At 49.2% G+C, this 267944-nt stretch overlaps 3 protein-coding genes across 9 annotated transcripts; all 3 read right to left on the bottom strand.

Annotated features, from left to right (window-relative positions):
- Positions 1–2520: 2520 nt before the first annotated feature.
- TGIF2 (TGFB induced factor homeobox 2) lies at positions 2521–21627 on the bottom strand. Of its 4 annotated transcripts, none has more exons than XM_059706056.1 (3): positions 21483–21627; positions 16409–16634; positions 2521–5237 (listed from the first exon to the last, which is right to left on the bottom strand). In XM_059706056.1, the coding sequence occupies exons 2-3, from the start codon at positions 16598–16600 to the stop codon at positions 4716–4718; spliced, it is 714 nt and encodes a 237-aa protein (XP_059562039.1). In that variant the 5' UTR covers positions 16601–16634; positions 21483–21627; the 3' UTR covers positions 2521–4715. The 4 variants fall into 4 exon arrangements, with proteins under 4 accessions (XP_059562039.1, XP_059562037.1, XP_059562040.1 ...); XM_059706054.1 differs by having other exon boundaries at positions 21390–21589; XM_059706057.1 differs by lacking the exon at positions 21483–21627 and adding an exon at positions 20521–20654.
- A 28004-nt stretch (positions 21628–49631) lies between these two features.
- On the bottom strand, positions 49632–56898 carry MYL9 (myosin light chain 9). Its single transcript, XM_059706050.1, has 4 exons — positions 56749–56898; positions 53586–53794; positions 51221–51382; positions 49632–50332 (listed from the first exon to the last, which is right to left on the bottom strand). The coding sequence occupies exons 2-4, from the start codon at positions 53767–53769 to the stop codon at positions 50160–50162; spliced, it is 519 nt and encodes a 172-aa protein (XP_059562033.1). The 5' UTR covers positions 53770–53794; positions 56749–56898; the 3' UTR covers positions 49632–50159.
- Positions 56899–76705: 19807 nt separating this feature from the next.
- On the bottom strand, positions 76706–255567 carry DLGAP4 (DLG associated protein 4). Of its 4 annotated transcripts, none has more exons than XM_059706046.1 (13): positions 255425–255563; positions 201452–201662; positions 153051–154121; positions 150098–150342; positions 147583–147697; positions 144385–144435; positions 141087–141327; positions 96397–96758; positions 93676–93764; positions 92730–93148; positions 80774–80865; positions 79293–79448; positions 76706–78501 (listed from the first exon to the last, which is right to left on the bottom strand). In XM_059706046.1, the coding sequence occupies exons 3-13, from the start codon at positions 154047–154049 to the stop codon at positions 78283–78285; spliced, it is 2988 nt and encodes a 995-aa protein (XP_059562029.1). In that variant the 5' UTR covers positions 154050–154121; positions 201452–201662; positions 255425–255563; the 3' UTR covers positions 76706–78282. The 4 variants fall into 4 exon arrangements, with proteins under 4 accessions (XP_059562029.1, XP_059562031.1, XP_059562032.1 ...); XM_059706047.1 differs by having other exon boundaries at positions 78364–78501; positions 79222–79448; positions 255425–255567; XM_059706048.1 differs by lacking the exons at positions 141087–141327; positions 144385–144435; positions 147583–147697; ... (2 more) ...; positions 201452–201662; positions 255425–255563 and adding an exon at positions 129072–129933.
- Positions 255568–267944: the final 12377 nt, after the last annotated feature.

Below are 267944 nucleotides of genomic sequence, written 5' to 3'. Positions count from 1 at the left end.
TCAGTCCACAGGCCAATGCTTTACCCATTGAGCAAACCGGCTAGGATGCTTATATAAAATTAAAATGATAGTCTCAGAGGCAGTACTTAACTTCCAGGCCACCATAGACTCCTGAGGGGCTTAAGGGGAAGTCAAATGGTTTGAGGAGACTACTTCGTAGTACTTTACTTTGAAAGATAAGGTGCTGTGTTCCCAACCCAGCAGTTTTCTGGGGACAAACCAGTGTCCTGATTATAAATGATTGGGACTCTGGAGCAATAGCATGAGACTCTCCTGTGGCATCAGTGAGTAGTGCAAATTCCTGGGCTCTCTGGGGGTGAGGTCTGGGGATTTTGCAGCTTTGTAACCTCTCCTGATGATCTTGATGCATATTGAGGCTGGAGAACTCTTGGTAATTAGCACCAATTCTGGCACCTAAAAGCTGTGTGGTATGAGGCAAGTTATTTTAACTGTTTTGTTTTACTCTCAGCACAGGGCTGAGAGGCCAGATAATAACAATCTTATTTCATCCTCCTAGGAGGTGAATATTCCCATTTTATTGATAAGGAAACTGAAGTTTGGGGTAGTAAACTGTCTTGCCTATGGCCACAACAGCTAATGAAGTGACAGAGCCAGAATTTGAACCCAGGCTTAGATCAGAGAAGTGCTTTGGAAACCAGTAACATTGAGAGCAGTGACTCAATTATTTCCACATCCCCTCTGAGTTTCAGACCTTTTCCTCTATAGCTCCAGCATAGTGAGGTTACAGCCACCCCCAGGCAAATGTGGGCCCTGTCTTCTGGGAGCCTTCACTTATCAGCTTCCAAACTAGAGTGTACGTTTTAAATCCAGAGTTCTGATCCCTACCCTAGATATTCCTATTCATGAGGCTGAACTGGGGAAGTTCCCAGTGAATTCCATGGAGCAATTACCACTTTCAAGAACAGTGGGGAGGAAGAGGCCTTCCTTTACCATTAATCTGAAGGCACTCGCCCACTGCCCGTAACTACCCCCTTTTCATACTGCTGTACACAGAGTCTACATTTACACTGATACCCACGGACCTAAAGCATCATACTGGCCCCTTTGTTGAGAGTAGGGGCATAAAGGGGGTCAAGACCAGAGAGTAGAAATGCATTTAGAAGCTTTTTCTTCAATGAGACTATTACAGGAAAGGTAGGTGTTCTTATGTAACATTTCTAGCTTGAGGGGAGAGGCCCTAGCCACATTATCCCTACCAACTTTCATTACCTAAGTGCCTCTTCACCCATGGCTCATCAATTGGAAGCTCAGTACAGAAGACACTTTGGTTTCATTCTTTGAATTTGTAAGCCATCTCTCCTGAGGCAGTTGAACCACTCAGTGACTTCCCCTTTTATGGGAATATTGTTTCCCAGATGTAAAATGAGTATGAAACTTACTTTGAAGAGCACTTCTAGCATGTTCCTATTCTGCCAAGCCCCAGGACTAAGTGTCCAATTTGAGGGATACTGACAGAGCGAAGTGGTGAAACCAGGACCTTGGGTGAATGAATGGCTAAATTGGGGCTCTTTAATCTCCAGAACTTGAGCAGTGAAGTTGTCTCCAAATTCCTAAAGGAGCATCACCTATGGGAGATTTGATATCCTTCATCCAGGTATACTAGGGAGAAAACAGGAAAGAAGCCAATTTGGTTCAGTAGAACACGTTTCTAGGGCTTAGCCCAAATCATGTTAGATAGCTGGATGCCAGTAGGCTGGGAGTTGCCCATTACTAGTTCAAATAAGGTCTGGGTAGAACTCAAGGTGACTTCAAACAAGACAGACTTGAATTCATATCCTAGCTCCACTTTTTGAATTCATATCCTTTGCTCCCTCTCTGTAAATACTAATCGCACACCAATAGGTGGGCAAATAAAAATCCCTAGTTTCTTTACCTTTGAGAAGGGCATCTCACTTCTTGTGTGTGTGCATGCAGAAATTAAGAGAGAATGAACAGAGCACAGACCCAGGCATATAGGAAGACTGTTTACTACTCTTGCAGATTTTGTACTGTTTGGGCTGTAATTATAATGTGTAGTCATTATGACAGAAATGCAACCCCCAGCTAGCTTATTTAAAACATGGAATTTACTAGCTTATGTAATTGGGAAGTCCAGAGGTGGTACTGGTTTCAGATATGACTACAACATCCATCTCGTCTCTGCTTTTGTGCTAGCCTCATACTGTAATCATGCTCTTTCCTCATTGGGAGAGGGAGAGGAAAAAGTTCCCAGGTCCCTGAGTCCCCTCACCACTTAGCAAAATCCAAAGCTCATTGTTGATCCCAGGGAAAACTGGTCCAGATTGGGATGCATATGCCCCCTGCCACCACGATGAATGGGATATGGAACAGGGTTGAGGCCAAGAAAGTAAGGCTGCAGAATGTACACTTACAGGTGGTTACTAGAGCGGGTAAAAGGTAATGCAGAATAAGAACTCGGCAACTGCCCCATCTCCAGGCTGGGCCCTGGGTCACAGTGGATCAATCTGTTTCTACTTGAAAAACAAAAAACCAAACCAAACCAAACCAAAAACAGTTTTATTTGACAAAAGACAAAAACAAAACTTATTTACAGTAGTTTTCTGCTCAAATTATTTCAATGGGATAACTGTGCTTCTCCTCCAGGTTTATCTCACAACCAAACCAAGCAGAGGCTGCCCCACCCCCAGCCTCCCTATCTTGCACAAAGGGGAGAGGGGAATGCCAACCAGAATTCAGCAGCATGGCTCCCACACCCTCACCACCTCCATTGCTCAGTGCACTGTTGGAAGGAAAAGTCCCACCCCAGCCCAACACACTTCCAAAGTCCCCTGCTACAAGCATCTTACAAGTCACACCAGACCCGGGCTCACAAACATGGGTGGGGTAGAAGAGGCTGGGCAAACAGCAGCGTCTACTAATCTTGAAGCTGCCATGTTCATGTTCATTTTTCCCCAGCTGGGCTGGAGGAGGGTGAGGATCCCTGATCCCCTTCCCACCCACCCAGGGCATGGAAAAAGAGGGCACAGGACGAGGGAGCACGCAAAAGAGAGCTTAGGAAACTTGCCCACTCAGAGCAAAGCTCCCTCTGAGTAAATACTAATCCCCACTCTCACACCAAGAGGTGGGCTAAACCACTCAGAAATGAGGATGCCTTCCTGAAGTCTTCAGAGATCAGCCCAGAAAGGACAGAATACCTGTTTCTGCCTTTTCTCCTGGCCAGACCTAACCAAGTCAGCCAACACCAAGTAACTCTTCCCCTTGTGCCTGACCTGGAAACTTCAGGAAACTACAGGCTGGGGCTCCTGACCTGTCTTTTGGCCCAGTAACAATATTATTCAGAACAAAAATATTTTGGCTAATAACCTAGGATTAGTGTTTCTTAGGATATATAAAGATGGGGTATACTGCTATTGAGCACTGTCAGCAATGAAACAACAAAATAAAAACGGGGAGGAGGGAGGAGAACAAGACCAACTGTGATCTGTTTCGCTGTGAAGTTCAGGGCAGGAGCCTCTGCAACTCCAATTTAAAGAAAGGTGCAACACAAAAAGACTCAGGGTGAACAGGCTTCATAATTTCCAGCCCCAGCCTCCTCTGAAGACAGCTCCTCAGGCAGCTGGTGGCAGGAAACTATTCCCTGCTTCTTCCAGGAGTAGTTTCCTGCCACCATCGTGGGAAAAGCTGCCAGTAGATGGAGCTTTTGACATTCTGGCCACTAATCCAACTTTACCTAAAGGACTCCAAAGGCTGCAGGGCAAAACTTTCAAGGATAAAGAAGGGAAAAACATTAAAGAGAAAAAACAAAAAAATAAAACCCTACTGCCTCAGTCTAGCTTCCTCCCCCCCACCCCACCCCAAAAAGTACAGTAAAAACAGAAATATAAAAAACACCTCTCCAGTTTTATCATCCTTCTCTGCTCTGTGCCTAGAAAGTTTGGTCAGATTCTCTATTGGACCCTCTTGCTGGCTTTGGCTTTATCCTCCTTCAGTTCCTGATCCAGAAAAGCCAAAGCCTGTAAAAGTCTTTCTCTCCTTTTTTGGGTAAACCAAACCAACAATAAAATAACCATTAGGAATTCTGCAGAGATTTAACTGGTCCCCCAAACAAAAAAACTCCTTCCTTGTAAAACAATCACCTGTTGTAGTGGTGGATCATTCCCAGTTCATCAGACTCTGTCACACAATGCACTCTTATTCCCCACACCTGGGCTCGCTGCCCCCATGAATGCAAACCACAGCAAAAAGGGAGAAATGAACACCAAGTTTGACAAAAACCTGAATATTCAACTGGAGTCTGTTCTACCTGCTGGGTTCCTCTTTTCTTTTGTTCACAATTAAGAACTAGGAATGTCCACACTGCTTAACAGAGCAGCCAGCTCAGGGGCAATCTGGACCCAGCATAGGTCTGAACTCGGCAGGTTTCCTGTGTGCAGCCCAGGAAAGCAGCTGGAACAAAGGTGTCCTGTGGGTTCTCTGGAGAAGTAGCAGCACCATGCCTGTCTCCGCTCTCTTGGTCTCATCACCTGAGGAGGCCTGGAGAAAGGCAGTCAGCAGAGGAGGTCCCCATCACAGTGCAGTGACACCAGCTGGTGTCTTCCTGCTGAAGATCCTGGACAGAGGAGATGATCCTGATGTTTGGCAGTGAACCAAAGAAAACGCTCTGTATGAAAGGGAACCAAAACAGAAACCCAGGACAGCTGGCTCGAGCCTCGAGCACCCCTGTGGGCAGATGCCTACTTGGGGTTTTCAGAGACGAAGGGGATGGGAGTGTGCAGTAACGGCAGCGATAGGTCCTGCTGCTTCTGAAGCTCCATCTCAGCAGCCCTCTGTAGTGCCACCTCCACCAGTAGCTGGAAGCTGCTGAAGTCCTCCTTGTCCTGCTCTGGGGGTGTGGGCGGTGGTGTGTTGAAGAGTCCACCGGTGGGGCTTCCGGCTTCAGCCCTGGTCAGCAGGGTGAGAGTGTTGCCAGGGGTCACCAGGGGTTTGGGGGGTTCTAGCTCCCCTTGTGGGAAGGGAGCTGCTGGCTTTTCCCCCTGGCCTGAGTGGAGTGGCATGGAGCACACAGACAAGGAGAGCACATTGGTGGGGGCTGGTACAGACACAGCCAGCACCGAGGGGCTGCTGCCACGGGGGAGGGCCACATCTGAGGCCTTGCCCCCTCGGCGGGAAATGGTGTATTGGTTGGGGTCTTGGCCATCCTTCCGAAGCATGTCTGGGAGAAGCCGCCGCCGAGCGTTGATGAACCAGTTACATATCTGAAATGAGTATAAGAGACTATGATCAGTTCACTCAATTAAAACCAGCTATGAAGCACCTATGTCAGGCCCCATAATATAACAGCAAATGACACAATCACAGTCCTCAGAAAGGTTCATGTTGGGAAGAGAGAGTTAAAGAAGAAATCATACAAATGAATATAAAATTGCAACAATGATTTATCCAATGAAGGGAAGGTATAATGGTGTGCTGTTGGAGACCCAATCTAGTCTTTGTGGATTCAGGGTGGTATTTTCTGAGGAAATGGCTCCTAAATTGAGATCTGAAGGATGAGTAGTAGTTTAGGTGGGAAGGGAGAGGAACGTTCAATTTAGGGCAGCGGTTCTCAACCTGTGGGTCGCGACCTCTTTGGGAGTCAAAGGACCCTTTCACAGGGGTCGCTTAAGACCATCGGAAAACACACATATAATTACATAGTGTTTTTGTGATTAATCGCTATGCTTTAATTATGTTTAATTTGTAACAATGAAATTGGGGGTCACCACAACATGAGGAACTATATTAAAGGGTCACGGCATTAGGAAGGTTGAGAACCACTGATTTAGGGGGATCAACATCTGAAAAGACCCTGTAACAGGTGGAAGCAGAGTGCCTCTGAGGAGCTCAGACAAGGAACAGCTTAGCTCCAAGGGCTGAAGCTAAGAGTGGTAACTAGAGCTTACCTCGATGGTGGGGATTTGGTTCTTTATTCTACGGGTGATGGGGAGTGTAGGAGGGTTCTAAGCAAAAGAGCAACTTGCTACAGGGGGTGTGATGAGATGACAAATGTTTTTTCTATTTGGGAAATGGGAAATGAAAGGACCTGGTGCCAAGGTAATTCACTCCTAAATTTCTATAAAGACACCAAAGAATGTCAGAAAGAAGAAAATGACTGTTTCCAAGCAAAACTAGGATCAGTGGCTCCAGTTGAATGTGCATCAACCAACATCCTTAAGTCTTTTTTCATACATGCTGCTCAGAAAGCTCCCATTTAACGTTGACCCCATTCCCATCTAATTCACTGTTTACATCAATCTCTTTGGACCTATGCATGAGGCATGAAATTTCTCACTGTTCAAGTGTTTCTCACTGTGAAGAGTTACACTGCAAAGCCAAGACATCTTTTTAACAGCTTCATGGCTCTCCCGCCCAGCCTCTTCACTAGTTGTCACTTCTCTTTCTAAAATGCAATGACTGTTGCCCTCGCAGGTTTGGCTCAGTGGATAGAGCATCAGCCTGCGGACCAAAGGGTGTCAGATTCGATTCCAGACAAGGGTATATATCTCGGCTGCAGGCTCCTCCCCAGCCTGGGCCCTGGTCGGGGTGCGTACAGGAGGCAACCAATCAATGTGTTTCTCTCACGTCGATGTTTCTGTCTTTCCCTCTCTCTTCCACTCTCTCTGAAAAATCAATGGGAAAAAATATCCTCGGGTGAGGATTAAAAAAATAATAAAAATAAATAAATAAAATGCAATGACTGTTATTCCTATTCTAGAAAACTGCCATGTTTCCGACTGCCTACAAGGTCAAGTCTAGACACCCAAACCTGGTGTTAAACCCTCCCCTGCCATGGCCTCTATTTCCAGCTCTTGTGTTCTTTAGCATGTGAAATTGCTCATCAGGCCCTGTGCGGGGTTGTTTGTTTTTTTTTTCTTTAAATAGCTCCATGATGCCTTTTGCACATCACTTTTTTTTTTTCTGAAGTGCCCTCCTTTCCATCTGAGAATGCCTACTCCTCTAAGCCTTAGCTGATCTAAGATATCAGCAATAGGGCTAGAGGAGAGGAAATGGATTCAAAACACCTCTCTGGTCCAGGCACCAAAGGGTTGTGGGTTCAATTCCTGGTCAAGGGCACATACCTGGGTTTGCAGGTTCAATCCCTGGCCGTGTCCAGCATGTGTGGGAGACAACCAATCAATGTGTCTCTCTCACATTGATGTTTCTCTCTCTGCCTCTTCCTCCCTCCCTTCCACTCTCTCTAAAAAACTGATGGAAAAAAATATCCTCGGGTGAGAATTTTAAAAAACAGGCGTAGCTTGGTGGTTGAGCATCGATGAACCAGGAGGTCATGGTTCAATTCTCAGTGAGAAATGTCCAGGTTGTGGGCTTGATCCCTAGTGTGGGGTGTGCAGGAGGCAGCTGGTCAATGATTCTCTCTCATCATTGATGTTTCCATTTCTCTCTCCCTTTCCCTTCTTCTCCAACATAAAAATATATATATATTTAAAAAATAAAACAAAACGGGTGGGAACCGTTTTTTTTTTTTTTTTCTGTCAAGGGCCATTTGCAGATTTATAACTTCATTTGAGGGCCATACAAAATTATCAACTTAATAATTAGCCTGCTATATTTGGTCAAACATTTAATTAACTCACCCCTAATGCCTTGGCAGGGCCAGACCAAATGATTTCACAGGCCTTACACAGTTTGCGGGCTGGACATTCTCCATCCCTATGTTTCCAACTGCCTACATCCCTGATCTAAAAGATCAACCACTCATGGCCTCTTTTCTCTCAATTACTCCTAATGGCCTGGAAATGTGGCAAGACAGATCCTACAACAGCTCCTCTGGGCATTATTTTAAAAGTTATGGATTAGACTAGAAAATAGTTTCTTCCCCCTATTTTCCCCAAGTCCTTCTTCCTCTTGCCCTCCACTGGAGGGGTCACCAAAGGGGAAAAGCAGCCTAATAACTTTCTTGCTATCTCAGAGGTAACAGGAGAGAAGAAACATTAGAAACTGTGGATATTGGGTGTGGGGCATGGTGGGTGTGGCCTGGTAGGAAGATATCCACAGATCCGGGCATCTTTCTGAGAGCTTTTGCTGTGAAGAGTTTTCCCATAGCTTCCAATTACTGAGCACTAAACATCTACACAATTTTCTCATAATTACATCAGGTCTATGACTTTGATCAATTCCTATTTTACTGACGAACATTCGTAAACCTCAGCCTGGAGAAGTCAGGCAGGAGTGTCCACCTCTAACCATGGGTCCCCAAGCCTGGGCCGCTGAACCTGGAGGAGTAGGAGTCCCTCCTCTATGAACCTCCCTCAGGCTGTCACAGGGCCTCAGAGCCCAAACTGACTTTATTCATCAAAACAGTCAGGTTAGAACTTCTCACTTTCCTATTGCTCTCCCTTTCAAGGCTTCGTGCTTACTCAGATAATACTTATTTGAGTGCGTATTATGTGCCAAACCTAGTTCTTAGTACTGGTGATCCCTTTGTGAATTAAACAGACATGCACTCTGCCCTGTGGTGCTTATAGTCCACCTGGTTGTGGAGACTGGCAATGAACAAATATGACAAGAAGACACCAATAAGTGCCAGGGAGGAAACAGACAGGAATAAAAGCATAGCATATAGCCCTGACCGGTTTGGCTCAGTGGACAGAGCGTCAGCCTGCGGACTGAAGGGTCCCAGGTTCGATTCCGGTCAAGGGCATGTACCTTGGTTGCAGGCACATCCCCACTGGGGGGTGTGCAGGAGGCAGCTGATCGATGTTTCTCTCTCATCGATGTTTCTAACTCTCTATCCCTCTCCCTTCCTCTCTGTGAAAAATCAATAAAATATATTAAAAAAAAAAAAGAAGAAGAAGAAGCATAGCATATAAAGATAAGGGAGACTACCATAGACAAGAGGTCTGGGAAGGCTGAGACCTCAAAGAAAGCCAGCCTTGCCCGAGCTGGTTTGGCTCAGAGTACAGAGTGTCGGTCTGCAGACTGAAGGGTCCTGGGTTCGATTCGTTAAAGGGCACGTGCCTGGGTTTCAGGCTCAATCCCCAGTAGGGGGTGTGCAGGAGGCAACCAATCAACGATTCTCTCTCATCATTGATACTTCTCTCTCTCCCTCTCCCTTCCTCTCTGAAATAAAAATATATTAAAAAGAAAGCCAGCCTTGTAGAAAACTGAGGGAAGAATGTTCTAGTCAGAGGGAACAGCAAATGTCAAGGTGCGGAGGCAGGAAAGGGTTTGGTTTAAGAAACTGACAAAAGCAGGCAGGGCGGATCCCACTAGGACAGAACACCATGGTAAAATACTAAAGGGCCCAGCTGGCGTTGTTCAGTGGTCGAGTGTCAACCCATGCACCAGATCACAGGTCTGATTCCTGGTCAGAGCACATGCCCAGTTTGTGGGCTTGATCCCCAGTAAGGAGCATGCAGGAGGCAGCTGATCAATACATCAATGTTTCTATCTCTGCCTCTCTCCCTTCCTCTCTGGAAAAAAAAAAAAGACAAAAAAAAAAAAAAAAAAAGACTAAAGGCTTAAACAGTGGCTTGACCTGAATTCCACTCTAGGTCCTTCTCTTGGTCCTGTCTCCTTTCTCAGTTTATCCAGATACGCACAGAGTATGCACCAGGAGGAAGAAAAGATGAGAACCCTCCCCCTTCATCTCCTGTGGCTGGGATACTGGGAACTGTATGGGCTGCAGCAATGCATGATGTTTCTCTAAACATTCCTCTAATGTTCACTGAATGGATCAAAGGCCCAGCTCTCTTCAGGGCTCCTCTATCAATTCTACCCCTGACCATCACCATTCTTGGTTGATATCCTGGCAAGCCCTTGGGTACCATCGTCCTATGAACTCCGTGTCTACACAGCTGAAAGGCTAGCCACCTATGACAGGAGCTGGTGCCTGGAGTTGGCATGGGTCTTTGCCTAGCAGACTATAGCTGCATCCATTCCACAGGTGATCCTAGGACAGTACTAGGCCCCTGGCTCTGTCAGGATGGGAAAGCTCCTGGGCAGGGCAGAGCCTTCTTGTGCGCCTTCTCTCCCTTCTCCCGGGCAGCCTGGAAGGACCCTGCCCTGGGGTTCTCACTTATCCCTTTGCACCTCCATGGTCCAACCAGTACTACTGAGCACACAAAACCCCCTACCATTTTTCCCAAGTCCTTCTCAGACACTGGCTGAGCTGCATCCTGGCAAGAGCTGCAAGGGATCCCCAAGGATAAGGCTGACAACTGGGTGCAATGAAGTCAGGGAACTAACTAAGCACTCCGGACACCAGGTTATCATGTCGGCCATCTCACTTGCATTATTAATTTGCATACAAGCCTGGAAGGGTAGTGAGCAGTGTCCCCAAAGTACCAAATGGGGAACTGGAACCCAAAGAGAAGAAAGAACTTGCCCAAAGTCACATAGACTCCCGAGTATAAATCCGGGATTCAAACCCAGGTCTCCTGGCTTTAAGTCCCTACTGCTATTCTTACTCAGCTTTGCTCTGTTTTGTCAGAGGGACAGATAGCTGGATAATCATTATCATAATCCTAAAAAAGCAAACACTTGTTTAACCAAAACATGTCAGGTGTTGCTCTGAACACTTCCCATCTAATTATTCATTTAATCTTCAACAACCTATGAAACAGGTTCTGTGAGGATCTCCGTTTTATTTGAACTGTTGAAGAAACAGACCCTGATCAGAGGTTCAGGAACTTGCTCAAGGTCATCTGTGCAAACAGATCCGGTTCAGACAGCCTGGTTCCAGGTAGGTGAAAGGACTGAAGAGAATCAGCCTAAGGCCTTTTCTCCTGGTTCAACTGCTTCCATCCCTCTGTCCACAACTGTCTCTTTAGTTACCTGTGCTACGGGAGAGCACTGCACCCCTCCACCTCACCCCTGTATGCAGGGGAAAGAGATCAGTGACCTGGGTCAAGGGAGATAAGGATGAATATTTCTGTTGAGAAAGCAGCCTTGGGGAAGGGAATCTGGGAGTGTTCTCACAGCTGCGAGGGCATCTAGCCCCTAGTTGCACCTCCCATTTTGGCTTATAATTCTGAAAACAGCAGAAATATGCGCGCACACACACACACACACACACACACACACACACACACCATATTCACCCCCCCCACCCTACCCCCCGGATCTGCAGAAAACTTGGCAGACTGCTGTCTGTTTTGTCTTCTCATCCGATAGAAATGCACAGCTGAGGGGGGCTGGGTAAATGCAGGAGGCCTGAGTGCACCACCAATGCCAGCTGTAGAGCATGTGACTCACTCCAACTCTAGGTCCTTGGGGAGGTAGTAGGGAGAAGGCCAAGGTGAATTCTGTGATTGATAAGGCAAAACAGACTGGGTGCCTGAAAGCCTGTCTCCACCATAAAACAGGGCCCCGTCTGAACAGCTATTGCCCTGTCAGTCTTTTTCATTTTTATCAGTGGCTGAGATGAAGGACAAGGGAGGAATCACTGTGGCAAATGGGAGTGGGAGGGGCCAGGAAGTGGGTGAAGGCCATGAGGATCAGAGCAGGGCATTTGACAAGGCGACACATGGCTTCAATTTTAATGTGTTTTCAGCTGTGAAAGACAGAAACAAAAGCGGGGAGAGGAAAGTGAAGACATGGAGAGACCTTTCCCAAACTCACGGTACCTCCATTTGTGTTGTGATCACCACATCCAAGTGCTCTTAAGGGCAGGCTGGCTGTGTTAAAACCACCTTGAGGGTAATTCTAAGAAATAGCTATTTTGACCCTGGCCGAGTAGCTCAGTTGGTTAAGAGCATCATCCCACTATGCCAAGGTTGCAGGTTCTATCCCTGGTGAGGGCACATACAAGAATCAACCAATGCCCTAACCGGTTTGGCTCAGTGGATAGAGTGTCAGCCTGCGGACTGAAAGGTCCCAGGTTCGATTCCGGTCAAGGGCATGTACCTTGGTTGCGGGCACATCCCCAGTAGGAGGGGTGCAGGAGGCAGCTGATCGATGTTTCTCTCTCATCGACGTTTCTAACTCTCTATCCCTCTCCCTTCCTCTCTGTAAAAAATCAATAAAATATATTAAAAAAAAAAAATCAACCAATGAATGGGTAAGTGAAACAAAAGTCAATGTTTTTTTCTCTCTCTAAAGAAGAAAAAATAAAAGAAATAGCCATTTCTCACCTGCTTTATATAAAGATCTGGTGGGGAAGGGGGCAAGTCAGAAATGTGTGTTTTTAAGCTTCCCAGAGCTCTGCCACTCAGGCTTAGGAACCAATGGTTTAACCCACTGGTGTAATTTGTCCTTGTGGATCGAGCCCTTTATTTACGCAAATAAGCTTACACAGAAGCTCAAAAGATATACATACAGATGAAAGGCCCTGAGGTGGGGGACAAGGTTGCTGGCAGGCAGGAAGAATCGGGAGGCAGCTAGCTTTGGCATCAGAGTCAGGAGAGCAGCTTCAAAAGGTAAGGTGTTGCTGAGTGTCGGGCCAGGCCACACCTGCACAGAGCAACCCACTACAGCTTCTCCAGCAGGCTCCTTTCTTACCTGTCTGGTTTCCCATTCCCAAGGGACTGCTGCCCTTACCTCCCTATTCCTTCAAGTCTGTCAAGACTCCATTCACATGCTGCTTCCTGAGAGAAGCCTTTCAGACACTGAATTGGTATTTAATTGCATTAAATACTTAGTCTTTTAAATAATGTCTTCCCTCCTCTCCTCCCTCCCCTGAGGCTAGCCAAGGGCAGGGAGCTTCCAGCTCAGAGCACTGGGCCTAGAGCAGAGCATAACCCCAGTCATTACAGAGTGAAGGAATGGAGCCAGAACCTCCCTGCTACACTCACCTTCCCTCCCCAAAACAGCCCCTTAGACCAGTCAGAAACCACAGCAATAAAGAGGGCTTAGAGCGGGGGTCACAGGTTCCACTGAAAAATCCTTCACAAATGACCTTTGTAGTTGGCCTCACCATCCTACCTGCCTAGCCCTGGGCAAGTACCAGCAAACCAGTTAGTTAAGTGACTCATTGACTTGCTAATGAGATAGCTCCTGGGCGGTTAAAAGAGACAATCAAAAGAGATGTCCCCAGGGAAAGAGGAAACAGGCCTTGGCAAAATGCAGATGCTTGTTGAAGCCAGGTGATTGGTACCACGGGTTCATTAGAATATTCACTTTTTATGGATTCAGTATTGCAAATGTTTTAAATAATGAAGTCTTAAAAATTAAATATACTGAACAGACCGTCCAACCTCAGAGAGAAGGCAGGGGAGAGGGGGGTAGGAGATCAACCAAAAGACTTGTATGCATGCATATTAGTGTAAGCAATGGACAAGGACACTGGGGGGTGGGGGCTTGTCTTCGGAGGTGGAGGGGGGTCAATCAGGGAAAAAGGAGACATATGTAATACTTTAAACAATTAAAAAAAGAAAAAAGAAAAAGGGCACTTAAAAACAAAAAATTAAATACAGGAAAGAGATGCTTCCAGGAACTTAAGCCCTTTTGTCCGGATTGATGAACCACATTTCCTTACTTCTGAGGTCCTGCCTGTTGACATTTCTAACACTTATTTTCATTTTCTGTCACTTCAATAATTATTTCTGAAGCGCCTATCAGATACGTGGTACTGAGCTAAACACTGGGATACAGTGATAAATGAGATCAGACCTCCAGAGTTTAGTGCGTTGTAAAAAGCAATTACAGTCAAGGATCCAAATGCTGACCCAGTCCTAGTGCTATGGGAAGGCAGAGGTCCTCCATGAGTTGGGAGTCTCCCTGGTCAGATGGGAGCAAAGTGGTCTGGGGTATCAATCAGTGTGGCAGAAATATGGAGAGGGGTGCCAGGGATGAAGCGGCTCTGCAGATAGGGACAGGTGATGTTGTCATTAGGTTGGCAGAAGCCATTGAAGGGTTTTAATTTTAAGTAGAGGGGTGACAAGTGATCAGACAAGGGTAGTAGGTCCAGATAGAAAAGAAGCCTTATTCCAGAAATATTTAAGGGGTATGTATAGGAATTGGTGACTGACTACATAAGCTGAGAAAGAGCTTCAAGAGGAACCCTTCTAAAGGGAAAGAGCCAGCTTGGAGATGTTATCAGTTATCAAGGAAACTTAAAGTTCCCGTAAGACCTCCAAGCAGAGGTGTACTCTGGGAATTCATAATATAGTTTCCATCAAGTAGTGCCAGGTGGTCCCCACTGCTTTTGAACTCTGGGCATGACTCTAGTGCTGGGTGGCCACTGGAACTCCTCCTACGCCTTCATCAGAAGTCTCTAGCTAACCCTTGCCCCAGACCTACATTTCTCTAAGTGGGATCTGGGGATATGCTGTCCTAGGGACCCACTAGCTCTCCACAAGAACATTGTGGCTTTGTGTTTCTGTTGGGATTATGAGCAGGAGCACCATGGCCTGTGGCAACCCAGACTTGCTCAAATCCCGTCGGTGCCTCTGTCACACCACATACCACAGCCCAGTCAGCATAACACCATCCATTTATAATGATGCAGTTAGATGAAATCTCACTGGTTTTACAGTAATTTGCTTTGGAAAACTGTGTATTTTATAGTTATGTATAAGAGCAAAAGCAAGACGTTTTTTACCCAGTTTTCAATTTGTACATAAGTGATGTGATAATAAAAGTATTTTGTTTAAATTGAGAAACAATGTCCCTGACAAAAAGCAATTTCATTATCGTGTGACCAGTGGTTTGACAGTGCAGGTATGAGGCAGTGGGAATACACAGCAGTGGCCTCACACCTAGGCCAGGAAAATCAGATGCTTTCCAAAGAACATGCTGAAACGGAGTGAATGAACCCGGATCAGAAAGGTCAGGAAGAAGCCAAGGGAGAAGGCCTGGCGGCCCAGAGGGCTCAAGGGCTCCAGGGGCAGGAAGAACTGAGAGATGAGGCTGCTGAGTGCCTAAGTTTGGACTTTATCCTGAAGTCAATAGGGTCTGTGGAGTGTGTACACAATCAGAATTACACTTTAGTGTTCAAGAGAACAGACTTAAAAGGAACAAGGCTGGAGGCAGGAAGACCAGCAAAGAGGCTCTCTAGGTGATGCTGGCTCTCAGGCTCCAGGGCAGAAGCCCCGCCCTGGCTCTCTGCTGCTTTCTGTCCCAGCAGTGACTGCTTTTTGCAAACATCCGTGACCAAGTCTTTCCTGCTACTGCATCCAAGAATATACACTCCTTGCGGGTAGGAATGAGTCTGGTTCCTCTCTGGGATCCCAACTCTGTCCAGCATAGAGATGGGCATAGTGGAGTGCTTGGCAGTACCCTGTAAGGAGCCAGGCTCTGCTAGACACCTGGGGTCAGTCCAAGACCTATGATCTAAGAGAGATGAGGAGAAAAAGGAGAGCAGAAGCACTGACTCTGCCAAACACCTCACAGTGTGCCTTGAATTCTTCTCCGTCCCTCCTCCTTACACACTGCGAAAATGCTACAATCACCTCCCTTTTTCAGAAGAGGAAACTCGAGGCTCAGTAAGGAGGCAGTGACATGGCCCAGGTCAAAGCTACCTCTTGTGGAGAAGATGGGATCCGAGTCAGGGTTTGTAACACGAAAAGCCTTTCTTGTAGGCAGACTCCAATCAACCACTGCCCAGCGAGTGTAAGTCAGGTGACAGGAGTTCTGAGGACTGAATACTCACCATGACAATTCATGGAGGAGGGACAAGAGCTGGGAAGACCTGGGAGGTTCACAGTGGGGCAAGGGAAGGAGGGAGAAACCATATCATGGATTGGAGAAGTGGTCTAGGAAAGGACAGAAGTGGAAAGGGGGGTGGGCCTTTGCTAGGCTGAGGCCCTGCTCTGTGTCTCCCAGGTAGGTGAGAGCCAAACTGGAGGCAAGGCAGACTGGGGTGTCCAGCCTCAGCACTTATACAAAACACCTACATGTTGGCAACTGAGGCAGTGTCTTGCACTTTGATAAATATCTTATGAGGTACTCAAAGCACTTTCACATCCAGTTCTGAATTTGTTCCTCACAACAATTCAGTCAGGCAGGAGAGGATTGGAACCCCCACTTAATAGATGGGGAAATCAAGATGTGGTCCATAGCTTCTATGTGGCAGAACTGGGTTTTGTACCCAGAATCTCACTTTTGCCCTTTCTTTGACCATGATTCCAACACTGCAGATCACCAGCTGTCCCCTGCCACCAAGTCACATCCAAGCATCACTCTGGGCTGGGGCCGAACTCCAGACACTCAATGCATTCTCACCTTCCCACGGCCTCCAATGTTAACGAGACACCTAGACATTAACACAATTCCTTGCCTCTTCAGAACTCTCAAAAAAATCTGAAATCTAGCTGCAATGACCTCATGTCACTGTCCTTCTTTGTGGCAGGGGGACTGGGTGTTCTCATCTGACCAAAGAAGAAACTGAAGGCCAGAGAGGGAGGTGACCAGCCTAAGGTCACACGGTGAGTCAGTGACAGGGCTGGGATAGGACTACAACCCAGGCCTTCTGCTGCCCCCTCCTTACCTGGAGCACAGACAGGTTGGTTTGTCCAGAAAGGCTTAGCTTCTCCTGCTCAGAGGGGTAGGCATTGTAGCGGTGCAAGTACAGCCAGTCGCGGAGGATCTTTACCGACTCCTTGGGCAGGTTCCCTCTGCGCTTCCTCTTGCCTGCCAGGGAGAGGAGGCCTTCATCCTCACCCAGATCACTGTCTGACATGATGTCTAAGGGCTAAGCTGGACCTCAGGCAAGCCTGGAACAAGTGACAAAGGGGACGGGGACATTATATCATTACCATGCACTGCTTCTCACCCTCTTCCTATTCTCTAAACACACCATGATTAGAGCCTTGGACACCAGAACTATGGGGAAATTCCAAGTCAAAGCCTCTGGACATTCCACAGCCTAGGCAACCTAGAAGGGGTGAGTCCAAAATGCCTCTATTTCAGTAGATGACTACAGAACTAAATAGCAGCTCATTTTTTTAAGTTTAGAAGTTTCTCCAATTAGTTTACATTCAATATTACTTTGTATTCGTTTCAGATGTACAGCATAGTGGTTAGACAATCATTTACTTTACAAAATGTTCCTTGTAAATGGCAGTTCATTAATAAGCAGTGCCAGCCTAGAAATAATTAGTTACTCTTGAGATCTGTACAGAGCATCTCCCATTTATTATCTCAATTCTATCCTCACAAAGCCCTTGTAAGAGGGACACTATTATTGTCATTTTATAGATAGGCAAACTAAGGCCCAGAGAGATTAAGAAAGCCACCTAAGATACTATGGCTCTTAAATAGTTACCATGTGACCCAGTAATTTCACTCCTAGGTATCTACCCAAAAGAAATTAAAACCCATGTCCACACGAAAGCTTGTACACAAACGTTTACAGCAACATTATTCATAATAGCAAAAGGTGGAACCCTGGTTGGGTAATTCAGTTGGGTTAGACTGTCAACCTGATATGCCAAAGGTTTTGGGTTTAATACCGGTCAGGGCTCATAAGAGTCAATTGATCTTGATTTCTGTCTCTCTCCCTTCTCTCTCTCTCAAATCAATCAGTAAATAAAATAAAATAAAGCAAAAGGTGGAAACAATCAAGTATCAATAACAGATGAATGGATAAACAACATGAGGTCTATCCATACAGTGCAATATTATTTGGCCATAAAAAGGACTGAAGTCCTGATTCATGCTACAATGTGGATGAAACTTGAAAATATAATGCTAAATGAAAGAAACGCATTACAAGGAACACACACTCTATAACTTCATGTTAATGAAATGTCCAGAATGGGATAGGCAGGAATAGAAGGGTGATAGGTAAAGGGAGTGAAGGTTTTTTTGAGGTGATAAACATGTTCTAAAATTGACGGTGGTTATGGTTGGATAGTTGTGAATATACAGTTCACCCTTGAACAATGTGTGTGTGCGTGTGTGTGTGGGGGGGGGGGGGGGTTGCGGGTGCCAAGCCACACAGTTGAAAAACTGCAAATAACATTTGACTCCCGCAAAACTTGGCTGTCCCGCAGTATTTACAAGGGATTTGTTGATACCCAAATCTGGCAGATGCTCAAGTCCCCTAATAAGATGGTGTAGATCAGTGATGGCGAACATTTTGAGCTCGGCGTGTCAGCATTTTGAAAAACCCTAACTTCACTCTGGTGCCGTGTCACATACAGAAATTTTTTGATATTTGCAACCATAGTAAAACAAAGACTTATATTTTTGATATTTGTTTTATATATTTAAATGCCTTTTAACAAAGAAAAATCAACCAAAAAAATGAGTTCGCGTGTCACCTCTGACACATGTGTCATAGGTTCGCCATCACTGGTGTAGATCCATGCATCTATGGACTTCAAATCACAGATGGAAGACAGTATGGCATTTATTTTTTTTTTAAATCCTCACCTGAGGATTTGTTTTTATTGACTTTTAGAAGGAGAGGAAGGGAGGAAGAGAGGGAGGGAGGGAGGGAAAAAGAAGAGGGAGGGGGAGAGAAAAATTGGTCCTGTATGTGGGGCCAGGATCAAACCTGAAACTTAGGTATGTGCCCTGACCAGGAATCAAACCCAAAATCCTTTGGTGTACTACAGCTCTATGCTCCAATCAACTGAGCCACCCAGCCAGAGCCAGGTACTTATTGAAAAAATTCCAGCCCTAGCTGGTTTGGCTCACCGGATAGAGCGTCGGCCTGGGGACTGAAGGGTCCCAGGTTCAATTCCGGTCAAGGGCATGTACCTTGGTTGTGGGCACATCCCCAGTAGGGGGTGTGCAGGAGGCAGCTGATCGATGCTTCTCTCTCATCAATGTTTCTAACTCTCTATCCCTCTCCCTTCCTTTCTGTAAAAAAGCAATAAAAAATATATTTAAAAAAAAAAGAAAGAAAAAATTCCACACATAAGTGGACCCACACAGTCCAAACCCAGGTTGTTTAAATTTCAACTGTACTAAACAACATTACCTTGTTCACTTTAAATTGGCAAGTTCTACGGTATGTGAATTATATCTCAATAAAGCTGTTATGGAAAAGAAAACTCACATCCAGGATATAGTATATATAGTATAGTGGGTTTGGACCAAGGTAGTTTGGTCCCCCACCCTTACTCCATACCATCTTGCCTCCCAGGTCTCCCAAGATGTCAGGAAACTATCAATCACCATGGTCCTATAGCAACCCATGTAACATTTACTGTGCACCTACTGTGTGCCCTGCAGAGTGTTGAGCCATCCCTACAGGTTGTCTCTCATACATTCTCCTTTGTGATCTAGCTCCTGGCCTGGTCCCAGAATCAACTCCTCAAAAAATTATAAGAAATGAGCAAGGCCGGGGCTCTGGTCCCTCCAACCCCGCTACCTAACCTTGCGCAATGTCCTTCCTCCCCTTTCTGGGCTTGAGCCCCCACATCAAATGAAAGAAGGTGTTTCCCTAGACAACCCAACTCAGTTGCTCAGCCCCCTGACAAACTTCTTGTTCACACATGCAAAAGAGATTTACATTTTTAAACCAAAAGTTCCAGGCCAAGCTGATGCCAGAATCTCAAGACTCCTCCCTTCTCAGCCTTTTAACAGTTCCCCAGGAGGCTGGGCCAACAGACTCTGGCATTTCCCAGGTTTTGTTTCCTCAGCTTGGGCCAGAGCCCAGATAACTGGGCTGGGCAGGCCAGGCTTTCGAGGGAAGGGTCCACCCTCCCAGCCAGGCCACCTGGAGGCGAGACAGCACTGATTAGAGGTGCCACTCCTCAGAGAGCGCCAACATCCGACTGCTTTCCGCGGTCAGGTGTCTGAAGCTGAGTGGCCGGGGCAGTTGGGATCTGGGTGAAGGGATGCCGCCCTGGCAGGCTGCGAGTTTACTCAGGGTTGGTTATCTGTACAAATTCCACCCTGGCTGCTAGCCAGGTTCCAGACTGTGGGGTCCCAGGGTCGGCCGGTGGCACGACCCCCTCAAGTCCACACAGACCTCTCCACCCTGGTGGCCTGCACCTCAGCCCACTTACAATCCGGGGAGGTACCCCACATAGACACCCCACAATCACCCCAGACAACCCCCCAACAGCACCCACTCATCCCTCGGCCCCTGGAATCCCCATAAATGTCACCGACACAGACAGCACACACTCAGTTTCCAGATCCCACTTCTAGCACGGCCAACGGGCACCCACACAACCAGCCCAACTCGCGGGTATCAGCCCACCCACGAACTCAAGCCTACCCGCCCCGCCCCCCAACGACCTCTCGGGCCAGGAGAGCTCCGGACGTCACCGCGCCGGCCAGCAGCTCTCCCCCCACTGGCTGAGGCAGCAGCTGGCGATATACCGCCCGGGGCACCCGGCTGCACACGCAGCGATGCGGACCTGCAGTCACTCCGCACCAACTTTCTGACAACTCCCCGCCCGGCGGGCCACTCCCCCGGACCGCGCACCCCGCCGCACGCCCCGCACTTCACACAAAGCGCGCAGCCTCCCCCGCGGCCCAGACCCCGTCAGAGCACATGGCTCCCGGGCGGCGGGGAATCGGCCTGAGCCGGGGCGCCTGCACCCCTCAGCCCCCCGCCCCGCGTCAGCCAGGGCGCTCCAGCTCACCCGCGGGCCCGCAATCCGGTGGGGCGGGGGCTCTGGAAGAAGAAAAACTCACGTGTCCGTCCCGGGGCAGGAAAAAGTTTGGTTCCCACCCCCTTCCCCCGCGGCTCGGCGCTGACGGACTCTTCGGGGCGCGGGGCCGGCCGAGCCTGCGCGCTCGGCTTTGTGCTCGGAACTCGGCCCGGAGGGGGAGGGGATGGGAGGGGGCTGGGCTCCCACCTCCGCACCGCCCCCCCCTCCGACCTGCGCCCAGACTCCATGTTGGCCGCCCCCTACCCGGGAGACCGAGCGTTTCCCCCGCCGGAGGCTCGGCTCACGCTCGGCCGGCCTGAGGGTCCCGGCGCGCACAAACTTTCTTGGGGTCGCTGGCCCCCAGAGCCCCGCTTCCTTGACCCGCCCGGGAGTGACAGATGCCTCCGAGACAGACTTTCCTTTGTTCCAAAGGAAAGGGGAACTCGCGCGGGCTCCCCGGCCCTCCCAGCTCCGGGCCCTTCCCGCGGCCCCCACCCGCAGCTGTCACTCTCCGCGGCCCCCTCGCCCGCCCGCTCAGCTGCAACGCGGTGGGGGGGGCGGGGGGCTGCCGGCGGTTAGCAACGTGCACTTTTGAAACCAAACAAACCCGCCCCCGCGCGCTCACCCCGGCAGGGCCAGGGGCGGCCCATCTGCCGTGGTGGGATCCCGGGAAGCTGGGTTCCCCAAAAGGTCCCCAGACGAGTTTTCTCCCAGCGGGGGGGTGGGGCACCCCCTACCGGCCCCCGCCAGCACCGTGCGGCCGGGACTCACAGACACCCCCGAGCTCACACACCCACCATCGCACGCGCCAGGACGACGCCACCTCCCCCTCCGGCCCAGAAGAAAAAACTTTCCAAGTTGTCCGCGCGCCCCCCGCCCCTCATCAACTCGGCCCCTGCGCCCCGCACTGACTTTCCCGAGCGGCTTTTCCGTCCACGCGGCCTGGGGCTCGGTCCGCGGCGTCTGGGCAGCGGGCGGGGGGCGCTGGGGGAGCGCGCCGCGTACCTGCCGGGCCTGACACTCGGCCTGACAGCTCGCGGCTGGAAAGCACCTCGCGGCCTGACGTCAGATCCCCTCTCCCCCGCCTGCCGGCTCTCGCCGCTCGCCCTCCCCCACCCGCCCGGAGCGAGAAAACAAACTTCGTGCGAGCGCCGCGAGCGACGCCCACCCCGCGCGGGGCGTGCCGGCGGCCGCGAGGGGCTTGGCCCCGCCCACCGCGCCCGGAGGGGGCGGGGCCGGGGGCACCTTCTTCCTGCGCCTCCCCCCCTCAGGAATGCCGCATGGCCTCGCCGGAGGAGCGGTGGGAGCCCGGGCTGGGACGGTGCGCTCGGGGGCAGGAAGTGGCCCGAAGCTCCTTTCGGAGAGCATTTCCGGGGCGCCTACTGTGTGCTTCAGGTTGTGGGGGCGGGGGGAGCACTGCTTGGAGGAGAAATAATGTCAGTTCCGACATTTGTAATCCTCCTTTCAGTAGGATCTTCAGTGTGGTTATTCCCATTGCACAGAGGGGAAACTGAGGCCCAGTTAGGCCCGGGGTTTACCCCTCGCTGGGAAGGAACGGGCTCTGAATGCAACCTCTGTTCTGCCCACAAGGGCCCATCGAATCGGGTAGAAGGCTTCTCCCGACACCATCACAAAACATGTAGGCCGCAGGTCTCGCTCACCCGCAGCGGCTAGAGGTAAAAGCGACCAATTCCGAAGGAGCGTTGGTAACGCGAGGACGCCGAGCGGGGCACGCAGGTGTATCATCCGGTCCAATCCGGCTGCTGGGCTGGGTGCTAGGTACGCCAGTCCCTGAGGTGCCCGTGCGCTTCAGAGAGGCTCTTGCTCCTGTCACACAGTCAGCCAGTGTCATTCAGTCCAGGTGGATCCCCGGCGGAGCCGGAGCCGTGGCTTTGCCCCGCTGAGACAGGCCCTTGAGAGGCAGACCACCCGCCCCGCCCCGCCCAGGAGCTCCAGTGCTCCTGGCTGGTTTCTTTTTCCTCTGCCCATCGCACCAACTCCAGGACGTTTCCCTTGCTCTTCCCCAACTCTGCCTGCCAGTACTCTTTCCTGCTTTTTATCTCTGTACCACTTACTGTGGAACACCTGTTGACCACCCCCACCCCCGCTAGGACCTGGGGGTGCGGGGAATACCTTGTACGCCTCCTCCCCACCCCAGCGCTTGGCCCCTGCGCAGCACAGAGTCAGCCTAAAACTGGTCAAGGCCTTTTCTGGGCCTCCTGTTCCTCATCTGGATCCAGACATTTAGGACCCTTGAGCTTGGAAATCAGGAGCCTTGAAATGGCTTTTGGTCTTAACTGCACTTTAGCAATGGAGACTTGGACAAAAATCGAATGTTCTCCAAATAGGCCCTAAGCCAATCAGAATGCTGATTAAGTGGCTGTTAATAGGATGCACCTGAATTTCCCATTGAAGCCACACTTCCCTGCAAACGCTTAAAACCTAGATGCCGCACTGCTCTCCTCACAGCAGCACCCAAAGTATCAGTGCCATTACCCGGTGTTCTCCATTTCGCAGATGAGAAACCTGAGGCCCAGAGAGGAGGCCCCAAATAATATCGTGGGGAAGTGGTGCTTGGTCCACAGCCTTCTGAGAAAGAAAAGAGAGGCTTGGAGAGTCTCAGGTAAGACAGATAAAACCACCAGGCCCTGATCACTAGGATCATGAACATGAGTAGCGCAGGGACCTTTAGAAGGGGGGACCTAGGAGGGAAAACAGGGGTGCACCCAGATGGCCCTTGGAGATATGATTCTCCCTGGCAGTTAACGTGCCAGGCAGCCAGGCACTGTGCATGAGAGCCAGACTGTCCCATTTTCGGGAAGCCACTGGGGACCTGGGCTTGAACCCAGAGACCTTCCCTGAAAATTGGCCACCAGCAGCAGCCCCCTAGGCCAGTGCATCCTCAGTCTCATTCTAGATGAGATGCATTGGAGCAAATGGGAGTAGCTCCTTTTCCCCCTTAGCCAGAAGCTTCAGGAGTCCCTCCCCAGACTTCGTGGAGGGGGAGGGGAGTTGAAAGATAGAGCAAGGCTCTTAGTGTGTCAGGACTTCGCATTTTTTTTTTTTTTTTTTTTTTTGTAGAGGACTTCGCATTTTTTAAAAAATTTATTTTCTCACAGGTTTTTTAAAAATATGTTTTATTGATTTTTTTACAGAGAAGAAGGGATAGGGATAGAGAGTTAGAAACATCGATGAGAGAGATCAATCAGCTGCCTCCTGCACCCCCCCCGCCCCCCCAGTGGGGATGTGCCCGCAACCAAGGTACATGCCCTTGACCAGAATCAAACCTGGGACCCTTCAGTCCGCAGGCCGAAGCTCTATCCACTGAGCCAAACCGGTTCGGCAGGACTTTGCATTTTTTAAAAGTTTTTTTGTTTTTTTTTTTTAGAGAACAGATTGAGCTGTTGGAGGGGATGGGGGTTCTGGGGCAGGGTGAAAAAGGTGAAGTGATTAAGATAAAACAACAGGTCATAGACACAACAGTATGGTAATTATCAGAGGGAAAGGGAGGTGGGGGAGGTAGAAGAGGGTATAGGGGGGATAAATGATATAAGAAGAAAAAAAGATGTTTTATTTAATTACAGTTGACATTCAGTATTATATTAGTTTCAGGTGTCAGCATGGTGGTTAGACATTTACATAACTTACGAATGAAGTGATCCCCTCATAAGTCTAGTACCCACCTGGCACTGTACATAGTTATTACAGTATTATTGACTGTATTTCCTATGCTGCACTTTACATCCCCATGACTGTTTTGTAAATGCCAATTTATACTTAATCCCTTCACCTTTATGAGCCATCTCCCTACCCCCCTTGCATCTGGCAACCATCAGTTCTCTGCATCTATGAGTCTGTTTCTATTTTATTTTGTTTTTTAGATTCCACATATAAGTGAAATCATATGGTATTTGTCTTTGTCTGACTTGTTTCACTTAGCATAATACCCTCTAGGTCTATTCATGTTGTTGAAAATTGGACGATATTATTTTTTATGGCTGAGTAATATTTCATTATGGAATATTTTATATATGAATACATTCTCTCTCACATCTTCTTTATCCAATCATCTGTTGATGGGCACTTAGGTTTCTTCCATATCTTGGCTATTGTAAATAATGCTTCAGTGAACGTACAGATGTGTGTGTCTTTTTGAATTAGTGTTCCAGAAGTGGAATTGCTGAGTGATAAGGTAGTTCTATTTTTAATTTTTTGAGGAACCACCATACTGTTTTCTGTAATGGCTGCACAAGTCTGCATTCCCGTCAACAAAGCACAAGGTTCCCTTTTATCCACATCTTCACCATCACTTGTTGTTTGTTAGGATTGTGCATTGTAAACAAATCCATCAGGTAAAGCCTAAGTACATGAAGTTTGAGAATTGCCATGTAAAGTTTCTCAATTAGTATCTGAATTTAAAATGTGTCCATTTAGGACTCTCTATGAAAAATAATCTCAGCCCAAAGATAAATGCTTATACAAGACTGTTCTTTGCAGCACTCTGCATTCTGGTGGAAAATTGCAAGCAACTACATGCCACTCACCAGGAGATGACAGCTCACAGCAACTCTGGGACCTCCATGCAACGGGATGTTGCAATGGGTAAGTTTGTGCACACTAACCTGGGGGATGGTCAAGGTATATTTATTAGGACAGTTGGCCTGCAGGGGCTGCTGTGGGTGTCCTGAGATGGTGCCTCGGGAAAGGTGGAAAGAGGTTGGAGGAACAGGTGAAGCAGCTCTGGGTAACTAAGGCTAAACAAATGGAGTCCTAGCTCTAAGATCTGGGAGATTTGTGGCTTTCTCACATGAGGTTCTACATTTTCATCTAATGTGACTTTCAGCTTGACAGTTTCTTAAAAGCCCGTAATATCTTGTTAGTCAACCACAATTTACTTGCTCCTAGTGTTGGGTATGCACTCATTCATATAGTTCTTTGTGCCTAGTGCATGTCAGGCTGTGTGTTTGAAGATGGGGAACCCACTGGCTAGACCAGGGGTGGGCAAACTTTTTGACTCGAGGGCCACAATGGGCTCTTAAACTGGACCAGAGGGCCGGAACAAAAGCATGGATGGAGTGTTTGTGTGAACTAATACATGTTAACACTGCTGCTGGTGAAGGAGCGGAGGGGAGAGCAAGAGAACCCTCCGCTCTTTCAGCTCCGCAGGCCGGATAGAACAGCCGAACGGGCCGGATCCGGCCCGCGGGCCGTAGTTTGCCCACGACTGGGCTAGACCATTCATGAAGGGTTTGGGCAAGGTGAATGGATTAAGAAGTATAAACTGGCAGTTACAAAACAGTCTCCAGATGTAAAGTTCAGCTGAGAAATGAGAGGGTTGGACATGATAATCCTAAAGATCTCTTCTTTCACATTCTGTCATTTAAAACTTATATATTTTTTAAAGTAATCTATCTATATATATATATAAAAGGCTAATATGCTAAGTGTCTCTCTCATGGTCCAACCGGTCACTATGACATGCACTGACCACCAGGGGGCAGATGCTCAACACAGGAGCTGCCATGATGCGCACTGGCCATTTACAGAGAAACGGCAGCTCGGACCTGGCACGGACCCGGCACTGACAAAGAACACTCGGCTTCCCCCAAGTGGGACACAGGCCCCGCCACCACCCTGGAGCAACAGCCGGCCAAATCGCAGCCCATGCTGCCGAGACCCCATGGTGCAAAATGCAGCCCCCAGCTCAGCCCAGCCCAGCCCAGAAATGGTCGCTGGGTAATGACATCACATAGCAACGCCCGGCTTCCTCTCCCTAGCAACTAGCCTCCTTGGAGTTTCTTCAGCCCAGGAACACAACTTGCTTTATAGCCAGGTGCAAATATTTTACACTTTAACCAAATGTTTGTGAAGCATTTTCCCGTGCCTCATCTCATTTGATCCTCACAGAAGTCCTGGAGTAGGTAGGTAGGAGACTCAGTGGAATCTTGTTTTCTTTTCATTAGCCGGAAAATGGAGATTTAGAAAGCTTAGAAACTTGACCCAACTGAAAAGAAGTAAGAAAATGGTAGACTTTGAAAATGACTTCAGGTTTTCTCACTGCACAGAATATAGTCAAACACTGCTGCAGTTAAATAGGTTACCCTTTGTTCTCCCTGCGTGATCTGCAATAATTGTCTAGTTCGTGTTGATATTTACTGCTGTGTTACTGACAATTACCTGAAAGAGAAGTTGGGGTGCTTCACTAAGCTGGAAAAAGTTTAGCTAAATCAGATAGCAGGTCTAATTAAGCAAGTTTATTCTATATCTATAAAAGGCTAAGTTGACTTGCGCATGTGCGATACATATAAAGCTCTTGCACCAGTTGCACACGTGTGTTTCGACCTGTCATTGTTGATCATGAATTTGGTTGACACTTCTCTTATAGAGAAAGGGCTAATAGTGATATTAAAATATTTCTTCTAATTAATTTCCTTTCAATGTGCACGAATTTGTGCACCAGGCCACTAGTCATATATAAACGTAAATGCCTGTTTGCCCAAGCTTAGGCAATACTGGTATTTATCTTTATTTTATCTTTGCTGGTTTAAATGGTGAGGAATATTACCTAAAAGTTATATATGTCTGCTCTGCATGGCTCTCTTAAACAACCAGGCTAAGCTGTGGTCTAGTTATGCTTAATTATCAAATTTTCTTCCTGTGTAAACAGTTTGCATGAAAAGAATATTTCAGATGGGCCTGAGTTATGGCATAATAACTCAGGGGTGTCAGTGTGGCAGGGATGTGGTGGTGACCTGCAGGTAGGGATGCCACAGTCACTTTTCTTTCTTTCTTTTTTAAATTCTTTATTGTTTAAAGAATTACATATAGTATTACATATGTCTCCTTTTCCCCCATTGACCTCTCCCCGGCCACCACCCCCCACCCCCTAGTGTCTGTGTCCATTGGTTAGGCTTATATGCATGCATACAAAACCTTTGGTTGATCTCTTACCCCTCCTCCTCCCTGCCTTCCCACTGAAGTTTGATGGTCTGTTTGATGCTTCTCTGTCTCTGGATCTATTTTTGTTCATCAGTTTATGTTGTTTATTAGATTCCACAAATGAGTGAGAGCATGTGATATTTATCTTTCTCCGACTGGCTTATTTCACTTAGCATAATGCTCTCCAGGCCCATCCATGCTATTGTGAATGGTAAGTATTCCTTCTTTTTTACAGCAGCGTAGTATTCCATTGTGTAGATGTACCACCGTTTTTTTAATTCACTCATCTGCTGATGGGCACTTAGGCTGTTACCAAATCTTAGCTATTGTAAATTGTGCTGCTATGAACATAGGGTTACATGTATCCTTTCTGATTGGTGTTTCTAGTTTCTTGGGATATGATCCTAGAAGTGGGATTACTGGGTCAAATGGGAGTTCCATTTTAAATTTTTTGAGGAAACTCCATATACAGTCGCTTTTCTTGATGTCTCCTGGCTTCTAGCCACAGGTTAAATAGAGAGTATTGTGCTTTTAATTTGGGGATTTAAAAAATCTGTTTTGAGTTTCTGGTATTCTGCTCTCCTGCCCATAAGCCACTGGGTGCTGGCACTTCTAGTTACAGCTACTCAAGCAGCTATAGAAACCAGCTGGTCAGAGTTGCCTGTTTCGCCTGGGAGACTTAATGACTGTATTTTAAGTCCTTGTTTTTATTAGAGTCTGGGTGATAGGATAGATGGGGATCAAATTCCCTTTGGAATGGTTTCATCTTTTTTCTATGTGGGAATTCTCTTATCTCTGGAGTATTTTTTAATTACAAAAGCAAATACACCATGTTAAGTATGGCAAATATAAACAATGCAGAAGTATGTAAAGAAAAAGTAACACCCCCAACCCCCCCGCTCACTCTCATGTTCCAGCATTAGCCGTGATTACAGGTATGTGTTCTTTCTCACCTTTCTCTATGTTCATGTGCACACATGCAAATATACACGCAGCCTGAGAGTTTTCTCTCCTTCCTCTTATTTACATTCCTTCTGAGTTTTCATCAGGGCTGCAATTAATATTTTCTACATAAATATCTTTGCAATTCTGACACTCTCCTGAAATAGATTCTCTACAGTGAAATTACTGGGGCAAAGAGTAAGAGTGAATAATTTAAAGGCATATTACTGAAGTGCTCTCCATGACAGCATTTGTAGAATTCTAGTTCAGTCCTTAGCCACATCAAGTGGTACAAGTTTAAGTTAATCTTTGCTTATTTGGTGGTTAAAGAGTATCCATTGGTTTTTTTTTTAACTTTTTAAAATTGATTTTTAGAGAGAGAGGGAGAGAGAGAAAAAAACATTGATTTCTTGTTCTACTTATTTATGCATTCATTGATTCTTGTATGTGTTCTGACTGGAGATCAAACCTGCAACCTTGGCATATAGGGACCAATCTCTAACCAATTGAGCAACCAGCCAGAGCCTTTTTTTTTTTTAAATTTGCATTTTTTATTAGCACTGAGATTGAATATATATATGTTTTTCAATCCTCAGCTAAGGAGTGAGGATATTTTTTCCTTTGATTTTTAGAGAGAGTGGCAGGGAGGGGACAGAGGGAGAGAGAGAGAGGAAGGAGAGAGGGAGGGAGAGAGAGGAGAGAGGAGAAAGAAGAGAGTAAAACTTCGATGTGCAACCCAGGCATGTGCCCTTGACTGGGAATTGAATGCAGGACCTTCTGGTTCACAGGTTGGTGCTCTAACCACTGAGCTGCCGTTCAGACTGAGATAGAATATTTTAAAATTTAATAATTATTGGATATTTGTCACCTGAATTATCTCATAAAGGCCTCATGAGTTTTTTTTAAAATATTTTTTATTGGTTTCAGAGAGGAAGGGAGAGGGAGAGAGAGAAACATCAATGATGAATGAGAATCATTGATCAGCTGCCTCCTGCACACCCCACACTGGGGATTGAGCCCACAATCCGGACATGTGCCCTGACTGGGAATCAAACCCGTGACCTCTTGGTTCCTAGGTCGGGGCTCAACCACTGAGCCACACCCAGCTAGGCATGAGTTTTTTTCTGATGTCCAGCCAGGGAAACTTTCCCATACCCCTTTAGTTCTTCTGACTGGTAGAATAATTCAAATGTTATATAGCAGAGTAACAGAAGAAAATCAAATTTAATATGTTTTTGTGGGGAATTGACAGAAGCTTGAAAGTTCCGGAGAGAGTGAGGCTAAATGAGGTATATATGTCATTGTGGACTAAGGAGGGGGAGGCAAGCAATTCATAGGCAGTTGAGAAAGCAAACACTTGGCAAACAAATTCCTGCAAAGTCACCCAGAAACAATGACACAGAGGGGAATCTATAGTGCAGATTTTTGCTTGGCTCCTCCCTGTCTGCCACACTGCATTCATATGCGCTATAAACTGGATATGCTAAGATTCCCTGCCCTCTGCATGTCTTTAGGCAGGAAAGGGGGAACATGCCAAACTCTGCCTGAGTTTGTTGGGGTTTGATTGTTTTCAGCCTGAAATAATCCAGAAGATTTGCTTCCAGTCCCCCACCCCCACCCCCCCACTTGACTTGCAAGCCCTTTTTTAGTAGTGAGGCTGCTTACTTAACCCTTGTTTGTCATATTTGTTGCAGGTAGGTTTTCCCCGCCAAGATTACTAGTATTGTTTGCCTTACATCTTTCTAAGCTGTTTTTGTTTTTTTTAATGTTTAAACTTTTCACTTGGTTAAATGTCAATCTTTGTGATGTTTGTTGCTTTTAGCCTCAGAAAGAATACCAGTGATCAAAGCCTATTTACCTACACACTTTCTTTTTTCCCTATGCTTTCTTTTTTATTTTGAGTGAGGATTATTGAGAGAGAGAGAGAGAGAGAGAAACATCAATGTGAGAGAAGCATAAATTGGTTGCCCTCCAAACGTGCCCCAAATTGAACCTGCAGTCTTTTTGGTGTATGGGACAACACCAAATGCTCCAACCAGGGCCATTCTTTTTCTTAATGAAGGCCTCCCAAATTATATGTTTCAGGTTCCATAAAACCTGTATCTGCCTTCAACCCTTAGATAAATATCTTGGCAAAGATTAAGCCTTATTCATTCAGAAGATCTGCTTATAATTTGTCTCCTTAGCCTCTTAGACAATGAAACTTCTTGCCCTTTACTCTGATTTTGACACTTTTAAAAATATATATATATACTAGAGGCCTGGTGCACGAAATTCATGCACTTGGGGGGGGGGGCCCTCAACCCAGCCTGCACCCTCTCCAATCTGGGACCTCTTGGGGGATGTCCGGCAGTCGGACAACCCTCTCACAATCCGGAACTGCTGGCTCCCAACCGCTCGCCTGCCTCGCTTCCTGATCACCCCCTAACAACTCCCCTGCCAGCCTGATCTACGCCTAACTGCTCCCCTGCCAGCCTGATCTATGCCTAACTGCTCCCCTGCCAGCCCGATTGCCCCCTAACCACTCCCCTGCCAGCCTGATCTATGCCTAATTGCTCCCCTGCCAACCTGATCACCCCCTAACAACTCCCCTGCCAGCCTGATTTACGCCTAACTGCTCCCCTGCCAGCCCGATTGCCCCCAACTGCCCTCCCCTGTGGACCTTGTCACCCTTGTCCTCCCCTGTAGGCCTGGTTGCCCCTAATTGCCCTCCCCTGCCAGCCATCTTGTGGTGGCCAACTTGTGACCACATGGGGCAGCCATCTTTGACCACATGGGGTGGCCATCTTTGACCAGGTAGGGGCGTCCATCTTTGACCACATGGGGTGGCCATCTTTGACCAGGTAGGGGCGGCCATCTTTGACCACATGGGGCGTCCATCTTTGACCACATAGGGGCGTCCATCTTTGACCACATAGGGGCGTCCATCTTTGACCACGTAGGGGCGTCCATCTTTGACCATGTAGGGGCGTCCATCTTTGACCACATGGGGCGTCCATCTTTGACCACATGGGGCGGCCATCTTTGACCAGGTAGGGGCGGCCATCTTTGACCACATGGGGCGTCCATCTTTGACCACATGGGGGCAGCCATCTTGTGACCACATGGGGTGTCCATCTTTGACCACATGGGGCGTCCATCTTTGACCACATGGGGTGGCCATCTTTGACCAGGTAGGGGCGGCCATCTTTGACCACATGGGGCGTCCATCTTTGACCACATGGGGGCAGCCATCTTGTGACCACATGGGGTGTCCATCTTTGACCACACGGGGTGTCCATCTTTGACCACATGGGGGCAGCCATCTTGTGACCACATGGGGCAGCCATCTTTGACCACGTAGGGGTGGCCATCTTTGACCACGTAGGGGCGTCCATCTTTGACCACATGGGGTGGCCATCTTTGACCACATGGGGCGGCCATCTTTGACCACATGGGGGCAGCCATCTTGTGACCACATGGGGTGTCCATCTTTGACCACATGGGGTGTCCATCTTTGACCACATGGGGGCAGCCATCTTGTGACCACATGGGGCGGCCATCTTTGACCACGTAGGGGTGGCCATCTTTGACCACGTAGGGGCAGCCATCTTGTGACCATATGGGGCGGCCATCTTTGACCACGTAGGGGTGGCCATCTTTGACCACGTAGGGGCGTCCATCTTTGACCAGGTAGGGGCGGCCATCTTTGACCACATGGGGCGGCCATCTTTGACCACGTAGGGGTGGCCATCTTTGACCACGTAGGGGCGTCCATCTTTGACCAGGTAGGGGCGGCCATCTTTGACCACATGGGGCGGCCATCTTTGACCACATGGGGCAGCCATCTTTGACCACATGGGGGTGGGCATCTTGTGTGAGGGTTTGATGGTCAATTTGCATATTATCTCTTTATTATAAAGGATTTTTATTGATTTTAGAGGGAGAGGGAGAGAGAGAGAGAAACATCAATGATGAGAGAGAATCCTGGATCGGCTGTCTCCTCCACGCCCCCTACCAGAGGTGGAGTCCACAGCCTGGGCATGTCCCTCACGTGAATCAAACCGTGATCTCCTGGTTGATAGGCTGATGCTCAACCACTGAGCTGCACCAGCCAGGCACATCATTGATGTTTCTAGCTCCCTCTCCCTCCCTCTATGAAATCCATAAAAATGTATTTTAAAAAAGAAAAGAAAAATATACATAATATAAAAGGTACCGTTTTAACCATTTTTAGATATACGGTTCTGTGGTAGTAAGTCCATTCACTTTGTTGTGCAGCCATCACCACCATTCATCTCCAGAACTTTTTCATCACCTCAAACTGAAACTCTGTGCCCATTAAGCAGTAACTCCCCAGTTCCCTCTCTCTCCAGCCCTGGAAATCAGCATTTTGCTTTCTGTATCTATAAATTTGACTACTCTAGGTAACTCACATAAGTGGAATCATACAGTGTTTGTCTTTTTGTGGCTTGCTTACTTCACTTTACATACCGTCTTCAGGGTTCATCTATATCAGCGGTTATCAACCTGTGGGTCACGACCCCTTTGGCGGTCGAACGACCCTTTCACAGGGGTCGCCTAAGACCATCCTGCATATCAGATATTTACATGACGATTCATAACAGTAGCAATATTACAGTTATGAAGTAGCAACGAAAATAATTTTATGGTTGGGTCACAACATGAGGAACTGTATTGTAAAGGGCCAGAAGGTTGAGAACCACTGATCTATATTGTACCCTGTGTCATAAGGTCCTTTCTTTTTATTAATATGTTTTATTGATTTTTTTTTACAGAGAGGAAGGGAGAGGGATAGAGAGTTAGAAACATCGATCAGCTGCCTCCTGCACACCCCACACTGGGGATGTGCCCACAGACAAGGTGCATGCCCTTGACCGGAATCAAACCTGGGACCCCTCAGTCCACAAGGCCGACGCTCTATCCACTGAGCCAAACCAGCCAGGGCAGGTCCTTTCTTTTTAAGGCTGAATAATAGCCATTGTGTGTATTTATCACAGTCTTTAAGTCCATTCATTCATTAGACACCTGAGTTTCCACTTTTGAATAATGCTGCTGTCAGCATGGGTGCTCTAGTCTCTGTTTTCCCTTCTTTGGGGTATATGCCCAGGAATTTCATAAGCTTTTGAAGGCATTGTTCTGCTGTTCCTCAGCTTTCAGTATTGCAGTTGGGACGTCTCAAGTCATTCTGAATACTGATACTTTGTATATGAGCTAATTTTTCTTCTCTAGGACTTTCTTGAATCTCCTATCATCTTTCGTGAACTGGAATTTCTTGATAGTATGCCCTGATAGGAGTCTTTTTTCCCATTGTGCTGGGAGCTAAGTTGGGGATGAAAGCCTAGGGTGGGGGTGGAGGCTCACCATTTAGTATTATGAGCTCCATGCCTCTCTGGCAATGTTCCCAGAGCTGAAGGGTGGAAAGAGGGTTGAGGGTCTGGACATCCTCAACAGTTAGTACATGAACTTTGGTAAAATGCCTCTGTTGTTGGTATCTTCTCTGTCTCCTGTGTCTAGTGTCCACCTGTCTAGGGACCTCCTTCTACCCTCTCCTAAAAGTACATTTCTGATCTGCCAGGTTCTGGGTTGCAATTATGAGGATGCAGGGGTATGGTGGGGGGAGCGGGAGATCTAGGATTCTACTGTTTTTATTTTGTAACCTTTTTAAATCCTCTTCTATTAATCTTCCTTCCTGTAGCAGCTTCCCCTTCACCTCACCTCCAGCCCCCTTCTAAAATTTCTGAGCCTTTTAAAGATTCAGGTATAAATCAGGTTAAATTTTCCCTTTTTCTTATTGCCTGCTTGGCTTCGTTGTCTGATAGTACTTGTCCATTTACTTTCTACCCTCAAAAATTCTGTTGTCATCCCCTCTTCCCTTCTCCTCTTTCTTGTGGGTTTATGCATTTGGAAAGTAGCATTTCAAGAGGGAGCCAAATTACATGCCTGTGATAAATCCCTGTCTTCTCTGCATCCCCGCCCCCCCCCCAGCCCCTGCACATGGCTCCCCAATGGTCCCAACACCTGTGTTGACTTGTCTGCCTTTTTGCAATGCCAACTTTATCATACACCAAATACAAAGTCCCATTTTTCTGTGGGTCCTACTGCTGAGCTTTCACTTGTGTTTCAGTAGATATTTATTGAGTACATTCCATGTGCCAGGCTCTGATCTGGGCATTGGAGGTAAAAGCACCATATAAAGCACAGGCCCCGCCTCAGGGAGAACACATTCTAGCGAAAGGAGATAGGCAATAAACAGACAATGTCATGTAGCGATAAGTACTGGGAAGAAAAAGAAAGCAGAGTTCCCGCGTGGACTGTGAGAGTCTGAGCTGCTGTAGGTAAGTTGGCCAGAGGAGCACTGTCTTGGGAGGTGACATTGAGTAGACTCTCCAGTGAATTGGAGACTCCAGCCATGGGTAGGTCTTTAGAGGTGGGGGGTGTTCAGGCAGAGGATACAAAGGGCCAAGACCCTGAGATCAAAACAAGTTGGGCGAGTTTGAGAAATAACAAGAACAGTGTGGCTGGACCCCTGCAGGCAAAGGGGTGAGTGACACCTGGGGCCAGATCCACAGGGCTGGTAGGCCATGGCAAAGAGCGCTATTTTATTCCACAAACAATGGGAAATCATTGCAGAGTTGAGAATAGGGGAATGGAGACATAGCATCACCATGTTTTAAAAGCATGGCAGTGGTGGTTTTGTAGAGAACAGACAATTGGAGGAGGCAACAGTTAGAAGGCTGTGCCCTAATGCAGGGAGAGAGAATGGTGACTTGGACCAACTTGGGATGAGGTAGAAGAGGTGAAGAAGCAGTTGGTTCTATTGTGAAGGGAGAGCCAACAAAACAGATGGCTGAAGGAGTGGATGAGGGAAAGCAACTGGAGTGGCAATGACTAATTGATCTTGACTAGATACTTGACATAAATTATTTTGTTTATTCTTCATAGCCTTTTGAGAAAAATACCTTTTGAAGAGTAGAGGAGATGGAGGCAGGTAACCTGCCTGCCATTATACACTGGTCATTGGAGGAGATAAGATTTTATTTCTGTAAGTTTGTTGCTGGTGGAAATGATGCTCTTTCACAGGCTCGTGAGAAAAGCATTTCAGGGATCCATGCAGGGGAGACTGTGGTGTGGCAAGATTTATTCTGGAAGGCTGCCCCGGGTTTTCAGTGTCCAATCTCCATCAGGGCTGCCATGGAAAAAGTCTAATCTTGTCTTCATCGGGACCAAAACAAAGGCCAGTGTCAGGAGTGTCTGTTTCCTGTTAAAGCTGAGTCCTTTGGAGCCTGCACAATCTGCTGTGGCCCCCATTGGCTGCTAGACCAGCATGGTTGCGTGTTCCTGGGCCAGAGAGAAAGCCTGAACAACGGCCAGTGCCAGTGCGTTACTGGGTGGGTGAGAGAACTCTTCTTTGTGTCCTTGGGGATTATATCTTCTTGGATTGGGGAAGGACCAAGAGCTTTCTCAAAATAACCAATCAACTTGCCAAGCTTTTCCGGGCTTCTGATGGATTCACCCCCTGACCTATATCCATTGTTTCCCCAGGCTAGCCTGACAGGCCTCTACAGGCAGGCACTCTCCCTGCGACATTTTACTGATACTGCACACGTGCTTCCCTCCTCCTGCCCCTGCCAGTCTGGTGCTGAGGGTGGGAAGGAGGGAGGTTTAGCCCATTGGAGAGAGTGCTGTGAGCCCTGGAGTGTGTGTGAAGCTGTAGCTTCACGGTGAAGCAAACAGGATCATGCTCCCCAGTTCATTATGTGTAATAGTGTCTGATTCCCTTTGCTTCCTCCTTAACATCTAGCTACCTCTGCTAACAAGTGGTAATGTCTCCTCTTCCAGTTCTGATTCTGGTACTTCTGAGTCTTCTTCCTTTTTGTCTTGGTCTGTCTAGCTAAGGGCTTGTCAATTCCTAAAAAGAAGTCTTTTCAAAAACCTAACTTTTGGTTTCGTTAATGTTCTGTTTTTCTCTTCGCTATCTCATTAATTTCTGCTCTGAGCTTTATTATATCTTTCCTTCTTGATTTAAGTTTAGTTTGCTCTGCTCATCTTCTTTTCCAGTGTCTTAAAGTGGAAGGTTGGGTTATTGAATTGAAAATCTTCTTTTTAAAAAAGTAAGCATAGCACTTGCCAGTTTGGCTCAGTGGATAGAGCGTTGACCCGCGGACTGAAGGGTCCCAGGTTTGATTCCGGTCAAGGGCATGTAACTTTGTTGCAGGCTCGATCCCCAGTAGGGGGTGTGCAGGAGGCAGCTGATCGATGTTTCTCTCTCATCAGTGTTTCTAACTCTCTATCCCTCTCCCTTCCTCTCTGTAAAAATCAATAAAATATATTTTAAAAGAAGTAAGCATTTAGCCCTGACCAGCGTTCTCAGTGGGTAGAGTATGGGCTTGCACCCCAGAGAGTCCCGGGTTCAATTCCTGGTCCAGGGCATGTGCCTGGGTTGCAGGTCTGATCCCCATCCCAGGTTGGGCTGCCTATGGGAGGCTACAAGTTGATGTATCTCTGTCACATCAGTGTTTCTCCCCCCGCCCCCCCCCCCCCCATTTCCCTCGAAAAATCAATGGGAAAAATATGCTCACTCCTTGGGTGAGGATTAAAAAAAAAAAAAAAAAGTAGCCCTAGCTGGTTTTGCTCAGTGGATAGAGCATCAGCCTGCAGACTGAAGGGTCCTGGGTTCGATTCTAGTCAAGGGCACATGCCCAGGTGCAGGCTCGATCCCCAGTGGGGTGTGTGTGTGTGTGTGCAGGAGGCAGCCGATCAATGATTCTCTCTCATCATTGATGTTTCTATCTCTCCCTCTCCCTTCCTCTCTGAAATCAATAAAATTCCTAGTCCAGGCACATGCCCTAGTTATGGGTTTGTTCCCTGGTGGGGGGTGTGCATGAGGCAACTGATCAATGTTGATGTTTCTTTTTTCTTTTTTTAATATATTTTTATTGATTTCAGAGAGGAAGGGAGAGGGATAGAAACATCAATGATGAGAGAGAATCATTGATTGGCTGCCTCCTGCACGCCCCCTACTGGGGATTGAGCCCACAATGAGGCATGTGTCCTTGACCGGAATCGAACCCGGGACCCTTCAGTCTGCAGGCCGGCGCTCTATCCACTCAGTCAAACCAGCTAGGGCAATGTTGATGTTTCTTAGTGATGTTTCTGTCTCTACCTCTCCCTTCCTTTCTAAAAATTAAAAAACAAACAAATACAACATTAAAAAAAAAAAAAGAAAAAGAATAAGCACTTACAGGAATGATGCCTTGGAAGGAAGTTTAACTAAATCAGATGTGAAAAACTTTTCCACATTTCAGGACAAAAGCAGTTTTTCTCATCCTGTGCAGGGCTTTGCTGAGGCTAGTGCCTTTTAGCTGTGATGAACTATTGGGAGTGGAACCATGGTGGGAATTGGAAGATGGAGATAATATTAGGTAGATCCTCACTGGGCTCCAGAGGATGCAAACAGTGGGCTATGGGACTAAATCAACAGTGACTATGACATTTAAAACAATGCACCCATACATGTAAAACAATTTTGTTTTTGGAAGTATCATAATTAATAGAAAAAAATTCTTAAACAAAGCATTTGCCCTGCTTGTTGTGGCTTAGTTGGTTGGGCGTCATCTCATGTGCCTAAACGTTGCTGGTTTGCCCAGCCCGCGTGGCTCAGTGGTTGAGCATTGACCTATGAACTAGGAGGTCATGGTCCAATTTCCAGTCAGAGCACATGCACAGGTTGCAGGCTTGATCCCCAGTAGGGAGCGTGCAGGAGGCAGCTGATTGGTGATTCTCTCTCATCATTGTTTCTATCTCTCCCTCTCCCTTCCTCTCTGAAATCAATAAAAATATTTTTTAAAAGGTTGCCAGTTTGAATCCCAGTCAGGGCACATGCCTGGGTTGTGGGCTTGATCCCCTGCGGGGTTTGTAGGAGGCAGCTGATCAGTGTGTTGCTGTCATATAAATGTTTCTCTCTCTCTTCCTCTTCCTTCATTTCATAGTATTTTCTAGTTTCCCTTGTGATTTCTTTCCATCTTCCATTGATTGTTTAGGGGTATGTTGTATCATTTCCACCTGCTGGCGAGTTTCCGAAATTCCTTTTTGTTAATGTTTTCAGATTTCATTCCATTGTGCTCAGAGAACATACGTTGTATTATTTCAGTCCTTTTAAATCTTTTGAGGTTTGCTTATGGCCTGACATAGGTCTCTCCTGGAGAATGACCTGTGTGCATTGGAGAAGAATGTGTATTGCATTTGTTGGGTGGAGAGCTCTGCAGATGTCTGTTAGGTCTCAGTGCTTTACCAGGTTGTTCAAGTCCTCTGTTTCCTTGTTGATCTTCTGCCTATTCTGTCCATTAATGAAAGTTGAGTGTTGAAGTTTCCAACTGTTACTGTTGAATTGACTCCTCCCTTCATTTCTGTCCACTTTTGTTTCATATATTTTGGTGCTTTGTTAGGTGCATATATATTGAAAATTTTTATATCTTTCTGAAGGATTGACCCTTTTATCATTATAGAACTTTCCTCTTTATCTCTAGTAACGGGCCATATTTTTAAACCCAGACAGTGACTCCCAAGCCCATGCTCCCAACCTCACACCCACCGCCCTGCCTCTGCAGGTGGGCCTTCAGGTGTTCCTCCAGCTCCTGTGTTCACAGTCATTATGGACTCACCCAGATGTTCTGTGTCAGCTGGATCTTCCTGCCCTGGTCTTGATAAGACCATTGGGAATTCTATTCTGTACTCTGGGGAAGGCACAAGCATTCTCCCAAATGCCTGCAGACTGCTAGTAGTTCTCATTCTCATCACCCTGGGCCCTGGAGCCGCTCGCCTATAAGCATGCCCTGGTTGTGCATAGTCTTCTCATTTGAATCACTTTCCCCTACACCCCTCCAGCGTCTCCCTACTTCTCAGCCAACCTTGTTAACACAAGTGAAGGAAGCCCATTACCATTTGCTAAAATTAATTTCATTTTGCACATTAAAGTGGGTAAATTTTATTTAAAAAAAAACAACTATGGGACATGGACAAACAATACTAAAGAGAAACAAATGTAACAAATGGTTACCTTTTTAAAAAAATATTTTGTACTGATTTTTGAGAGAGAGAGAGAGGAAAGGACATAGAGAGAAAGAGAAACCGGGATGTGAGAGCAGAACATAGATGATCTGCCTCCTGCACACACCTCGCTGGGGATCGAGTGGCACCCAGGCATGTGCCCTGACCTGGAATCAACCCGGCAACCTTTTGGTGCTCGGGATAATACCCACCCAACTGATGGGCTACAAATGGTTACCTTTAATCAACATTAGCTTTAAGTTGACCAACGGCTTACATACACAGTTAAACTATGCTTTGTTTAGTTGGTTGTGGCTCTTGGGCACTCCGGACTGAAGAATCCCTTCATTTAAGTTCTTAAGGGCTCCTTGAGTCTGGGTCCACTGGTCCCTTGAGCATTTTGATAAAAGGTGAAAGTTTTATGTGGTCTGAAGAGGAATCAGTATCCTTGAGCATGTTGGAGCAGGAGGCATCTTGCAGGTCCTAGAGCTGGTGGACAGGAAAGTAGATGGGCTGGGAATTGAATTCTTCCTCCCAAATTCTCTGGGTGACCTTGGGCGACCCCTAGTGGGGAAGTGTGATAACACACACCATCCTGCAAGAATGGATTTTCAGCTGGTACTTTTGCTGCAGGTACCACATAAAAAATATTCCTTCAGTATATTTTTGCATTGTGACTTGCTTTATATTAATTTGGATGCAGTCTTGGCATTTTTCTTTTATATCATTGTGTGCATGAAATGAGCTTCATTTACCGGCAAGTCCAGTGTGTCTTATTACTTACAATGTATTACTATTCACTGATATCATTTTTTCTTAGCTTTTGGGATTTTTGTCCTTTCTGGGGCTTGTGAATTTCTATTAGAATCCTCTAAACTGTATTTACATAACAAAAGTGTTTCTCTCTTATAAAACGACTTTAAGATTACATTCGATACGTGTATTTAAATTTCATTTTATGTAATAACTTTCTAAAAAGTAGCCCTTTCTGTGTACCAGGCACTGTTCTATATATTTTATAACTAAAAACTTATTTAATCCTTATAACAACTCTATGTGGTGGATGTTGTTATCCCCTTCTATAGATGAGAAACTGGGCCTCAAAGACATTAAATAGTGTGCTCAAATTCACAGAGCTAATAAACGGCAGAACTAGGATTGCAGCCTAATTTTGTTCTCTTAATTCTTCCGTTGTGTTACTTCTGATCTCAAAATTATTTCCCCAGAACTTTCCATGTAATATTGGGGTGCATCTTACTCATAAGCCAGTAAATATGATACTATATATATATATTTTATTGTTATTAATCCTCACCCAAGGATATTTTTTCCCACTGAGAGAGAGTGGAAGGGAAAGGGGGAGGGAAAGGGGGAGAGAGAGAGAAACATCAATGTGAGAGAGACACATCGATTGGTTGCCTCCCACACATGCCCTGACTGACCAGGCTGGGGAACAAACCCGCAACCCAGGTATGTACCCTTGATCAGGAATTGAACCCACAACCCTTGGGTCTGCAGGTCAACACTCTAACCACTGAACAGTACCAGCCAGAGCAAGTATACTATTCGCAGAACTTAACCCCACTTAACTCGGGTTTGAACACCAGTATCTCTTCAAGGTGACTTTGGGTCCCCAAAGCCTTTTCTGTAAAATGGGGTATCATATGAAGAATTATGAGTTGTTTACATTTCTTTCCTCAGATTTATTTTGATGTATAAAATATGCCCTGGAATATCCCCCTTCCCACCAAGCTTAGCACAGATCCACTCTCAAATGTTTTCTTTGGCTCCTCAGAAAATGTATGTACAGTACCTTAAAACCCTGTGCATGCTTAAAAATGACATTTAAGTTATTGGGAGATAGCTCTCAGTCTCCCCCCCCCCCACACACACACATACACATACATTGCTTTTCATATCTAACCATTGAATGTTTAGTTCATTGCATCAGAGTGCCGCATGGTATTCCACAGCATGCATCCATCACACTGTCACATTTCACTTATTTATTCCCGTGACAGTCTCTTAGGTTCCTCCAACACCCTGCTGCCATCAATGCCGCTGCAGCGAACATGCTGTCCTGCCCCTCCAGGCCATGCTTACAGTAGACGGGCTGAGTCATGAGGGATTCACTCATTCACAGGTGCTGTCCTGCCTGGCGTCTGTCTCACAACATGCAGTGTGTGAGGATTCCCTTTCTCGGCATCTTTGCTGTCCTATACTTTTCCATGTCCATTTCATATAAATGGAATCATAGAGTATAGCCTTTCGACTCCGCTCTGTTAGCATAATGTCTTTGCGGTTCGCTCATGTTGTATACCTGTAGGCAGTTAGTTACTTTTTATTGATGGAAGATGAATGTACCACAGTTGGCTTATCTTGGCTTAGTCATTTACTGTTTGAAGGATATTTGCCTTGTTTCCATTTTTTTTATGACTTGACAGTTTTGATGGTACTGGTTAGGCATTTTGTGGAATGCCCGAGTCATGTCTAACCTCTTGAGCATCATGCTTTGAGTTTTGGAGGAAATCCCGCTGTGATGTGCAGTGGGCTGGCCTGCCAGGGCCAGGGAAGTGCTGTCTGTGAAGGGGTCTCGGGGCTGTTTGAGGCGCACCGTTTTCTGGCCCCTGGAGTGAATTTTAAGCATCAGTAAAATTTTACCTTCACTGACTGTTTCTGGCCCTGTGCCATCTCCCTCCCTCCCCTCTTCTGACTCCTCTGGTGTTATCTTTGCTATCTCCCAATGCTGGCAGCGATGATTGACAATTGGTTTTAGGGTCTATTTGTTGATGTCTGTCAGGGACAGTGGGGCGTCTATTCTCTGTCAGTTGGGAGATGAGAATCGGATGTTAGTGTTTTTTCTTTTTCTTTTTTTTTTTAAATATATTTTATTGATTTTTTACAGAGAGGAAGGGAGAGAGATAGAGAGTTAGAAACATCGATGAGAGAGAAACATCGATCAGCTGCCTCCTGCACATTTCCCACTGGGGATGTGCCCGCAACCCAGGCACATGCCCCCGACCGGAACCGAACCCGGGACCCTTCAGTCCACAGGCCGACGCTCTATCCACTGAGCCAAACCGGTTCGGCAATGTGTTTTTTCGATAGTTTATCTATTTGTGAGCTCAAGTCAATTAAGAAAAGATTGAGAGGAACAGAATCAGGAAGCATTGAAAGAATAGCCTGCTGAGATGTGGACCAGGGAGCTTTTGTGTTTCTTGGTTTACTTTGGCAGGTGGCTGAGGTTGTAGAGCTGAAGCTGAAAGTTTTCATTGTGTTTGTACCAGTCTGAAATATTTCTACCTCCATAGTATGCTAATTAGTAAGTGAAATTGTAACATCTCTTAAATGCAAGCAGCTTTGTTTGGTTTATTGGAGTTAATGGGGCTTACATAAATATAAGGAAATACAAAAATTCCAGAAAATAAAGACATGGAAGTTCTTTTTTTTTCTTTTTATTGAATTTATTGAGGTGCAACATTGGTTAATAAAATTATATAGGTTTCTGGTATACAGTTCTATAACACCTCATCTACATATTGTATTGTGTGTTCACCACCCTAAGTCAAGTCTCCTTCCATCACCATTTATCCCCTTTTTACCCTCTTCTATTCCCCTCTCCCCCTTTCCCTCTGGTAATTACCATTCTGCTGTCTGTGTATGAATTTTTTTTTCTTAATCCCTTCACCATTTTTACTTCCCTCCTTCCCTCCCCTCTCTGACAGCTATCAGTCTGTTTTCTATGAGTCTGTTCCTATTTGTTAGTTTATTCTGTTCATTAGATTCCACATATGAGTGAAATCATATGGTACTTGTCTCTCTCTGACTGGCTTATTTCACTTAGCATAATGCTCTTCGGGTCCATCCATGCTGTCGCAAAGGGCAAGATTCCTTCATTTTTTATGGCTGAGTAGTATTCCATTGTGTGTACCACAGGTTTTTTTTTAGCAAGATATTTTCTAAAATGTCTTTTTGCTACCTCTGTTTTTTGTTTTTTTTAAATATATTTTATTGCTGAAACCGGTTTGGCTCAGTGGATAGAGCGTCAGCCTGCGGACTGAGCGGTCCCGGGTTCGATTCTGGTCAAGGGCATGTACCTGGGTTGCGGGCACATCCGGTGAGGGATGTGCAAGAGGCAGCTGATCGATGTTTCTCTCTCATCGATGTTTCTAACTCTCTCTATCTCCCTCCCTTCCTCTCTGTGAAAAATCAATAAAATATATTAAAAAAATATATATATATTTTATTGATTTTTTACAGAGAGGAAGGGAGAGAGATAGAGAGTTAGAAACATCGATGAGAGAGGAACATCGATCACTGCCTCCTGCACATCGCCTACTGGGGATGTGCCCGCAACCCAGGTACATGCCCTTGACCGGAATCGAACCTGGGACCTTTCAGTCCGCAAGCCGACGCTCTATCCACTGAGCCAAACCTGTTTCGGCTACCTCTGTTTTTTTTAAATCCTTACCTGAGGGTATTTTCTCCATTGCTTTTCAGAGAGAGTAGGAAGGGGGATGGGGGGAGAGAGAGAAACATTGATAGGGTAGGGACTGAACCTGCAACCCAGGTAGGTGCCCTTGACTGGAAATCGAACCCATGACCCTTCAGTGCCTGGGTGGATGCTCTAATCAGTTAGAAACACTGGCCAGGGAGGACTTACTACCTTTGCTTTTATCATGCTTTTGAGAACATGTAGAAAGATACATATTTCAAAAAAATACTTGGCATTGTCAACTATTACACAGTAGTGAGGAATAAAATGCACACATAAGACAATGGTTATAATATGAAAATGTCTTCTAATTATGACCAGTCTGGCATAGAACCTTCTTTTCTTCCTCCTCAAGGTCTTCTCTCCAGGTCCTCTTACCCATAGGGCAAATGGGGACCATGTCACATGCCATTTCTAGAGGTAGTCTGACCATTCCATCTCAAAGTCATTTCCAGAAGACATTCCTTTTAAAAAATGGGCGTTTGCAAGAAGTGTGCTTTTCTAACTCTACTTTATCATACACTAGAAGGCCTAGATGTAGCAAAGTTCTCTTTTGAAAGGTTAGGGGAAAGTTGAGAGCAGCTTTTCCATATTATATACACAGGCGCCTATAAAGGGCCAGTAAATCTTCGCAAAGGGCGGCGGGCCCTTCCTAGTAGCCAGATGTGGCATGTTCTCCTGCCATTTCTCTTCCGACACCAAGGTTTACAGTAGAACGAAGACCAACCGCCCGAAGGCCCGCTCACCGCTCCACCCGCCACGGATGGGGCTCCGCTCACCTTCGGCCCGTGAAGGCCTTTGTCCATCGTGGTCCAGACGAGGTGAGGTCTCCTCCCACTGGGACGGAGGAGTCACCCGGGCGCCCACCCAGGTGCCCAGCCCTGAGGGTGGGCGAGCTGTGTCCACGCAGACCCGCCTATGGCCTCCCTCTGCGCATGAGGGGCTCCTCTCATCCTGGGGGCTGGTCTCGTCCTTGGGCTTCGTGGGGGCTCCGCTGAGGCCCCGGAGGGTTAGGCCTGGAGACCCTGCGGTCCATACGATGCGCCTGGGGGAGGCCACCGCCATCAGGTGGCAGAGATGGAGGTGGGGGTGGGAGAGAGGCTCCTGCTGCTTCCGAGCCTGGGCCTGGCCAGTGGGCACCCGCAGGGAGGGCTGTGGGTCTGCGGGGACGGAACCTGCTGCTGGGCCTCTGGGGGGCCGGGGCGGAGGGCCTGGAGGAGAAGGCCCCTCCGCTGCTCACCGCACTCCCTGACATTGAAGCTCTAAGAGTACAAATGTACTAGCCTCTGGGGAGAAAAAAAACAAACCTTACAAAAACGGTAGCTTAGGAGGGATTTATTTATTTATTTATTTATTTAGGACTAGTTACTATTTTTTCTGACAGTTTTATTGATAGGTAATTTACATACCATAAAATTCACCCATTTGAAGTGTGCAGTTCAGTTAATTTTAGTATATTTGAAGAGTTGCCCAACCATCAGCACAATCGAATTTTACTGGCCTCTGCGCCCTCCCTACCCTATCCATAGGCCAACGCTAATCTCCCTTATTCTCCATAGATTTGCCTGTTTTGGACATGTCATATCAATAGAATCATGCAGTACAGGGTGGGGCAAAAGTAGGTTTACAGTTGTGAGTACTTGAAACACAGGTTTGTTCTTATAGTTAACTAGAGGCCTGGCGCACGAAATTTGTGCATGGATACGGTCCCTAGGCCTGGCCTGTGATCAGGGCCATCTTCCCCAGCTGCCTGCAGCCGGCCCTGCCTCCCGCAGCCACCCACCCCTGGTTCCCCATTCGCCATCGGGTGATTGGTGCCTAAGGGCCGGGAGAAGGGACTGAGAGGTCAGCTGTTCCCGCCCTCTCGCTGGGCCCGCCCCTGCAGCAGGTGGCCATCAGGTGATCAGAGCCTGCTGGCTGGGGAAAGGGACCAAGAGGTGGTCAGTGCACCTCATAGTGACTGGTCCAGCGGTCGTTCTGGTTGTTCTGCTGTTATGGAGAATTTGCATATTACCCTTTTATTATATAGGACTAGAGGCCCAGTGCACAAGCCCGGCCTGTGCCCTCTTGCAGTCTGGGACCCCTCGGGGGATGTCCACCTGCTGGCTTAAGCCTGCTCCCTGGGGGATCGGGTCTAAGCTGGCAGTCAGATATCCCTCTGGCAGCCTGGGAGCCCTCGGGGGATGTCCACTTGCCAGCGGGGAGCAGGCCTAAGCTGCAGTTGGACATCCTTAGCGCTGCTGAGGAGGCGGGAGAGACTCCCACCACCACCGTTGTATTGCCAGCTGTCAGCCTGGCTTGTGGCTGAGCAGAGCTTCCCCTGTGGGAGTGCACTGACCACCAGGGGACAGCTCCTGTATTGAGCATCTGCCCCCTGGTGGTCAGTGTGTGTCATAGTGACCAGTCATTCCCATTCTTTCTGATGTTAGGGTCAATTTGCATATTACCCTTTTATTATATAGGATAGAGGACTGGTGCACAGGTGGGGGCCAGCTGGTTTGTCCTGAAGGGTGTCCTGGATCAGGGTGAGGGTTCCGCTGGGGTGCCTGGCCAGCCTGGGTGAGGGTCTGATGGCTGTTTGCAGGCTGGCCAAGCCCCCCAGCGGGGACTCTCACCCCATAGGGATGTGGCCAGCCTGGGTGAGGGGCTGAGGGCTGTTTTCAGGCTGGCCACACCCCCTCCAGGGTGGAGGTCCCCACTGGGGTGCCTGGCCAGCCTGAGTGAGGGGCTGATGGCCGTTTTCAGGCTGGCCATGGCCACGGGCCAGAAGCAGGTATCTGGGATTTATTTATCTTCTATAATTGAAACTTTGTAGCCTTGAGCGGAGCTCAGGGCCAGCAGGGCAGGCGGGAAGCTTGGCTTCCTCCATTGCCAGGGGCAACCAAAGCCTCTTGCTCACTCCACCTCCATGGCTGCCGCCATCTTCATTGGGTTAATTTGCATATCTTCTCCTGATTGGGTGGTGGGCGTGGCTTGTGGGTATAGCAGAGGTATGGTTAATTTGCATGTTTCTCTTTTATTAGATTAGATTATTGTATTATTTTCCATAAACAACTGTAAACCTACTTTTGCCCCACACTGCATGTAGTCTTTGGTTATGGACTTTTATCACATAGCATGATGTTTTGAGATATATTATGTAGTAGTGTGAATCAGTATTTCATTCTTTTAGCTGCTGAATAATATTCCAGTGTGTGGCGCTACCATATTTACTTATCCATTCATCAGTTGCTGGACATCTGGTTATTTCTATTTTTTTGGGGGGGGGGCTATTTTGAATAATGTTTGTATAAACGTTGGTGTGTACAAGTTTTTGTGTGGATGTTAGCTTTTATTTTCTTGGTTATATACCTAGGAGTGGAATTGCTGAGTCGTGTGGTAAGTCTCTGTTTAACCTTTTGAGGAACTGTCCAACTATTTTCCAAAACACCTGTACCATTTTACACTTCTTCCCACGGTGTAGAGGGCTCCAATTGCTCCACATCCTCCCCAGCACTAGCTGTTTTCTGTTGTTGTTGTTGTTATTATTGCCATCCATTTCCCAATGCCTAGTGATGTTGAGCATCGTTGTGTTTGTTTGCTTACTGGCCATTTGCATATCTTCTTTGGAGAAATGTCTCTTCATATCCTTTGCCCTTTTTAAATTGGGTTATTTCTCTTTATTGAGTTTGTGAGTTATTTATATACAAGTGTCTTATGAGATACATGATTTGCAAATATTTTATTTTCACTTTCTTTGTGTGGATCACTCTATTCAAATTTTCTGTTGTGTCTTATACTTCCACCCATATTTTCAAAAGGCTTGTGTTGTGTTCTCTTTTTACCCTTTGTTACTTAACTTAAACTTTATACCTAGTTAACAATTATTTATATTAAGTAATCTCTGTTGAAATAACCAGTGTGGTTTCTGTCTCTTGGTCGAATCCTGTGCCTGGTTTTTTTACTTGACCTGTTGGTGAGATGTATCCATGCATGGAGCTGTGGTTCATTGTCATTCCTTTGTTCATTCTGCTGGGCAGATTGGGTTGCTTCTAGTCTAGGGCTATTATAGTGGTGCTGCTGTGAGCATTTTTGCACCTGCCTTTTGGTGAGCATGTGTCCACATTTCTGTTGGGTATGTACATACTTAGGACAGGAATTGCTGAATCCTAGGGTAGATGTCTGTTCAGCTTTAGCCAAAAATTTCCTAAGTGGTTATACCTGTTTGTACCCCTCTGTAGTGTGTGAGAATTCTAGGTGTTCCCCATTCTCACCCTCACCAGTACTTGGTATTGGGAATGTTTTCACTGTAGCCCCTTCAGTGGGTGTCAGCTCCATTTAGTGAGTCCCTCCTTTCCCCACTGATCTGTCACCTTTGTCATATAACAAGTTCCACAGATGTGTGTGTCTGCTTCTGGACTCTCCATTCCATTGATATATTTGTCTGTCCCTCCACCAATGTGGTTAGGGAACCACATGTCCCTGCCTTCTTCCAGGAAAGCCTTTGGTTTCCACAGTGGCTCTGCAGAATGACCTGTGACCCTGTGTCAGGCCTGTGTGGCCAGTGATCTGGGACTCCCTCAGGGCCGGCTGCAGTGAGTGGGTAGTCAGGCTCAGCACTGGGTTGAGCTGAGGGTCACTCAGGGCACACAGGGCTAGGGCCAGGGTCAGGGTGGGGTTGGGACTAAACCTGGGGTAGTACTGGGGGCCCAGCTGGAACTTGATTGGAACTGGCTCTGTGTGGAGTTGAGGTCAGGGACTCATCGGGCTCAGTTTGGAGGCAAGAAGGGTTTTATGGGGTTCTGACTAGGGCCTAGTGCTGAGGTAGAGTAGAGGCTGTAGGAGGTTAGGGCCTCCTGGGCCAGGGTGGGGTCCCCTTAGTGCTCAGCCCTCCCTTGGTGCTGATCTCAGGCCTTTACTGTGTGTTGTGGCTGAATGGCTCTGGGTGACCCTCAGGGAAGACAGCAGGACCAAGCCAGGCAGGCCCTCACCTGCTCCCTGACCTTTGCTGGGGTCAGGTGGGATGTGTCCAGTCCTGGCCTGACCCCCCTAGCGGTCCCGAAGGTGGGGTCAAGCCCTCCCTGTGCCCCACTTACACTAGGTGACCGTAGGCAGTCCCTGCCCTTCTTAGTTCATTCTGGCAATATTTCCATTCTTCCTAAGCCCCAGGCACTGTTGTCAGTGTCCCCATCATTCAAAGCAAGAGGGATCCCAGTTCTGCCAGACTCCTGCATGTGTAAAAAGCTGTGCCAGCTGTATTGCTAGTCATGTGACTGAAATGACCCTCTAGCCATGGCCGGTGCAGTACAGAGCACCCCTGGTGGCTGCCTGGAGCTGACCTCAGGAATCTGTGAAACCAGCTCATTCCCACCTCCATTCCTGAGCTACTGGGATGTGCCCTTCCCAGTTTCCAAAGACTGTTTTTCCAGGAACACTGAGGTGGCCCTGGAGATGCAGACTCTACTCCTAAGGGCCGTATGACCTTGCCCCTGCCCCCTCAGGGGCCCAGAACCCCCACTGGGATTTGCTATGGCGATTCCTGTAGTTCCTCCCACTCTGCCCTCTACCTCCCAGGAGGCTGTTTCCCTCAGCACCTCTGTCCACTCCAAGCTGCTGGTCTGGTCACAGCTGGACCTTGGGAGTCGGGGCTGGAGGGGAGGAATGGGCAGCCACTGGGGATGGGAGAAGGTGGGAGGTTGTTTGGAGTCTCTTGGGCCCTTATTTCACAGACACAGACACACGGACCAAAGCAGTGTTCAGCCTTCTATTAGACTCCGCCTCTCGGAGGAGCCCACTCCCCGTGGGTGGGGTGTTCTGGGCAGGGCAAGGGGGCTCTGTCACCCTGTCCTCGGGAGGACCGTGTGGGGTGAGGTTCGTGTTTGTGGCAGTGTCTGGGAAAGGGCTTCATGCCCCGCATGGGGTGCACTTGAAGTGGTGCACAGGGCCCTTCCTGTGGGGACAGTCCGGGGATGGGCAGGCAACAGCCCAGCCTGGGCTCTCCTTCGGGTCTTCCCTTGGCACCTTCAGGCCCAGCCCTCTGGTCCAGCTCCCTAGATGATCCTTCCTTGGAGGGCCAGTGGGCACACCTGCCTCACAGCGGCTGTGTGATCCTTGCCTGGCACTGCCTCTCTGGGCCTGTTTCCTCCACTGGGAGCTGGGCCCTAATCCCTCAGAGGGAGGCTCCCCTGAGTAGGTCCCCTGGGCATGAGCAGGTGCAGACTGTGTGTGTGTGGAGCAGGTGACTGGGACAGGGGCTGGACATGGGGGCCTTGGGAGGCCTAGTCGTCTTTGTCCTTGGCACCGTGTTTGAGGATGCGGGTGAACTCCACGTAGTTGAAGTTGCCTTTCTTGTCAATGGGTGCCTCACGGTACATCTCGTCCACTTCCTCGTCTGTGAAGCGGTCACCCATGGTGGTGAGCAGCTCCCGAAGATGGTCCTCATGGATAAAACCTGGGGGTGGGGACAAGGTACATGAGATACAGGGACGCAGGTTGGGACACAGCCAACATCCCCTACCCCTCAGCACTCCCACCAGTCCTTGTAGACCTTGTAGCATATTGGGGGTGGGGGATGGGGGATGGGGGGTGGGGGGGTGAGGAACAACCCTGGCCTCTGGTCAGTTTTAGCTCGCCAGGGCCCTAGAAGGTAGAGTTCTGCAGTGGGGTTGTCTGGGAGGTGTTTCTGTGGGGAACTTGGGGCTCAGTGTGGGGGACTGGGTATGTCCTGCTTTTGGAGCAGGAACCCCAGAGTTCTACTGCCTGAATTTGAATGCTGATCCCCCTTCCTCCTAGCTGTGTGACTTGGGGAAAGTTACTTACCCTCTCTGGTGTGCCTGTTTGAACTGGAAAATGGGGGTGAAAACAGTGCTGTGAAGGCAGTCAGGAAAATGTTCTGAGCACAGTTAGGCCTGTGGTCCCCAAGAAACTGCTGAAACTACCACCGCCAGCCTCGCCCTGGCTTGTCCCTGGGAAAAACTAGCTTGTCCCTGGGAAGTCCTTCTGAAGATTTGAGGATGTGGGCTGGTGTCTGTACCTTGTCGGCCAGCAGGGCCTGAAACCGTTTGGTTTCTGGAAAGATCTAAAGCAGAGACAGAGTGTGTTGGGCCAGCAGGTAAACTGAGAAGTGGGAAGCTTGGTGATGTGGACTGTTTGGGTTTAGCATTTGGAAAGGGAACAACGTGTCTTTTACAGTTCGGGTGCCCAAACCAGCAGATGGGCGGTTTCTGTTCTGGCCTGTGGGGGCAGCGGCCCCAAAGCCCCAGCCCCACGTGTATACATGGGGGCGCCCAGGCGAGGGGCTCTGCCCCAGCCCCGTCCAGGCCTCCGGGAGGCTGCCCACCTGAGGCCTCTTCGTCGAAGCAGGCAAAGGCGTTGCGGATCACGTCCTCGGGGTCCGTGCCGTTCAGCTTCTCCCCAAACATGGTCAGGAACATGGTGAAGTTGATGGGTCCAGGGGCCTCGCTCATCATGCCCTCCAGGTACTCATCCGTGGGGTTCTTCCCTGTGGCGGGGAGGCATTCATGCCTGTTGTCAGCACCAGTCCTCTCCCACCTCCCTGGCCCTCCCTTCGTGGCCCAGTGTGTGAGTCCTACAGACCGGTGATAGGAAGTTGTATAAACTGGTAGGCATCTTGCTGGGCAGCCAGCTGACTGACTGCTCCCTCTTTGGGGTTCTCATGGGAGCCTTGATGTGTCCCCTCCTCTGGGCTGGATCTCTGAGAGTGGGAACGCTCTCGAACACGTAAGAGCTACCATCTGCTGACTGCTCACTGTGTCCGCTGCTTCACCGGCCTTATTGCACTTAACTTGGCACCTCCCTGTATGGCCAGTGTTCCTACACCCACTTCACGTGTGTGGAACCTGAGGCACAGAGGTGAGGTGACTGTGGTCACACGGCAAGGAAAGAGTGGAGCCGGCATTCAAACCCAGGCAGCCAGACCCCAGATTCTAGGCTCTGTTTCAAAAGTGGTTAAAACAGTGAGGTTTGGTTCACAAAGGCCCTGTGCCTCCGTTTCTCCGGCCTCTTAGGAGAATGAAGAAGATGGCGAAGGCAATGGTTGTAAATGCACATAACTATTAGCACAGTCCTGTGGACTCTAATCAACTGCTGAGTTCAAATCCCAGCTCTGCGCTTCGTAGCTGTGTGACCGTGGGCAAATCAAACCTCTCTGAGCTTCTGTTTCCTCATGTGTTAAGTGGGAATGACGGTCACATCTACTCAATAGAATTGCTTTGAAATTTACACTCTGATACCTGCAGAGCTGCTTCTTCCTATTTTATTTGCTGCTCTTGTTTTTTAACCTGAGGGCAATGTTCTTAACCAGAGGCGGTGAGTGGTCAGTGGACCCACTGACAGGAGCTGTGAACAGGAGTGTGAGTTTTCTGTGTGGACACCCAGGGCTTGTCAGCGAGTCTCTGGGGCTTAGGGCCCTTCTCATAAGCTGGAAGGAATCTCCGTGTCCTTGTTTCCTCTGAGCCTCACTCATCCTGCTGTGTCCCCAGGGATGGGTGAGGCCTGGGAGGAGCTAGGACTTCAGGACCCACAGCCCCTCCCCTCATCAGGTCTCAGTCCTCCTCCCTGTAGGTGACCTCCGTGGGGAGGGAACCTTCAAGTAAGTCTGGCCAGAAGCTGGGAGAGGTTTGACGCCCAGGATGGGGGGCAGTGTCTGATGTCACCCTTCCCACTCAGGGCTGCCCAGTCCTCCCACCAGACAACACTGTGGGTGCATGAGGGCCACAGGCACCAAGTGGGGCCACCCAGCTGTGAGGAGCAGTGCCAGGGGATGACATAGGTCCTTGTGGCCCCAGAGCTTCGGGGCTTGAATACCACAGGCTGCCTTCTCTGCTGCCAGAGGCTCCCCCTTCCCCAGCCAATGTTTGGCTCAGATGCTCCCATCTGGAAAAAGGGGGCGCCTGGAACTGGGGCTGAGGGTGGTTGTCTGGCCTGCACGTGAGGACGGTTGTGGGGCAGGGCCACAGGCTAGGGTGGTGGTGTCTGGAGGCCTGGCCTGGGGGCTCAGTTTCCCCATCTGAGCAATGGTGAATTGTACTAGAGTCCTGAGCCCTTTCCGCTCTAAGATTCTGATTCTGGGGCAGTCACGGGAGTCAGAGAGGCTCTGAGAGCCTGGCACAGGTGACCTCTGAAGGAACAGAGGTGCTCTGGCCTCCCCTCTAAGCCTCAGTTTCCCCCTCCGTACAATGGAGAGTCTATGCAGTTCAGATTTCATTTAGTCTCTGACCCCTTTCTTTAAATCGGGTAGGGAATGTCCAGCCCGTGGGCTTTATAAGCCTCACGAAATCATTTGGTCTGGTCCTGCCACGGCAACCACAGGCGGGACTTGAAATTCAACAAATCTAAGAGCTTTTTCATAGCAACATAAATTTATATTAAATTATATTTAGTGAATGATGTTATAAATATCCAAATGGCTGTTGGCAGAAAAAAGGTTCCCTACCCCTGCTTTAAATGAAATGGTATAAGGCAGCCCAATCCACACATCTGCCTGAGGCAGTCCTGCCCTGGAGTGAGCCTGTCTGCTGAACTGCCATGCCTCAGTTTCCCTATCTGTTAAGTGGGGAAAGTAATGGCACTTACTCTCAGGGTGGGTACCCCATGTCACTTCACAGGAAGTGCTCCATCAGCCTACTCCAGATGCAGAACCTTCCCGGGTCCACTTAGACCCCACCCACCCCGTCTCTACTCACCCAGGGAGGCCAGCATGTCATGCAAGTCCTCCTTGTCAATGAAGCCATCTCGGTTCTGGTCGATCATGTTGAAGGCCTCCTTAAACTCCTGGATCTGGGACTGGTCAAACATCGCGAAGACATTGGATGTGGCCCGCTGTGGCCGCTTCTTGGTGGTCTTGGCCTTGGCTCGCTTACTGGACATCTTGGCTTCAGTGGGTGGGTCTTCCCTGCAGGAAGTGCATGTGGGGGGAGAGCCTGTGACTTGGCCAGAGCGACTGTCAGTGTCTGTGCCTGGCATCCAAGGCCTCCCACAGGCTTGGGGCTCCTGCCACTCAGCTCATCCCAAAGCAGACATGCAAGGCCCTTTAACGTCCTCTGTCTCTCGGAGTGAGTTTCCTCATCTGGGACTGGGGACATGAGGAGGGCCCAGAAGTAGTGATTACTGACTTAGTGCCCAGGAAGTCCCTGGAATGGTGCCAGGCATGGAGTACGTTATTTTTGCTGTGACTGTTTGGATAAAACGCTTAGGATTGGGTTCAGTGCCAACCATTTCCATGCTTATCTCTTTTAATCCTTAAGAGCATTTACGAACTGTTCATCTCTCAAATGACAAGGTGGGGCTCCCTGCCACCCCCCAGCAGGAAGGAGCTGGATCTGTGGCCCTGCATTCCTGACATTCCTCCTCCCCACCCCTCTGTGCTCCCTGCTCTGGAGGTTCTGGAAGGCCAGTGCTCTGGGCAGTTCCCCTCCCACAGCTGCCCACACTTGACCAGCCTCTAGGTGGGTGGCCCTACTCCTATTCTCACTCCTCAGTGCTTGTAGGGGTGTGAGGCCCCCTCAGGCTGAGAACCCAGCTTCTTGTCCCCCTTCTGTAGACCTGGTCTCTTAGCCTCTATCCATACAGACTGAGACCTGCACCTGTCACTTCACCTTCAATCCCCCAAAGGTTCCACCACCACCCAGAGCAAGTCTGGGCTCTCAGCCTGGTATTCAAGGCCCTTCTCTCTGGCTGACCCCGGGACCCTCACTGTCCCTCCTGCCCCTGTGGTCCTGCCCAGCTGGACCTTAAGCTGTACCCTAGATACCCCCAGACTTTCTTTCTTGGACTCTCCCCCTGGATGTGCTCCTTCTCCAGCCCAGTTCTTGAGATACCCCTTGGGGAGCAGTTCCTCACCTTCGCTTTGACAACCAGCATGTGAAGGTCTCTCCCTCACCATCAGTCAGGCTGTCGTAAATCCCAATGTACACCAAAGCCCACAGTGGGCTAACAGATGCTTGTTTGCCAAATGATGGTGAGGGCAACTGTGGCTGGTCCACTGTCCCTACTGTACAGACGGGGAAACTAAGGCCCAACACGGGGCTTTCCCCTGAACCCTTGTCATGGTTGTGGGGACTGCCCCTAAAGGCCAAGTGCTTGTATGGCTCTCGGCTGGGGCAGTTGGGCCTGGCCAAGCTCCAGGCTGCTGCCTCCTCTTTCCTCTGTGCTGAATCCCTTGGTCCAGGGCCTCCAGAAAGCCTTTTCCGCCTTTTTTTTTTTAACCCCAAATTGTGTGTCTGTGAGTGCTCCCGAGCTGTCTCCAGGCCTCTGTATGATCATGTTGAAGACATTCTCTGGTTTTGGCCTTTGAGATCTTAATTCCTGAGATGGGAGCCTGGCCATCCCCAGCCCTTCCCCAGGGCCACAGATGCCTGTAGTCATGAGACACGGGCTGCTGTGTCTCCTGCGGCCGACACACCTGGCCCTACATGCTCCCGGGAGGCAGGCAGAAGCCCTTCTCACCATGAGTGGGATGGTACCATTGGCAGGGAGTGCCTTCCCTCCTGTGGTTTAGTGCTTTCAGGGGCCCAATCCTTCCCTGAGCCGGGTGCTCTCAGGGAACTTTGACTGATGGCACCCACAGGAGGCAGCCAAGGAGAAGCCCGCTGGACCGGCAGAGGCTGTGATGGTCATCATCATTCACAGCTGCAAAGCTCTAGGGCGGACGTGGCCAGGAGGAGGGAGCCACGGCCAGAGGCAGGAATGACCAGGAGCTCACCACAGCTCTGACACTGGATGGGCCCCTCTGCCTTCATGACTGAGAGCACAGAACTTTACAACTTTACAGTTTGTCCATTCCAGCAATCTTGGGGGGGGGGGGGGGGCAGTGCCCCAATGTGCAGTTAAAAGAACTGAGACCTAAGAAGGGAAGTGGAACGCCCATGAGAGGGGTAGAGTCCAATTGGAAGCCAGGACCCTGGGGCTGGACCTCGGTCAGTAGGTGGCAAATGGCCCTGAGCACAGAAGGAAACATATATCCTAAGAGGCTCATGGTGGCAGCTGAGATCTCTGTGTGACCAGAGGCAGTTTCTAGGCTTGGTGGAGGGACTGGGGTCAGAGAGAGGCTGGGCCCCTAACCCTGGGGTCATCACCTGCCCTGACTTGGGGTCCTGGACACCAGGGATCAGAGAGTTGGTACTTGGCTGTAACTAGAGCCACCTCCCCCCGTAACAGCAAAGACAAGGCCTGTGCCCCCTATTACCTCATGGTCCCCGAGGCTGGCAGTGCCAGATGCCTCACTTGTGAGCCACCTCATCTGAGGCTGTTACCTGACTCAGAGCAGCCAGCGCAGCTGGAGGGCTGGGGAAGAGCAGGGCGGGAGTCTCCTGTCCAGCCTCTAGGGCTGAGCCCCCCAGGGGCGAGCCCTAGGGCCCTTGGCAAACCTTTCCCAGGCAACAGGCACAAATGGGCAGATGGCCCAGAGCCCGGGAGCCTGGTGCCTGGCATACAGCTTTGGTGCGTGCGTTCGGGGTGGGGTTACCCCATCCATCCCTCTCCCCCCCAGGACAGGTATGTTCTGGAGGGATCTCGTGGAGCCTGAGGGGGCTGTTTTCTGTCCGGGACACGGTCTGTCTACTGGGGCAGGGAACACCTGCGACCTCAGCCCCCTGCTGGATTCCCGCACCTGGAGCCCCGGGCTTGGCGACTCCACAGCAGAGGGACCCGACAGTCTTCCTTTGCCAAAGGACCGCCGGCTCCCAGAGCCCACAACAGCCCCCTGCTGCCCGGTCCCCGCCAGAATCCCTGTGGGACCCAAGCCACGTCGCAGCCCCAAACCCACAACGGCTGTCCCTGCCCAGAGACTCCCCGACATCCCATCCGGCCGTCATACCGCCTTCCCTAGACCACCTGGGAGGCGCCCACCTGGTGCGGAGAAGGTACTCTCGGTGCGCAGAGCTGGTGCGGAGCCGGGTGCGAAGCCGGTGCGGAGCCGCCGTCGGGAGGGGCTGGGCCGGCGAGCGGGGCGGGCTGCCCGGCCTTACAAGGCAGAAGAATGTGCGCGCTGTGGGGCGGGGCCTGGGCAGCCAATCCGGCCCTTATTTGGCCTCCGCCTTTGGGCTGGAAGGCGGGGGCGCTACTGGTGATCCTCGCCCCCCCTTCGTTGGAGGTGGGGGAGGAGATGGGGTGAAGTGCCCCCCTCTCGTCCCCGCAGCCTGCGGAGGGGGATTTAGCTGGGCCGTCCCCTCTCCAGCGAGGCCAGCAAGCATCCAGGGACCTCCAGTTCTCAGACCCTACCCCCAACTTTCCCGCGAGGCCCCACTGCCCGGCGCCATCCCCAGGGAAGGCCTTCCTTCCGCCAGACCAAGTAGGGCTGTTTTCCAGGCCCAGAGAAGAGGCGCCTCAGAGAGGAGCCGCCGTCCTCAGGCCGAGGGCCACCAGTCGGGCCCTTGCGGGGAGGGGCGCAGTTGGGGGTTAGGCAGGACTAACCTGTACAATGGAGGGTGGCGATGAGGCTGCAGTGGCAGAGTGGCTGAAGAAGTCCTGTACCCTGTCCAGCCCTGACCAGTGTGCTCAGTGGTTATAGTGTCAGCCTGCCCACCGAAGGGCCGCAGGTTCAAGTCCTGGTCAAGGGCACGTACCTCCCTTGTGGGTTCGCTCTCCACTCCCCTAAGGGTTCGGTACAGGAGGCAACCAGTTAAGGTGTGTCTCCAACATTGATGTTTCTCTCCTGCATGCCCCACACTGGGGATCGAGCCCAGATCTGGGCATGTGCCCTGACTGACTGGTAATCAAACCCGACGACCTCTTGGTGCACGGGTTGATGCTCAACCACTGAGCCACACGGGCTAGGCTCACTAATTGAGTCCTGACCATGAGTCAAACCTACAGCCTTGGCATATCGGGATGGTGACCTAACCAACTAAGCTACCTGCCCAGGGCTGTTCATTTTGTGTTTTTTTTTAGATTCCATATATAAGTGAAATCATCTGGCATTCGTCTTTCTCCGTCTGACTTATTTCACTTAACATAATACTCTTTTTTAAAAATATATTTTATTGACTTTTTACAGAGAAGAAGGGAGAGGGATAGAGAGCTAGAAACATCGATGAGAGAGAAACATCGACTAGCTGCCTCCTGCACACCTCCTACTGGGGATGTGCCCGCAACCAAGGTACATGCCCTTGACCGGAATCGAACCTGGGACCCTTCAGTCCGCAGGCTGACGCTCTATACACTGAGCCAAACCGGTTTGGCAACATAATACTCTTTAGGCCCATCCATGTTGTTGCAAATTGCAAGATTTCATTCATTCTTATGGCTGAGTCATATTCCATTGTATATACCATTTCTTTATCCATTCATCTATGGATGGACACTTAGGTCGCTTCCTTGTCTTTCTATTGCAAATAATACTGCAGTAAACATAGGGATGTATATATGTCTTTTCGATTTAGTGTTTTGGGTTTCTTTGGATAAATACCCAGAAGTGGAGTTGTTGGGTCCTTCTTTGTTTCTTGTTACAGCCTTTGTTTTACGGTCTTCTTGTCTGGTATAAGTATTGCTACTCCAGCTTCTTTTTCTGTTTCCATTTTCATGAACTGTCTTTCTCTATCGCTTTACTCTCAGTCTGTGTGTGTCTTTCAGTCTGAAGTGAGTCTCTTGTAAACAGCATAGGTAAGGGTCTTGTTTTGTTATCCATACAGTCACTGTATGCCTTTTTTTTTTTTTTAATCCTCCTTTGTAAAGGGTTGTAGTGAGGAAAATGGAAAAATGTGTGTTACCATAGTCCTTGCCTGCCTTAAAAACCGAATTTTTTTAAAAAAATTAAATAATCATGTAGAAGTTTCAGCTGTAGAACTGATGTTTTCCTTCCCTCCAAGGCAATTACAGAAACAGCTCCAGAGAATTATATTGTCATCTATGAATTTTGAAATCACTTAAAAATACTTTGTTTGGAAAACAAGTGGTTAACACATTGAGTACCGCATAGAAATCTCTAAGACATACGCCAGGCACTGTATGCCTTTTGATTGGAACATTTAGTCCATTTGCATTTAAAATGATTGTTGATATATATATATGTTTATGGCCATTTTGTTCATATTTTTATTTTGAGAGCATGTTTATTAAAGCTGGGAACAGTGAAGCAAGGAAGGACTCAAATAGAAGAAACAACAGGAGAGAGAGCCCTCATGGGACTGCTTTGGCTCACTAAGAAGTCAGAAAAAAAGTGGGACTTGGAGACAGATTCAGGAGGTTAGCCTGGGATGAGCTGGGCTTAGGCTGGTTGCAAATCTTATACGATCCCTTAGAGCAGTGGTTCTCAACCTTCCTAATGCCGAGACCCTTTAATACAGTTCCTCATGTTGTGGTGACCCCCAACCATAAAATTGTTTTCGCTGCTACTTCATAACTGTAATTTTGCTACTGTTATGAATCGTAATGTAAATATCTGATATGCAGGATGTATTTTCACTGTTACAAATTGAACATAATTAAAGCATAGTGATTAATCACAAAAATAATATGTAATTATATATGTGTTTTCCGATGGTCTTAGGTGACCCCCGTGAAAGGGTCGTTGGACTCCCCCCCCAAAGGGGTCATGACCCACAGGTTGGCAACCCACAGGCTGAGAACCGCTGCCTTAGAGTTTAGGAGATGCATGACTGAGAGGGAAGAAGAGGGGGAAGGGAAAGGCTTGGGCTTACTCCTGGGAGGGGGAGTTCATGCCTCTTTTACTTCTTTTTAAGGGAGACCCTTTAACATGTCTTGTAATACTGCTTTGGTGGTGATGAACTCCTTTAGCTTTTTGTTGTCTGGGAAGTTCTTTGTCCTGAATGATAGTTTTTGTGGGTAGAGTAATCATGGTTCTAGGTCCTTGCTTTGCATCATTTTGATTATTTCTTTTCTTTTTGTTTTCCTTTTCTTTTTTAAATAAAGGGACATAGCAAATCCTGAGGGGGGGGGGGAGAGGGAGTGAATTTTAAAATAGGTGTTTTTTTTAATTGATTTTTTTAGAGAGTAGAAGGGAGAGAGAGGGAAACATTGATGAGCGAGAACCATCGATTGGTTGCCTCCTGCACACTCTATATTGGGGCTCAAGACTGCAATCTGTGGATGTGCCCTGACCAGGGAATTGAACTGGTGACCTCTCAGTGCATGGGACAACAGTCAACCAACTAAGCCACACCAGCCAGGGCACTTTGATATTATTTGCCAGTACCTCTGACCTGCAAAGTTTCTGCTGACAGTCTTATGGGAGCTCCCTTGTAGGTAAATAATTGCTTTTCTCTTGCTACTTTTAAGATTCTCTCTTTGTCTTTTAACCTTGGCATTTTAATTATGATGTGTTTTGGTGTGGGCCTCTTTGGATTCCTCTTGTTTGGACCCTCTGCACTTCCTGGACTTGTATGTCTATTTTATTTCCCAGATTATGGAAGTTTTCTGCCATTATTTTTTCAAATAGGTTTTCAATTTCTTGCTCTCTCTCTTCTCCTTCCAGCACTCCCATGATGTGAATGTTGGTAGGTATGAAGTTGTACCAGAGGTTCCTTAGACATCCTCATTTTTCTGGAATCTTTTTTCTTTTTTCTTTTCTGTTGGTGTTTTTTTTGTGGTTTTTTTTTTTCTGCTTCCTTAGCTTCCATATCACTGATTTAATTCTCTGCTTTATCTACTCCACTCTTGATTCCCTGTAATATATTCTTCATTTCAGTTAGTGTATCCTTCATGTCTGACTGGTTCTTTTCTATGGTTTCCATGTCCTTTTTTATGCTATTGAAGTTCACACTGAGTTCCTTGAGCATCCTTATAACCACTGTTTTGAATTTTGTACCTGGTAATTTTAATTAAAAATGTCTTTTTGGCTCTAGCCAGTTTGGCTCAGTGAATAGAATGTTGGCCTGTGGACTGAAGGGTCCTGGGTTCAATTCAGGTCAAGGGTACATGCTTGGGTTGCAGGCTCAATCCCCAGTAGGGGATGTGCAGGAGGTAGCCAGTCTATGATTCTCTCTCATCACTGATGTTTCTCTCTCTCTTTCCTTCTCTGAAATCAATAAATATATATTTTAAAAAATCCTTTACCCATTAAAAAAAATTATTTTTTGTCAATCTTCACCTGAGGATATTTTCCCCATTGATTTTTTAGAGAGTGCAAGGGAGGGAGAAAGGGAGGAAAGAAAAGAGAGAGAGAGAGAGAGAGAGATGGGAGAGAGATTCATTGATTGGTTGCCTCCTGCATATGCCCTGACTGGGGCCAGGGATTCAACCTGCAACCCAGGTACATGCCCTGGACTGGGAGTTGAACCTGCGACTTTTCTTTGTCAGTTGAACCTGTGACTTTTCAATGGTTACTGCGGTGCTGTAACCATTGAGAACACCAGCCAGGGCTGTATCTGGTAATTTGCTTAACTCCATTTCTTTTTTTTTTTTACTTTATTTTTTTAAATAAAGTCTTTATTGTTTTTATTGTTCAGATTATTACTCTTTTTTCCCCCCCATAGCTCCCCTCCACCTGGTTCCATCCCACCCTCTGCCCTTACCCCCAACCCCCCCTCCCCACTGTCCTCATCCATAAGTGTACGATTTTTTTCCAGTCTCTTCCCGCACCCCTGCCCCCTCCCGAGAATAGTCCAATCCCTTTCTATGCCCCTGATTCTATTATATTCACCAGTTTATTCTGTTCATCAGATTATTTATTCACTTGATTTTTAGATTCACTTGTTGATAGATGTGTATTTGTTGTTCATAATTTGTATCTTTACCTTTTTCTTCTTCTTACTCTTCTTAAAGGATACCTTCCAGCATTTCATATAATACTGGTTTGGTGGTGGTGAACTCCTTTAGCTTTTTCTTATCTGTGAAGCTCTTTATCTGACCTTCTATTCTGAATGATAGCTTTGCTGGATAAAGTAATCTTGGTTGTAGGTCCTTGGCATTCATCACTTTGAATATTTCTTGCCACTCTCTTCTGGCCTGCATGGTTTCTGTTGAGAAATCAGCTGACAGTCGTATGGGTACTCCCTTGTAGGTAACTGAGTTTCTTTCTCTTGCTGCTTTTAAGATTCTCTCTTTGTCTTTTGCTCTTGGCATTTTAATTATGATGTGTCTTGGTGTGGTCCTCTTTGGGTTCCTTTTGTTTGGGGTTCTCTGCGCTTCCTGGACTTGTAAGTCTATTTCTTTCACCAGGTAGGGGAAGTTTTCTGTCATTATTTCTTCAAAGAGGTTTTCAATATCTTGCTCTCTCTCTTCTTCTGGCACCCCCATAATTTGGATGTTGGTAGGCTTGAAGTTGTCCTCGAGGCTCCTTATACTATCTTAATATTTTTGAATTCTTTTTTCTTTTTTTCCGGTTGTGTGTTTTTTGCTTCTTCGTATTTCAAATCTTTGACTTGATTCTTGCGATCCTCTAGTCTGCTGCTGGGACTCTGTATAATATTCTTTATTTCATTCAGTGTATGCTTAATTTCTAGTTGGTCCTTGTTCATATTCTTGAGGGTCTCACTAGACTTCTTGAGAGTCTTACTCAATTTATCGGCGGTTTCTAGAAAATTCTTGAAAAACCTTAAAACTGTGGTTTTGAACTCTATATCCAGTCATTTGCTTTCCTCTATTTCTGTCATTTGTGACCTGTTTCTTTGTCTCCGCATTTTTTATGCTTCCCTGTGTTGATAGAGTGGCTTTCTGTGCTAGGTGTCCTATAGGGCCCTGTAGCTCAGCCTCCCCAATTACCTGAGGTGGACACTCTTGGTGCACCCCCTTGTGGGCTTTGTGCACAATCTTGTAGTTAAGCCCTGGTTGTTGTAGGTATCACTGGGAGGAATTGACCTCCAGGCCAATTGGCTGTGAGATTCAGCTGTGTCTGCAGTGGGAGAACTTCTCAGCTGGGGACAACCTTCTGGGGCAAGACTTGTTTCAGTGGGGCTTTGGTGCTCACTGAGTCTGCCCCCTGAGTGTGTCCCTTATGGATCTGAGGAGTTGTTATCTGGATGGTCCCACTCTGACCACTTGGATCTCTAAGGAGGTGCTAATTTAGCCTCTGCCCGAGGCTACCCCGCAGGAGGTACAGAGAGATCTGCAGATTCCTCTTCTTTGTTTGGGATTTGGAGGTGCCCAGATGAGGCCCAGCTGTGAAGCAATGCAAGCTGCTGTGGGGCCTTTGGCCCTCTTTTGGAAGTTCTGGGTTTCTCTGACCCAGCTGCAGTTTGTTAGGTAATTTTCAGATTGCAAAGGGCCAGGCCTTTCATATGCAAAAGCCTCTGAGCACAGCTTGGGTGGGGCGGGGGTCTCAAGGAATCAACAGGGCGGAGCAAACAGCTATGGCAGATCCTCAGTCTCACCTTAAGAGGCCCCGCGTCTCAGTGTCCCGGTGATGGCTCCAAGCACCTCTGAGAGAAAGCCGCCCTCAACTTCTGAAAGTCGATGCCAGACAGTCCAATTTCTCCCACTATGAGTCTGGCTTCCAAGAGACTCACCCTGAACTGGACTTCAGATCAGCTGGGAGCTTGAGACTCCCTCCTGATTGAAAAAGACAACCGTATCCTCAGCCACCAGCCCTTTCCACGTGCACCTCCGTACCACTTTACTTCTGCACCTCATCTGAGTCTCAGTGTGCTTTTCCCTTTCCTTCTAGTTGTAGAACTTCCACTCAGCCAGCCTTCCTGTGATTCTGGATGATGTCCGTTTTGTCTTTTAGTTGTATTTTTGAAGTGGTTTTTCGAGGCAGCAATTTCCGGTGTTTAACTATGTCGCCATCTTGGTTTCTCCCTTGACTCTATTTCATTTAGTTCTTTTTCTAGAGATTTCTCCTATTCTTTTATTTGGGACATGTTTCTTTGTCTCCTCATTTTGTCTGCTTCCCTGTGTATGTTTCTATGTACAGTCAAACCTTGTTTTCATACCTCTCCCATCTTGAACAATTCAGTTTTCAACCAAGTTGTTCACAGAAAAAATGTCTCAGTTGTCAAACCAAAACTTCAGTTGGTTTTCAACCTCTCAACCCTTTCATGCTGATACCTCAGCATGACAAATAGCATCTCAGGCAACAAACAAAGGAGAGAATGCTTTTGTTGCTGGTGAAATCGATGATTAGCACAATTTTAAAACATGAAGAGGCCATCAAGAGTGCTAATGATGGAAAGGGTGTGAAAGTGCTCACAAAACAACAATTACAGGCAATTGAATAGGTAGAAAAACTGTTGTTGATTAGATAAATGAAAAGCAGTTAGCTGGTGATAGCATTTCTGAGACAGTGATATATAAAAAAATTGTTTAAAGCTAGTAGGGGTAGTTTAATAAATTTATGATAAGTGCTTATTTATAAACAGTACATTATACATATACTAGTACTGTGTATAAGAAAGGTTAAAAGATGGAGTTGGAGAGAAACCAAGATGGCGGCATAGGTAAACACCAGAGATTGCTGCCTCGCACGACCACTTCAAAAATACAACTAAAAGATGGAACGGACATCATCCAGAACCACAGGAAGGCTGACTGAGTGGAAATTCTACAATTAGAAGGAAAGAGAAAAGCATACCGAGACTCAGAGGAGGTGCGGTGCGGAAGTAAAATACAAAGGTGCAGAGGTGCATGCGGAGAGGGCTGGCGGCTGAGGACATGATTGTCTTTTTCAATCAGGAGGGAGTCTCAAGCTCTGAACTCCAGTTCTGGGTGAGTCTCTGGGGACCCAGACTCATTCGGGAGAAACGGGACTGTCTGGCATCGGTTGGAACTTGAGGGCAGCTTTCTCTGAGGCGCTCACAGCGATTGCCAGGACCTCTGAGGGCAGGACTGAGAGCAGCCATACTGCTCTCTCTGCCCGCCCTGTTGATCCCCTGGGACCCCGCCCCACCCAAGCCGTGCAAGGAGGCTTTTGCATATGAAAGGCACGGCCCTTTGTAATCTGAAAATTACTTAACAAACTGCAGCTGGCCCAAGGACCCACGGCAAATTGCATTGCTTTACAGCTGGCTTCTGCTGAGTAGCCTCAGGCAGAGGCTAGATTAACAGCTCCTTAGATCCAAGAGCCAGTGTACCCAGTGGTCAGAGTGGGACCATCCAATTACAACTCCTCAGATCCATAAGGGACACACTCAGGGGGCAGACTCAGTGAGCACCAAAGCCCCACTGAAACAAGTCTTGCCCCAGAAGGGTGTCTTCAGCACAGAAGTTCTCCCACTGTAGACACAGCTGAATCTCACAGCCAATTGGCCTGGAAGTCAATTCCTCCCAGTGATACCTACAACAATCAAGGCTTAACTACAACAAGACTGTGCACAAAGCCCACAAGGGGGTGCACCAAGAGTGTCTACCTCAGGTAATTGGGGAGGCTGAGCCACTGAGACCTATAGGACACTTAGCAGAGAAAGCCACTCTGTCGACAAGTGAAGCATAAAAAATGCGGAGACAAAGAAACAGGATACAAATGACAGAAATGGAGGAAAGCAAACGACTGGATATAGAGTTCAAAACCACACTTTTAAGGTTTTTCAAGAATTTTCTAGAAACCGCTGATATACTTAATGAGACCCTCAAGAAATCTAGTGAGACCCTCGAGGTTGTGATAAAGGACCAACTAGAAATTAAACATACACTGACTGAAATAAAGAATATTATACAGACTCCCAACAGCAGTCTAGAGGATCGCAAAAATCAAGTCAAAGATTTGAAATACAAAGAAGCAAAGAACACCCAACCGGAAAAGCAAAATGAAAAAAGAATCCAAAAATACGAAGATAGTGTAAGGAGGCTCTGGGACAGCTTCAAGCATACCAACATCCGAATTATAGGGGTGCCAGAAGAAGAGAGAGAGCAAGATATTGATAACCTCTTTGAAGAAATAATGACAGAAAACTTCCCCTACCTGGTGAAAGAAATAGACTTACAAGTCCAGGAATCGAAGAGAGCCCCAAACAAAAGGAATCCAAAGAGGACCACACCAAGACACATCATAATTAAAATGCCAAGAGCAAAAGACAGAGAACCTTTTTTTTTTTAAAAAATATATTTTTTATTAAGATATTACATATGTGTCCTTATCCCCACATAACCCTTTACCCTCCCCCCCACCCCCTGCTCATGCCCTCACCCCCCCATTGTCCGTGTCCATTGGTTAGGCCTATATGCTTGCATATAAGTCCTTTGGTTGATCTTTCCCCCTTACCCCCACCCTCCCCTACCTTCCCTCCAAGGCCCGACAGTCCAATCAATGCCTCTCCATCTCTGGATCAGTCTTTGTTCATCAGTTTATGTTGTTCATTATATTCCACAAATGAGTGAGATCATGTGGTATTTATCCGCTCTCCAGTTCCATCCTTGCTGTGCCAAATGGTAAGAGTTCCTTTTTCTTCTTCCTCTTCTTAAAGAATACCTTTCAGCATTTCATATAATGCTGGTTTGGTGGTGATGAACTCCTTTAGCATTTTCTTATCTGTGAAGCTCTTTATCTGACCTTCTATTCTGAATGATAGCTTTGCTGGATAAAGTAATCTTGGTTGTAGGTTCTTGGCATTCATCACTTTGAATATTTCTTGCCACTCTCTTCTGGCCTGCATGGTTTCTGTTGAGAAATCAGCTGACAGTCGTATGGGTACTCCCTTGTAGGTAACTGACTGTCTTTCTCTTGCTGCTTTTAAGATTCTCTCTTTGTCTTTTGCTCTTGGCATTTTAATTATGATGTGTCTTGGTGTGGTCCTCTTTGGGTTCCTTTTGTTTGGGGTTCTCTGTGCTTCCTGGATTTGTAAGTCTATTTCTTTCACCAGGTAGGGGAAGTTTTCTGTCATTATTTCTTCAAAGAGGTTTTCAATATCTTGCCCTCTCTCTTCATCTGGTACCCCTATAATTCTGATGTTGGTACACTTGAAGTTGTCCCAGAGGCTCCTTACACTATCTTCATATTTTTGGAATCTTTTTTCTTTTTCGGTTGGGTCTTTTTTGTTTCTTCGTATTTCAAATCTTTGACTTGATTCTTGGGATCCTCTTGTCTGCTGTTGGATCTCTGTATATTATTCTTTATTTCAGTCAGTGTATGCTTAATTTATAGTTGGTCCTTTTTCATATCCTGGAGAGTCTCACTAGATTTATCGAGGGCCTCACTAAATTTATCGGCGGTTTCCATAAAATTCTTGAAAAACCTTATAAACGTGGCCTTGAACTCTATATCCAGTAGTTTGCTTTCCTCCATTTCTGTCATTTGTGACTTCTTTGTCTCCGCATTTTTTATGCTTCCCTGTGTTGGTAGAGTGGTTTTGTGTGCTAGGTGTCCTGTAGGGCCCAGTGGCTCAGCCTCCCCAATTGCCTGAGGTGGACACTCTTGGTGCACCCCCTTGTGGGCTTTGTGCACAGTCTTTTTGTAGTTATGCCTTGATTGTTGTAGGATCACTGGGAGGAATTGACCTCCAGGCCAATTGGCACTGAGAATCAGCTGCGTCTGCAGTGGGAGAACTTCTGTGCTGAAGACACCTTTCTGGGGCAAGACTTGCTTCAGTGGGGCTTTGGTGCTCACTGAGTCTGCCCCCTGAGTGTGTCCCTTATGGATCTGAGGAGTTGTAATTGGATGGTCCCACTCTGACCACTGGGTACACTGGCTCTTGGACCTAAGGAGGTGCTAAGTTAGCCTCTGCCTGAGGTTACACAGCAGGAGCTACGAAGAGAACTGCAGATTCCCCTTCCTTTTTTGGAGTTTGGAGGTACCCTGATGAGGCCCAGCTGTGAAGCAGTGCAAGCTGCTGTGGGGCCTTGGGCCTTCTCTTGGAAGTTCTGGGTCTGTCTGGCCCAGCTGCAGTTAGGTAATTTTCAGGTTGCAAAGGGCCAGGGCATTCATATGCAAAAGCCTCTGCCACAGCCTGGGTGGGGCGGGGTCTCAGGGAATCAAAGAGCGGAGCAAGCAGCTATGGCGGATTCTCAGCCCTGCCCTAAGGGGCCACACATCTCAGTGTCCCGGTAATTGCTGCAAGCACCTCTGAGGGAAAGCCGACCTCAAGTTCCGAGTTCTGCCCACTGCCAGACAGTCCAGTTTCTCCCCGTATGAGTCCTGGGTCCCCAGAGACTTCCCAGAACCGGAGTTCAGAGCAGTCGGGAGCTTGTGACTCCCTCCCGATTCAAAAAGACAGCCGCGTCCTCAGGTACCAGCCCCTTTCTGCGCGTGCGAGCCTCCGTACTTCTGCACTTTACTTCCGCAGCTCCTCTGGCTCTCAGTGTGCTTTTCTTTCTTTCTAGTTGTAGAATTTCCACTCAGCCCGCCTTCCTGTAGTTCTGGATGATGTCCATTTTGTCTTTTTGGTGTATTTTTGAAGTTGTGTGGGAGGCAGCAATTACCCGGTGTTTATCTATGCCGCCATCTTAGTTTTTCTCAAAAGAGAGAATCTTAAAAGCAGCAAGAGAAAGAAAGTCAATTACCTACAAGGGAGTACCCATACGACTTGTCAGTTGATTTCTCAACAGAAACTATGCAGGCCAGAAGGGAGTGGCAAGAAATATTCAAAGTGATGAATACCAAGAACCCACAACCAAGATTACTTTATCCAGCAAAGCTATCATTCAGAATTGAAAGTCAGATAAAGAACTTAACAGATAAGGAAAAGCTAAAGGAGTTCATCACCACTAAACCAGTATTATATGAAATGCTGAAAGATATCTTTTAAGAAGAGTAAGAAGAAGAAAAAGGTAAAGATACAAATTATGAACAACAAATACACATCTATCAACAAGTGAATCTAAAAATCAAGTGAATAAATAATCTGATGAACAGAGTAAACTGGTGAATATAATAGAACCAGGGGCATAGAAATGGAGTGGACTGACTATTCTTGGGGGGGAAAGGGGTGTGGGGGATGCGGGAAGAGACTGGACAAAAATCGTGCACCTATGAATGAGGATGGTGGTGGCGGTTGAGGGTGGAGGGTGGGAGGGGAACTGGGTGGAGGGGAGCTATGGGGGGAAAAAAAGAGGAACAACTGTAATAATCTTAACAATAAAGATTTTTTTTAAAAAATATATTTTATTGATTTTCTACAGAGAGGAAGGGAGAGAGATAGAGAGTCAGAAACATCGATGAGAGAGAAACACCGATCAGCCGCCTCCTGCACATCTCCCGTTGGGGATGTGCCCGCAACCCAGGCACATGCCCCCGACCGGAACCGAACCCGGGACCCCCCAGTCCGCAAGCTGACGCTCTATCCACTGAGCCAAACCAGCCTCGGCAACAATAAAGATTTAATTTAAAAAAAAGATGGAGTTGTTTGGGGGTCTGGAATGGATTAATTCAATTTAAATTATTTCAAATGGGAAAAATGATTTGATTTTCAAACAGCCTTCCAGAATGAATTAAGTTAGAGAAATGGGGTTCCACTGTATTAGGTAGAGCTGCTACATCTTCCATACTTGATACAGTGGCCTTATGTAGTAGGTGTTCTGTAGGGCTCAGTGGTGCAGCCTTCCTGATCACCTGAGCCTGCAACAGTGGTTTGTGCTTTTTTTTTTTTTTTTTAAATCGTTATTGTTGAGATTATTACAGATATCCCTCTTTCCCCCCCGCCCCCATAGCTCCCATCCACCTGGTTCCCATCCCACCCCAGGCCCTTGCCATCCTATTGTCTGTGTCCATAGGTACTGCATACATAAAAGATCTTTGTCTAATCTCTTCCCACAGCCCCCATACCCACTTCCCTCTGAGAATCATCAGTCTGTTCCATTTCCATGCCCTTGATTCTATTCCATTCACCAGCTTATTCTGTTCATCAGATTTTTTATTCATTTGATTTTTAGATTTACTTGTTGATAGATGTGTATTTGTTGTCACTTTGTTGTTCATATTTTTTTTTCTTTTTTAAAAAATCTTTATTGTTCAGATTACAGTTGTTCCTCTTTTTCCCCTCCATAGGTCCCCTCCACCCGGTTCCCACCCCACCCTCTGCCCTTACCCCCACCCCCCACTGTCCTCATCCATAGGTATATGATTTTTGTCTAGTCTCTTCCTGCACCCCCACACCCCTTTCCCCCCGAGAATTGTCAGTCCACTCCCCTTTCTATGCCCCTGATTCTATTATATTCACCAGTTTATTCTGTTCATCAGATTTTTTTATTCACTTGGTTTTTAGATTCACTTGTTGATAAATGTGTATTTGTTGTTCATAATTTGTATCTTTACCTTTTTCTTCTTCTTCCTCTTCTTAAAGAATACCTTTCAGCATTTCATATAGTACTGGTTCTGTGGTGATGAACTCCTTAGCTTTTTCTTATCTGTGAAGCTCTTTATCTGACCTTCAATTCTGAATGATAGCTTTGCTGGGTAGACTAATCTTGGTTGTAGGTTCTTGCTACTCATCACTTTGAATATTTCTTGCCACTCCCTTCTGGCCTGCATAGTTTCTGTTGAGAAATCAGCTGACAGTCGTATGGGTATTCCCTTGTAGGTAACTGAGTTTCTTTCTCTTGATGCTTTTAAGATTCTCTCTTTGTCTTTTGCTCTTGGCATTTTAATGATGATGTGTCTTGGTGTGGTCCTCTTTGGGTTCCTTTTGTTTGGGGTTCTCTTCGATTCCTGGACTTGTAAGTCTATTTCTTTCACCAGGTAGGGGAAGTTTTCTGTCATTATTTTTTCAAATATGTTTTCACTATCTTGCTCTCTCTCTTCTTCTGGCACCCCATAATTCAGATGTTTGTATGCTTGAAGTTGTCCCAGAGGCCCCTTACACTACCTTCATATTTTTGGATTCTTTTTTCTTTTTTCTTTTCTGGTTGTGTGTTTTTTGCTTCTTTGTATTTCAGATCTTTGACTTGATTCTTGCGATCCTCTAGTCTGCTGTTGGGAGTCTGTATAATATTCTTTATTTCAGTCAGTGTATGCTTAATTTATAGTTGGTCCTTTTTCATATCCTCGAGGGTCTCACTAGACTTATTGAGGGTCTTACTAAATTTATCGGTGGTCTCACTAGACTTATTGAGGGTCTTACTAAATTTATCTGCGGTTTCTAGAAAATTCTTGAAAAACCTTAAAACTGTGGTTTTGAACTCTATATCCAGTAGTTTGCTTTCCTCCATTTCTGTCATTTGTGACCTGTTTCTTTGTCTCCACATTTTTTATGCTTCCCTGTGTTGACAGAGTGGTTTTTCTGTGCTAGGTGTCCTATAGGGCCCAGTGGCTCAGCCTCCCTAATTACCTGAGGTGGACACTCTTGGTGCACCCCTTTGTGGGCTGTGTGTAGTATTGTTGTAGTTAAGCCTTGATTGTAGTTGGTATCACTGGGAGGAATTGACTTCCAGGCCAATTGGCTGTGAGATTCAGCTGTGTCTACAGTGGGAGAACTTCTGTGCTGGAGACACCCTTCTGGGGCAAGACTTGTTTCAGTGGGGCTTTGGTGCTCACTGAGTCTGCCCCCTGAGTGTGTCCCTTATGGATCTGAGGAGTTGTAATCTGGATGGTCCCACTCTGACCACTGGGTACACTGGCACTTGGATCTCTAAGGAGGTGCTAATTTAGCCTCTGCCCGAGGCTACCCCGCAGGAGGTACAGAGAGATCTGCAGATTCCTCTTCTTTGTTTGGGATTTGGAGGTGCACAGATGAGGCCCAGCTGTGAAGCAATGCAAGCTGCTGTGGGGCCTTGGGCCTTCTTTTGGATGATCTGGGTCTCTCTGACCCAGCTGCAGTTTGTTAGGTAATTTTTGATTGCAAAGGGCCAGGTCATTCATATGCAAAAGCCTCTGCGCACAGCCTGGGTGGGGCGGGGGTCTCAGGGAATCAACAGGGCGGAGCAAACAGCTATGGCTGCTCCTCAGTCCTACCCTAAGAGGTCCTGGGTCTCAGTGGCCCGTGGTAATTGCTGAAAGCCCCTATGATAGAAAGCTGCCCTTGAGTTCTGCTCACTGCCAGACAGTCCAGTTTCTCCTGGTATGAGTCTGCGTCCCCAGAGACTGACCCAGAACTGGAGTCAGGGTCGTTGGGAGCTTGTGTCTCCCTCCCAGTTGAAAAAGACAACCTCGTCCTCAGTTGCCAGCCCTTTCCATGTGTGCCTCCGTACCTCTGCACTTTACTTCCGCACCTCCTCTGAGTCTCAGTGTGCTTTTCTCTGTCCTTCTAGTTGTAGAATTTCCACTCAGCCAGTTGTAATCTGGTATGGTCTCACACTGATCACTGGGTTCTGGATGATGTCCGTTTTGTCTTGTAGTTGTATTTTTGAAGTGGTTGTGCAAGGCAGCAATTTCAGGTGTTTGCCTATGCCGCCATCTTCATTTCTCCTGTTCATATTTTTTTTTTTTATCATTACCTTTTTCCTATTCTTCCTCTTGTTAAAGAATACTCTTTTTTTAAAAAATATATTTTATTGATTTTTTTACAGAGAGGAAGGGAGAGAGATAGAGAGTTAGAAACATCGATGAGAGAGAAACATCGATCAGCTGCCTCCTGCACACTCCCCACTGGGGATGTGCCCGCAACCCAGGTACATGCCCTTGACCGGAATCGAACCTGGGACCTTTCAGTCCGCAAGCCGATGCTCTATCCACTGAGCCAAACCGGTTTCGGCACTCTTTAGCATTTCATATAATACTGGTTTGGTGGTGATGAACTCCTTTAGCTTTTTCTTATCTGTGAAGCTCTTTATCTGACCTCTAGTTCTAAATGATAGCTTTGCTGGGTAGAGTATTCTTGGTTGTAGGTTCTTGCTATTCATCCCTTTGAATATTTCTTGCCACTCACTTCTGGCCTGCATAGTTTCTGTTAAGAAATCAGCTGAGAGTCATATGGGTAACTACCTTGTAGGTAACTAACTTTTTTTCCTGCTGCTTTTAAGATTCTCTCTTTGTCTTTTGCTCTTGGCATTTTAATTATGATGTGTCTTGGTGTGGTCCTCTTTGGATTCCTTTGTTTGGGTTTCTCTGTGCTTCCTGGACTTGTAAGTGTATTTCTTTCACCAGGTAGGGGAAGTTTTCTGTCATTATTTCTTCAAATAGGTTTTCACTATCTTGCTCACTCTCTTCTTCTGGCACCCCCATAATTCGGATGTTAGTAGGCTTGAAGTTGTCCCCGAGGCTCCTTACACTATCTTCATATTTTTTTATTCTTTTTTCTTTTTGCTCTTCTGGTTAGGTGTTTTTTGCTTCTTCGTATTTAAAATCATTGAGTTGATTATTGGGATCCTTAGTGTACTGCTGAATCCCTGTATATTATTCTTTATTTCAGTTAGTGCATGCTTAATTTCTGACTTGCCCTTTTCCATTTTTTTGGCATTCTCACTAAGATCCTTGAAGGTCTCACTAAGTTCCTTGGAGGTTTCTGGAAGATTCTTGAGTAACCTTATAACTGTGGTTTTGAACTCTATATCCAGTATTTTGCTTTCTTCCATTTCTTTCATCTGTGACATGTTTCTTTTTCTCCAATTTTGGCTGCTTCCCTGTGTTTGTTTCTATGTATTGGGTAGCTGCTAAGTCTCCTTGAGTTGATAGAGTGGCTTTGTGTGCTAGGTGTCCTATAGGGCCCAGTGGCTTAGCCTCCCCAATCACCTGAGGTAGACACTCTTGGTGCACCCCTTTGTGGGCTGTGTGCACAGTCTTGTAGCTGAGCCTTGATTGCTGTTGGTATCACTGGGAGAAATTGACCTCCAGGCTAACTGGCTGTGGGGACCAGCTGTGACTACAGTGGGAGAGCTGCTGTGCAGGAGACACCCTTATGGAGCAGGACTTGCTTCAGTGGGGCTTTGGTGCTCACTGAATCTGGCCCTTGAGTGTGTCACTTATGGATGTGAAGAGTTGTAATCTGGTATGGTCTCACACTGATCACTGGGTACACTGTCTCTTGGATCTCCAAGGAGGTGCAAGTGAGCCACTGCCTAGAGCAGCCGTGGGCAAACTACGTCCCGCGGGTCGGATCTGGCCCGTTTGAAATGAATAAAACTAAAAAAAAAAAAAAAAAGACCGTACCCTTTTATGTAATGATGTTTACTTTGAATTTATATTCACACAAACACTCCATCCATGCTTTTGTTCCGGCCCTCCGGTCCAGTTTAAGAACCCATTGTGGCCCTTGAGTCAAAAAGTTTGCCCACCCCTGGCCTAGGGCCACCCAGCAGGAGCTACAGAGAGATCTGCAGATTTCTCCTCTTTGTATCAGATTTGGAAGTGCCCAGACAAGGCCCAGCTGTGAAGAAAGGCAGGATGGTGTTGGTGCTGGCCTTTTATTGATAGCTTTGGCGCTCCCTGACCCAGCTGTTGCTTGGTTGATAGGGTTTAGGCTGAGAAAGGACAGGCCATTCATATGCAGAAGCCACTGCACACAGCTTGGGTGGGGTTGTAAATCGGGTGGGTGTGGGGTCTCAGGGAATCACCAGGGCAGAGCAAACAAATGTCTGCCAGTCAGCCCTGCACCCAGGAGGTCCCAGCACAGGAACAATGACTGCTGGGAGCACCTCTCTCTGGAAGAAAGCCGGCCCTGCGTTCCTGCCCTGATGCCAGACAGTCCAGTTTCTCCCCTACCTGTCTGGGTCCCCCAGAGCCTTGCCAAACACTGGAGCTCAGAACAAGTGGGAGCTTGTAAATTCAGTTTGCGGTGCTGCCTTTTAAGAGGAGCGTCTGGGTCTCTAGCAGCCTGTGTATCACTCAGCTCCAATTCGCACGTTTTTTTTTTTTTTAAATATATTCCATTGATTTTCCACAGAGAAGAAGGGAGAGGGACAGAGAGTTAGAAACATCGATGAGAGAGATTGATCAGCTGCCTCCTGCACGCCCCCCACTGGGGATGTGCCCGCAACCCAGGTACATGCCCTGACCGGAATCGAACCCGGGACCCCCCAGTCCGCAGGCCGACGCTCCATCCACTGAGCCAAACCAGTTCGGCTCGCACATGTTTTTACAGTCTGTAGTTCTTACTACCTGTAGGGTCTTCTTTCCCCAGCTCTGGAACCCTGGGCTGGGGGTCTGGTGTGGAGCTGGGATTCCTTGCTCCTCCGGGCAGCCTCCAAAGCGGTGATCTCCCTCATGATTAAAAAAGCAGCACACCCGGGTGCTGGACCCGCCCGTTCTGTGCCTCCGCTCCTCCTACCAGTCTCCGTGCGCTTTCTTCTATACCTCCCTAATTGTAGTGCTTCCACTCAGCCAGCTTTCCCACAGTTCTGGATGATAGTTGTTCTGTATTTTAGTTGTAATTCTGATGCATTAGAAAAGGGGTCCTCAACTTTTTAAACTTTTTAAACAGGGGGCCAGTTCACTGTCCCTCAGACCGTTGGAGGGCCTGACTATAGTTTAAAAAAAAACTATGAACAAATTCCTATGCACACTGCACATATCTTATATTGAAGTAAAAAAACAATATGGGGACAAATACAATATTTGCATTTGCATGTGGCCCGCGGGCCGTAGTTTGAGGACCCCTGCATTAGAGGGTCGTGAGGGAACTGTGGTGATGCAGGGATGTCCCTGTTCTCAGGAGCTGTGTGGTATTTGTATAGGGGTGAAGCAGCGTGGCGGATGCAGCTTACTTTCAAATGGACACGAGAAAACTGTGTGTATGTACCTGAGAGGAATGATGCAACTATGGCAAAATGTTGACAATTGGTGATTTTGGGTAAAGGACATGGTGTGGTGTTCATTATACTATTCTTTCAAATCAGGGCAGGGGGTTCCTCCACTGCTGTGCCAGGGGCAGAGAGGGGGCCCAGATTCCACACATCAGACACTCACCCCCCCCCCCCAACTGGGCTGATGCAAGGAGTGCAGGGGCCTTCCCTAAGACCCTGACCAAAACGCAAGGCCCTTCCCCTGCTGCAGCAGCAACACTCATGCTCGGAGAGGATAATAGTCCACCCTGGCCCCACAGGCCCGGCATGGGGAGAGCTGTGCGGCCAGCTGGATGGTTGCCCTTAAATTCAGCCTGGCTGTCTCCTGCATTCACTCACACCCTGAGTGGCTGTGCCCAAAAAACCCCTTCACTTACCCTTTAAGTCACCCCCACCTACATCTCAGGGTAGGGGTAGGCCCATGAAGGCTCCAGTTCTAGTTCATCAGAGCTACCCATGGTCACTGCTCAGCGTCACTAACAGGGTCCAGAGATGAGAGCACGCATTCCGAGCACGAGCGGTCTGGCCCACAGGATTGGGGTGAGCTCTGAGAGGCCCCACCAGGGACGGGGGGCAGCCCGAGTAAAGCTCCTGGGAAGGTCGCTCTGTGCATCCTCTGGGCCTGAGTCACTGGGAGACCAGGTGTCGGCAACCTAGCCTGCCCCAGGCCTTTCTAAAAGGCATGTTCTCACCACAGGGCATCAGAGCCTCCCATACTTCTGCCTAGAATCCCCGTCCGCAGAAGTTAGTGAACACCCACGTCCTTCCAGCTGACCAGAGTGCTCTTGGCCAGGCAGGTTCGGTGGTGCCATCGCAGGTCCCCACAGCTTGCTACCACCTGCTGTAGACTTGGATGCAGGTTCAGTGTCTGTCTCCCCACCAGAGTGAGCGCTCTGAATGAACTGCGGGCACTGGGCCTGGTAGAGGAACTCTTCGGGAAGCACATTCAGTGCACTGTCAGGGTGGAGGCAGCTGTGAGGGTGGGGGTATCGAGTACCCTGTCCCAGGACATATGCAGAGTTGGGTCTGGTTGTTAGTGAGGGCAGCCCATCTTGGTTCCCGTACAACAGCTATTACGCATTTATTTCTCAGAGGAAGCCAGTAAGTAGATGCTGTACACGTGTCCAGGTGAGGAAATCGAGAACTTGATTTTCTTGCCCAGGATCATGGAGCTGGTGATTGACAGCTGGAATCACGGCCTGTGCCCAGGCCCGCTGTCTTCATGGAGCTGCTGTTTGGGAGGGAGTCTGGCTTAGTCTTCTGGGGAGTCTACTCCCCCTGCCTTCTCCCAGCCTGGCCCACCCACCACAATAACACCATGAGCCCTTGGTACACGTTACCTCATTTATTCTCACAACATGCCTGTGAGGTAGGGAGGGGCAGGGACTGTCCCCATTTTACAGAGGAGGAAGTTGAGGCACACAGAGGTCAAGTGACTTGCCCAAGGTCACAGACGGTGGCCAAACTGGGATGGGGCCCCAGAACAGGCCCTCAGTTCACCCAGGGCCCCTGCAGCAAGTGCTGGACACGAGGACGTCTCCAGTGCTGTAGCCTACACCCGGCGGAGAGCAGCCCTCGTGCACTGAGCTTGCTGCAGGCTGGGCCTCGCCCTCCCCTCCTCCTGCCCTCCCCACCCCTCCCCACAGACCCGGGCCATTGCAGCTCAGGGCTCATGACACCCTGGGAGTGGGGCTAGGGGGCAGGGGAGAAAGAAGGGTGGATGGGGTAAGAAACAAAACAAAAAAAACACAACAGAACAGAACAGAAAACTTAGAGGCTGGGCAGGTGGGAGACGGAAAAAAAAAAGGCTGCTTACACACAAAGTATATGTTTTTACACACACTTGTACACACACCTAGATATAGTACATGTAAAAATATATGCTATTCACACACCTGCCTCCTGCCAGGTGCCCCAAGAGCCAGCGGTGGCGCTGGTGGGCATGGTGAGCAGATGGGTGTTTGTTAAATATACACTCTAAGAGGTCTATGTGCATATGTACACATACTACAGACACAGCCGCCTGCCCCCCCGGGTACTGTACACAGGCTTAGCCAGGGACAGACAAATGGGGTCCCTCAAGTGTCCTCTGTGAGTCACTGAGCCATACATTTTTCTGGAAGAAGGGCTGGAGAGAAGAAAAAGGCAGGAGCCTGGAATGTGATACTGTAGCTTTTATCTCATTTCCCTCCCAAAGACTTAAACCCTCCTCATCTTTTCAGGGAGATGCATCGCCTGCTTGAGGGCTGGCAGATCACAGGGTGGGGGTTGCTTCTGCTGAGAGGAACCTACATCTGTGTGTGTGCACATGTGTGACTGTGTGTGAGCACTTGGTGGGGAGGGAACATATGTCCATCTCTCTGTCCTCTGGGCTCTCCCCTGCAAAGAGGGCTGAGACCCAGAAAGCCACCAGCCGGGATGGTGACCCCTGTGTGAGCTCTGAAGGGAAAGAAACGTAAGAATGAAAACTCCGAGGTCAGCGTGAGGGTAGCTGGAAAGGAAGGACATGGCAGGTGCCCAAGGCTGCCCTTGGACTGTCGTCTTGTAAACAAGCTCGTTTAAGCTCTCATTAGACAGAACAGGTAAAAAGACTGCAACCTGCAGGCTGGGCCGGGCATTGCTGAAGTCCCTCCATCTAGTCCACCACGGCCAGCAAGAGGAAAGAAAGTTTTATAGTTTTGTGTTTTTGTTGACTTTTTGTGTGTGTGAAGTCTCCATAACCTAAAGCTGGGCGGGACCCAAAAAAGCCAAATGGTGAGCCCTTGTATGCATCAATTTGAAAGTTGGCTCAGGGTCTCTAGATAGAATAACCATACTAAAGGTTGAGAAAATTTTGTTCCATTCGTATTTAGTTTGTGTGTTTTTTTTTAAAATGACTGAAAATTGTTGGCTTCCTGCTTCCTGGTCTCAGAGCCGGGTCTGGGCCTCAGGGACGTAGATCTCGATGCTGTCCGCGCTCTCTGTGGCCGAGTTCTGCCTCACGGAAGCTGCCCGCTTGGCGGCCAGGAGTCTCTTGCGCGCCTCCTGACGCTGCTTGTCCCCGGTGTCGGAGGCCTTGTCGCGGCTCACTGCCGGCTTGGGTTTGGCTGGCTTCTTTGGGACCGGAGGGGGTGGTTTCTTTTCTTCCTTTAGTGAGACAGTGAGGAGGGAAGAGACATAAAATAAAGGTGCCACCTTTGGTGTGGCACTACCACTCCCTATATGCTGGCAGCTGTAGTCTCCACCCCAGCCTCCCCGCATCGGGCACAGGCAACACACATTTGGAATCAGGAAGCCACAAGAAGCAATGATAGTGGGAATAGCACAGACATAGGAACAAAAAGCAAGCTTAGAATCCTAGAATGTTCCAGCAGGAAGGGACAGACAGGTGACCTTTTCCACCCCTGCTCTGAACCATTGGATCCTGAGACTCAGGCAGGAATGATCCGAGTCACAGCCAGAGATGGGATTAAATTCAGGGCCTCCAACTCTCAGGCCACATGCTATTCTAGGGGATCAGAACTTCCAAGGCCCACAGTCCAGTCACCATAGGGTCACTGGTTCTGCTGTTTTACAGAAGAACCTGGGCCTCAGGGAAGAGCTGGCTCTGGTATACTCCTGCGTAGCCCCAGGAGAAGGACCTTTTTTCTGCCTCTGGAGTTTCAACAGCCTATTCTAGTGTTCAAGGCTGTGGGCACCTCTCCAAGGAGCCCCATTTTCTGAACATGCAGTGGCAAACTTCAGAGGGCAGCCTCACTACACAGAGCAGCATGCTGGATGAGTGCTGAGCATGGACCCCACGCATGGATGGACGTGAGCCCCCAGCTCAAAGACGACACATGGAGAAGGGAGCCAAGCAGCACTGACCGATGTGGGCAGCGTTATTGCCGACCAGGAATTTGTCCCTGGACTTCCCCTCCGCACTGCTCCATGCTCACCTTCCTCTTCTCGGGCGTCTCCACCAGCTGCCAGCTATTGGCCTTGAGATGGTAGAGTTCATCAAACTTCATGCTGATGTCCTCGATGGAGAGCTGTAGCAGGTCCCAGAACCCTGCCAGGTCCTGGGCCGTTGGACGTGGGTTGGCGTCAGGGTTCTGTGGGGCACAGCGTTATCAGTGGGACAAGCAAGGCAGAGACATGCCCTGCACCCCGGCCACGGTTGGGGTCTCTTGGGGCCTAGTCTTGCTCTCCTATTCCCAGGGTCAGTGCTGCATGAGTGAATTAAGGTAGTTCCTTGTTAAGGGCCATTAGTAAACACTCTGGCTTAATCTGGCTTAATTTACATCAGCTGAAGTTAAGTGCAAGGGCAAAGCCACGCCCTGAAGGCGGAACCCAGTCAAGAGATTGGACGCCACTCAGTCTGACTCTCCCGCCCAGTGGAAAGGGGATGGATCTCATGATGTCGAAGGCCCACCCAGATGTGATGTAACTTCCTGTAATCCGAGTATATAATAAACAGCTTGCACTCTCTGTGTCTGTCCCTCCATCAGAGGGCAGGCTCTCTCTGTGTCTCGAGTCAGAGGGCAGACATCACACCCAGCCCAAGCTTTTAATCTAATTTTATGTCTGTCTTTCATTATTCTTTAATCCTGAAAGCGCCTCCTAACTTTTACAAGCAGGTTCACGTCTCCCCCTCCATGCGAGACGCAGAGAAAAGACCACAGCCCAAGCGCGCCCGGCATAATTCCTGGTCACTTCCAGCCCTGATGGTGGAGATCTTTGGGAGAAAGAGCAAGTCCTATCATGAGAGTAGGCTCTGCACACACATGGGAGACTGAGGCCTTTGCCGCCACGGCAGGGCTGCAGTGAGGAAGACCCTCCTGCCCCTCATGCATGCCAGGCCAACAACATTGTCATTTTACAGGGAGAAAACTGAAGTCCCTGGCATGGTCTCACAGTCAGGTGGGGAGAAGCCAGGATCCCTCCCATCGTTTTGTTCTCTGACAACATGTTCCTCTTCATGACTGTCCAAGCCAAACCCCTACAGGTCCTGGAGACGAACACTGACACTGCCCTCTACCTCTAAGAGTACAGCCCCTTTGGCGAGTTGGAGAGAGGTTTTCACACTCCCAGCAGGAAGGCGTGAGGGAGAGGGAAACCCATCAAGCCTAGTGGTGATATTTTAAAATTTCTTACCTTGACTGTTTTCTTAGATGTTTTCTTATATGCCTAATATAAATAAATCAATGCTAACTGAACTTTAACTTTCATTGGCTATTTTTATATCAGTTTTCTGTTTCAAAAGGTTTAGCGATCTGAAAAGACCACTCCTGGCCCCTTTCTTGCACTAGGCCTTGTCATCACCTTTCTATTGCCACAAGGAGGTCACAGAGGCTCAGAGGGGTTAATTCAGCTGAGGGAGCTGGCAGGCTGCCAAAGGCTAGAAGCCCTGCTGTGGAGTAAGAAAAATCACACTCACCAAGTTTTGCTCACAGAGGCCCCGGAACTGCTGGAATTTCTGGGACATCAGTAGCTGGGCACTGCCCACAGCACTGAGGACTTTTCCTAAGACTGAGAAAGAGAAGGCGGAATAGACTGACTGAGCCAAGCACAGGTTTCCTGGGTGGAAGGCAGGACACGGTCATAGCTTCCATCTCCCTGCCCCATCTTGCGATACCAGTCATTATTCAGTGACTAGAGACCCAGTGCACGAAATTCCTGCAAGGGGCTCCACCCTTGCAGCCGAGGCGGCTTGCTTCAGCCTTCACAGCCCCAGCTTCATCTGGAAGGTCGGCTGGTCTAATTAGCATATTACGCTTTTATTATTATTATAGATGGCAGTTTGTCTTTGTGAAAAATGCAAACAATACATAAAAATAAACTCCATTTTATGGCAATAAATTTGAAAACAGTTTAAGTGGAAAATTTTTCCAGAAAAATGTAAATTACTCTCATAGACTCAAGAAGAAATAGAAAATCTGATTAGGTAAATAACTGTTTTTAAAAAGTGAAGCAAAAAAACACAAACAGTGAAGCGGAACTTAAGCTTTCCAGAAAAAGAAACCAGGCCTATGTAGTTTTACAGATGAGGTTTTTTTGTTGTTTCTTAAAAATATATTTTTATTGATTTCAGAGAGGAAGGGAGAGGGAGAGAGAGATAGAAACAATGATTAGAGAGAATCATTGATCAGCTGCCTCTTGCACACCCCCTACTGGGGATCGAGCCCGCAAGTCAAGGCATGTGCCCTTGACCGGTATCGAACCTGGGACCCTTCAGTCTGTAGTCTGACACTCTATCTACTAAGCCAAACTGGCTAGGGCTACAGATGAGGTTTTACAAACCTTCAAGGAACAGATAATCCCCGTCTTATATTCAAACTCTTCCAAAGAGTAAGTAAAGATAGAAAATGACACAACTAATTTCAGGAGCCCTGACAGCAGATAGGACATGCCAAGAACAGATCACTTTCATTATGAACATAAATGTAAAAGTCTTAAATAAGATATAAGCAAACAGACTCCCAAAAGAAGAGTTAGCCAGGAATACAGGTTGATCTTTTAGTGTGACTTTAAAGTGGTGGCCTAAAGAAATACTACCTCCCATTCCTCTCAGAAATCCCTGAAAAGCAAAACAGAGTAAACAAGAAGTGGAAATGCAAATCGTATCTGATAGAACCTGGAGCACAATGTGAACTGCTGCCACATGACCATGCGCTGGTAGCCACACAGGGACAGGTCTTGAGGTTGAAGGTCTCAGATATCAGTGACAGTTTTGAGTTCTCCAAAGTAGCACTCCTTGAGAGGAGAGGCCAATAATCTCTTATTTAAAATGAAAGGGGATGTGGACTGTAGCAGGGCTTTCCTGAACCTGGTTTAGCACCCAGGCAGGGGAGGTCTTTGCATGGTAAGCAGCCCTCCCATAATGAGCTAATGACAAGAGGAACCAACACAGGAGCTAAACAGGTATTATAGGAACAGCAAGTGGCAAGTGAACATTCACCAGAAAATTGTTGCCAGGGAGTAGATGAAAAATATGACATTTAGTTCTAAGTCTGAAAACAGTGCAAAGCAGAGATTGAGGTGCTCCCAACAGATGCAAGACAATAGAAAGAGATAAAACATGAGCTCTGGAACTAGGTCATCACAGAAACAAGGGCTACACTACAAGCAGCACATGAATAAACACTGCTGAAAACCAGATAGGCCAAGGTAAACAATGCAAAACACTCAAACTGCTTGATTAAATGAATAGCTAAGCTGCTGAAAATAAAATGAGTATCCTTCCCCCTTGCCGGAGATAGCAGGATGTGCCTGGCTTGGTCTAAAGTAGAGTGGGAATACAAAAAAAAAGTCTTGAATTCCTAACCATAAGACTGCACTTGGGTAACTTATTTAAAAAAAAAAAAAAAAAAAAAAAATATATATATATATATATATATATATATATATATATATATATATATATATATATTTTAAACATATTTTTATTGATTTTTTACAGAGAGGAAGGGAGAGAGATAGAGAGTCAGAAACATCGATGAGAGAGAAACATCGATCAGCCGCCTCCTGCACATCCCCCACCGGGGATGTGCCCGCAACCCGAGTACATGCCCTTGACCGGAATCGAACCTGGGACCTTTCAGTCTGCAGGCCGACGCTCTATCCACTGAGCCAAACCGGTTTCGACAAAAATATATATATTTTATTGATTTTTTTTACAGAGAGGAAGGGATAGAGAGTTAGAAACATCGATGAGAGAAACGTCGATCAGCTGCTTCCTGCACACTCCCTACTGGGGATGTGCCTGCAACCAAGGTACATGCCCCTTGACCGGAATCGAACCTGGGACCCTTCAGTCTGCAGGCCGACGCTCTATCCACAGAGCCAAACCGGTTAGGGCAGGGTACCTTATTTTTTAAGAAATAAAAGTTACATGTATTAAAGAGAAACTATAATGAAGAAAGTAATTGAGAGGCCTGGAAGAGAGAGGGAGAATATCAGCATTCTAAAAGAAGAGAATAGAGAGAATGGAAGAAAAATATTCAAAGAGATCATGATTTAGAATTTTCCAGAAATGGCTGACACCAGTCCTCAGAGTCTGAAATTCAAATGAATCCAAAGCAAATCCACACTTATTTACAGTAAAACCAAAGACAAAGAGGAACTCTTAAAAAGCAGTCAAAGGGAAAGATGAACCTTTCCAGTTTTAACCCTGCCCCACTCCAGTTCTCCCTCTGCAGCCTTCCCTCAGTGCCCCTGCACTCTTCGGAGGACCATTTCAGATTTCTCCTCACACAGATTTCTCCTAAGCCTCCTCCCACTTTCTCACTCTGCAGTGATGCCCCTCAGCATCAGCAGCACACAGCTGACCTTCTTAAAACCCTCATTCAGTTGGGTTCTAATTGCCTTTTTCCACCTCACCAGTCACTCCTGCTCACTGCTGCAGCCACACTGGGCACCTTCCCTAGGCCTGGAACATGTCCATCATTTGCCCACAATAGGATTCTCTGCCCCTGCAATTACATCTGATCTTCAGATCTCTAAGACCTCTTGCCCTTCAGGTTTCTCCTCCAATCACCTTACCAGGGAGGCCTTTTCCGACCTCCCTAAATGAGACAGCAACACTGCTTCGCCCATGCAAGCTCCATGAGGGCAGTACTTTATTTTGTTCACTACTAAACACCAAAAACTAGAACAGTGCCTGGCAAATCGTAGGTATTCAGTAAACTGCTCAATTAATGAAGGTTAGGACCAGAGGAGAGAAGCTACTTCTCCCTACTATTTCACAATGTCCTTAAGTTCTTGCAGTTAGACAAGCTATGCATGAGACACAGTAAGATTAGAGACCCACAAAATTGCCATTTTAACAAACACTATGATCATTTATGATGTGAATCCAAGAGAACTGAGAATTATTCAAAGCTGCTTGACACAAGATCAACGTACAGGCATCAAACATCATTTCTATCTACTAGCAATAACAAATTGGAATACATAAATATTTAAAAACTAGAGGCCTAGTACACGAATTCGTGCACGGGTGGGGTCCCTCGGGGTGGCCTGTGGAGATCGGGCCCCAGCTCACGCCCCCAGCCTCTGCAGCCCTGCCTGGCATCCCGCCTTGGCCTGGCACTGCCCCCTCACCTGCTCCACCATCCTGCCTGCGGGCAATCAATTGGGGCCGGGCCCCCTGCCCAGCTCCCTCAGCCCCTGGGAGCTGGGCGGTGGCTCAGCTCCCCACAGCCGCTGCTGGTCGCCACCTGTGGGGCAATGGGCCAGGCGGTGGGGCCCCGCTCGTACCCGCCTTGGCCTGGTGCCGCCCACTCACCAGCTCCACCATCCCGCTGCAGTCCTGCTTTCCTTGGGGCCCATCGGGACTGGCAGCGCCTCCACTGCTGCCCACTGCCAGTATCGCTGACACCCGCCATATTCCGCCCCACCCTCTGGTGGTCAGCGTACATCATAGTGAGCGGTCCAACTCTCTGTCTCCTGGTTGAACTCCTGGTTGAGCCACTGCCCGAGGGGAGAACTTGCATATTAGGCTTTTATTATATAGAATGAGCCCTGGCAGGGTGGCTCAGTTGGCAGGGTGGTTGCAGTTTTCATTCCTGATCAGGGCTCATATCTAGGTTGTGGGTTTGATCCTTGGTTGGGTGTGGGAGGTAACTTATCAATGTTTCCCCCCCACCTCTCCCTCTAAAAAAAATCAATAAAAAAGCATATCTGTGGATGAAGATTTAAAAAATTTCATTTTACTATCAAAAACAAAGTATTGCTGAAGCCGGTTTGGCTCAGTGGATGGAGCGTTGGCCTGCGGACTGAGGGGTCCTGGGTTCGATTCCGGTCAAGGGCATGTACTTGGGTTGCGAGCATATCCCCAGTGGGAGATGTGTAGGAGGCGGCTGATCGATGTTTCTCTCTCATCGATGTTTCTAACTCTCTCTCTCTCTCTCTCCCTTCCTCTCTGTAAAAAAATCAATAAAATATATTAAAAAAAACCCCCAAAAAACCACAAACAAAACTAAAAGTATTAAGGAATAAATCTAATAAAATATATTAAGACTTTCATAGAGATATTAATCAAACAAATTTTTCTGAGGAACTTGACATACTAATTCTAAAATTAGTCTTAGATGAGTGAAGATGTGATTTAAGTTTTCTTTTTTAGACAAAAAGAATAAGGAAGGAGGATTCACCTTACTAGATACCAAGTCATGTTACAAAGCTATGGTAACTGTAGTTGTATTAACACAGAAAAGGACAAAAGAGCAGAGGAGCAGAATGGAGCCCAGAAACACACCCCTGCATATGTTAAAATCTGGCAGAGGTTGTGACTGACCTAGCATTACTAACCAGTGAGAAAAGTAAAGACGTCAATAACTAGTGTTGTGACAGCTGGCTTTCCATATGAAAAAAAATGAGATCCTAGAATGCACAAATACAAATTGCAGATGGATTAAACACCTACATAGAAATAAATAAATAACACCCCAAACTTTGGCCTGGCCAGTGTGACTCAGTTAAGTGTCGACTTAAGAACCAGGAGGACACAGTTTGATTCTTAGGGCACATGCCCAAGGTGTGGGCTCAATTTCCTGTAGGGGGAGTGCAGGAGGTAGCTGATCAATGATTCTCTTTCATCATTGATGTTTTTATCTCTCTTTTCCTCTCCCTCTCTCTGAAGTCAATAGAAAACAACAACAAAAAACAAACTTTGAAACCATAAAAAAAATCTCTATGCTTTTGGAATACAGAAGGTGTTCTTAAGAATCAAAGATGCATTCAAGACAGCAAGAAGATATAAGAAATACAAACATATGCACCTAATGACAGACCATCCAAATATATGAAGGAAAAACTGCCAGACTGAAGGGAGAAATAGTTCTACAAGAATAGATACTTAAATACCCCATTCACAATAATGGATAGAACAACTAGATGGAAGATAAGTAAGGGAATAGAGGACTTTAAGCAACACAACAAAGCAACTAGATGTAACAAACGTATACGGAACGCTACCCAACAACAATAGAATACATATTCTTCTCAAGTGTACATGGGACATTTTCCAGGCCATAAATTAAGACTCAAAAGATTTTAAAAAAGGTAACAAAGTATCTTCTCTGATCAAATGGGATGAAGTTAGAAATCAATAACAAAAGGAAAACTGGAAAATTCACAAAATTGTGGAAATTAAGCAACACATTTAAACAACCAATGGATCAAGGAAGAAATCACAAGGGAAATTAGAAAATACTTAGAGAGAAATGAAAATGAAAACACAACATACCAAACCTACATGATACAGCAAAAGTGGTGCTAAGGGGGATAACATATAGCTATTAATGCTTACATAAAAAAAAAAAAATAAAATAACCCTGTCTGGTTTGGTTCAGTGGATAGAGTGTCAGCCTTCGGACTGATGGGTCCTGGGTTCGATTCTGGTCAAGGGCACATGCCCGGGTTGCGGCTCCATCCCCAGTGGGGGGCGTGCGGGAGGTGGACGATGGATGATTCTTTCTCATCATTGATGTTCTGCTCTCTCCCTCTCCCTTCTTCTCTGATATCAATAAAAATATATTTTAAAAAAGAAAAAAAAAGATTTCAAATCAACAACCTAGCCTTACACTTAAGCAACTATAAAAAGAATAAACTAAATCCAAAGGTAGAAGAAGGAATAACAGATAATAAAAATTAGAGCAGAGATAAATGAAACAGAGAATAGAAAATAGGGAAATCAATGAAACCAAAAGTTGTTTCTTCAAAAAGATCAACAAGCCCTAACTGGTTTGGCTCAGTGGATAGAGCGTTGGCCTGCGGACTGAAAGGTTCCCAGTTCAAGGGCATTCTGGTCAAGGGCATGTACCTTGGTTGTGGGCACATCCTCAGTAGGAGATGTGCAGGAGGCAGCTGATCGATGTTTCTAACTCTCTATCCCTCTCCCTCTCTGTAAAAAAAAAAAATCAATAAAATAGATTTAAAAAAAAAAAGATCAACAAAACTGACAAACCTTTAGCTAAGCAGACTAAGAGAAAAAGAGAAGATACAAATTACTATCATCAGAAATGAAAGTCAGGATATTACTACCTAGTTTTATATTCAAATGATTGAACAGAACATTATTCATAATAGCTTTTATCCTGCCATTAAGGGGTTTTGATCCTGATGCTTAAATAATGATTTTTTACAGAGAGAAAGGGAGAGAGATAGAGAGTTAGAAACATCGATGAGAGAGAAACATTGATCAGCTGCCTCCTGCACATCTCCTACTGGGGATGTGCCCGCAACCCAGGTACATGCCTTGACCGGAATCGAACCTGGGACCTTTCAGTCCGCAGGCCGATGCTCTATCCACTGAGCCAAACCGGTTTCAGCCTGATGCTTAAATAATGACTCTTCATCTTTGACGATATTACCATATATTACTAACATTAACAGCATATTACCCATGACTTTTGTTCTTTTTATTGTTTTATATAGTTAGCTTTTGGAAACTCTAAAATTAAGTTTTATTTTAACTTAAATCATGAAAGTAAAAAACAAGTGGAACCACTAGGCTTACAACAAAAGCAGCAATCTCCGGCTTCTTCCCTTCTTACTCCTGAGTCAATTCCTCACTTTTAAATATGAGTAAATAATCAAAGATCACTGGACATTCCAGAAAAGCCTCTAACCCAAAAGACAAATATAAAAAGAACCCTAAAGGAAATAGAGACAATACAGGGTCAAATGAAAAGTTAAAAATGTTTATGTAAATCATGTATATGTGTGTGTGTGTGTGTGTGTGTGTATCTATATATATAAAAGCCTAAGCGACCGAACAACCGGTTGACCAGTTGCTGTGATGCGTACTGACCACCAGGGGGCAGAAGCTCAACGCAGGAGCTGTCCCCTGGTGGTCAGTGTGCTCCCACAAGGGGAGCACCGCTCAGCCAGAATCTGGCTCACAGCTGGTGAGTGCAGTGGCGGTGGTGGGAGCCTCTCCCACCTCTGCAACAGCACTAGGGGTATCCAATTGCCGGCTTAGGCTTGCTCCCCAGTCGGACATCCCCTGAGGGCTCCTGGACTGCAAGAGGACACAGGCCAGGCTGAGGGACAGCCCCCCTCGCCTGAGTGCATGAATTTCATGCACTGGGCCTCTAGTGTGTGTGTTTACACACACACACACACACACACACACACACACACACACACACACACATATACACATATACTAGTATACGTATATATGTATATATGTTTATGTATGTGTGTGTATATGCGTGTGTGTGTGTGTGTGTATGTGTGTATATATATTGCTCTATCCATAAAACCAGGATAAAAATTTTATGAAAAAGGAACAGAATAAGAAAGAGCTCTTATTTAGATGACCATAGTGAATATTTGATGGACAGAGTTTGGAAATAAAGTCAAGAAAAACTCCCAACCTCAATAGATTCCTCTATTCATGCACAGATGATCAACATGATTAGCCATCAGGAAAATGCAAATCAAAACCACAATGAGATACTACTTTATATCCACTCGGATGACTATAATCAAAAATACCAATACTGTTAAGAGTTGGTTAGGATGTGGAGAAATTAGAACCCTCACGTGGGAATGTTAAATGGTATAGCCTCTGTGGATAACAGTTTTGCAGGTTCCTCAAGTTAAATATAGAGTTACCAGCATTTCCACTCCTAGGTATATATCCAAAAGAAATAAAAATATACCTATATAAAACTTGTACACAAATGTTCATAGAGCAGCATTATTCATAGTAGCCCCCAAATGGAAATAACCCAAATGTTCATCAACAGGTGGCTGTATAAGTAAAATGTAGTATATCCATAAAATGGAATGTTACTCAGAAATAAGGAATGAAGTACTGACATATGCTACAATATGGATAAACCTTGAAAACATTATGCAAAGCAAAAGAAGCCAGACACAATTACCATGTATTATAGTTATGGGGTTTCTTTTCAGTGATGGTTGCACAACACTGCCAACACTGCGAGTGTACTAACTGCTACTGAACTGTACACTTTAAAAGAGTGAATTTTATGGCATAGCTCAAGTCGTTATAGTGTGGGGGAAAATAAGAAAAAAGAAAAAGCTTTCTAGAAAGAGAACAAAAAAATAGATACTAGGAGAAATAGATCAGAGACTGAGGATCAATCCAGCAGGTCCAACATCTGAGTGACAGGAATTTCACAGAGAGAAAACAAAACAAATGGAAGAGAGGAAATTATTTTTTAAAATTAATGAAAGACTATTCTCAGAAATGGAAGACCCGAGTCCCCACATAAAGGGTGTCCCAAAATTCACGCAAGAAGTAATTTTGATAGAAAACACAGGTTTATAATTAAAAATTGTAATTTTTTATTGATTCATGAAGTATACAGTATAGGGTTATACATGGAATAGCTTATCGGGTAAATGGCCTCCACGGCACAAAAAACTGGATTATCATGTCACGATAGCAAGCACCATTAACTGTTATTGCCTGAGCAGCCGCATTTCAGTCATGGAAAATTTCAACAAAAGAGTGCGTATGTGCCAGCAAAGCTGTGGAGGCCATTTACCCGATATGCTATTCCATACATAACCCTATACTGTATACTTTATGAATCAATAAAAAATTTACAATTTTTAATTATAAACCTGTGTTTTCTATCAAAATTACTTCTTGCGTGAATTTTGGGACACCCTTTAGAAATGGCCTATTTGTTACTGGCACAATAAGTGCACAAAAACCCATTCCAGAGCACATCATTGAGAAGTTTCACAAGATAAATAAAGTGAAGATCCTAATAGCTTCCAAGATCAAAAAAAATACAAAGGACTAAGAATTGGAATGGCACCAAACTTTTCATTACAAACAATGAAAGTTAACACATTACATACAGCCCTTAAGATTCTGAGGGAAAACTATTTTCTACTTTATGTATATATATATATAAAAATTGTATATACATATAAATACATTTATATATAATTTTTATTTATTACTTTCAACTCTACACCCAGCAAACTGTGTGAGGTCTGAATTAAAGACATGGCAGTTTCCAAAAATTTACCTCCAGTTGAAGGTATGCTCTAGTAAGATGAGGGACTGATTGATGCCAAGAAAGCGAAAGAACATGTGGTCCAAAAAGCATGGTGTCCATCATGGGAAAGTGGCCAAGGGCAGTCCCAAGACCAAAAGGGAAGTCACTGGACAGCAGCTAGGCAGCAGGCCCAGAAAGCTACCTGGCTAGATCAGAGCAGAGGATAGGAGAGGACAGCAGGGAAAACAGGAAATCATGTGTGCACATCTGGAGGGTTAGCAGATCTGGTGGAGCATATGAAAAAATTACAAATAAGAGTTTAGAAAATAAAGAATATAAGAAAGATGGGGCAACTATTCATTCTAGGAAAAACAAAATGTGTAAAATAGCCCTAGCTGGTTTGGCTCAGTGGATGCGGACTGAAGGGTCCCAGGTTCGATTCCAGCCAAGGGCACATGCCTGGGTTGTGGGCTCGATCACCAGTGAGGGGTGTGCAGGAGGCAGCCAATTAATGATTCTCTCATCATTGATGTTTCTATCTTTCCCCTCCCTCTTCCTCTCTGAAATCAATAAAAATATATTTAAAAAAGAACAAGAAAAGAAACCATGCCGAAACCGGTTTGGCTCAGTGGATAGAGCGTCGGCCTGCGGACTGAAGGGTCCCAGGTTCGGTTCCGGTCAAGGGCATGTACCTGGGTCGCGGGCACAATCCCCAGTGGGAGATGTGCAGGAGGCAGCTGATTGATGTTTCTCTCTCATCGATGTTTCTAGCTCTCTATCTCTCTCCCTTCCTCTCTGCAAAAAATCAATAAAAATATATTTAAAAAAAAAAGAAAAGAAACCATAATATATTATTTGGCTCTGCAGTGAACAATATATACATGCTCATAGTAAACAGAAATATTGGTTGTTATTTAACCCAAAACTGTGATGTAATATATGGAGGGTAGGACAGGAGGTGGAGGTGACAGAGCTAAATACTCATCTATGATAGCAGGAAATCAATATATAATGATAATGAATTTTAGAGTTGAAATAAAAGGTAATCACATTAAAAGAAGAAATGTGAAGGTAAGTACAAACACAGAATATGCAGCTGATGAGGCTGACAGTGGATAAGGCTAAGGTAGGGCAGTGGGTTGGATGGCTTGTTAGCCTTTTCGTGCTCTCACTGATCCTTGTCTCCGTTCCAATTTTTAAAATACTATTGTAAAAAGTAATAGGTATATACCTCACAACAGTTCCTGTACACACACAGTGGGAACTGACCCAGCTGATGTGGCTCAACCAAGAGGTCATTGGTTCAATTCCCAGTCAGGACACATGCCCAGCTTGCGGGCTGGACCCCCAGTAGGAGGGCATGCTGGGGGCAGCCGATCGATGTTTCTCTCTTATCGATGTTTCTAGCTCTATCTCTCTCCCTACCTCTCTTTCTAAAAATCAATATAAACAACTAAGAATGCTAATGCTTTAGTTAAAAAAAAAAAGATAGGAACTGGCCTAGAGGACAGTGAAAACTGACTCTGAAGCACTCTTTGAGTCATCAGAGGGTGCTTCTTCAGGCCCCATCCCATCAGGGGTCAGTGAGATGCTGGCTCCGACCCTCTGGATACCTTGCAGACCTGGTCTTCTTGGACTTTCTGCGCAAGGGGCTGGCTGAAGACTGCAGCCTTGGCTGAACCAGGCCAATACAGGTGTGGTTCCTGGCACTATGGCCTGGAGCTTCCCACAGGAGCCTGCCTCCAAATCACCACTCTCCTATATATTAACCACCTGTGAATTTAGGCTCCCTACATATTTCTAGTTTTCTTGAACTAATTTCTCAGGGGAATATTTAGAAATAGGCATGGTATAGATAGAAACATAAGTGGAAAAGTATATGACTTCTGTCTCACCGATTCATAGTTCCTTGAACCCTATTGAGGCCCACAGATCCTTTTTGCTAGGTGCTCAATATAGAGCTGCTGAAGGCATAATTATGGTACCGTAGTACTTTGTTGGGTCCTTTACATGATTGCCACATTCAGTCCTCACAATGTGCTTGCTTATGCAGCTAGAGAGTAGGATTAGCTCTACATAACGTAAGGAAACAGGCTCAGAGTAACCTGAACAAGGTCACTTCCCTAGTAAGGAAAGAGCTAGGATTCAAACCCAGGTGTGACTGACCCCACAGCCTACTCAACTGGCAGCTATGGCCATAAGTCTTCTCTGGAAAAAGATTTGGCTAGGTAGATGGATAGATGGCGGAAAAAAAAATAAGAGACAAGCTCACAGCTGATGCAGGAAGAGAACCTGAAGGACCCTTCCCACTAGGAGGCTTGAGGCTGTCTGGTCAGAAGCTGGAGAACTAGTGTCCATCCCTTCTCCCCTCACCCAGGACAATGTCCTTGTAGCACCTACCTTCTTCAGAGAGGTTGTTCTCTTTGGTCTCCTTGTCCATCTGACAGCACCAGCCTTCCAGCCGCTCTGTTTCTGCCTGCAGCAGCTTCAAGAACCAGTAGCCATCTCGGCGGCAGGTCCCTGACTGTGTTGGCTCTGCCGGGGAGCTGGAGGAGGTCTCAAGCCAGGGGTCGGGTGGGGGCAGTGACGATGCCTCTAGGGCAGGGTCGCTGTTGTCTCCATAGGAGAGGTTGCGCTTGATCTGGGCAATCTTGGGGGCCTGCCGAGGGCCGGCATCAATGCTGATGGAGTTTGAGTTGGGGTGTGGGGTACAGTCTGGGAGGCTTCTCTCAGATGACTTACAGCTCGAGTCATTGGCATCCTGGGTATCTGAGTCGGTGTCCCGTCGGGAGGACATGCTGTGAGAGGGGACGCTGCTTCTGTGGGTGGGGGGTGGAGTGGGGTGGGGACAGGAAGAGATAAGAGTTACCAAGAGAGCCAGAGATCAGAAGCCACCCCAACCCGGACACACGGGAGACAGAGAAACGGATGCATCATCTGCTCACCATGCGCCTGAAGCGGGTCCCACAGCCCCCGTCTCATTCTCTGCTCAGCCCTGGCCCCGCCCACACCCACACGCATACACACACAAGGACAAGGTCATAAGGTTGTCTGTCTGCTGCAGTGGGGCCAGGAAGACCACCAACATTGGGGTAGCTCACATCTCAGCCCAGCTGTGGCCCCGTGGGCTGAATCATCTCACAGAGCAACTGCTCATTTACCCACCCACCTGCCTGCCCGGCCTCCCATTCCTGGGCCACAGCCCACACCCAAACCCAGCTTGGTTATTAGAAATTCAGCAAGGAGAAGTGGGTTAGGGAGAGCAGGAGGAGAAGGCACAGGGGAGGTGAGAGCAGAGGGAGGAAGAGGAGAGGGGAGAAGCAGCCACCACCTCCATACGACTTACCGCCAGTCGTCCTCTACCTGAACCCCGATGGACTGGAATTTGGTAGCGAGACTGGGCTCCTCTTTTGGCACTGGCTGAATGCAGTCAACCTTATTGAAGGACAAGGACAGCAACGGCACGGAGACAAAGACAAAAATAAAAAACAAACACCACACTTGATGCTGAAATTCACATTAGTGCGACGACGCAAACGGACATTTGGACAGACGAACACGAGGCATGCGGACACTGCACGTGGGCCCGAGGCCGGACCAGGTTAAGCCGGGCACTGCTCATTCGCGCGGAGGCGGGCAGGAGGTGGGATGGGGTGGAGATGACTGTCTTTCCCTACTCTGAGGAGGGTGCCATCACATCGATCGCTTTGGGTCCGTTGTCCTCCGAGAGGTGGGAACCGTTCCTTCTAGTCCTCTCCTTTACACGCATCAGAGAGAGAGGGGGGGGAGGTACGACGAAAGAGAAAGAAAACACACACACACACACACAAAGCCACAGCCGTTATCTGGTGTAGTTGAAGATGGGGCTGTCTCAAGGCAACAGTGTTCAGTTCCCCAACCCTGCAGCTGAAGGACAGGTTGGAGGTACCTGTACTAGGGGCAAAACTTGGACAGCAGTTCTGGGTTTGAAAATGGTCACCAATGGGAAAGATGGCCAAGTCCCTGGAAGCTATAAGATGCCGTTCCTGGGCCTCACTCACACTTGGCTGAGGTCCCCTTTAGCACTGGTCTGCCTGGGAAGCGGTAGGAAGGGCCAGGGCCAGGGCCAAGTGCAAAGCTAGCACTCTTTGTCTATACTCCTGTGAAGTAGAAGGAAACACAGCAATGACGATGCCCTAGGCCTGCCTTTCTTTTCTGGGATAAAAGTGTATGGCCATGGAGTAGCCAGGCCAGCCCTTCCATGATTGTCATGAATGAGGGAGAACCCACACTTGACTCAGGGCTTGAGGCACAAAGGAATGGGACAAGGGCTGCCAGGTTATCCTTGGAAATTGGAGACTCTCCAGTCTCTTGGCTCTATGGAAGAAGTAGGGGCCAGGGAGCTTTCTGGGGCAGGGGACCGAGCACCAGGCTCCTCCTCGCCGTGGGGATGTGGCCACATTTCTCCTTCAGCAAAAACAAGCTTGGGAAATGCAGCATCACTGGACAAGAGCACGGAATGGGGGTAGAGGTGGATCCAGGAAGGGGAAGCCCAGGATGGGCCCAAGAACTACAGTCCTTATCCCTGTGTATACTTCTGAGTAAAGGAATCAAGGATGAGCCTAACTCTCCTTCAGACCTTCCAGAAAGGTGAGAGCATCTGGTTTAGCCTGGAGAGGACAGAGCTACCCAAAGACTCTGGGCGGTCAGGACTAATGGTCAGAGATGAGGCTACTTTCTGTGTTCCTGGGAATCCCTCCTGGAGCAGTGTATAGGGCAGGGGTTGGATCCCTCATGAAGGAGCCCAAAAAACAGGAGCGTCTCCTGGCCAACTCTCTCCTTATATATGCAGAGAAACTGAAATCCAGAGCTGCCTCTTGGGGGGGAAAAAATTTCAGGCAAGTGCAAGAAATTGCTCAGTGAGCCTTGTTTGGTCCATTCAGTCCCCCTTTGTGTACCACGTTCCTTTGGCATTCTAGTGCTTTGTTATCTACTTGGCCATGTCCCTGCTCAGGGGCGGCTGGGAAAATGGAGATCCCTTCCAAACCTAAGCCACAATGCACACCACCTTCATCTTCTTGACTGTCCCCTGGGGTTGAGGCGGGGGTGGGGTGGGGGGGCGGGTCGGGAGGGAGTTCCACCTCCTCAAGCTCTTGGCCCACTGTAGCTGCCTTTTCTGCCAAGTGTGCTCCACTTTAGTCTGGAGGTCTAGCCAGAGTAAGGAGAATCCTCTCAATCTGGATTTAGAGCAACTCTTAAAAACTGCAAGGCAGGGCCCAACTTTTCCCAGCTCTACTAATAGAAACAGATTGCCGACACTAGGTGCATGCAGGAGGTGCAGTGAAGCAGTGGAGGGGAAGCTAGTGCACCCAGGCCTGCTGTGTGTCATCATGGCCATGGGTGCACAGTGAGTTGGGCTTCCAGTGAGCAGACCTGGCTCTGGCCACCTGGTCCTGGAAAGTTATCTCCCTGGATCCTTTCCCATGGAGGGAGGCATCTGGAACGGCATCACACTTCTCAATCTGACGAAGGCCTGGTGCCTTGAGCCACCTACCTGTCCCCAGGGCCCAAGAGGGCTCTGGGCAAAGTTCCCCTTGAGTATCCCCTGTGGCTCAAGGGCCCTGGGTTCTGGGCCCTGGCCCATCCGTGTCTACACTCCATGCTGCTCCCACTGCCAAGTGGGACTGTGGCCTCCACACCCGAGTTGACCTTGGATTAGAGAACTGTTAGGCCAGTCCCGCCTCCCACGCACTGGCTGGCAGGGCAAAAGGTGGAGTGGACAGACAGACAGTGGACAAACAGCGGACAGGAGATGGCTGGCTGAGTGTAACTACATTCACTGGGATGACCCATTGGAGGAGGAAGGACAGGTATCCATGGTTGCAGACTTTGCAGCACGTGTGGGCAAACTCAAGGAAGGTATGGCTAAGAGTGGAATTTGATTTGGCCACTTGCGACTAGATCCCCCCAAATACACAGATAAACCACTTTCACCCAGGAGACGTAATGGGCCTTCACCAGATGTAATTACACGCAGACAGGAGCACAGAGCGAGTTGATGACACAGAGTGCAAAAAGGGGCCCCTACTTGTATTCCTATAGATGACAGTTTCCTTTTGGGGATGGCCTCAGGATGGGATTCGGAGCTGGTCAGTGTCCCTTGTTCACTCTTCAGAGCTGCATATTTTGGGGGTGGTTCTGGGGCCTCCGAAGCTGAGGTGACTCCACCCCGTGTCACACTGGGCGGTCGAGTACTGCTGTCCAGGCTGTCCGACGAGTTGCTCAGGCCCGACTGGCTTGTCACCTCACTCTTGTGGTCCTGGCTGTCCAGGTAGGTATCCTGGGCAGACTCAGTACTGCTCTGGACCGTGACTGAGATGAACGGCTTTGATGTGGTACGTGGAGGGACCGGTGGTGGGGTCTTCTTATATGCTACTAGGCATGATGAACCTGCAGATGGATGAGAGGAGGGCAAGGGACAAGGTGAGGCCCCCCAACTCTCTTAAGCCCCTTTCAAGTCTGAAGCCCTACCTGACCTGGCTCTAGCCCTGGCCTCAGCAGTTCCCTCAGCAAGGATTTCTGGAGCAGGAGAATGAGGATTAGACACAGCAATGACCAAGACAGACATAGGCCCTGGCCACCCTCATGCTAGGTGCCAAGGCCAAGTCTAGTGGGGGAAGCCAACGTGGACCAAAGACACCCTCCACCTCACCACAGTCACACACAATGGTATTATCTAGCTGTGGAATGGGCTAGGAGGTGAAATTCATGGTGCCAGAGGCTGTGACAGAGCCTGACAGGGGAGGCAGTGGCACCAGAGTGAAGGTCAGGACGGCTAAGGAATGGTTGACCTTGCTTTCTTCAGGCTCACTGAGAGACCTACTGCTCCTTTCCTTCTACTCTACCTTCCCTCTACCCCTGTTCTCTCTACTTGGATGTCCCATCTATGTCTGAGCAAAGACCAACACATCCCTCAGGGCCCAGCTAACCCTTTTCCCATCTTGCCATTCCCATCCCACCTCCTCCTCTTGTGTGAAAACCTATACACCAGTTGCCTCCCTCAAGACACCATCACATCTGGTCTGACTTCCCATTCTCCACCAAGATTCAGGGAACCAGGACCAGCCATGGGTGGGAGTTGATGTAATCTTTGAATCCCATTCCCAGCATGTCCTAGGGCTGGCTCACAGCAGGGGCACAAAACACCAAAGGCCCACAGATGGCTTCTTAATGCTGAACTTTTTGCTCAAAATGGAAGGTGCTTTTCTTCTTTTTAAATGTGTTTATTTTTTTGAGAGAGAGGAAGGGAGAGGGATAGAAATTGAAGCATCTATGAGAAACATCAATCCGCTGCCTCCTGCATGCCCCCTACTGGGGATTGAACCTGTAGCCTGAGCATGTGCCCTAATCAGGAATAGAACCAGTAACCTTTTGGTTTAGGGGTCGACACTAACCACTGAGCAGACTGGCCGGGCTGGAAGGTGCTTTTCAAACAGCAGGAGCTACTTGCTGGGAGGGGCTGAGTCAGACCCAGTGGTTTTTCTCAGCATCTTAACCTCAACTGCCTTTTCCCCGTGAGGACTGGAACAAGCCTCTCCACGGGCCCGGCCAGGCTGGGAGCAGGAGCCAGAGGAGTGAGGCTAAGCCTAACTTCAAGGAGCTACCAATTGTGGAGAGGGCGAAGGCCCGTGGAATCTCACAAAACGAGGCCCAGGTCCACAGGGCTATGGGCAAGACACAAAATCTCTCCATCTGTCACTGTGGATCATCACTAAACAAATCTAACAGAATGGCTAAAATAAAAAACAGTGACAACACCGAATCCTTGCAACAATGCAGAGAAACGGAATCACACATACTGCTAGTGGGAATGTAAAATGATATAATCACCCTGGAAAATGGTTTGGCAGTTTCTTTTAAAACTAAGCATGCAATTACCATACAACCCAGCAATTTACTCTTGGGCATTTATTCCATAGAAATGGTAAAGTGTTCACGAAAACCTAAATGTTCATGGCAGCTTAATTTGTAATCACCCAAAACTGGAAACAACCTAGATATCCTTCAGTGGGTGAATAACAGTAAGAAACTGGTACATCCAGACTATGGAATACTACTCAGCAATAAAAATAAATGAACTATTGATATAAGCAACAAGTGAATAATGCCGAGTGAAAAAAGCAATCTCAGAAAGTTACATACTGTATACTTTTATTTAAAAAATTCTTGCCGAAACCGGTTTGGCTCAGTGGATGGAGCGTTGGCCTGCGGACTGAAGGGTCCCGGGTTCGATTCTGGTCAAGGGCATGTGCCTGGGTTGCGGGCACATCCCCAGTGGGAGATGTTCAGGAGGCAGCTGATCGATGTTTCCCTCTCATCGATGTTTCTAGCTCTCTGTCTCTCTCCCTTCCTCTCTGTGAAAAATCAATAAAATATATTTTAAAAAAAAAATTCTTGAAATTGCCTGGCTTAGTGGTTGAATGTCAACCTATGAACCAGGAGGTCACGGTTCGACTCCCAGTCAGGGCACATGCCTGTGTTGCAGGCTCGATCCCCAGTGTGGGGCGTGCAGAAGGCAGCAGATCAATGATTATCTTCTCATCATTGATGTTTCTATCTCTCTTTCCCTCTCCCTTCCTCTCTGAAATCAATAAAAGCATATTTAAAAATTATTGGAATCACCTAATTATAGAGACGGGGAACAAATTGGTGGTTGTGGGGCAGCTTGGGGGAGACGGTGATGGACAAGAGGTGGGGATGTAAGTGTGGTTATAAGAAGGTGACAAGAGGAATCCTTGTGTGTGTTAATTGATGGAACTGTTGTATCTTGACTGTGGATACATGAACTTGCACAGGTGATGAAATGACAAAAGACTAAATACATGCACAGTGATTACACAGGCTGTATCACAGGGGTTAAGGCTCAGACAGGCCCAGGGCTGGCATGGCTCCTACTGGTTTCTGTTATAGGGGTGGGAGCCAAAATTTTACCACTCCCCAGCCACTGGTAGGGAGGATGGGTGGTTCTCTGATTAGCTGAGGGGCAGTTTCCCCCAAGAGCTGGACATTGAGAGCGGAGTGCTGAAGCCAGGACTCACTGGGGATTTCAGGGATTGATTTGTCTGTGTTTAGGGATCTGTGTGGAAGAGGGAACCTCCCCACCCCAGGATACAATGGGGTTGCCCACAGTCTGGGGTCTGGACTGAATGAGGACTAACTTTCTAATCTCACTCTCAGGGTTGTCTAGGCCCAGAGTCCTTCTGACGTATTCTCAGAGGCCGTGAGCCCTGGCTGAGGCAGCCACTCAGACAGAAAGCAAACTATCGGGAGGCCAGGCCAGATGGCCAGATGCGATAAGAGGAAAAGTGAACTTATCTTGGATTCTCTGTCTCCTGGGGCACAGGTCCCAGCCAGATAGGCAGTGTAACTAACAGAGAGGATTTCGGGGCCTCATGGGCTCTCTGGGTGGCAGGCATCCCTTGGCTAATGAGCACTGTCCTCCCTAGGGCATGGGGATGGGACCTGACTGCATAGGACACCTCTCATTTCACATGTGTGAAATGTTAGTTACACAGGCCATTGCCTCCCCAGCCCCTTCCAACATCACACTCCAGCCATCCTGTGTTTCTCATACCCATTACACTTCCTCCCAGCTTTATACATGTTCTTTCTGCCTGGAAAGCTGCTCTCACCTCCTCACGTTTCAACTGTCACATCCTCAGAGAGGCCTCCTTTGATTGCCCTCTACTCTCACATCACTCAGGATCTCCATCAGAGGACCTATCACATTTGTCTTAGCTCATTTAGGGACCTGCTTGATGATTATAGGACTAGAACAGTGGGGGAACTCTTGTCTGTCTTGGCACAGCAGGTCGTAATCTCAGGCCAAGAGTAATACTTCAAGTACAGAATGCTCTCAATAAATATTTGTTGCATAATAAAATTAATCTCATCATTGATACAAACCCTGCACCCAGTTCCCAAAAGTCACAGTTATTTAGTGAAAGCTCCCAGCACTTTAGTATCCAAGGTTCTAACTGCCTCCCAAATTTGGACAATTTTGGTTTGGTCCTATTCACCTATCTGTGCAGTTTCATTTCCTGTCCTCCCACTCCCCAGCATGCTTCTTGCAGCATCAGAGAGCCAAATGCACTTTCCCAAACACAGCTCACTCTTCATGCACCCAAGCCTTTGCACATGCACTTGTTTCTGCCAGAATTCCTTTTCATGTCCTCCCTGATTCTCATACTTCAGCCAGTTTTTCACCCTCAGTTCTTTCTGGCTCAGGCAGAGTCTGCCCCTTTCCTCTCTTTGTGGGTCAGCTGGAGCACTCAGGGCTGTGGCCATGATTCTGTGTGTGTCCTGTGTGTGTCAGTGGACCAGTGTCCAGCCCAGAAATGCACAACCAACATTTGCCAATTAAACTTTAGAAAAAGCAAGTGCCCCAGAGACCCAAGATGTTGGACTTGGCCAGACTGTGACTATTGCCCTTCCTGCCCTAGGGAGACATTGTATATGCCACAATTAACCCCTTGGCACATAGGTCCAACTCTTTGTCCATTCACTCTGGAAGACTTTCAGATTTGCCTTGGAAGCCTAGAGGTGAACATCCCTCCAGTGTGACCGTCTCCTCCAGCTGGTCCTTGTGTTTTATATTTTCAGAGATCCTGAATGAAGCATTGCTGAGCCACAGCAGCATGTGTACACTGAACCACCACCCCCAGGAGCCACATGCTTCCCTGCCCCCATCGTGGCCATGCCAATCCCTCATGCCAAGGTTCAGACAGAAGCCAGTGTGTGACGCCTCCTCCATGCAGCCTGTCCTGGCCATAGACATCCAGCCCAGGCTCCCTGCCCCACACTGTATAAGTCCTTGCTTCTTCTAATGAGTCCTTTTGTCTCATTTCTGCCTCTCCCCAAGATTTTATCCAGCAAACCTTATTTATTATGCCAGAATAAGTTTTGTTTCTGCATTGTTTTTTAATGTCAAGGTGTATAAGATGGCTAAACAGAGCTTCAGACGTTCAGAAGAGGGGCTATGACTGGAGGACACAGCAAACCCAGGGAGCTGGCCCCCTGCACGTGCCTTGGAGGCCAAGATGCACTTGCTAGTAGTCCTGAGGCCTAGCATAGCCCTTGTGCTTGCTGGTTCCCAGGGGCCCAAACTGGGCAGGGGACTGAAGAAGAGGTCTAGAATAGGGATGGATGCAGGGGACCACAGACTGTGGGAGCCATGACAGCAGGCTTTGCAGAAGAGGCAGTGGGGCCCACTCAAGGCCCCACATGAAGGGACAGAGCTGGACAGAGCCAGAACTCCTTAAACTCTTTTTGCTGCCTCTGCCAACCTTAGGAATAGGCTTTGCAGAGGGAGGCTGAGGACCTGTAAGATCCCATGCCCTCTCTCACTGCATAACCTGTCAAACCACACAGCTAAATCCAGCAACTCATTTGTATATGGTACAAATAGTACTGAAGACTCCCACCCATCCAGCCTCAAATTCCTCCCTCTTTCCCTTTGCTTCTTCCCCCAAAGCAGGGGAAGCTGGGAGAGAATTCAATTAGCTAGGTCCAGATCAGGGACAGACTGCCTTCTCAGAGCCACTTTCCTATTGGCAGCCCATGTGACCCCCACTTTCCCACTGTGTCAGTCTGGAAGTCACATCCCTCACTGTGCCTTAAGAGTTAGCTTAGCTTCAAGTTATAACCAAGTGTTCTTTTCCTGGTCTCTTTAGTGCTGTGTTTTTCACATTTTTGTGCTTTTTGTTGGTGATTTCTGTTTAAAATGCCCCCCTTCCCCAAGTGTAGTGCTGAAGTGCTATCTAGTATTCCTTAAACAGAAACACACACAAAACAAGGTTACATGCTGATTGGTGGGTGAAAATCAATCAAGGCTTTCAGGTCCCTACATTTCCCCTAGGAGCAATGGTTCAGTATTTGCTATCTCAGTGTTTCTGAGACTTTATGAACATAACTACCATGAAAAATGAGAATTGACTATACTTTGGCCAAGTGAATCCTCCAAATGGGTATATGTGAGAGGTAGGTCTGTCATTACCCCACTTTAAGGTGAGGTTCAGATAAGTGGAACAACTCATCCTGGCTCATCTCCCAGCCTAGGCAGTGCTGGGGCTGGGGCTTGAACCCAGGTTGCCTGAAGGCTGACCACTACCTTGTACCCCATCCATTGCATTAACTCAAGTGAGGGTCACATGGAGGCAGCAGCCTTGGCTACGTTAATTGTTTCACTCAGCAAATGGGGTGAGATATCCAATATACTGTGTGTAGGAGCCAAGGAGATGACAGATATGATGATGATGATGATGCTTTGTGTAATCATGGGGTGGGTCCCTGTAACTCCTGTTACCATGGTTTCTGGATGAAGGAAAGAATGATCACTCCTTGGGACATCCTTTTGGGAAGACATTAAGGTTGACTGGGTCTGGAAGGAGAGACACTGAGTGACAAGGAAAGGCAGTGCTTTCAGGTGAGGGGATCCTCTCTGAGCAAAGAAGCAGGGCAGCATAGCCCCAGATACAGGAAGACAGATTTGAGCAGGGCACAGCTTGGCAAAGTGGAGTTTAGATAATTTAGCTGGTGAAGGGAAGATAGGGACAGAGGCAAGGAGGCCTGAGAGGGCTACCTCCTCTTAGATGAGGTCCATGGCTTCCTGGAGCCATCTGGGCAGTGAAAACGGAGGCATCTTCCTTCTGCACCCAGAATCCCTCATAAAGTCCCCCTAAATTAGCCTGCAGTCAAGAGGATTTTACAGCATGCAGACCTGACAGCAGCTGGGAGGGTGTATCACTTCCTATTTCAATAGCCCAGTGCACCAGGCAGCGCTGGGTGAAGTGCTAAGGCCATGGCAAGCTGAGCATGTACAGCATGAATCTGAATCCTCTCCTCCCCGACATTGGCCTAACTCTCCAAGAGGGACACCATGCACTAAGTTACATACTCCAGAAGCCTGGGAATTTGCACTCCCTCTTCCTCCTCCTCCCAGACAAAAGCACATCTAACAGGGACCTGCTTCTTTCATCCCCAGCAGACTGGTCTAGGCTTCCACCTTCTACCCCTGGCCTCCTTGCTTTGCTTGTGGCCCAACCCACCCATAACCACTCTCCAAACAGCAGTCGGAGGAATTTTTTAAAATATAAATTGAATTGCTTCCTCCCCTTTCTAAAGCTTTTCAGAGGCTCTCTACTTCATGAAGAAGAGACTCCACATTGCCTACGTCAGCCTACAATAGGAACTGACCCGTGCCCTCCTTCTCCAGCCTCAGTTCCTGCACTTTCCCCTCGCTCATTCCATTCCAGCCTCACCAGCCTTTTGTTATTCCTCACTCTAGACACGCACCTACCTCAGGACCTTTGTACTTCAAACCTTCTCTGTTTGAAGTAATTACCCCCCCGCCCCACTGCATGCTTATTTTCTCTCTGCCACCTTTCAGAAATGGTTGTTTTTCAAACAACTTATGATGCTCAGTGCTTAGGGTTTGTTGAGCTCTCATTCTCATGATCTCATGCCCAATTTTTTTCAAAATATATTTTAATGATTTTTTTACAGAGAGGAAGAGAGAGAGGGATAGAGAGTTAGAAACATCGATGAGAGAGAAACATCGATCAGCTGCCTCCTGCACACGCCCCACTGGGGATGTGCCCGCAACCAAGGTACATGCTCTTGACCGGAATCGAACCTGGGACCCTTGAGTCCGCAGGCCGACGCTCTATCTGCTGAGCCAAACCGGTCAGGGCCTCATGCCCAATTTTAAGCAGAGTTGCTCAATTCTTCCTCCTACCAGACTGTGTGTGTCTCTGTCTGTATGTTGCTTATTCTCATCCTGATTTCAAGTCTCAGCTCAGATGTCACGTACTCAAATGAGGGGCTCGCTGACCACCATATCTAAAACTGTTATGCTTTCTCTGAGAATCCTGTTTGTTTTATTCAAGTACTGATCAACTGATTGGTTCACTTGTCTTTTGCCTCTCTTGCCTATCAGATAAGGATCCTGAGTATCTTAATACAGGTCCTCACCCTTGGAGACCTTAACTATCACATAAAATTAAGACGCCTTCTTAGCAAAAGGCCCAATATATTGCTGGGCTCAGTATTTATTGAATGAATGAACAAATTCCTATTTGATAGCTGGGTAAAATGAGACTCAGGGAAACTGAATGATTTACTTCTGACTCTTAAGTTGGCTCAGACTTTGAACTCCCTTGAGGTCAGCCTCCAACACACTCATAGACAGATACACACACACAATCTGGTGGGAGGTAGAGCCTTGAGCAATTCTGCTTAAAGTTGGGCAGTGAGACTGTGAGAATGAGAACTCAACAAATGTAGAGAAGCTCAAGGCTTGGTTGGAAAGTTTCTAAGGAGGAAATTCCAACCAAGGGAAGTTGGCTGAAGGTGACCGCCCCTAATTATTCCTTGGCCTTTCCAAAAAAGTCTGTATATGTGTGGACGGACCCTTGGGTATTTACTGGAATATATTTTTTTAATATATTTTATTGATTTTTTACAGAGAGGAAGGGAGAGAGAGAGTTAGAAACATCGATGAGAGAGAAACATCAATCAGCTGCCTCCTGCACATCTCCTACTGGGGATGTGACCACAACCAAGGTACATGCCTTTGAGCGGAATTGAACCTGGGACCTTTCAGTCCACAGGCTGACACTCTATCCACTGAGCCAAACCGGTTTCGGCTTTACTGGAATATTTATGCGTAATCTTTAGATGTCCTTGTTTAAAGGACACTGCAGACGCATGTGTCCTCCCAAGATTACTTACCCTACTGATTGTATCTAAAAGATAAATTTTATCCCAAACTGCTGTTACAATAAAAGCCTGAAGAGGCAGGCGAATGGGGCTTTCTGGTTCCTCTAGCCAGGCAGTCCCTTAGCCCTCTCTTTCACAGCACACTTGTGTCAGAGTAATCATTCATCTGTTGCTCAGGGTCTGCTGGTCAGCTCTGGCGAACAAATCCTAACCGCTGAGCATCAGAAGTTGTTTGAAAAATAACCATTTCTGAAAGGTGACAGAAAGAGAAAGTAAGCAGTGCTTCCAGCAACATTTTCCAGGCAAGGCATATTACATGTACAGATTTAAAAGCATCGTTACTGAGTGAGTCCTGGGCCAGGTGCTACTTTACTCCAGATACAGGCCTAGTAGGGAGATATTTGTCACTGATGTTTTATAGGTGAGCGGTAGTGTTACAAAAGCTCTGCTTTGTGAGGCCACACGGCAAGGGTCTAAACTCAACACTGGCCATGGTGGGCTGTGTGTCTGACTACCTGACACAGAGTCTGATCCTTTCTGAGCCTTAGTTTCCCCAACTGTAAGCTAAGTGGACTGGCTTCGGATGGAGGTCACAGTTTAAATGTCTATAGGAGACCAGGCATCTAACCCCTTCTGGCCCAAAGCTGCCATGTAGAGATGTGGGTCCAGCATTGTTAGAGCTACCAAATGTGTGCAAAAAGCCAGAATTTTGGACTTACAAAAATAAACAAACCTCTGAATTTTAAAATGGAGTTAGTTAATTCAAAGTTTTAAAAAATATTGTGCAGGTCCATGCTTGTCACCTACCATGGCCTGTGGCACACAATTTGTGACTGCTAGAGCAGCTGCCCTCAGACCTTCTTGCTCCTTCTGAGGCTCTAGCCCCTCTCCCCCTGCTCCCAGAAAGCCTGTCTATATGAGCCTCTTCCTTGAAAAGGCAGGAGACCCTTGGGAACCTTGAAATTGAAGCAGTCAGGAGGTGCTTCTGGTGGTGTTCAAGTCCAGTTGGGTGAAAGCAGAGAAAGCCCCTTCTGGGTGGCAGGCCAGGTCTGGTTCAGGCTCTTGGCACCAGGACATAGGTGGCAGGAGAGCCCCATCTGGAGCACAGATGACCATTCCCCATAGGCCTGGTGCAGCTGCCTAAAAGGGACATGCTTGGTTGCCAGGGCCACATTCTCTGACCCTCTAGGGACAGCTGCTCTTCAGAAGCATTGTTCACACCCCAGTTGGGGTCAAGGGTGTGAGGGTTTTTGTCCTGACATGTTCAAGCCAGAGGGGCTATAGGAAGGGATTAAACAATGCTCCCCACATGAACCCTTCAGTTCATGAACCCTACAGTTCAGTCAGGTGGTTCTCAGAGGATGGGGAGCTGCTCATCAAAAGACTTCAAAATCTTCAGAGCATTATTCCTGACTGAGGACTAGCCATGAACTGACCTTGAATTAAGTGCTTTAATTAATGAACTGACCTTGCATTAAGTGCTTTAATTATATTAGCTCACCAACTCGTCACCAGGCTTATCACTTCCATTTTAAAGAGGAGAAAAGTGGGACTCAAAGAAGTGACTAGCCTAAGGTCACAAAAAAGGATCTGAGCTCAGTCTTTCTGATTTAGAGCCAGCTGCTGTTAGCTACTACTTCACCACACTGCCCTGTTAGGTGATACCTAGCAGGATGTGGTTGAGCAGCTGGCTAGGCCAGTTCTCTTGTCAGGGCTACTATGGACCGCTATCCCTGGGTTTGATGATTTTCTCTGAATGAGTTAGATGATGGAAGCCTCTGTCTCTGCTGGCCATGGGGGCAGAGGCCTGGTACCCCCTGGACCAGAACCTGAGCACATGGAAGAGAAAGGTTTTCGGTCCTGTGACCTTGGCTGCCCACTGTCCCTTCCTCAGGCCTTTCTTCAGATGTGTGGTCCCAGACATCCTCTCACCAGAAATACCAAAACCCCTGACATGTGTTTCCCAGTCACCTAGGACATCCCCAGCTTGGAGAAGTCTCACTACAACCTCTAAGTAAAGTTCAGAGAGGTGAGGCACTTGTCCCATGTCACATAGTTGGCCTTGGATGGAGGTCACAGTTTAAATCTACAGGAGACCAGGCACTTGAGATCAAAATAAGTATGTGGAGCTTCCAAATTCCAGGGCTAGAGGAGTGGTCCTAGGAGACTGTAATTCCAGTGATTTTAAACCAGGTTCTGGAAGCCCCCAAAGGGCTGGGGGATGGATTTTTAACCCCCACCTACTCCAGGTTTCTGGGAGCAGCACCATTTTCCTTTTTAAATCCAGACAGAATGTCTACATGGTATTTTGAGGGCTACTAGATTAATTTGACCTCCTCATAGTACAAACAAGAAAACCAAGGATCTGAAAGTGGGTATGTTCCCTGTCTGCACCCTGTGCCCCCCCAACGGAGAAGGAAGTTGCCTTTAGGTTCCCAGCCTGACTTCAGAGGTCAGGAAGGCCCTTGAGAGCTCTGCCCTCTCTAACTCCTGATCAGAAGTCCCCAAATAGCATTCTGTTTCTCAAAAATCACTACTACTGCAACCTGCCAGGCAACATTTACCCCTCGCCCATTTTGTGTTGGAATCTGCCACAACCATCGTCTTATTTATCCTTAGAGACCCACCTGTGGAGTTGGCTCTGTCAACAGCTCTGCTCAGGGGCCTCTGCCCTACTCCCCAAGACACCTTATTACCACCACCCCTGGGGGTCCAAGCTTAAGAGATGCCAGCTTCCAAGCTGTGGTTATTGGGTCATGATTTTTCTCACACATTACAGCTATAACTACTAGTAGTGGGTGCTGATGAATTGGAGAAGATGGCCAGAGTTACTGGCTGCTATGGCTCCAGTCTAATGCAAAAACTTGACGTATACAGCCCCTGTCTGATCTGGTGAGGTAGTGGGAAGGGGGGTGAGGGGTGAGAATGCAAGATTTGGCTTTAAAAATACTATTTGAGCCCTAACCGGTTTGGCTCAGTGGATAAAGTGTCGGTCTGTGGACTGAAAGGTCCCAGGTTCAATTCCGGCCAAGGGCATGTACCTTGGTTGCGGGCACATCCCCAGTAGAAGGTGTGCAGGAGGCAGCTGATCGATGTTCCTCTCTCATTGATGTTTCTAACTCTCTATCCCTCTCCCTTCCGCTCTGTGAAAAATCAATAAAATATATTTAAAAAATACTATTTGGCTTTTAAAATACTGGTTCTAACATGTGGACCTTGTTGCTGCCTTTCAAAAGCCCTATGGTTCCAGGAGCCTAGCTTGGGAAGTACTACTTACAAGAGCCTCATAAAACTACCTTCACTTCTGGAGGGCTGGTCTCAAACCCTGGTGATGGATCACAAAAGCCTGGCTTTTTACAAGCTGTCACAGGCCCCTGTGTCCAGTGTGCAAAGCCAGACACTGCCAGATCCCGCACACCCTGATTGCTGGCTCCTTTCATCATTCTGAATGACCAAGCGTATCCCAGAATAGAAAGACGGTGTTAACAGGCTCATTCACTGTGTCTAGAGTGACAGGTGGCATATCGGGTGACAGAATCAGGAGCCAAGAACCCTGGGCAGAGATGGGATGAAATGAACAGTACAGAATTGAATGGGAAAAACCATGAGTTCAGTTCAGGTCAACACAGGCAATGTTGAGTGCCTTGATGCCAGGGCTGGGGACAGATACACAGGAAGGAACAAGGCCTCATCCTCAGAGCTTATATTAAGATCCTGGGTGTGGAACCCCAAGTAAGAATTACAAAAGAAGGCAGCATGTGTGGAAAAATGCCTTCACAGCTCTTGCCTACCACAGACACATGGTCTGAGATTGCGCTACAGAAAAAAGTGCAGGATCAGGGAAGGGGCAGCCTCCACTAAACTCTGGATAATGTGGGTACTGTTGGTGATTCCGGAAAAGGGACATTGCCAAATTGGAGCCTGACAAGAAGAGGGCAATCCACATGGGGACAAGTTTCAAATCCATCCCATATGACAAGTGCTTATTTACAGAGGGGAAACCATACTTTGGGCACTGGGTAGGCACTAAGGACACAGGGCGAGTAATCCTTGTCCTCAAGAAACTCACAATAAAGGACAGAAGCCACAATGAAATGCCTCCTCTACTAACTGGGTGTAGCCACATGGAGCAGCATTGCATGAGAAAGCCTGGGACTGACTGAACAAGAGAACTGTGACTGATTAGTGATGTCTGTTACAGATTTGCTACAAATGGGGTGTGACACATGTGCACTGTGAGTCACACCTAGTCTTACCCAAGGGTGGGCTTAGAGCAGCTGTGGGCAAACTACGGCCCGCGGGCCGGATCCGGCCCGCTTGAAATGAATAAAACTAAAAACAAAAAAGACCGTACCCTTTTATGTAATGATGTTTACTTTGAATTTATATTAGTTCACACAAACACTCCATCCATGCTTTTGTTGCGGCCCTCCGGTCCAGTTTAAGAACCCATTGTGCCCCTCGAGTCAAAAAGTTTGCCCACCCCTGGCTTAGAGAGACTGGAGTAGTGGTCTGGAAGAGAGAGGCACTTCGGAAAGGCATGGCTATTGTCCTCAAATACCCAGAAGACAATCCACATATACACATAGTTACAGGTTGTCACACTACAACCAGAGGGGGGATGGGAAGGTGGAGGTTGTTAAGGGGAAGCAGATTTTTCTTTATTATTAGGAGGCACTTTCTAAGAAGCAGAGCTGCCTAGGAGATGAGGCTAGAGCCAGGGGTGGACAAACTTTTTGACTTGAGGGCCACAATGGGTTCTTAAACTGGACCGGAGGGCCGGAACAAAAGCATGGATGGAGTGTTTGTGTGAACTAATATAAATTCAAAGTAAACATCATTACATAAAAGGGTACGGTCTTTTTCTTTTTTTTTTTTTTAGTTTTATTCATTTCAAACGGCGGATCCAGCCTGCGGGTCGTAGTTTGCCCACAGCTGGTAGACACAAGCATGATGGAGATGCTAGAGATGGACTCAAACAAAACACCCCTGGGTGTGATCTTTAAGACTTCTTCCTGCCAGAAATGTTTGTTCTTTCTCTGCCCTCCTACTTCACACCCCGTTCTGGATGTAACATCAGACATCATTTTTGTGTATGTGACATTCATAATTCAATTTTTGTCTTGTTTTTGCCTCCAAAGAATTGTTGTCAATAGGCAGAAAAGACAGAGAAAATTGTTCACACAGCCTAGCTACACGGGAAATGAGGACTAACACCAGGGCCTCAGACAGCACAGTAAGGGCTTAAAACACCTTTCTCTGGAAAGTCTGGCAGTCCAGAGCCCCCCCACCTGAGATGATAAACTAATCCTCAGAATATGTGCTCAGCTGATACTTGCATCCCCCCAATACCTGCTGCTGACATACAGGCATGGCCAGTAAGTTAGGAGTCCTTGAGCATAAGCACTAGTTCCTGCACTCACTCACTGTATGACTTAGGTTCCCTGGGCCTCAATTTTTCTCATCTATAAAACGTGAACAATATTAGCTTGCCCTGTCCATTGCCCTAGAACTGCTGAGAATCACTTGAGTACACAGGGAGGAAAGGCCTTGGCAGGTGAGGAAATGTGATTACAATCACTTGAGAGGCCCACACATCTCCTTAGCAAGGGGCCCGCAGAGCAACTGCCCAGTCCCAGCCCTAAAGATATTCCACAGACCAGAGGCTGTGGGTTACTGGCTGGGGAAGAAGTAAGGGTTCATATCCCTCTACGGCAGTGGTCGGCAAACTCATTAGTCAACAGAGCCAAATATCAACAGTACAACGATTGAAATTTCTTTTGAAAGCCAAATTTTTTAAACTTAAACTATATAGGTAGCTACATTGTTATTAACTTAATTAGGGTACTCCTAAGCTGGCCTTTGCTAAAAACGTTCTCAATCTGAAGGGTCGACCTCAGCGAATGTACCCCCACTTCTTCTAATGCCACTTCTTCAAAATAGACTCGCCCAGGCTGAAAACCGACTTCTGTGCATGGGCCACAAAGTTTCAATCGCTCTGTACGTGTGTGCCCGCATGTGGTATTTTGTGGAAGAGCCACACTCAAGGGGCCAAAGAGCTGCATGTGGCTCGTGAGCTGCAGTTTGCTGACCACTGTTTCAGGGTGTTGACTACTGACATGCCTGTCTTACCAGGCATCCCTCTAATTTCTCTCCACTACCCTCTTCATGCCAACACACCAGGCTCTCAGCTTCTAGGCTTTTGCACTGGCTGCTTTCTGCCTTTACCACCTCCCTAATTCTTCCTCCTCCTTCAGGTCTCAGGTCCAGCATTATTCTCTCAAAAAAAGCCTTTCCTGCCCAGCCAGCATGGCTCAGTGGTTGAGCACTGACATATGAACCAGGAGGTCACAGTTCAATTCCAGTCAGTGCACATGCCCAGGTTGCAGGCTCGATCCCCAGTAGGGGACATGCAGGAGGCAGCTGATCAATGATTATCTCTCATCATTGATGTTTCTATCTCTCCCTCTCCCTTCCTCTCTGAAATCAATAAAAATATATTAAAAATTTTTAAAAAGCCTTTCCTGACTGCCCCCCCCCCACCTTGGTTCCCCTCATTGGGTCAATACCCCAAGTTTAGATGTACCACAGGCTCTTGCCATCACACTGTTTTATAGGCCTCTCCCTTTTTATTTATTATTATTTTTTAATCCTCACCCAAGAATATTTTTTTCAATTGATTTTTAGAAAGAATGGAAGGGAGAGGGAGAGACAGAAAGAAACACCAATGTGAGAGAGACACAGTGATCGGTTACCTCCTGCATGCCTCCAACCAGGGCCAGGAGCCTGCAACTGACATACATGCCCTTGACCGGAATCAAACCGGGACCCTTCGGTCCGCAGGCCAATGCTCTATTCCTGAGCCAAACTGGTTAGCGCAGGCCTCTCCCTTTAGATCTGAGCCCATGAAGAAAGGATCCACCTGGTTTCCATACTGGCCCAGAAGAGGTACCCAGGCAAATGCCTGCTGACATGAGATAGGGCCCTATCTTTGACTTTGCCCCAAAAGAGGTACAGTCCTGCAGGGCCTTTCCCCTGGACTACCCTAAGGATGCAGCAAGTAGAGAAGTCTGTAAGAAGCGACTTGACAAGCAGAAGGCAGAGGTGCTGGGACAAGTCATGGGTACAGGCTTCTCCCTCATACCCCCTACCTCTTTCTACTCGATTTTCTCCCCAACCACCTCTGAGAACACAACATCCTGACATTTGGGATGAACTCTGAAAGAATACCTATTCAAGGGAAGGTCACCAATCTCCCCACCCTATCCATAGAATCCTGCCCCCACAGTGGCACAATGTTAGGCACACTCTAAAAACTGGCTGAGGCCTGGCTGGGTGGCTCAATTGGTTGGAGTGTTGGGCCTTACACCATAGGGTTGCGGGTTTGATTCCCGGTCAAGGAACATACCTAGGTTGAGGGTTCGATCCCTGGTCAGGGTGCATACAGGAGACAACCGACCTATGTTTCCCTCTCACATCGATGTTTCTTTTTCCCTCCCTTCCTTCCCTCCCTAAAAAAAAAATCAATGAACATATTAGTAGCTAATAGTCATAGCTATTGATGTTAGTGTTTGCTCAGGAATTGGTGGCTACTACAGTAGCCCAATCACACTGTCCAAGATCCTTATACCTGAGTCTTATATTTGACCTCCACAAGATGTTTTCACCATCTCCTCTTGTGCTGTTGAGGAAACAGTCTCAGAGAGACTGAGGGATTTGCTCAGCATCACAGAGCAAGTCATGTTCTATTTGCTGAGAGCAACCCCTACAGGTTTCAATACCCAGAGTTCAACTTTCACAGCATCTAGTCTCACAGGAAACAAAAATACAAGCTTACTAACAAGCAAGACCAACATACACATTCCTACAAAGCTTAGAAGCCACTGTGAAAGAGAAGTCTGGTCTCTCCTTTCTGCTGGAGGAATCTGGCTAGAGTGCACCTTTACTAAGACCTCAAGCCCAAGCCAGCATCCCAAAGATCACCTGATGAAAGTGGACTTTACCTTGACAACTTTTACCTCTCTGAGAGCTGTTCCGCCCTGATGTTTTTGCAAGCATACTAATCACCTCCCCAGGCTTTGGGCTATCCTGACAATCTCTTCCCCTCTCACAAAGAGACTTGTGACATCACCCCTCAAACAGTCCACCCCCTCCCAGGACAGCCACCCATCTGTAAAAGCTGGGGATTGGCCCTAGCCGGTTTGGCTCAGTGGATAGAGGTCAGCATGCGGACTGAAGGGTCCCAGGTTCAATTCCAGTCAAGGGCACATGCCTCAGTTGCGCTCTCAATCCCCAGTGGGCTGGGGGGAGGGGGGAGGCTGTTGAAGGCAGCTGATCAATGATCCTCTCTCATCATTGATGTTTCTATCCCTTTTCCTTCCTCTCTGAAATCAATAAAAATATATTTTAAAAATTGTCAAAAAAAAAAAAAGCTGGGGATTGTACTAGTACAAGGCTGGTGATGGTACAGGTTCCACGGGGTGTGCTACTTCTGGTTGATTGGTTGTGCCTGACTATGTTAATAAGGGTCCTGAAGCTGTGTTCAGGCTCAGGGAGAGAGTTGTGATTGGTGCTAACTGCTGTGGGCCTAATGTTGGAAGTAACTGCCAAGTGCAAGGTATCTGTTGTCCCTGGGCAAGATGATCACCAAAGAAATGTTTTAGGACTCTATACCTGTAATACATAATCACTGTCTTTGAGATCCCCCACCAAAACCTTTACCCCTCGTCCTCTCTTACAGGCCCACTGATATCAGAGCTTCTTGAGCAATATTTTAAATCCAGTAACATGGGAAAGCGACCATCTGTTTCATAGTATACTGTCCTTAGAAAGACTGACCAATAAGGAACCCTACATAGCTGCAATTTGTAGACTGAGAGAGGCTGGGTTTCAGCCAATTTTACCACAAGTGCTGAATGACCTTGGGCAAGTCACTTCCAAGTCTCTGCTGCTTCTGTGAAATGGGGACTAGGAGCCCCATTTTCCTTGCATTTAAATGCATTTGAACACTGTGCTAGGATTCTCAAGACTTTAAAGGGAAGTCCATTATCTGTCTCACTGATTTTGGGATGTACACATGACAGGAAATATTGTCCCATTTCTCAGAGGAGAAAGCTGAGGCTGAGAGAGATGGAGGGACTTGGCCCAAATCTCACAGCAAGTAAGCTGCTAAGTGAAGAATTATGCCTAAGTCCTATGATTTAGTCCACAGTCCTCCCCATTCCATTACTCCACTTCCACGGGGGACTGTGGCCAGGCTCCATGCAAAGCCACCCTGGGCTTTGAGACCTAGACTATCTCTATGGAGAAAACCTTCCCAGGAGATGTCTTTTAACAACTCTGGGAATCTGTCACATAAAGCTTAGATTTACAGTGTACATTAACTTGGAGAATTGATCGCCACTGAAAGAGTTAATTATTCAGAGAGATCCACCTACTCACCCCCCCTTTTTAAAAAATATATTTTTATTGATTTCAGAGAGGGAGGGAGAGGGAGATAGAAACATCAATGATGAGACTCATTGATCAGCTGTCTCCTACACACCCGTACTGGGAATCGAGCCTGAAATGTGCCCTAATCAGGAATTGAACCATGACCTCCTGGCTCATAGGTTGACGTCCAACCACCGAGCCACACCGGCCTGCTACTCCCCCTTTCTAATATACCTCCTTAAAATGGGCTAGTGAATGAGATGCCTAGAGTACTCAAATTCATATAGACAGAAAGTAGAATAGTGCTTGCCCTATAGGCAGGGAAGAGAAGAACAGAGAGTTGTTTAATGACTATCGAGTTTCAGTTTTACAAGATGAAAAGAGTTCTGGAAATGGATGGTAGCAAGTTGTAAAACACTGTCAGTGTAATTAATGCCACTGAACTGTACACTGAAAAGGAGTTAAAATGGTAAAAATTTGTTATGTGCATTTTACCACAATTTTAAAAAAATGGGCTGAGGAGTCCACTGAAGAGTTCCTACAAAATGAACCCGTTACCATACTGCTTTGATTTTTTTCACCCCAAACCCAAGATTCACAAAATAAAATATTTAAAACTACATTAAGTATTAAATTAAAAAAAAAATTTATTTGAGCCTGGCCAGCCTGGCTCAGTGGTTGAGCATTGACCTATGAACCAGGAGGTCACAGTTTGATTTCGGTCAGGGCACATGCCCAGATTGCGGGCTCATCCTCAGTAGGGGGCATGCAGGAGGCAGCTGATCAGTGCTTCTCTCTCATCATTGATATTTCTCTCTTCCTTCCTTTCTGAAAAAAATTAAAAAAAAATTTTTTTAATTGATTTGAGTTAAATATATTTGTGAGCAGGGGCTAATTTACAACCTGCCTACAATCTCTTTCCTAAGATTAAGGTAACAGAAAAAAAAAGAATTCAAACAGAAAATAAAAAAGACTGGAGGTCTACAAGGGCAGTGATAAATGTGTCAGTACCACAGAATACTGGAAAGAAGCTAGATGAGAGTTGTGTGGAGATAAAAATATTAAAACTTAAGAAAATAATTAATTGTAATATATTGTATAATATTATAGAAAATAGAAAAAAGTCATTTTAATCCCTTTGTCCCAATGCAATAGCTATTATATCATTCTATACCCAAACTTTTAAACTGCATCATTTGGAATGGCAGTTTTGCTAAAAAGAAATAGAAAACTCCCCTTTGGCTTTCTTTCTTCCTTTTTTTTTTTTTGTTTTGGTTAATCCTCACCTGAGGATATTTTTTTCCAGTGACTTTATTAGAGAGTGGAAGGCAGGGGGAGAGACAAGAGAAAGAAACATGGATGTGGGAAAGACACATCGACTAGTTGCCTTCTGCACACATCCCAACTGGGGCTGGAGATTGAGCTTGCAACCAAGGTATGTGCCCTTGACTGGAATTGAACCCACGACCCTTTAGTCTGAGGGCTAATGCTCTTACTACTGAGCAACCAGTGAGGGCTCATTTGGTTTTTTTACACAGAAGCAGTATTGTGGAATAGAAAAAAACAATGAACTGCGACTGCAACTCTTGATTAAGCTGACTTTGGACAAGTCACATTGCCTCTCTGTTACATTATTTCTGAGAACAGCAATAGTGATAAAACTGCAACCTTCCTCTCTTAGCAACAGAAGCAACAGGGCTTTGCAAACCGTGAGGTAGTATGTGAAAGGAAGTTAACAATAAATTCGGAGAGCTGAAGAAGCCTTTTCTTGATGACTTATGATCAGTATAAAAACCAATAAGAAGTATTTGGGAGTTGTTAATTTTTAAAACTATATATATTTTTCTTGATTTCAGAGAGGAAGGGAGAGGGAGAGATGAAACATCAATGATGAGAGAGAATCATTAATCGGCTGTCTCCTGCACGCCCCACGCTGGGGATTGAGCCCGCAATCTAGGCATGTGCCCTGCTGGGAATCAAACTGTGACCGCTTGGTTCATAGGTCAATGCTCAACCACTGAACCATGCCGGTTGGGCAGTTCTGGTATTAATTTTAAAACAAAACCACTTGTAGCACTTTCACTATCACACCTCTTAATTCTTTTGGCTCCTATAGGGTGAGCAAAGCTGTTTGCCTCAGTCCTAACTAGGTCTTGCCTGACCTTGCAGACTGCTCCAGATGTACTAGTACCTCTAGCCTAATTCCTTCAATATACCACTTTCCACCTCAGGGTCCTGAATCCTGTTCCCAGCCTGCCCCGACTGCCTCTTTCCTGCTCTCCGCTTCACCTTCCCTGAGATGCCTTCCCTATCCTTTCTGAATAGGTCCTTCTCAGCACCTATTTGTTTCCTTCAGGGCTCTTATCTCAATTTGATAGTATTTTGTTACCTGCTTGGATGGGGATTCCAAGCTGGATGGAAGCTTCAGGAGGAAAGTCTATCTTGTTCCCTATTCTCTCCCTGGCTCAGCACTTCGCACTCTGAGCACATGAATGGCTGATTGTTGGAAGAAGTGGAGGTAAGGTGGGGAGGAGGGAGGAGCTGACTGGGATGAACCAAATCCTCTTCCTCAGGATTGCTCCCACACACTGCTTCACCTGCCCCTTTGAGGAACCTGCTGGGACAGCAGTAGCAGTGGCCCTGCCTTTATAGGTGCTGTCAGACAAGCCCCACTCCTCCTACTCTACCCTGGCCTGCACTGCTACCACACCCCTGAGCTGCATCATGACGCGTGGGAAGCTGGGGAAGACAAGAAGTTCCAGAAGAGGCTGGACTATCAATCTATGCCCAACATACTCAACAATGGGCTCCTCATCAAGGCCCCAGCAGGAAACTGGCCTAGTGATGACCCTGAAGAAACAAACCCATATCTGAGTGCCTGGCTGACTCTAACGGCCCTGGGCAGGCCTCTATAGTTTGATCTCAGCTCTCCTGGCCTCTGGACAACCAACTCCTGCCATCCCTCCTTCATCCTGAGCATCCTCCTTTCCCCTACCCAGAGTGTCTGTCCCTCAAAATCTCTGTCCACCTAGAGCCTACCCATATTTTGAGGTTCTGAAGGTCACTTCCTCTCTAAAGCCTACCTAGATTCATTCCATATTCGAAATCAGAGTCCCACACTCAGCAAACAGCAATCAAATGACCAACTCCCCTCCAGACACCCCACCCAGCCCACCTACATCTTTACAGGCTCGGGACATGGACAGTCTTCAGTTATTTCAATTCTTCTTTCTCCTGTGGATATCAATAATAGCAGTTGGCACTGTGCTCAGTGCTTTATACACATTCTCTCTCTTGTCTTCATGCTGAGACTAATGTCAGGTAATATTATCATCTCTATCAACTGAGACCCAGAGAGGTTAAGCAACTTGCCCAACGTCTCACAGCTCTAGGCAGCAGCTCAAGATCTGAACCCCAGCAGTATGAATCTAGAGCTCTGCTCTTAACTACAGGTCTGCATGACCTTTGGGGTATAGGCTTATCCTCGCTGTGCTGGCTCAACTATAGACCCTTGGGCTTTATAAATAAATGCCAGCTTTCTGCATTCCCAGGGACCAACATGGCCAGGTGTGTATCATTAATACAGTCATTCAACAACAACTTCCAGATCACCCACTGTGTGCTCAAGCATGTGCCCTCAGGGAGTGGACTTGAACCAAACTGGCTCTGTGTTTGGGGACCTTGTGATTGTGGAGAGGAGAAAATAAGTACACAAAAATCATATTTGCTGAAGCAACAATATTGATACCATATCTGCTTTGGCAAGTCTGAGAATTGCCTTAGAAAAAGCACAGAGAAACAGGAACTTAAGACCCCAGCTTGTTAGATAACAGCTAATCTTTGAAATACTCAAGTCAACTACTAGTAAACCAGGTTTATGATACTCTCTCACTAGCTTCCAAGAAACCAAATCAATTCCACTAAATAGGAGAGCTAGAAGGAACTCCCTTCTGCCAAGAGACAATGGGGGATCTGAGGTCTAGAGTTGGAAAGGGTCTTACCTGAGGTCACCTATCAACATAGCAGGAAGCCATGGCTCCTGCTCTTCCTGTCCTCTCCAAGACTGGGACTGGAAAGGGCAAAAAGACTTTCAAGCTATCTGGGTCCTTAAGAGAAAACCACCAGAGGTTGAGGTAAGTGCCCACAGAGACTGAAAGTTTTAAAGTCTTCGTGGTGGAGCCAGGGCACCAGCTCTTACCTTCAGGGAGAGTGGAACTGTCCTGTGAAAGCTGGATTCAGAAGGCCAGAATTTCTTTCCCAGACCAACACAGGCCCAGCTACAGCTCAGCCCTGCCCGGAAGGACGGGAGTTTAAAAGGCAGCAGCGTCCCACCTGAGGCCACACCCCCGTGAAGCTGACTTCACCAGGAACCCGTTGGACTGGCTGTCTCCCAGACAGCACTGGGCCAGGTCAGAACGCCACTGCCTGGCTGCAGCCTGGGGCCTCTCCCTTGAGGCTCCACCTAGCTCCCACCCCATCCAGGACTACAGAATGAGGGTGGGAGCCAAAGGTGGAGAAGAGGCTTGCCCCCTACTAGTAAGGCCAACTTGGTCTGGGAATCCTGGTGCCAGCCCTTGGGCTGGATCTGAAGCAGCTGCTTCCTGCTTTGCCTTTTTCTTTCACTTTAGTTGTTAACCCCAAAGTGAAACTAAAGATTGGGACAACATGGGAAAGATGCTGAGAGTTAAGGCCCTGAAGAGTTGAACACCTGGCTTTAACTCCAATAAAGGAAATTTGGGAGGAAGCCCGCAACTCCAGGCCTCAGTTTCCCCATTGATAGGCTGGTGATTTTAAACGTCATTGTAAACTTGAAAAATGATAGAACTTCCCCTTTCTCATTCCTGCAACCACTAAGGACTGAAAAGGAACTGTAAAAATGACCCATGAGGGACCCCAAAGGGCCTTCTTGGTGGCTTGGAGGAGGCAAAACTCTGGCTGCAGTGTGGAGACCCTCCTGGTCTCCCTGACTACCTCTCTCATTTGTCATCTGAACATCTTTTATCCTAACAGACCAGGAGTCCCAGCAACATGAGGAAGAGTAAATTCAGGAAGCCTGTAGGTATCAGCCTGACCCTATCTTGGCACAGCAAGAGGAGACACCAACAGCTGCCCAAAAATTTCAGCCTGAGAGCTGACCAAGCCATCTGCTAAGACTGACAGCAGCCAAACTTCAGACTCTGTTAACCCTATGTGCCTGGCACAGTGTTTAGTTAAGACCTCTGTAATCTGTTTTTTGGTGTTTTACTAATGGCTGGTTTACCAAGTCTTCCTAGCCTGGTGACATGAGAAAGGCAGTGATGAACCTCCCCAACTTTCAGATGAGGAAAACTGAGGCTCAGAGAAGGGCTGGGAAACTGTGGCCAAGCCAGCCTTGGGATTCAGGAACTCAGTAAATATTTGCTGTATGAAAGAGCTCATAGCCCAGCTGTTGCCAAGCAGGTGCAGCACAAACCAGAGAACTTCAGGAAGGAGAATGCAGCATGGGAGGGGGGAAACCTCTCCCTGGAGACCAAGTCACAAACAGGTCCCAAAATACCCGGAACAGAGTCCCCTTCCCCCAATCCTGGATCTACTCCTGCCACCCTTTCAGCCCATTTCTTCCTTTCATTCCTCACTTCTTCCCATCTGCATCTTATTTGGGACACTTCAGTGGCTGAGGACTGCTGAGTGACACTAGCCAACCCCCTTGCCCTCTCTGGGCTGGATGAGACTAGTGATTCTTTTTATTTTTATTTTTTATTTTTTTAAAATACATTTTATTGATTTTTTACAGAGAGGAAGGGAGAGAGATAGAGTTAGAAACATCGATGGGAGAGAAACATCGATCAGCTGCCTCCTGCACATCTCCTACTGGGTATGTGCCCGCAACCCAGGTACAAGCCCTTGACCAGAATAGAACCTGGGACCCTTCAGTCCGCAGGCTGACGCTCTATCCACTGAGCCCAACCGGTTTCGGTGAGAATAGTGATTCTTAACCAAGGAAATGAATTTGAATCCAGGGGTCGGGGCAAGGTACTTTTAAATATATACTTTTTCAGAATGCAAAAGAAGGCAATCTGAAAATAACAGAATTTGAGGTGCACAGACTCTTCCAAACAACAATTTCACTTGCAGGAACGGCTCCCACAAATATGCATGCACAAACATAGACATGTAGGGAAGAGTGCTTGCTGCAGCACTGCTCATAGAAACAAGACTGGGGACAACCTAAATGAACCTGAGTAGAGGGCTGAATAACTAGTGGTCTATCCACAGATGGACTGTCACATGGTCATGGAAAAGGAGGCCATGAACCTGTGTGTGTCTACAGAGAATTACCATGACCTCCTGGTTCATAGGTCGACACTCAACCACTGAGCCACACTGGTCAGGCTAAAAATATAATTTTTACACACAAAAATAACTCCAGCAAAATGCACCCAGTGAAGCCTTCCTCTAGGTCTCAAGCATCAGACTCCCTGGGGCCAGAGCCCAGGCCCCTGGATTTTGACATCTCCTCAAAGACTGCTTGGCCCAGCCTTGTAGAATAGGTGGTCAGCCTCTGAGAGTATGTCCCCACCTACACCTCCCCCCGCAACACACACACACAGACTGGACACTGTAGGGTTCTAGGCATGAAAGAAATGCCAGGGAAAACTTAGGAAAAACTTGACATTAAGGCACGGGAAGGATTTGAAGAGGGCTTTGAACGTGGAACAGGTACAGCTGAGAGGAGAGAGTTTCTACTTGAAGGTCTGAGTAAAGATAGGCTAATAAGATGGATGAAAGGGAAGGAAGATCCCTCAGTGTGTGATACTGATAAGTCCCTTCCACTCCTACTTTTATATATATATATTTTTTATTGGTTTCAAAGAGGAAGGGAGAGGGAGAGAGAGAGATAGAAACATCAATGATGAGAGGGAATCATTGACCAGCTGCCTCCTGCAGGCTCCCTACTGGGGATTGAGCCTGCAACCCAGGCATATGCCCTGACCAGGAATTGAATCGGTAACCTCTTGGTTCCTAGGTCGATGCTCAACCACTGTGCCATACCCGCTGGGCCCCTCCTACTCTTGATTCCTACTCTTGGGAAATGAGGGGGCTGAGCCAGAGTCCTCTGTAGTACCTGATATCCTAGAATCTGCCTTTATTAACTCATTTAATATTAAAGTAGGCAGGGAGGGTCCCCAGCTCAGCACATGGCCACAGAGCTCCACACCTGTGCACATTGTAATCAAATATTTGGAGGCTGCAGAAAATTCAGGCCAGGATCTTAGGTACAGCAGACCTTGGGCAACTTCCCTTGGGGGAGAAAGAGCAGATGGCCTTTTGTTGAGATGCCCTTCCTCACCTTCTTATTAATAATTAAGTCATTACTGAAGACTTCTTTTGTCACTTTTGAAGTTCAGTTTGCAGAGACCTGCTGCTTTGGCTTGCTTTACCATGATGCTCTAGGCCAGCGATTCTCAACCTGTGGGTCGTGCGACCCCTTTGGGGGTTGAACGACCCTTTCACAGGGGTCGCCTAAGACCATCGGAAAACACATATATAATTACATATTGTTTTTGTGATTAATCACTATGCTTTAATTATGTTCAATTTGTAACAATGAAAATATATCCTGCATATCAGATATTTACATTACAATTCATAACAGTAGCAAAATTACAGTTATGAAGTAGCAACGAAAATAATTTTATGGTTGGGGTCACCACAACATGAGGAACTATATTAAAGGATCGCAGCATTAGGAAGGTTGAGAACCACTGCTCTAGGCTGAGGGATCACTGGTTACAAAAGTCTAGATCTAAGCTACAGACCCAAAGTACAGGGGTCTGCAGTGGGAGGAACTCAGGGTGGAGAGCTCAGGAGCACTGGGGTGGATCCTGGCTAGGCCTCTGCAATACTGTGGCCTCTGGGACGTTAGAAATTAAGTCTATAAGGCAGCTCTGCTTGCCACTGTATCCCCCGGGCCAGCTCATCGCCTAGTACACTGCAGGCACGTAACAAATATTAGCTGAATAAATGAGTAGTTCAGACAATGAATCCCAGAGTGACCTTGGTCAAGTCACTCTGGAAAATGAGGATGATAAGAATAGTAATGATCTCCTAGGGTTGTATAAGGATCTACTGGAATAAGGTGGATAAAAGTGCTCTGCAAATAAACTAAACAAATATTAAGTATCCACAATCAATGTTCTGAAAACAAAATAAAAAGAATGAATATACAGGAGAATGATCAAGTTTATGAGAAAGCATTTGGCAAACAGTAAAATTAATAAAATGAAAGGGATAGCACATGTTGCTCTAGTCCACTGTTACAATGTCTGAATGATATTTCTCAGACTGGATCTATTCCAAAGGAACACCAAAATCCCTCATCAAAACCTTTGTCCAGATTTTGGTATGAAAAACAGGGGTGCAGTTACAATTGTATCCTGACCACAGCTGGACTTAGAGAGTATCTGCCAAAGAAGACTGGCATATGGATCTGGGGGTTTACTGGAGGCAGGGAGGAGTGTGGTGAGGCGACCATGGAGGCTATGACTACTATGTGTTGCTCTGCCTCATGACCTGAGGATGAGGCCCAGCTCAGGGGGCACACAGAGAATGACTGGCTATCTTCAGTGTTCTAGCTGCACAATGGACCAATCATTGCTACCTCCCATGGTAGCCACTCAGTATGTACCAGTCCCCTTCCCCTTTCCTCTGCCCAATGGATATCCCTGGCTGCAGCCTAGGAAATGGGAACTGAGTTCCATCACCTTGCTCTCCTGTCCTGAGGGGCACCTTGGGACAAGTCCTTTCCTACCTTTGTTGGTGACTGATTCCTTTGGCTGGGCCAGGAAACACCCTCTCTGGTTGGGGTAGTTGAGAATCCCAATGAGTCCACGCATGGACTTGCCCACTGTTGGACCAGACATATATGAGGCCCAACTATGGAGGTTGCCTGGTGAGTAATATTGCAGATGTGAAGGCCCTTCACTTCCCTGACTCTCCCACCTTGAAGAAATTCTAAGCCGGCACCCAGCCCCAGCCTTCTGGATCTTTAGAAAGCAGGGTTTATGAACTTTAGGGGATATATCTGCATACCCCCAAATCAAGAGGCAAGAAGGCTTAGATTCTTGGGACCCTAAGAGTAGGAGTTTCCTTTCCAAGAAGCAAAGCTGAACTGTGGGAAGAGTCAGGGTTTGCAGACAGTCAGCCTTGGGTCTGAGCCACATTTTCCTTATCTGTAAAACAGAGGTGGTTAAGTCCACCTGCCTCAGGCTTATTGTAAGGATTTCATGAGAACATCCGGAGACCCTGGCATAGAGCAGGTGTGCAAGCGATGTGCTTAGACTGTTATTTCCTGCCCCAAAGCAGCAACACCCAATATCTTTCCTTTAGCCCATTAGGCCCCCAGCTGAGCTCTCCTCAGGGAGGAGCACAACATCCTCTGCTATCCCAACTGGCTCTTCCCACTCCCAAGGGCTCCACCAGAACCTCATCCTCTTCTGTCATCTGGATGCCTGCAAAGCTTCACTCTAATTCCAGCCTGATTCATCTTGAAGAAATCGTCCAGTTGTACTATCCCTGCTCTAAAACCTTCTATGGCTCCCCAAAGCCTCTGCTTTTCAGCTAAAGCTCAACAATGCCTACAACCTCCTGGTCTTGCCCAGATTTTTTATCCAGAGCCGTGATGCATCAGCAGAACTAATCTACTCACTGTTTACCTTCCAGCACCTGTACCTCTAACTTTGTACAAACCATTTTCCAGAATGTCAGCCCTACCCTCTGTTTCTTAGAATCTAGCCCCATTTGTTTCTGGCTCACACTCACTTCTTCCTTCTCAGACAATGCTTTTCTTTACCAGACACTTAATTATAGACTGTCACACAGTCTCTTGTAATTGTAGCCTTGTCTCTCTTGTCAGACCATAAGTTAGTTTCCAGGGGCAGAGGGCATCTGTTCTTTCCCATCGCCAAAGAGCCTGGCCCAGGGCTGGGAGAGCAGGCCCCTGATTAGAAAAGGTTTCCAAACCCAATTCAGCTCCAGATTGAGTCAAGTCTAGCTCTTTGATTTTAGACAGCAACGAAGGGAAAGGGAAAGAGAGAAACATCGGTAAGAGAGAAACATTGATTGGCTGCCTCCTGCATACCTTCTCCTACTGGGGATCAAGCCCATAACCTGGACATGTGCCCTGACCAGGAATGGAACCGGCAACCTTTTGGTGCATGGGATGACGCTCAACCAGCTGAGCCACACTGGCCAGGGCTGGGATCACTTCTCTTGCTCTTGTCCCAAGAGTAAACTGTGCACTAGCCAAACCACACCTCAGTGCTCATTTTCCACCAGACCAGTGATTTACAGAAATGAGGGAGGCCTGGGTGGAGAGGCTGGCCTTCGCATCGTCTTGATCTGGGACCCTAGGCACGTCCTTATTGTGAACAAGAAACAATAATCTTTTAGTTCTAGAATATGAATGTTATTTATGTCTAAGGTAGCCTTGGTTCCCAGGAACTGGTGGGTGAGGAACCAGCTAATTCCAACACAGGTAAAGGGGAAAGAAGCAGCCACAGTCAGACTGGAAAACCTGGAACCTGAGAGGCACTCATTGCATATCTCATCAACCTCATTCAATTTCTGCTGACAACTGGATTGCATTCCTTCCCAGGTGTTCAATTCCACAGACTTCACCCTGGCTAGGCCTGAGTGTCTGCTGCCAGGGTTAAGCAGCAGAAGGATAACTTGGTTCTGGAACAACCAATCCTGCCCAAAACAAAGATGATAACGAAGGGCCAGATTCCTCACCTGTAAAATGGGGATAACATTGGTACCCATATCATAGGATTGCTGCAATAATGCAGTCAGATGCCATAAACTGCTTAGGACAGACCCTGACACCAAGTGAACAGCAGTGTAGCAGACAAGTTCCCATTTACTGAAGGGCTTTTACTACATGAGTTCTCATCCTCATAGCAACTTGTGAGCTAGGTATTTCTACCCCAATTCGACAGGGAAGAAAACAAAGGTACAAAAGTTCATCATTCCAAGGTCACACAGTAGGGACAAGCCCAGCTGTGATACAAACACAGGAAACTCTCAGTTCAGCTTTTCCCAAACTATAGAACTGTAGTCCACAGACGCTCAGCATCAGACTCTTCTAAAAGGTTGGTTTAAAAACCTGATTCCTGCCCCAGGCCTGCCAAATGAGAATCTTTGGAAATGGAGCTCAGGAACCTGAATTTTATAAAGATGAGGAATCTAATTTTTATATATGAGGAAACTGAGGCACAGAGAGGTAAAGTGACCCGCCAAGGTCATACTTTCAGCAAGTGTGGACCCAGGACTGATTCACAGTCTGACCCAGAGTCAGCAGACTTCCTGGAGGAGGTGCATTTCACACCGTAGGCCTCAAAGGGGAGAGCACCATAGAGGAAGGGTAAGCACAAATAAAGGCTGGGAGCAGGAAAGGCCAAGCCAGTAACTGCTCAATGTGGCCTGTGCTTCCAGATCTCTGGGGATTAAAGAAAAACATGGAGCCACCACAGTAGGAGCTCAGGGAGAAAAGTCTGTCCCGTGTGGTGTCTACAACCAGTAGGTCTCACTCACTCAGTGGCCCTCTGGGTGTGTCTGGTTACTGCTCAGGATGAGAAAGCCAGGGAAGGTGGTGACTCAGTCCCCTATCCAGCCTCCAGTTAGTCCCATTTAAATCTGAGATGAGCTCAGAGGCTGGGGAAATGTCAAGCAAACCCTTTTAGCAGAACAGATGCCAGACCCAGAGAAGGTGGCCTGAGGAGGTAGTCTATCAGGCAGAAGCAATCAATTTGTAGCAAAGCTGTGGGCAAAGTCCAGTCTGGGCTAGCCTGCCCCAACAAAGCCATGCTGTGGTACCTTGAGAAGCTACCTGTTCCTCTCTGGGCCCTTTATTCACTTGTGAAATGGAGAACTCCTTTCACTTCCGACTTCCTCCTAGGACTGTTGTGAGGAACAATGGTCAGAAAAGAGCCTGGCAGGTTACACAATGCCTCACACAGCAAGTGAGAGATTAGAGGATTACTTCTATTATTTATTACAACAGCCAGAAGGTGCTTTCCTTTTACCAGAACCCCAACCATAGGGAGTGGGGGGAGAGGCTGGGCATCTGTCTTGATCTCACACACAAAAAAGTGATCCAGGTATTATCAGGAGGTGGAAGTTCACATTTATTAAGTGCCTACTATGTACTGGGTGTTTTTAATATATACTCTCACTTAATCCCCACTATAATCCTACTTTGTAAATATGGTTATCTTGAGTCCAGATGAGGATACTGAAGCTCAAAGAAAGTAACTGGACTAAGATTACATAGGCAGTGAGTGATAGAGACTGATTAAAACCAGGTGTTTGTGGCTCTAAAATCCACACTATTCCTACCCTCTGGGAAATTGTGTTCAGGTATATCTCATTTTATTGCACTTCACAAATGTTGTGTTTTTACAAATTGAAGGCAAGATCCTCCAACAGCAAAAAGATAATAGCCCACTTTATTGTGGTGGTCTGCAACTGACCCCACAGTATCTCTGAGATATGCTTGTTTAAAAGGCAGAACATGCCTGGTATAGAGGCCCAGCTCAAGTACTGCCTTCTCCTGGACTCCTTTCTCTCCCTTTGTTTCTCTCCTACAAAACCCCACAGCACATCATCAGCACACATCTGACAGCATTCAATCTATTCTCCCTCTTATTCTGTGATCAAGCACACTTTTAACAGGTAAGATGAGATGTAGGTACAGATAGGTGACCTTTGAATTACCTTAGGATCCTCAAATGTCAGCTTGAAAGCACCTAAGAGAACAGGCCCAACTCCCTTTTTTTAGAAGGAAAAAATACATAGAGGAGGACTCCTGTTTGAAATCACACTGCATCAGAGGCAGGAATAGAACCTTGGCATTCTGCCTCACAGAATTTTTTTAGGGATTCCATGACTTCAGAACCAGTCTTAGGACAAGGATTATGATTCCCATTTTACAGATAAGGAAGCTGAAGCCCAGGGGAAAGATGTCTCCCTGAGAACCTGAGAATAGGTGAGATGTGGGGACCAGAACCCTGATCCCTCACTTCTAGACGGGAACCAAGCCCCTTCTCCCCACTGCAAGTAGTCTGTGTAGCATGCCGAGCATAGGTCTACAGTAAAAGGTCAATGGGTGTAAGAAATTGTCATTATATACAGTGGGCAGGTGACAGCAGCCTGACAGTGACCTCCTCAGAGGCAATGCCACGGAACAGTACCCAGGAGTCCTGGTTTGACCATCTGTGGGTCCCTGGTCTTTCTGGGCCTCTTCCATAAGATAAGGGGGCTACAATAGCTGATCTCATTTCCTCCAAAGTTCTGGGACATCTAAGGCTCCCTGACAGCAGACCCCAGCTGAGTGTGGACCCTTTCTCAGCAGGGGACTTTGTCCCATCACTCTACAGGGAAGCAGGAAAAGCCGCTAGGGCTTACAACCACAAGTGACTATTCCCAAATGCCACTGGCCAAACAAGGAAAAATCCCTTGAACAACAATGGGACGGAACATGGAAAATCCAACTGTCTCCCAGCACAAACATCCAGCTGGGCATACCTGCCTATCTTTACAAACTGACAAAGAGCAACCAGGATGAGGGCATAAATACGGAATGGTCTACTTCCTGCCCTATCACAGCGGCAGGTGTATTCCTGAATAATCAGGTAGTAATGGAGTGGAGGGTAGAGAACTCTGGATGGGGATTCCTGGGCCCTGACCCCTGTTCCAGCTACACCATAAACTAGCTATGTAGCCCAGGCAAGCTGCGTTCCCTCTGTGGAGCTCAGTGTAAAGAGGGTGAGAGCTCACAAAGCATGTCTACAGATGTTTCATTTGATCAAGACAACGTTGTGAGGCTGGCACAATTATTCTCTTTAAACAGATGGGGAAACTGAGGCTGAGAGGTTGAGGGTCTCACTCAAGGTCACACGACTGAAGCTGGCAGAACGAAGGCCCAGAGGTGTGAGACCACCAAACCCAATACTCAAGGATGGTCAGATGAAGAACAACTCCTCTCTACCCTCACCCTCACCGAGAGGCTCAGACAGGCCAAGGCCGCACAGACCCTTGCTCACCTGCCCAGTCTGGTGGCCTGCAAAGTACTGGCACCAAATCCCACGGCCCAGCTGCCTAGGAGGCCGCACCCCCCTGCACCATTTCATTACTCAAGTTGGCAAGAACGCAGCCCCCACCCCCAGCCGGGTCTAAATAAACGCCCAAGTGATATCACATCCTGCCGGCTCCAAAATAGCCCAGGCCTGCCCACAAGCGATCACCAAGTGCCAGGCCATGCAGGGCCAAGCAGGCAGGGACACCCAGCTCATGACACCCTTCGCACACTCAAGCAACTAAAGCAGAAGCCTCAGAGCAGGAAGGCCACCCACTCCCAGCTCCATCCGCGGGCGGCCCCGCCTGGCCCCCTTTGTTGGGAAGCCCACAGTGTCCGGCCCTCGTGCCAGCCCTCGCCCAGCGCCAACCCAGGGAGCCTCAGCCACGGCCAGCCTGCAGGCAGACTCCGCCCGACCCGGACACCCCACCACTCACATTGCTTCAAGAGCTCCAGACACAAAGCCATGAGGGCCGGATGGGGGCCAGAGACCCAGAGACCGGCAAAGACAGAAAAGGGGAGAGGGAGAGACAGAGGAGAGGAGACAGGGGGCTGGCAGAGAGACGAGGGGGCCAAGAGCTCTGGGCAAAGGAGCAGGTTCAAAAGGGGGCCTTCAGCACAAGAGACACGGAATGGTGAGAGCAAGGAGACAGATGTGGGGGCAGAGAGGCAGGGAGAGCAAAGCAGGGGATCCTCACCCAGATAAATGTGTGTGTGGGGGGGGGGGGCAGAGGCCTGAAAGAGAACAAGGAGAGTCAGTGACAGGGGACAGACCAAGGGAAGGCAGGGAGGGGCTGAAGCCTGGGAGCTGGGGAGCTTTTTGGGGGGGGCGTGGAGTCCAAGGAGAGAGACCCCAAGGGATCTCGGAGATCCCAGCGTACAGAGGAGACACCAAAAAAAGGAAAAACCCTGAGGGAATGAGGGCTAAGAGGCAAGCCCCAGGGACCTGGGGTGCAGATGGAAGGGAAGGCCCCCAAAGGATGTGGGGGAGCCCTGGGGGTGTGGAGGCTGTTCTGAAGGAAAAGCACCCAGAGGTGTGGGGCGCTCTGAGGGGGTCCTGAGGAATGGAGGAGTTCAGGAAAGGAGGCTGAGGGCCGAGAGGAACGCGGCGAGGGGACCCGAGTGTGGGGAGCGAAGGAGGGGCTGAGGCAGCGCGGGGCAGAGACAAAGAGACAGCGGCCGGGGAGAGACAAAGCGGGCGGAGCGGGGAGACGGCCCGAGGTCTGGCCGAACAGAAGGACGGAGGCGCAGGCGGGCGGGTGGACTGACGGACGGACGGACAGACGGGGAGGAGGGCGGGGGCAGGACCGGGCGGGGGCGGCGCCCGTCTCCTCGCGGGGCCGCGGCTGCTCCGGGCGGCTCCGGGCGGGCCCCGGGCGTCCGGGCTGAGGAGGCGGCGGCGACGACGTGGACCGGACAGACGGACGGAGTGACGGACCGGCTGGCGACAGCGGCGGCCAGCGGCGGGCACTCACCCTCCTCCCTCACGCGGCCCGGCCCGAGGCTCCGGTTTTGTACGCCCGAGGGGCGGGGCCTCTGGGTTAAAGCCCCGCGTCGGCCCCGCCTCTCCCCGCCCTCCGCGTCAGCGGCGCGCGCGTCGCGGGCGGACCGGGGCGCGCGCAGTCGGCTGGGCACTGGGCCCCTCGCGCGCACGCGCGGCTCGGCCGGTGCGCAAGCGCGCGGGGCGCTCGATCCCGCCCGAGCAGGCCCACCGAGAGAGGGAGCGCGCCCACGTCGGCACGCGCAGGCCTGAGCGCGGGAGGGGGGCTCCGCCCCTCACGCCGCAGCCTAACCGGTTCCAGCTGGAACGCGACGCATGCTCCGTGCGTGAGGCGGCCGGGGTGAGTTCGCATCCGTTTACCACTGCGACACCTCGCCACCACTGGGGGAAACTGAGGCCCAGAGCAAGCGCCCGCGGCGGTCTTGTCACCCCTGTAGGGTCAAACGAGACTTCTAGTACGACCGACTCTACGTCCTAAGTGTTTTTAGTTGTCCCCGCTGCTCCATCCTCACTTTGCTGTCCTCACCCCGAGTCCTCCGGGTGGGGTTTAAATCCTGGCTCAGCCTCTGGAGGGTTGTGTGACCTTGAACGTTCGTTCAGCCTCCCCGAGCCTTCGTTTCCTGCTTGACATAGTGAAACCTACACCCCACGGTGCCCTGGAGGGCAAGTGCAGTAGGTACCGCCCGAATCCATAGTCACCCTCCTAGCCTCCCGGCCCTCCCGGGGCCGTGCTTCTCCCCAGCCAGTGCCCCCTCCTCACAGTCCTGCTCCGGAGTTGTTTCTCTGCGGGTCTCATCCCTCCGGGCCGCACTTACAGTGGGTCTGCCATCCACAGACCCAGCTCCTGCTTCTCAGCCTGCCTGGCTGGGTGACCCAGGCAAGTTCCTTCCCTTCTCTGTGCATTTCTGTTCCAAATGTAAAACAGGAAAGGAGGGCATTCAGGCGGGCTTTCCTTGTCCCACGGAGTCAGACCCCACAATGGCACAGAAGCAGGGTCTGGGGTCCTCCTCCTTCCCTCTTCTCACACGCCTCTGGATGCTGTGCTCCAGAACCTCAACGCTTTGGAGACACAGAAGATGAAGCAGAACAGCAAAGGATCAGAAAGAAAAGGGGAAACGAGAGAGATGTGGGGACTTCACTGGTGTTAGGGGCAGAGCCAGCTCCCCCTCCTGGTTCTCCTGTAAGAGACCAGAGGAAGAGCCTTCAAGCTGCCTCTAGGACAGCGGTTCTCAACCTGTGGGTCGCGACCATCGAACGACCCTTTCACAGGGGTTGCCTAAGACCACCGGAAAACACATATATAATTACGTATTGTTTTTGTGATTAATCACTATGCTTTAATTATGTTCAATTTGTAACAATGAAAATACATCCTGCATATCAGATATTTACATTACGATTCATAACAGAGGCAAAATTACAGTTATGAAGTAGCAACGAAAATAATTTTATGGTTGGGGGTCACCACAACATGAAGAACTGTATTAAAGGGTCGCAGCATTAGGAATGTTGAGAACCACTGCTCTAGGAGCTCAGAGAACAGCCCGGTGTGCCCTTGCTGTGACCCCCACTGGTGCGCTAGCAGGACCACAGGTCCCTTGTGCTGCAGCATCAACTCTTCCCTGAAGAACAGCAAGTAGCAGTGGTGGAATTCCACAGCAGAAATAACAAAACAGAAGCTGGATCAGAAAGAGCACACAGTCCTGGCCCATGTGTCTCAGTGGTTGGGCATCTACCCATGAATCAGGACATGCCTAGGTTGCAGGCTCAATCCCCAGTAGGGGGTGTGCAGGAGAGAGCAGATTGATGATTCTCTCTCATCATTTTTTCCCCCTCTCTCTCCCTTCCTCTCTGAAATAAAAAAAGAAAAGAAAAAAGAAATGCCTCCAGGGGTGGGGGAAAGGAGAAAGAAAGATGTGGTTATACAATAATTTAACTTAGAAAAGGTTCAGTTGGAAGTACACAGGTTTGAGATCATGGGTTATGGAAAAGAAAAGTCCTGGAACAGGAACAAGCCCTTATGCTCAGCCTCCTAAAAAGAATTATGTGAATTACAAGGTTTTGTAGGAGCAGATCTAAGAAAAAAAGGCAGCAAAGGAAGAAGAAAGGGGAATAGCCTAGGACAGTGGTCGGCAAACTGTGGCTCGCGAGCCACATGCGGCTCTTTGGCTCCTTGAGTATGGCTCTTCCACAAAATACCGACTTCTGCGCATGGGCCACGAAGTTTCAATCGCACTGTACGTGCACACCCGTACATGGTATTTTGTGGAAGAGTCACACTCAAGGGGCCAAGGAGCCGCATGTGGCTCACGAGCCGCAGTTTGCCGACCACTGGCCTAGGACATAGATATTTTCAAGAAAAAGAAGAGGAAAGGGCAGAAAGGCAGGAAATCCAAATAGAAGAAATCAGCTCCCAGTATTTTGTCAAGTGGATGGAATGGAGAGGTTGGAAAACTCACAAATGGGACATTGATTCTGACTCAAGTTGATATAAAAAAATAAATTTTTTCCAAGTGGATAAATGAAGTGCTCTATGAAATAGAGGAATGGGAAAGTGCCATTGTACTGAAATTGGGCCCCTAGAAGACTTCCAGACTATTCTTATTTATTTCATATTTTGCCGGGAGCCGGTCCATCCTTGCTGTTTCAAGGGACCTGGCATATATGGCATACGATTCTTAATATGTTTGCTCACCTTCTTGGCACTATGTGTTTTAACCAAGGTCTCTGAGAAAGGTTGTTTCCCCAGGTAGGGATTTTCCCCTGAAGTTAGGGAGGGAATAAAACCCCTTAACTAAGTGCCAGGCGGGTAATTAATCACTTTAACTACAAACAATCATGCTTAAGCTGCATAATCTTTACTTCCTGGAATGGAGATAAGAAACGCCCTAACCTTTGTAATAGAGATTGATAGGATTGAATCAACTGGTATAAATACAGTTGTAACAAGACAGACAGAGACAGAATTTAGAACACAGAACTCAGGAGACAGGACTTAGAAGAGAGAACCTACAGACAGAAGAACTTCGCTGGAGAGAACATGGTCAGGGATCCTGGACTGAACCTGACTACAGAAATTGGCAAGAGAACCTGATTAGAACCTGGTGACCGAACCTGGCTGGAGATCTCAGACAGAACCTGGCTGGAGAACCTAGCGAGGGAACATGGCCACAGAACCTGGCTGGAGATCCTAAGCAGAACCTCTCTGGAGATCGAGACCAGAACTTGGCTGGAGATCCGGGCTAGAGATCCTGGCTAGGCTGCTGATCAACTGAAAGCTGTCTCCGTGTCATTCCTTCTCCGCTGACTCCGTCCACACCTTTGGGGACCCCTGGAACAGCTGGGGTTGGACCCCGGCAATATTTCATAGACTGCTTTTTTATTTTAGGAAAAAAAATTAAAAAGATAATTCAGCTCAGCCAGTGTGGCTCAGTGGTTGAGCATCCACCCATGAATCAGGAGGTCACAGTTTGATTCCTGGTCAGGGCACAAACCGAGATTGCAGGCTCGATCCCCAGTGGGGAGTACAAGAGGCAGCTGATCGGTGATGTTCCTCTCTCATTGATGTTTCTCTCTATCCCTTTCCCTTCCTCTCTCTCTAAAAATCAATAAAAACATTTTTAAAAAAAGATAAAATTTCTGGTTGCTGAAGGATCTGTTTTAATGGTGATAACCATGTTGGGCCAACCACAGTGCGAATATAAAGTAAACCTATTGAAAAGAATGTCTCATATTCTCCAGCATGTTCCATTCAAGTTTCACTTTCAACTGGTGTTTTATGTATTTCCTCATAATAGGATTTTTCATAAATTTACTGATTTGTAAGTGCTAATAATTAGCTTTAACATGCCATTTAATTTTCTAAAATGATTTAATATTACTATATCACGAAAGAACTAAGAATGTGATCATCAGTTATTTTGTGGGAAAAGCAGTTTCAACTTTCAATCTCAAGTTTATAAAATCTATTTCATAGGAAATTATGTAAATAAAATATAATTTTTATGGTTAAAAAAATAAAAAGGAGAAAAGAACCATACCGAAGACAATACAGTGTTTCAGACACCACTGTCCTGGTTTTTGCTTAAAGGCATATTAATAACAAAAGCAACTGGGAGTTATTGGGCCAGGCACAGTCCTAAGACTTTGAAAATTTAAGTTTACTCATCCCATGCTGCACTTAGTGTTTATCTGATGCATCCTGCCCATGTTGCCTGATAATTCTCCCTGAAACTCTGTGGCCACACTATACCTCTTTACCAGGACTTGAGTGCCCCCCCAGGATAATAGCAAACTCAAGTCAGTGGAAAACACCTGCTTGACCTACTAACTGGGTGACCGTGACTTCACACTCACCTTTTCTAGGCTGCAGTTTCTTTGTAAAGTATCAGTAAATGTGTATGTGCATGTATGTGTGAGAGAGGTTAACTGGGTTAAATCTGGAATGTCAGATATGCGCAACTATCCTGGCTATGGCAGACACCACTAATCGATGGCAGCACACTTCTCTGCTGAACTAAATCTCAGCCCTGAGCTCCAGGGATCAGAGATGACATGAGTTGAAGTCTATTTTGCATCTCTGAACAAGTCTGTCTTTGAGGTCCTCTCGGCACTGACACTCTGGCGGATGGAGTGTCCAGTCTGACAGGAGCCTGTGGTGTAATAAACAGTTTTGTGGAGGGCTAGACCTAGCAAGGACAGGACTAGAAGAAAAGGCTGACTGAAGGGTTGACTGCTTCCTGGAATGTAGTCAGCCTCCCTTCCTGTGTCTATGGAGGAGGAGTGAATGAGAGAAGAAACTGGGAGAGTTCAACAGGGGTGAGGGGAGGGAGGGGGGAACAAAGAAGGGAGGACAGAACATTCTGTGACTTGGATAGGAGATATTCAAGGATCCTCAAACCCAAGCTCCACAATATAGATGGAGAATTTGAGGCACAGGGAGGGGCTGGGGCCCGCCCAGAGTGACACAGCAGAGCTAAAACTAGAACTTACAGCCCCTGAGCAAGGGTGTTGCCCAGGGCAGGAGCACCCAGCGCAAGCACTGCCAGGGAGTGACCCCTAGTGTGTGTGTGTGCATCTATATGTGTGTGTGTACATATGTGTGCACATGTGTAGGGGCAGAGAATGCAGTTGGCAGGAGCTGGGGGTGCCACCCAGCGGCCTACCATGACCACACTTGGGGTGATGTCACAGCCTCCCTTGTGATTCAGTAGGAGTGGGAGAGACACAAAGGGAGGCTGGTGGGAGGGGAGGGCCAGAAACTGTGAGGGAAGAAAGGGATAGAGGGTGCAGGGAGAGACAGAGCTGAGGGAGACAGACCAGAAGGCTGAGCTGGTGGGGAGAGAGAGAGATGGGGAGAGGGATGGGAGGGGGAGCTAGAAGAAAGGGATGGAGGAAGGGAGAGAGGAGAGGAGAATGAGCACTAATGGAAGATGGGCAGAGGGAGAGAAGGGAAGGAGTGGAGGGAGGTTTTCTTTGTTCTTCTTCATTTTCTCAGAGGCAGAGAGAGAGGAGGCAGGATAAGGCAGACTGGGGGGTGATGAACCCCTGTGGCCTCTCCCAGGTAGGTTCTTTGGCTGGGAAGGGGTATGTATAGGCAGCCAAGCTGCTGCTTTCCCCACCATCTCAGCTAGAGCTGACCCAGCCTGCCAGTCACCTGCCAGAGCTATTTTTGGAATGTGGAATCTGGGTCAGAAAGGGGGAGGGAAAGAAGGGGTGGCTGTGGCATTGGCAGCTGGGAAGCTGGCCAGTTCTGAGGAGGTGGGTGGGCACTCCATGTCGTGCCCATGGCCACTCCCCAGGGGTCCACCCTCCCAGGCTCTCACTGTCTCATTACACCGACCCCCCCCCCCACTACATCTATCTGCCCGCCTGCATATGTGCCCATGTGAAAGTGACAAAGAGCTTTCATGCCCCTCAGCAGGTGGTGGTGGTGGTGGTGGGGCCCAGACTGCTCACTCCTTGGAGACAGATGCTAAGGAAAGGGGGCAGCCTTCTGACCAATGTGGCCCCTGAGGGGAGACAGTGGCTGAATAGGATATGCCTGTGTGCCTGTGTGTTTCTATATGGAGAGAGGTGATTATGGGTAGGACTATGCAAGTTTTACACTGATTAAGGATGCCACATAGAAGGGGGTATGCCATTCACATTAAAGACATAATTAAATTATATACTTATTATGACAAGTTTCTAGCAGATGGCATTAACGGGTCTTATTCTGAAAAAGAACTGTACATCAGGGCAATTTTTTAAGAGATGGCAGTTAAGTGTCTGGTGGTGGCGGGGGCACTCTTTACTAACCCAGCACACAAAGGTACCGTATGGACCAGCTGCAGCTCCGGGCACAGATCTGAAAATATGGTGGCTTTGGTTTTCCTGGTGAGGGAGATGAGTTTTGTGAGCATGAGGGGATTGCAGGTGGAGGAGAGAGGAGCCACTGTGGAGACCTGGAGGGAGGGCTGACCAGGGAAACGTAGGCAGTGAAATTATTTGGTGGCTCAAATCTGCTAGAGGCATGATGTCCTCATAGTTGAGAAGGTGGCATGAGCCTTAGACACCCACACGTATGTGTGTGTGCAGATGTATGTAGATATTATGTGTACATATGAGAATATCAGTGTGCATATGTTTTTATTTACATTTTCATATCATATAGAGGTCTAAGGGTACAAAACGATATATATGCCTGTAAGTAGGTGCATATATGCACACATGTCTGGGTAGGTGTAAGATGTTGTTACATGATACCTTCTTGAGTGTTTTGGTTTGGGCTAAAACCCCAAATGAGAATAATCAAAGCTCCATATCCCTACACATAAAGCCAGATGCTGAATCATCCATGAGGGCTGTGCTGAGGGGGCGGGCTATGCCTGATTGAAATTTTGGCCTCAATTCCCAATCCTTACATGTCTTTGCTATGTAACTGCAGCTTCTCCCACAAAAGGTGGGACATATTTCCCTGGACCTTGGCCTTGGACTAATACGAGTTATGTTAACCAACCAAATATGAGTAGATGTGAAAGAGAGTTGAAATATGCTTGCAAAGTGGGGTTTTCCCTTTTATACTTCTGCCACCACCATGACAAGAGCACGCGCTGGCTAGGGTAGTGATTCTAGGGGCACCCTTTAGTTCCAGGAGGAGGATGTAGGACATGCAGAACAGAACCAGACAACTTGAACACTCATGAATGAGAAAAAATGTGTATTACTGTGTGCCACTGAAAAAAGCATGCTTATTTGTTACACAGTGTTATTGTGATAATAGCTGACAGATACAGAAATTGGTACCAGGAGTAGGGTATATTAGCAACAAAAGAATGTAGCATTGACACTGAGACCAAGTGGTGAGTAGTAGGTAAAATGTTACAGTAGGCTTGAAAAAAAGGTAACCCCTATCATGTAGAGATGAAATGCTTGGTAACACTGTCAATCTACAGTAACCTGAAGAAAGTACATAGATTTGGGCAAGGTCGGTTCCAGGCAAAACGTTGAAAGCAAAAGCTGGCTCCTTTGGATGCATTTGATAACATTGTATAAGAAAGAAAATCCATAAAAGGACTAAGGAGTGTGTAGAGGGGATATAGAGGGCCCAGAACTTGCTGAGTTGGAAAAGAAATCTGTTAACTCCAGCCTCTCTTGCTAGTAAGTCATTCTCAAATTAAGATACAAATGAAACCAATGGCAAAGGACAAAGATCAAACCAAGGCGATGGCCAGTTAAGATACAGCATGTGGCCCAGATCAAATCAAGGGTGTGGTTGTAACATCTTTTATTAATACTCTAAAATAATAAGATGCTCTAGTGGATGCTCTTAGCTGCTCAAAAGGGCTTCCAGAAAGCTGAAAGGAGTTGGCCTGATGTACCAAAGTAGTCATAATTGAATCTAGAAAGACTGGCATGACTCAAAAATAATTGTGGGTGTGATTTTGGCACAAGGAGTTAAGTGGAATCAAATACATAGGAAACCCATAAAATGTTTGAGATAGGTGTGCAGCCAAAACTATGATCAGCTTAGGCAGAAGGGACTGAGACCATTCTAGGTGTAAAAAGACATCTGGGTCCGTCCCTAACTCCCTTTAGGGAGAAAGCAGGCTAAGAAAGTTGTTCAGCTGCCTAAAGAGCACATTCTTCAATGTTCTCTTCAGAAGTGGCCAAAAAGGCAAACAGAACAGGAAAGGCTTTCAGAGAGCAGAACCGAGAGCTGCTGAGAATAATGGGTTAGGGAGTCAACCCCCGTGGTACAGCTTGGGCCTCATCAAGGTAATTTCCTATCCTAGAGTATTCGTCCAACATTTGCCCAGAAGAACTCCAGAACTGCCAGGGATCAGTAAGTCTCTGAATTCCTTTTCTCTTTTTTTGTGAACAGGAGTGTGCATTGCAGTTATCTTGTCTCTATTTCACCAATGTATGCTGGATGTGTGGAGAGTTACGGGTAGGAGGTGGACAACTGTCTCTTTAGATTTTAGGTCACTCAATCAAGAGGAGTCACATCCAGACCTGACATAAGCCATGAGATCTTGGTGTTACGATTGGATGAAACTCGGGGGTGGGTGGGGGGTAGTCTTGAGGATAAACGTATTTTCTAAGTCAATATGGCCAAGAGAGTGGACTGTAGTCGATTGAATTATTGACCCTGATTCTTCACTCCTTTGCCATGTAAATACAGTTTCTGACACAAAGGTGGGAGGTACTTTTCCATCCCTTGTCTTTGAACTCAGTCATATGACTTACTTTAGCCAATAGTATTTTAGCAAATATTATACAAGCAGGGGCCTCGAAATGTGCATGCATAGCTAGGCTTGCTCTCTAGTGCTCCTGCCATCACCATGAGAATATGCCCTGGGTAGGCCACTGATCACAGGAGGACCCTTCAGCCACAGAAGCAGAGCTGTCCCAGTTAATTCACAAACTTGGGAGCAAGAAATAAATGTTAACTGTTGTATCATACCGATTTTGTGGTTGGTTGTTATACAGTACTACTCTAGCAATAGCCCCCCCCCCCCGCACCCCCAGATCTGCCCCCCTGCAAATACAGGAACCCAAATAGTTCTGAGACATGTAGCCCATCATCCATCCTCAGCTCGTTCATGAGTGATTGGGGTGGGGGGATATTAGTGAATGAGGATTTAATTGAAGAAAATTGCTAGGGTGCTATATGTCCCCCCAGGCCCACTTTGTACTTAGAGAATTTCTCATGGGCCTGATGATGTGGGAAATCTGATCATGTACCCGAGGCTCCTATGGGGACTGTAGAGGACTGGAAGAGCCTGGCAGGGATCCCCTGGATTTGAAGGCCATAGGACCTGGGCCTTTAGAGGTCATTTGCTTGTAGACCTCTAAAATGGAATGGCTGGCAGGGCTACCTATGTGTGACAGCAGTTCTAGAAGGAAGGCTGTACTTTCAGAGCAGACCAATCCATACTTTCAGAGTGCTGCAAGGCAAAGGCCTCATTTCACATGGGTTATGTGGGAGCCAAGGAAGAAAGCAGGGCGGGAGCTGTCTTCAGAGAATTCTGCCCAAGTGGCTGCCTGGCAGGGCCAGACCCCCTAGCAAAAAGAGGCTGAGTGGGGAGGAGGGGGACCACTGGATGGAGAAACAGTGGGCTGGAGGGACATCGCCCATGTCAGAAAAGAAGGCACCACGTGGCCCTGCAGGATAGGAGAAACTCCAAAAGCACCACATAGGAGAAAGAGCCAGCTTACAGCACCTGCACTAGCTACCTCGCCCTCCCACCTGGAGGGACCAGAAACGGCCACTGGAGAACAAGGAACAGAGAAGACGTTGACTACCACACCCAGCTGCAGGTGCACGAGATGCTGAGGTAGACAAGTTTGAAATGAGCCCAGACTGAGCTCTTAATACCTGCAAAGGAGGTATTAAGGTTCCTTAAGGTTTAAAAGTGGCTGGAGATAGCTCAAGGATCTGCCCATGTATCACCCAGGCAATAGGTAAACAAAGTGGATTCCTGCTCTGGCCCCCTGAAAAGACCAGTTCATTCAGTCAACAAGCTGGTTTCCTGTGTGTGGACTATCCACAGGATTCAGGTTCATTTATGAACATCAAACACCAGTTAAGTACTTGAAACAGCTGTCTCTCTTTTGACAACAATCCAACACCAGTTGCCTTCAATTGTTAGGAAGCTCAGAGTCCAGTCTGATAACAGCTACCACTTGTCAGCTCCTAGTGCATGCAAGGCCCTGATAAACACTTTCTACACTCAGTCGTAATTTCATCTCCCCAAGGGCCCCCTAGGGTCTGGCTTATGCCCCAATTTACTATTTATAGATGGGGAAACAGGCTCAGGGAGAGAACCAGCTAGCCAGAGTAAGCTCAAAGCTCTCTCTACCGAACCAGATATTGTGCTATGATTTTCCTTGGCCTTGATTTTGTTGATTTTCATGGCTTGCTCTGTGACACAGGTTCTCTTCTTACCTGATCCTGCATGCATTATCGCCAGAGGATTTAGAACAAGTATCAGGAAGAGTATGAGAGAAACCTGCAAACTCACGCCTTTTGAGAAGGCTCAATGCAGATCCCATCCTCTCCCAGAAGGCTCTGCCTTCTCTGGAGGGTCCTGTCCTCCCCACAGGTTTGCATAACGGAACTAATCCAAACAGGCGCCTAGAGCTTCAGTGAGCCCAGCCCACCAGCAGGTGGCTGCTCTGAGCCAGGGTCTTGACAGCCACTGGCAACGAAGTACTTCCCATTAGCTGGGGCCTTCTCCAGCCCCCTCCCCCGGGCCACCAGTGCTGGCACATGACGCTGTGACCCCCATTTGAGCACCAATTCGCCAGTTGGTGAGTAGTTCAGCCCCCAGGCCTCCTGCTTTTGCTCCTAATCATCCCTCCAATCCTGGCCAGCCCACCGCGAATTCCTCCCCAGCATTTCCCACTGGCTGCCCCTCCCCTAAGCAAAGCAAAACAAAACCCTTCCCCTCAACTCGGTACTCACTCGGAAGCGTGCGACTGTTGCTGAGGCTACTGGTGCTGGGTGGTGGGGAGAGGGACTGCAGGGAGACACTGTCCTCCTCCTGCGAGCAGCCCGCCTGGATGGCGCGCAGGTAGCTGTGGCTGCGGGAGCGGAAGTAGCTCGGCAGCGGCAAGTCAAGCGCCTCCGCCGCTGTCGACTCTGCTTCGCTGCAGACCGACTCGCAGGCCGCCTCATACTGGTCGCTCAGATCCGCCTCCCGTACCTGTCCAGGCAAAGGCAGGCGTCAGGGGCCAGCTCTGCTCACCCAGGGCCGGGCTACTGTGTGGTTGGCTCAGGTGCTGGTGCTGGGCTGTGGAGTCTGTGGGGCCGCAACCCAGCCCCCCTCCCCGCCCCCTCCCATCTCAGAATGGGATGAGCAGATGAGCCCTTGGAAATACACAGCCCTTCTCGCTCCCGGCCTCCTTTTCCCCATCTCTACAACGGAGGAGAAACTGTTCACGATAGTTTCCAGGATATTAACTAGATTATACCTGTGTGTCCACACTGATGGATGATAGGTTTTGCGGATAGATAAATTTAGTGGGGGAATGTATGCTATAAGAAATTTTTTTTTTTTTAAAAATATTTTTATTGATTTCAGGGAGGAAGGGAAAGGGAGAGATAGAAACATCAATGATGACAGAGAATCATTGACCCATTGCCTCCTGCACGCCCCCAACTGGGGATCGAGCCCGCAACCCGGGCATGTGCCCTTGACCGTTATTGAGCCCAGGACCCTTTAGTCAGCAGTCTGACGCTCTATCCACTGAGCCAAACCAGCTAGGGCTATAATCAGTTATTAATGTCTGCTCGGAATGCTGGAGTGAGGGGTGCCAATAGGTGTGCTAGATATTTACTATCTTAAAATTTATAGATATTTACCATCTATAAAATAGGCGTTAATTACAGACCAAATTTTATAGGATTGTTATCAAGATTAATGAGATAACTCATACCATATGCAGTGAGGGAAGACACTTACCAGGGGAACCCAGTGAGTAAGTACAGAATCAAACACTCCAAATGCATATTTAAGGAAGATTAATCCAGCCCTGGCCTACAGAGTGGATACTGGGGAGGGGTCTGGAATGGAGGGAGAGGCCAGAGGTGAAACTGCTGGGATAGTCTGTTGAGAGAACTTAAGACTGGACCAGGGTAGTGGCAGTGAGGACAGATTAGTGATGCCTGCCATGGGCAGTGTGGAGAATTCCAGAATGGCTGCTATTTGCCATCTCACATCTACTTTAATCTCACCTAGATGGCTTCTAAGTGTTCTTCCAAAGATGACTGATGAAGATCCTACAAATCTGCAGCTGGAGGTGTGAGCACAGAGGGTCCTCACCATATACATACACTCTCTGAGCGTTCTAGAAGCATCTGCCTGACTCATGTTTTGGGTCATGTTGGTAACTGGGGATCACAGAGTATAAGCTGAGGAGTCAGCTGGCCAAAAAGAGACACTGGATAGAGGTCCTGGGGGCGGCCTGGGGCTACAGGAGGGGAGCCCATCACTGAGCACCGTGTGAAGGGAAGGACGGAGCTGGGCCTGGGCCAGCTCTGCTCTGGACCGGGCGTGTGATCTCAGGCCGTCCCTGTCCTCTGGGTCAGTGTTTCTCCATCTAAAGGAAATGAAATGCCTGTGTACTTGTCTGACTGCATCAAGTAAAATGACATCGCCCAATTGCAAGCATATGTTTGGAAAGGTCTAAAGCTGTTACAGTAGTAACCGTGTGTGGCTATTTAGGTTTAAATTAATTAAAATTAAAAAATTCATTTCCTTATTCACATTTCACTTGCTCATGCTACCTTATTGGAGAGCATAGGTTACAGAACAATCCTATCACTGCAGAAAGTTCTTCTGGGCCGTGCTGATAAATTAAAAGGCAGTGTGGCATATTAAAAATGCAGGGGCTAGTAAAGAGATAGGTGTTTATCTTCCAACGCCGCGACCTGAGATATACTGAGAGGCCCTTGTGACTGCCAAGGGCAATGAGGTCTTGCTTTGGAATTTCACAGTAATGGCTCAGCTCTGGAACTAGACTGCCAGGGTTTCAATCCCTGGTTCATAATTTCCTCACAATACGAAGGTGGGCAAGTCATTTAACTGTTCAGTGCTTCAGTTTCCCCATCGATAAAATGGAGGCTAACACTGCTTTCAGCCTTTTGGCTAAGATCAAGGGTATAACATGGGGACTAGTTATAGACCAAATTTCATAGGATTGTTATCAAGATTAAGTGATATAATGGATATCACGGATTTAGAATAGTGTCTGGGAGAGTAAGCACCTGTTAACCTGTACTTAGTATCATGGGCAGCTCTGTGGGGTGAGTGCAAGGATTTGTAAGTGTTGGTTAAGATGCTTGCAAGCTCTGGCGGGGTGGGTCACATGGTCAGTGCTGGGGGCATGTGTATCACTGAGGACACACTGTGTGCAGGGAACTGCCCTGTGGGTTGCCTGGCCTACTGTGGACTCCCAAAGACCTTCGAGGATAATGTGACATCGGGGTGGGAGGCACATAAGGCATCCATGTCTGGCATCAGGCAATATGGGGCCCAGTCCTAGTTCTGCTCTGTAGAATGTGGCCTTAGACAAGTCCCTTGCCTACTCCTGGACACAGTGAGGGGTTGTGCTCAGAGCACCTTTCCTGCTCTAGTTTTTGGTCTTGGGGCTTGGAGGGAGGAGAGGGTCAATGGGGGGGAGGAGAGGGCCACTTCCAGGGGCAGGATGAGTGTGCATGGGAGGGAAGAACCCTTACCAAAGACAATACCAGGACTGGCCCCGCCTCCATCAACTTTTGTAAAATTGAAAAGTCTCTGCATTCAGAAAGTCCCAACATCTTTAAAGGCCCAAAAAGGAGAAAAGTTAGGGCATCTCGGGGCTGAGGTCAATACCACCAGCCCTCAGCCTGTCCAAATAAAACAGTCTGCCCAGGATTTTCCCCAGCGTTGGGGGAGGGGAGGAGGGAGGGAGCCAGAAGACTCAGGGAATGCTTCCCCTTGTCCTGGAGTTATTTCTTACCCTATTCATAGAACCTCACCCATTCTTTCCTATTCTGGGGAGGAGGAAACAGGCATAGAGAAGTGAAGCAATAGGGCCAAGGAGTGGAAGGTCAAGGCGCCAACATGAGTCTAGACTCCACCTTCATTGGAAGTGGCTTTCCTGGTGCTGGCTCTGCTTTTACCTGTTCAGGCTGGGAGCTAGGACCACCCAGATGCCAGGCCTAAGACCCAGCTCTGGATTCTGGGATTGGGGTACGAAAAAATGGTAAACATACTGACCTGCTGCTCATGGCCAAACAACTGGGGGATCAGGGAGGCCTGTCCGAAAATCTGCAGAAAGAGAAGAGGAGGGTTATGGGGAGACTAAGGCTGGGGCTGGGCTTGGTTGTTCAGGCTCAGCTGCAATAGAACTTGTGGCTGGCTGGTCTAACCTCCTCCTCAGACTGGCTGTAGCCCAGGTGCTAGGAGGTCTCACTTGGCTTCCTCCAGGGATGGGAGGCTCACTCCTTCAGGGGATTTGTAATGTGCTGTGTACACATCTTTCTCTTGGTCTGGCCCCTGGCACCATGGATGCCCTGTCTGTTGCCTCTTACCTGGCAGGCATCCCCCAGGACCTGTAGTTTAGGGACAGAGCCCAGAGCCTTCTCTTCCCTGGCCAGGGCCTGCACAGTCCAATGCCTGGTGGGACAAGCTCTCTCAGACAGGAATCAAGGCTGCAGAGACACAGCTTAGAGCTGACAAATCTCTGACTTTGGCTCAGGTCGCTCAAGCTTCTGGGGGTGAATGTTTGGGGGTTCAGAGGACCCTATGCTAGGACAGAGCTGGGGCTAGTCAGGGGGTAATAGGAGAGACCTGCTGGGGTCCCCAGCCTGGCTGATATCTTGTGCCTTTTTGTGTAGCTAAAGGACAAAAATGTTCCAAGTGCCAGGGCCAGGCAGGGGATGAAGATGGGTGTGAGAGAGAGACAGACAGACCCAGAGAGAAACATGGAAATGAGACACACTAGAGTCAGAGAAAAATGTGAATGAGGTGAGAGAAAAACAGAGGGCGACAGGTACAGACAGGAAGACTGAGAGCCGAGAGAAGAGAACATGATAGAATGGGAGAGACGGAGGGAAGCTGTCCATCCAGCACCCACCTGCATGCCCTGTGCCCCGCACGGGGGACACTGGGGAACAAGCAAGGCCCTCACTTTTAGGAAGCTCTCAGTCTTAAGGGTGAGACAGATATTAAGTAAAGACGTAAACAAATGTAATTCTAGATCGTGATAAGTGCTGCCAAGAAAATGAAGCACTTTACACAAGAGGGCAGCTACTTTACACGAGAGGGCAGGCCCCTCTGAGGAGGTGACATTTGAGCCAAGACCTGAAATGCAGGGAAGAGTCAGCCATGCAAAGATTTGATAGGAGAGTGCTCCTGGGAGAGGGAATAGCAAATGCAGTGACCTGGGCAGGGATAAGATGTGTAAGGAGCAGAGAGGAGGCCAGTGTGGACAGAGCAGGGTGAGTCACAGAGCAAACTGAGATCATGTCCCAGAGGGAGGCAGGGCCTCACAGCACCCAGTAAAGACTCTGGCTCTCACCTGGGTGTGGTGGGAGCCATGGGAGGGTTTGAGCAGGGATAGGGTGTGATCTGACTTTAGTCTTTCACTGTATATTTCTTTTTTTATTTTTATTGATTTCAGAGAGGAAGGGAGAGGGAGAGAGAGAGATAAAAACATCAACGATAAAAGAGATTCATTGATTGGCTGCCTCCTGCACTCCCCATACTGGGGATTGAGCCCACAACCTGGGCATGTGCCCTGACTGGGAATCAAACCTTGATCTCCTGGTTCATAGGTCAATGCTTCACCACTGAGCCACAGTGGTCAGGCCACTGTATATGTAATTTTAAAAAATTGCCCTAGCCGGTTTGGCTCACTGGATAGAGCATCGGCCTGGGGACTGAAGAGTCCCAGGTTTGATTCTGGTCAAGGGCATGTACCTTGGTTGTGGGCACATCCCCAGTAGGGGGTGTGCAGGAGGCAGCCGATTGATGCTTCTCTCTCATCGATGTTTCTAACTCTCTGTCCCTCTCCCTTCCTCTCTGTAAAAAAAATCAATAAAATATATTTAAAAAATAAAAAATTATTGATTTGAGAGAAAGAGAAATATCTATTTGTTTCACTTATTGATATAGCCATAGGTTAACTCTTGAATGTGCCCTTACTGGGGATTGAACCCCAAACCTTGGCATATAGGGATGGCATTTTAACTAATTGAGTTACCTGGCCAGGGTCTGACTTAAGTCTTTTAAAAGCTCTCTCTGGCCACTGAGACCACACTGGAGGTGGCAGGCATGGAGGCCAGGACAACTATTCAGGTAAGACTTGGTGGGGCCAGGATGAGGGTGGCAGAGGGTCCCATGTCTGGGATGCTGTACCCCTCCCCACACCTGAGGTCAGTCTCCTTGGAGTCTGGGAATAACAATCTGAGGTTGGGGGCCTGGGAAAGGTTTGGCCAGAATAGGAATAATGGAGTGTTGAGGAGTTGGGGGTTCCAAAGCCTTCTGATTCTAAGCAGTCCATTAGCCTGGGCCATGGGACTGCACACAGAGAGAAGGCTGGGTCCGCATCTGGCTGCCCTCGCTGCCTTGCTGTACTACTGTTGGCTGGGGTATGCTCTCTCTGGGCCTTGTCTCCAAGTCCACTCCATGGGGGAAGCCCTCAAGCCTTGGCTAGTTCCACCTTTGCAAACTCTAAAGTACTGAACACCTGGCAAGGGCTGGGATCCAGAGGTGGGTCTGACAGCTCTGGATTCCTACCCAGTTTTGCCTCCTCCTAGTTGTGTGACCTCACCTCTCTGAGTTGCAGTGTCTTCATCTTTGAAATGAGGACAAGAATAATAATGCCCCCTCTGGGGGTGGCTGTGAGGGTTCGAGGAGCTGAGAATTAAAAGTGCAGCACCGTATGCTTATTGCTGTTAGTAGTCCAGAGTGGAGAAGCAATTTGTGTGAAGTCACACAGCAAGATAGCAATAAGCACCATAAAGGTAGTGACCCTTTGCTGGGCACTTTATGTTCATTATCTCATTGATTCCTCACGATCTGTTGAAATAGAAATTACCACCCTCTTGTGGTAAATCAGGGAACATGCTCTGGGAGGAAGCGACTTGTTCTGGGTTCCTCTAGTCAGTGACAAGATGGGGCCCAAACCCAGGTCTCCAGTTCCCTAACCTCAGGACTCCTGCATCTACTGCCATGGTGTGGGCCCTCCCTCAGGACCCAGCTTAGGCCATGCAATGTCAGGCCCTGTGACTGCTCACCAGCCACAGGACAGTCAGTGGGACAGAGAGACACACATAGGTAGCTCCGAGAACAGACTAAACAGAAGCACAATGCAGACCACTCAACAGGGGTTGGGCATTGATGTGTGTCCCCCTGGGTGAGAGGTGGGCTCTGTCTGCCAAGCAAACTGTCCTGGCTGCCCACCACCCTCACCTGGCTGATGCAGCTGGAGTCGTTGAGGCTGTCGCTGATGGGGTTGTAGTCTTCCTCCCAGCTCGGACACTTGGAGGGCAGCAGCATGTCCACGGAATCCAGGCGGTCCAGACTCCTGGTGGGGGTGGGGAGCAGACAGGGCTCAGCTCACCCACTGTTCAGCCTGGGAAACTGAAGCTCAGAGGGGGAAAGACTAGCCAAGGTCATCAAACGGCAGAGAGAAAAATGGAGGTCACTGCCAGCCCGAGTAATGGTGGTGGTGGTGGTGGTGGTGGTTGGGCAGTGAGAGCAAGGGGAGCACTCCTCGCCTTTGGAGGCCTTGTGAGGCTGGAAGGTGCAGGAAGTACACACTTGTCATGTCCGCTGCAGCCGTGAGGTGGCAGCATAAGCTTGCGTTTGACCGTTCCAATCCTGAGGTGGCCCACACCAGCTCAATGCTACAGTCCCCTCCCTTGCAGGTCTGGTGCAATTCCAGGGGCTGGACAGAGGAGGTGGGGGCAAGACCCCACAGCACTGACCTCAGACTAGGACTGCCCAAAGGGCATCAGTTTCAGCAGGAGTTCAGGTGGCCTCCACCAGGTCCCTGAAGACTCACCAATTCTCTCCATGGCCCCAGTTCTTCCATCTTTCTCACATCTACCTGACCCTGCTTCTGCCCCCTTCCACCCCCTCACTGCTCTGGGGACAAGGTCCAAGCAGCCAACAGCTCAGGCTCTTGCTATAGACGGGCTTGGATTGGAGTCCAGCTTCCTCACTGGGTGACCCTGGGCAAGTCATCACCCTTGTTTAAGCGTCAGTTTCCTCACCTATTAAGTGGGAATGACACTGTGCGTGCCTGCGGGGCTGTGACGGGGAGGATTCAGTGGTGCGGATTAAAGTGCACTGGGGCAGTAGATCCCAGAGTACAGCAAGTGCTAGCAGACGGTCCTCAGTACTATTACTGCTACCATTATTGATTGATTTCCTCTTATTCAGGGCCTCTGCCCTGGTCCCAACCACCTCTCCAACATCAGTGTCCATTGGTCATTCATAGAATTGTGGGGTCTCAGGCCTAAAAGAGGACTTAGAGATCAGCTAGCTCATCCCTCTCACTTGAGGCTCAGAGAGGGACTGACCTGGGACTGGCCAGTAGTGTCCTGAATTCCCTCCAGCAGACCATTCCCTGCCTCTGTCCCAGCCAGCGAGACTCCTGGCTTCTCCCCTCACTGCCTCAGTCCTGCTGTCACCTGGCCTGTCTTTCCTCTGTCTCAGTCCTCCCAAACTACCTCCTCCATGAAGCCTGGGTCTATGCCCCCAGTAGTTGGGGAACTAGGACTAAGCTTGTTTCCTTTAACTCTTCCTAGTCTTTCTTTTGTTTGTTTCTGACTTGCTTCTGTTTTTCTTCCTCAGTGGACTTTGAATCCCCTATACCACGTTTCACCCGTTTTGTACTCATTCAATACTTTCCATAACTTGCCTCTCATTCTTTTCTGTTCTAATCCCCATGGCGACTTCTGCATGTGAATGCCTCACCTCTTTCTCTAACATTTTAATTGCTGCTTTCTGTGTGCATATGTTTCATTTGTTCACACTTTCACGAACTCTTCCAAGTCTTAAAGCAACAGGATAAGGCTTGAATAGTGGAATTGCAGGCGGGTGATGGGACAGGTGAAGGCTGTCTATCTCTCTTTGACTTCTGGATCCTCCCTCCTTCCCAATCTTGGAGCTCACCCCAGGGGTCCATTACAGAGGGATGGGCAGAGGGGCCTCTGACCTTTCCTGGGCAGTGCTAACATAAGTGGTGACCTTGGTTCTCCTCGCCTGAAGTAAAGTGTTCCCTGGGGCAGGTCCTCTGTGCGAGTGGAATTCACCTGGGGACGGCACTCCTAAGGGCAGGGTTTACCTGGGCCAGTCACTAGAGAGGCTTTCCTGGTTTACCAAAGGATGAGGCTCACCTGTGGCCAGAACTTAACTGGGAGGGGAGGGGGGGCAGTTATGAGATGGTTCACCGAATGGAGGGGCTTTCCAAAGTCAACTCATCCAAGTGCAAGGGCCAACCTAAGGACGGGCATCTCAGGTCAGAGGTTAATGTGAAGGCGGGTTCACCTAGGGGGCTCGGACCGTTGTGGGCTCGGGTTCACCTGGATCTGAGGCAAGATTCACCTGTGAGGTTGGGCTCTCTGGGGGCAGCCGAAAGGGAGGAAGGAGAGGTTCCCAGGGATGGGGCATAACTGAGAGGGGCTCACCTAGGTGGTAAGGCTTACCTGTGAGCGGGGCTGGTAGGAAGCGTGATGAGGCTTCCCCAGGGGAAGAATTCCTGTGCGGGCAGGGCTCACCTGAAGGGGCGGAGCTCCAATGAAGCCGGGTTAACCTGTGGGTGGGGCTTCCACGGGCGGGGGCGGGGCCGGGGCTCAGGTGAGAGCTGAGGTCTCCTGGGGCCCGATTGGACGTGGCGGACTAGAGGACTCCTAGGGGCGGGGCTTCGGGGCCGGGCTTGCCTGGGGCGGGGCTCTAGGGGGCGGGACTGCGCGTTCACCTGCGCGGGTTGCTCTGCTCTCCCAGCGACTGCTGCGTGGCCCTCAGGTAGCTCTGGCGCCGCGCCGCAGTCTTGGGTGAGGGCTTGGGGCTGCCGCCAGAGTCGTCGCTGTCCTCGTCGCCCATGGCCTTGATGTAGCTGCCGCTGCGCATGCGTCGGCAGGGGATGTGGCCCTCCGCTGTGGCGTCCGCATCGTGTGGGGACAGCAGTGCGGTGCTCCACTCGCCGCCACCGCCGCCGGGCACCTGGGAAAGGGAGGAACGGCCTCAGCACAGACACTTCCGGGGAAGCGCCGGCCGCTCAGCCTCGGGCTCCCCAGCTCGGAGAGCTCAGCCTTTGGTGCTGGGCACTGCCACGGAAGCAGCCCGGGCTGGGAAGGATAGCTGGGTTCCAGGGCCGGCTCTGCCACAGCTTCTCTATGGGCCGTACATACGCAAGTCCCTGCCCATCTACGACCTCACAGTTCTCCATGGATCCAGGCTGGGTGCCCCAGCAAAACTGCCCAAGGGTGTATGCTCACCAAGGCCTCCACGGCAGCTACCTTCCTGAGTAGCCAGTGTTCATCACCTCCCCTGCTCTCTCAGAGGGTGGCTTTTGATCTATCCCGCTGCACAGATGAGAACAGCAGGCCTGAGGGAGGTCCCCAGACCTGACACCAAGAACCCCGCCTTAGGATGGGAGAGAACGATGGCATATCAGCATGGGGGTTGCGTCCTCCAAGCCAATCACAATCCCTCATCCCACAGGTCAGTAAACTGAGGTACTGGAGAGCTGGCTTCCAGAATGGAGCAGCCCCTTGGTAAGCTGGGAAAGGGGTTTTACCTTCTGAACCTCGGGCATCCCACCTGTGGAAGGGGTTGTGATAAGGGCAAGTGAGATCACAGCTGTGAGGCAGTCTTAGTCCACAGTGGCAGAAACCAACAGAGGGGAACCCCTCTGTCCTTCTAAGGCCAGGCTCTGCTGCAGGGCTGCACCCACAGCCTACACCCCTCGTTCATCTAATACACACATGTACACGCAGTGGATGTTCACCTCGTGATGAATGAGGATGCAAATCTCAGCACTTACATGCACCTCAGTGCCAGCACAGAGTAAACAGGCCTTGTCCTGTGTACATATCTGAGAGCAAGCATACTTTCCCATACACACCCATCTCACCAAGGATGCACCCCAGTAGCCCCTACATCATGTGTACACCCCTCAACATGTATACAACGTGAACCCGGAGCATACTCACACACCTCACATACATGCTTGCCACCACTGCATCATGGACACATCTCAACATGTGCCCAGATCACCATATCTTTTCCTCAACACATAGGACACACCCTCACGAGGTCTATACTTCCCCGTGGATGCCCAGGTACGCATATTTCTCAGTGTACACAACATATCCATTCTTCACTAGGTACACAAATGCACACTCCCCGAATCAGCATGGCCGCACAGGCACCATAAATACCACATTGCCAGTGGCCAAGTCCCAGCTGAGGGAGGGATGGTCCCTCTCTGGACTCCCACCCTAGGGGCTCCCTCCAGCCTTCTCAAACCCCTTTCCCCGGCTGACTACCCAGACAGTCACGAGAGCCTGTACATTTTATCCCCAAACCATTTGCTAGTCCAGCCTCCCTACCTCTATCTGTCCCTGGGAACACGGCCTTGTATATTTCTGCTCAAAATGTGTTGCAACCATAGCCCCCACCCATCTCCCTCTCTGTATGCAAGCAAGCAGCACAGCCCCAGGGCCTGCAGGCTCACCCTTTCATGGTGTTTTGGAAGCATTTTCACATGATCAGACCAACCATACCATTTTGAGAGAGAGCCAGGTCACCCAAAACTCTTACTTATATTTCTAAACTAGGAAGTGGATTGAGAGCCATAAAAGCCTTAAATATATAAAGTACTACCTAGATTTCATTTTCTCCCTATTAAAAAAATAGACTTTCTCCCCCTTAGTCTCACTGCTTTGGAATTTTATATAGAATGACAAGAAGTCAGGCCTTTGTCAGACTTTGATGTTCATTGGTTCAAAATGCATCTAATGTATTCCCAAAGCCTGGCCAGGCCTGCACTGGCATATCCTCCCCTCCCCCAAGGTACGCCAGCTCATTACCTACAGAAGCAGCCCCTTCCAGCTTGACATGTACTTAGAATCTGCTTCCTCTAACTTCCACCCACATCCTGGGCTCTGCCATCTCCCTGCCCTTGAGAAACCTGGGGGATGTGTGGCAGCGGAGATGTCTGAGCTTTCTGCCTCTTTCCTTGAGTGTGGAGTTGGTGCACAAGTGCCTCCATAAACATTCGTGTTTGAAAGAATAAAGCTAGTCCCCCAAACTGAGTTAGGGCCTCTGCACTCCTGTAGCCCTCCATGCTTCTCCCCAGAACATCCTGCTCACACTGACATGACTGTTCATGTGTCTCTCTCCAAGCATCCTGACAATCGGGGCTATGTCTTATTTATTTCTAGTTCTGTTCATTTAAGTGTCCGTCTGTTCATCTACCCCTCTCTCCTTCACATTTCCCGAGTACTTCCTCTATGCCAAACCCTGTCCTGGGCCTTGGGGACATACAGCTGCACCAGATCTGGTCCCTGTCCTCCAGGAACCCAGTCTGGTGGGAGTAGCAAGCAGGAGGCTGGTAATTAGAACACCATGCAATTGCTCCTATGAGGTGGGTAGATGGCACAGCTTCCAGATTTGTCTTCTACGGGGCAGGGACATTTCTGGTCCCCACTCAGGGCTGATCTCAGAAGGGAGCTAATCAATGTCTGCTGAGAGCATGGCCAGTGGAAGGAATCCCCTTATGAGCAGGTATCACGGGTCGCCCATTTCCTAGGGGAGTATAGAGGCCTGACTAAAACAACTTTCCAAGTGAATCTGTGACCCAGTTGGACCTCACAACCGTGCCTTCCTCACATCCCTCCCCCACTCTGACCCTTGAAGGGACTCACCTGCAGGTAGTGGTAGGCTAGACCCTGGTGGCAGGATTTGGACTTGAGCAGGCTCTTGTCCAAGGTGGCTGAGGTCTTCTGGCACACCTCGTGGGCGTGGCTGAGGGTCAGAGTGGACCAGGAGCCCCGCTTGACATAGTTGGTGTCAGTGCCCACCCCAAGGCTGGGGCAGGAGGCCGGGGGTGCGGACGGGGGTGGTGGGGCAGTCAGCTCAGTGGTATTGTTCTTGGCGGCTTTGAGCATGTGCCCACTGATGGTGTTGTAGGCGTGCATAAAGTAACGAGGCTGGCTGCGTTCTGCCTGGCGGCCTAGTGTCATCAGCCCAGAGGCTGGCCCGCTGCTGCGGAAGGCACCACCCTCACCGTCCAAGTTGTCATCGGAGCTCCACCAGCCCGAGATGTTGGAGCGGCTGCGCCGTTTGGGCTCCCCGGCCTTGGCCCGCTCCTTGCTCTTGGCCCTCCGGCCCTTGCCGTCCTCCAAGCCACCTTTCTTGCTGCCATTGGCACCGATCTTGCCTGCTGTGCCCTCCATTGAGGGTGCCTTGGTGAAGAAGAGCCTCTGGACCGAGTGGACCAGGTGGCGGATGCGACCGGGACTCTCGCCCCGGGCCTTGGCCTCTCCGCGGGGGAACTGGAGAGTGCTGAAGCCGTCTCGGTGGATGGGCAGTTGCTTCTCAAACTGGTCCAGGAGGTTGGCGGGCAGCCGGTTGATCTTGGTGGCCTGGGCATGGCTGGGGAAGGGGCTCTCTTCTGGCACCTCGAAGTGGGAATTATAGTGGATGCGGGGGAAGGTACTGCTTGGTGGTGGCAGCTGGTTGTTGAGTGGGAAGAGACTATCCCCTGGCAAAGCATTCTGCCCAGGGAAGCGAGCCTCCCGGGCAAAGGCCTCTGTGGGCGACAGCAGGTAGGGGTTGCGGTCAGGCCCTGCAAACAGGGGCTCGTGTGGTGGGTCCAGGCTGTCGGAGAGGTGGCGGGGGCGGCTGTCACCGAGGCCTTTCATGATCTCGGCCCTTGGGGCAGGGCCGTCACCCTAGCGGGGTGCCCGGGTCGCCTCTCCCGGGCAGCGGCTATCCTGGGGAGAGAAGACAGAAAGGGGTCAGCTGGATTTGGAGGGGTTAGGGTGTTGGGAAGGTTGCTCTAGGAGGACCACATGAGTGTGAACCTGGGCCCCTGGCCACCTCCCCCAGCCTCAGACATTGTCTCCTGGAGCTGCCCAGTGAGGCTGAGCTCCAGCTGCCCACAGTGGTCATTTGCTTGATAATGCTCCCTTCTTCTTCTTTTTTTTAATCCTCACCTGAGGATTTTTAAAAATATTGATTTTTAGAGAGAGAGGAAGGGAGAGAGGGGGAAACATCAATGTGAGAGAAAAATCAATCGGTTGCCTACTGTGTGCACCCTGACTGGGGATCAAACCTGAAACCTAGATATGTGCCCTGACCAGGAATCGCACCTGCAACCTTTTGGTGTATGGGATGATGCTTCAACCAACTGGGAATCGAGTTTGCAACTCAGGCATGTGCCCTGAGCCACCCGGCCAAGGCTGATAACGCTCCTTTCATTGGCTGCCTCTCCTTCCCTGCCTTACGTTCCCCTCCCACACTGAGCTGTCTACTCCTAAATGAAGTACTTGCACTTGAATCCTTGTCTTGGGCATGCGTCTGGGGAACCCCAACTATGACAGTCCCCGAGTCACAGTGATTCTGCCTTGGTTATGTTTCCAGATGGCATCCCCTCTCTGTATGCTCTGCTTCTGTCACTCCCACACTGGGGTCCAGGGAACTTTCTTTTCTCCAATACCTTGTTCATCTTTTGAGTTAGAAACTTAATTCACTTATTGTCTGACTTTCTTATACCTAACAAAGGTGTCATGGGAAAGCCAAGTACCCATTTGGCTGCATCTCATAGAGTTCATTTCCCCACAGATTTTTTTCCTCCCTTAAAAAAGAATTAAGGTGAAATTCACATAACATATTAAAGTGTACAATTCAGTGACATTTAGTACATTCACAGTGCTGTGTATCTAGTTCTAAAACATGTTCTTAACCCCAAAAGAAAACGATATACCAAGTAAGCAATTACTCCCTGTTCCTTCTCCTTCCAGCCCCTGGCAACCACCAATCTGCTTTCTGTTTCTATGGATTTACCTATTTCCCATGGGTCTTATTTTTATTGTGATAAAATACAGAACACAAAATTTGCCACTTTAACCATGTGTAAGTGTACAGTTCAGTGGCATTAATTACGTTCACAATGTTGTGCAACTACCACTATTACCAATGTCCAAACTTTGTTCATCAGCCCAAAGAGAAATTCTATAACCATTAAGCAATAACTCCTATTCTCTGCCCTCCCCGAGTCCCTGGTGATTTTTAATCTACTTTCTATCTCAATTAATTTGCCCAGTCTAGATATCACATAAGTGGAATCATGTAACACTTGTCCTTTTGTTTAAAATTTTTTTCTTTTAAAAAATTAATTTATTTAGAGAGAGAGAGAGAGGAAAAGAGGAATTTGTTGTTTCACTTATTTATGTCTTCACTGGTTTCTTCTTGTATGTGCCCTGATTGGGGATCGAACCCGCAATCTTGGCATATCGGGATGATGCTCTAATCAACTGAGTTACCTGGCCAGAACACTTGTCCTTTTGTATCTGGCTTATTTCACTAAGCATACTGTGTTCAAGATTCATCCATATTGTAGCATATATATATATATCAGAAATTCATTTCTTTTTATGGTTGATTAATATTCCATAGTATGTATATGCCACATTTTGTTTGTCCATTCATCTACTGTTGGGCATGTGGGTTGTTTCCACCTTTTGGTTTATGAATAATGCTATAACGAACAATGCATACAAGTATCTGTGTGATTTCCTGCTTTTGATTCTTTTGGGTATATACCTTGGGGTAGAATTGCTGGGTCATATGGTAATTCTGTGTTTAATTTTTTGAGGAACTGCCAAACTGTTTTCCACAGTGGTTGTGCCATTTTATATCCCACCAGCAATGTGTGGGGTTCCAATTTCTCCATATACTCACCAATATTTGTTGTTGTTTTTGAATATGTTCTTATTGATTTTAGAAAGAGAAGAAAGGAGAGGCAGAGAGAGAGATACAAACATCAATGTGAGAGAGAATCATTAATCAACTGCCTCCTGCATGTCCCCTATAGGGGATCAAGCCTATAACCTGGGCATGTGCTCTGACAGGGACTCAAACTGTGACCTCTTGGTTCATGGGTCACACCCAACCACTGAGCAACACCGGCTGGGCCCAACACTTGTGCTTTTCTTTTTAAAATATATCCGTTCTAGTAGGTATGGACTGGTATCTCACTGTGAATTTGATTTGCATTTACCTGATAACTAATGATATTAAGCATCTTTTCATGGGCTCATTGGCCATTTATATACCTCCTTTGGAGAAATCTATATTAAGTCCTTCATTCATTTAAAAAATATATATTATTTATTATTTTTTTAATCCTCACCCAAGGATGTTTTTTCATTGATTTTTAGAGAGAGTGAAAGAGGGAAAACAGAAAGAAATATTAATGTGAGAGAAACACATCGATTGGTTGCCTCCTGCACATGCCCTCAACCGGACTCGAACCTGCGACCCTTCTGTCCTCAGGCTGATGCTCTGTCCACTGAGCCAAACTGGCTAGGGCCCTTTATTCATTTTTAATTGGGTGTTCTGTCATTTTTGGTGGTGTTGTAGGATTTCTTTATACATTCTATATATTAAGTCCTTATCAGATACATGATTTGCAAGTATTTTCTCCCATTCTGTCCCTATAGGCTTTTAATAGGTCATGTTTTTCAACTTTTCTGGAACAGCTACTCACTCTTTCCTTCCTCATTAGCACTGATGGCCTCATTAACACTGAAGCAGCCACCCAGCATCCCCTGGCCTGTCAGCTCCACAAAGAACACGAGTCCATGTTCCCATAACCTCCTTGTGGGAAAGAGCTGGTTCTTCTCATCAGAGGGGCAGAGGAATGAGAAAGGATCTGGAGATGGGCAGGCAGTGGAGATTGCCCAGGTCTCCCCTTCAGACTGAGGCACTCATATCTCCAGTTGCCAAGAGCACTGGCTGCTGATATTGCATAGCTGGGTACCAGCAGGACTTGCTCTCAGCCAAAGGGAGATGCCTCACCAAGGTCCTGCTCCTTCCTCAGGGGCAGCCCGAGTCCAGTATCTGGTTGATGTGTGGGCACCAAGGCCTGGCTGTCTTGGCCAATTCAGAACAACCCTAAGGGCTGTCCCAGCTCCAGAGCTCCCCCTGGGATTAGCTGAGGCCCTTGTTGTACCTGCATTTCCCTTTAACTCCTGCCTCTGCCCAATCCTGCAACCCTCACCTGTCACAGATGTTTCCCAGAGACTTCCCATGCAAACCTCAGGGTGTTTCCTGGCCCTAAAATAGGACATAACTGAGTCTACTTCTTTCCCTCCTTGCCCTGGGACATTTGTCGATGTAATTACTCCTTCTAAACCTCAGTTTCCTCTTCTATAACATGAGGTGATGACTTTTCCTTTTTGAGGTTATGTTAAGGATTAATTGTGGTGTCCTGTAGAGAGCCACTGCATCTAGGTGCTTGGTAACTAAATATCAGTCACTCTCTCCTCATCACCTCGCAGTGCACTCTTCTTGGGGACAGGTCAAGCTTCCAGGGGAGGGATACTGCACTGCATGGTGGAAAGTGCACACAGTTGGACCTGGATTCAAATCCTGCCTCTGCTCTTTACTTGCTGTGGCCTCAGACTGGTCCCTCTCTCTGGCCTCACAGTCCATCTCTAAGCAGTAGGGGGTTTGAGTGAAGGTCGTTTGGACATCCCGTCACACTGATTCCCTCTGAGCTTTCTTGGTCAGGGTTCCTGAAACCCTGGGTGTCAGTCCCTCGGCCACCCAACACCCAGGGGTGATGGGAACCTTACCTTGGGGAGATCTTAAAATAGGCAGGCCTTGGCCTTGCAGGGAAAGCAGTTGGCTGCCTCGGCTCCCTTTGTCTCTGAGCTATAGTTAGGCCCATCCGGGTGCCCATAATTACCTCTCATTAATATAAGCCTCATTGCCCTCATGGAAATGTGGAGAAACCAGCGAAGCTGCTGCCTCCCTGGGAGCCCTTGCTGCTCCATGGTGCCTCTGTGTCGGCAGCTGCTACTCTCATCTGCACAGTGGGGCCTCCTTGCCCTACCCCAGCTCATCCTGGAGCCAGGGTTGGCCTGTGAGCATGTGAGAGCCAATCAGGGACAAGGCTAGGGGCAGAACCCAGCATGAACCAAAACCCGTATGATTGTGTTCTCTCCCTAATTTAGAACCTTCGGTGGATTTTCTTCCCTCCTCAGTCCAAACTCCGTGGTATGACTGTCAAGACCCCCAAACGGATTGAACGCAACCCCCTTTTCAGACATTACCAATCCCATTTGTCTTCTTCACAGCCCCTCCCTTTAATCAGCCCAGATGCCTTACGATTTCCTACTCATATGTTTTGTAGTTGGTGCTACTAGAAAGGCTGGTTTTGTCTACGGCTGCATTAACAGAGATAGAGAGTCCTAATGAAGGGAGAAGACAGTCCTGTATAATGTTGAGTGCTGTTGTTAAGAGAAAGGCAGACAACTAGAGTGGGGCGTGGGAGGGTGAGCTGAGTGATGAAAGGCTGGAAATGATGTGGGTGGAATGGCCAAACATTCTAGTATGTTCACAGCAGTCCCTGGAGGACACAGCCACTGCATAGGCCTCTGAAGGATGAAATGTGGAAAGGAAAGGATGAAATGTGGGAAGGAAAGGATGGGCTCGCTGGGGCCTCCAGAGCCTTGGTGCTGCCTGGGATAGGGGAAGGGGTAGAGGTAGAGAGGGCCAGGTGTGACTTCATCTCTGGGTACCCGTCCCATTTCCCTCCCACATCTCTTGCCACACCTGCTCCATTGCTTGCTGGCTTCTCCTCTAAACGCTAGAGGAACTGTGTGCTTGGCTTCTCTCTACACTCTTTCCGACTGATCTCATCCGAACTCGTGACTTAAACACCACCTATACCTGACAACTCCTAAATTTACATCTTCCGCTCTCTCTCTCTCTCAAATACCCGACGCGTATCTCTAACTGCCTCCTTGACATCTTGCGCTGGTGTCTGGCAGGTCCAAAATCAAATGCTTGTTCTCCTGCCTACTCTGACCTGTTCCCCCTACAATTTTCCCAGCTCAGCTCATGATGACATCATCCTCCCGCTTGCTCAGGTCAGAAACTTTGGACTCATCCCTGACTCCTCCTTCTCTCACCCCCACATCCTATTCAACAACAAATCCTTTGAAAACAATTCTACCTTCAACATTTCCCAGAACCTCACCACTTCTCACCACATCCACAGCCCTGCTGGGGCCAGGTCCCCATCGTCTCTCACCCAGATGACAAGACTCCCATGGCTCTCAGGCTAAAAGTCAATCTTCTTATTCCTCTGACTTCTTGCTTTCCAGACCTCATTTCCTGCCCCTGCTCCCTTGGGCTTCCATTCTGTTCCTTGAACAGGGATCGTTAACTCCCATCTTGGGTTTTGCTCTTACTGATACATCTGCCTGAAATGATCTGTCTCCCCTCTGCCCCCACTACACAAACTCTCCTTCACTCCAAACAAACAGGTCTTGGTGCACAGGCCACCCCTGCAGAGAGACCGACCAAAGCAGCCCCTCACCTGCCAGCCCTCTCTGCGGTATCACCTGGGTTTATGTCTAGAACAGCAGGGACAGGGCCTGTCTTTGTCATTGCTCTGTCACTAGCACCCAGCAAGGACACAGTAGAGGCTCAAGAGGCTTTTGCTAAATGAAAGAGTGGCAGAAGGTCTTGAGGGTGCCTAGCAATGATGCAGAAAGTGAGGCAGTTACCGGGCGGTAAGTTTTCGGTTTAAGCCAATCATAGGGATCCTTTATTGAGCACTTACTGTGTACTAGGTGCTTCCCATACATGAGCTCATTTAATCCTAACTGCAGCTCTTCCTGGTGGGGACGGTGGGTGCACCTGGCAGCCAGCCACCAGCATGCCTTCTGGGGATCCCCCCACTCCTGGCTCCTGGTATTCGTGATCTTGTGAACAGCCCTGTCTCCCACACAAGCAGGGCTGACTGTGTAACTAACAGGACACTGTGGAGATGACCAATGTGACTTCTGAGGTAGGTCAGAGCAGACATGCAGCTTCTGCCTTCCTCTCTTGGCTCACCGGCCCTGGGGACAGTCAGCTGCCATGTTGTGAGGACACTCAAGCAGCCCAGAGGAGAGGACCACGTGGGGGAAACTGAAGCCACCTGCTGACAGCCAGCACTAACCTACCTGTCAGCCACCTTGGAAGCTGGTCCTCCAGCCCCAAGTAGGCCCTCAGATGGCTGCAGCCCTGGCTGACAGCTTGACGGCAACCTGGGCCACAACCACCCACAGAGGCTGCTCCTGGGGTCCTGACTCTCAGAAACTGGTGAGATAATACATGTTGATTGCTTTAAGGTGCTGCCAACTTTTGGTGTAATTTTTATGCAGAAATAGGTAACGAATACACCCATGTTAGAAGACAAAAAGCAGTTCAGATGGCTAATGTCACCTGCTCCAGGCCCCACAGCGGGCAGCGGGTGGAATCTGGTGTGAATTAATCGGACTCTTAAGCCCACAGCCTTGCTCTCCAGGCGGAGGTTCCAGGATCCTTTTCATTTATGACAGCTCTGTTATCCTGATGGGTCAAGGTCCAAACTGTTTCCAACCTAAGTCTGTGTCCATAGCAACTGTTTGAAAAGCATGACATTCAATTAACTGGTGGTTCTGTCAACAAGATGCCTTGGATTGGGCTGCCTGGGACATGTGACCGGCACTGTCCCCACCTCAGGCCCCCTCCTCCACTTGGAGCCCAATTCCGGTGTCGCCCATCCTGACAGTGAACTCTCAACACAGGGCCCAGGATGTGGGTGCTGCAGCTCCTTTGGGGTGAAGGGTGCAGATTTGGGGCTGAGGGATTGGTGGGGACAGGCTTGCTTACAGGACTCTCCGAGACTGTGCTGAATTTAAACCTGCCTGGACTCTCCTGAGCCTTCAGAGGTCACCTCCCACCCCCTGCACTCATCTTTGTGTTGCAGACACAGAAAAGACGGGAGAAAACACGGACCTAGAACCTCAGAACACAGGGACTACAGAGGAATCCCTTAAAATTCCCAAAGAGAATCTCTTCACCCCGATCCCTTAAACCCCTTCAAGGTCTTCCCATTACCTCAGGCAAAATGCCAGCCTCCTCACTTGTTACTTCTCTAGCAACCCCAGCTCTTTCCTGCCACAGGGCTTTACATATGCTGTTCCCTCTACCTGAACGCTCTTCCTTTTAACTCTTCACATATCCAGCTGCTTCTGTCAATTCGTCTCTACTCAAACATCGCCTCCTCAGAGGCCTTTCCTGACCCCTATGTCTAAGATGGTCCCTCCATCCCACTCTGCTCTCTCTCTCCACTCCCCCTTTTTTAAAAAAAATTTTTTTTATTGATTTCAGTGAGAGAGGGAGGGAAGGAGGGAGGGAGGGAGGGAGGGAGGGAGAGAGAGAGAGAGAGAGAGAGAGAGAGAGAAACATCAATGTGAGGGAGAATAATTGCACACCTGTACACCCTCTACTGGGGATCGAGCCCACATCCTGGGCACATGCCCTGACCAGGAATTGAACCATGACCTCCTGGTTCATAGGTTGACACTCAACCACTGAGCCATACCAGCTGGACTGACCCTCTTTTTTATTTCCTTCAAAACACTTAATCAGGTTCTCTCATTACCTGCTTGGTTCCTTGTGTACTTGATTAACACCTGTCTCTCTATGCTCTGTGGGCTCTAAGAGTTGGGGGGACCATGCATGTTTCATTTTCCACTGTACCCCCAGTACTAAGCACACAGTGATCCCATAGTAGGTGCGCGCTAAGCAGTCGTTAAGTGAGTGAGGTAGTTAGACGGAGCCTCAGAGGGAGAGGAACTGGAGAGGGTTGGCGCTGCCTGACAGCAGGGAAGGGAGTTGGTTGTTGGGTTGCCCCAGACCCCTTTCTTGTTTCTTCTCCATGCCTGGGTCCCAGATGGACTGGGCTGGTGTTTTTGTTCCCCAGAACCTTCCTGAAAACACTGTCCCAAGCCTCTTTCCTTGCTTAATATCCTTGAAGTTCAGAAGAGACACCCCCTCCTCCAAGAAGTCTTCCATGACCTTGCAGATGGGGGCGAGGCCTCCTCTGGGTTCCCTGTGATGGGAGCTACCAGCCTAAGGAACCACAGACCACCCTGAGTGTCCCTCTGGACCAGGAGCAAGGGTCCTGCACAGAGATGGCGCTTGCACATGTTCACGGCGAGGAGGGTGACAGATGCCCTGCTTTGGTTCTCCCTATTGTCCTGGAGTCCCTCATGGCTACTGCCTGTTTCATTCCAAAAAGTGTCAGGATTGAGATGATGAATTTGATGCTCACCGCATGCTAGAAGGCACATGGGGACACAGGGCAGAGGAAGACGGGTCTGTGGCTGAGATGGAGTTAATGAGGTCTGATCTGAGTTTCTTCTCCCGACACCCAAGCCAGGACTCCCTCCGTCCTCACCTAGGAAAAGCCTGAGCTGGGAGGAGGAGAGGGTTATGACCGTGACTTCTTCACACCCCTGCACCTTCAGGCCTCACCTGGGGCTACTACTCCGGGCTGCTACTTGACACTGCAGGCCTGGCTGGCCTGTCCTGCTCCAGCCACTCCTGTGGTGGCTCCAGGGAGGATGCATACAGCCCTGACCCTGCAGGTCAGGAGGCTGAGAATGTGGGCTCTGGAACCAGCCTCCTCAAGTTTGAATCCTGGTGCTGGGTGACCGTGAGCCAGTTAATGGACCTCCCTGAGCCCAGTTCCTGAAAGGGTTGTTGGGAGAGATAAACGAGGTAACACACATGGCTTAGCCCTGGCACACAGCGAGTGTTCTACAAGTGTTTGCTGCTGCTGTCCTCACCAACAGGACCCACCCACAGGCAGACCGTCCCTGTTTAGCCACCTACAAGTTCAGGTGAGGGAATGGGGTTTGGCCTGGTTCACATGGCGTGTTGATGGCAGCTGAGATTTGAACCCAGGCCCCGAGACTTCCAGGCCCCTAGACTTCCAGGCCAGTGCTCTCTAGAGATCTTCAACCAACAAGGGCTGAGTGTGTTCTGGGCTGTGGGCACTTTCTGAGTGGACCTCCCCCTCTTCATGTTCCCCAAACCTAACTGTCTTGACCTGCTCTAGACATTTAATTGAACTTAAATAGAATTCTATAAAAATTAAAGTTCAGTTTCTCAGTTGCACCAGCAGATTTCCGGGGCTCAGTGGCCACATTTGGCTAGTGGCCGCCAGCTGCACAGTGCAGCCCAGACCGTTTCCACCTCAGACAGCTCTGGGGACAGTGCTGGCCTGGAGCTGGATCACGGCACGCGGCTGCTGCTCAGGATGCTCGCATGGGACTGGAGCCGGGTAGGGAGGGGTCTCCGCCCTCTGCAGGCCCCATAGAAACCTCTCTAAAGCCAGTGAACTGTGGAATGTGGTTCAGCACTGGACCTGTCATACCTTGTCCAACCCTCTCATGCTACGCTTTGCTGACTGGGCTCAGGCAGGGCCTGGGACTCGCCCAAGGTCACACAGCAGGTGGAGGCTGCAAGGGGCTCAGGTCTCCTGCACTTGCTGCACCCCAGCACCCCGCTGCTCAGACTGGATAGTCAGCAGTCAGCACGCCTGGAGGAGGTGCTGGTCTACAGAAATGATTTTTTTGCTGATGAACAAAAGCCAAAAAAACTGCCCTGGAGTGATGGCGGGGGACAGCTGGCCACAGCTGCAGAGTGTGCTCCCATCAACCCTAGGGACAGCTCCCCAGGCACCACTGGGACGACCATAAGGCGGGGAAAGGGGCAGGGGCAGGGCTCATCTCCCTGTCCCCTTCCAGCAGGCTCTGGAGGGACCTCAGTAACCATTCCCAGCTGCCATTTCAAAGTAATATTCATTGTTGTGCTCATGGGGAGTCCTAGCTAATTCAGAGTGTGGCCCCAGGCAAGTCACCTCACAGCGCATCTCAGTTTTCTCTTTTGGAAAACGGAGATGATTATCCCAATCAAGTGGGGCCTTTGTGAGGGGCTAAGGCAGTGGTTCTCAACCTGTGGGTCGCTACCTCTTTGGGGGTCGAACGACCCTTTCACAGGGGTCGCCTAAGACCATTGGAAAACACATACATAATTACATATTGTCTTTGTGATTAATCACTATGCTTTAATTATGTTCAATTTGTAACAATGAAAATACATCCTTCATATCAGATATTTACATGATGATTCATAACAGTAGCAAAATTAAAGTTCTGAAGTAGCAACGAAAATAATTTTACGGTTGGGGGTCACCACAACATGAGGAACTGTATTAAAGGGTCGTGGCATTAGGAAGGTTGAGAACCACTGGGCTAAGGGGACTAGCTGGGGACAGAGTGTTTGCCACCCTGAGGCGTTAGGGGTAAAAGAGAACAGGTGTTAGAATTCAGCTCCACCTCCTGCCAGTGGTGTGACTTGATGCAGGTCAGCTGGCCTCTCTGAGCCTCAGTTTCCTCACCTAGAAAGTATGGATAAGACACTGCACTTGCTATATCATGGCATATTATTCAGCCTTAAGAAAATGAAGTGCCGATACAGCATGGATGAACCTTGAAAACATCACACTAGGTAAAATAAAGCCAGACACAAAAGCGTAGGTATTGTACGGTTCCATTTATATGAAATGCCCGGAACAGTTACATTAATAGAGACAGAAAGTAGATCAGTGGTTGCCAGGGGCTGGCAAGAGGGGGGTGAGCAGTGATTTTTTAATGGGCACAAGATTTTTGTCAGGGGCGATGAAAGAGTTCTGGAAGCAGATAGTGGTGATGGCTGCGCAACATTGTTAATGTACTTAATACCACTTTTAAGGTTTAAGATGGCAAATTTTGTGTGTATTCCACCACAGTTTAAAAATTAAGGTTTTTCAGTTGTAGGGTGTTTGTGAACTTTAGCAAGAGCGTGCCCGCAGAGCACCCAGTGACGTTTCCAGCAAGTGCTCGATAAAGAGGAGCTGTGCTTCTTACAGGAACCCCAAAAGTCTTTCCAGAACTTTCTGAAGCTTATGTATCAATGTTCTCTACTTTATATAAATTATTTCACTGAATCCTCAGGCCAGCCTATGAAGTGCTTCCTATCATTATGAAGTGCTTCCTATCATTAGGCCCATTTTACAGAGGGAGAATCGAGGCACATGCCTCCAGCCACCTCCCTGAGCTGCCCCTCAGCTTCCAGGTCACAATGTCCCATCTGCCACCACCTCATGAGCGCTCCAAGCTTGGGCTTGCTCAGGGGACACAACCTCTAGCTGCCTGCTCACCATGACCTTCCTGGGAGAGGAATATTACAGGAAGGTCATCCAGGGGACACACTGCCCCGCTCTCCAGCCTCAGAACTCTGACTGTGGGGCAGGCAAGACCCGGAGGTCACCTGCCTCGGTCTGTTTCATTCTGGCCTCCGCTGAGGGACCATCCTGGAAGGGTGTGTTGGCAAATGACAGAACAAAATGGTCAGGATGCAGCAATTGCCAGCACATTTAATTCAATTCCTCCAACATTAATGGGGCCTGCTCCGTGACTCAGAGGGTTCCAGCCCTTCAAGAACAGGCAGCCAAGTGCAGGAGGCAGAAATACGTATAGCAATCAGAGGACACATAAAAATAAATTCCAGGACATGTCGAAGCCAGGTGTGCAGCCCAACAAAAGGAGGGCTTCATACTTACTGGGCTCCCTGGAGGAGGTGTCATTTCAGCCAGCTCTCTGAGGACATGGACGATTTCAGCAGATAAAGGTGTGAGGGAGAGCCGTTCATAAAGGGACAAGCATAGACAAATCATGGTCAAAGGTGAGAGATGGAGGCAGTGCTGGAAACAGCCAGTTGTCCCAGTGGTGAGGGGAAAGCTCTAAGGGAGTGGGAGAGGCAGATGCCTGGGTCAGATCGGGGAGGGCCATGGTAACCGCCTAGGGACTCTAGATTTAAACGGCAAGCCATCCACCATCAAAGTAGAGCAGGGCCCCAAAGGCCACTGGCACCAGCAATTCCACTTCTAGGGCCTTGCCTTACACACAGGGTTCTTCTTAAAATATTGTTTGTATTAGCAAAAGCCTGAAAACAACCCAAATATCCAGTAGGAGACTTGCCAAGCAAATTATGACCCAGCACACTATGGAATACTATGCAGCTGTAAAAAGAATAAGGCAGCTGTAAGTCCTGACAGGAAAAACCTTTCAAAATACACTGCGAAGTGAAAACAGCAAAGGGCAGGACAGGGCTATGGGATCTGCCTTAGTCTGGGTTCCCTCTGAAGCAGGCCCTGGCCAAGGATTTGAGTCTATTGGGGAGGTGATCCAGGAAGCACAGTGAGGAAACAAGGAAAGCAATGAAGGACACAGGCCTGAGCTGCGGGCAACTGCGCTCAGTTCAGCGAGGAGCTCTGCACCGAACTAGCTGAGGGCTGCCCGGGGGGGTGGGGGGGGCAGCAACTCCCCGGGGCACTGCCACCTCCCCTGGAGGCTGGAACGAAGCCTCAGCTAGAGGTGTGGGTATTTCCAGAGGAGGGAGTGGGCATGAACCAGACAGGGAGAGGAGGTGGTAGGGGCAGGGCACCCAGCATCTGCTACAGAATGGTACTAATTGTCTAAGAGAAGGCAAAAGAATATTACTCATTTGCGTATCTGTGGAAGGGTCCCCCAAAAGCTAGAAACAGGATGGATGGAAGAAAGGGTAGTAGGGGGACTTTTACTACGTTTCTTTAGCATTTAGAAGAAAGCCTTGTATTTTAGAATAATTTTAGGTTGTTCCAGGTGGCAAAGATAGTACAGAGTTCCAGTATAACCTTCACCCAGTTCTCTCTAACGTGAACATTTTACGTAACAATGGGACATTTGTCAAAACTAAGGAATTAACATTCATACATTACTATTAACTAAGCTCCAAACTGTGTTCAGAGAGTCCCAATTCATGAATGTCCTTTTTCTGCTTCGGGGTCTCATCCAGGACACCACATTGCATCTAGTCTTTAGGTCCACGCTAACATATTACCTATCCCAAAGATTCATTAAAAATAATAAGCTGCAGGCTCCTGGGAGTCATCGGAGGCTTCTGAGTAGGCATGCCCTGGACTGGGGGCTCCTGCCAACTTTGGGGTGCCTTCACTCCATCGTCTCTTCTCTTCCACATTTACCAGGTCACCGCTGTTCTAGGGTGGCAGCATCCACCACCCTAATCTACTCCCTTCCCATGTCCTCTGCACAACTGGACCCTCATCAGCTCTGGTTCAACAGTCCCCAGCCCCCTGCAGGCTCCCCGGCCCATCCACCTTTGTTAACGAAATAGCGCATGCACACAGTACGTACAATAACTAACACAGCCTCACTATGTGTCCGACTCACTTCAACAGCCCCATGGGGTAGCTAACTATGTCAGCACCTCTGTTTCACAGATGAGGGGTAACTGGCCCAAGGTCACAGAGATGTCGGTAGTAGAACTGGGATTGAACCCAGGTTGCCGAAGTCCAGAGTTTCTGCTTTGAACATGTCTCCAGACTCCACCATGTCCTCCCTTATGAAGGACCCCTCCCTGGCTGCCCCGTTCCTCTCGGCATTCAAGGCCCTTTGCAACCCTGCCCCTGCCCACTTCTGCGGCAGCATCTCCACCCCACATCGACCACTCTTCCCAGGCCATGCTCCCTCCAGGCTGCTGTGTGTGTTGTTACTCTGCCTTGAATATGCTCTTCTCCACCGGATCTGGAGCAAGACCCGCTCACACACCATCTCCTCCAGAGGCACTCCCTGACCTGCTCACCAGCTGCCCCTCTGGCCTGCAGCCCAGACGGCTCTCTCCCTCCAGGAGCTCCTGCACCTCACAGAGGCTGTAGATCATTTTGCACACTGCGCTGGAGTGAGTGTCAGGGTCCCCACTGGACGGGGGCCCCCACAGGCTGGGATGGCAGCTTACTCATATTCATTCATTCATTCATTCATTCATTCAACAAATACTTGTAAGCACCTCCTATTAGCTAGGCCGATGCTCACAGGGTTGTCTTGTGATACTATGGAATTTCGCATGCCTCCCCTCGCATGTGAACACAAAACTTACAGCAGCTAACACATACAGCCTCACTGTGTGTCAGACTCTGTTCCAAGCACAGATACTAACTCATCTTAACAGCCCCATCCCTCCTGTTTCCCTCACTCCACTCCACTCCACCCCCTCACACAATGTCCCTTTAGAGAAACTTTCAGAAAAAGATCTCCAGAAGGGGAGACGGATCAAATAGGAGCTGATCTGTGTGGGTTTTGCAGTCAACCTGTCCCTGTGACACCCCTTGGCCACATCAGAGGTGGCCTGGTTCCTGGAGAAGGCACCCTCGGGGTTGGAGGAATATCCTGCAACCTCCCTCAGTGCCCCTCAGTGATTCTGGAGTGACCATGGCCTCCACTGTCCCCTCTGGCATACCCTGCTCCTGAGTTCCATCCTTGGGGCCCTGCAGCTGACCTGACACACTGACCCTGCCTTCACCCTGCCACAGGTTTGCAGGAACTCCTACAAACCACCCAGTTCAGCCTCCACACCAGATGGAGAAACTGAGGCTTGGAGGGGACACCTGATGCTGGAGTGTTGATTCATATCCAGTCTATGATAACCGGCCTCCATGTCGGCCCCCAGAGAGTCTGTTCTGATGCCCTTAGACCCCTGGCCGGCAAACTGAGGCTCGCGAGCCAGATGCGGCTTTTTGGCCCCTTGAGTGTGGCTCTTCCTAAGCCTTAGGAGTACCCTAATTAAGTTAATAACAGTGTACCTACCTATATAGTTTAAGTTTAAAAAATTTGGCCCGCAAAAGAAATTTCAATCGTTGTACTGTTGATATTTGGCTCTGTTGACTCATGAGTTTGCCGACCACTGCCTTAGACAGCCAGTCCCCACCCACACTGACAAGGGTTGACCTGTCAATAGGATGTTATGGAAATGACAGTATGTGACTTCAGAGCCAGGTTAAAAGACATTGTCATTTCCATCTTGCTCTCTTGGATCTCTAGCTCTGGGGGAGCTAGCCCCCATGCCGTACACACACTCACCCTATGGAGTGTCTTCTCCACCGGTTCTGGAGCAAGGAAGTGAGGCCTCCTACCAACAGCCCTGCAAAGGAGCTTGGAAGCAAATCCTCTAGTCCCAGTCAAGCCTTTAGATGACTGTAGCCCTGGCTAACATATTTTTTTTTAAAAATAATATGTTTACAAGTCCAGGAAGCGCAGAGAACCCCAAACAAAAGGAATCCAAAGAGGACCACACCAAGACACATCATAATCAAAATGCCAAGAGCAAAAGACAAAGAGAGAATCTTAAAAGCAGCAAGAGAAAGAAAGTCAGTTACCTACAAGGGAATACCCATACGACTGTCAGCTGATTTCTCAACAGAAATCAGGCCAGAAGGGAGTGGCAAGAAATATTCAAATTGATGAATAGCAAGAACCTACAACCTAGATTACTTTATCCAGCAAAGCTATCATTCAGAATTGAAGGTCAGATAAAGAGCTTCACAGATAAGGAAAAGCTAAAGGAGTTCATCACCACCAAACCAGTATTATATGAAATGCTGAAAGGTATCCTTTAAGAAGAGGAAGAAGAAAAAGGTAAAGATAAAAATTATGAACAACAAATACACATCTATCAACAAGTGAATCTAAAAATCAAGTGAATAAATAATCTGATGAACAGAATAAACTGGTGAATATAATAGAATCAGAGGCATAGAAAAGGAGTGGACTGACTATTCTCAGGGGGGAAAGGGGTGTGGGGGGTGTGAGAAGAGACTGGACAAAAATTGTACACCTATGGATGAGGACAGTGGGTGACAGGGGTAAGGGCAGAGGGTGGGGTGGGAATCGGGTGGAGGGGAGCTATGGGGGGGAAAAAGAGGAACAACTGTAATAATCTGAACAATAAAGATTTAATTAAAAAAATAATATGTTTTTATTGATTTCAGAGAGAGGAAGGGAGAGGGAAAGAGAGAGAGGGAAACATCAGTGAGAGAGAAACATTGTTTAGCTGCCTCCTGCATCCCCCCCCCCCCCCAACCACACACACACTGGGGATCGAGTCCGCAACCAGGTATCAAACCGGCAACCTCCTAGTGCAGTGATGGCGAACCTACGACACGTGTGTCAGAGGTGACACGCGAACTCATTTTCTTGGTTGATTTTTCTTTGTTAAATGGTATTTAAATATATAAAATAAATATCAAAAATATAAGTCTTTGTTTTACTATGGTTGCAAATATCAAAAAATTTCTATATGTGACATGGCACCCGAGTTAAGTTAGGGTTTTTCAAAACGCTGACACGCCGAGCTCTAAAGGTTCGCCATCACTGTCCTAGTGCATAGGACGATGCTCAACCAACTGAGCCATACTGGCCGGGCCTGGCTGACATCTTGATTAGCAACCTCATGTGAGATTCCTGAGCCAGAACCACCCAGCTAACTACTCCCAAATTCCTGACCCACAGAAAACATGTGATAATACATTTCTATTGTTGTTTTAGGCGGCTATATTTTTGGGCTACTTTGTTATGCAGCAATGTTAGACATTTCCTCTGGCAACATGTTGACTTTTGCTAGCACACCTCCAGGGATGGGCAGCTCACTACCTTAGGAAGCTATCTTCTTTACCGCTGGGCAGCTCAGACTTTCTATCTCCCTGGGATTTCCTCCTGGGCCCCGGCTTTGCCCTCTGGTATTACAGAAGACACAAGCGCCCTCTGCTCTGAGCTGGCCATGCAGAGATTGCATCCCCTCCGGCCTCCTCCTCTGCCAGATGCACAGCCTGGGCATGGCCACCCCTCCTTCTGCCTTCCTTTTTCAGAGGATGAGACTCCAGCTTCCTACTCTGTGCTCTCTCTTCAAGCCACTGTCCAGATGATCACAGACCTGAGTGGCCAAGAGAAAGTAGTAACCGTTACAGAATACATCAGATCCAGGTGGGAATCTCCATTCCTCCATCTGTGTGACCTTGAATACGTTGCTTCACCTCTCTGAGCCACTGTAAGATCTGGAGAGTAACAAAGCGTCACTGGGGGGAGTAAATGAGTCAATACGATGGAGATGACAGCATAATAACAAACTATTTCATTCACTGGGCACGTATGATCCACCAGACACGTGTGCCCATCTAATAGCCCTGCAGGGGAGGAAACTGAGCCCCCGAGAGGTGTAGTGACTTGCCCAGCTGGTAAGTGGTGGCGCTGAGATTGGAACTCCTAATAACTCTGCCCAGGTCCAAGGGTGTCCTAGATAAGGGCCGGTTCCTTTCTGCCCATGTGCTCTCATCTGCAGAGCGACAGCAGGGAACCTGGGCCCAAACGCACGACTCTGCCCCTCCTACTGGGGCGATGCATGTCTCCCCAGCCCTGCTCATTTGCAGTTGGGAACGGTTTCACAGTTCATCTGTTGAACAGAGATGCAGCATGAACCCGCCTCTTACCCGGGGGGCCCTGCCACTGTCCCCAGCTTTCTCTCACACCTCCTCCGCCTCACGCACTCGGCTCCAGCCACACTGCTTTTCCTGATCCTGAAACTCACCAAGCACTTTCCCACCTCAGCCTTTTGGGCCTGCTGAGCCCTCATCTGGAACACTTGCCCCACTTCAGATCTTGGCACAAGTGTCACCTCCCCTGGGAGGCCTTCCCTGACTCTTCAAGTCTACAGGCGCTCCCTATTTTTCTCCAATGCGGCAACTGGACTGTGTTCTTTGAAAAATCTCATCTCTGTCCAAAGCAGTCTTTGTTTACATGTTTATTTCTGTCCCTTCCTCTGCAAGGGTGGGGATTGGCCTGCCTTGTTCACAGCTGTGTCCCCTACATCAACCACAATGCTGGCCACAGAGCTACAAGTGACTATTTGTCAGATGAATGAACATGAGCTTCCGCACCACGGGGGATGGGGTGGGGTGGGGTTGGGGGGAGAGAGAAGCAGGACGGAGGTGGTAGGAAACCTGTTTGCAAGTGAGGCCATGTGATTCGCAGGAAGGAAGAGACACCTGCTTGAGGTCACACGCGGCCTAAAGCAGCAGCACCCGGCAGGGAGATGGCTGGATGCTGCTTGATATTCTGCCTGGGACTGCTTGGAATGGAATAAAATATTTATCTGTGGCTGGAGGTTTTCAAAGGACATTTGAGATGGATTGTGTTTTCATGTGCCTATGAAATCTAATTGGATTCATTGTAAGATATTTGGTTTTTCGGAACAGACTCATCATTTTCCCAGGGAGCAGGATTGGGAGGGAGCTGGTGTAGCCGACAGCTGCCCGATTGGCTGGGCCTAGCTTGGGTCTCTGGTTGCTCTGGGGGCGGTGGCAGGAGATCTGTCTCCTCTCTCTGTGGGGTGGCCTGATTTCTTCTCAGGTTCCCAGCCAGAGATGGCCAGCTCTTCCGGCAAAGGGAGGAATTCCTCAAGAAAGAACTAAAGGCCCCCCCCCCCCCATTTACCCCCACAGCCAGTGCAGGCGGGGCCTCCAAATCATCTCTCAACTCTGCACTCTTTCTCCTGCCAGGGCCACAGCCACCCGCCCCACTCTCCCCCGCCACTGCCTGCCCCAGACACTGCATTGGTCTCCTGCCTCCATGTCCCTCCCATTCCAAAGGGAGACAAATCTTCCTAAGGTACAAACTTCAAGTTCTGCCTCCCACTTGCCATATGAACAAAGACAAGCCTCTTCCCTCCCGGACCTCGGTTTTCCCATCTCACAGGGAGGAGTGGGCCTACACTCAAGCCCCTCCAAAGCCATGAGACCCCAAATCTCATTTTTAAAAAAAATATATATTTTATTGATTATTTTTACAGCGAGGAAGGGGGAGAGAGAGTTAGAAACATCCATGAGAGAGAAACATCGATCAGCTGCCTCTTGCACACCCCCTACTGGGGATGTGCCTGCAACCAAGGTACATGCCCTTGACCAGAATCGAACCTGGGACCCTTCAGTCCACAGGCCGATGCTCTATCCACTGAGGCAAACCAGTGAGGGCCTAAATCTCATTTTTATAGCAAATACTTGGTAATGCCCCCCTTTATTATTCTGAGATGAAATTCACAGATATTACCTACCCACACACATAATTTTAAAAAAATACAATGCCCTAATTGAAACATAAAAGAGAAGTGAGAGGAATGCGATTTATAATATAGTGTGAGTGCTGGGACCCACTCCACTAGAAGGCGGAATAAAGGAATCAGAAGCTGGCACCTACATGCAGAATTGGTGACAGCGAATGCAGACAGAGAAAGATGTGCTGCTGAGTCAGCTACTCAAATATCACAAGTACCACCAGCTGGAGGGCGTGTGATTTTTCTAAAATGGAGACCAAGTCTTGGTAAAGTTCTGAGCAGGCAAAGCATATATTTTCCTTGGTATACATGGAAGTTACCCTTCTGGGCATATTAAGACCGCACAGCACGTAATTCCTGCAAGCATATAAAACATAGTGAGGGAATAGGTTCAGGGAATTTGAAACAGATTTTTTTTTTTGCCTGCTGGAATGGCTGGCCAGACATTTGAAAGTCACGTGGGATGAGGGTAGGACGATTTTTCACTGAGAATTCTCTGCCCTGTATGTGCTAGTAGCGCCTAGCAATTACTGTGCTAACAAAAGTGGTTCCTGTGTGTATGTGTGTGGGGGGGGGGGGGGGGGGAAGGGGCCGGGGCGGGGGGGGGGGGCGGTAAGGCTGTCCTCTGAGAGCCTCTGGACTAGAGCCTGAATGGCAGATATAGAACTTGCCGCCACTGGTGTTTCCTGCACCTGGGTAGACATGGCTAATCGAAAGTGCACCTCACTGAATGGATAAAGCCTGGAACCCTCAAATCTGCACACCATGCAATGCACTGGAATTGGCTCATGAACTACAACTTGGCTCAGCATTGAAACTGATTCACCTCTCACAAATAGTTACTGAATTTGATGGAGCTGAATGAAGGATCTGTGAAGTTCTCTGCAGCTCCAGGCACAGGATTCGCTGCACTTCCCCAGCTCAAGGACCACCCATGGCTCGTCACCCCTGGGGAAGGCAGCTCTGCTCCCCAGCCTGATGCTCTCCGCTCTCCCTGAGCTGGCCCAACAACGACACACGTGTGCAAAGCACTTCAGAGATCGCAAAAACACTGTGAGGCAGGCAGGGCAGGGATAAGGGCCCGTTTTATAGATAAGGAAACCCAGGCTCTTTGAATAGCAGTGACTTGCCCAAGGTCACAAAGCTGGGAAGCAGTCAGCAACGCAACCTGGTTCTCTTGAGTATAAAACCCTTGTCTTCTCATCCCCATTCAATCTCAGGTAATCCAAGCCCAGTCCTAGTTCATGGGTCCATCTCAACCGCTGAGCAACACCAGCCAGGCCTCGGGACCTACATTTTCTAACAAGCTCTGGGGCAATCCCATGTGCACTGACCTTGAGCCCCAAGGTGAGGGCGGGCAGGGCAGCCTCAGGAAAAGTATGAGGTCGGGGTGTCTGTCCAGGGAGCCCACCTTCCCTCCCCACTGATGCTTGCATAACTTACTCCAACCACTTTAGAGAAATCGAGCCCCAGATCCAAGCCTCAGGTTACTTGCCTATCATATGGTTATTCCCCTGCACCTTTTCATTCCAGCAACTCCTCCCGGGAGCACAGGTCAGCTTCCTCTTATAGGGGTGTCGCTGCTGGTGAACTGTCACAGCTCACAAAGGCCATTCTCCCTCCTCCAAGTCATTTGCATACAACAGCCCTGGGACAGTGGGTAGGGTTTGTTAGGGTCTCTGTTTCATAGTCGAAGAAACTGAGGCTGATTAAGGTTGCCTTTGGGTGTAAGGTCTTCAATGGGCCCCTGGAATTACCCCAGAAGGAGGTCAAACTTCCTCATCTCTATCGCTCAGGGGATCTTGTGTGTGTGTGTGCTTGTGTGTGTGTGTGTGTGTCACATGTACATGTGTGTGCTGGGTGAGGGGGTTAGAGCTTGGAGGCACCTGGCCCCTATGCTATCTGATTGTTCTCTTAGACGCAGGAGTATTGGGCCTGGAAGAGGTCTCAAGCTGGCTGAGTGACCTCAATCACTGCACCCCTGGGGTGCTGAGGGGCATCTGCTGGCCTAAGGTCACCCCACAAGGAGGTCTACCTGGGACTAAAACTCAGAGCTCCAGCCCCCAGGGCCCAGCCTCTCTCCTTGGCATGAAGCTGCCTCCTTCCCCAGAGGCTGCAGTGCCCACTGCCACGATGCTATTTAAATGGGGCTTCCAAGGCTGCTGCATTTGCAGGTGGTGACCTAGCAGCTGGCAGCAAGCACTGGGCTTGGAGGCTGGGACTGGGCAAGCCTGGGCTCCAACCTCATCAGCCTGGCCAGCCTCATCAGCCCAGGCTCCAACCTCATCAGCCCGGCCAGCCTCAGGGACCCCGGGACCCCGTGAAGCCCCATGCCCTCACATGGAAAGTGTGAACAATAATATTTGTGCCTACCTCACGGAGCCGACTGTGAGGACCAGAGTGATCAGGTGTTTGAAGTGCCAGCTCAGACCCGACTAGCACTCACCAAGCTCCACTGTGCTCTGGGGTAAAGGATGGTGGCCACACTGTCACTGAGGCCAGCTCTAGGCTAAGGGCGTTAGGCTCGCTCATTTGTTCATGTAACAGACATTTATTAAGCACCGGCCATGTGACAGGCAATCCAGGCTCTGGGACACAGGGCACAGACCAGGTTCCTGCCCTCAAAGAGCTCACATTCTACAGGGAGAAACAGACAACAGAGAAATGCATATAAGGAAATGTCAGGTAGCAATAACTTCTTGGAAGCAAATTAGAGCAAGTGAAGAAGAGGGGGTGTGATGGGTGGTCAGGAAAGGATTTCTGGGAAAGCAAGATGAGGGCTGAGCGTTGGGGCTACTTGGGAAAGAATATTCCAGGTAGAGGGATGGCAGGTGCAAAAGTGAGGGAGCAACTGCTGTGTGTGAGTGTGTGTCAGTGTGTCAGAGAGTTTCAGAGTATATGGGAGTGGATCAGTATGTGTGTGAGCGTGTAAGTATAAATGTGTGTGAGTGTGTGCATGTCAGAGTGTGTGTATATGGGAGTGTGTCAGAGTGTGTGAGTGTGTATAAAGTGTGTGTCAGTGTGTTTTGGGTGAGGGTCTTAGTGCAAGGGGCCAGTGTGGCAGGAGCGAGGGAGCCAGGGGGAGTGTGTAAGGGGAGGAACAGATCCTGCAGGGCCCTGGGCCACAGTAAAGACTGGGTCCTCCAAATGGGCCATCAGTGTCCCCAGACCACACAGCCAGAGTGGAGAACTGGGTTCCATCCCAGCAGTCACACGCCAGCACCCACTCTCTTTCCATGTGGCCTCAACAAGTGTTGCTGGAACCTGGAGCTGATCGTGAGTGAGAGGCATGTTTGGGGAGAGGCCCCTGAACCCTGAGTTTTCAGAAGCTAGAACCCCACAATGTGGGAGGTGAGGCAGGTTGAATCTGGGTCACAGAGAGGGGAACGGGGGAACTGGAAGGGGTGGCAGAGGCAAGCCACCTGGGGCTGGGGCGGGAGGGGGTGGCCTCTCCATGGAGACAGTGTTTGGAAGCACCACTGGAATTACTCACGGAGGCCCGTGTGCACATGTGCGTGCACCCAGGGCCATGAGCGCACACACGCACCACAGAGCCCACGCAATTCTGGCTCATCTCAGAAACTGCTTCATAATAGATGTCACACCCTGGAGGGGATGGGACCATGGAGTTTGTCTCAGGAGGAGGGAGAGGGACAGGTGTCCAGAAGGACCAGCAGCTCCTCTGTACCCCCTACAGCCTCAGAGCCCATAGGACAAGAGGCACAGAGCAGCACCCGTCACCCATCCAACCAGTGTTTCCTGTGCCCTATTCTGGGTTAGGCCCGGTGGAAACCATAAGAAACATGGTCCCTGCCCTTAGGGGCAACCAGTCAGTCTCTCAGGGGAGAGAGATCATAGACACATAACTACACAATAAATGAAAACGCAGCAGTGACCAGGGCTCGAGAGATGGGGTAGGCAGGTCAAGGAGAGCATTTAAGGAGAGCAAGTCAGATGAGGCTTTCTGGAGAAAGGAAGGCTTGATCTGCGGTATGAAGGGTAAGTAGGAAACGACAGGATAAAATGAGGTGAGATACTAGTATGTGGGGGGTAGTGGGGAGCGGGGAGAGACAGGGAGGGAAGGGTCGAGGGAGTCAGGGAGATATAGATATGGATCTAGGCAGGGAACAACAAGGGCAAAGGCCCAGAAGCCAGAAAAAGATTCACAGGTTCAGGGTAACAGAGAGGCCAGTGTGGCATGGGGGATGGAAGGCTGCCACCAAAGTCCGCCTTCCTTGTATGTACAGTAGGGCTCAGGGCGACTGCAGGCTGGTGAGATGAGTCCTTGAGCCCCCTCCACAGCTGCGGCAGGGCTGGCTGAGAGTCAGGCTAGGGTTGGAGTGCACTCTTTCACTGTGTGACTCTGAGTAGGTCACGTCCCTCTCTGAGCCTCCGTTCCCCATCTGAACAATACAGACTTCAATCCGTGCCTAATTCCAAGACAAGTGTAATGCGCCCCAAAGGATGCAGCCACACAGTAGCTACTGGATGAATGGCGCCTCCCTCCCTTTCCTTCTCCTTCATGTGCAAACTTCTGTCTCGGTGTCTCAGTTTGCTCCAGCTCCAGCTCCAGCTCCAGGTCGAGGCTGGGACAAGTTCTAGCCTGGTCAGTGCTCCCCCAGTCAGGCCGGGATGGCTCTCTCTGCATGGCCTCCAGGAGACCAGGGGGAAGGAGGAACAGGTCCAGAAACCCAGGCCAGCGGGCCCTCTCCAGTTCACCAAGAGGGGCGGACTTGCAGATCACCATAGCGCCTCCTGAACACACAGCCCTTCCCCGCTCGGCAGCCCTTTTCTCTCCCACCATCACCCTCGGGATCAGAGGGTTATTATTTAGCAAATGTTATTATTTAGCAAATGAAGCTCAGTGAAAAGGAGACCTGCCCAGGCCACAGTGAATGAGAGAGTGGAGGGATCAGGGTTTTCTAACTCAGGCCTCTGACCCCGCCAGGCCCAGGGGACACTTGCAGTGGAGCCCTCCCGGGCTCTTGGCCAGGCCAGACTTCCCCCATTCAGCCCCTTCTCCCTAACGCACCTCATCCATTTTAGGATTTTAACCACTCATTCTGCCTCAATGACTCCCAGCTCTCCAGTCACCCTGCCCCCAACCTCATCCCTGAGTTCTTGACCAAAACCAACTCCTCAGGAGGCCACATACCCCTTCCTGACCATCTCTGTCCCCCATTCACAGCCAACTGCCCGCCTGGTGTCCTCTCCCCTCCTGGGACATGGGGAAGGGAACATGCACTCCTGCTCCCTCCACCAGGAATGCTTGGCCCAGATCCTCATGTGGCTGTTTCCTCCTCTCATTCAGGACTCAGCCCAAATGTCATCTCCTCAGAGACAGGCATTAGACTCTCCCCCACCCCCTACTCCCATGTCACCCAGGTTTATTTTCTTCAGAGCATTTGTTCATCTATTTTACGTGTTATTTGTGTCTTCCAGTGGGCTGAGAACCCCATGAAAGCTGGGGTTGGATCCTTCCATTGCAATATCGTGGGGCCTAATACAGTGCCCAAAGCTTAGCAGGCACCTAATAAATGTATTTCAAGTGAACGAGTGCATCGATAAATGAGTGAGTGACGAAGGAAACCCCAGCGATGCTGAGGATCCATGCACCTGGCTGCCATGCCGGGGTGTCAACCAGGCATCAGAGACTCAACACCTTTGAACTGAATTCTGGATCTCATCTGGCAGACTTGCTCCTTCTGTGTCCCCATCCTAGTGGCAGCCTCTAGCACTGAGCTTGTTGCTGAGGTCCCCCTGCTTCCCTCCCTTTTAGCCACCTGCCCAAGTCTGGCAGTTCCATCTCTGGACCTTTCATCCCTGTTGCCTCAACCCTGGACCTGGCCACCCTCACCTGTCAGGAAAGTCATACTAGTCCAGCCCCTTCAATCCATGCCACCTGTTCAGGCCTCCTATCCCCTCAGTGCCTCCATGGTGACCACGGGCTGCAGCCCAATAACAAGGGTTCTATGTGACATGCCACAGGCGGTTTCTCCAGCCTTAACTGCCACTCTACACCCAGGCTTTGCCACCATGACAGCCTGTGGGCGTCAAGCCTTCAGACCTCTATTCAGCAGTGCCCACTGGCCCGCAGCGCCTCTCCCTCTGTCTGCCTGGCTTTGCACCACCTGCTCAGAGACATGCCCCTGCCCAGCGTGGGCTCCTCCCCGCTCTCTGGGCAGGTGTCCATTCCAGCCTAGGCATCCTGCCCTCCGCCTGCATCCTCCAACCCAACCGTTGATCAGGTTCTGACCACATGTCAGACCCTGTTCTAGATGCCTCACCGACATCACCTCGCATCCTCTGCATATTACAGAGAAGGACACAGGACACAGGCTAACGGACCTGCCCAAGGTCGCATAGCAAATAACAAAAAGTTAGGAGTTGACCCTAAAACTCTGACTCTAAAACTGAACTCTGATAGCATGGATCACCTAGGGCTTTCTTCCCCTGGGTCTTCAGGGCACAAGCTAAGAAAAATTCCAAATGTGCAAGGAGCTGCCTGAGAAGGTGAACTTGACTACAGGCCGAGGCCAGAGGAGTGCTGGCAGAATGTGAGGAGGGGAAGGGATGGCCTGGAAGACCTCTGAGGTCTCTGGCCTCCTGGTGAAGGTGGTGTTGGTACAGGGGACTGCTCAGGGGCATGACCCCAAACCACTCGCTTCCTGTCACCCAGCAGGCCCTGGGGCCCACCATGTGAAGTCAGGATGTTCCCAGAAGCCTTTGCAATTTCTCAAAAGGGCAGCCTTAAGCTGCCACTCTCCCCTGGTGAGCTGTATTTTAACTGAGATTCTAGACAACCCAACCGATGCATTTGCAGGCACCGTGACAGGCTGCGGGAAAGTGAGAGCAGGTCCTACCCACTTGCTCGCATGGTATTGGTTGGGGTGGGACAATGTAGCTCCTCTCTGCCCAGCCCTAAGCTGAGCACTTTGGACCTCACTGAATCCCACTTCCCAGCCCATGGATTTAGGGGCCACTGTTCCATTTTGCAAGACAAAGAGATTAGCTCTTAGAGATGGGTAGTGAGTCATCGCAGGCACCCAGCCGGGAGCCGGGAGCCGAGTTGCCGGCTTCCAGCGCCCGTTCCCTTCCGCTCAGCCAGTCAGCCAGGCTTGGCGTCTGCTGGGAATAATGTTCCAAGTCCGGCAGGGAAAAAGAGGGGGGGGCAGCTCTGAAATGCAGGAGCTGTGACTTCAATTGGCGACAGGTGGACTGTGATGCGGGCTCTCTGAGGCGGATGTGGTTTGAAGTTTTTGGGGCTTTAGAGAATGAATAGAGCTGCTCAGGCCCTGGTCCCTGGGGTTGGCTGTATCATGAAGGACACAGATTTTATAAATATCTCAGCCCTCACCACGGATCACGTGTTACGGGGAATTAGCTAGGAGGCAAATGAGGAGGAGGGGGAGGGAGATTTTCAGCTGTGCTGGCAGCCCATTTGGGGATGCAGAGTTCAGGGTCAGAGAGGGCAGGACTGAATGGTTTGTCTATTACCCACAGCTACTGGTCTCCAGGCATCTGAGGCCAAAGCCAAGGTGTGTGTGTGTGTGGGGGGGGGTGGGGGAGGCAGGTGTTTGAGACAGAACCCTCAGGGTAGTGAGCCAGGAACCACTGGCTTTTGATTGGGAGGGTCCTCAGCTGAGTTTCTAGCAGTAATGGGGGAAGGGGCTGACCCCAACTATTCATGTCCCTTACTGCCAACCATCTGGGGCAAGACCAGAGCTCAGCGTGGGGTCAGGGGTCAGAATCAGTCTGAGGCCAGGGTCAGGATTTGGACTGGGATCCAAGTTGGGGCTCAGTATGCACCCAGGACTCCCCGGGTGGGTACTGTGCCTCTTACATCTGAGTCTTACTCAGGGACAAGCCAGCTCTCTTTGCAGTGACACAGAGGCCCAGGATCCAGGACCCTGCTCCGTCCTGGGGAAGGAGCTGTGACGCAGAGAAGTTCAGTTAAGACTAGAGGGAAGGGCAGAGGAGGCACGACCCGCCCCCGCTTCCCAGGGCAGCTATTCTGGGCCTCTGTAAGCAAACGTGGGAGTTAAATATAAGGACCCACGTGGCAGGGAGTGGGTGGTTAATGACCCTGCAGGAGGCGGGTCAGAGCCCAGAGCAGGAGCCCTGGTGAGTGGGGGTGTTGGGTGCAGGGAACTAGTCTTGGTCCAGGAGGCAGAAGGGTTGGTTTTGAGGTCTGTTGCATCCCTACCTCTCTACGTGCCTTCTCTGGGCCTCAGTTTTCCCACCCTGGGGAGGGCAGTTTAACGCAAATCTCTAAGTTCCCTTTATCTGTGAGAGGCCACGAACTGCTGCGCCTTCCCTAGGAAGACATGGTAGGGATCTCGTGACTTCTGCCTTTATTTCCACTATTCAAGTCTTAGCGGCCTTCGAGGCCTAAGGCAAATATCACTTCCTCCAGGAAGCCTTCTCCCAGCTGAAGTGCACTGCCACTTGGTCCAGCTTGCACATTTCTGCCATGCAGAAGGGTGGGTGTGGCCCTCGCTGTCTCCCCCAAGGACTGGAAGGCCAAGAGCTCAGGCTCCCCCCTTCTTGGTATCCTGGTCTCTAGGGTCCCACAGTCACAGCCCCCCTGAACCTCGGATCCTTTGGAGACTGGAGTTGTAGCAGCCCACACCATTCCTGTACTTAGTATATACATGGCACTGAAGACATGGCCACTCTGCACACAACTGAACAATTTTCAAGAGCCCTGTGAGTCATGCTACCTCTTGTACTGCCTGCCCCCCACACATTTTTTGTCTACTAAGAAGCTCTGAGGCAAATTTATAGCCTACCTTTAGCAAAGTATAACTTGAATGATCTCATTTCTATCTTTATTTTCTCTCCTCCTAATTTCTTGTTTCTTTTTCTTACTTACAAAAGGGAATATAAGGAAAAAAAAAAAGAAGCTAGGAAGGACAGAAACAAGGGAATGAATGGGGAAATCTTCACAGCTTAGACTCACAGTTGCATATGATAATTACTAGAGTTCACAAAGAGCGAGTGCTTAGCCCATGACAGTCTCAGCTAAGCCCCTGACTTGGCATCCATCGTCTCCTATAATCTCCACCACTCCTCCACGGGAGAGGGGGCCTGTGTTGTGGATGGGAAAGCGGAGCTTACAGAAAGGAAGTGACTCGCTCTGGACACATGGTGAGACAGGGCTGGAGTTGGGGCTTGAACCTCCCTGACTCCCAAACCTGACTAACTACTGTGCTTCCTTCCACCCCACCCCCCATCCCAAGGAGACCTTCGCAAGGTTGCTCATGGTGCAGTGAGTGAGAGAGGAAGGCAAGAAACTGCCGGTGTCCAACCCTAGCCAGTTTGGCTCAGTGGGTCCCGGGTTCAATTCTGGTCAAGGGCACGTACCTCGGCTGCAGGCTCGATCCCTGTGCGGGAGGCAACCAATCGATGCCTCTCTCTCACATCGATGTTTTTCTCTCTCTCTCCCCCTCCCTTCCACTCTGTCTAAAAATCAATGGAAAAAGTATGCTAGGTGAGGATTAACAAACAAACAAACTGGGGACATAATTTCCATCCACCCACGCTGTGGAATATTAGGCAGCCCTCATATTGAAAAGGGACGAGGTCGTCTCTGCGCTGACCTGGGAAAAATCCTCCCCGGGAAATGTGAAAAAAGAAGGCTGCAGATCAACTAGAGTAGGGTTCTATTTATGAGCAAAGCACACAAAATACAACACCATCTTTACAATGGCAGAGAAAAAGATCTGGGAAGATCTGATGACTCACACATTTCCGTCTGTAGCCTGGTTCCCTCCCCTGAAATCCGGACTCCTGTATCCAACTGTCCTTTCAACATCTCCACTTGGACGTTGAATAGGCATCTAGAATTTGACGTGGCCAAACCCGTACTCCTGTCCCCTCCAACCTGCTCTTCCCACAGTCTCCCCATCTTGCTTGATGGTAGCTGCACCCTCCTAATGGGTCAATAAATTCAGCCTTGACTCCTCTTTGTCATCCCCACAATCAGCCCAGCAGCAAATGCGGCCATCTGAGTTTCTCAGACAGAGGAGGCAATGGTGGTCCTTGCCCTGGCCAGAGCCCACCTGGGTGCTGCTCTCAGTTCTCCTGATGGGTTGGCATGGGACAGTGACCACCACAGGAGCCACAGAGAAGTAACACTCACAGGGACAATGTCAACAGCTATCGCTTCTTGAGCAATCCCACCATACCTAGGACTCGCCATGCTTTGAATCATTTACATCTTTCCTTGACTCTGTGAGGTGGAGGCTCTGTTATCTCCATTTAATGAATGAGGCTCAGAAAGGTTAACTGACTTCCCCAGAGTCACACAGCTAATCAGTAGGAGAACAGGAATTCTACCCAGTGTGTCCGCACTCAAACTCAAACACATCATGCTGCCTGCCACTGAAGCCAAGTCCTCGAGGAACACTGGAGGGAACAGAAGTTACTGACTTTGTGAGTCTGGAGAGAAGAGTTGAGGTGGAAGGGAAATGTCTGCTCCCTGAGGTCAATGAAGGATTGGCCAAGGAGGAGGGGCTTGTGTTCTGTGGGTCTCTGGGAAGCAAGTGCATCGCAGGGGGACCAACTTCAGCTCAGTGTAAGACAGTAATTTCTAACAACCAGAGCTCCCCTTCCCCCAAAGGAATGGGCTGCCTTGGTTGAAGGGAGTCCCAGCTCCAGAGGTGCCTGACAGAGCATCATGCTATGGATTCCACTCCTGTCAGCAAAGCAGAATGGAAAGAGATCATGCAAAAGGAGAATCGAGAAGCAGGGGAAGGGCTTGCTCCGTCAGATATGAAGCCACATCAGACAGCTGTTTGTGGTAGTTCTCAACAGCGGGCAGGCCTGCCCTCCTAGGGTGCCTTTGGAAATGACGGGGACATTTCCAGATGTAACAATGACTTATGGGCATTCTTCTACTGGCATTGAGTGCAAGGATTGGATCAGTGATACTAAAGAATCTATAATGAGCCGGACGGTCCAGGCCAGGACAGAATTGTCCTGCCCCTAATGCCAATATGCCTCTGTTGAAAAACAACGAGGTACAGTAATTAGTGTAGGATTGGAATAGACAACGAGATCAATGAGACCGAACGGAGCTTCCAGAAATTAATCCATAAATACATGGGCACTTAAACATAAAGAGGAGATGGCATTTCAAATCGGCGAGGAAAGGATAAAACATTCCATTAAAGCTGCTAGGGCAATAGGCTATCCACATAAACATAAAATTAGATCCCTACGTCATACCACATGCAAATATAAAATTTCAGATGGATTAAAGACCTAAATGTGAAACATAAAAGAAAAACAGAACTGTGAAATTATTAGAAGGAAATATAGTGTATTTTTATGACCTTGGGTGGGAAAGGCCTTTTTTAACAAGTTGCAAAGAAGTAAAAGCAAATAAAGGGAAAAGTGATGCGTTACTACACCGAAAATTTAAACTCCTGCGTGAAAAAGACGCAAAATTAAAAGACAAGCAACACACCGAAAGTATTTGTAACAAACATAACAAGGACTAGTGTCCACATATATAAACATCTTTAACAAATTAATAAGAAAAATATAAGTGCCCTGGCCGGTTTGGCTCAGTGGATAGAGCGTCAGCCTGCGGACTGAAAGGTCCCAGGTTCGATTCTGGTCAAGGGCATGTATCTGGGTTGCGGGCATATCCCCAGTAGGCAGTGTGCAGGAGGCAGCTGAATCGATGTTTCTCTCTCATCGATGTTTCTGACTCTCTATTCCTCTCCCTTCCTCTCTGTAAAAAAATCAATAAAATATATTAAAAAAAGAAAAAAGAAAAATAGAAGTGACCCATAAAAAACTGGGCAAAGTATATGAATTAGGCATTTTGCAGAACAGGGAATTCAGATGACCATTAAATATATAATGAAGCTCAGCCTCTCTAATAGTTGGGTGATGCTAATGACAATGAGATGTTTTTGCCCAGCAGATTGGCGAAATTAAAGAGGGATAAATCAACTGATGGTGAGGTGCTGAGGAAATGGGAACTCGGATACATCCATAACAGGAGTGCAAAGTGGCGTAACTGCCTTGGAAGGCAAGTTGGCCATGCTTATTAAAACAGAAAACCTGCTTCCAGAGAAACACTAACGCACGCTCATGAGGAAGTTCATGGCAACACTGCTTACGGTAAAGAAATGGAAATGCCGAAATGTCCACCAGCAGGAGAATGGACAAAACGTGGCATTAACGTACAAATGGAATATTGCTCAGCGGAAGAAATGAATGACTGATAGCTACACTTGTACGTGGCTAGATCCATGGTCGGCAAACCACGGCTCGCGAGCCACATGCGGCTCTTTGGCCCCTTCAGTGTGGCTCTTCCACAAAATACCATGTGCGGGCACGCACGTACAGTGCGATTGAAACTTCGTGGCCCATGCGCAGAAGTCGGTATTTTGTGGAAGAGCCACACTGAAGGGGCCAAAGAGCCGCATGTGGCTCACGAGCCGTGTTTTGCCGAGCTGCAGTTTGCCGACCACTGAAAACATGATCAGTGAAAAAAGCAAAGTGCAAAGGAAATTAATTTCTTTTTTTAAAAAACTGACTTTAGCTTAAAAAAATACATATATTTATTGATTTCACAGAGGAAGGGAGAGGAAGAGAGAGATAGAAACATCAATGATGAGAGAGAATCATTTATCCTCTGCCTCCTGCACGGCCCCCACTGGGGATCGAGCATGCAACCCTGGCATGTGCCTTGACCAGAAATTGAACCATGACCTCCTGGTTCATAGGTCGATGCTCAACCACTGAGCCACGCCAGCCAGGCAGAAATTAATTTTTATGATAAAATTTATGGAAAACTGTTCAAATGATACCTTTAAGCTTGAGTTTGTGAAAGTTGCCTCTACCTGGAAAGCCTTTCAGCATTTCCTTTCCTTCCCTCCTTCCTTCCTTTCCCCCCTCCACCCCTCCCACCTGTTTCCCTCATTTCCTTCCTTCCTTCCTTCCTTCCTTCCTTCCTTCCTTCCTTCCTTCCTTCCTTCCTTCCTTCCTTCCTTCCTTCTTTCCTTCCTCTCCTCCCTTCCCTCCCCTCCCTCCCTCTCTCCCTCCCTTCGATAGGCTTGCTCTGCGTCGATGGGTGCTGGAGATGAGGCCAAGGCCTCAAGTTGTATCCTTGCCATGAAAAGCATTCCGCTATGATTCCAGCCCTGGAATGACCCTTGACCCTGGCCCCAGACTAAGCCCTCACCTCAGACCCCCTATCACATTGTCTCTCGGGGGCTGTGACATGGGGATGATCCTGTGTCCTGCTGGTTGCATGGGCTGCTGACAACTTCACAGGAGAGTGTGCACGAGGCAGGCTTGTCTTGTAAAGTGCAGGTGGGAGGGGTGGGTGCTATGGCTGGAGGTCGCTGGTGATGCTAAGTTGCCTCCCTTTCCCCCTGTTCTTCCCCATTACTTGCCATTTCCCCTCTTTCCTTCTTTACTTTGTTTTACTGCCAGGCCTTGAAGCCAGGGTAAGGTGTGGGGAGGGTGCAGCCAAATCTCTGGGCCCAAGAGCTAAGGCCTCCCGGGCTGGGCTAGGGAGTCAGATCTCGGAGGCCATAGGTGATCATAAGACCAGGTGGCCTCTTCCTCCCCAAAGCCAAAGAGCTGCCAAGGGGCGTAGCCATGATCACATCCAGGGCCTCAGATGGTCACAACAGGACCCTGGAGAGAAGGTGGTCCGGGACAGCCTAATTGGGCATGACAGCAGCCCTGTGGGTTGCATTAAGCTTGGAGCTGTGAGGGTAGCTGGTCGGGGAACAGCCAGAGCTGGCCTGGCCACTGATCCCCACAGGGACACTTGGCTCTACAGCTCGCGCCTGTCTGCCTGAAGGAATGTCTGTTAGCAGGGCTGCCAGGTGCTGCCCCAGCCTGATGGCCAACCCCACTGGGAAGTGGAACTGGCGGCTCAGGGTGGCATTTCTAGGCCCTTCTCCATGCATATCTTCTGATACTTGCTCTGCCACCTTGGGGGGTGGGGGTCTTCCCTACCTTCTCTGGTTCTTATTTCTACAAACAACAACTAACCTGGCAGCTCTTTCCCACCCACTGTCTCTTCTGATCCTCAAAGCTACCCTGCAGGGCAGTGATGACAGCGCCCTGCTGCCGGAGATGGGGAAACAGGCCCAGAGAGGGTGAGTGACTTATCTGAGGCCGGCAGCTCACAGATGGCAGATCCAGGCTTTGAATTTCAGGCTTATTTAACATCTAGTCCCTGTTTGCAACACAACACTAATTCTCACCTCCCTGGAGCCTAGGCCAGTGGTGAGGGGAGAGTGGCGGTGCCACAGACCCAAGAGAAGAGATGCTAAAGGCAGCCAAATCCAGTCTGTGTCCTGCTACCGAATCGATGCCCCCAGCAGGTCACGCCCCTTCTTTGGGCCACACCTGGTGACGCCCAGGATGCTTTCCAGCCTGATGTTCAAGTCTGTGGTTTCTAGTCTTTAAGGCTTTTCTTAACTCCCTCACTTTCTAGCTAAGTAACAGGCTTGGGAAGTCTCTCCTCTCTCCTTCCACATCTGTAACATGGAACCAATTACTCTTCCCACTGGGCTCATGGGGGTAGACTGACTAGATATGTCACATGCCCAGCACAGGGCCTGGATCATAGCAGGTGCTCAGTAAAGAAGCATTCCCTTCTTTTCCATACCACCCCTGAGCTGCACACCCCCTTTCAGATCTGGCTCAAATCTCACACCTTCCAGGAAACCTCGTGAGACTCTAAGAGGATATCTTTAACCATCGACACTCCACCCCTGCATCAGTTTACAAAGGCTGGGCCTCATCCATCCACTTGTGTAATGGTACCAACAACCTTCCTGTTATGACTGAGGAAGCTGAGGCTAGAGAGAAATAGAATGGCCAGGTTACTTAAACTCTTTAAGCTTCATTTTGCTCACATCTAAAACAGGGATACATATGAGTACCTTGCCTGTAGGTAGATGCTAAGAAATAAAATGCATAATGCATAAAATATTCTTAAAATGGTGCCTGGTAGACAATAACATGGGCCAGAATCCTATCTCGGATATTGCTTGGATTTGATCAATGCCAGGGCCATAGCCTCTGACCTCCTAGCTGGTCCCCCAAAACCCCGAGTCCTGGAAAGGATTCATGAGAACTCTGAAGACAGAACCATGGATAGCATCCCAGGAGGCTGGGATGAGGCCAAACTCTCTTCAGCACCACGGACAACACCCTCTGCCCTCAGAGACACCAGGGACTGGGCTACTTCACCTGTCAGCACCCAAACAGCTCAACACCAAGGTTGGTGTCAAAACCCCTCCTTCCAGGAGGGGGCGCGGTGGCACTGAAAACCTCTATTTCCCAGGTAGTTACTGCTCTGCAATTTGTAAGGCCCAGAGTGAGCTACTTCCATTTCTATTCCCATTTGCAGTTTTTTATTACAAAGGCCTGTTTTCTTGTTTCTCCCCCAGTGATTGAGGTGCCTCAGGGAGGCTTTCTGGGGCTACTCTATTGGGAACCCTTCCCCCCCAGGCCAGGTAAGCCTCCCAAGCCTTCTCTTTTTTTACTCCTGGACTCATTCCAGACACAAGTAGTGAATGCTACTGGGCAGCGTGTCATGGCCAAGAGTGGCAGCAAGGGCCAGGCCCGCTGCCACCTCATCTCAAGGGCTGGGCTCACTGCCCTGTTCTCAAGACACTGACTAAAGAGGAAAAGCATTTCTGAGCCTTCAGCCTGTCGCACACCATCACTCATCCTGGAGGCCATGTTTTATTGCCCCTTGCCCATTGATGAGAGCTAGATTCCTGCCCTGACCGCCTCCATCTCTGACCTCGCTGGCTGCCTTTGTGGTCTCATGGCCAACTCCTTGAGCTGCCTTCTTCAAGGACTCCCAGGGCTTTTGTTCAGGGGGCCCCCAGCAAAACCAGCGACTCAGTACTTCTGAGACAGCAGAAGAGGAAGACAAGGCACAGAAGAATGTCTTCCTCTGAGAAATGGGAACAAGGCCTCCTCCTCAGAGTTGTGATAAAATGAGGTTGCGTATTCAGCACCAAGCCAGGCACATAATAGGGGCTCAGTAAATGCCTGTTCCATCCTCCCAGCAATGAAACTACAATGACAATGATGATCACTACTCATGTTGAATGCCTATTATGTGCCAGGTGCTAGGTCAAGGTCTTCAGGGCTAGCAAAGGCAGGAGTGAATCTTCGAGTTTCTCCGACTAAGTATAAGTGCCAAAAGGGCAGGGACTGCCTCTGTCGTGTCTCCAGGACCGTATGCCGTTCCAAGAACATCACACGTGCTTGCTGAGTGAATGAGGGAGGCAGTGAATGCAGGTAGAACAGTATAACAAAGGCAGCCACTAATAATTGAGAGGTTGCTCTATTCCAGGTGCTAAATGCTTCATGCACATTAATTATCTCGAGGAATCTTCCCAACAGCCCTTGTGAGGTGGACGCTTCAAAGGGGATCCTGCTAGCCATTCTTTCCTTTTGCCTAATTAACAGAAGTGCCCAGTTAGAAACATCATTTCACTCACTTTCCTTGCAGCTAAGGTGGCCATGTGACCACACCTGGCAAATGAGATGCAGGCAGAAGTCCGCTGAGTGGGGCTTCTAGGAAATCTATTGTTCTCCTGATAAGAAGGGCAGATGCAGAGAGCATGCCGTCTTTACTTTCTTTGTCCTGTCTGGAATTCAGACACAAGATCTGGAGGTGAAGCAGCCATTTTGTAGCCATGAGAATGAAAGATAGGTGCTCAGGGTGGCTGGGATTTGGGCCCTTGACCACATGCTCTGGCCCTGGCCTGCCTGCCTCTGGGATCCCTGTTACATGAGAAGAATAACCTCCTGGGTGTTTATATCACTGTTATTTTTTTTCTTCTGTTATATGCAGACAAATGAGATTCCAACTGATTCGGTATTATAACAAGTGAGGCTCAGAGAGGTCAAGTGATTTTCCCCAAGGACACACAGCAGGTGGATGATCTGAATTGGCCTCTGGGTTTAATGCAGATAAGTGTGCCTCAGCCTGAACTCACTCTGTCACGTGGGTGCTGTCAGTCCTGCCTGCAGTTCCAGGCAGTGAGGAAGCCCTTCCCACACCCAGCACTTGGCTCTCCTCTAAGACTCTTCCTGAGCTCTGGGGTCTGGCTCTGAGTTCCCCCAATGTCTCCTCTCTTACCTGACTCCACCTCCATCACACACAGGTCCAGATCCTCCCTTAAAAACGGCCTGTTTCAAGTCTCAGGATTCTTTTTTTAAAAAACATATTTTATTGATTGTTTACAGAGAGGAAGGGAGAGGGATAGAGAGCTAGAAACATTGATGAGAGAGAAACATCAATCAGCTGCCTCCTGCACACCCCCTACTGGGGATGTGCCCGCAACCAAGGTACATGCCCTTGACCAGAATCGAACCTGGGACCCTTCAGTCCGCAGGCCGACGCTCTATCCACTGAGCCAAACCGGTCAGGGCAAGTCTCAGGATTCTGTTCAGATCGTGACCCCAGTGAAGTGCTCTCTTTCCTCTCTGCTCTACCTGGTCCACAGTCCCCTGACTGCCTGCAAGCGTGCACAGAGGCTCTCAATCTTTGCAGACAGATCTGGTTCCCAGCTCTTCCTCACCAGGCTCCTGCACCCCTCACCAGAATGACCTTCCTCAAGAGCAGTCGAACTGGCTCGGACATTCTAGGCCCCCAGGATCATGCTCCTGCCACCTTCCCAGGGAATTTAAGGAAATTTGCTTTTGCTGTTCCATCTGCTCCCCACCTTTTACCCCAATCCGCGTTTGTAGGATCAGCTCCAACTTCAGGTCACAGAGAGGTCCTCTCTGACCATCCAGTGCCCACTACCACCATCCCATGCCACTTTCTCTCTCTCGGCCTCTGGGTCCCTTTGAGGACAACCAAGAATCTTGTTAATCATGTGTGGGGGGGACTGGCCAACTATACGCCACCCTGGACATGGCAGCCTCTGTATGTTCTTATTCTTGCATGTCTGCCGCTGGTTACTCCGACCTGAGCTAATTCTGAGCTAATCACTGTTTCCATGTTTGTCGTTCACACCCTTCCCGGCCACCAGAACCAGAGCTTCTTGAGGGCAGGAAACAAGCCCATCTTTCCCATCAGTCCCCCAGTGCCTGGCATGAGGCCCGCTGCTCAGGTTCAGTCAGGAGGTGCTGAATGAAGCTCAAACTCACTTCCCGCCACCCACTTTCTACTCCAGCCAAACAGAACTCAAGCTTCCCTGAACCCTCCTGTTGCAGTCGGTGCCCAGAGCCGCCCCCAGCTCTGCCTCCAGCCAGGCCTTCCTCTCCCTCCCGTCCATCAAAACCAAGCTGTTCTGTGTCTCTGTCCTCAGGGTATGGCTTCATATCTCAGCACCAACAGAATTCAAGCAGATGGGCATTCCAGACTCCTGCGGGGGTGAATGAAACTTTGGGACAGAGGGTGTGTTGTGAGTGTGCATGGGTGTGAGCACCCGTGTGTGTGTATGTGTGTGTGTCGGGGGGGGGCGGGGAGGGGGGAGACTGGCCAACTATACTCCACCCTGGACATGGCAGACTATTATGTCCTTATTCTTGCATTTCTGCCCCTGGTTACTCCGACGTGAGCTAATTTTGAAATGTCTCAGTATTCCCTAAGTAGCTATAGCTGTAAGAAAGGAGAAGAGAAAAACACGAATATTACTGAGCCCCTATTATGTGTCAGGCATTGTTCTTGGCCAAACAATAATAATGACAATGACGAGGATGACAGTAATAGTGGCTAGGATTTGTTAAGCACTTAGCACGAGCCTGACACCATCCTAAGGGCTTTTAATCAGACAGATTCTATTATCACCCCCATTTTACAGATAAAGAAAAAGCGGCGCAGAGAGGTGGCGCCACCTGCCCAAGGTCACAGAGACGCAAGTAGCCTTGGACTCAGGTCTCTAATCCAGAATCTGCCCCTCTGCCAAGTGGGTGAGGGCAATGTCCAGGCTCTCGGTCTTAGGGGGAGGGCGGGGCGGGGGGGGAGGAGACACGGCTTCCTCTTGCAAACCCCTGCTGCCTCTGAAGGCAGAGCTGGAGGCCACAACTCCCTGAGCAGAAGCTCTCCTGGGAGAAGGCTCGGCTGGTAAGACTTACCCTCATCTGCAAGGCTGTGGGGCAGCACTCCAGCCCCCAGAGGAAGTCGCGGGGTGGACGGAAGTCAAGTGAGCCTGGGCTCCGCTTCCCCAGTGAGGCTGAAGACTTTCCCAAAAGCCGTGGCCACGTTTATCTGCCAACCCCCCAAAGAGCCGATTCCAGCGTCTGTCTGGAAATGTCAGCCCGTGTGGTTGGAGGAACGCAGGGAGAGTTTTCCTCTAAATAGCAGGAAGCATATGGGAGGCGGATGGCGCCCGCCACCCCAACCTGCCAACTCTCGCTCAAGCAAGAGCTAAAAGGGGCCCAGAGGGTCTGGAATTCCTACCACCTCCCGGGAGGTTTTTTGGGGGGGACTGGAGACAGAGACAGTGGCAATAAGAAGGGCAGAGAGTGGGTCCTGGAAGGCAGGCAGGCAGGCAGGCAGCAGCTCCTGGCTGAGAGATGAGCACACTGAGGCCCTCAGATGAAAGTAACACATGGAAGAATTTAGCGTAACATCAGAGATGGCCATAGCAGCGCTACTCACAGAGCACCTGTTATGAACTAAATTTGGGTTAAGCACTTTATTTGAATGATTTCACTTAAACTTTGCAACCAACTCTAAGACAGGGGCTGCTATTTCCCCCATATTTACGGATGAGAAAACTGGGGCTCAGAGGAGGAAAAACAGGAAATCAGACTCTCTGGGCTAGAAAGGACCTTCCAGATCCTCAGCTGAATCACAAATGCTCTACAGACTTTTCCGTCAAGTTGTGATGCAGCTGTTGCTTAAATACTCCAAGTGATGGGGAGCTCACCACACCCATTAGCAATGAGCAATTTGTATCTAAAAGGTTTTCCTAGTCTCAGCTAGAATCTCTTTCCCCAGAGCTTTCCCCCAGGTCTGAGTGCCAGGCCCACACCAGCCTTCCTCCACAGGGACAAGAAGGCAGGGAGCAAGGCCCCTCAAGGTCCCTGGTTTCCCCTCTGCAGGTGGCACACCCCAGTTCCCTTGGCCACTTCTGCGCCGATGACCACGGTAACCAGTCACTTACTGTGTGCCAGGCACCGTGCAAGGCCTGCCCAATACACAGCCCCCTCTGACCCTCCTCACAAACACTGGGAAGACACTACCATCACCCCATTTTACAGACGAACAAACAGGCTCCACGAGGGGTAGAAACTTGTCCCAGTTATTCGATGGGGACACGGGACCCTGGAGTTCTCACTGGGCTGCTGCTCTACGTGTCCTGACAGCTGCAGAGGTCCCTGCTGGTCCTACCTGCGGGCCCTCTCACGGACACTGACCCAGCCTCTGCCAGGATTCATCTGGACGCTGGTCCACAGGGCACCCAAACCCACGTCAATCCCCTCCCAGGATCAAACTTAACCCTCCCTCTCCCCTTCTGCAGCACCCACTAAGACCCCAAGTCCTGTTAAATCTCCCTGCTGAACACCCCTCTGCACCACCCCCGGGGTCCTGCCCACTGTCACCCCCAGCTGTCACCAGTCCAATGCAAGGACCTTTCTAACGCTCAGGTCTGCCCTGCCTTTGGGCCCTTCTACCGCAAGGATCATATGCAAACTCCCAAGCCCAATAGTTGAGGTCTTCCAAGCTTTGTCCTGGGCTGAACGCTCCGACCTCCAAGCCCTGTGGCCTCAGAGTTTAGCAGGAGACAGGTGAGAACCAATTGACCTGGCCCGGAGATCTCTGAGTGATGGGCACCTCCCGCTGATTTGCCATAGAGCACTTGCTCCCCTGATGGAGATGCCCCTCCCTGTGGCTGAATGGTGAACTCCCCTGGCAGGGGCTGCTCTAATGCATCTTCATAGCACGGCGCCTGGCACCTGGTAGGTGCTAATAAACGTTTGTGGAGTGTGAGAATGAGTGATTAAATGAGAACCCTGGGGCACGATGAAGTATTAGAGATGACCCATAAAACATGGCTCGTGCATGTCTCAGCATTGATGTATCAGAAACAAAAAATGCTGCTGTCAAAATAAAGTCGCAACACATTTGATTCCTGAGGATTTTGCTGGCTGCCTCCAAATTTACAAGGGTATCAGGGGATGATCTGGGAGGGTTGGAGCTTCCAGAAAAAAACTGCCTAAGTCTGAGCAGATGAAACAACCAGGGCTCCCCTGAAGAGTGGGAGGAGGTGAGCAGGAGGGCCAGGGAGTGGGCAGGGGTGGAAGAGACTGGTCCCTGTTCCAGACCTGCCTCTAATTTGCTCTGTATTGTTGTAGGGGTGGCTCAGCCACAGTTTTTAGATTGTAAATGTAAAGGGCATTTGGAAAACTGACTGACGCAGATGTGTGTCCAAAGGCCTAAACACTCCCTCTGCTGTCAGGCTGATGTGACTCTGCCCTCCCCACTCCATTCAAGCTCCCAGCAGGGTATGCAGTCACCCAGGGCTTCTTGGTCTTGGAACACTGCGGCCTAAAGAGGCAGGCTCCTGCCAGATCCCCTGGAAGGTCACTTCGGGGAGAGACCTCAGAGGCAGGTGAGTGGGAAATGTTCCAGGTATGCCTCAGGCAGTGGCAGGATTGTGGACTTGATCGGATGAAGGAGCTCTCTAATCAGAGGCGGAAGGAATAGAAAGTGAGCTCCCCATCTCTGAGGGTGTGCAAGCAATGGCTGGGCACCTTTGGATCAGAAATTCTGATCCATGGTAGAAAATAATTTAGACCAGGGGATATCGAAGGGCCCTTTGAGGGACCACTGGGTCTTTTCTCTCCTTACCCACGGGGAGCCTTGACCTGACCCCTCCAAGGTTAGGCTCTCAGTACCAGCCAGATTGAGCTTGCTGACATGTCCCTTCTCCCACAACATCCCTCAAAGATGCCCCACTGCCTTCAGGATCAAGTCCAAGCTCTTATCCTGGCATTCAAGGCCCCTGTGGTCTGGACCTGCTGCCGCTCATCCACTATATGTTCTCCCACCACACGTTCTTGACATATTCTCCTGCAACAATGGTCTTTCCGTACTCTTCTTAGCTACTCGGCTTAGGTGTCACCTCCTCCAGGAAGACTTCCTTGCTCCCAGTCTGGCTTTTGTGCATATACCCACATTGCAGACAAATCATCGATGGGCCTCTCCCGCTCCCCTCAAAACGGCAAGACCCTTGGAGGCCAGGACAGCTCCCTGCCGGCCCAGCATGGGCCCTGACACAGAGAGGGCCAACATCCCCTGAGCTGGACTGGCACTTCAGAGATTCGGATTTTGCGAGCCCAAAGCTGCCTCAGTGAGCTTCTGACTGTAAGTTCTGTGCTCAGGACTCTTTTCTGTAGGTACATTGTTTTTTTCTGATTATGAAAGTCACACATCTTGGGAAATTCAGATCATCAGTACAGGAGGCGAATTTGCTGTGTTTAGCCACTGTTTGGCCTATTTAGGCTACAGCACACATTTCTGTTTGGGGGAGCTATCCTTTCCCACTCTCCACTGGTGAAGTTCTGGTGGTGTTGACACCATCCCCAGCTGGGGGCGGTGCATAGGCCCAGGCTGCCAACCAGAGCAATGGATGGAGGGGTGGGCACACCTCCAAATTTGACCAATCAATGCCGAGACTCAGTTTCGAGACTTGTATTTGGGCTACCTGGGAAGAAGTCTTGCACATTCCTCTGGACAGGCATCTTATCTCTGTACAAAAGAGCCCTATAAGAACATGGGGACATTGCCCTGGCTGGGTTACTCAGTGGTTGGAACGTCATCTCACACACCTAAAGGTGGCAGGTTCAATTCCCTGTCAGGGCACATACCTAGGTTGCAGGTTTGATCCCTGGTTGGGTTGCATATGGGAGGCAACCAATCAATGTTTCTCTCTGACATCAACATTTCTCTCTCTCTCTCTCTCTCTCTCTCTCTCTCTCTCTCTCTCTCTCTCTCTCTCAAATCAATAAGAACATATCCTCAGGTGAGGATTAAAAAAACAACAAAAAGAACATGGAACAACCCAGAAGAAGCAGAGATGAGAAATAGTAAGAGAAATCGGGTCCTGGTAAAGGGTCTAAGCCCCTGGATCCAGCTGAGCCTGAAGCCATTACCTCTGAACTTTACAGTTACAAGCCAATACATTTCATTTTTGTTTAAATCCATCTGGGCTGGGTTTTCTGTCACTTGTACTTGGAAAGTACCTGAATGATACAAGCAAAAATAAAAATAGAGCTTGTCCATATCTCACCATCCAGAGGCAACCCCCCTTGAACAATGTGATGGTTTTCCTTCTGGGTGTTTCTCTTGGCAGAACATGCATATATTTATTTATTTTTTTCCCTAAAAACCCGAGATCGTACAATATTCACCGTTTTCTATCCTCCTACTTTTCCCTCAACAAGGCGCCACAGACATGTTTTCCATGTCTGAGAACGCCATTGTCTGGCCGGCCCGTAATTTATTTAACCATCTCTTGCTGGTAGGTAATTGGGCAGTTTCTAATTTATCACTGTCATTAAGAAAGTGCAGTGAACTTACTTGTAAAATGCGTAAGTTTGCTCTTGCTGGATTATGTATGACTAAGATTCCACATTCTAAGAGTTTGACTTCACCAGTGTAAGTTTCTCTGTCTGCGTTTTAAGACTCTGTGTCCATAGGTAGTATCTTTCTTCCTGGGCAGGTTTAGTGGTTATCAAAAACAAGCAAATACAAACAAAACAAACCCAAAACAAGCAAATAGAGGGCCAGGGTGTCCCCAGAACAGCATCTCTGGTGAGAATGCTCATTCCCAATCCTTAGGAAGCAGGCCTACATACAGTTGCAGAGGAGGAAGCTGGGGCTCGGGGCTCAGGGGTTGGGGTGGTGCTGGTCTGGGGTCCAGCTGGCTGTGTATGCCCAGCTAAGTGGTCCACTTCCCTGGGCCTCATCCCCCAACTGGGTCTGACCCCCAGAGCTGAGCCTGTGGGACCAGTCAGCACTGAGAGCCCAGGCAGGACACGATGAGCACAGAGTAGGTGGCACCTCTGGCGGGCACGGTGGTGACAGCCGCCACCCCCGGCGATCCAACACTGAGACTGTTCCAGCCCTCTGCGTGTTTTAACTCACCGAAGCCCCACAGCCACCCCCACACTGGCATTCTTGTCTCTGTTTCACAGAAGGGAAAACTCAGCATCAGAGAGAGCAAGTGACTTGCCCAAGGTCACAGCCAAGAAGTGGTAGAGCTGAGGTGTGGTCAGATCTGCTGATTCCCCAGCCTACATCTTATCTCATTTTATTGGAGAACTGCTCCAGGCAGGCCTGTGGAACTCCTAAAAGCCCCTGTTTGCCTTCCCAAGACCTAACACTGAGGAAAATCGCCAAACCCAGGAAAAGTATGAAGAAGACAATGCAGATTTCCCATGTCCCCATGCCCCACATACTTCTTACAAAAAAATGATATCTGTTTTATAACCTCTTCTTTTTCAACTCTGTAACACACTGTGAAGTTCTTTCTGCAACAGGAAGTTGAGATCCGTGGCCCCATTTCTAACAGCTGCAGTGGGTGCCACTGTATGGCTGCAGTAAATGAATGTAACTAGTCCCCTGGTGATAGACAATTGGGTTCCCAATTGTCCTGTTATCACCAATGCTGCCAGGAACACTCTTCAGCACAGCTAACCCCCTGTCACCCTTCAGGTCCCAGCTCAAATGCCACCTCCTTAGAGAAGCCATCTTGAACCGTTCCATGTCATCAGGCCCCCCTATTCTGTTCATCTGTATAACGTCACCATGCTAACATCCCTCACTGCAATGATGGAGTCTCTGCTTATTCAGCTTATTTGTTTGGGTGATTGTATAATATCTGTCTCTGTCCAAGGCTGTGTGCTCTGTGAGGGGCATCGACTAGCAGGGACTAGCACTCAGTAAATGTCTTGGGAATGCAGGAATGCCGCGGGGGCTGGTGCCCCATCTGCAGAGCAGGTGCCCCTGTTTCAGGGCCTAGAGACGCCCTCTGCCATGCCACCCTCCAGGCCATATCCCCAGCACCAGTTCAGGGACCCAGAGATCTGCCTTAGAACTGCTTGGAGCTTCCAGGCCAGATGCCTGCCCTGCTGGGACCCCAGCACCGAGCAGTACCTGCCACACACACAGGAGACACACGGGGTGCTGGAGCCTGGGAGAGCTGGCGGAGAAGCCCCCACTCACTGGCTGTGTGGCCTTGGGCCGGTCATGTCCTCTTTCCAAGCCTTGGTTCCCTCATCTGTAAAATGGGGCCAACACCACTGACCTCACAGGGTTGTTCTGAAGATTAAGGAAGATAATGAACATGCTTAGCACATAGTAGGCCCTTAGGAAATGGCAGTTCAGGCCACATACAGTTAGTTCAGAGGTTGGGTCTGACCCCATCTCAACTGGATGACTGCTTTTTATCTTGAATGATTCCTGGTTATGCCCTGGCCTTCTCCCCTGCCCTGTTCCCAGGGATGACCCATTCCTATCCTCCCACACTTGTCAAATGGTTAAAGGCCCTGCTCTGATCCCTTGGCAGACTCCCAGATGCCTCCTCTGCTGCCTATAGTCACAGCTACCTGCCTGGCCTCCTAAGCCTTAAAAATGCAAGAGGCAGCGACACAGGCCTGAGGAACAAGTGGAGGAGCCCTGCCCTTGGTGGGGAGCTTCCTGGCCCTCGATCCTCAAACACGGCCAGCGATGTCGGCCTGAGCCTGTCCGGTTTCTCCTGCACCTGCGTGCTCTTTGGCTGCGTGAGAAGTAACTGCACCTTTCTAAGCCTCACTTTCCTCCTCTGTAAAATGGGGATCGTAATAGAATCCGTGAGGATTCAATGAGATGAGCTGAAACACTTAGGAAGAGCCTGGCATCTAGTAAGTGTTCAAAAAATATTAACTATTACTGTTATAGTCACTTTTTAGCCTTTTTTGCTGTGACGTATAATGCATAGAGAAAAGTACATAAAACAGGAATGCTTGCTGAATGAATTGTCACGAAACAAAGAGTTGCGTAACCACCTCCTGGGTCAATAAATAGAGCAGCGTCACAGAAACCACTCCTGAGCCCCCTCCCAAGCCTTACAGCAGGGGTGGGGAACCTTTTCCTGCCCAGGGCCACTTGGGTATTTGTAACATCATTCACTTAAAGTAAGTTTATGTTGCTATGAGGAAAGATCCTAGATTTATTGAATTTCAAGTCCTGCCCGCAGCTGCCTTGGCAGGGCCAGACCAAATGATTTCGCAGGCCTTATACAGCCCACAGGCCAGATGTTCCCCACCCCTGCATTATGGCCTATTTTCTCCACAAAAATAAATCAATTTTTTACCGTTATAGTGCTATTATTATTACTATTATTGATAACCATAAGCAAATTAAAAAATGAAGTAGGGCTATTTTGCACTGACTGAGCCAGGCTCCCGGACTCCTGTCCTGAGCATGGAGACTCCCCATCCAATTTCCCGACTTGGGCTTTGGCTGTTCTTTAAATAACTAGCTTGTTAGCAAAATAGCAGCAGTAACACCTCCCTCGCTGCCGCCCAGGCCTCCATCTTTCCTCACAATGCTGACGGCTGCTCCCCCAGCTCGTGCCAAGGAATCCCGTTCTCCGTCACTGGGCCACACATGCAGGGCTGCCAGCTATGCTGTGTTCTCAGTGGCCACATCCTGCCCCTCTGGCTGTGCCTGGCTTGGGGGGCAGAGGTGGACACTGAGTTTAACTGAGATGATGAAGAAAAGGAAGCACTTAGTGAGATGCCAGGCACATAGTAATTGCTCAAGAAATGCTCGACGTTATTCAGGTGGCTCCTGTTACACATCTAGTTCCTGGGGAGAACACGCAGGGACTGGGGCACAGCCAGGAGAATTTGCAAATGATTAAATCCCACAGACACCCACAGCTCTCAGATTGAGATGTCATCACTTCTTTTCCCATAACAGCTTCTCAGCCAAATGCGGCTGCTGTCTGCAGTCCCTACAATAAGCCAGGGGACCGATCAGGGGAGCTGGGTTGGGGGCAGCTAATTAATAGGGCTCTTTTCATGGTTATTAATAATAAGGCTGGCACCACACAAGTGCGCTCCTTGGCCTTGAAGAAGCACTTCTACTTACATTATCTACAGCGAACTTCACATGCTTTTTTTATTATCCTATAATATTTGCATATGATACATATTTACAAGTCTTTTTCCTCCTCATAACCATCCCATCAGGGAGGCTGGGCAGCTGTTGGCAGATGAGAGAATAGAGACCAGAGGGGCTGGCCACCCTGCTGAAGGCCTGAGCTTATTGCATGCTCTCTGGGGTCAGCAGGGACCAGCAGCTAAAAGGCCACTGGGCGCAGGGCTCCTGATGATGTCTAGTGGAGGGAAGGGACATCTAGGAACTTCCTTCCTTCCACAACCATTGACTGTGTTCCCACTCTATGCTGGGTACCTGGCTGTCTAGTAGGGGCTGAAGCAGTTTAGTGCTCACCCTTGGGAGCAGAGGCCACATGAACAGGCAGATCATAAACCAACTGTCCCATGTAGTGCTGGCTGGTGGCTGGTGCCCCTCATTTGAACCATGGCATCCTCGTCTGTGACCTAGACTAGTTGTGCCTGTGTGGCCCGGGAGGTCGCGGTAGGTTGAGGTGCAGGAAGAGGTGCTGTGCTGGCACTGAAGGGGGGTATGTTCTCGGGATCATCGTTGTGGGAAAGATGACAGGACCAGGCGTGGTGTGTGGCCAGGGGTGGGCTGCACAACCTCAGACGGATGGTCAGAGAGGCTGCCGGGCCCTGCACCTCATCCTGTGTTGGAGTCAGTCCAGGTGGGAACTGGGGGGATGTGGGCAGAACAGACTGGAGGGGCAGGAACAACAGGGATCCCCAAGATTCCAGAACTCTGATGGCCTCGCCTCAGCCCCAGCAAGGCTCACCCCTCCCCATCCCTTCCTGAGCCCATATCACCAACTGCCCAGCCCCTTGGGTGTGGCCAGGGCTGGCCTTTGAGGTAGACAGAGCTGGGCTGGCTGTGCATCTTTGGACAAGTGGCTTCCCCTCTCTGAGGCTGTTTTCTCTATGAAAAGGAAGCCATCACTATGTCCACCTATTGGGTTGTTGGGAGGACTGGACAGATAAGCAGTTAAATCATAAATTGAGCTCAGACTGAGATCCCCTCACCAGCATGTGGGTGTCACTGGGTGGTAAAACTGGGCATTTCCCAACTGTGCCCAGGACAGCGGACCCAGTTACTTACCAACCAGAGGGCTACGTGCAGAGGAAAAACAGGAACCAGTCGGGAACCAGCAGGCGTCACCTCAGGAGCGGGCACTGGACCGAGGGCTGGCACACACATCCCTCCAGGCACTCAATCAGAGGCAGCAGCCAGTGTGGGACAGGGCCCTGCAGTGCTGGGAGTGACCAAGTTCTTACCACCAGGCAGCTGGCAGAAGGGGAGGCACCAGTGCCTGCAGAGATGGGGGAGAAGGTCAATTAGGAGGTGCCTGGGATAATTTCTCCACCCTGAGACCCTTTGATGGGTCCTGGGGCCCTGGGGATGGACACACCACGCAGCAATCATAAAAACCCAAGTGTTTGTACACTACGTTTTTCTAAGTACTCTGGTATCCCGGCTCATGTGGGCCCCACATTGTTTTTTCAGAGGCCTATTTGCATGTCATGCATATTTATGATGCCTTTCTTACCACCCACAGAATCCCCACAGCAGCCAAATCCCCACAGCAGCCGGGAAGCTTGGTTTCAAAGGCTCTGATCCTCCCTGTCTTGCTTCTCCCTCATTTTCTCTGAATAGGGGCAGTCAGGAAAGCCAAACAGTCCTGAGTTCAAATCCCAGCTCAGCCCTTCACTTGCTGAATGACACTGGGCAGGCAGCTGTCCTATTGTGAGCCTCAGTTTCCTCACTTGTCAAATGGTATTAAGAGTGCCTCCTCTGCCCTGGCTGGGTGGCTCGGTTGGTTGGAGCATCGTCCCATACACCAAAAGGTTACGGGTTCGATTCTCGATCAGAGCACATAACCAGGTTATGGATTTGATCTCTGGTTGGGGCATGTATGGGAGGCAACCAATCGATGTTTCTCTCTCCCTTCCTTTCTCTAAAATCAAGAAACATATTCTTGGGTGAGGACTTAAAAAAAAATAAAAAAGAGTGCCTTCTCGGAGGGCTCCTGTGAGGATTAAAAAGACAATGCAAGTAGAGTACCTGGCACCGAGTAGAGGCTCTGTCCCTGTCCCTGCACTCAGAGCAGGAGGCCCTTCATTGCATCATCACCTCCATCACCTCCCACATAACACATCTTGTGCAAGAGGCGAAGGGAAGCCAGGTGTCCCTCTCCACCCACTTCTCCTGAACAGGTGCCACCGCTCCTGCTTGGATCTTTAAAGCAGCAGGGACCCAGTCCTCCTGGGAGAAGAAAAGGGTTCCTCCATCCCATAACCTCCTCCCAGGAGCCTCTGGCTGCCTTGGAGGCCTCAGTGGCATGCCCCCTCCCTCCACCCTTTCATTCTACAGGTGGAGAAACTGAGACACAATGGACACCAATTCTGCAGGGGCACGGAATCCAAGAGGTTGGGTCAGGATCTGAACCCAGGCTTCCACCTCTCAGTCATGCGAGGGGAGGAACAGGGGTCGGTACACAGGAGGAATGTGGAGAACGGGGCCATCAGTGGTGGGGGCGGGTCATCCTTCTCTCCCGGTCATGCCCGGGCCCTGGAAAGCCCTCACCTCTCTAACTGCCTGTACCTGCACCCACTCTTTGCCAAGCCCTTCACAAGCTTGACAGCCGTTCCTTTTCCCCACAGCCCCACAAGGTTATCACTATTTTCCAAAGGCAGGACTAGGCTCAGGGAGTTTCAGTGGTTACCTACGGGCACACACACCGAGGAGGAGGCAGAGCATCTAATTCCAAGACCTGGCACTGAACCCTTGCCTCCCCCAGAGGAAGGTCACCAACCAAGACAAACAGGCATAGCCGTCTAGATGAAAAGTGGTTAAGTAGCAAGAAAAGAAAATGCCTAACTCCCCCAAAATTCCGAATTAGTGGACACAGATTCTTAAAGTTGCATAAAGATTTCAAGGTGCACCACGGGGCATGAAATTGCCAAGGCATGAGGATCCAGGGCTTGGAAGGATGTGCTCCCAACCAAGTTGTCACTTTTAGCAAAAACCAGCCAGAGTCCAAAGCTGAAGGAAAAGAGGCGAGAGCAGAGGGAGGCGCCTGTGCAGGACAGGGGGGCAGTGGCCCTGACCTGGGGATCCCGAGACCTGTCTTGGAGTCCTCCTACTTCCTTGCTGAGGGACCAGAACGCCCTACACAAGACAGTCTCTTGCGTCCCTGTCAGCACTGATGGCGTTTAGATTCCGGAACTTCCAACATGGATGACCGTCGAGAATATTATGTGAAGTGAAAGAAGACCACATAGTGTATGATTTCACTTTGAGGAAATGTCCAGAACAGGCAGCTCTGAGGGACAGAAAGTAGATGAGTGGTTGCCAGGGGGGGACTGGGAGGGGATGACAGCTAAGACGTTTGCGGTTTCCTTTTGGGATAATGAAAATGTTCTAAAACGGACCGTGGTGATAGGTACACAACTCTGTGAACATACTAAAAACCACTGAACTGTACACGTTAAATGCATAAATTATATGGTATGTGAATTATATCTCAAAAAAAGCTGTTACAACAATCCAACACTAAAAAAAGAAAAGATTCTTTGACTTCCAAATGGGTAGCTGTTCCCCGGGAGTCTGCAGTCCTCCCAGGGTTCTCCTGCTATGGCCTGGGAATCCAGGGAGTGTTCCCCAACAAGCCTCCCATGTCCCCCCATGACCCTCTACCCCGAGGCCTTTGCACTCCACGTTTACCCCCTCCCCGACCTCCCTACTAGGTCCGGTTACTGGCTCCTCGGTCCCTCGCTTTCTCCTTCCGGCCACCTGTCGTGCTGAGGTGAGGAAAGCATTTCCATGATGACTGGCTGACCCTGCTTCCTCCATCAGACTGGGAGCTCCATGACGGCAGGGATCGCCGTCCCCCGTCAGCATTGTCAGCACTCAGCGCAGTGCCTGGCGTAGAGGAGGTGCTCAGAAATGGATGCTGATCGAATGAATGAATCGAAATTCCAAACCCTGTGATGCACACTTGGCTTCTGGTCCTGGCTCCACCACATTCTGGCCAAGTGATAAGTGGGCAAGTCAAGTAACCTGAGAGTCTCAACGTCTACCTCAGGGAGTAGCCAGGGGATTAAAAGGGGTAATGGCCCTAACCAGTTCGGCTCAGTGGACAGAGCGTCGGCCTGCGGACTGAAAGGTCCCAGGTTTGATTCCGGTCAAGGCCATGTACCTTGGTTGTGGGCACACCCCCAGTAGGAGGTGTGCAGGAGGCAGCTGATCGATGTTTCTCTCTCATCGATGTTTCTAACTCTCTATCCCTCTCCCTTCCTCCCTGTAAAAAAAATCAGTAAAATAATTTTTTTTTTTTAAAAAAAGAGCTTGGAGGAAAACCTGTTCCCCTTTACTAAAGGTCTGGGCAAAGGTTTGCCTAACAACAGAAAACCTTTCAAAAATAAAAATAAAATAAAAGGGATAATGGCCATGGAAAGTGCTTTATGAAGTGGCTCCTCCCATAGCCGCCCCCATCTTGGTTGATGGAACCCCCTCCTTCCAGTCACTCAGGCCCACATCCTGGAGTCATCCTTGATGCCTCTCTTTCCCTCACCCTCCACATCCAAGCCATCAGCAACTCCTACCGGATCCACCTGCACATTCTATCAAGACATTCATACACCACCTGACGGCTTCCACCACCGTGGACGGAGCCATCATCTCTGACCTGGATTATCCATGTCCTCTCTTATCTCCTGCTTCTGCTGTTGCTCCTGACACAGAAGCCAGAGGAAGCAGGTTAAGACGCAAATCAGATCCTGACCCTCTGCTATAAACACTCCATGGCCTCATTCACCTCCACTAACGGTTGGCAGCCTTACGAATGCCCGAATGCCGCAGGTGTCACCGCCAGTTCTCCCCTTTGCCCCAGCTACTCTGGCCTTGGTGCTGATTCCTAAATAGACCAGCCCTGCTGCTTCCTCGGGGCGTGACACTTGCTCTTCCTCTGTCTGGAATGTTGGTCGCCCAGATGTCCGTGAGCCTAATGCCGTCCTTTCCTTAAGATCTTTGCTGAGACTTGACCTTGTCCATGAGAGGCCGTTCAGCATAATGGTTAAAACTCTTCACTGAAGAGCATGGGCTTGAGGTAAAATTCAGGCTCTGCCAGTTCCATAGCTGAGTGACCTTGGGCAAGTTTCTCAATTTCTCTGTGACTCGGTTGCTCATTTCTAAAATGGGAGTAATTACAGCACTTTCCTCGTGTGGCTGTGGTGAGCGTCAATGATTTCAGTGAGCACAACCTCCATGTCTGCTGATACCACTGCCCCCCACCCACTCCACCTAACATTCCCAGGGCCTGATCCTCCCGGCTTTCTTGTTCTCCTTGGCACCTGCCACTATGTAACAGGACATGAGAATGAGTAATTGATCCTGATTATTGCCTGCCCCTCCCACTAAAATGTCAGCCCAACCAGGTAGAGAGTTTGGTCTCTTCGGTTTACGGCCAGATCCCCAGAGCCCAGCACAGCACCCGGCATGGGAAGGTGCTCGGTGAACACTTTGCTCAACATGTATTTTCGATGCTGGGTAAACAGTTATTGTCATGCGCTCTGCGTTGCCCCTCCTTCCTGTCACTGACATTTTTCTCTCCAGTTCAGCTGCAGTTCCAGGTCCGCATAGTCAAATTCCTACGGGCAGTTCTGCCTGCCACCATGTGGACACCTCACGCTCTCTGTGTCCAAGGCCCAGGGTGTGACTTTCGCCGGAGACCTCGCCCTCTTGCATCAGTGCCTGACCTGGTACCTGGAACCAGCTCACCCTCTTCCGTAACCAAGAAGCCAAGAGGCTCCCATGTCCCTTCTGCCTCCTCTCTCATCCCCTCACCTGTAAAACCAAAGACCATGTCCTTTATTTCTTATCCTCCTAAATATCTCTCAAATCCTCTCCTTTTAATCGCCAGAGTCACCCCTGTCCCAGCGGCACCATCTCTCATTCAGACCACAGCACGGGCCTCCTCCCCAGGCACCCTGCTGCCTCCCTCGGTCTATTTCCTGTGCAGCAGCCAGGAGGACTTTTTCAAAACGCACATGGAACAAATAAAAGCCTCGCTCTGCAAGCCTGGAAAGTCAAAATCCTCCTTCCTCAAAAACAAAGCAACCGGGGCTTTTCAAAAGGATTCGACTTAGAGCTCCTCAAATAATAAATGGCCTCCCAGGCCCAGGTAAAATGGTATCGGTTATACACAAATTTAATTTACATACAAAATGGGCTTGCCTTCTAGCTCAATAAATGTAATGTGGAGTTGAACTGAAATGAAAAAATAGTTTTTAAAAATAGCATTTATGGAGTTTCCACATGCATGGGGGTATTTTCACCCCCCCCCCCAACCCCCCACATCTCATTTACTCCTCTCAGCAAACCAGGCAAGTGGCAAATGGCTCTGGTTTCAGATGAGGCAACTGAGGCCCAGAGAGGGAAGGTGACTTGTCCAAAGTAACACAGCTCCCAAATTCCCCCTGAGTCCTCCCAGACCCTGGAGGCTGTGGCCACAGGGTACCGGCTGGGACAGGGCAAAGATGTGGCGCCTCCTGCTCTCCAGCTCCTGCTGCGGGCTCCAAGGGACATAACCTGCTCATTTCCTGCTCCCTGCCTCTGCCTGCGGGGTTTCCGGCTCAGGGTAACTGCTCCCCAGGCCGTTCTCCACCTGGTCGCCCTTTACGGCCCACCTCTAGCACTGAGTCTCCTGCCTGCTTCCCTCGGTACTGGCTGCCCAGACGCACCACCTGCAATGATTTATGGCTGATCCTGACCTGGCGGTGCCCTCCCCGCTTGTGTTGTGTTCCTCCTGGGTCTTCTGCCTTAGAGACCGTGGTTCCTTGGTCTCCTCTGATGGCCAGTCCTCCGGCCCTCTGACCCGCATCCACTCGGACCTCTCAGATCTCTCTGTGCAGCCCGGCCTCACCCCTGAACCCAACTGAGACTCATCTCCCCGGTGGCCTCCCAGCTCTCCCTCTGTAGGCCCCTTACGCCCCCATGTCCAAAATGGATCTCATCACCTTCTCCCCCAACCTGCCCCTCACTGATGTCTCTCAAATCACAAAGTTTCTCTCCATGCCCACTGCTCTGTGCTCAGTTCATGCCCCATCCTGCCTCAGGACATCTGAGCACAAGCTACCCATCTACCCACATGCCATCCACATCACTCACACACCAGCCACCCATTCACTTTGCCAACCCCCCACCAACCATCTACTTGCCCAGACTCACCATTCATCCACTCCACCCACCCCTCCATCCACTCACTCACCCACCCATCAATCTACCATCCATCAATCTACCACCCACAATTTATTAAGGTCTCCAATGCACCAAGCTGCATCCTGGACATTATGACACAAAAAATGACTCAGACCCAGCTCTTGGCCTCAAGATTTCCCAGGGTCTCCAAGGGTGAACAGGAATCTGTGGAGGGTAGAGGGGATGTGGGGCGGTCACCTAGACTGAGGGATAACAAGGACACAGAAATAGGAAGGAGAGCCTGGGTGTCTAGGGAACTTGACCAGACAGATGGGGAGCAATGAGTGAAGGGTTAGGAGCTAGCCTAGGCCGGCTCTGCAGGGGCTTTAGGCCCAGGTAGATAAGGAGTGCGGACTTTATCTAAATCATGGGCCCCGGTAGACCCCAGCTCCACCACCCTGTGACCCTGAACAAGCGACCTTAGTGTTCTCTGGCTATAAAATAGGAACATTAACATACCTATTATGAAGGACTAAATGAGCTAAAGCATATACATATTATATCTCTTAGCACAGTGCCCCGTGTATAGAAAATGCTCAGGAAATATAGTTGCTATTAGTCCTCATATTATTATTAGTCAATATGCTCTGGTCAGCTAGTAGACAGCAGAGAGTTGTACATAAAGTGCATGCTAAGCTAGACTGCAAAGCCCCTCTCAGCATCTGGGAGATCTGGAGTGAGCTTCTTTGCCCCTGTCCATGATTTCCCAGGCTCTGTCAGCCCCAGCCCCACAGTTTCAGCCTTGTTCTCACCCACTGACTGCCCCCAGCCAGTCCTGCCCACTGGCCACTACCCCAGACTGGCCCCCAAGGCCCGGATGAACGCATCATGCCCTGCCTGTAGTTTTGAGGAGTATGGGCAGCTTCGCTCCAAATTTCAAGACCTTTCTGACATGTGCAGCCTGTTCCCGCTCTCTGACAGCTCTAGGGCACCAGCCTGTGAATAACAGCAGCTCCTCGCACAGAGCACCCAGGAGCTCTTGACACAGCTTTGTCCTCTACACCGCACAGCTCTGCTCCAGTGTACCATCACCCATTCTGCAGATGACAACACTGAGCCCCAGGAAGAATATGGAAGTTCCTTTGTTTCAGACTGCACAACAAGAAAATGGCTGAGCAGGGATTCAAACCCTGTCTGTTCACACTCAGAGTCCCAGCTCTCTCCCGCCAAATCTTGGAAGCCCCCCAACTATCAGGGCCAAAGATAACACATGGATGTGAATTTTCAAGGTCCTGAGGAATGCTGTCCAAGAGAACTCTGTGCAATGACGAAAATATTCTCATTTGCACTGTCCAACAGTATAGCCAGGAGGCGCATGTGGCTCTCGAGCACTCGGAATGTGCCTAGTGCAACTGAAGAACTGAATTTTGAATAAAATGAAATTTAAATAGCTGCCTGTGGCTTGTGGCAACCGTACTGGATAGCGCAGGACCACACGGCTTTTAACATTCTCAACCCCGAGACGGCATTTCCAAATGCTCACACTTTTTGAGCCACAACTCACAAAACATTTTGTCATTTCATTAGAAATTTACCATGTGCCACCTGGTCCTTACTTTGATAAACCCAGGCTACCCAGAACTCACAAGCTAATTGCTTTTTTACAATTCAAGGTCATTCAAGAACCAGCTGCCAAACTCCCGCTCTGCGCCAGGCACCGAGCCAGATGTGGAAGACTGACACACTTGCTCCTGCCCCCAAGGAGCTCAGCCTGGTGGCGGGACATGTCCTACATTAGGGTCTGTGACAGAGCGGCTGGGTGCCAGGACGAGGTTTATACACTGTGTGAGGAGCCGGGTGTGGACAGGGTGATCAGCTCAGCAGGGGAGTCCAGGATGGCTGCCCAGAGGAGGGGGCATGGCATGGTGTCACAGTATTTCACAATTTGCAAGGCCCTTTCACAACCACTGCATCCTTTGCCCCTCACTGTAGCCCTGCGGTGGAGTTCTGGCCTGGACTGTCTCTGCCTCTCTGTGCACTGGATTCACGTGAGCACATACTTCTGGAATGGGCACTGAGTGTGGGCCTAAGGCCTGGGAGGGGGGAGCCAAGGCCCCCATAGTGGGTCAGGGCAGAGCTGGCTGGTCACCCAGACCAGTGCTGCCCTGGATCCCCCACACCTGCTTCTTGGGAAAGTTCACCCAGGACCAAGCCAGCTGGTGTCCAAATGTGTTTCTGTTGAGGACTTGGAAATCAGATGTTCCCCAAATCCTCCAAAGGGCCAGTCGCATAAATCCCTAAACCTTCTGCAGTTCTGACAGGACCAGCAGCCCCCTCACTGGCCATCTGGCCTCCTCTCAGCTGGCTCCCTGACTTCCGGAGGCCACGGGTGATCTTCATTGAATGACATTTCCCTGTAATCCCTTCATTTCTATTCCACACTCAGGGCCCACCGCAGCGGCCCACTCTCACCTGCCCTACTTTTCCTTCCTCTGAATCCTTCTCAGAGCTCATGCTTGTCCGTCTTAGAAGGTTCATTTTGTCCATCTTAGAAGGTGTTTCTCTGCACTTTCTGAAGGCGATCCTGCCTGGGGGCTGGGGAAGTTCCAGCCCCTCCTTCTCCCCTTGTTAACAGAGAGCCCAGACGGTCAGTCTCTCATTCAAAGCCTGATGCAGAAGGCAGGGAGTTCCTACTGTGTGATCCACAAACAAACATTCCTTGAGCCCCTACTCTGTGCACACCCCAAGCCAGGCCACATGGAAGGCAATGAGATGAATTAGTCAGTGGGGGTGGCAGTCCAAGGTGCTGGAAGCTGCCCTGGAAGGAAGCCCGGGGGCACACGGGGGCCCTGACCGACCTGGGAATGAGAGAAATATTGGAAAGGAGGTGAGGCCCTAGCTGGGCTTGGGAGGATGCATGGGAGTTCACTAGGTGGGCAGCGTAGGGAAGGGCACTGGAGGTGGAGAAAGAGGGACAAAGCAGGCCAGGTTTCGGGAACTGCTAGGATTCTGCACAGGTGGGGGGCCGGTCTGTGTGCTCTGGAGAAGAGGAGGAGGAAGGGGAGAGGAGACAGGGCTGGAAACGCAGTTGGGGCTCCATCATGAGGGTCCTGCAATGACAGTCCAGGGAGTGTGGCCTTGACCCTGGGAGCAGCGGAGGGTTCACTGCCTTAGTCAGGTCTGGGTGGGAGAAAGGTCCCAGTAGCTTTGTGGGCCAGCCTAGAGGTGGCGGTGTGATCTAGGTGAGAGCTGACAGTGTCTCCGAGGGCAGGGGCACTGGAGCAGGGGGACAGGGACAGATTCAGGGCTTGGGGCTGTTAGATGTGGAGGAAGAGGTAAAGGAAGTCAAGGGTGAATCCCAGGTTTCTGCTCTGAGTGACTAAGGAGATACAGTGAACACAGTCGTCCCCCCTTATCCAAAACCCCTCAGTGCATGCCTAGAACCATGGATAGTACCGAGCCCTATATATTCTTGCTTTTTCCTTTACATACACACCTTTAATTTGTAAATTAGGCACAATAAGAGATTGATTAACAATAACTCACAGTAAAATAGAAGAATTACAATAATATACTATAATAAAAGTTATTATGTGGCCTCTTTTAAAAAATATCTTATTATACTATACTCACTTTTTCACTTAAAAGAAGCACTTTAAAGCTTCTCTTTGGCATATCCGAATTGCCAGCAGCACTATTGTGCTTTGGGGTCATTATTAAGTGAAATAGCAGTCACTTGAACACGAGTACCACGATATTTGACAGTCCATCTGATAACCAAGACAGCTCCTAAGTGACTTACAGACATATACAGGCTAACAGATGTAGTGTATACAGTGTGGAAATGCTGGACAAAGGGATGACTCATGTCCCAGGGAGGCCAGAGCAGACAGCCCAAGATGTCATCATGCTACTCAGAACAGTGTGCAATTTCAAACTTATGAATTTAAAAAATATATGTATTTTTATTGATTTCAGAGAAGAAGGGAGAGGGAGAGAGACACATCAATGCTGAGAGAGAATCACTGATTGGCCATCTCCCTCACGCCTCCCACTGGGGATCGAGCCTGCAACCCAGACATGTGTCCTGACCGGGAATCAAACTATGACCTCCTGGTTCATAGGTTGATGCTCAACCACTGAGCCACGCCAGCTGGGCTAAAACTTAAGAATTTTTATTTCTAGAATTTTTCATTTAATATTTTTGGACCATGGTTGGCTGTGGGTAACTAAGACGACAGAAAGCAAAACCGCGGATAAGGTGGGGGCGGGGGAGGGGTTTAATGTACTAAGCTTTCGGCTCTAAGAGGAGTCAGCAAACATTTTCTTAAAGAACCAATGGTAACTATTTTAGGCTTGTAGGCCATTCAATGCTCCAAAGCTGCACAGACAATACATAAGTGAATGGGCATGGCTATGTTCCAACAAATGTTTTATAAGAACAAGCAGGCCATGGCCATAGTTTGCTGACCCCTGCACTATAAACAAGAACAAGAAAAGCCATCTCAAGCTGGTTTTAACAATAAAGTGAACCGATTAACTCGTATCATGGTGGACTTCAGGCACAGTTCAATCAAGGTTCCAGCTCTGTTTCGCTAATGTTTTCTCACCCCAGTCCTTCTCCATGTCAGCCCCCTCCCAAGTCTGGCTTCCTGCAGGCAGGCACGGTAGCTGCAGCTGTTCCCAACAAATAACACCAGGGGGCATGTGGAAGGACTTCTCTTCCAGCCAAGTCCCAAGGGTCACTCTGATTGGACTCGCTCATGTCACATGCCTATCTAGGAACCAATCATCATGCCTGGGGAATGGAACACACTGATTGGCTTAATTGGGGTCACATGCTCAGTCCCTGAGTTGGGGAGGATGCGTCAGTTTTCCTGAGACCAGGTGGCTCCTCCAGTGGAAATCAGGGTTTGGTAAGATGGTAGAAACAAGAGAGGAATGCAAGAAAAACAAAAGTGTATGTCCCCATAAAAACATGTATATGGATGTCTGTAGCAGCATTATTCATCACAGCCCCAAATCCATATGCCCCAGGGACAGATAAACAAAATGTTATATATCCATAAAATTCAGCACCAGAAAAGAGTGAAGTACCGACACATGCAACAACAGATGAACAAAAACAAACAAACAAACAAACAAAATAGCTGCTGAGTGGAAGAAGCTAGACACAAACGTGTTGTGTGGTTCTATTTACATGAGCTTTCTAGAAAAGGCAAAACCACAGAGACAGAAAGCAGATCAGTGGCTGCCTGGTGCCTGGGACATGAGTGGGGACTGACTGAAACGCACACAAGGAAACCTCTGGATTGTGGTGATGGTTGCACAACTGTACACATTTATTAAAACTCAGCAAAATGAATACTTAAAATGAGTGAACTTTATGGTATGTACATTATGCCCCAATAAGGCTGGTACTTAGAAAGGTTGAAAGGGGGCAGAGGGATGCTGGGGTGTAGCCATGAGGGCCCATACAGGGACGGTGGTGCGCCTCACTAGTCAGGGGGCAGAGTGGCAGGGGCAGGGCTGAGTGGAAATGCTGTGATTGCTTTGCTGAGTAAGAGGTGCTTCTGGTGCATAAGAAATGCCATCCAAGATGAGTCCTGGAGAGGGTGTGGTCTGAAAAGAAAAGGCAGCCAGGACAATGCCCTGAGAAACAGAGACACTTAAGGGACTGACGGAGGAGGAGAAGCCAGCAAAGGTGTCGAAATGCAGCAGCCAGAAAGCTGAGAGCTATCAAGAGATCCAGCAAGCTGTGGAGGGGTGTCAGGGGACTGTACCACCGCCCACAGCCTGGGGGAGGCGAGGACTGAGATGAACCAAGGAGGTCCCGGTGGCCTTGGTGAGAACAGTGACCACAGAGAGGTGGGTGGGATGCAGGTTGCAGTGGGTGAGGAGTAATTGGAGTCAGTGAGTGCAATCCACACCCTGAGAAGCTCGGCTGGGAGGGGAAGGAGGGGGCAGGTAGCTGGGGGCAGTATGGAAACCAAAGGCAGAAGCGGTGGGTTAAGGAGTAAGCGGAGGCGGTGAGCACGGTCTACAGTCTTGATTGGTGTCGCTGGGAAGAGGAAGAGACACTGCAGTGTGGGGGCAGATGCAGTCACTCCAAGCTCAGTCACACGCTCATGGACCCTCCTGGAACCAGGCAGCCTGCCTGACGCCAGTGCCGCTACTCACACTGGGGAGACAGCTCACGCAAGCTGGAGCTGGCTCCCAACCTGCTCGGGGCCACTGCCCACCAACCAGGACAATGATGGCTGCATCTCAGGGGCCTAGCACCCGGGGCCAGGCTGGGCACGGAGGAGGTGACAGAAGAGGTTTTATTCTTCTTTATGTCTTGATGTTATGTTTAAAACTGAGACCTACATCTTGATTTTCAGTTCGCCAGACACATTTCTAATCGCCCAAACTCGGTCCCCTTTCTGCCAACACAGGTAACCTCTTCCATTGTCATGGTTTTTAACACTATCTCCTCTCTCTGTCTTTTCTCCTCCAACTCTCCCTCCTTCCCCTTCTCTCTCCCCCCACAGTCAATCCATCAGGAAATCCTGTTCGACCTCTGAAACCTCTCCAGAATCCAACTAGTCCTCACCACTTCCACTGCACCACCTGGTCCAGCCACCACCATCTCTCTCCTGGCAGGGCAGTGGTCTCCCATGGCCTCCCTGCCTCTACTCTTGATCTCTTCAGCCTCGATTCCACAGCAGCCACAGGGTCCTATTAAGACACAAGTCTCTGCACAAAGCCCTCAGTGACTCTCATCTCACTCAGAGTGAGGGCCCTACACAGTCTGGCCTCCAGGCACCCTTATGACCTCGCCTCCCACCACTTCCCCCTCCCCATAAAGCCCTCTGTTCCCTCCACACGGGACTCCTAGCTGTTCTTTAGTCATAACCCACTACCACCCAGGCCCTTTGCACTTGCTATTCCCTGAGTATCCACATGGCTCCTGCCCTTATTTCCTTGAGGTCTCTGTCCAGTCACCTCCTCAGAGAGGCTGTCTGGGGCCTGGACCCAGAATCCTCTAACCTTGCCCTCACTCTCTATCCCATCCCTTTGCCCTGCTTTATAGCATGTATGAACACCTGCCATTGAAGTCCATCATACCTATTGCCTGGCTCAGATAAGCCCATCCCTAAAGTAAGCCCAGAAGGGAAGATCCCTTTCCTACCAATGTATCCGCAGTCCCTAGCCCAGTGACTGGGACATAGTAGGTGCTCATAAATATTTGCTGAGTAAATGAAAGAGTGAGACCTAGCACCTGCCCTATTGTCTTTTAGGGGGTCTGCCATTTACAGCACCATTACAATGGCATGCCAGGTCCTGCCAACCAGGTAATCCCAGTGGCAGCAGCAGGTGCCACTCGCTTCTCTGTGCCAAGCGATTAGGTCTCTCTGGCTCTATGAACTCTTCTATCATTCCCATTTTACAGGCAGGGAACTGGAAGTTTCAAGAGGTGAAATGACTTGCCTGAGTCAGCCAACCAGCACATGTTAGAGTTGGGATTAAAACTTCGAGTTGGGCCCAAAGACCACCCTTTCCCCAGCCCCCTCAGTCTAGCTGCCCTGGCCTGGCATCTATTCCCTCAGGCCTTCAGGGTTCCTGAGTCGGGGGCTCATGGTGCTGTCAGGTGACAAGCAGGGTGGGGTCGCAGAGGTCTCACAAGCAAAGAAGGAAGAATCAGGCAGCAAGTGACTGTGCTCTCCTCTGGCCTCTGCAAAGGGAAGACAGGGCCCCTCAGCACACATCTCCACCCTGCCATCTGCCAGGGAGCACTTAGTAATCACCGACTATGTACAGAGGCCTGTGCTGGTGCTTGTGGAAACAAAGGGATGTCACCTGCCGGAACAGTGGACGAGCCGTCATGTCATCTGATTCTCCCCCACAGAAATAACAGGTGAGTAATACCAGGCCCATTTTATAGACCAGGAGAGTGAGGCATGCATTTTTAATAAGCACCTGCAAATCCAGGTTTCTGAGGAAGTTGAATTCTGAGTCTCAAGAAGGCCAGAATGGAGCAGCTGCTTAGCACATGGAGGAAATGTCCCTAGGGCCAGGAGGATGAGATGGAAGGAGGTCACCCCATTACCCTGCCCAGGAGGGACCGCCCTCACTGGATCCAGGTAGCTGCTCCCACCTCCCACAGCGCTCAGTAGGTACTTCATCTGTGCCCTGACATGCATAGGGAACTGTTTCTTCCGCACCTAAGAAATGTACCGAGAGTGGGCTGGGGCCAGACAGGCCCAAGGTCAAGCTGAGTGAGGGGGACGAACTGGCCTTGGCACCTGCCAGCCACCTGCCTCCCTCTGCAGATCACTTTCCTGTCCCCAGGCATCTCCTCCAGAGACATGTCGAGGGAAATCAAGCAGCCGCCTGGGACCCACAGGCTGAATGTGTGGCAACTGTGAGATGCACGCGCTGGTTGGGAGCCCGTGGGGAGGAGGGGCTGGTGCGAGCACCACGGTGCCAGTGGGGCTGTCCCTCCAGAGGCAGGAAAGTGAGGCTGGGTGGGGAGGACGTCATGTGGGGAAGGCAGCTCATCTCCTGGGGATGCCGCTTTCCCAGAATTACCACGGGGAATTTAGCTCCCCAAGAAATAGCGATTATTTTTGATGCAATGGCCATATACTTTATTATCCAGACCAGGATACTTATACAACTGAAAGGGAAGCTGTTAATAGTTACTCCAGAACTTTCCGGGGAAAATCATGACATGTGAGCACATTATTTATTGAACACCTACTATGTGCCAGTATAAGTGATGGACACTTGATATCCATCATCACTTTTTATCCTCACAATGACCCGTGAAAAAATGCTGGCCTCCTCCCTGTTCCATCATGCCTGAGTCCCACCACTCGTGTCCCTGCCTTGGGCTCAGGTACTGAAAGCCCCAGTTATAAGACGCAGTTCCTCACCCCTAGGTCCCCATCTCCACCAAATCATCCCATTTTTGGCCACTGTGACTTCAGCATGGATTGATTTCATGAGAACAGACCTCAAGGTCAGGGTATGAGTGGTTTTGAGAGGAGAGAGGTAGGTGGGAAAGAACTGGGGAGGGGGAAAAGTGGGTCCTAAGACCTTCAAGTGATGAAAGGGAAACAGAGAAAGGAAGTGTGTGTATGTGTGTGGAGGGGGGCCTTTTGTAAGACATAGCATCTGAGGCCCTTGGCGATCCAGATAAACCCCACCTACTTCTCTGAGTGTATCCTCTACTAGCTCATCCCACACCACACACCAGGCACAACCTGTTTTTCCTGCCTCCACCACTTTGTGCGTGCTGCTCCCCCGTCCACGGTGCCATCTGTCACTCTCAGCTGGGCAACATCACCCCGCTCTTCAAGGCCTGGTTGAAACACTGCTGCTTCCAGGAGCCCTTCCCTGGTGGCTCCTCTCTGGGGTTTATCCTTCCCTCTCCTGGGCCCAGCACCTTGCTCAGGCTTCCAGTGCCTGTGGAGCAAGGCCTGCTGAGGTGAACAGGGCTGCCTCCTCTGTTCACCAACCCATTACTGAATCCCCGAGGCAGCCCCGGCAGTTTCCAGCTCCTGGTGACAAGCCTGGGTGCCCATGACAATGCAGACCCTGGGCTCTGCCCACAGCGGGTCGGATCCCAGGGGTCTTGCTGGGGCCAGGAGTATGTATAATTGAGCCCCTCCAAGGGATTCCAATGTGTGCTAAAGTCCAAGGCGGGAGAGTAAACGTCCACTGGAATGAAAAACCCGCAATAGACTCAGGAGGCGGCTTCCCCTGATGTCCTGGGGGAAAGCCCTTACTGGCAGGTTGATCCTGCTCATTCATTCACTACTCATCAAGCACCCGTTCACCGGTAACAAAGACAAGAGCTGACACTGGCTGGCACTCACCACACTCAGGGTTAGTGTTTGCACCATCTCATTCTCTCCATTTAACAGATGAAGAAACTGAGCCTGAGAGGGGAGAAGTGACCTGCCTGAGATCTCACAGCTGGTAAGTGACAGAGGTGGATTTGAATCCAGGCTAATTGGCCTCAGAGTCCACACTCTAACCACCATGTCCTGGGATGTGCATCAGTACTGGGATATGACCATGAACAAGCCGTCCTAGTTCTGTTCACCTCCCAGCAGGGAAGAGAGACCAAGGACACAAAAACACATCCTTTCAGATTATGGCACATGCGAGGCAGGAAAAGCAGTGATTCCTCCGGAGGACAACGGCAGGGGGTACCTACTGCAGGCCTCCCTGAGAATGGTTCCTTCGACTCGGTTTTCTCATCTGTCCTCTGTCAGCTATCTAATGGGGCAATAGAGCCAGCTGATCCCTGGGAACCTTCCAGTTCATACGTCCCAGGAATCCAGTCTTCTTTTCCCTGAGCCTCAGTTTCCTCATCTGTACAGTGGGAGAGCAGAGCCCGTGGTGACCTCAGGTCCCTTCAAACTTGACCCTGGGCTTCCTAAGGCCACGTTGGCCTGAGTTCCTGGAGCTGGGTCCTCAGGAGTGCATCCTCCATCTGTTTCCATGGTGATACTGTAGCCTAAGGTGAGGGTGTGGTGATACTGGGACCTGGAAGTGGTGTCCTGGCTCCTTTCCTTCCAGAAGGAAGGGCCTGTGTCCAGCAGACTCATTGAGTCAGGGCAATAGGTGGGCCCTTTGCTGGCTCATCCAGAGCCCTGCTGTCTCCACATAGTGAAACTGAGGTAGAGGGTCCCCCCCCCCGCCCCGAAAACAACCTGCCATTCAGGGTCCAGGCACAGTTGTGACTCAGTTCTACCCCCTTAGGCCAGTGGTTGGCTCTTTGGCCCCTTGAATGTGGCGCTTCCACAAAATACCACGTGCGGGTGCGCACGTACAGTGCGATTGAAACTTCATGGCCCATGAGCAGAAGTCGGTTTTTGGAAAGGAGATAGAGGAAACAAGTATATGAGTGTGGATGGGAGAGTTGGAAGGGGTCGACCTCAGCGAACGTACCTCAATCAGATTGAGGACGTTTTAGCAAAGGCCTGCTTAGGAGTACCCTAATTAAGTTAATAACAATGTAGCTACCTATATAGTTTAAGTTTAAAGAATTTGGCTCTCAAAAGAAATTTCAATCGTTGTACTGTTGATATTTGGCTCTGTTGACTAATGAGTTTGCCGACCACTGCCCTAGGCCCTCAGCACCAGCCAGGAGGCCCGTAGCGCTGTCCGGGGTGCTGAAACCAAGCCAGGCTCCCAAGATTGGGTCCCCCTTGGCAAACACTTCCAGGAGCAAATTCTTCTAGGGGTTGTAATCCAGGAAAGAAGATTAGTACCCGGGGCCAGGCAGGGCGCCATGACCAGTTAGGCTCCACACTTCCCAGAACTGTGATCTTGGCCCTGCCCTTTGCCTCTGTGCCTCAGTTCCCTCAACGTAAAATGGGGACAGTAACCATAGTGACCTGCGATCTGCAGTGAAGAGTGAAGGCAGTATGTGGTGTGGGGAGAGGCTCAGCGAATGCCAGGTATTATTTTTAGATTGTATACTTGTTATTATTTCAGGAGGCTAATTTTGTTTGGGTGCCTGGTGCATGCCTGGTCTTCTAAGAGATTTACCTGCCTCCTACTCACAGAAGTCCTGTAAAGTAAGTACTAAAATGGATATAAAAATACAGATAAATATTCTGAGGCTCTGAGAAGTAAAGTTAGTTGCCCAAGATCACACGCTAATGAATGGGGAGCAGAGATTCCAATGTACCTTTGAAGTCACGGAATCTATCCAACCCCATTCCCACTGACCAGATGGGGCAACTAAGGACCAGGGAAGGACCTGAATTACCACGTGTCACCCAGGAAAGCCAGGCTTCCCCCGGCAAGGGGAGCAGGACTCCCCCACACCGGAGGCAGGTGAGCAACTCCCTCCACAGTGATCTCTCTGCCCTGCTGGAGGGGCCACTGTCACAGGCAGAGACATGAAGGGGCCCACAGACAATGTGTGTCAGCTGCAGCCACAGCCCAGCAGCCACTCAGTGCCTGCCAGTGCCCTTGCCAGCGGGCATCTGAGTGCCATGGAGAGGGCGGGGCTGGGACAGTGCTGTTGGGGCCCCTCCAGCTCTGGCCTGGTTTCTCAGCATAGAGAAGGCCCGACATGTACCCAAGCTGCTCCCGTCCCAAATTTCCTGCTGAGTGGAGCATGCGCACGTGCACACGCACACGCAGATATAATTCAAATCCACCCAACAGGGGGCTCCTGCAGCCTCAAAAACCCATTTTTCCCCTGAGGAGGTACAGCTTTGATCTCAGGTGGGAGATAAGGGACAAGCAAGGCATTAAAGAAGCCTGGCTTCCCATCCCAGCTCTGCTCCTTCCAAGCTGGGTGACCTTGAGCAAGTCATAAAGTTGGTCTGATGTGGTGATGCCTCTATGAAACGGGGCCCCAGGCCCTGGTGTGGGGCATCCAGGGGAGCATGGATGCGAACAGGTTTTGAGATATTAGAATCGGTCACTGCCCACCGTGGGTGACAGTCTTCAAGTGGAAACCCAGGGACAAACCCCAGCTCCAGGGTTGGGTCCTCCTTGGCCACCTCTGCCTTGAACACTCCCTGTTTCCCTGTGTGTTCCTCCAATTCACTTTCACACAGAGGTGAAGGGGTCCTTGGATGATGTGAGGCAGAGCTGCTGGCACCCCTCTAGAGCCTTCCCAGTGCACTTAGGAAAGGTCCAACCCCTGGCTGGGGCCCCCAAGACTGCTGGGGGTCTAATCAGCCTCTGCTCTGTTCACCATCATCACCCTCACTCGCCCCAGCCACCACCCTGCCCTCCTTGCTCTTCCCTGATCATGCAGGCCTACGTTTTCCCTCCGAGCTCTGGCCCCTGCTGGTCCCCCACGCAGTTCCCTCTCCCTCAGCATTCACATGACTGGCTCCCGCTCATATCTCAGGTCTCAGCACGTAAGTCACCTCCTCCGGGAGGCCCTGGCCATCGCGAAGCCTAACGTGCCTCCCAGCTCTGCACACTGGCTCTGGCTTTGGTTTGTGCTGCCAGCAAACAACAGGGACACAAAATGTGTGCACCAGGGAGCTTCGGGGGCGCCTCAGGCTTCGAGCGGCCGAGTAACACGTCCTGACATTGAGCAATCCCTCTGCTGAGTGGCCCTCGGCATGTCACCTGCCCTCTATGGCCTCAGGTTCTCCACCAGCACCCTGGGTCAGAGGAATCTGTCTCTGAGACCTTCCAGTTGGCTGCGGTTGCCTCTATCCAGGCCCCACCCTACCCTGACCCATTTGTCTGAGGTTTCTCTGAGCTCAGACAGTTGCTTCCTGAGGACTCCGATCCTATAAATCATAGCTGATTCCACCGAGTGGGGCGGCTGCTGGCGCCCAGGCATTTTGTGGCCATTAATCAATATCGGCGGTTCTGAGGCTGTCACCAGGTGGCTTTGGTGGGAGCTGAAGAAGCTGCCAGGCTGAGGCCCCCCGCTTGGAACAGACTCCGCTTACCCTGACAGGTACCCACTCAGCCACCTCCCCCTGCCTATTCTTCCTGTTTCCCTTCTCATTCAGTCAACAAATTACCCCCTCAGCTGCCCATTAACACATCCGCTCCCCCCCAGCTTCCCAGGTCCTCCCAGTGCACAAAGAGATTGGAGCCATCCTGCACCCCACTTTATCAAAGAGGAGTCTGAGGCACAGAGAGGGGGAGTCATTCACCCAGTGTCACACAGCAAGTGTGTGGAGGCTCCGGCTTCTGGTCTTTGCCCCTTTGGCCAGGTAGACCTCATCCCAGGGAGAAGGTGTGGGGGCTGATCCACCACCCAGCTCCATCCAACCCTGGGAAGACCCCCGCTGGCTGCAGCACCTACGTCCACAGCCCCCTCTGCCGGCCTCCGGGGTCTGCTCCAGCTGCCACGAGGCCCCTGGGAAATTAAAGCTCTCGTCTCCGAAGCCCCGGCCGACAGGCTGCCTCTGCTCCCGCTCCTCAATCCGCTCAGAGAAATGAGGAGAGAATCCAGTGCGGTGCCCAGGGGCCGGGCCTGGCCGCCGCTCGGGAGGAAGGCGGGGGCTGCCAGGGTGCCCACTGGGTGCTGAGGGTGATGCCCGGTGGCTTCTGATAACGCTGGGAGGCAGAAGCTGCGGCGACAGGCTGGCTGTTCCCTCCATGTCTAGGTGAGCCCGGGAGAAGCCTGTCCTTCTATATGTTCACCCGACCAATATTTACCAAGCGCCTACTGTGTGCCTACTGTGTGCATTAGCGTAGAGGGAGTGAGGCGGCTGAGCCTATATGAAGCACAGCTCTGGGCAGACGGCCTGGGGCCAAATCCTGCCCCCTCCTACAGGAGCGATTCCTCGTCTCTGAAACGGGAATGACGGGCACTGCCGCTCTCAAAGGGCGGACCGAAGGCCTATGCGGGTGGATGCTCTGGGCCTGGCACACAGTACCTGCTCAGGACAGCAAGTATTTTTATGGTTATTGTTGTGCTGTGCCAGGTGCTGGGTTAGAACACTGAACAAGACCAATGTGGACTCTGAGCTCACAGTTACCGCCTAGCAAGGGTGAGAGACAAAACCGGTAAAACAATTATAAATCATGATAAGTGTCCCAAGGGCCTGGGGCAGAGAAGTCCTCCAGGCCCTCCTCAGAGCTTCTGCCTGAGCTCTGTTGGCCCCGGGAGGAGCCTGGCGGAGCAGTAGGAGGCACTGAGGAGGCCTGGCCCAGCCTGCTCCCTCGTCACCTTGGCCGAGTCCCCTTCCCTTTCACCCCTGGGCGGGCTGAGAGCTGAGTGGTGCCTGACTCACTAACTGTGACAGCTAATGATGCCGCCCCTCCGCTCGCTCGCGGGATGCAGCACCTGCGGAAGCGCACCGGCTCCTGAGCCCCCTTTTCCTGTGCAGCCTCCTGACAGCCCCGAGGCCTAGCTGTAGGAACCCCCTGGGGTCTCAGGCCCTGTCTGGGAAGCAGCTTCTTCCCCTCCTTCTCACATTTTTTCAGCCCTGACCCCCCATCCCTACCCCTAAACTCAGCCAGGAGCCTGGACAGGGCTGGGGTACAACCAACATCTCTGACCTGGGGCGGCCACTCTGTGACTACAGGGACTAAAGCACACCGAGACCAGTGGAGGCCCCGACCTAGCTGGGGGCCCGTGTCCAGGGGCCCTGGGCCTGGGGCTATTGATTGTACGGACCCTCTGGTGGCTTCCCCCCTGCGTCCTCCCACCTCCCACGTCGTGCCCCTGGGAGGGGGAGTCACTGACGTCCTGTTCACGCTGCTCTGGTCCTGTGAAGCTGGCCCCATGCAGGCAAGTCACAAGATGGGGCCTGATCCTCAGTGTGTAGGACTCCGTATCATTCCCACTTCTGTGGTGTCCACTTTCCTGAGAGAGGGAGGCGTGCAGGGACTGGGATATAGCCAGGAGAAGGGAGGAGCTGACATTGGGGGTGTGGGGACCCCAGTCCACTTCTACCTGGGGCTCCATTCCCAGAAGAAGAGGGTATTGGGAACTTAGGCCCTCCTTGGCCACAGAGGAAAGACACCTCCCCCACCCACCCCTCCCCAGATTGATTAGTATATTCATGAGGGTTGCCATGATCATATGCTAATCAGACCACTGCCTTCCCTGCTCTAGTTTCCAGTTCTGCCATTGCACAGGCTACCCGTTTCCTCCCGAGCCTCAGCCCTCATTCCTCACTCACCCCCCTGGTTCTCACTCCCGGGCTCACCGTGGGCCGCCTCCCAGCCTTTTCCCAGGCCTTCACACTTGCCCAACTCGCTCTTGTCTCAGCACCTTTGTCTTCCTGTTCTCAGTACCCAGAATGCCCTTCCTTCCTCTTCACCTGGGTAACTGTCACTCATTCTTCAGAGCTTAGCTCAAGCAACACTTCCCCAGGAAGGACCTTACACACACACTCTCTCAATTAGATCAGGACCCTCCACTTTATTGCACGGTTAAATTTATTTATTTTGTGGTAATATGAAAACTGTTTCCCCCACTGGACTGGCTCCCTGAGGGCAGAGAAGTCTACACAGGGCCTTGCACACAAGCGGTGCTCAATAAATGTTCACTAAATGAATGCCTGGTTTTTACTATTATTCCGGCAGACTCCACATGGGCCTGCCTGGCTCCACCTTGCACTTGCAGCTGAGTCTCCGCAGCACGAGCTCCTTCCCACTGTGTCTAGCGCATCACACAAAGGGTAAGGGGCTTCTCCCTTGCTCCTCCTACGTCTCAGTTTCCCGGACAGCCCAGGACCACGAGGCGCAGGGCAGGCGCTGCTGGCCCACACCGTGCAGGCCATGAGGCCAGGGCAGGAATTCAGACCGGCCAGACTTCTGCGTCCATCCCTCTGGGGCCTCAGCTTGTGTTTCCTGGAACAGGCCAATCCCCATTCCCTCTTGGCCTGGGGAAGAGCATGAAGGGAGACTGGTTGGGCCCAGAGCCTCAGGGCGCCCAACAGGGTCCCTGGCTCCTCCTCACTCCCAGGTGACAGGCAAAAACCCGTCTAAGCCTTCTTCCTCTTTGCGAGGCCAAAAGTTCACAGAGGGTATATGAGTGGGCCCTGCCTATGGGCTCTCACAGGACATGGGACAGAGGGGTAGGTCTGGGCTTTAAAACATCTTGAATGTAGATGCTCCCCCTTCAGAGGGAGGTCTTATCATTACAGCTCCTTCCACGGCTATAGCAAACAACGATTAGGATCCCAGAGCCAGGATAGCTAGAGGAGCCTGTGTCCTCACCTTCTGTGTGGCCCAAACCCCACCCTCCAGCCCCTGAAGCAGCCACAGGAGGGGCTGCTGACCCAGCTTCCCATGGGCGTGCCTCCCTTTTACCTGGAACCCCGCTCCCCCCCCCCCCCCCCCCCCCGCCGCCCCTACTTCTTCCTCAACTGCTAGGGATACCTGCTTATCTTTCAAGCCCCAAATCTGGACTGCCTTCCCAGAGCCCACCCCAGTAGTCCCAACCCCCTCCCATCCCACATAGAGCAGAACACAGGTCACAATAATGTCATCTGATTGGGTGAGTGACCCCAGATACACTGGGTTCTAGCTTTGCCCTCAGGGCTGGAACAAGTCTGACCTCCCATAGGTATGTAAATAATGCTGGGGTTGAATCTGGCTCTGTCCCTTGGGCAAGTAACTTGACCTTCCTGAGTCTGTTTCTAATTTGCAAGTGGGTTCACGTCCCTATCCAGATGGGGGAATGCTGCTGTGGCTCTCATCCACCTGCTCTCCCCCATCCTCCCAGCTCCCAGGTGTAGCTTCCCTTTCCCCACCACGTCCAAAAGCTCCCAATGGACTAGCCTTTAGGAGGAGTGGGCATGTGGGCACAGTGGAGAGACGGCAGAGACTGGGTGCTGGTGGGGGCTGTGTGGGGTCTGCTGGGCTGAGCAGCCCTAGGAAGGAGAAGGGGTGTGTGCTCATCAGGCAGGAGCAAAGCTGGTTCAATGCTCTGGTTGGACTCAGGGCCATAGTCCTGAGGGCACATTCAGGGAGTAAAAGAAGCCAGAGGAGGGAGAGAGGGGTTTCCCTCTGGGCAGAGAAGGGCCCTCTAATTACCCTGCCCCTGGGAATGCTGGACCCCAATACACCCTCCCTTCAGTCCCACCCACATGTCAGGAGAGTCTGCGGTCGCTCAGCCACAACACGTATTGGTAGTGTATACCAGCCACCACTCTAGGGACTGGAGATAAGAGGTGAGCAAAACAAATGGGTTGCTGACCTTGAAGTCCAGTGGGAGAGATGGAAATGAAACAAATGTATAACATGTCAGGGTGTGACCACTGTCATAGGGCAAAACAAAGCAGGATAAGAGGTGGGACAGGGGGCTCTCTGAGGAGGTAACATTTGAACTCAGGCCTGAATGATGAGGGAGGAAGCTCTGTAAAACTGGGGGCAGAAAATTCCAGGCAGAAAGAACAGCAAGTGCCAAGTCCCTGGGGCAGAAATGGATACTGATGGAACTACCAGCATTGGTCAAGCGCGTGCGCACAGTTTGGGTGGCCTTGGGGGTGAGAAGCTTCAGCTCTGTAGCCTTTGTCTCCTTACCAGTCAAACGGGCACAGAAAGATGGCATAGCTGGTTTGAAGATGAAAATGGAGGAAGTCAGTGCAGGAAGTGCCCTGTAGCCCACGGAGACACATAATAGATGCTCAATAAATGTGAGCTGGACTGGCAAGCCCTCCAAAGGGAACTGGCCAGGGGGTGGGGAGCAAAGCCCGGCCACAGGATGGGAGCAGCTCTTGGAGGCAGAAGTCTTATATAAGGGCTGCAGTCCTTCTCTCCACAACGTTCCTCTTTGCCCTGAACTGCCGGGTTCTGCAGGCACCTGAGCTTGCACCCCTGGGAGGAAATCAGCAGTTAAAGGCAGGAGATCAAGTTCCCTAAGAGGGAATGCTCAGGCCACTCTGAGAACCGAGGTCCCAGGATGGAGGTGGTACTGACACCTGGGTCTGGAAGGTGTCCAGGCGGGCGAGGGGGAGGGAGGCACCACAGATGGAGAAACAGCATGTGCAAAGGTAAAGAGCAGGTCAAGTCTCCTGCGTGTTCCAGGACAAAAGGAGGAGAAGAGAGGGAAGAAGGCAAGGACATTGGTGACAAGACCAGCTAACATTTCCAGAGCACCTGCTATGTGAGCCTCACAATCCTGTAGCCACAACAACATAACTTCCGTTTACAAGAGTGTTCAGTTCGGGTGAGATGCTTGGATCTTCTCTGTGTTCCTCTTAACAACCCTAAGAGGTAGGAATGCAGCATTCCCATTTTACAGATCAGCAAACTGAGGCTGTGGGCCCTTAAGCAACTTGCCCAAGGTCCTGCATCCAGTAAGTGGCAAAGACAAGATTCAAACCTAGATGTGTCCCACAAGCTCTCCACCACCATGCCCACAGCCCCCTGCAGGAAGGGTATTGGGAGCCCCTGAATGTTCTGAACAGGAAGCTAATGTCATGTGACTTGTTCTGGGAAAATCTTAAGGCTGCATCACAGCAGGAGGGCTGAGGCCTGGTCTCAGTGGCAGGGCCCCTGCCTTAGTTCTGAGGAAGGGGCTGCAGACTCCAGCGGAGAAGCTCCCAGCTCTGTAAGGGGTGGAGTGAGCACTCGCAAGGCCTCCTCCCACCATCCCAGGGGCTCAGGCACCAGCTCTAACCTGCAGCTTTAATTAAAAGGCCTTTTCAAACCATTAGCGGCAATAATAATAAAACCTCAAATAGGAACAATAAAACAGTAAGACTGTCGGAAAATTAAAATGGGCACCTGGTGTTCTGCCAACCCCAGGGGGCAATTTGGGGCACAGGCAGGAGGCATGATTTTCACCTCCACTAGACACGTCAGTCGCAGACACTGGCTGGGAGGGACAGGCTTCGGGGAAAGGGTCCACCCTGTGCCAGGGACCCAGCCGTTCTCGGGCCGCGTTGGGGATCCTCACAAGGAGGGCTTTGGCTGTATAAACCAGACCTATCTCAGAGCCGGCGTCCCCGACCTCCAGGACTCAGCCAGACATCGCTTTTCTCCCCTCACCCCAGCTCAGCACAAAAGCCAGTGGGCCCTGCCACTAAAATCTACCTGGCCCTGCTCCTGTCCTGACTTGGTCCACTTTCATCTCCCCTGAAAATTACACCAGCCTCCATCTGGGCCCCTGAAAACTGCATTCAAACCAAACCCTGTCTCCACTGCCTTAGATGCCACCAATGGCTTCCCGCCTCCTCTGCCATGGTCCCCTCCCCCAGGCCCTTGAGCCACACCTCTCTCACGTGTTCCCTTAGGGAGCCCAGCCTTTCTCTACCTCAGGGCCTTTGCACAGCCTGCCCGGAAGACACTGTAGCTCACATCTCCCTGATTGGCTCCCTCTCATCCAGTGGAGCTCAGCCTCAATAACACTTACCCCAAAAGTCTCCAATACTCACCCACCCCCAAACTTGTCCATAATTATTTTCCACATGGCAGCATTTTTGTCAATTTCTCGTCTGTTCACCCTCTGCCCTTCATATGAGAGTTCTGTGAGGGCAGGGACTGGGTCTGGTTTGTTCTTGGCTGTGCCCCCAGTGCCAAGCTCTGTGCCTGGCACACTAAGTGTTCGATCAATGCTTGCTGAACAATCCAGCAAACACGACCTCTTGCTGTCCAAGGAGACGCTGCTCCCCAGACATCTGGTCATCCCTGTGGGTAGGTTGGGGGAGGGGGCTTTGCAGCTCCCTGAGTTTCCTGCTCTACAGGCAGGCTCCATGAGACGCCAGGTCTGTGCCTTCACTCCATAATGGTGGGGACCAGGGAAATGATCTCCAAGATGGCGAATCTAGGTTTTGCCCATTTGGCAAGTGCCTTCTTGGTGCCAACCTTGAGCAGGATTCACAGTATCCAGAGCCTGGGACCTATCCTTCGGGGGGCGGGGGGTGGAGGGGGGCTCCCAGGCCAGCAAGGGAGAACCAGACAAAAAGACCCGTGTTACAAAGTGACATGGGACGTGCAGGGCAGAGCTGGGAAGCCATTTGGGAGAGAACCACGTGGTCTTACACTCATTCGAATCCTCACTCCACTGCTCACCGTGGGCAAGTAACCTCAGTTTCCTCATGAACATGTGGGATAATCCTGCCTCATGGGACACAAGCAATCGAACCGATACCCTGGGCAAAAAAACAGAGCATAACACCTAAAGCGTAGTTTGTGCACTCTGTGTGTGTGTGTGTGTGTGTGTGTGTGTGTGTGTGTGAAGGGGCTTTTGGTGAGGGAAGATGCACAAGAGGCTCTCAGAGGCGGGGGCAGGTATGACTGCCTGGAGGAATCAGGGAAGGCTTCTGAGAGGAGGTGACACTGGAACTAAGCCTTGAATAATTAAGAGAAATCCAGGAGACATGAGGGAAAGTACATGCAAAGGGTGGAGTGAGGAGCTCAGGGAGCAGACTTCCCTGTAGCAGCAACACTTAGAGAAGCCTGACAAGGAAGGAGGGGGTGGCCCTCACCCCAAGGATCCCAGCCTGCAGTTAATAAAAACCCCTTTATTGACTCCTTACTCTGAAATTTTCAAATACACCCAAGTGCAAGGAGAAGAGCTGCATTTACATGCTGCGTTCTAAGCAGGGTGAGTAGGCTGCCCTGATGCCCTGTATGAACTCTGCCCCCCCCCCCGCGTTTTCTGTGACTCCAAAGCAAAAGCCGGTAGCCTAGGAGGGCGCTGAAGCACCCCCACCTTCTCCAACCCACCAGGCAGGCTCTGAACCAGCCAGGTGCCGCTGTCAGAATGGGAGGTAGCAGCTTTCTTGTACTAACTAGTAAAAAAGAAGGAAAAAAATATTAAGTCCTTTTCCAGCCAGACGACATTTCCCGCATTTGAGAGGGTGAGACTTCGCTCTGGGAAGGAAAGAGTCTCCTGTCTGGAGCCTCCTCTGTGAAGCCCCATGAATATACATGGCAGCAGGCAGAGAGGATTCTGTGAGATGCTAACGAGCTGCCTTGCCTTGGGAAACTGAGGCCACTGGCTTTGAGGAGGCCTTGACAGGTAGGGGGTTCGGGTGGGAGAGGAGGTGCTGGATGGACTGGAGATCTGGGTGGCCCAGCTCTGCCTTTAGGCAACTCCTTTCCCCTCGGAGCCCCCACTGGCCTCCTCGCGGCACCCCTTCTCCTGATGAAAAGTCTCATGAAATGCAAATCTGATCTCGTCACCTCCTCATTCCAAGTTCTCAGATGATTCTGGCTTGACTCAGGAAAAAGCCCAAGTCCTTCCTACAGCTCCATGACCCCCTTATTTCTACGACCTCATCTCCTAATCCTTTCCACCACTCTTTTCCAGCCACATCTAACCACGGCAGGCACAGTCTCCTTGGCACATAGTAGGTGCTCAATAAACACACGTGAATGACTGTAAGTGAACAGAAGCCAAGAAACTCTGATGTCAGAAAAACCACCTTGTCTCGCCCCTCTCCCCAGGGACAGAGCAAGTGGTCAGCAGGGGCTGGGCAGGCAGGGTGCCAGCAGCCTGAGTGACCCCTGCCCAGCTCCTAATGCTGCCCAGACTGCAGGTCTAATTGCTACAACTCTGGAGCAAAGTGAGTTAATGAGGCAGATTAATGTTCCCATGTTGTTCCTGTTCCCTCCACAGCTGCGGGGGAGTGGACTGAGAGGCAGCTGGGATTCGGGGCCTGGGCCTTTGGGTGGCTGGGGCACCTGACCCTATCCCAGCCTGGCCACATGGCCTCTCCCACCCTTCTCCTTGTTGTCTGACACAATAGGCCATCCACAAAGGGAAGAGAACAAACATTAGGTGCCTTTTGGTGTGTGGGCACTAGACATGGGGACCCATTTATTCTTTATAAGGTGGAAATTACTATCCCCATTGGTTAGAGGGGGTATCTGAGGCCCAGAGAGGAGGGGTGGCCTGTTCAAAGGCCCCCAGCTGGGTTGAGCGATCTATCTCACATGGCCAGTCTCCTCTGCTCTCCATCTGCATTGGAGGCAATAATGAATGACTATGATAATAATAATAGTAATAATAATAACAATGTGAGAAGAGCTAACATTTACTGTCAACTGGGCACTTAAAACCAAAAAGCCTCAACAACCCTATGAGGTAGATCCTATTTATGCCCATTTTATGGATGAGGAAACTGAGGCACAGAGAGCTGAAGGTGCTTGGCTGAGGTCACATGGTAAATGAATAAGTAGGTCAGGCCCTGGAGTTTATATTCTCCACCACCTCCCTCCATGGCCTTTATTCAGATTCCACCCCAGGCCCTGGCCTCGGGAGTGGGGACTGGTCACGTAGTCCATTCCAGCCCCGCTGCCCCTTCTCTGGCCTGGCCCATCGGGCTCCTCACCGCCTTCAAAGGTAGGCTGTGGAAGAATGGCACACATCGTGTGTTAACTGCCGCCACTGTCTTCTTATTACAAAGGCAATATATGTTCACTGCGTAAAACTGGAAGGAAACCGAAAGGCTCTTGGAAAATAAAATGACTCGTCTCCCGGAGATGAACACGTCTGATATTTTGGTACACATCCTTCTCGTCTGTTTTCTATACATAATCATCATCAAGACCTCCCTCAGCAGCACAAGATTTGCTCTGTGCTTAGCTCTGTGCTGAGTATCTTCCTCACATTATTACATTTAACCCTCGTATAATCTCCTTTCACCCTCACTACAACCAGGTAATAATAGAGCGATGAAATCCCCGTTTTACTGGCACAGAGATTCAGAGAGATAAAGTAACTTTCCCAAGGTCACGCAGGTGGTCACTGGTACAGCCAGGTTCACACTCAGATCTTTTGGCTCTAATAACCTAAACTGTTTTCTTACGATAATTTCCTGGGGCTGGAATTGCCAGGTCAAATATACATGAAATCCCCAGTTTTGAGAAAATTCTATACCAACCTGCCCTCCAAAAGGGGTCCTGACTTACACCCTTGCCAACAGAGTCCAGGAAGGCCTATTTCCCTAGACTGTCCAGGCTGAACTTTATTTTTTTAAAACCTGCCAGTTTGATAGGCAAACGGAATGTACCATCACTGTTTCTGATTTATTTAAATCTTCTGTGTATTTTTAGCCTCTTCTTAGTGTGGATCTGGGGCCCAACTGGCCCGGGCCTGCTGCCCCGTGTCTCAGCACAGGAGGTATCAGGAGTAGCCCAGTCATCGAATTATACCGAGCCAACTGACACCTTGGCTGCTGTCACTGTGTACTTTGACCTCCGAAGCAAGTCCCACTGGAAAAGATAATGTCCTGAAATGCAGATGTTCCTTGGCCTACTTGACAGAGACACCGAGCCAGGACTGGCAATCACCAAGCTGTTGACCCTGAGACTTCCTCTCTGTACCTGAATCTCACTCTGCTATGTGAAAAATGATAGACTATAAACCTTCAGATTCAAGAAATTCAGTGACTCCAAAAACAAGAAATATGAAGAAAACTACACCAAGGTAAAGCAAATTGTTCAAAACCAGTGTGAAGAGAAGAAACTTAAAAGCAGTCAGGTAAAAAAAATAAAAATAAAAAAAAATCACATACTGAGGAACAAAAATAAGAATGACAGATTTTTTGTCAAAAATAATGCAAGTGAGAAGACATCTTTAAACTACTAAAGAAAAAAATCCATCAACTTAGAATTCTATATCCAGCAAAAATAACTTTCAAAAGTGAAGTTTAAAGACTTTTTCAGACATAGAAAAGTTGGAAGAATTCATCACCAGCAGATAGACCCACACTACAAAAAAAAAGTTAAGGTCCTTCATGCTTAAGGCAAATAATATCAGAAAGAAAATGCAGATCTACAAAAAGAATAAAGAGCACCGGAAATAGTAGCTACATGGGTAAATATCCAAGATTATTTTTCTCATAACTTAAATCTCTTTAAAAGATAACTGGCTGTTTTGATAAAAATAATAACAATGTAATTTTGTGTTTATAACATGTAGAAGTAAAATACATAATAATAGCATGAGAATGTAATATTCTTATACTATATATGAGATGATATAATTTGGAAGCAGATTGTGATAAGTTGAAGATGTATAATATAAACTATACAGCAATCACTAAAGTAATAAAATAGATTTATAGCTAATAATCAACAAGGGAGAAATAAAATTAATAAAAACATATAATCTTGAAAAAGACAGAAAAAGAGGAAAGGGGGAAACAAAGAACAGATAGGACAAATAGAAAACAAATAACAAGATAAAAGATTTAAATCTGACCAAATTAACAATCACATTAAATGTAAATAGTCTAAATACCCCAACTGAAAAACAGAGGTTTTCAGGTTGGATAAAAAAACAGACCCACTATATACTGCCTATAAGAAACGCGCTTCAAATATAAAAACACATATGGGTTAAAAGTGAAAGGATGGAAAAATATAAACCATTTTGACACTAATCAAAAGAAAACTGGAAGGTGACATTAACATGAGAAAAAGTATGTTTCAGGGGTAAGTAAGTTATTTCATAATGATAAAGAGGTCAATCCATCATGAGGGACAATAACCCCAAGTATTTATGCATTTAATAACAAAGTTTCCAAATACATGAAGCAAAAAGTGATAGCAATGCAAGGAGAAATGGACAAATCCTCAGTTATAGTCAGAGATTTCTATATCCTTTTCTTAAGAACTGATAGAACAATAAACAGAAAATAAATAAAGATATGGAAGATTTGAGCAACACTATCAATCTACTTCACCCAACAACAGGAGAATACATATTCTTTTCATAGAACATTCACCAAAATAGACCATATTCTGGGCCATTGAACAAGTCTTAATACATTTTAAAAATTCAAGCCAGGTCCAGTCGCTCAGTGATTGAGTGTTGACCTATGAACCAGGAGGTCATGATTCAATTCCCAGTCAGGGCACATGCAGGGTTGTGGGCTCGATCCCCAGTGTGGGGCATGAAGGAGGTATCCAATCAAAGATTCTCTCTCATCATTGATGTTTCTATCTCTCTCTCCCTCTCCCTTCCTCTCTGAAATAAAAAATATATATCTTTTTAAAAATTCAAGTCATATAAAGTATGTTCTATGATCACATAGAATTAAGGTAAAAATCAGTAACAAAAAAATTCTCCCCAAATACCCAAATATTTGGACATGAAATTCACACTTCGAAATAACCCTCAGGCCAAAAGAAAATAAAAAGGGAAGTCAGAAAATACTTTGGACTAAATGAAAATAAAAACACGACAACATAAAATTTGTGGGGTGCTGCTAAAGCAGTATTTAGGGGAAACTTTGTAACACTAACTGCCTATATTAGTGAAGATGACAGGTTTCAAATCAATGACCTCAGCTTGTACCTTATAAAACTAGAAAAATAAATTAAACCAAACTAAGTAGGTGAAAGGAAACAATAAAGATCAGAATAAAAATCAATAAAAGAAAAATCAAAAAAGCAATAGGGAAAACTCAGTGATAATCAAAAGCTGGTTCTTTGAAACGATCGATACAATTGATAAATCTCTAGCCAACTGATCAAAGAAATAAAATATAAAAGAGATTTTATTTAAAATTTTATACATAAAATATAAAAAGAGAGAAGACACAAATTACCAATGTCAGCCATAAAAGAGGTGGCATCACTACAGATAATAAAAGGATAGTAAGGTTCACTAAAAGGCTACAGTAATCCAGTCAGTGTGGTATTGTCTTAAGGATAGATCAATGAAACAGAATTGTGAGTCCAGGGAAAAAATAACCATGGCATTTATGGTCAGTTGATTTTCAACAAGGATGCCAAGACCATCCCATGGGGAAAAGAACTATCTTTTTAACAAACGGTGTTGGCACAACTTAATATCCACATACAAATGAATGAAGTTCGACCCCAACTTCACACCAAGTACAAAAAGTTTATTCAAAATAGGTCAAAGACCTAAATGTAAGAGTTTAAACTATAAAGCTCTGATGAGAAAACAGAGGTGTAAATCTTCGTGGCCTTGAATTAGGCAATGGTTTCTTAGATATGACACCAAAAGCACACGCACAGAAGAAAAAAAACAGGTGAATTGGACTTCATCAAAATTTTAAAAGACTATAAAGGACACTATTTTTATGCTAAAGGACACTATCAAGAACATGAAAAGAGCCCTGGCCGGGTAGTGGGTGGCTCAGTTGGTCTGAGCATTATCCCATACACTAAGAGGTTGAGGGTTCAATGTCCAGTAGGGAGGCAACCAATTGATGTTTCTTTCTCACATTGATGTCTCTCTCTCTAAAAAAAATCAGTAAACATATCCTCGGGGGGAGGATAAAAAAACACATGAAAAGACAATCGAGAAGATGGGATAAAATATTTGCAAATCATATAACTGATAGTAAACTTGTATCCAAAATACATAAAGTACTCTTACAACTCAATAATAAAAAGACAAGTAGCCCAACTTAAACATTTGCAAAGGATTTTAATGGACATTTCTTGGAAGAAGAAATACAAATGGTTGATAAACACATGAGAAGATGCTCAATATCATTAGCCATCAGGGCAAGGCAAATCAAAATTATGAAATACTGCTTCACATCTACTAGGATGGATAGAACTAAAAAGACAGACAATAACAAATGTTGGTGAAGATCTGGGAAAACTGGAACCCTCAGACACTGCTGTGGAAATGTAAAATAGCCACTTTGGAAAACACCCCGGTAGGTATTCAAAAGATTAAACGTAGACCAATATGAACCAATGATTCCATTCCTAGATATATACTCAAGAAAAATGAAGGCCTATATCCACACAAAACTTGTCCACAGTGTTCAAAACAGCTTTATTCATAATAACCAAAAAGAAGATAACCCAAATGTTTTTGTTTTTTAAAAAATATATATTTTTTTCTTGATTTCAGGGAGGAAGGGAGAGGGAGAGAGAGAGAAAAATAGAGAATAATTGATTAGCTGCCTCCTGCACACCCCTGACTGGGGATTGAGCCCACAACCCAGGCTTGTGCCCTGCCCAAAAATCGAGCCATGACCTCCTGGTTCATAGGTCGACAACCACTGAGCAACACCATCTGGGCCAACCCAAATGTTTTTAAATTGATGGGTGGATAGAAAAAATGTGGATTAATACGATGGAGTGCCATTCAGCAATGAAAAGGAATGAAGTACTGTTACACGCTACAATTTCTATGAACTTTGGAAACATTAAGCTAAGAGGAAAAAGCCAGTCACCAAAGGCCATACATTGTATGATTCTGTGTATATGAAATATCCAGAATAATCAACTCTAAAGACAGAAAATAGATTAGTGGTTGCTTAGGGCTGAGGATAGGGGAGTGGGTAAGAGACCCGGGAGTGGCTGCTAATAAGAATGGGTTTTTGCAGGGAAGTGATGAAAGTGGTCTGAAATTGATGTGGTGATGGTTGTACAACTCTGTGTACAATGGTATTAAAAACCACCAATTTGTACACTTCAAATAGGTAAACTGTATGATATGTAAATTATATGTCAATAAAGCTGTTATTTTTTTTAAAAGGGATAACAGATATATTATGAACAACTTTATGCCAATAAATTTGACAATGTAGATAAAAGGGATAAATTCCTTAAAGATACAAATTACCACAGCTCATCAAAAGGCTACAGATAACCTAAATAGTCCTCTATTTATTCAAGAAATTGAATTTGTAGATAAAACTTTCCCACAGAGAAAACTCACCACTCAGATGGCTTCACTGGAAATTCTATCAAACATTTGGAAGAAATAATACTAATTCTACACACACTCTGATAAAAGATTGAAGAAAGGAAATACCTCCCACCTCATTTTATGGGGTCCTGATACCATAACCAGACAAATTTAATAAATGAAAACTGCTATGATCCCTCATGAACATAAATGCCAAAATACTAAAAGAAATGTTAGCATATCTAATTCGACAATAGTATATTAAAAGGCCAAATGGGCTCATGCTAGTGGTGCAGGGTTAGTTAACATTTGAGAATCAATCAATCTAATTAATTATACTAAGAGATCAAAGATAAAAACCATGTGATCATCCCAAAAGACACAGGAAAAGCATTTGACAAAAATCCAACATTCATTCTGGATTTTTAAAAAATGCTAGCTAAGACTAAAAGGGAAAACCCACAGCTGACATCATGCTCTATGGTAAAAGACTGAGCGCTTTCCCTCTGCGGTCAGGATCAAGACACGATGTCCACTCACCAGTTCTATTCAACATTGCCCTGGAGGTTCCTGCCAAGGCAATTAGGCAAGAAAATGAAACAAAAGGCATCCAGGCTGGAAATAAATAAAACTATCTTTAGCCCAGCTGGCATGTTCAGTGGTTGAGCATCTACCTATGAACCATGAGGTCAGAGGTTCGATTCCCGGTCGGGGCACATATCCGGGTTGCAGGCTCGATCCCCAATAGAAGGCATGCAGGAGGCAGCTGATCAGTGATTCTCTTACATCATTGATGTTTCTCTCTCTCTCTCTCTCTCTCTCTCTCTCTCTCTCTCTCTCTCTCCCTTTCTCTCTCCCTCTCTGAACTCAATAAAGATATATTTTAAAAAACAACTATCTTTATTTGTAGATGACATGCTCACCTACATAGAAAAATCCAATAGAATCCACACACAAAATGTTATAACTAATAAGTTTACCAACATACAGGATACATGATCAATATGCAAAATCAATTTTTTAAATTTTTTAAATTTTTATTGATTGATTTTAGAGAGAGAGGAAGGGAGAGAGGAAGAGAGAGAGAGAGAGACAGAGAGAGAGAGAGAGAGAGAGAGAGAGAGAGAGAGAGAAACATTGACTTGTTCCACTTATTTATGCATTCATTGGTTGATTGTTGTATGTGCCCTGACCAGGGATTGAACCCACAACCTAGTTGCATTGGGACAATGCTCTAACGGACTGAGCTACCCTGCCAGAGCAATTTTATTTCTATATATTACATAAGATAATAAAAAAATTAAAACTTAAAAATACTTTTTATAATAGCATCAAAAATATGAAATACTTAGGAATAAATATGACAAAAGATGTGAAAGACCCAAATACGGGAAACTAAATTACTACTGCTGGAGATGTTTTTAAAAAACACCTAAGCCCTAGCCGGTTTGGCTCAGTGGATAGAACGTCGGTTTGTGGACCGAGGGGTCCTGGGCTCGATTCCAGTCAAGGGCATGTACCTCGGTTGCAGGCTCCTCCCCGGCCAGGGCCCTGGTCAGGGCATGTGCAGGAGGCAACCAATCAATGTGTTTCTCTCTGTCTTTCCTTTCTCTTCCACTCTCTCTGAAATCAACAGGAAAATATCCTCGGGTGAGGATTAAAAAACAACAACAACAACAAAAAACAAACAAAAAACCCACCTAAATAAATTGAGATACCTTCCTTGTGGGTTAGGAGACTCGATATTGTTAAACTGTTCTTTCTCCCAAAATTGACCTAGTGACTGAAATCGATCTCAATCAAAATCTCAACAGGCAGTTTTGTAGAAATTGATAAGTGAATTCTAAAATTCATGTGGAAATGCAAAGGACTTATAATAGTCAAAACAACTTTGAAAAAGAAGAACAAAGTTGGAGCAAAATAGTGTGATTTGATACTGGTATAAAGATAGACAAATTGATTGATGGAACAGAAGAGAGTCCAGAAATAGACCCACACACATATGAACAATTGATTTTTGATGAAGGAACACAGACAATGCAGTAAACCCAGTTGTTTTTTTTCAACAAACGGTGCTGGAATAAATGAATAATTATAAGCAAAAAGTGAAATCTAATCCATGCCTTACACTATTTATAAAAACGAACTCAAAATGGATCATAGTTCTAATATGAAACCTAAAATTTCTCTTCAAGAAGAAAACACAGACTAAGCCTTTATGATCTTGGGTTAGGTAAAGATGTCTTACATACAACACCACCAAACACAATCCAAAAAAGAACAAATTTATAACTGGCACTTCATCAAAGTTAAAAATGATTGTGCCCTGAAAGACACTCTTAAAGAAATGAAAAGACAAGCCACAGACAGGGGGTGAGGAGGAAATCTTTGCAAAACATAGATCCTTTACAGGACTTGTATCCAGAATACAAAAAGAGCCCTCCAAACTCAATGATAAGAAAACAATCCAATTTAAAAATAGGCAAAATATTTGAAGAGACACTTCACCGAAGAGGATACATAAGTGGCAAATAAGCGCACGAAAAGATGCTCAACACCATTGGTCATTAAGGATCTGCAAATTAACACCACAATGAGATATCACATCTATTAGAATGCTTAACTTAGAAAGACTATGCCAAGTGTTGGCGAGAATGCGGAGGAGCTGGAATGTTCCTTCACAGCTAGCGGGAATTTAAAAGGGTACACCCACTTTGGAAAATACCTTGGCAGTTTCATAAAAAGTTAAGAATACACCTACTATATTGTCCAGTCATTCTCCTAGGAATTTTCCCATGAGAAATACAAGCATATGTTCATACAAAGACTTGTACACACACATTCATAGAAGCTTTATTTGTAATAGCCCCAACTGGAAACAAACCCCAAAATCCATCAAGTAAATGAATAACCTGTGGCAAATCCATACAATGGTATACTACTCAGCAATAAAAAAAAAGCGCGAACTACTGATACATGTTACAACATGGATGAACCTCCAAATAATTATGCTGAGTGAAAGCAGCCAAACAAAAAGAGTATGTAAGTTTCCATTTATATAGAATTCTAGGAACACAATGAATGCTTGCCTGGGGAGGGGAGGGGCAAGAGAATGGGCGGGGGGAAGGGGTGGAAGAGGAGCGAGAGGGAGGATTTCCGAGGGTCGTGGAAAAAACCTTTGGTTGTGATGGATCTGCTCATTATCTTGATTGCGGTGATGGTTCCACAGGTGCGTTTGTCAAAGCCTATCAATTTGAACACTTTAAATATTTGTGATTTATTGTATGGCAATTACCCCTCAGTAAAAGCTTTTAAAAAGGGGGGGGGAGGGGAGGGATAAGTTACACTAGGAAAAAAAGAGATTAAACTCAAATACCTTGACTGGTTTTTGTTGTTATTGTTAAACCTCACCTGAGGATACGTCTTCCATTGTTTTTCAGAGAGAGTGGAAGGGAGCGAGGGAGGTTGCACCCCACACAGGCCCCAATCGGGGGCGGGGCGTGAACCTGCAACCCAGGTATCTGCCCTTGACCAGGCATCGAACCCACGGGCTGACGCTCCAACCAGTGAGCAACACCAGGCGGGCGAATACCTTGACTGTTTTTTCAACTTAGAGGTTCAGAAATTCTTTTGAGTCTTGAAATGTTAAGTCTCATCTGTTCAAAGACCCATAATCATTTATTTCCAGAATGTAAATACGCCTCATTCTGTCACTTGAAGATCACTGTACTGAGATTCTAAGATGCAATTGGTATCAAGTAAGATGCTGTAATGCTAAATCATTTCTCCTAAAATGTAACACTCATATTCCAAGACGCCACAATAACATCACTTTATCAAGCTCCATTTTTTTCCTCCAAACACAATGGCTCCAATCCCATCATCAGAATTTAAATCTCCTTCCACTTTAGGGAGCCACTAAACATGATGTTCAGGGAGAGTTTCAAGTAATTTGGGGATGCGCTTCCACCACAAGAATGAGCAGGGACAGAGGGAACGGAATGAAGACACAAACGTGCCTGGCGTGTCATCCCACCACGAAGAAAACCACCCCCGGGAGAACAGGCAACGGGACAGGTTTCCAGCACGACCGTCTCCAGTGATGGCTGTTTTCCTCTTTTTCCTTCTTAATACTTTTACATTTTACTTTTATTATTTATTTTTAAATTAATAAGCTTTATTTTTAATTTAAAAATATTTTTATTGATTTCAGAGAGGAAGGGAGAGGGAGAGAGAGATAGAAACATCAATGATGAGAGAGAATCATTGATTGGCTGCCTCCTGCATGCGCTCTCTACTGGGGATTGAGCCCGAAACCCGGGCATGTGCCCTTGACCGGAACCGAACCCAGGACCCTTGTGTCCACAGGCCAATGCTCTATCCACTGAGCGAAACTGGCTAGGGCAATAAGCTTTATTTTTTAGAGCAATGTGAAATTCACAGAAAAAAAAAGAGCAGAAAGTACAAGAATTCCCCCATATATGCCTTCTACGTACCCCTAACCATTTCCCCTATTAGTAACATCTTGCATTAGTGTGGTATATTTTGCTACAATTGATGAACCAATATTGGTACATTATTATTATCTAAAGTCCACAGTTTACTCATAGGGTTGACTCTTCGTATTGTAAAGTTCTATGAGTTTTGACAAATGTATAATGTCATGTACTTCAGTATCAAACAGAAGAGTTTCACTGCCCTAAAATCCTCTTGCTCCAACTACTCATCTCTCCCTCCTTCCCTTCCCTGGCAACCTTACTGATCTTTTTCCTGTCTCTCATCGTTTTACATCTTCCAGAATGTCATATAGTTGGAATCAGACAGTATGTAATCTTTTCAGACAGGCTCCTTTCACTTAGTAATTGTGTTTAAGGCTCCTCCATGTCTTTTTGTGGCTTGATAGCTCATTTCTTTTTATTGCTGAATAATAAATATTCCATTAGATGGATGTGCCTCAATTTATTTATTCATTCATCTATTGAAGGACATCTAGGTGGCTTCCATTATTTTATTTTTTAATTTTTATTTCATTGCTTCATCTTTGTTTTTTGTTTTTTTAACTTTTTTAAGTCATGTAAATGTTGGCAACAGCCTAAACGTCATGTGGAAGCTGGTTTGAGGTGGTCTGACTGCATAGCCAGGCTCCACAGCTATTAGAAATGACTGCACAGTGGAGCCCCCCGCAGCTACCAGCGTGCTAGTGAGACTGTGGAGCACCTGGAACTCTCTGTGGGAGGGGCTGTTTGAAAGTGGATACAGTAGGAAATATTCACTCAGTGGAAGACTAGGCAGAGACATGATAGAATAAACTACCAGCCCACCCAACGAACGACGTGGATGAACCTCATAGACAAAGGGATGAGCACAAGAAGCCAGACACAAAAGAGGCATCCTCCATGGCCCCATTGATCTGAAGGTCCAAAACAGGCAAGATTAAGTTATGGTTTTAGAAGTCAGAATATTGGTTACCTCTAGGGGTAAAGGGTGGGGAGTTAACTGGGAAAAGACATGACAGAGCCTTCTGGGGGAGCTGGAAATATCTTATATCTTGATTTGAGTAGTGGTTATAGGTGTTTTACACACACACACGACATTCACACACATATATGAATGTATTAATCAAGCTATACTATACAATTGAAATTAATGCATTCTACAACACGTTACACAACAACATTTTAAGTATAATGATACTCTGTAGCCACTGACTCAGAAAGATGGCCAATATCAAGGGGAAAAGTAGCTATAGATGAACAGGACTAATATGACCTGATTTATGTAAAATCATCAGCACATAGCCAAAACCGGTTTGGCTCAGTGGATAGAGCGTCGGCCTGTGGACTGAGAGGTCCCAGGTTCGATTCCGGTCAAGGGCATGCACCTGGGTTGCGGGCACATCCCCAGTGGGAGATGTGGAGGCAGCTGATCGATGTTTCTCTCTCATCGATGTTTCTAACTCTCTATCTCTCTCCCTTCCTCTCTGTAAAAGATCAATAAAATATATTTAAAATAAAAAATATCATCAGCACATATGCACTTCATCTACAGATGACTTCAAAATTATATTTTTTCATTCTCAGAAGGTAGGGACCATTCCTGGCCCCACTTTACAGATGAGAAAACTGAGGCACAGAGAATTTAGGTAACTTGCGTGGAGTTGGCCGGCTTAAGTGTCTGAGTTGGATTTGAACCCAGGCCTTGTGTTCATGAAGCAGAGCCCATGTTTTCATGTAAACCCCCTAACCCAGCGGTGCTCAACCTGTGGGTCATGACCCCTTTGGCGGTCGAACGACCCTTTCACAGGGATCACCTAAGACCATCCTGCATATCAGATATTTACATTACGATTCATAACACTAGCAACATTACAGTTATGAAGTAGCAATGAAAATAATTTTATGGTTGGGTCACAACATGAGGAACTGTATTTAAAGGGCCAGAAGGTTGAGAACCACTGCCCTAACCCATGAGCTCCACATGGTATGGTCCCCACCATCCCCTCATGCTTCACTTTGTCCTCCTTCCTCACCTCAACACTCCAGCCACCCCTTCTTCCTTTCTCTTCCCTGAAAACACCACTGCCCTCACACCACAGGGCCTGCACATCTGCCATTCTCTCCACCAGGAATGATTGTCCCCAGCTCCTCTTTGCTAGGGCAACTTCTCATCCCTCAGCACAGTGTCACCTCCTCCAGGAAGGCTTCCTGACCCCCCAGTCTGGGCTGGGACCTCTCATTTGTGCTCATAGATCCTGCGACCCTCCCCTGTCGGCCTCATTGCTGGTTTTCCTGTTTTTTGAGTTCCTTAAGAACAGGGGAGTGTCTGTTTCGCTCAGAGCCATGTCCCCTCTGCCTGCCACAGGGCTTGGCATGGAGTGAGCACTCAACAAATATTCGATGAATGAATGAATGAATGAATGAATGAATGAATCCATCTGCCAGGGCAGACCGACTTAGACTTCTGGAAGACTGACATCAAAATGTTACTGGTGGTCACCAGAGGGAGGTGGGTTACAGGGAATTTACACTCATTTTTGCACCTTGGGGTTTATCTGGCTGGGCAGTACTCTGGCGGGCAGGTATCCTTTTCCAGCAGCCCTTCAGCATCTCCCTTCCTGGGGGACCCCTGTCTGTACCTTCCCAGCACCCACACACTCTCCCAGTTCTGCCTGCAGCCCCAGTGGGCGGTATATTAATAAACGGAGGGGGAAGGTCACCCAGCTCGCAGGCACTGAGCTGTCCTTGACTCGGTGCAGATGAATGCTCTGAGGCGGGGGAGGGGGAGCTGCCTCACCAAGCGCTGAGCACGTGTGAGCTATTTCTGACTCCCACCCGACCAAGCTGGGCACCGCGCATCTGCCGTGGGAGCGGAGCAAGCCCGGCGGGCAGCAGGTAGAGCCACTGCCTGGCAGCCCTGCCTGCTCACACGACTTGGCCGCTGCCCTGCTGTGGAAGGTCTCCCAGGTTCTCCAGTGCCAGGGTAGGGGAGGGAGTTGGGGAACAAGACCCCCAGCCCGACACTCAGGGCTCAGTGAGATCCGGTCCCTGCCCACCTCCCTGCTCCACTTTCCCAAGTGCAGCCATGTGCTTGCTAACATGTGGCCTTTGCACACGCTGTTCCCTTGGCCAGGAGTGCCTCCTCTGTCTCTAGTGTTGGCTCACTCCCACTTAACCTAAAGGTCTCAGCTTGGACCACACCATCCTCCAAGAAACCTTCCCTGACCACGGCCCCAGCTTGGTGTCCCTTGTCCCAGGGCTCCCTGCTATCATCACAGGTGTCTTGATGTTGTCCTGGTGGCCTGTGCTCCCTCTCCCAGGCCAGGATGTGGCCACCTGGGAGGCCCTCATTCCTCATCTCCAAGTCCCCAGAGTCCAGCCAGGGCCTGGCCACAGCAGACAGGAGTCCACGTGTGACCACTGACTCCACACAGGAGAACGTGTGCTGAGTGTTGACAGGGCAGTGGAGGACTGAGCGTAACTGTGACTTGGAGGCCAAAGGTCAGAGAGCTGTGGGCCTAGGGGACAGGGAGGCGGAGAGGAAGACCTGGAACCCCTCGGATCAGCATGCCCTGTCCCCCGGCAGCAGCCCCCAGAGCTCCCGAGGCCGCCCAGACTCCAGGTACAGGGCAGACTGCTCACAGGCCCTGCCTCCCTCAGCCAGAAGCACAGTAGAGGTGGAATTGGTACAGAACAAAGTATTTCGTCTAAATATATCTGCTCCCCAATGCAGGACACACAGGGAGAGAGTGGGGGAGGATGGCAGGCCTGCAGTTTGGGGAGCACCTGCAGACAGGCCCACAGCCACTGGCCCTGGCAGAAGGAGTCCACCCCCCCTCAGGCCCAGGTCAGGGGTGGGCCTGGGTGGGCTTCCCAAAGGATTCCCACTGCCTGGTCTCCCACTGAAAAGCTGCCACCTTGAATGTGGGCCATGCACAAACCAGGCCAGCGAGGAGGGAGGGGACACAGAGGAGGGCCTGGGGGAGGGGACACCAGAGGGCTCCAGTGTGTGTGTGCGTGTGCGTGTGTGTGTGCGTGTGTTTTGAGGGGCTCATGACAGAGCATAACAACAGTAGCTGCTTTTTCTTGAGCACCTCCTATGTGCTGGGCCCTGTCCTAGGTACTTTAACACACAGAACCTCACTGAACCCTCACACCAAGCCTCCAAGGCAGGCAGTGACACTGTTCTCCCATGGGGACAGATGGGGAAACTGAGGCTCAAAGAGGTTTCTGTGATCTGCTCAAGGCCACTCAGCTGGTGAGGAGAGCCAGGACTCAACTCGGGCCAACCCTCCGAGTCGGCTCACTTCCTCCTGCGGTGGCCACTCTAGGGCGGTCGGCCTGTGGCTCCAAAAAGCCTCCCGGGGCCCTTGGGACGGAGGCAGTGGCCACCTTCCCGCTCAGTTTGCTCTTTCGATTAAAAACAGAACCAGAAACAAACGTGTGCATTAAGATGGCTGCACATAAATACTCACTGCTATTAACACCGCATTTTTACACAGGCACCGAAACCCCACAGGGCGGGAGCCTGCCCTCCCCACCCTCGCCCGCTCTGACCCTGGGCAGGACGGAGCAGTGGGTAAGAGTGTGGGTCCTGAGGGCGCCAGGCTGGTCTCAGAGTGACCTTAGGAGTGTCACGCCCCCTCTTCGTGCCTCACCTGGGCCCAGAGTCACTGGGGGTGCTGGGGAGACGGATGACGCCCAGGTCTGGCCCAGACCTCACTGAAACCGCCAGCATCGCTCCCATCACCCTATCGATGACGAGTCTGAGCCGGATTCCCTCAAAGCGGCTTCTGGAGATAGACTGTGCGTGTGTGAGAAAGAGATCTAAATGCCCATTTCTGTTTAAGCCGCTCAGTTCTGGGGTAATTGGTTATGCATCAATAGGTAACGAACACAGAAGGTGAGCCTTGAGATGGGGAGACGGAGGGAGCGGCCAGGGCTCCGGAGGGGGAGCTGCACCGTGACCCAGGCTGGGGCTGCTTCCACTGGCGGCCCCCCGTCTGTCCAGGGGTCCTCTCTCCCAACCTCGGCTTCTCTGTTTCAGACAGAAGAGCAGACCGGAAATAACTCGTCTGACCCACAGAGCTTACCCTGTGCCACACAAAGCTAAAGGCCTTCACATACTAGTTTGCATTAGATTCTCACAGCAGCCCTTCAAGAGGTGAATATTACTATTCCCAGTGCCTAGGACAATGCCTGGCACATAGCTGATATTTGTATTAGTCAGTGTGGACTAGGCTGAAGTGACAAACAGACCCCAAAATTTCAGGGGCCTAAAGAAGGAGAAATATATTCCTTTCCAACAGCTGGCTTCTCAGATTGGCAAAAAAAAAAAAAAAAAGCTCTGGTGGGCCCACAAGCTAAAATAAGGTAACCAACCAGCCAACTTCCCACTTGCTCAGCCCCTGAGCACCTCACGGCACCCCAGATGGGCCTGGGAGGGAAGGAATGAGGGGCCACAATGGGACGTCAACCTGGCTCTTGTCTGAGACACCTGCCACGTGACCCGGCCCTCTGTGGGAAAGGAACTGGAGGGGCACGTGCTGTACTCTAGCCACTGGGCTCAGCAGACACTCGTGAGCTGTGTACCCACTGTGTGCTAGGCCTCAGCCTGGTCCTGCCTGGAGGGGCCCCTGCCTAGTGGCGGAGCAGACACTAAGTGGACCTCACAGTGGGCCTCTGGAGTCTGGGCGAGGTGACTCCGTGGGATGAGAGGGCAGATCTCCTGGGGGCGCGGGGGGGAGCGGAGGCTGAGCTCAGTAGTAAATAGCAAATAGGAATTATTGAGCGAAGACTTTGAGGAAGGCCTTTCCAGTCACAGGGAACAGTAAATGCAGAGGCTGGGGCCAGAGACATGGTGTGCCCTGGGAGTCCCAAGTCATTCAGCTGAGCTGCAGGTGAGGGCATGATGGGGGCAGGGTGGGCTGCAGGAATACACCGAGGCAGGTGACAGAGGCATCAACTGTTCCAGGCTCTGGGCCATGACAGGGTGTGGAGGGGTCAGGTGTGGTTTCTGTATCAGTCACTTTGCCTGCATGTAGAGGGTATAAAAACTGAAGCCAAGAGACACCTGAGAGGGGGAGGTGGGTGGGAAGGAACCCAATTTCTGCTTTGTAGCCAAACCCCAGACCCACCCCAAGGGCTGCAGGCACAACGCTGCCTCCCCATCAGCCCCCAGGAATGGCCTTGTCATTTATCAAACCCACCCTGGCCAGTGGTTCCTGGCGCTTCAGGGCTGCTGGCCGTGAGGTGCCCCTGCCCACCACCGTCCCACTCCAGGCTGCCCACTGCCCTGGCCCCTGCCTATCCAGCATCAGCAGAGTTTGGCGACACACTGATCAGCAGAGGTCAGTTGGCTCCGCAGGCAGGCAGACAGCTAACCCTCCCAGCCAGTGCCGGGAAGGCTTGGGCGTGACCGGCCAGGAGAGCGCTGGGAGTCTGCCTGCTCTGGAACCTTCTGGGGCTCCAGTTCTTTCAGGGGAAGCACCGCGCAGGGAGAGCTGAGAGGCTGTGAAGAGGAGCCCATCTCCACACTGACTCGCTGCAGGAGCCCAGGCAAGTCGCTTAAATGCCCTGAGTTGGACCCAGTGATGGCCAAGGCCTCTGCAGCCACAGCCAGGGCGGGCCCTCCAGAAACCCCTCGGTGAGCAGATCCACATTCAGCCAGGACCCCAGCCCACCTGGGCAGGCTGCCGCGCCTCTGAGCCTCCGTTTCCTCACGCATCAGCAGCCCATCTGTAGCCCCGCAGCCTGGGTCCTCCTCAGGCCCAGCCCCTCCTCCTCTCTGCAGGCTCAGACCCTCACACTCCCTAGGCCACCCCAGCCCAGGCCCTCGGCCAGGCTGTTCCACCCAGCTAGCTCCTTCTCACTCTCATGTCTCAGCTCCAGGGTCCCCTCCTGGGGCAGCCTTCCCCGGCCCCCGGCTGGTCAGGTCTGTACTTCCCAGTGGTGGCAACAGCTGTCACTGAGGTGGGTTTACAGTCATCCTTAGTGTTTATGGCATGACTGCCAGCCTCCCCAGAGGCTTGTGGCTTCACAGGCACCAGGGGCTCGTTCACTGAGCTATGCCCAGCACCGGCTCTAGACCCACAGCAGTCACCTACGTGTTTGTTGAATGATACTTAGAAAGAGAGAAAGGGAAGGTAATGATAATATCTGCCTCCCAGTGTTGAGAGGATCTGACAGTCTACAAAAGGCCTGGCCTCAGTGGGGGCAATGTCACATACACACATATAAACACACATGCCTCCCACTTCCCACATACACACATACCCATACACATACCATGTACACCCCCACCTACACACATATAAACACACATACCCCCCCACACCACATACACAAATACATACACCACACATACACATAAACATACATGTACCACATATATACCACATACCCCCACACATACAAACATACATACCCACACATATCAGATATATACACACTACATACACACATATACACACCAAATATATACCACATGTACACATAAACACATACACCACACACATACCACTAATACCACATACAAATACACACTCCCCACATATACATATACCTCATGCCATATACACATAACACACAACCACACACACATGCACAAATACACCCCTCCTCCACACACACATACACAAACAGGGGTGGGAAAGGGCCCAGGGCGGCCCTACCTCCCTGTCCACGCTGCACTCGCCCAGAGTCCCTGGTGAACCAGATACACAGGGTCAGATGCATAGACAGGCAGAGGGCCTGGCCTCACGGCAGCCAAGACCACAGGCTACCCAGAGCCAACCAGCCTCTGCCCGGCCCAGCTGTCCCTGGAAGGCCTCACACAGTCCCAGTCCTCCAGGAATCTCTCACACCCCAAAGGTGGCAGGTTCCCCAGAGGAGAGGCAGGCGTGAGATGCTGACACCTTCTCGCCTGCCTTCACACCTTGGCTTTGAGGATGGGAGCTGGAGGTCGGTGAGAGGCTCAGAAAATTCCCAGCAGAGCCAGTGAGGGCCCAGAGATGGGCAGGGGCAGCCACAACCCCTCACTCCACACCTACTGCACAGATGGGGAAACCGAGACCCAGAGAGAGAACGGGGAGGCTCACAGACCTCTCTGGGGCCTGCTTTCCCACCTGGATGCCTGAGTCACACAGACCTGAGTTCAAATCCTCACTCCAGCACCCACCAGTGTACAGCCTGTTTCCCAGATAGCAGATGAGGATGATCCCAGCACCTTGCTCCCTCACTGCAGGTGCACACATGGAGAGCACATGCGGGCCAGGGCCCTGGAGCTAACCCCAATCCCATGTCTGGACTACAGCCCTGTCCCTCCAACAGCAGTCACAGGTAACCCCCTCAGAGCCACCACCGCACAGCTGCCCCGTCGGCTCAGAATCCCGAAGCCCATCGCTCACGGGACACCGTGCCCAGAAAAGGCAGGCAGCCATGCCAGGGTCACACAGCGAGGCCCGGCGCGCTGAGACTAGAACTTGGGCCCCGTTCAGCTGAGCCTCAACCCTGAGTCTCCCACCACCCAAGTGGATCTGGCAGAGCCGAGGAGGTGCCAGGGCTTGGCAGCAGCCCGGGGAGGGAGGCAGCAGGCAGGCAGCTGGGGGTGGTGGGAAGAACCTTTCTTCCCCTGTCTTTAGCAAACCCGAATCCCGTCTCCAAGCTGCGCTCCAGAGCCCTGGGTTGCTGCGTCACGTCACGCAGTCAGCCTGCAGTGGGCGGAAGGAAAGGCTCCCTCCCTCTGGCTAGGGCTGGGGGGACAGGGAGAGGTGGGAGGCCAGGCAGAGGGTCAGGGGTGAGGACCACGAGGGCTCCCTGCACCACCCAGACAGAAGCCCAGCTCCATTCCCCGCTAGAGTCACCCTGGAGACCTAACCCCAGCACCCCAACAAATAGATGGAGACCAGGATGCCCAGAGAGATGCTGACACTCAGTCGGGGACACAGCAGCAAACCAGTTCACCACCCTCCTTCCAGTCCCCATCTCCTGGGACCACCTCCCTCAGTGCCGGCTCATCTGTCACGACAGAAAGAAAAACACCCGGACCCAGAGGTCAAGTTCTCGCTCCCCAGCCCTGGTACCTGGTGGCACAGAGCACCCCTCAGCCCTGCACAGTCACAAGCACCTTGCTGGGTGTGGTTCTGAGCCCCTGTTGTGTGCACGGTGTTAGGTACACAGCAGGTACTCGATACAGGGTGCTGTGGTTTATTTATACTCCAGGATGCCTGCCCCATTTCTACTACCAAAGACAGAACCTGCCCACATGATGTATTTTTTAAAGATGACCCTTCACACACCAAAGGTCGCTTTAGCCATTTCTGAAGCAAACTCCGAGACGGGCTCCTGCGCAGACTTCTTCACTGAGGGAGGGAAGACAACCACCGCGTTCCCGTGGCTGGGTCCTGGGGCTGCTGTGTGTGCGTGTGTGTGCGTGTGCGTGTGCGTGTGTGTGTGTGTGTGTGGTCTGTCCCTTCACAGAATGGTTCCAGAGACCAAGCATTTGGTTCTCCCTCTGTACTGCAGGCGTGGTCACTTCTCAGCACCCATGTCACCTCCCCTTCCCCCCGCCAGGAAGCCTGCACGATGGGCCAGCTGCCAGAACTGTGGGTGAGGAGAGGAGCTGGGAGAGGCCACAGCTCTCCTCTTTCTAAAATCCCCACCGGGACCTCGGGCTGGGCCTGGGAGGTGGGCCACCGACGAGTGCCCACTGACATGCAGGGACACTCCTGAGGCCACTCTCTCAGGCCAGGCTGACCTCCAGCGTGTGTCCAGGTTCACCGAGCCGGGATCCGGGTCTGCATTTGATTCTCAGGGGCCTGACGCCCACCTTCCAGCCCCACCATCACTTCTGTTGAACAAGTGGGAATTCCAGAATCTCCAGGACTAAGACCAGACCCTAAACATAACCGGCTTGGATTTGCATTCTGGTGCTGCCACCTCGCCACCCGTGGGCCTTGGACAGCTTACGACAGCTCTCTGTGCCCCAGTGACCGCATCTGCAAAATGGGGATCATATCCGTAGGGCGTGATGGGACTAAAGGAGAGGCTGGATTTAAGGTGCTGAGAGCTGACGCTCACGAAATAAAGGGCCCAGCAATGTGCAAATCCTGGCAGATGGTCAGGTCAATGATGCTCTATTGAATGAATGGATGTTAGCCAAGGACACTGTTGTTATTATTATTATCATCAACACCAGCAGGGATCCCCAAGCCTGGTTTTGCGACCAGCCCTAGTGAAGGGTGTAGCAAAATTCTCCAAACAAAATTTGCTTCCATTCATTTTGGGTTTTTGAAAAGGCCACGTCAGACAACTCGGCAGGGAGGAGGCGGCATTGCGAAACCCGGCACAGAGGGATCCAGGGACCCACTCATCGGCTCATGAAATGATGTATGATCAGTGAGCAAGAGGGCCCTGCCCGCTGGCACCCCCAGGGACCCAGTGGCAGGGGCTCCTGCGCTGCGGGTTTAACCCCCCTCCTCTGAGTGACCTTGGGCAGCCGCCCACTGCTCCGAGCCTCAGTTTCCTCATCTGTCAAATGGAGACACTATCCCTTTTCATTCCTACCCTGGGAGTAGCTAGAAGATGTGGGGATGAAATCTGTTCTGCAAACTTGTAGAGTGCTGCACACACCCTCCAGGCCTCAGTCCTGGCCTGGGTCACCGTGGAGGGGGTGTAGGAGCAGAACACACCATACACCACAACAAAAGAAAGCCTAGTCGTGTGAGTCCTCGAGGGGCCTCCACAAGAGTGTGATGAAGTGGGTGGTGGGCTGCCCTGGGCCACGCACAGGAAGCCTTTCCTGGGTGGTAGCCTTTCCCAATAAAGGTGCAGGGAGAGTTTACATAGGGGGCACTCCCTCCCACCCTGCCAGCCCCTGCACCCTCCTCCCCCCCACAGGGCTTTCTGTTGGAATGTCTCTTCCTCGTCAGCCCCGATGACCCATGCCTCCGAAGCTAACACACGCTGCCCTTCAAAGCCCTCCAAAGCCACTAGAGCAAACCAAGCCTGCCCTGTGACAGCCCCTCGCATGCCCAAAGGGGAGCAGGGCCTCGAGGACTCCCTTCCTGGGCTGTCAGGACCCATGTCAGCTCCCTCCCTCCCCCAGCAGGGCACACAGAGGGCTCCTCTGAGATCACTGGGTCCAAGCCTTCAGGTGGTCAACTGCATCCAGAGAGGGGACATGCTTCATCCAGGGCGGGGGTGGGGAACATTGGGCCCGCAGGCCATATAAGGCCTGCAGAATCATTTGGCCTGATCCCACCAAGGCATTACATGTTTGACCAAACAAAGCAGGCTAATTTTTAAGTTGATAATTTTGTACGGCCCATGAATGATGTTATAAATATCCAATGGCCCTTGGCAGAAAAAGGGTTCCCCACCCCAGATCCAGGGGCACAGAACAGCAGGGTTCCTGGCACAGACTGGATGCCCACCATGATGGCACACTGTCCTCCTCCATGACCAGTCTCCCTATGGCCGGCTCTGGAGGGCCTCCTCCTAAATGGACATGTGACCCATCATCCCCAAGCCTGCCTCACCCTGGGCTGCCTCCCTGCCTTTGCCAAGGCCATCCTCTCAGCCAGCAGTGCCCTTCCCCGCCATTCTCCATCGACCCAAATCCCTCCAACCCTCCAAAATCCACTCCAGATCCCCTGCCGTCCTCCAGGAAGCACTTCCACAGGTCCAAACTCGTGGCCCCTTCCCAGCACTGGGACGCACCAGCCTCCTTCACTGGGAGGGGCCAGGCAAGGTGACTACAGTTTACGGACAGGGCCCCCTGGGTTTGACTCTGTGTCCCCAGGCCTGGCATACAGCCGGGCACTGAGAGCCCTGGTGGCCTAAAGAAGAAATTGAAGACTAGGAAATGGAGGGTTGACCAGCTGGTGACCTAGTGAATGAAAGAACAAATGAACAAGTAAGCAGGTGATGATGTGAGCAAATGAACCGTTGCAGGAATAAATGCCCGACTAGTTGGTCACTGACACCTCCTCCCCAAAACACAGGGTCCTGCCCACATGTGGCCCCCCATACTGTTCTAAAGCATCTGGGGTCCCACAAACACACTGGGATTTTAGAAGCCATGAGCTTATAACTTTCACAGAAGTCAGCCAAATGCCTCCGGATTTGTAGACCCAGGTGAAGGCCAGGGACCCATGGGAATGGTCACATTGGCAGCTGGGGTTGGCCAAGGCTTCTGCCCTACCCCCAAGCCCTCAACTTAGTCTGGCCCAGACCATGTTCGTCCATTTATTTAGCCAAGACGAATGGACTGAGGGCGACGGAAGAACCAAGACTGGTCCTCAGCGCCAGGGGAATGACCTGAAGAGGTGGCCCTGCCTCTCCCCACACTAACCACACCAAGAAGCATCCAATAATGAGTGGTGACTGGGAAGTGAAGGCAGAGGCCTCAGGGGCTGTGAAGGTGGTGACAGGGACACAACCCGGCCTGGGTATCAAGGAAGGTTTTCTTCTGGAAATGATAGCTAAGGTGAGACTTGGATGATGAGTAGTAGTTAAGTAGGTAAATGCAGGTCAGGGTGGGATGTTCAGGCAGAGGAACCAGCACGTGCAAAGACTGAGGCTGGAGGGAACATGGCCTGTCCCAGGAACTGCAAGCAGGTCAGGGGAACAGGAGCCAAAGAGGGAGGAGAGGGGGGTACAAGATGTGGCTACACAGGTGGCTAGTGGGGGAGGAGGCTGAGCTTCATCCTAGGAGCTGTAGGCATTTATTTGGTATCTTCTGTGTGCTTAAAAAAAAAAAAAAATCTGCACTCAAGATTTTATTAATTCAGCCCTAGCCGGTTTGGCTCAGTGGATAGAGCATTGGCCTGCGGGCTGAAGGGTCCCAGGTTCGATTCCAGTCAAGGGCACATGCCCGAGTTGCAGGCTTGATCCCCACTAGGGGGCGTGCAGGAGGCAGCCAATCAATGATTCCCTCTCATCATTGATGTTTCTATCTCTCTCTCCCTCTCCCTTCCTCTCTGAAATCAATAAAAAATATATCTTAAAACGATTCTATTAATTCACATTTCAGAATGTTTAAGTGGAAGTGTTTAAATGTACTTAGCCAGATAATGCTATTTTTAATGTTTTTTTGAGTGAATGAATGAATCTATCAATCACAGATGAATGAAAGGATAGAGACCACCTGCTTCCTGTCACATAAAGTACCCAACACAATTCCTCAGAGCCTCCCATCATGTAGAGATGCTGACATTTATAAAGCAAATGGCCCATAAACCACACAAGAACCTAACAAGATACCAGTGGGTGCCCCTGGTGCGTCCAATATGTCACTGAGTCTTTCGAAAGGTCTACAGTACAGTTTATCCTTAGTTCCCGAGTGCTGCATGGCCTCTTCAAAAACACCAACTCCACTGTCAGGCACAGCCAGGGCACAGCCCTCAAACTTGCAGCTCCTTCTCAATGCTGCCCTGGGTCCCACACAATTCAGCCACCAGGCCCACTCTGCCCCACACTTTCCCCCTAATCTGGCCCTAATGCCTGTCCCGAATGCCCAGCACAGACTGCCTCCCACACAAAACAGGGGCTCCTTGAGAGTGGGGACCGCATCCAGCCATCACATGTCCCCAGCACCCAGCACAGGCCTAGCCTGGGCTCTGATGGATGAATGAGGGGAGGTGCTATGGACATCACACACAGGCACACTGGCAGAAGTTGAGCTGCTGTCTCTCGCTCCAGGAGGACCCAGGAGCCCTGGCGCACCCCTGCCACAGTGCAGGCACACGTGCACACGCACCTGCCCCATGTGCACAGCAGTGTCCCCAGGAGCTGCTGGGAACATACTCAGCATCTGCTGCTAACTGGACAACAGCCAGCTCCAGGGCCTGGTTGTGGCTCCCAACACTCCAGCCACCCATCGGCCACTCAGCTCTGCGGCCGCACCCAGCTCTGCTGCTCACAGCCGTCTGGCTCAGGCCGCTTGGGCCACCCTGGGACCAGGCAGCCCACAGTCCCCTCTGTGGGACAGAAAGTGGGCACCTCCAACAGCCACTTTCCGAGATGGTCTCATACAACCTCCAGCTGGGCAGAAGCATAGCTCCTCCCACAGGTGAAGGCACAGAGGCAGAGAGCCTGGACCCAGGGAACTGGGCGGGGAGGGGAGGTGCCGCGGCAGAGGCAGGCCAGCACAGCCTCCCTTGGGCTGGGGACTGCAGCCCCCTCCCCCTCTGTCATTTCCACTAGCAGGCAGGGGGGTGCAGGAACCCTTCCCCCATGAGGGCTGCCTTCGGAGCTTGAGGCTTCCCCTCTTCCGGCCCCCTCGTTCACCCTCTCGCCCCAACAACTGGCCTTCGCCAACCCATCACCCCTTCCGGCATTTCATTTCCCCCATAACATCAACAGTCCCTGGCAGCCCCGCTGCAGCACAGGCAGCGGAGGAAGGATGGGAGAAGGGAGAGGAATGGTAAGGATGGAGGAGGATCGGAGGAGGTAGGTTGGTCCAAAGAGGCCAGGGGACATCACATGTCCAGATAGCACATGTCCCCTCTCAGAAGGCACATCTGGGCCCAGCTGTCCTCTCTGGCCACCTGGTCCACCTGCCATCCGCTCTGAACGCGAACCCCTTTTACCACGGGGGGCGGGGGAGCCGCACGTGGGGGCCTCCCATAGCCATGTGAGCAACCCTCCCGCCCAGTCCAGGTGCTCAGGTCAGTTCGGCGCCTCCTGAGGACCTAACGGGGAGGGGGCCCTATGCAGCGCCGGAGGGGTGGAGGTTGCCCTCGCCCCCTCCCCAGATGCCAGGTCCCGGGAAAAAGCTTGGGAAGGGGGTACGCCTGCTGGGCAGGCTCCGGGACTACCGCGGTGGGATGGAGGCGGCGGGGCTGCATGGAGGAATGGCCCCGCGCTGGCCGGGCTCCCTCTCCTTAGCTCCAAGGGTGGTGGGCCATGCAGAGGGGTCTGCCTCATCCCTTGGCCGCCCTGCAGATCGAGGGCCGGGCTTCCCAGCTTTGGCAGTCCCTTGACATGGGGAGTTGGGGGGAATAGGAGCTGGAATGGGAGGGGGGGCGGGGTCTGGCCCTGAGAGGGGGTTCCGGGCCCCAGCGCCACCGCCCCCTCATTTGAGGGTCCACGGAGACCTAGACTGGGGAGATCCTTCCCAGAGAAGGGGGCTTCCCAGCCGCAGAGCTGCCCCCGCGGATTAGGGGCTCAGCAGACAAAACTGCTGGGGGCGGGGAGGGGGGGCTTTTCTGCGCCAGTGTCACCCCTCGGCTTAGGGAGGTCTATCCTGGAAAAGAACCAGGTGTTGGGGTCTTGCGGAGGGACGGGGCGCACCAGCCTCAGAAAGGGTTTCAGGGCCACCGCGCGCCACCCCCGCGCCCTCACCTGCGCCCGGCGCCTCGGCTGCCTTAGGCCCGCTGGCCGCTGCGCTGCGCCGCCGCCTCTCGGTCCACTCGCAGGTCCGCCCGCCTAGGCCCCGGTCCCGGCCCGTGGGCGCCCCATGCCTCTCCTCTGGCCGGCGCGGCGCCCCAGATGCGGCTGCGGGAGGAGGAGCCGCACGCCCTGGCTCCCCGAGAGCAGCGGGGAGGGGGGGTGGGGGGAGGCGGGGAGAAGCGCGCGGGGGAGGGGGCTGCGTGGCTGCGCCCAAAACCAGGCGTGGATTCGGCCACTGGCTTGGGGCTGGTGATGGGAGGGGGGCGGGCGCTGTTTCTGGCGCTCACCTCCACTCATGTCCCGCTACCCTGGGGGAGGGGAAGGGTCTCCGTAGCCAGCGCAGCTTAGTCGCTAACAGGAAGGGCAGTTAGAGATCCTCCGTCCACTGCCCAGAGAGTGTAGGCTACTGGCACAAGGTCACACAGCAGGGCTGCGGGAGTGCAGAAGCCTGGAGCCCTAGGCTACAGAGCGGGTGAGGAGGAACCTTTGTTGACGATGGCTGGCCCACGGAGGAGGGAAACTGAGGCCCGTACTGGAAGAAACGGGCCCGGGACACATGTGCAAGCCAGGAGGGCACTGGGATTTGAACTTGGGGCTCCTGCCTCTGGGAACTTGTGCCCCCCTCCTGGTGACCCGTTTCCTGCAGAACCTTCTCCCAGGTGCCTTCTTGTCTATGGCACCAGAGGAGTTAAAAACCCCTGGAGTCAGATGGAACTGGGCTGAGTACCCACTCTACCTCTCCTGGGGCTCTGAGATCGTGGACTACAGACTGACTCTCCTGAGCCCCAGATTTTTCCATCTGTAAAATGTGGACAACACTAGTATAACCTCCCAAACTTGGGGTTGAGGAACCAAAGAGAATGGATGCAAGCTCCTTGCTGGTACCTGGCATACAGTAGGTGTCAAATGAATGTGCTCCCACACTCCCTGGCTCCCACACACAGCCATCTCCCAAGAATGCCAGTTGAATGCAAATTGAGTCACACAGTGTTGAAGGATGGCATTGAAGTGTCCTCAGAGCCCCTTTTCAACCAGCCTCATCTACACGTGCCCACCCTGCCCACATTCCTCATCTCAGAAATGTCTGTTCCAGTGCTTCTCTGCCTTTCCCTGTGTCTGCAATGCCCTCCCATCTCTACCAGACAAACTCCTATTCATCCATCAAGGCCCAGGGCAATTGGTTGCATATTCTAGCTGCTCCCTCACGGTCCATCACTGCTTCCCTTCATCATTTCCAATGCCTGGTCTAGGTTTGTCTCTGTCTTTGTGGGCCCTGACACGTATGGTGAGAGGATGTCACTCAGAGGAGATGCTACCATAAGGACCAACATTGCCCAAGAGAGTTCCCTGGAGGAGGTGGGGCTTCAGCAGGGCCTGGAAGGAAAGGTGGGTTTGGAGTTCTGGGGGGAAGGGGGGGGGGGAGAGTATATGGCTGTCGTTTGGGCAAGGCATCAGTAGGTAGAAGAATGAACTGCCTGAAGCAGGTTAGAAGACCTTGTCATCTGAGCTGGGAGCCACCGAGAGCCAAGGGCTGAAGAGCGACCTGCTAATATAAGGTCAGGTCAAAATGAGCAGGCTTTGCCTCAAGAATACCTCACACAAGGCCCCAGGAGACACGTACAAAGATGTTGATGGCAACATCATTTGTAATAGTGAAACACCGAACACAGCCTGACTGTCCATTATCTGGAGACCGGATACATAGGGAAGCATTCAGACAACGGAAAGCTCTCCACACCATAATCCTCAAAACAGCTGAATTCAAGCCACATGCATGCACATAGGATAAATCTCAAAAACACACTGTTCATTCATCTTGTGAAAATTCTAAGTTGTCATCTGAGTACTCTTTGTATGAACTTCATACTTCAATACAGTTTTTAAAAATAAAAAAATGTATTTTTGGATTAAAAAACCAAGTTGCAGAAGAAAACACAGTTTGATGGCAGCTGTATATAAAGTTTGAAAACATCTATACTAATAAAAGGGTAATATGCTGATCAGACCAGGAGACCTTCCAGGAGACCTTCTGGACATCCTTCCAGACAAAGTCATGGTAGCAGGGCAGAGGTGGTTAGGAGTGATCAGGCTGGTGGGGGGGGGGAATTGGGGGCAATTGGGGGTGTTCAGGCTGGAAGGCAGAGTCATTAGGGGCGATCAGGCAGGCAGGCAGCTGAGTGGTTAGGAGCCAGCAGTCCCGGATTGTGAGAGGGATGTTTGACTGCTGGTTTAGGCCCGATACCACAGGAATCGGGCCTAAACCAGCAGTCGGACATCCCCCAAGGGGTCCCAGATTGGAGAGGATGCAGGCCGGGCTGAGGGACACCCCCACCCCCACGCACAAATTTCGTGCACTGGGCCACTGAGAGTCTCTCTCTCTCTCTCTCTCTCTCTCTCTATATATATATATATATATATATGTATGTATATATATATGTGTGTGTGTGTGTATGTGTATGTGTATATATATATATATATATATATATATATATATATATATATATATATATATGGCTAATGTGCTAAGTGTCCATCTGGGTAATGACATCAAGTAGCAATGCCCAGCTTCCTCTCCCTAGTGACTAGCCTCCTTGGAGTTTCCTCAGCCCAGGAACACAACTTCTTTATAACCAGGTGGAAACATTTTACACTGTAACCAAATGTCTATGAAGCATTTTCCCATGCCTCATCTCATTTGATTCTCACAGAAGTCCTGGAGTAGGTAGATAGGAGACTCGGTGAAATTCTATTTTCTATTTAACTATATTTGGTTTATATTCTATAATTTAACTATATTTGGTTTATAGAATATTATAATATTATAATATTCTATAAACCAAATATAGTTAAATTGGTTTTTATTTCTTAGCTGGAAAACAGAGATTGAGAAAGCTTAGAAACTTGACCCAACTGAAAAGAGGTAAGAAATAGTGGACCTTGAAAATGACTTCAGGTTTTTTCACTGCACAGAATATAGTTAAACACTGCTGCAGTTAAATATTGTACCCTTTGTTCTCCCTATGTAATCTACAATAATAATCTGCTTCATGTTGATATTTACTGCTGTGTTGCTGACAATTACCTGAAAGAGAAGTTGGGGTGCTTCACTGGGCTGGAAAAGGTTTAGCTGAATCAGAAAGCAGGTCTAATTAAGCAAGTTTATTCTATATGTATAAAAGGCTAAGTTGACTCACGCATGCATGATACTGGCACCAGTCACACGCGTGTGTTTCGATCTGTCATTGTTGATCATGAATTTGGTTGACACTTCTATTATAGAGAAAGGGTGAATAGCAATATTACAATATTTCTTCTAATTAATTTCCTTTCAATGTGCACGAATTTGTGCACTGGGCCACTAGTGTAATATAATACTATATATTGTTTAAGGACACATACATATGTAATACAAGTGTAAAAACACACATGGGAGTGATAAATAGCAAATTCAAGAGAGAAGTGACCGTGAGGGAGAAAGGGAAGGGAATGTAAAATGGGCTTCAAATATAGTTAAATTGGTTTATTTCTTAAGCTGAGTGGTGGGTACATGGATATTTGTTCTTTTGATCTCTAGACTTTTTTGTGAACATGATTACATATACTTTTTTTTTTTTTTTTTTACAATGTCAGGTGGTGTCTGGAAAGGCAATGAGTAGTCATTGCTGGTTCTTGAGTGGGATTGTGACTTGGTCAGTGGACTGGAAGAAAGCCAGGGGAGGCTGGTGTGACTCTCCAGATGAGAGGTTTGATGGCCTGAGCAGGGACAGGATTATGTGAAGAATAGAAAAGATGGGAGCGATTTGGAGGAATAAACAACTGGCATACTTAGGCAAGGATCACAAACTTAAATGCCTACAGGGCCTGGGCAGGTCATTTAAGCAGGGCGTGAGCATGGAGTCACGGGGACTGTGACACACAATCTGGCAGGGGCAGCCTCTACTCAGGGCCAGCTGATTGTTGCCATGTAGGAAATGAGGCCCAGCAGGAATACATCTTTTCTCTTTTTCAAGAGAAATCAGCAATTCAGATTTTTTTAAAATGCAAAATCTCCCACATTTTAAATTATGGCAACTAAATTGAAAAATAAAAAAATTCCACAACTTTGTAGGGGCCAAGCCTACAGATTTGCAATCTCTCCAGCAAGGAAGAGGCTCTAGGAGATAAAATGGTGGGACAGGGATACCAAATTTTCCTGTAAGGCTTAAGAGGCTCACAACCTAAGCAGCAGTCAGGGAGGGCTTCCTGGAAGAACTGTCACCAGGCAGTAAAGAGGAAGGGTATTTCAGGCTAAGAGAACAGTAAGTGCAAAGGCAGGTATTGAATTGAGAGAGCTTAAGAGAAAGAGAAAAACACTACAGGGTCTTTCGCAGAAGGAAAACACATGGCCCATAAACACAGGAGGGGTGCCTGACCTCATTAGTCATCAAGGAAATGCAAATCAAGACAATGACGTGATGCCACTTCACACCCATTCCACTGGCAACCCCCTCCCCCCCCCCCCCCCCAAACTCTGGCAATACCAAGTGTCAGGAAGATGCCGGTCCCTGCAGCTCTTCTATAGGATTGAGGGGAAGTGCACCAGTGTACCCTGTGACCCAGCAAACCCACTGCGGGGGAAACCTCTACATACACATGCTGGGCCAACGCCCGGAGAAAGGCCCCTGGGATCTTACTAAAAGGCAGACCCTGATTTGGTGGGCCTAGGACAGGGCCCAAGGTTCTGCATTTCTAACAAGTTTCCAGATGAAGCCAAAGCTATTGGTCTCCGGACCACACTTTGCAGAGCATTAGGAGAAATGCACAAGGATATCCATAGTAGCATTGTTTCCATTCAGTTACCCTACACCAGTGGTCAGCAAACTGCGGCTCTCGAGCCACATGCGGCTCTTTGGCCCCTTGAGTGTGGCCACGAAGTTTCAATTGCACTGTACGTGTGTGCCCGCACGTGGTATTTTGTGGAAGAGCCACACTCAAGGGGCCACAGTTTGCAGACCACTGCCCTACACCTTTTGATTGGAGCGTTTAATCCATTTACATTTAGGGTTATTATTGAGAGGAACTTATTTATAGCCATTTTAATTCTGTATGGCTAGGTTTCTCTCTCTGTTTCTTCTTCTCAGCAATCCCTTACAGCAATCCCTTTAGCATTTCTTGTAGTGCTGGCTTGTTGGTGATGAACTCCTTTAGCCTTTTTTTTTTTTTTTTTGTCTGGGAAGCTCTTTATTTGACCATCTATTTTGAATGACGCCTTGCTGGATATAGTAATCTTGGTCTCAGGTCCTTGCTTTCTATTACCTTGAGTACTTCATGCCATTTCCTTTTGGCCTTCGTAGAGTTTCTGATGAGAAATCAGGTGTCAGCCTTATGGGAACTCCTTTGTAGGTAATAGTTCTCCTTTCTCTTGTTGCCTTTAAGATTCTCTCTTTGTCTTTAATTTTTGGTATTTTAATTATGATGTGTCTGGGTGTGGGCCTGTTTGGGTTCTTCTTGTTTGGGGTTCTCTGTGCCTCCTGAACTTGTGTGACTTTTTCCTTTACCAGGTTAGGGAAGTTTTCTGCCATTATTTCTTCAAACACCTTCTCTATTCCTTTCTCCCTTTCTGCCTCTTCTGGCACACCTGCTATTCGACCATTGTTATGTTTAACATTGTCCCACAGCTCCCTTAAGCTGTCCTCCTGTTTTTTAATTGCTTTTATTTTTTTTTTTTTTGGTTCTCTGATTGAGTGATATTTTCAACTCTGTCTTCTAATTCACTGATTTAATCCTCAGCTTCCCCCAAACTGCTGTGTATTTCTTCCAATGTGTTCTTTATTTGTGTTATGTCATTCTTTATCTCAGACTGTTCTTTTTTCATAGTTACTATATCTTTTTTCATACTGTGGAGTATTTTTACCATCATTACTCTGAACTCTGTTTCAGATAAATTTCTTATCTCTGCTTCATTTACCTCTTCTTCTGGAGAATTCTCTAGTTCTTTCATTTGAGGGTTTCTTTGCCTCCTCATTTTGGTTGTCTGCTTGGGTTTGTGACTATGTTTTAGGTAGATCCTCTACACCTCTCCATCTCTAATGCAGGACAGTGTTAAAGGCTGTTTCTGACTAATTGGATCAGGCAAAGACTCAAAGCCTCCAGAGACCACCTCTGTTTACACTGTAGGTCACAACCCCTTTGGGGGTCGAAGGACCCTTTCACAGGGGTCGCCTAAGACCATCGGAAAACACATATATAATTACATATTGTTTTTGTGATTAATCACTATGCTTTAATTATGTTCAATTTGTAACAATGAAAATACATCCTGCATATCAGATATTTACATTACGATTCATAACAGTAGCAAAATTACAGTTATGAAGTAGCAACGAAAATAATGTTATGGTTGGGGGTCATCACAACATGAGGAACTGTATTAAAGGGTCGCGGCATTAGGAAGGTTGAGAACCACTGCTTTACAGACTAATAGGATTCTGACTTGAATTGCCCCCAGGAAATCATCCTCAGGTGTGGTGAGAGCATTTTTTTTTTTTCAACAGGGTGGGGCAGTTTCTTCTGCCTGGAGGCTAACTGTTACTTTTAATCTCTTACGTGGCCTCAGTGCAAGGTGTTTTCCAATAGGGTGTGCCGACTCTCTTCTCCCCAGGCAAGGCAAATGTCTATGTGGGAAAGATGTCCTCCACTGCATGAGGGAATGACTCAGCCCAGGAAACTTGGGGTGTCTGCCTTCTGAGCTCTATCCCCCGAGTCCTCAGTCCTGGGTTCTGCTCTCACAGCTGCAGTCCACTTCACCCTTCCTCTGCCAGAGCACAAGGTGGGTGGCTCCACAGGGAATTTTTGTGCATTGGCCCTTCAGGAAGGTGCTGGAACTTTCAGCTGCCACTCCCTGGCAGACAGCACCCCTCAGATCTGGTGCTCTCTGCTCTGGAGCCCAGCTTGGGGATTGGATCCCAGAGTTCTCAGTGGCACTCCCCCCTCCCTCCACAGCTGAGATATCTCTCCGGGACTTCAGTTCCTGTCTGTGGGTGCCCGGCCAGCCCTTTCGTGCCTCCACCCCTCCTACCAGTCTCTATGCGGGCTCCACCTTCAGTCCTTGGGTATCAGGGTTCTCTCCTGTGAGTTTTCCATTGATTATTCAGGGAGCCTTTCCATATTTCAGTTGTAATTCCAGCTTGTTCCTGGGAGCATGTCCATGCAGCATCCACCTACTCTGCCGCCATTTTTAATCTCTCCATAGCAGCATTGTTTGTAGTAGCAGAAAACCTGAACACAATCCAGTTATCTATTGACAGAAGAATGAGAAAATAAATTGTGGGATAGTCACACAGCCTTCAAAATGAATGAATCACAACTACATACAATGACACAAATGATTCTCACCAACATAGCATTGAATTAAAGAAAAGGACAAGACTGTATACAGTATACCTTTTCAAATAAAATGAATAAATAAAAACAAATAAGAAATTGTTTAGGCATTCGTACATGTAATGAAACTAAAAACACAGAAACTAGAGAAGGAGAAATTCAAACTGCAGAGTATTAGTGATTTAGCAGAGAGCTGGGGGCTGGGCTGGGCTGTAGCACAGAGGTGATGCCAGATTTTGGTTCTGTTCTAGTTCCTAGGGTGGGCAGTGGTTTACAGGTGTACATATCATGCTGTATTTTACACTATATTGTGTCATACCATATACACAGGGCCATTCACAGACCAATGCTGAGATCATGTCATGAACCAAGGATACTTTAAATTCAATTGTGTGCACCTGAGGTCCATATTTTAAGAGAGAGACAGGGAGACTCAAAGAGAGATGTTGAGAGAGTTGAGTACAAGCAGGTCCACTTGGGAAAGGGTGTTCAAACACAAGCACAGCATGAAGCGGTCAGGGCTCTGAGGGGAGCAGAAGTGGTGGGGCTATGGGACGGTTGCCGACACAGCCCAGGGGCCCAGGAGCAAGAGGCTGTGGTGCCTTGGATGTCAGAGTCTCCACGAACTCCTGCCATCAGCCCGCCAGTTCAGACCATGCCGAGGCCGGAGCCGTGGTTTCAGGAGGGACCCTGGAAGAGGAAAGAATGACTCAAACCAAGTGGAGAGTCCCCTAGGCAGCAGGTAACAACTAGCCCTGCACAATGACAAACCCTGACAACGACCAGATCCCGGGAGTGGCCACATCCAGCTAATGATGAGACTTGGCTTGTGACCAGACCAGACAATGTCCAGATCCATCAGGATTGGGCCAGGGGATGCCTGGCCCCAGGTCAACCAGGCATCTGGTCAGCCTGGGCCAGCCCCTTGGGGAAATAGAGAGGGAGGAGTCTCCCTGAGCTCCTGCAGCCAGGGGGGCTGGTCTCCCCCTCCTGACCCCACCTCCCTCATTGAACTTTCTCTCTCTTAAACAGCCATTAGGTCTGACCCCTCCTCCTGCTCTGCCCCTGCCCTGGCTCAGCCACCATTGCAGGGCTCCTGCTCCGGTCTCCCCCTCACCGGTGCATCCTCCACACCAGCCCCAGAGAGATCTTTCTAAACATAGATCTGTGCCCCTCCCCTGAGCAGAACCCTGCATTGGTTCCCTACCACCTGGGGAGAACGTTTGGACTGCCTGTCCTGATATATGAAGCCCTTCATCATTTGGCCTTTGCACCCTCTCCTAACCCAGTCTGGTCAAATCCCGTTACTCGGGTACAGGCTCTGCAGTCTCTCCCGAAGACAAGTGGTTTCACATCTCAGCCTGAGGGGCCCTCTTCATGGCATGCCCCTTCCCCATTGAATACTCGCATCTCAAAATTTAACTCAAAAGTCACCTATTCTGGGGAAATCTTCCCTATTCTCTATGCCCCACTTCCCATTCCAGCTAGTAGCCCCAAAATACTTCCTCTCCCCTCCACCCCACCCCATGGTATTAACAAGCACTTGTTTTCTTCAGCTTTACTGAGTGAGGTGTCATAGACAAATAAAAATTGGGTATATTTAAGGTGCACAACTTGATGCTTTGATACGTGCATATATTGTGGAGTAATCACCTCAGTCCAGTTTATTACCTCCCATTTTTAATGTGGTGAGAACACGTAGGATCTACCCACTTAGTAAATTCCAGGTACACAGGATAGCATTGCAAACTGGAAACTCCCAGCGTGGGTAGGAAGACGCAGCCAGACACCGTCTCTAATACCTCGCTGCAAATACTCGGGCCCACCCTGGGTCCCAGCCACAGCTGCTGGAAGGTCGCACAGCTCCAAGACATTGGTCTCCTGCAAGCACCCGCCAAGTCTCTCCACTTGGGGTGTTTTCTGCATTTTCTCTGCCCCAGCACAGGACAACCCGGGAATGCAGGGGAATTACCGCCCTCAGGCACAATCCTCAGGAGTCAGCGGTAAACGAAACGCCAGCCTCCCTTGCTTGGGGAGATAGTTCTGAGGCATCTCCTCCCTGTGTCTCAGAAGGGCCCCAGCAGGATGGAGTTACAGTGGCTGCTCACTAACACACCTTTTACTTACTTTCTCTCCCCACCCCATCATGCCCTCCACGCTCTCCCCATCCTGCTTCCTAGGATTACCTCCCAAGTAAATACCTGCACTCAAGTTCCTGGCTCAGGGACTACTTTTGGGGGGGAACCCAACCAAAACACACCTGTGTGCTTGCATCTCTCCTATGAGACTGAAAATAGCTCTGTGAAGCCAGGGGCCACATTGAATTGATCTCGAGTTGTGGCCTCCAACAGTCTGGGACCTTGACTATGCTGCTTGCATCTGTGTGACCTTAGCCAGGTCACTTCCTTACACCCACAGGCTCAGCTAAAATAAATAGGAGATTCCCAAACTATTAATGAAATATACCCTAGAGGGGGGACATAGGACTTGCCCCCTTCCTTCTTTCTTATGCTTTCCACTTTTTCTGAGCATTCATATATTCTTCTGCTTTGTTTTGCTTTGCTTTCACAGTGTGACACGAGTATGGGATATGGAATGAGCAGGCCTGGGTTCAGATCTGAGCTCTGTCACATACTGGCTGTCACTGGGTAAGTCATCCAACCTCATTGGGCCTCAGTTTCCACATCTGAAAGATGGACACACGCATGAACACCTACTCTTGCAGGGTGGTAGTGGTGTCTACTGTGGAAGCTCTTTATAAACCACAAAGTGAATTGCAAGCCTGAGTTATTGTCTTCCCTGGGATGAAGGGATATCAGGCCTGGCATGGAGGAGGTGCCTGGGAAATGTTTAGAGAAGAGATGAGTAAAGCTAGTAGTGGAAACCCCAGAGGGTTCCTTATCTCCTTCCTTCACTCGTGTTCACTGACACTCACATGGGCCAAGGCCTGTGCTGGGCACCGGGGACGCAAAGTAGCAGAAGGAACACCTCCGGCCCCAGGAGGCTGGCCATCTTCAGGGGAGACCCAAGAAAACCCACCAATCCCAGAGGGGCCCTGGCCTAGGGTCGGAAATATGGGAAGGCCTCCAGGAAGAGTAATGTCTGAGTTGTGCAGGATTTAGCCTGATGACCAAAGGGAGGATAGAAAGGATATTCCATCATGAGGGGGCGGTATACACAAAGGCCAGATGGGGTCCATGAAGCCACGATGGACAGCTCACTGCGGCTAAAGTCTCAAAAGTTCAAAGGTGAAGCCGCAAAGATCAGCAAGGACTGGATCATCATGACCTTGAGGTCCTTTGAGGAGTCAGGATTTTCAATTGAAGGTGATGGGCATTTATGGAAAACGAGGACAAGACTGGGAAAGAATCTTTTTCTTTGTGAACCAGGGCAACGCACTTGGCCTCCCAGAGCCTCGGTTTTCTCATCTGTACAATGGAGACAAAAATATCACAAGAGGGATGTTCTGAGGAGGACTTGAAATGAGGTGTGTTCATTGCCTGCCACAGGAAGGTGCTCAGTGGATGTGAACTGAATGAATGAGTGAGTGAGCGAATGAATGATGAATTTCTGCCAGGCGCAGGAGCACCCTGGTACCTTCACTCACATGATTCCAAGCCTGGAACTCAGCCCCTCTCCTTCCTGCCTTTTTCCTGTCCAGCCCTTTGCAGTAGGGCCTCCTACTTGCCTACAGGCCAACAAGCAGGAGGGCTGGGGCTTTTCTAGGGTCATCAAGTGAGTCAAACGCACAGCCGGGTCCAGTGCTCTGTCCCTGCTCAGGTGATGTTAGAAATGCTTTTTCTCTGCTCTGCCATATAGGTTTACCTCCAGGCTCTGCCTGGTGCTTTCTGGGATGGGGAGACAGTTGGTTTCTATTGTCTCCTTGACGGGCCAGAGCCACCTGCCTCTGCCTCCAGATGCCTGAGCCACCATCTGCTCCCACCCAAGCCCTCAGCTCTTTTCTTAAAATAATTCCTCCCGTTTCCTTGGAGACATCTCTCACATTGAAGAAAGGAAGGGAGGGAGGGAGGGAAGAGGACAGGTTGGCTCCCATTTCCTGAGCACCTACTGTGTGCCAGGCCTGACTCTGGTCACACCCCTTTGAGGTGGGGATCACTCAGCGCCCCCTTTCAGAAGAGAAACTAAGGCTTGGACACCTCAGTTCCCCAGATCACATGCCCCAGGTCTCACAGCAAGTAAAGAGTATTTGAGCCTGGGTGTTAGGCCTCAAAAATGAAAGCCTGTGCGACAGGATGGGTTGGTACACTTAGGGCCACCCGTGCCCCACATCTACCCATTCCTCCCAAATCACTCTCCCTTACCTGATGCAACTCAGAAAACACTATGGCACCTACTGTGTATCAGAGGCGGGAGGAGTGCCTCAGGTATGAATAAGACAAAGCTTCTCCCTTGGGGAAGTGGGAGGGCAGGAAAGATAAAAATGTCACCGTGGGTTCAATCAATAGCACCGATCACTTCAGAGGGGCCATTCCAGCTGATCCTCCCCAAACCCCAGTCCCATTTTTCAAAGAGGAAACTGAGGCCCAAAGAAGTAAATTCACTTTTTCAAGGATATACGAGGACCAAGTGGTGGAACCAGAATAAAGGCCCAGATTGTGCTAAAAATAGAAGACAACTTGCTGGAAATGCCCCAGAGACCTGCACCAAGCGCTGCCCTGGGGCATGGGAGGGGATGCGGCTGGGAGCCAAGGCCCCTGGAGCGGAGGGGAGAAATAAAGGGACGTGGACAGGTGGGTCTCCGCCCCTTTCTGGCCTCAGCCCTCTCCAGCCAGCTCCGAGGCTGACATCACCAGGGCATCTGCACCACCGGCCTGAGGAGAGGGACAACCAAATCCCACCTGCCTTAGTCTCTGGATCCCCCTCAGGGCACCTGGGAGAAACACCTCACCCAGCTGGCATCAGGCCAGCCCAAAGCCCTGGGAGCTTCTGGTTGGCCCGACCCCAGCAGTCCATCTGGTTGAGCCCACTTGTTTGAATCCTAGGTTTAGAGGCAACTCTCATATCTGATGGCTAAGCCTAGGGGAGAAGAGGTTATTCCCAAAGATTTCTGGCAAAAGTGGGACCCCTGTCACATCAAAATGCCGTGTGT

Source organism: Myotis daubentonii, chromosome 8 (genome assembly GCF_963259705.1).
Source record: "Myotis daubentonii chromosome 8, mMyoDau2.1, whole genome shotgun sequence".
NCBI lineage: Eukaryota > Metazoa > Chordata > Mammalia > Chiroptera > Vespertilionidae > Myotis > Myotis daubentonii.
The sequence above is the reverse complement of the archived record's forward strand: the minus strand, read 5'-3'. Positions and strand labels throughout refer to the sequence as shown.

Coding starts and splice junctions, on each gene's coding strand:
- TGIF2 (XM_059706056.1), bottom strand. CDS start 16,600: ATGTCAGACAGTGATCTGGGTGAGGATGAAGGCCTCCTCTCCCTGGCA. Junction 5,238..16,408: donor CCAACCTGTCTGTGCTCCAG/GTAAGGAGGGGG, acceptor TACTCATTTCAG/ATATGTAACTGGTTCATCAA.
- MYL9 (XM_059706050.1), bottom strand. CDS start 53,769: ATGTCCAGTAAGCGAGCCAAGGCCAAGACCACCAAGAAGCGGCCACAG. Junction 51,383..53,585: donor TGACATGCTGGCCTCCCTGG/GTGAGTAGAGAC, acceptor TCCCCGCCACAG/GGAAGAACCCCACGGATGAG. Junction 50,333..51,220: donor CTTCGACGAAGAGGCCTCAG/GTGGGCAGCCTC, acceptor CCCCACCCCCAG/GTTTTATCCATGAGGACCAT.
- DLGAP4 (XM_059706046.1), bottom strand. CDS start 154,049: ATGAAAGGCCTCGGTGACAGCCGCCCCCGCCACCTCTCCGACAGCCTG. Junction 93,765..96,396: donor TGTCATCTATAGGAATACAA/GTAGGGGCCCCT, acceptor TCCTTCAATAAG/GTTGACTGCATTCAGCCAGT. Junction 80,866..92,729: donor GAACAACCTCTCTGAAGAAG/GTAGGTGCTACA, acceptor TCTCTTTCTCAG/TCTTAGGAAAAGTCCTCAGT.